This window comes from Trifolium pratense, linkage group LG4 (assembly GCF_020283565.1).
Source record: "Trifolium pratense cultivar HEN17-A07 linkage group LG4, ARS_RC_1.1, whole genome shotgun sequence".
Taxonomy (NCBI): domain Eukaryota; kingdom Viridiplantae; phylum Streptophyta; class Magnoliopsida; order Fabales; family Fabaceae; genus Trifolium; species Trifolium pratense.
In genome coordinates this window covers 6713546-6998006 of record NC_060062.1, presented here as the reverse complement: position 1 = coordinate 6998006, position 284461 = coordinate 6713546, and the positions used below count along the sequence as shown (strand labels likewise).

The 284461-nt window shown below is 32.2% G+C and overlaps 33 protein-coding genes, 7 long non-coding RNA genes and 3 other non-coding genes across 55 annotated transcripts; 26 read left to right on the top strand and 17 right to left on the bottom strand.

Annotated features, from left to right (window-relative positions):
- The first annotated feature begins 6399 nt into the window (after positions 1 to 6399).
- LOC123924879 (GDSL esterase/lipase CPRD49-like) lies at positions 6400 to 9915 on the top strand. Its single transcript, XM_045977858.1, has 6 exons — positions 6400 to 6718; positions 7456 to 7533; positions 7922 to 8062; positions 8145 to 8221; positions 9031 to 9180; positions 9445 to 9915. The coding sequence occupies exons 1-6, from the start codon at positions 6515 to 6517 to the stop codon at positions 9692 to 9694; spliced, it is 900 nt and encodes a 299-aa protein (XP_045833814.1). The 5' UTR covers positions 6400 to 6514; the 3' UTR covers positions 9695 to 9915.
- On the bottom strand, positions 8464 to 19806 carry LOC123924878 (LIMR family protein At5g01460). Of its 2 annotated transcripts, XR_006814867.1 has the most exons (16): positions 19163 to 19691; positions 16170 to 16255; positions 14816 to 14934; positions 14601 to 14711; positions 14159 to 14257; positions 13928 to 14050; positions 13616 to 13678; positions 13466 to 13530; positions 12475 to 12584; positions 12255 to 12369; positions 12090 to 12155; positions 11626 to 11736; positions 10976 to 11042; positions 10609 to 10657; positions 10031 to 10080; positions 8464 to 8813 (listed from the first exon to the last, which is right to left on the bottom strand). XR_006814867.1 is itself a non-coding variant. In XM_045977857.1 (14 exons), exons 1-14 carry the CDS (start codon positions 19510 to 19512, stop codon positions 10610 to 10612), a joined length of 1533 nt encoding a protein of 510 aa, XP_045833813.1. In that variant the 5' UTR covers positions 19513 to 19806; the 3' UTR covers positions 10169 to 10609. The 2 variants fall into 2 exon arrangements, 1 of the variants encoding a protein (XP_045833813.1); XM_045977857.1 differs by lacking the exons at positions 8464 to 8813; positions 10031 to 10080 and having other exon boundaries at positions 10169 to 10657; positions 19163 to 19806.
- A 6925-nt stretch (positions 19807 to 26731) lies between these two features.
- Positions 26732 to 28278, bottom strand: LOC123922032 (SKP1-like protein 1A). The gene is made up of 2 exons (XM_045974776.1): positions 28151 to 28278; positions 26732 to 27215 (listed from the first exon to the last, which is right to left on the bottom strand). The coding sequence occupies exons 1-2, from the start codon at positions 28276 to 28278 to the stop codon at positions 26732 to 26734; spliced, it is 612 nt and encodes a 203-aa protein (XP_045830732.1).
- Positions 28279 to 33821: 5543 nt separating this feature from the next.
- LOC123922031 (SKP1-like protein 1B) lies at positions 33822 to 34307 on the bottom strand. Its single transcript, XM_045974775.1, has one exon. The coding sequence runs from the start codon at positions 34305 to 34307 to the stop codon at positions 33822 to 33824; it is 486 nt and encodes a 161-aa protein (XP_045830731.1).
- A 1670-nt stretch (positions 34308 to 35977) lies between these two features.
- LOC123922030 lies at positions 35978 to 38180 on the bottom strand. The gene is made up of 2 exons (XM_045974774.1): positions 37515 to 38180; positions 35978 to 36673 (listed from the first exon to the last, which is right to left on the bottom strand). The coding sequence occupies exons 1-2, from the start codon at positions 38178 to 38180 to the stop codon at positions 35978 to 35980; spliced, it is 1362 nt and encodes a 453-aa protein (XP_045830730.1).
- A 2504-nt stretch (positions 38181 to 40684) lies between these two features.
- Positions 40685 to 42515, bottom strand: LOC123924876. The gene is made up of 3 exons (XM_045977854.1): positions 41838 to 42515; positions 41034 to 41720; positions 40685 to 40946 (listed from the first exon to the last, which is right to left on the bottom strand). Exons 1-3 carry the CDS (start codon positions 42492 to 42494, stop codon positions 40809 to 40811), a joined length of 1482 nt encoding a protein of 493 aa, XP_045833810.1. The 5' UTR covers positions 42495 to 42515; the 3' UTR covers positions 40685 to 40808.
- A 5690-nt stretch (positions 42516 to 48205) lies between these two features.
- LOC123924875 (rhodanese-like domain-containing protein 10) lies at positions 48206 to 50065 on the bottom strand. The gene is given in 3 exon segments (XM_045977853.1): positions 48206 to 48700; positions 48703 to 48839; positions 49439 to 50065. Coding segments are annotated over 3 exon segments (666 nt in total). The 5' UTR covers positions 49915 to 50065; the 3' UTR covers positions 48206 to 48647.
- A 1238-nt stretch (positions 50066 to 51303) lies between these two features.
- On the top strand, positions 51304 to 65157 carry LOC123924873 (symplekin). 3 transcript variants are annotated; one of them, XM_045977851.1, is made up of 27 exons: positions 51304 to 52076; positions 52174 to 52333; positions 52441 to 52533; positions 52619 to 52724; positions 52845 to 53013; positions 53624 to 53798; positions 55056 to 55187; positions 55949 to 56509; positions 56616 to 57227; positions 57421 to 57489; positions 57889 to 58005; positions 58098 to 58349; positions 58582 to 58629; positions 58711 to 58848; positions 58968 to 59129; positions 60383 to 60445; positions 60536 to 60643; positions 60774 to 60857; positions 60934 to 60981; positions 61180 to 61254; positions 63034 to 63129; positions 63218 to 63298; positions 63384 to 63455; positions 63720 to 63764; positions 63846 to 63929; positions 64199 to 64302; positions 64431 to 65157. In XM_045977851.1, the coding sequence occupies exons 1-27, from the start codon at positions 51859 to 51861 to the stop codon at positions 64633 to 64635; spliced, it is 4077 nt and encodes a 1358-aa protein (XP_045833807.1). In that variant the 5' UTR covers positions 51304 to 51858; the 3' UTR covers positions 64636 to 65157. The 3 variants fall into 3 exon arrangements, with proteins under 3 accessions (XP_045833807.1, XP_045833808.1, XP_045833806.1); XM_045977852.1 differs by having other exon boundaries at positions 51459 to 52076; positions 56619 to 57227; XM_045977850.1 differs by having other exon boundaries at positions 51505 to 52076; positions 58582 to 58848.
- Positions 65158 to 68950: 3793 nt separating this feature from the next.
- Positions 68951 to 72303, top strand: LOC123924871 (dnaJ homolog subfamily B member 1). The gene is made up of 3 exons (XM_045977848.1): positions 68951 to 69285; positions 69875 to 70281; positions 71605 to 72303. The coding sequence occupies exons 1-3, from the start codon at positions 69121 to 69123 to the stop codon at positions 72044 to 72046; spliced, it is 1014 nt and encodes a 337-aa protein (XP_045833804.1). The 5' UTR covers positions 68951 to 69120; the 3' UTR covers positions 72047 to 72303.
- Positions 72304 to 76013: 3710 nt separating this feature from the next.
- On the top strand, positions 76014 to 79230 carry LOC123924872 (PHD finger protein ALFIN-LIKE 1-like). Its single transcript, XM_045977849.1, has 5 exons — positions 76014 to 76325; positions 76418 to 76450; positions 77499 to 77721; positions 78172 to 78292; positions 78699 to 79230. The coding sequence occupies exons 1-5, from the start codon at positions 76235 to 76237 to the stop codon at positions 78951 to 78953; spliced, it is 723 nt and encodes a 240-aa protein (XP_045833805.1). The 5' UTR covers positions 76014 to 76234; the 3' UTR covers positions 78954 to 79230.
- Positions 79231 to 82017: 2787 nt separating this feature from the next.
- Positions 82018 to 85067, top strand: LOC123924870 (putative pentatricopeptide repeat-containing protein At3g01580). Its single transcript, XM_045977847.1, has one exon. It carries the CDS (start codon positions 82214 to 82216, stop codon positions 84335 to 84337), a length of 2124 nt encoding a protein of 707 aa, XP_045833803.1. The 5' UTR covers positions 82018 to 82213; the 3' UTR covers positions 84338 to 85067.
- Positions 85068 to 85416: 349 nt separating this feature from the next.
- On the top strand, positions 85417 to 86383 carry LOC123924869. Its single transcript, XR_006814866.1, has 2 exons — positions 85417 to 85653; positions 85752 to 86383. It is a non-coding gene; the product is annotated as an uncharacterized LOC123924869 (long non-coding RNA).
- An 8875-nt stretch (positions 86384 to 95258) lies between these two features.
- On the top strand, positions 95259 to 96227 carry LOC123924868. Its single transcript, XR_006814865.1, has 2 exons — positions 95259 to 95605; positions 95684 to 96227. It is a non-coding gene; the product is annotated as an uncharacterized LOC123924868 (long non-coding RNA).
- An 8087-nt stretch (positions 96228 to 104314) lies between these two features.
- Positions 104315 to 105045, top strand: LOC123924867. The gene is made up of 2 exons (XR_006814864.1): positions 104315 to 104540; positions 104649 to 105045. It is a non-coding gene; the product is annotated as an uncharacterized LOC123924867 (long non-coding RNA).
- A 6521-nt stretch (positions 105046 to 111566) lies between these two features.
- Positions 111567 to 112163, top strand: LOC123924866. Its single transcript, XR_006814863.1, has 2 exons — positions 111567 to 111720; positions 111817 to 112163. It is a non-coding gene; the product is annotated as an uncharacterized LOC123924866 (long non-coding RNA).
- A 4416-nt stretch (positions 112164 to 116579) lies between these two features.
- On the top strand, positions 116580 to 118740 carry LOC123924865 (trihelix transcription factor GT-3b-like). The gene is made up of 2 exons (XM_045977845.1): positions 116580 to 117157; positions 117854 to 118740. Exons 1-2 carry the CDS (start codon positions 116861 to 116863, stop codon positions 118379 to 118381), a joined length of 825 nt encoding a protein of 274 aa, XP_045833801.1. The 5' UTR covers positions 116580 to 116860; the 3' UTR covers positions 118382 to 118740.
- Positions 118741 to 131144: 12404 nt separating this feature from the next.
- On the bottom strand, positions 131145 to 132580 carry LOC123922029 (uncharacterized protein YALI0A18139g-like). Its single transcript, XM_045974773.1, has 2 exons — positions 132305 to 132580; positions 131145 to 132224 (listed from the first exon to the last, which is right to left on the bottom strand). The coding sequence occupies exons 1-2, from the start codon at positions 132578 to 132580 to the stop codon at positions 131145 to 131147; spliced, it is 1356 nt and encodes a 451-aa protein (XP_045830729.1).
- Positions 132581 to 132782: 202 nt separating this feature from the next.
- LOC123924864 lies at positions 132783 to 133205 on the bottom strand. Its single transcript, XR_006814862.1, has 3 exons — positions 133124 to 133205; positions 132961 to 133046; positions 132783 to 132882 (listed from the first exon to the last, which is right to left on the bottom strand). It is a non-coding gene; the product is annotated as an uncharacterized LOC123924864 (long non-coding RNA).
- A 4722-nt stretch (positions 133206 to 137927) lies between these two features.
- On the bottom strand, positions 137928 to 140534 carry LOC123924863. The gene is made up of 2 exons (XM_045977844.1): positions 139066 to 140534; positions 137928 to 138418 (listed from the first exon to the last, which is right to left on the bottom strand). Exons 1-2 carry the CDS (start codon positions 139934 to 139936, stop codon positions 138102 to 138104), a joined length of 1188 nt encoding a protein of 395 aa, XP_045833800.1. The 5' UTR covers positions 139937 to 140534; the 3' UTR covers positions 137928 to 138101.
- Positions 140535 to 146778: 6244 nt separating this feature from the next.
- Positions 146779 to 151227, bottom strand: LOC123924861 (omega-3 fatty acid desaturase, chloroplastic-like). Its single transcript, XM_045977843.1, has 8 exons — positions 150122 to 151227; positions 149574 to 149663; positions 149389 to 149455; positions 149047 to 149139; positions 148579 to 148764; positions 148394 to 148474; positions 148056 to 148193; positions 146779 to 147356 (listed from the first exon to the last, which is right to left on the bottom strand). The coding sequence occupies exons 1-8, from the start codon at positions 150589 to 150591 to the stop codon at positions 147171 to 147173; spliced, it is 1311 nt and encodes a 436-aa protein (XP_045833799.1). The 5' UTR covers positions 150592 to 151227; the 3' UTR covers positions 146779 to 147170.
- A 3680-nt stretch (positions 151228 to 154907) lies between these two features.
- Positions 154908 to 158694, top strand: LOC123924860 (selT-like protein). The gene is made up of 4 exons (XM_045977842.1): positions 154908 to 155260; positions 155400 to 155491; positions 157497 to 157812; positions 158295 to 158694. The coding sequence occupies exons 1-4, from the start codon at positions 155084 to 155086 to the stop codon at positions 158382 to 158384; spliced, it is 675 nt and encodes a 224-aa protein (XP_045833798.1). The 5' UTR covers positions 154908 to 155083; the 3' UTR covers positions 158385 to 158694.
- A 1159-nt stretch (positions 158695 to 159853) lies between these two features.
- Positions 159854 to 159926, top strand: TRNAA-AGC. The gene has a single exon. It is a non-coding gene; the product is annotated as a tRNA-Ala (tRNA).
- A 1058-nt stretch (positions 159927 to 160984) lies between these two features.
- On the top strand, positions 160985 to 164489 carry LOC123924859 (E3 ubiquitin-protein ligase AIRP2-like). Its single transcript, XM_045977841.1, has 5 exons — positions 160985 to 161250; positions 162041 to 162191; positions 162381 to 162447; positions 162801 to 163035; positions 163981 to 164489. The coding sequence occupies exons 1-5, from the start codon at positions 161180 to 161182 to the stop codon at positions 164186 to 164188; spliced, it is 732 nt and encodes a 243-aa protein (XP_045833797.1). The 5' UTR covers positions 160985 to 161179; the 3' UTR covers positions 164189 to 164489.
- Positions 164490 to 165880: 1391 nt separating this feature from the next.
- On the top strand, positions 165881 to 170911 carry LOC123924858 (probable pyridoxal 5'-phosphate synthase subunit PDX2). The gene is made up of 7 exons (XM_045977840.1): positions 165881 to 166093; positions 166176 to 166303; positions 167206 to 167293; positions 167622 to 167695; positions 168430 to 168621; positions 170367 to 170464; positions 170547 to 170911. The coding sequence occupies exons 1-7, from the start codon at positions 166039 to 166041 to the stop codon at positions 170668 to 170670; spliced, it is 759 nt and encodes a 252-aa protein (XP_045833796.1). The 5' UTR covers positions 165881 to 166038; the 3' UTR covers positions 170671 to 170911.
- Positions 170912 to 172414: 1503 nt separating this feature from the next.
- On the top strand, positions 172415 to 174740 carry LOC123924857 (chlorophyll a-b binding protein CP29.1, chloroplastic). Its single transcript, XM_045977839.1, has 2 exons — positions 172415 to 173184; positions 174150 to 174740. Exons 1-2 carry the CDS (start codon positions 172678 to 172680, stop codon positions 174510 to 174512), a joined length of 870 nt encoding a protein of 289 aa, XP_045833795.1. The 5' UTR covers positions 172415 to 172677; the 3' UTR covers positions 174513 to 174740.
- Positions 174741 to 176029: 1289 nt separating this feature from the next.
- On the bottom strand, positions 176030 to 180441 carry LOC123924855. Of its 5 annotated transcripts, none has more exons than XM_045977834.1 (6): positions 179916 to 180279; positions 179080 to 179137; positions 178834 to 178994; positions 177639 to 178487; positions 176484 to 176634; positions 176030 to 176390 (listed from the first exon to the last, which is right to left on the bottom strand). In XM_045977834.1, exons 1-6 carry the CDS (start codon positions 180123 to 180125, stop codon positions 176272 to 176274), a joined length of 1548 nt encoding a protein of 515 aa, XP_045833790.1. In that variant the 5' UTR covers positions 180126 to 180279; the 3' UTR covers positions 176030 to 176271. The 5 variants fall into 5 exon arrangements, with proteins under 5 accessions (XP_045833790.1, XP_045833791.1, XP_045833792.1 ...); XM_045977835.1 differs by having other exon boundaries at positions 179092 to 179137; positions 179916 to 180278; XM_045977836.1 differs by having other exon boundaries at positions 176030 to 176634; positions 179092 to 179137; positions 179916 to 180441.
- Positions 180442 to 182141: 1700 nt separating this feature from the next.
- On the bottom strand, positions 182142 to 183363 carry LOC123924854 (30S ribosomal protein S31, chloroplastic). Its single transcript, XM_045977833.1, has 3 exons — positions 183128 to 183363; positions 182981 to 183045; positions 182142 to 182394 (listed from the first exon to the last, which is right to left on the bottom strand). The coding sequence occupies exons 1-3, from the start codon at positions 183300 to 183302 to the stop codon at positions 182260 to 182262; spliced, it is 375 nt and encodes a 124-aa protein (XP_045833789.1). The 5' UTR covers positions 183303 to 183363; the 3' UTR covers positions 182142 to 182259.
- A 1779-nt stretch (positions 183364 to 185142) lies between these two features.
- On the bottom strand, positions 185143 to 186549 carry LOC123922028 (UPF0481 protein At3g47200-like). The gene has a single exon (XM_045974772.1). The coding sequence runs from the start codon at positions 186547 to 186549 to the stop codon at positions 185143 to 185145; it is 1407 nt and encodes a 468-aa protein (XP_045830728.1).
- Positions 186550 to 192265: 5716 nt separating this feature from the next.
- On the top strand, positions 192266 to 194749 carry LOC123924853. Its single transcript, XM_045977832.1, has 4 exons — positions 192266 to 192404; positions 193215 to 193349; positions 193905 to 194008; positions 194104 to 194749. The coding sequence occupies exons 1-4, from the start codon at positions 192391 to 192393 to the stop codon at positions 194442 to 194444; spliced, it is 594 nt and encodes a 197-aa protein (XP_045833788.1). The 5' UTR covers positions 192266 to 192390; the 3' UTR covers positions 194445 to 194749.
- Positions 194750 to 200536: 5787 nt separating this feature from the next.
- On the top strand, positions 200537 to 207298 carry LOC123924852. 3 transcript variants are annotated; one of them, XM_045977831.1, is made up of 4 exons: positions 200537 to 200699; positions 201793 to 201900; positions 206359 to 206459; positions 206800 to 207298. In XM_045977831.1, the coding sequence occupies exons 1-4, from the start codon at positions 200686 to 200688 to the stop codon at positions 207108 to 207110; spliced, it is 534 nt and encodes a 177-aa protein (XP_045833787.1). In that variant the 5' UTR covers positions 200537 to 200685; the 3' UTR covers positions 207111 to 207298. The 3 variants fall into 3 exon arrangements, with proteins under 3 accessions (XP_045833787.1, XP_045833786.1, XP_045833785.1); XM_045977830.1 differs by having other exon boundaries at positions 206734 to 207298; XM_045977829.1 differs by having other exon boundaries at positions 200542 to 200699; positions 206731 to 207298.
- Positions 207299 to 212228: 4930 nt separating this feature from the next.
- On the bottom strand, positions 212229 to 213638 carry LOC123922027 (UPF0481 protein At3g47200-like). The gene has a single exon (XM_045974770.1). The coding sequence runs from the start codon at positions 213636 to 213638 to the stop codon at positions 212229 to 212231; it is 1410 nt and encodes a 469-aa protein (XP_045830726.1).
- Positions 213639 to 216741: 3103 nt separating this feature from the next.
- On the top strand, positions 216742 to 220379 carry LOC123924851. Of its 2 annotated transcripts, XR_006814859.1 has the most exons (6): positions 217947 to 218432; positions 218760 to 218899; positions 219230 to 219307; positions 219419 to 219622; positions 219756 to 219879; positions 220007 to 220379. It is a non-coding gene; the product is annotated as an uncharacterized LOC123924851 (long non-coding RNA). The 2 variants fall into 2 exon arrangements; XR_006814860.1 differs by adding an exon at positions 216742 to 216877 and having other exon boundaries at positions 217164 to 218899; positions 219756 to 220379.
- Positions 220380 to 220573: 194 nt separating this feature from the next.
- LOC123924850 lies at positions 220574 to 230433 on the bottom strand. Of its 2 annotated transcripts, none has more exons than XM_045977827.1 (12): positions 230038 to 230433; positions 223665 to 223811; positions 223483 to 223576; positions 222971 to 223381; positions 222777 to 222883; positions 222567 to 222660; positions 222392 to 222478; positions 222201 to 222290; positions 221965 to 222111; positions 221738 to 221862; positions 221595 to 221661; positions 220574 to 221514 (listed from the first exon to the last, which is right to left on the bottom strand). In XM_045977827.1, exons 2-12 carry the CDS (start codon positions 223748 to 223750, stop codon positions 221395 to 221397), a joined length of 1428 nt encoding a protein of 475 aa, XP_045833783.1. In that variant the 5' UTR covers positions 223751 to 223811; positions 230038 to 230433; the 3' UTR covers positions 220574 to 221394. The 2 variants fall into 2 exon arrangements, with proteins under 2 accessions (XP_045833783.1, XP_045833782.1); XM_045977826.1 differs by lacking the exon at positions 230038 to 230433 and adding an exon at positions 223944 to 224313.
- A 2274-nt stretch (positions 230434 to 232707) lies between these two features.
- On the top strand, positions 232708 to 234292 carry LOC123924849 (epidermal growth factor receptor substrate 15-like). The gene is made up of 4 exons (XM_045977825.1): positions 232708 to 232886; positions 233007 to 233197; positions 233339 to 233508; positions 233654 to 234292. Exons 1-4 carry the CDS (start codon positions 232752 to 232754, stop codon positions 234067 to 234069), a joined length of 912 nt encoding a protein of 303 aa, XP_045833781.1. The 5' UTR covers positions 232708 to 232751; the 3' UTR covers positions 234070 to 234292.
- A 3254-nt stretch (positions 234293 to 237546) lies between these two features.
- Positions 237547 to 240460, top strand: LOC123924848. 2 transcript variants are annotated; one of them, XM_045977824.1, is made up of 4 exons: positions 237547 to 237694; positions 238241 to 238357; positions 238745 to 238797; positions 239469 to 240460. In XM_045977824.1, the coding sequence occupies exons 1-4, from the start codon at positions 237684 to 237686 to the stop codon at positions 239897 to 239899; spliced, it is 612 nt and encodes a 203-aa protein (XP_045833780.1). In that variant the 5' UTR covers positions 237547 to 237683; the 3' UTR covers positions 239900 to 240460. The 2 variants fall into 2 exon arrangements, with proteins under 2 accessions (XP_045833780.1, XP_045833779.1); XM_045977823.1 differs by having other exon boundaries at positions 237560 to 237694; positions 238252 to 238357.
- A 7472-nt stretch (positions 240461 to 247932) lies between these two features.
- Positions 247933 to 248657, top strand: LOC123924847. Its single transcript, XR_006814858.1, has 2 exons — positions 247933 to 248167; positions 248269 to 248657. It is a non-coding gene; the product is annotated as an uncharacterized LOC123924847 (long non-coding RNA).
- Positions 248658 to 250715: 2058 nt separating this feature from the next.
- LOC123924846 lies at positions 250716 to 254305 on the top strand. The gene is made up of 4 exons (XM_045977822.1): positions 250716 to 251001; positions 251351 to 253037; positions 253266 to 253661; positions 253757 to 254305. The coding sequence occupies exons 2-4, from the start codon at positions 252348 to 252350 to the stop codon at positions 254006 to 254008; spliced, it is 1338 nt and encodes a 445-aa protein (XP_045833778.1). The 5' UTR covers positions 250716 to 251001; positions 251351 to 252347; the 3' UTR covers positions 254009 to 254305.
- An 8490-nt stretch (positions 254306 to 262795) lies between these two features.
- On the bottom strand, positions 262796 to 272218 carry LOC123922025 (40S ribosomal protein Sa-2-like). The gene is made up of 6 exons (XM_045974769.1): positions 272210 to 272218; positions 271591 to 271616; positions 271415 to 271488; positions 270802 to 271064; positions 270307 to 270564; positions 262796 to 263039 (listed from the first exon to the last, which is right to left on the bottom strand). The coding sequence occupies exons 1-5, from the start codon at positions 272216 to 272218 to the stop codon at positions 270466 to 270468; spliced, it is 471 nt and encodes a 156-aa protein (XP_045830725.1). The 3' UTR covers positions 262796 to 263039; positions 270307 to 270465.
- LOC123924845 (rRNA 2'-O-methyltransferase fibrillarin 1-like) lies at positions 266503 to 269534 on the top strand. Its single transcript, XM_045977821.1, has 7 exons — positions 266503 to 266716; positions 266926 to 267251; positions 267484 to 267579; positions 267676 to 267753; positions 267849 to 268025; positions 268955 to 269023; positions 269165 to 269534. Exons 1-7 carry the CDS (start codon positions 266698 to 266700, stop codon positions 269339 to 269341), a joined length of 942 nt encoding a protein of 313 aa, XP_045833777.1. The 5' UTR covers positions 266503 to 266697; the 3' UTR covers positions 269342 to 269534.
- Positions 268306 to 268376, top strand: LOC123882545. Its single transcript, XR_006799870.1, has one exon. It is a non-coding gene; the product is annotated as a small nucleolar RNA snoR60 (small nucleolar RNA).
- LOC123882544 lies at positions 268500 to 268570 on the top strand. The gene has a single exon (XR_006799869.1). It is a non-coding gene; the product is annotated as a small nucleolar RNA snoR60 (small nucleolar RNA).
- A 1608-nt stretch (positions 272219 to 273826) lies between the features above and the next one.
- On the bottom strand, positions 273827 to 275464 carry LOC123922024 (probable aquaporin PIP1-4). Its single transcript, XM_045974768.1, has 3 exons — positions 275273 to 275464; positions 274382 to 274522; positions 273827 to 273919 (listed from the first exon to the last, which is right to left on the bottom strand). Exons 1-3 carry the CDS (start codon positions 275462 to 275464, stop codon positions 273827 to 273829), a joined length of 426 nt encoding a protein of 141 aa, XP_045830724.1.
- Positions 275465 to 281405: 5941 nt separating this feature from the next.
- Positions 281406 to 283043, top strand: LOC123922023 (probable aquaporin PIP1-4). The gene is made up of 3 exons (XM_045974767.1): positions 281406 to 281597; positions 282348 to 282488; positions 282951 to 283043. Exons 1-3 carry the CDS (start codon positions 281406 to 281408, stop codon positions 283041 to 283043), a joined length of 426 nt encoding a protein of 141 aa, XP_045830723.1.
- The last annotated feature ends 1418 nt before the right edge of the window (positions 283044 to 284461 follow it).

The following is a 284461-nucleotide window of genomic DNA, read 5'->3' as shown; positions in this document are numbered from 1 at the left end:
ACTATGAGTATATATGGATCCTCTGCATTTCCCAACTGCTTAACTATTTGATCTTAAATTGCATCTCAATTATCTGATCTCAAATTAATGACCGAAATTATTTACGGTTGCAGAGTTTTTTTTTTTTACAAAGAGTAGTTTTTATTGTGTAATGAGTTGTGAAATTAACTATTGAGATCAGATACAAATTAAGTAAAATTTGTACAAATTAAGTATTCATCTCTTACAGTATCAAAAAAAAAAAAGTATTCATCTCTTAAAAGACAAAGTGATTCTTACCTCATTTTAAAATTAAGAGTAGCTATAGTATCTAACAAATTAAGTATTCATCTCTTAGATGAATATATCTTATTGAAATTAAGAGTAGTATATTTTTTGCAATTTTTAATTGCACAAATATTTGCATAAATAATACGTGTTCATCTTAAATTTATTTATATAAATTATTATACATAAATTTAAAAATAAATTGAACAAATTAATGATATTATTGCACTCTTTTTTATTCATTATTTTTCCTTTCCTTTTTGACAAGTTGTTTTATGGAGAAAAAATAATGTTTTTGACTGGTTGGTAGGTCATTGCGTCAATATCTAAGCAAAAGCTTTTTATTTATTATTTTTGTTTTTGATAAAAGAAATATCAGGTTAAACAAACAATGTATTGGAAGAAATTAGGTTTCGTCTAGTGGTGAATAATTATTCTTAGAGGACACCTAAGAGTAATGATAGCATTGTTGTAAAGAATTCACTTTACAACTTTTTAAAGATATGATATTTGTAGATTATAAGTCAAATTAGTCACAACACAATTATGTCTTATTTGAATAGCTCATATAGTTAGATGAATATTCAATTAGGTTTGATGAACTCCAATCAAATTAGATGAATTTGGACATAATAACAAAAACAATGAAATACCATTTTCATTATAGAAATCTTTGAGTAAAAACTCAGTTCCACTATCAGACCTTATGCACTTTACATTGGTGTTAAATTGATTTTTAATCATTGTGCAAAAGGATTTGATGTGCATGGAAGCCTCAGATTTGAGTCTCATGATATAAAGCCAAGTAAATATACTTTTATCATCAAAAATAGTTAGAAGGACAAGATCAAAATTATTTTTAGAGATGTGAGAACTTAAAGGAAATTGAAGTTTATTCTGTTTAGCAAAAAAACATATATCACAAACAAGGACTAAGAGATTTAGTAATATGCACAAAAGGAAATTTTTTATTTATTTGAACTAATTTGTCATATGAAGCATGACCAAATCGTTTATGCCATAGGCTACAATCATTATTCTTAGAGCTATCTAAGTGCTGAATAGAATTGATACATACAATGAGTAGCAGGTATTTTGCCTAAACTAACAGGTGGTGAGTTGAGGATGTACAGTCCAATGTTGCAATTTAGCTGTACCAATCATCTTCTTTGTGAAAATGTCCTGTATTATGCAGTCATGATCATCAAAAGAAAAAGTGCATTGCAAATTATGAGTGAGTTTTGGAACAGAAATGAGATTAAAAGAGAAATTGGGAAAATAAAGTACATCAGTTAAGTAAAAATTATGATCAAATGTGATGGTTCCAGAAAAACAAGTTGAAACCATTGAACCATTTGTCAATTTTAAGTGAATGGGAGAAATTTGTTTTATGCATTGAAAAAATTGAAGAGAGTAGCATATATGATCTGTGGCACCAGTGTCAAGAATGAACTGGTGTGTGTGAGTGGAATTGGGTATGGTGCAAAGTATACCTGGGGCAGTAGTGATGTGGTTTAGACTATGATTAGGCAATGTGTGAGATCCTTGAAGAAGAGCTAGCAATGCCTTATGTTGAGCAGGAGTAAAAAACAATTTCCCAGTTTCTGAGTCATGATTATCCTCGTCATAATGAACAGATTGAGATTCTTCATCAGCAATTTCATGTTCAGTGTTGACACAATTGTTAGCTGCATTTCGCTGTAAGTGCCTAAGATGTGGTGGATAGCCATATTTCTCCCAACAGTTGTCAATAATGTGATTAGTTTGACCACAATGAGTACATAGTTTTGTTCCTTTTCCTCTACCAGCATTGGATCTACCACCTCTAGTGCCTCTACCTCTATTGGAAGAACCTCTCCCTCCATAGTTATTTGCAGACACAGCCAATAACTCGGATTCATCAAGTGGCATAACAGTTTTCCTTTCTTGCTGCACAAGTAAAGAGTACACTTTCCCAATGTTGGGGAGGGGATCCATAAGCATGATTTGGGATCTAACAGAAGTATATTGGTCATTCAATCCTTTGAGAAATCTAATCACTTGATCACTATCCCTATATTGTTTCATCTTAGTAATAGCAGAACAATTATTCACACAATTTAATATAGGAATAGGCCTAAAATTATCCAATTCTTGCCAAAGTTTCTTCATTTTAGTAAAATATGTAGAAACAGAATTGTCACCTTGTTTTAGGGTGTAAATTTCTTCTTGAATATCTGAAATGCGAAAAACATCACCTTGATAGAACCTCTCCTTCAAGTCATGCCAGATTTCAGAAGCTGTATCCATCCAAAGAATGCTTTGAGATATCTCTGACTCAACAGCATTATTAAGCCATGACATGATCATAGTGTTACACATATCCCAAGCAAGAGAGTCGCAATCATCATCAAGCGGACGTGGCAAGGAACCATTGATGAAATGGAGCTTGTTCTTGGACTTGAGAGCCATGGTCATAGAACGAGACCATGAGTGATAATTCGGACCAGATAAGAGTGGTGTAACCAAGATGAGGCTGGGATTCTCATTTGGATGCAGAAAATAAGGGTTAAGAGTATCATTTTGGTAACCCTTGTTCTGTGAACCAGAAGGTCCTGCCCAATTGTTGCTTCCTACAGTACTATCAACAGACATATTGGCAATGAAGGAGAAAGAAAGAAAGAAAGAACACGGATCAAGGTGTGAAAGAATGAAGAACAAAACCAAGAAAATCAAGAGAGAAAGATGCAAATTCTGAGAAGAATTGCAGAAAGAAAATGAAAGAAAAATGCAATTGCAGAGATGAACTGCAAGAGAAGAGATCGCAATGGATCGATCAATGGCAGTACCCCATTAGAGGCCTGATACCATGTGAAGAGTGAATGTGCACTGCCATGAACAAAGCAAAGAGCTAAACGAGAGAGAGAAGAGTTTGAAGCAGAAAAGAGAAAAATGAAAATCTTATTCATTCAGCTTAAAGTTCCATTACATGGGTATCACTTATATAAGCTATAAGACTTCTAACTAACAATGATAAAACAGTTACAACAAACTATAACCAACTGTAACTAACTAAATTCAGTTAACTTGTATAACAAGTTACTTTATTTACACTTCATTTTGCTTATCATCAACAGTTATGTTAACTTATTGCATGATAAATCCAATCCAGTCATGTTCTCCAGGATTGTGCTTTGGTCTGAATCCACTTCCAAGTGCAAGTCACCATGGATATATATAAATTCTAAAAAAAACTATTGATATTACATATATAATAAATTATAAAATTTGTATGCAGGAGTTGCCAGATGAAGTTATGATGTATGTAAGGATGTATAAATTACATGATAAATTTGAGGATTGTATTGAAGTTGCAAAGTACTCCCTCCGATTTTAATTATAAGTAAAATTTATTTGTTAATTTATTAAATAATTGATATATCTGATCTATAATTAATATAGCTTGCATGTCGAATTATTCTTGTTACCGGTTAATAGTTATTGTCCAACAGATGGATGGCAGCTTATTAAAAAAAAAAAAAAAAAAAAACAGATGGATGACAGATAATAACATAGAATATCACTAAACATTTGATACAGCATTATTATGGCCAAATATAGAGAAAAATACCAACCTACACAAATTAAATTACACCAAATGAAACCTCTTGAAACACGTAGAATAATCTAACAAACAGATCATCAAGGTGAATATTACATTTCAATTAGTTACAATGGATATAATCATGCATTATATATAAGAGACAAATTTAATTCGAGGTAGATCATAGAAAAATAAGAAAAATTTGTGCTATATTCTTCTTAAGAAGGCATAATAATTTGTTTCTAACAAATTAAAGAGAAACAATATTTAATCAAATTAAACACCTTCATCACAAAGTTTTTAAATTGCGATCTTTATTGGCAATTGTAATTGGGACGTTATATCAATCACATTTGTCTGTAATTAATTCTTTTTTGCGATATTAAATATCGTTGGGTAAGGCGTGACCGCCACGACCTCACAATGTCGAATGATATTCCTAGATGTGATTCAAAGGTAAAAGATAATAAGCAAATGAAAAGATCTATAAGCACATGTTTAGTCAAGAAAGGATGGACATTTGTAGGGTGTGTTAAGAGAGGATGGTACAAGATCAGAATGCACCTCCCCAAATATAAATTTAGCTAAAGTTAGCTATACAAAACAAGATATCTGGATTATGATATTGATATTGATTTTATTAATTTTTTGTATATATATATGTCATGTCTGCTTTCAAATGTAAATTGTACATGTGAAGGTGGTGAGTATATATGTATATAAAAAATAAAATAAATAAAAAAATCATCAAAGTTATGTTATCAAGTTTTCAGTGTTGTAAATGCTTTGCTTGTTTGTTTGGATACATTTTTGTTGAGCTATTGCATGTTTGAATTTGGCATAGTACATAATTTTTGCATATTTGAAGAATGGCTTATTTTCATCATGTATTTCAATTCTTCATTTGTTCCAATATTCTTTTATAATAAATACAGTATAATTGGTTTTTGGAAGTTATTAAAGACAGTATAATTTTTTTTAAATTCACAATCTTATTTAATAACTTCCAAAAACCAATTATACTGTCTTTAACTTCCAAAAGTGTTGTAAACCAATTATCATATTGAGCTATACACTACCACTTCCTCTTCATTTGATCCAATATTCTTTTATAATAAATCTCTGTTTACAATTTATATACGTAAATAATATAGAAAATGCGGATCACACAAACGGGCACGAAAGACACTAGTAATTATAATTGCAAAAGTTTCGCACAATCATGTGGTCGAAAGACAAATAAAAAAATACACCAAAATCTCAAATACAATAAGAGCCCCCAAACCATAGTTCCACTAGAGATTTACACCTGAGACTAAGGCAACACTAATAACTAATAATCAAGACGATTTTGCAAAACTAATTTTACACGTATTAATTTATTTATTTATTGATTTTTTTAATCTATGTAAAAGAATCTTAAACAAACTTATTTTATAATGGAAAGATTTTTTAAAAAAATTGTTGAAGGGGTGTGGATAGAAGAAATCCTTTCCTCTTTGGACCCTTTGTACAGACTTGAGTCCTATATATTGGTCCCTAGTCTTTTTCTTTTGATAAAAGACGGACATTAATTAAAGTATAAGGTTTTTTCTTTTATCAAGTTTTGTTTCAAAGATGAATGTATTAAAAGAGAACGTTGAACTAAATATGAAGTGGTACATGATCTTATCTTTGAATTGAAAAAATATATATCTCTTCAAGCTTTTCTTTTCTTTTCTTTCCTTTTATTTTTTGGTACCACCATTCCTTTTTCTTTTTATCCCACCACTTGAGGATATGGACTTGGACATATCAAAGTTAAATATCTTAATAGGTATTGAGAAAAGATTAAATATTTCTCATAAAAAGTATTAAATAAAAAAGTATTGCGGTAGCAATTATCTTTCCAATAAAATTTCTACCTTTTCTAAGCTGTTTTTTTCTTCTCCTTTTTATATGGACACATTAAAGCTGTTTCATGCATTGAAAGAAAGAGATAAATAAAAATAAGGGATGCATAATATAATAGGATTTAATAAGATAAGATAGCACGAGTCTCTTCTAATTTAATTAAAGTTTTGGGTTTAATCTCTTGCTTGATTATGCGGTAGTATTAAAATTCTTGGGGATAATTTGTCACCCATTTGAATTACAAGACTCGTAGGATTTGTCTCTGTAACGCAGAGAATATTTGATTTACGAGAAAAAAAAAACTATTTTTGTTAAATATTAAAATAAAAAATAATTGTCCCGTAAGTGTAGCTCAAATGGTAGCTACCAGAGACACTATTGGAGTGGTCGGGGTTCGAACCCCGGATTCTACATTTCTTCAGATTTAAATGTATGAGACTCTAGTCATTAAGCTACTTGACAAAAATAAAGAATAATTTTTTATATATAACAGGTTTATTTTATTTCTAATATTCAGGCCCACCAAACTAACTATTCCCTATTTAAGAGTATTTAATGATGAAAGTGATATCTTCTATATATCTTTTTTATTTTATTTTTTAGAATGCTATATCTTCTATAATATATATCTACACCATACACTTTTCATCCAAATTCTTCTAAGATTAAATTTGGTGCCAAACAGCAAATGACGTTAACATTGATGATAGAAAGAACAAAAGAAAACATTAAAACTCTAATAATGTACTGGTAGCTGACCTTGACAATTGCATGCAAAAGAAGAAAGAAAAATCAAAACACAAAATTAAAGTCTATAAATTAAGAATATTTTATGAGCTATTTGGTTGTGTGGAAGTGAGAGATATGGTGGGACCACTTAGACCTCAAATTGTGTTGTTTGGTTCTTCAATTGTTCAACTTAGTTATAGTGATGATGGTTGGGGTTCTATTCTCACAAACTTGTATTCTCGCAAGGTACTTCCTTATATATATATATATATGCTCTATGTTGTTCTTTGTTCATACTTTTTTTCTTTATCTTGTTTAATGTTTTTTCTTATCTTATCTTCTTTCTTTAAAATCATATTCTTTAAACGTACCAACTGATTTGGCGTGTCTAAAGATCGTTTGATGTCTGCTATTCTCTTAACTTATAATAAAAATGTTTTGTGGATTATGGAAAGGAAATTTTCATACACCTCAAAATCACTTCAAATAAAATATGTGGTTCAAAAGTATACATCAAGAAACATAAAGTCTAAGTAAAATTTGTTCATTTTTGGTTTTTCATGTTGACATAATATATGAAAGAAGACTTGTAGTTTTCTGTCATGATTTTCCAATTGGTATGCACTTATTTTTAAATAGAGAAGTTGTTCTTGTGAATTCTGAAATTAAAACATTTGCTGAGTTGTTTTTTTATCTTCAAGAACCAATAGAAGTCACAATGTTGAGAACATTTTAGGCAAAAAAATAATGAAGGAAATTTCATGGGATTTCTTTTTCATTTGAATCTATCTAGATAGATCAATATGATACAGTGGTAGAAATGAATTTCTTGAACAGAAAAAAGATTAATGTTCTAGAGTCCTTTCCTTCTAATCAATCCTTCAATACCAAACCAAGTAACATAGTAAATTTACATTTATATGTCTTTTTATGAATGATGCATTATGATGATCAATGAGAGGATACTGACTTGATTAATATAGGCAGATATAATTTTGAGAGGATACTGTGGTTGGAATTCAAGGCGTGCTGTGCAGGTTCTGGATACAATTTTTCCCAAGGTATTCATAATTTTAATTAAGCATGATTATTTTTCACTTTCTTGATAATTGCTAACTTGTGTATGTGAATCAACCTGGATCAGTGGATCCTCTACAGTGGCTTCATTGTACAGCACCCTTAGGGGATCGAATTTGGTGTGCGAATACGTATAGGGAACTAGGGGTCATATGTGGTCGTATATGTGGTTGTTGCATGATGCAACAACCTTTCGAGCTGTTGGATTTAAAGATAAGATTTTCTCGATCTCTCTCTAAATCCAGCGACTCTAAAGACTGTTGTACCATGTAACAAATGCAGAGAATCCAAATCCTTTTTTACGATGTGAATACTTTGATTATTACTCATACTAAAAAGAATCACCCTTTTGTTTTATCATCTTCAACTCAGAATGCAGCTGAGCAACCATCATTGGTTATTGTGTACTTTGGTGGCAATGATTCTATTCATCCACATCCATCTGGCCTTGGTCCTCATGTACCCCTTGAAGAATACATAGAAAATATGAGGAAGATCATTATCCATCTTAAGGTTGAATTCCACACTATCACAACAGATTTGTACTTGTTCTGTTTATCATAGGCAGAGTTTGACTAATCTTAATTGTTTCCAGAGCCTGTCGAAGAAGACTCGCATAATATTGCTCAGTTCTCCTCCGGTCAATGAGGCGCAAATTCCCGAATCATTCAGGTTCTGATTGCAATGACTTTTGGTTCACTCATACTTCATAGTGGTGATGCCTATACTTTTATTTATGCTATGTGATTGAATAATGAAGAATACATTTGCTTAGGTACCATTTAGTAGACAGGTTAGAACAGAACAAAAAACAATGAGTTTTGGCATATAAGGTAAAAAAAAGATTTCACATTTTGGTTTCACAAAATAGGATGGAGTCAAAGAGAACAAAACAAAAAGACTCTCCCATTTTGTAGCCTCTTGTCAAACACTACCTTAGGTGCATTGCTTATAGCTTATGTAGCAGTGTCAGATTTAAGGTGTGTCTAGTGTTCAACAACGACCTGATATCAATACAATATCAACATTCAATCACTTTTATCTTCTTAAATTATCACCATTATATACATATCAGTGTCAATAACAACACATGTTTCATATAGTCAAATATAGTTTATAAATCAAAACTTAACCATAACCAAAAGGTTACATGATATATTGGTCTTGAGAGGGTTTTAAATTGCAATCCACAACTACAATTGTAGCCGCATCATTGAAGTTTTGAAACTTTTGTGGCAGCGTTAGTGCTATTAGTCCCACTTTTCTGCAATATCAGGGACTGCAATGTTACATGCGCTGCACTTTAAAAGCTTGGCTTCAACTTGAACTTTAACTAGAGCAACAGACTAATATCATGTGATCTAATATGTAAACTAACATTATCCCTTCCTTAACAGCTTTAACTTTCTTATTACCTGATATTTTTCAATGTACATTTCAGTCATAAAACTCTAATGTTTAAATTATTGGACTTAAAGCAGTAATATATTGGGGCCATTAAAGAGGACAAATGAATCTTGTAGACTTTATTCAGAAGCATGTTTGGAGTTGTGCCATGAGATGAATGTCAAGGCCATTGACCTCTGGTCTGCACTTCAGCAAAGGGAGGACTGGTCAGATGTTTGCTTCACGTAAGTATTGATTAGGACAATCACTATTACATGCATGGTTTTACTAAAAAAGGACGGCAGGCGAAGTTGTCGCCACAATAGCAAGTTTATTTTTCAGTTTTTTTGCACTGCAACTGAAATCAAGTTGCATCGGCTGTATTTAACTGCAATTTTCTACAATATTAAGGATCACAACTGCGATTTGAAATTTCAATCACATGTATATTATATAATAAATAAGTTTATAGCTGTTTTTCATTCATTTGATTGGGGGCTGTTTGGCAGGGATGGAATTCATTTGTCACATGAGGGGAGCAAGATAGTGGCAAAAGAGATATTGAAGGTCCTCGAAAGTGCGAATTGGGAACCAAGTCTACACTGGAAATCAATGCCAAATGAGTTTGCAGAAGATTCACTATATGATCCAGTTGCTGTAGATGAAAAGACTACTGTAAATGTCTCCAACTGGAGTTTCCAGAAAAATTCCGACTGGGAAAGAGATTTGTGCATTTCCAAGCCATTGAATGGCCATTAGTTTTTAGAATCAGCAGTCACAGAACAGCAAGGTCTATAATTGATTAAGAACAGAACAGCAAGGTCTATAATTGATCAAGAAAATAAATTTTGGCTCCTTTAGAATAATTTTAGGGAAGTTATATCAGGTTCATGAGCCCAAGTGTTGTGCTTTTCTTTATTGAGTTTCAACTTCACCATCTTAAGATTTTATATTATTTAGATGCATGAATTATGATTTTATTTGGTTTTACTACATTATTAAAACAAAAATAATATAAATATCATAAATAAGGTATTATGTATGCCTTTTCATTTTCATTTTTTTTAATAGATGCATTATCTTTCAAGAACTTACAATGATCAATGAACTCTCCTGTTTGGTGCTGAAAAATAAAATGAACTCTCCTGTTTTTAATATGAAAGAGAAGTAAATAATAATAATGATCAAAATAAAATCAAACATACATCTCAATAATGTAAAATTATAATGATATTGTGACTCAATTACTTGTACTATAATATGTTAATTAATTAGCAGTAAAAGCACCCCTATTAACACTAGGAATATGCCCTACACAAACACATGAACATTTAAAAAGCTACAACTTTCTGTTTTTCAAGTGTTGCATTGCATTACATCATCAAAAGGGTTCTAGAAACCCAATAGTCTAGTGTGACTCGTACAACTCTTGTGGTATATTTCAATTACATAATGTGAATTGTGAAAAATGTGCAACACAAATCAAACAAAGGAATAATAGATACAAGGAGTGAAAAAGAATCAAAGACCTACGTGTCAGCACAAGCTCTCGCCTAATTAATAATTGATGTCAGCCTTACTCTATAGCTTCCAACATGACAAAACTAGGCCGAATCACATCCGAATATAAAAAAGCCACTCCAAATGAGATGGTGCTACAAGGAATCAAATACCTTATGTAGACAACTGGAACTTGCCACTAGGCTTCTTTCTTCTCCATCCCTGATAATTACCAAATTTGAAACCCTTCAAATCACAACATTTAGCAACAAAAACAAGTCTTTTTGCGTAAAGTAGGGTTGAATCTAGGAAGCACAGACATTTCAGATTGAAGGTGTGTGGTGCTGGACGCCGATACATGGTGTATTGGTGTCAAACACCATTACATGTGGTCACATTCAATCACTTTCATTTTCTTAAATTATCGGTGTTTGTGTGATAGTGACAGCATCGTGTTTGGTGTTCATGCCTATATTAGTGCTTTAAAGGGTCGAGCACATCTAAAAATGAGAGAAGAAAATTTTCCAGAGAGAAACTTACACACGCAGCATAATAAACAAAAGTCAATCCAGCCAAAATAACAAATGCAATCTGAAATACATTGTACCTGTGATGCGACAAATACATGAGTTAATTATATAGTAAAGCATAAACAATATTAGGACCAAATAATATGAGGGATTTATAGGAGCAGCAAGGACAAATTTGGCCAGTAAATTGTGTGGTTCAATATTGCCAGTTGACAAAAAGAATGTCTGTTTCTATCCTTTCAGAGGGCTTGACTGATAGTTATGACATGGTTTATAAAAGGAAACGTGGGCAGAGGGATACAGCGAATCATTCCCTTATAAGAATGTTGAGGAAAGGAAAAGTAGATCGAGATCTGATGGTTATAAGATGAAAGAATGTTGAGTGGGGAATTATGCAATGATTTTAGTAGTCACTCTACTTGGGAGATTCTAGGTGTCTCGAACTACCTAGCTTATCTTTACATTTTCTGCATTTTATCATTCAATCTTATAGTGTGATTCAGCCATAGAATCACTTGATTCTATTGGATTATCAATATAACAACAATTGCTTTTCTGCTCTATATTTGTCATAATGTTTAGTCGTAATCGAGATCGTGTCCTATCATTGACTCTTGAGGAAACTAACAGAGCGAGAAAAAAAAATCCAAGTTGACTTACTTGTACAAATATTTAATTCCACGAAGAGACTCCAAAGTGTGGCCAAATATTTCCTGTGCTGCAGTTGCTTGAGCATAGTAGGCAAATGCTGTGGAGCAGAACTGGATCACACTGAACACGTAAAAAAACAATAGTATTTCATCAATCTCGTCACAACATGAGATTATCATGACAGATTATATAGAGCAAGCACTATGTACTGCACAGATCCAAAAACAACTTCTAACACTTATAACACCACTCGCACGGTGCATTAAAATTGCCCCGCTACTTTGACTTTTAAAATGTCAGGAAAATTCAAAGCCTAAAAGTATCACCATATGCTAAAAGTCTCTTTGTAAATTTTATCATGGTTCGAAATAAAAACTTTAAAATGATGTTGAATCACCAGGAAAAATATCTTAAAAAATTAACTTTATACGCATATAATGTATTTCGAAATGAAACATTGAGGCTCTACTGACCTGATAGAGCAAAGAAGGATAAGTCCAACATTGAACAGGAAAGAGTTCATGAGAGTCCCTCCCCACCTGCCATAGGGAAGTTCAGACTGTGAGATATCAATAGAAGTAATATATGATTAATACAGATTAAAAGTAGAATGGTATATGACTGAAAAAATTAATTACTTCATGGGATGTATAGTAATAAAAACTAGTCTCAGCCCAAGCATCATGGCACCAGCAATCACGGCAAGGAGAAGGTAGAAGCAGAAAAATGCAAATGCAGCAGTACCCAGAAGACCTGATCAAAGCAGCATATATATATTATCATGAATGATGAATAACCAAATGAAATTTCAAATATACATCTTTTGGAATGATAAGAAAGGCAAAATTTCCAACATACCCCATATATCATCTAGCTTGATGAAAACTTCATTCAGGAAAGGAGAAAGAGGAGGATTAATTAATAGGTAGATAATGATATGAGCAATCCATGCCACAGAAACAATAAGTCTGGCAAAATTTTCATAATGTAGGTTAGATAGTATTATATCGGAAATATAAACAGTAGTTACAAAATAAGCGATCTTCATCTTGGTGAAATAACAAGAAAAATGTCAATGTTCATCATACATCCAATCTTCACCATCTATAATATCAACATAACTTTCAGAAAAGCATTAATAAACCTAACGCATCAAGAATAATGGCATATCATAATTATTGTTAAGATTCAACTATCAAAATATCAAGAAAAGAAATCCAATAAAAAGTAAAGCAAGGAATTAGGGAGATTACATGATACAAGTATATGCTGTATAGCTTCAAGAAAGAAAAAAAAAAAAGAAGTATATGCTGTATAGTGGAATTCTTATTTTAACTTTAGAACAGAGAGGATCAGTTAGATACCAAGATGGATTTCCTTCCACATTTGAAACAGCACATTCAGCAGTATTAAAATTTGCATAACAATTAGAACTAGTTATCCGTCAGAACATCTGTAATTATGTATAGAAGGGAGGCTGATTATTACGAAAGTATATCATCACATTCATCTCTTCTCACTACATTATAAAGTTATAAATAGCATGCTTTGGACAAAATTTCAATGCTTTAATTATTGTGATTCCTGTTCTGTTGAAATTCCAGTTTTAATTTAATATAGCACATGGTCTTTTCTTAAAGTCTTGTTGAAAATTATCACATATATAGTTCGGTTATTCAATGTGAGAAATAAGTCCTACAGTATTCTAAAGTAAATTCATCCCATGGTGCACGGCGAGGGAACAGCCCACACAATAAAAAAAAAGTGACTTTGTAAAACCATCATCATGTACAAGGGGGTCTCATCCAGCAATTCCAAGCAACTTAAATTACTATATGTCATTGCTTACCCTAAAATTCCTAAAACAAATTTTGCCAGATATCCAAGAACTGTTAGTGCCCATGTTGTCTCAGCCTGCATTCATACACAATCAGTTAGTGGGAGAAATGTTATACACTGTTTATTCTAGAAATCAAGAAGCTAGAAGTCAAATATCCACCTGCTCCCCTTGTGGATACATCTCCTCAAGAAGCTTTACATCTTCTTCTAATTGAAACAACTCCTGGAAAATCAAGCAACATTAATAAATATCAGAAACGTCGGTCCTATGGCCTGATACCAAGTGTTCAAAAAAAAAAAATTCAGAAACACTCAAACTATAACATTTCTTCAATGATAGACAACTTTCAGCCACAAACTAGGATACCACACATCAAATTTTGATATGCAGAGCCCATGCCAACAAGGATACACCGTACATATAAAATACTTAAAGGAAATTTAGAGTACACTAGACACCAATAACTGTTACCTTTTCCACCGATTTCACATTTTTTCGAAATTTCCTACCCTTTGAACCAGCTCTTTCTTCTTGATGAAGTGACTCAGCTGCTTTCTTTAGTTCTTTTGCCTTTTTACCCAGTTCAGTTGCTTCCTACAATAGAAACCAACCAACCACACCGTAGATATAATACTGCTATCATAACGTAAAATAACATATTATCAACATTTGGTATGTCCTCAGCAATAAAAGCATATGCACCTTGATATATTGTGAGCGAGTGATAACAGCCTTTGGACGCCGAATAAATGAAAATATAAGTCCCAATGGAAGACAAGCAATACCAACACCACCAAATATCTGGATTGAATGATTAAAAAACAACTGTTACTATCATAAGTAGAAAAAATAGCTGTCAATGTGATCTGAGATGGAAAGCTTTATTGAAGTCATTATAACTTATACAAGAACGCTTCTGCTTGAGTGCAAATAATGGCATCAACAACTACCAAAACCTTTTCCACCGTCCATGGTATTAGTCCATATTGTTTAGGAAGTAAAAACTAAAAATAAAATTCATTGTATCCTAATTCACACCGATTTCGGCAACAAAAAAATAAGGTATTTTCTTTTGCAAAAAATATACATATTGAAACATGAATAAAGCCATGAATGAAATTTTGGATAAGTAGAATTAACCTACAGAGAAAAGCACAGATCCAACAATAGTAGCAAGAGCAACAACATATTCTGGAAAGGTAGTGCGCATAGTCCAAGTTTTCTCTGACGAAGGACTAGCCGAGTATGCAGAGCACTGTTTTATGGACAAAGGTGAAAAGTAAGAATGAGAAACAGAAAAGAAAAAAAAAATTTAAAATTAAAACCAGCATAAAAATGGACTAGTAAAAGAAAATGGACCTGACGGGTGCCAGTTCCAATACACTCTTGACCACTATTGAATTGTTGCCATGAGCCAGGAAATGAGCTTGTGGAAGAAGACAAATGCCTCACAGTAAAATCGACCTTCCCAATAAGCCCTGATATACCACTCATAATAAAAGCACAGTCAGACACCTCACATTACATCACATCAGGAACATATTTTAAAAGTTCACTCAAGACAATGGGTGATTAACATGGAAGAATCAGATTTTACACTTATACAGGCATAGAAAACTCTTGGGAAAAAAGAATGAGCTGTAATTAGTGTTTATACATCTTAGAGGGTGGTATGTGGTGCATACATGTTGTTATTGCTTTACAAGTTGCAAACATGTAATCATGGATTTTGGAGGATGCTACATGGCCCCTCATGCAGGACCCAGGAGCCCTTCCCTTGAAGCATGGAAAATGCACAAGCCCGATCTAATCTACAAGTTGTGCTGAAATTTTATTTTATTATTTTGATTAATGAAGAATAGGGCAACTAGAAATGACTTCCTGCCCACATTAACGACTCTAATACCATGTCAAGGACTAAACCTCACCAAAGGACTAAACCTCGCCAAGGTTGAGTTGCATGGTGGAAGCTGAGAAACAATTTATATCTCTTGTATGAACTCTAAGATGAAGTCCAAGGGTTTTAAATCTATAACACAAAGCAACAATCTATCTGGCTTAACCCATCTCTAATAAAAATTGGCAAAGCGACACTTCAACAAAAGAATAGGAGCAAATCATGTCATATGGTTACATATCCTGCTAAGTGATACAGTACATTGTTTTATATGTCAACGAAACTTCAATAAGTAATACCTTTGATGATAAACCACTTCTGAAATAAACCACTAAACCCTACTTCTTTCTTTTCCTTGTACTTAATTAGCTGGAGACAAGGAGCATCATGATAATCAATGGATTCCTCTGCCTACCGATTATAAATCAACGAGTGATCATCGGCAAGAAACAAATGAGCCGTCCTTTGTGACAACACAATCTAATACTGCTAACTCTTCTCTCTCATTCTATCTACCTATCTATCTTTTTATCTAGTTCTAACGCTTGGCCCACTGCTCAATCACACTAATCATTGTCCAACAATGACATCAGACCATTGCATTCTACCATAATGACCATCAAACCAACAAAGTCCTAAAATTGAAACAACCGTGTTCATAATTCTTATAACAAAATTAAAACTTAGAACCAACACTCAAATTACCAACTTATCACTACCGCATACAAAAACAGAGCAAGTCAAAGAAATAAACCAACAGTGTCAAACTGAAAAGTACAAAATCAACAAGAGCGTCATGGAAGCAAACATACATACCATACAAAATACCCAAAACGAGAGCACACACAATAGTAGTTGTCACCATCCAGCACAACGCACTCTTAATCCTCTTCCCAATACTCCTGCACACAGAATCCCATCACTCATTACATTGTTCTCAAATCACAAAACATCAATTTTCTTTCTAAATAGAAGAAACTACACTACATATCTATTAACCATCAACTAAAAACATAGACACCAGACACAACACAAATACTAACACATAGACACCATAAATAATTATAATTTGAGAAAATAAAAGTGATGGTATATAATCGCACTTGTAGTGACTATCAGACACTGACATGTTATTAGAAACTCGAGCACATCACCCAAGGATAAAGAGGCCACATCCTTCACCAAACTTTCATTCTTCTCAGTCTCGCCCACCACATCCTTTGTCTTTATCCTTGCCAATATCCTTACTGCAGGCTGAGGTGCAGTTAACTTCCTTCGGGTTTTAGGCCGAGGTGGAGGCGAAGCAAGTGCATTATCACCCGAGGATAACAAGGCCACATCCTTCACCAATCTTTCATTCTTCTCAGTCTCGCCCACCACATCCTCCGTCAAAGTTTCATTCTTCTCCATCTCACCCACAATCTCCGTCAAACTTTTATTCACATCCTCCGTCAAACTTTTATTCTCCTCGGTTGTCACACAATATTCACATGGTATAATCTGAAAAATGAAAGGAAAAAACCAGAACCAGTGGGCCTATAAACTTCCATAACAATCTCACACTCCCTCACCTCACTCTATATACTACTAAGAAGTATAACAAATAGTGCAAAAAAATACCTCGTCGGCTTTGATAGTTTTTAACACTTCCCAATCATCCCTTTTAGCATCATACTTTTGAATTGGTGGGTAATCAAAAGACGATAAGTTTACATCTAAAGAAGGTATTCTCTCAAACAAAACAGCCTAACATTAATTAAGTAAAATATGTTAGCAAAAAATAAACCACATGAAAAATATAAGATATTAACAAAAAATGGAAATTAACAATTACCTCGAAAACTGGCGCACACCCTTTAAAATTGTATGTTTTTGCAACTCCCCTTTTGATTGCATTTTTGAGCTTATTGAATGATACATGTAAGTCATCATAGATTGCTTCAGCCCAGTTCACTTTTTCATATATATTAAGATCTTCTACCATTGCCCAAGACGACGTACGCGGTCTCTTGGGATCCGTGGAGGGTACCAAAAACAACTCATTCAAAAAATAGCAGAAGAGTTTCTTAAAATTTAATTTACTTTCCTCGTCATTCACATTCACATTCATTTCACTCAAAAGTTTCTTAATTGTTGCTGTAGAGATTTCCCTAGAACTTAGATTACATTCTTTCATTAGGTCATAGACAAATTCTGGAACTCTTTTTGCAGCAGGGGTGGATAAACTAAGCCCGGTATTTTCAAGACCCAACACATTTGCCACCTCTTTGGCACAGAAAGAAAAAGATGTGTTATTGTTGGGTCTTGAAAAGAGGTGGCAATAACACATCTTTTTATTTCTGTGCCAAAGAGGTGGCAAATGTGTTGGGTCTTGAAAATACCGAGCTTAGTTTATCCACCCCTGCTGCAAAAAGAGTTCCAGAATTTGTCTATGACCTAATGAAAGAATGTAATCTAAGTTCTAGGGAAATCTCTACAGCAACAATTAAGAAACTTTTGAGTGAAATGAATGTGAATGTGAATGACGAGGAAAGTAAATTAAATTTTAAGAAACTCTTCTGCTATTTTTTGATTGAGTTGTTTTTGGTACCCTCCACGGATCCCAAGAGACCGCGTACGTCGTCTTGGGCAATGGTAGAAGATCTTAATATATATGAAAAAGTGAACTGGGCTGAAGCAATCTATGATGACTTACATGTATCATTCAATAAGCTCAAAAATGCAATCAAAAGGGGAGTTGCAAAAACATACAATTTTAAAGGGTGTGCGCCAGTTTTCGAGGTAATTGTTAATTTCCATTTTTTGTTAATATCTTATATTTTTCATGTGGTTTATTTTTTGCTAACATATTTTACTTAATTAATGTTAGGCTGTTTTGTTTGAGAGAATACCTTCTTTAGATGTAAACCTATCGTCTTTTGATTACCCACCAATTCAAAAGTATGATGCTAAAAGGGATGATTGGGAAGTGTTAAAAACTATCAAAGCCGACGAGGTATTTTTTTGCACTATTTGTTATACTTCTTAGTAGTATATAGAGTGAGGTGAGGGAGTGTGAGATTGTTATGGAAGTTTATAGGCCCACTGGTTCTGGTTTTTTCCTTTCATTTTTCAGATTATACCATGTGAATATTGTGTGACAACCGAGGAGAATAAAAGTTTGACGGAGGATGTGAATAAAAGTTTGACGGAGATTGTGCGTGAGATGGAGAAGAATGAAACTTTGACGGAGGATGTGGTGGGCGAGACTGAGAAGAATGAAAGATTGGTGAAGGATGTGGCCTCGTTATCCTCGGGTGATAATGCACTTGCTTCGCCTCCACCTCGGCCTAAAACCCGAAGGAAGTTAACTGCACCTCAGCCTGCAGTAAGGATATTGGCAAGGATAAAGACAAAGGATGTGGTGGGCGAGACTGAGAAGAATGAAAGTTTGGTGAAGGATGTGGCCTCTTCTTTCTAAACTCTAAAGTGCTATGCTACATTAGCATGATTGTTTAAAGAATAAACCGTCAGTTTAGTCCCTAAACTATCACTCTATCCACAATTTAGTCCCTAAACTATATATATAAATTTAATAAGTAGTCCCTAAAATATCCGAAATTTGTCAAAATATTTTTTTTTATACAAATAACGAGGTGCAACACAAGGACTTCCCAAAGGTCCAAAATTCGTCAATTTAATTCCTAAGGGATATGAAAATCCATCAACTTAATTCTTGTTTCAACTTAATTTTGAGCAAATAATAAAAAAATGATCACTACTATTTGATGAAAACTAGTTAGTTAATTGAAAAAATGCAATGCACTTACTTATCTTGGTCACCTTCATAGTAAAACATTGCAAACGGAATAACGAAGAAAACAAGAATAGCGTCAAGGATATAAACCGCAAGCCAAAGATCTTTCATGGGGAGTGTGAGATTACACGCTCCATTATAAATGGCATGACGACAAGCATGCCGGTTAGCCACATCGGCGGGGAGCATGAGAATTGAAATGGCTGCAACAGAGAGACCCAAAACGACGACGAATTTAGGGAAGTAAGCTTGATTAACGTCATCGGGATGTTGGTAGTTAACAAGAAGGTAGACATTGAAGATGAACACGATTATGCATACAACGATCGCTACGATTACTAGTGCTAAGTTGAAATCTCCCATTCTTCGTAGATCGTTATTGATCGATTGAAGAATTGGGGATTTAGGGTTTTCGGTGCTGATGAAATTAGGGCTTAATTGAATTGGGGATTTTTGGGAATGAAAGAATGAAGTGCATTTTTTTGGGTATGGTGTATTGGGGATGGTGAGTGAGCTTGGAATTATTTTTTTGTCCCTTGGTAAGGGAAAATTATGAAAATGGATTAGGGGTATAAATGGAAATTGGAAGAGGTTTTTTTTTTAAAGTAGGAATAGGAACCAGGCTGTACTAAAGAATTGAGTCGAGGTTGTTTGTTTGTCTTTTGTTGTTTGATGTTCTTTGTTTAACATTGTGAACGTGGAGGGGATTGCGGGACCCACTTTCAAAAAATAATTTCTAATCAAAGCGGCAAATCATAAATAAGACTTTTTATTTATAAAAAAAAAACTTTTTATGCTCTAAAGAAAATAATAAAAAAACTTTTTAATTATTTCTTGTAAAAAAACGACTTTTCATATATTTATTTATGGAACATGTAAATTTATGCCCTAAATACATAAGTTAAAGACTTTAAAAATATTGGTTTGTATTCGTCAAAAAAAAAAGTATTGGTTTGTAAACAAAAAAATAAAGATAGTTTATAATCATAATTTTTTTTACAAGAGTTTATAATATGTTATTTCTTATATTACTAAAATTCATTAATATCACTTTTTTTAAAATATTTCTTCTATTACTTTTCAAAACTATATTATAATAAAAAAATAAATAACTTATAAAATGAAAAAGATTCCAACTCGATTTGTTTTTTTTTTTAAATAATTCCAACTCGATTAAGACATCATCATTTATGCTGAAATTACATGCATGTGTATTTATTTAAAAGTGGTGAAATGTAATCATGATTATGCAAAGGGAAATACTAAATATTACGACAAGAGTATTAACGATACTCAAGAAATAAATTGATTTTAACATGTTATTACTTTTTTATCCTCCATTCAATTTCTACTTTTCCATATTATGGTAAGTTTGGCGTAATTATCATGAGAATTCATAAGTCAGTCTTTAGAATGGTATAGCATAGCTTGACACAACTTTTTTCTTTTAAACATAAAAAATTTCAACAAAAATATAACATCAAGGATATTTTTGACATTTCAACCCTAATGTTTATAGAATGAGAGTGAGAGAGAAAAGAAAAGAACGCGCTAGCTGCTGCTTGGTAGTGCTAACTAGTGTCGAACCGAAAAAAAAGAAAGAAACATGGAGAGTTGGAGGAGGAAACTGACATTTGTATACTATAGTATGGTATGTAAGTATGGTCTATAATTTCACATCATCTTTAATTTAATACATGTTGGTCGGTGTGGTCATAATTAGTATTGAGTTTATATCTCATTGAACTAGCTAGTTTGAAAAAAATTATAATCATGTAAATTACTTTTTGTTAGCTAGTAAGCTTCTTTTTCTTTTCTTTTTTGGCTTTAATTCACTTTTGATCCCCCTATTTTGAAAAACTTGAACTTTTGATCCCCCTATTTTAAAAGCCAACTTTTTGATCCCCCTATTTTAGTTTTTTATGAATTTTGGTCCCCCATCTCAATTTGGTCAAAGTTTTGCTTATGTGTCATTCTCATTGATGATGTGGCAGTGTACATATTGACATATCATATTCCATGTCATTATTATTATTTTTTAAAATCAAATATTAAAATAATAAAAAATAGTTAATAAAAAATCAGTAATTAATCTTATAAAAAAAATCAGTAATTATTAAAAGTATTAAAACATTATATTATATAACTAATTATATAACTAAAATCAAAGAAGTATAATGGGAAATCAAAAAGTTTTTCTTTCTCTTGTTAATTCTCTGCACACGATCACGTTCTTGATTTCAAAGAAGTGAGAAACGCAAAGTTGGTTCCCAAATGGAACCCTAGAAAATCAAAAACACAAATCGTTGATCGACTTCTCCCTCTCAATCGTTCGTGAACAGTTCTTCTTCAACGCGCTCGAGTGAACGGTTGTTTTTCGAAGCAATCGCGTGAACAATTCTTCATCAACAAGAAAATGACTAACGTGAAGGATTTTATGAGGTATGTTTGCTGTATTGTTTCCTCTCAAAATTACTTTATTGCTTTAGTTTGTTAACATATATCAATGCAATTCATGAAGCAAGCCCACACATTGCTATCAAATCCATGTTGTTGGGGTAATTTATTAATTTTTAATTATATTTTCGAGTAATTTACTATTTTTAATTATATATTTGAGTAAATTATTAATTTTTAATTAAATATTTGGGTTATTTAGTAATTTTTAATTATATATTTGGTTAATTTACTATTTTTAATTATTTAATTTTTTTTTATTATTTTAATATTTTTAAAAGATAATATTTTATTTTAAAAAATAATAATAATGACATGGAATATGATATGTCAATGTGTACACTGCCACATCATCAATGAGCATGACACATAAGCAAAACTTTGACCAAATTGAGATGGGGGATCAAAATTCATAAAAAACTAAAATAGGGGGATCAAAAAGTTGGCTTTTAAAATAAGGGGATCAAAAGTTCAAGTTTTTCAAAATAGGGGGATCAAAAGTGCATTAAAGCCTTTTTTTTTTTTGATAAAAAGTAATCTTCTTTTTCTAAGCAAGCTATGACTATGACATTGTTTAGTTTGTTTCACTCATCAATTACCACAATCTACACTAGCAAAGGACTCACACCACTTCTCAATTTTTTTTTTTCTTGCTATGTAAAAAACCACTTCTCAATATTGTTCAATAAAGACTCACACCTAATTAATCTCTCTATGTCAATTTCAAATTTATTTTATTGCTGGCTCACTTAATTAATCTTATCATCAATCACGTATCACAACTAACAAACAATATTCCAACCCTCACTAACTCTCTCTCTATATATTATTATACGCCTCTCACTTCATCACTTTCCCTTCTCTATTTATTTTTTTTTTACACTTAATTAAAAAAAGGGCACAATTATCAATTCACAACATTTCAAGTTAAATTCCTTCAAAAAAAAAACATTTGAGAAAATGATGAATTCCTTCTGGTGGGGTCACGGTGGGTCTAATAACAAAGGTATACACTGGTTGGCTTGGGACAAACTCTCGGTGCACAAAAATAAAGGAGGTATGGGGTTTAAAGATCTTACTGCGTTCAACATTGTCATGCTTGGTAAACAAGGGTGGAAATTTCAATCTTCTCCGAATAGTCTTGTATCACGCTTATTCAAAGCTATATATTTTCCCCATAGCAATTTCTTGGCATCATCACTTGGTCACAATCCAAGTTATGTTTGGAGGAGCATATCAAGTGCTAAATTCCTTGTTCGTGAAGGCGCTCGATGGTGTATCGGCTCAGGCGAAAATATCTCTATACTTGGGGAACCATGGATTCAAGGTGGCACGCCGATCTCAGCTTCTAATCCAAGTGTCATGCATTTACAAAATATTAAAGTGAAGCACCTTATTAGCAACACCACAAAGGAGTGGGATAGTCATGTCATAAATAATTTATTTGATCAAGATACAGCTGATGCTATTTTGAGAACACCTTTGTTTCAGCAAGTTACTTCGGATAAATTGGTTTGGAAAGCGGAGAAAAAAGGGAATTACACGGTCAAGAGTGCATATAGGTTGTGTGTTGAAGAACTTCTTGATACCTCTCATCTTAGTCGTCCCGGGTTTTGGTCCGGCATTTGGCGTCTCAAAGTTCCTCCCAAGGTGAAGAACCTCCTTTGGCGAATTTGTCGAGGGTGTTTTCCAACACGTGCTCGGTTGAGAGACAAAGGTATACAATGTCCATCAAATTGTGTGGTGTGTGATGACAATTATGAAGATACTGGCCATATTTTGTTTGATTGTCCTTTGTCTATTCGAGCTTGGCAATCCATTGGCTTGTGCGAAAAGGTGGAGGCAGCTGTGAAAACCACAACTACTGCGGCAACCTCCATTTTTCTATTGCTACAACAACTCGATGAGCAGCAAGCAACACACATGGCTGCACTTATGTGGAGTATATGGAAGCATAGAAACTTAAAGCTTTGGCAAGATGTAACAGAGACAAGTTCTCAAGTGGTGGCCAGAGCAATTAAGTTGATTGAGGACTGGATCAATGCGCACAAAGCAGCGGCGAGGCAGCAACCAGAGGGTACTCGGTCTGACAACAGTAACGCTTCTGAATTAAGGTCTATTAACAGGTCGGTACAAGCTCCTATTCGATGGAGGAAACCGGCAACAGGGAGATATAAGTGTAACATTGATGCGTCATTTTCATCTCACAGCAACCGGGTGGGTATTGGAATCTGTATTCGTGATGACGAAGGCCGGTATGTGCTTGCTAAGTCTATGTGGTTATCACCTATATGCAATGTGGATATTGGAGAAGCTTTGGGTTTGCTTCATGCAATCAAATGGGTTAGTGAGTTATAACTTGATGCAGTAGACTTTGCTCTAGATTCAAAGTTAGTAGTGGACTATTTCAATAAAGGGGATATGATATTACGGAATTTGGAGACATTATAGGTGAATGTAAACGCTATTTTTCATTATTTTTTACAAACTCTCTTGTTGAGTTTAATAGGAGACAAGCAAATGAGGTAGCCCATGCTTTGGCAAGGGTAGCCACATCTCTAGCTAGCTCCAATATCTTTACTGATGTACCGACATGTATAAGTCAATTGATTATGAATGAAATGCTATAAGCATCTTTTTCTATAAAAAAAAAAAAGAAACTGAGCTGCACATGGGCTGCACAGGGCCATGGCCCGACTCCAAAATTTCAAATTTTTTTCTTCTCATGTGTATCTATTCATCGGCGGTTTTAAACCCCCTCTCTTTAGAATCAACAAAAAATAAATTAAATAACACAAATTCATTATTATAATTAAGATACAAACTTTGTGAGCTTGTTATTAATCAAAGAAATCACAATTTTTGAAAGAATTAAAATATCATTGGTAAAAGATCAAACATACAGCACATCATATATGACAAAGAAATATACAACAAACAAAACACAAAATACACATAAAATTTCTTAGACTTCACAGTCCCGTAGATATAGTATGTACTCATGCCCCTCTTGTTCCGCTTCACTCAAAACTTAAAGAAAATATAAGAGACTAACTTGAAACTTTTAAATGATAAGAGATTAACTTAAAATGTAAAATAAAGATAAGAGACAAAAAAATATAATTAAGCCTAAAATCAAATTACAAGAAAACACTTTCCATTTTGTAAAAAAAAAAAAAAAAACACACTTTCCATACACATTTTATCACAAAATCATAGCGTTCATCGGTTTGATCGTCATCTCAAAAGCTAGGTACAACAATCGATCAAATTCTCTATTTTTCCATTAATTTTTTTGTTGGAAAGGCTAAGAAAATTGAATTAAAGAGAATAAGATATGTCAACAAAATTAACAAGGCTACTTTCTCATTAAATTAATCTAATATAGGGGTGAAACATTAAGTAATAATATATGCTTTGCTGCATAACATAATAACCAAATGTTACATAGCCAACTTATAAGATAATACAAGAATTAATTGGTCAAGCCTCAAGAATAATCATATAAATATATACTTCAATTTGATCTAATGACGATCACCTAAATATTCTGTCCTCATATTTTTCTTTTCCTTGTAATTATTAATGGCTCTCTTGAGTTTTGCCCAACCGTTCTTGCATGCACCAACAGCCTTCACCCCATTTTTAACGACAATTTTCTTCGTTTTCTTTGCCGTTGTCTTAGCTTTCTTTGCCGTCACCTTTACTTTATCTTTAAAATCTCCCATTTTCTTGAATTCTCAAATGGAATTCAAGAGGAAGATATTAATTTGATTAAGTAATAAGTCACGCAGGGGTAGCTTATTGAATAATAATAATGAGCTACATTATTATATGAATTCTACATGTTGTATTTATATGATATTTGTATGCTTTGATTTCAACCTATAATGACACATGCTTGACCAAGTCTTCATATGGGGTTTTATTTCTATGGTTAGCCTTGAATTTCGTTTATTTAATGACCTCTCAACCTAACAACAATATACTCACATCTTATTTTAAAAATTGTATATACTTGTTTTTATAAAAACTAATATAAGTGAAAAAAATGACTATTTTAAAATTAAAAACATTTTTTATATGACAACTATAAACAAATACATTTTAATGAGTGTGAATTTAAATAAGTCACTAATTAATAAAGTATTAATTATCAACAATGTAAGTGGTAAGGAATTCGATTTCTAACTTTTGTATATCAATAAAATTTCAAACTGAGATAAATCACCACTAAACAGTGTCGGTAAAATTTTTGTACATTAACATAGTAAAAAAAACAATATTAATGGTCATAATCAATGGATATATAATACACTTTAGCTCATTCTTATTAATGAAATGTTTTAAGCTCTTTTTCGTTAAAAATAAAAAATAACACACACTTTAGCCGATATTGAAGTGAATTATTAGAAGGACCAAACTTATGTACAGTTCCATATACACAGTTTTTACTGTGCTAGATACATGGGGGGAAATTATTTTTATTTAAAAACTTTTTTTTAATTAAAAATATAAATAATTACCTTTTTGTGAGAGGAACAGGAAAAACAGCATCTAAAGAAATGCATATAAGTTTTGTCCTTACTAGAAAGAAAAATATATAATATCAAAGTGATCAATTGAGTTAGCGCTACTGTAAAAAAAAAAAAAAAAAAGAGTTAGCGCTAATTCAAATTTTGCACCTGTACTAAAAAAACCGTTAGAAATAATATAAAACCAAACTATTAGGATAAAGTACATAAAAAATGAAATAAAAAGAAGTTACCCTTTTTGATAAGGGAGAATAGATTCTCTCCATTAAAAAATAAATTGAGGAAATAATGTTTATATTTAGACCTTTGGATCAAAAATATGTGAGAATATTTTAATTATAAAAAATGAAGAAAAATTAATCAATGGTCAAAAAGTAACAATTGAGGAAAAAGAAATTGAGAGAATTTTTTCTTCTGATAAAGGTTATGTTTAATAAGGTTAATGTTTTAGCTAATAACAAATAAATTATAAGGTCATGTAACTAAAATAGACTTATTTTGTTGTTAATAGAAAGACTTCCTTTCCGTCCCTTCTAAAAAAAAGTGTACAATAGAAATACTTTAAAAGGTAAATTGACGGTTTTCTATAATCATTCAAATGCCCATTGGTTTTCAAGACGAATTTCTTCCTCTTCCTCCGGAGTGAAATCATTCTTAATGTTGAATAACTTACGAATCTCGTCCGGTGTCTTACCATTCATTATGTCCGATATAGTATGATGTGTAAGATCTAGCAGACTCTTGATGTTTAAATCGTATGCAGCCGCAAGGAGTTTGCAAAGCGTATCATTATCAACTTTGACGAAATCAGCGTCCCAAGCCTTAAGATCATTCTCATTACTACAAGATTTTTCTTCTTCCCAACGCGCAACCTCAACATGCTTCTTGCAATACTCAATAACCTTTGTCAAGATCCTGCTTGTCACGTTTGGAAGAGGGATTCCTTCGTCAGCACAATTTTCCACAATCATATGCTTGATTGTTTGCAACTCCAACGCCACCGCCTCGTCAACCTCAAAGCTCTCACCGTCAGAACTCTTCAGGGTGATCTTGATTTCAATATTGTTACTTCCCCTTTTTGAAAGATGAAATTCCTAACCCTCAATTTGTTACTTTATTTATACTGCTGCAAGAATGCAACTGGGGTTGGTCTTGGTCTCTTACTTGACATACAAGTAATTAAAAAAAATTATATTTTTAGATTTGATTTTGAATTGAAGAGATTTATTATTGGTATATTTTGTTTTTTGGTGAGAATTATTTGTTATTGGTATCGATAGCCGGCCGGCAAATAAATCTGAAAAACGACGTCAAAAACAAGAGATGATGTGTGGACGGACATGCTTTGCTTCATTGCTTGTAGCCTTGTAATTATAATCAATATTTCACTGTTTTATCATAATTTGGCTAAGATTTTTCTTTATTATTATAAACTATATACAGAAGCACAAGATTAATACGATGTATGCAAATATGAGAGGGATTCCATCTCCTGTAAAGTTTCTAATCGACAATGTCAGATTTTGAGTTTATATCTTAAAAGTTTACCCAACAAAAAAAAGACTTGTTTGTTAACTTATAGTTTATTTTAATAAGTTCTATAAAAAAAACTTAATTTTATAAGTTATTTCAATTAACTTATATAGTTTAAAGTGTATAGCTCATCATTTTTAGAGTTAAATAGTATTTACCTCATGTAATGTTCGCAATTTCGGTTTATCTCTTGTAATATATTTTATTTCGATTATCCTATGTAATGTCAAGATTCTATCTTTTGAGTCCCTCGTTGAATATATTGGTTTAAGATTCTGTTCTTTTGCCCCATGTGATGTTAGCAAATTTTGGTTTACCCCCTTACTAAGTGCGTCACGTCATCCTTTATGAGAATCTTAAGCCATCATATTCAATGAGGGACTAAAAGGACATAATCTTGATGTTATTTATAATATAATCAAATCTTTTTCAACATTCAAATACCTTGTTGCAACAGCAGATCATTTGCTTCACACCAAGGGTGAAAGCAAGGAAAGGCATGTTCACGGGTCTGACCATCCTTGGAAATACCAGCTTCAAAACCACCAGTTGTGTAATCAATGATGAGAACAGCGCAATCAGCTTCGGATGTTTCAGTAATCATGTGTCCGGGGCATCAATGACAGTGCAGTAGTACTTAGTTGTCTCAAACTTCCACGTAACAAAAAGTTGTTTTTGTCTTGAACCGTGACAAACCGGCCAACACTGGCTTTGTGAGGTTTCTTACCGGTTTTTAGGTTGGTTTTTTGCCATAGTGTTTAATGAGACTATGTGGACCGAATGTAGGTCCAGTTCCTAATTCAATTGGTTGAACATGCTGGTCTAGTCCAATTTTGATTACATTGTGAAGGAATGAAGACTTTCGTAGTAAGTGATCTGCAGTTTACTTCAGCAAAAAAATGCAAATGCATCTGCAGTTTGTATCATTTAGGATCATAGTAGGTAGTAAATGGAGCAATGGAGCCAAAACAGATTATGAATCTATGATCAAGAGCTGAAATATAGTTTAGCCAATCACAAACAACTATGATCATTCATAAATGTGAATTAAGAATATTTTAGAAGAATATATTGTTGGGTGGGTTCACTCCCCAAGTGGGGCCCACGCCAATTATAAGAAAAAGAAATAAAAGAAAAAGAATTAAAGGGGAGGTGTTAAAAGGAATGGGGCTTGATTTATTATTGGCCCATGGCCTTGTCACGTGAAGACAAGAAGAATAAAGGGATTTTTTAATCCCTAATATATACATATATATTGAAGAACACAATTGTGAGAACAACAGCAGCAGCACACGCACACCAGAAACAGGGAGAAAGTGCAGCGACGGCTTTGTTCTTTTGAGAAGAGATTTTTTTTGTGATTCAAGTGATAAAGTGTTACTTGATTTAAGTAACAATTTGAGTATGTGTTTTCTATCACTTAGATAATTTTATTGGTTGTTTGAATCTCTCTCTAGGTTGTGTTAATTTACCCACTTGTGTGGAAATTAAGTTGTTGTTTGATTCCACCTTTAGGTGATGATTATTGGTGTTCCTAGTATTTACTAGAAAACTATTTGTGTACCCATTATTGATTTATAGTGGAAGATTTATCTGGCTAGACCCGTGGTTTTTATTCTCTCACATTGAGAGGATTTTCCACGTAAAATTCTGGTGTCTGATATTTATTTTACCGTCGTTATTATTTTGCTCCGCTATTGGAATTTTCTGGTTGCCCATTTAATTGCACAGGTGGTTGGGAGAGTTAATTCCGCATTTTAAAGAGACTATTTAGTCTGGTTTCCCCAACAAAGTGGTATCTAGAGCTTTGGTTGATTTGTTTTGTGCAATTTTAAAATGGAGAAAAATTCAGAGCTGAATATGATTAAGTTGAACTCTTTCAATTACACACTTTGGAAGACTCTCATGGAAGATTTGCTATATACAAAAGATTTGTATGATCCCATTGAGGGTGAAAGTGCTAGATCGAAGGATACTTCAGATACTGATTGGAAGAAGATGAATAGAAAAGCAGTGGCTATTATCAGGCAGTGGCTTGATTTAAGTGTGTATCCTCATGTTGAAGCTGAAACGAATGCTCATACAATGTGGAATAAATTGAAAGAATTGTATGAACGGAAGAATGTGCAGAATAAAGCATGTTTGATTCGAAAGCTGGTTAACATGAAGTATAAAGATGGTGAGTCAATGGCAGAGCATATGAGTGTGTTTCAGAACACGGTGAATCAGTTGACAGCTACTGATATTAAGCTGGATGATGAGTTGCAGGCTTTATTATTGCTCAGTTCTTTGCCTGACAACTGGGAAGTTCTTGTTGTGACACTGACAAACTCAGCTCCAAGTGGGAAGCTGGTAATGTCAACGGTTAAAGAAAGCATGCTTAATGAAGAGGCTCGAAGAAAAGAGCGTGGTTTGATTGGTTCTCCTACTCAGTCAGAAGCTCTTGTTACAGAGTCACGGGGGAGAAGCCAAAATAAAAATTTCCATAAGCATGATAAATCTGAGAGGCGCAGCAAGTCAAAAGCCAGAAAAGAATTTACCTGTTTCTATTGTAACAGGGAGGGACATATAAAGAAATATTGCAGATTGCTTAAGAGAGATCAACTAAGGGAAAGAGACGATGATAGTGAGAATGAAAGTGATAAAAACACTTCTGCATTTGCACATGATAGTGCTACCGATGTCTACATTATTTGTGATGATGATGATTCCATAAATCTTGCCAGTCATGATTCAACTTGGATTATTGATTCGGGTGCCTCATACCATGTTACTCCTAGGCGCGATTTCTTCTCATCTTATACCATTGGTGACTTTGGTACGGTAAAAATGGGAAATGAGGGAGTTTGTAAAATTGTTGGTATGGGAGATGTTTGGGTTGAAACTAGTATTGGTTGCAAGCTTCAGTTGAAGAATGTTAGACATGTTCCAGATATCCATCTAAACGTGATTTCAGTCAAAGCCTTAGATATTGAGGGCTATCACACTTACTTTGGTGGTGATGGAATATGTAAGATCACCAAAGGTTCTTTAGTGGTAGCAAAGGAGCAAAGTCCCACGAGTCTTTACAGGATGCCTGTAAAGTTGTGCAAGGAGGAGGTGAACGCAGTTGAAGATGTATCGACTGATTTGTGGCACACACGCCTTGGTCATCTGAGTCAGAAAGGACTTAGCATTCTTGCGAAGAAAAATTTTCTTCCGGTAAAAGGTACACCTTTAAAAACTTGCACTCATTGTTTTTATGGTAAACAACATAGAGTTTCCTTTCGTAGTTCTGGTCCTCATAGGAGGCAGAATATTTTAGATTTAATTCACACTGATGTTTGCATGATGGATAGTAAATCTCTTGGTGGTGCTTTATATTTTGTTACTTTTATTGATGACCACTCTAGAAAAGTGTGGGCTTTTGTTTTGAAATCTAAAGACCAGGTACTAGGTACTTTTAAGCAATTCCATGCAAGTGTTGAAAGAGAAACAGGAAGGAAACTGAAGTGTATTCGAGCAGACAATGGTGGTGAATACAGAGGTCCATTTGAAGAGTATTGCAAAGAGCATGGTATCAAGCTTGAGAAGACAGTTCCAAAGACTCCTCAACACAACGGAGTTGCAGAGAGAATGAATCGTACCATTAATGAAAGGGTTAGGTGTATGCTCTCTCATGCAAAGTTGTCGAAAGCCTTTTGGGGTGAAGCAATGAAGACTGCAGTGGATTTGATCAACCTTTCTCCTTCTATTCCACTTGATGGTGATGTTCCAAATAGAGTTTGGACAGGGAAAGATGTCTCTTATGGTTATTTGAGAGTGTTTGGCTGCAGAGCTTTTGTTCACATTCTAAGAGATGAAAGATCCAAGCTTGATAAGAAATCGAAGCAGTGTTTGTTCATGGGTTATGGCAATGAACAGTTTGACTATAGATTGTGGGACCCTGTTGATAAGAAAATTGTTAGAAGCCGAGATGTGAAATTCCTCGAAGACCAGACCATTGAAGACTTTGAGAAAGCTGAGAAACAGAAATCTGATGCTAGAAGTTACATTGATGTTGTGCCTAAACCTCCCAGTGGAACTCTTGTTGATGGGGGAGATGTACAGGTAGATGATGAGAATGTAACTAATGATCACACATATGATCATGATGAGCCAGTTGAAGAGGAGCCTTCTGAGTCATCGGTTGAACCTGAGTTGAGAAGGTCAAGTAGAGAGCGTCAAGTTTCTCAAAGATATCCTCCACAAGATTATGTAACAGTCACTGATAGTGGAGAGACAGATTACTACCAAGAGATTATGACAGATGTTGATAAAGAAAAGTGGTTTGAAGCCATGCAAGAAGAGAGAAGTTCCTTGCATGAGAAAAATACATTTAAGTTGGTGAAATTGCCTAAGGGCAAAAGAGCACCAAAGAAGGCTACCAAGGTAGAACGATCCCTCCCCACTTGAGTCGTGAGGGGGAGATTTGTTGGGTGGGTTCACTCTCCAAGTGGGGCCCACGTCAATTATAAGAAAAAGAAATAAAAGAAAAAGAATTAAAGGGGAGGTGTTAAAAGGAATGGGGCTTGATTTATTATTGACCCATGGCCTTGTCACGTGAAGACAAGAAGAATAAAGGGATTCTTTAATCCCTAATATATACATATATATTGAAGAACACAATTGTGAGAACAACAGCAGCAGCACACGCACACCAGAAACAGGGAGAAAGTGCAGCGACGGCTTTGTTCTTTTGAGAAGAGATTTTTTTTGTGATTCAAGTGATAAAGTGTTACTTGATTTAAGTAACAATTTGAGTATGTGTTTTCTATCACTTAGATAATTTTATTGGTTGTTTAAATCTCTCTCTAGGTTGTGTTAATTTACCCACTTGTGTGGAAATTGAGTTGTTGTTTGATTCCACCTTTAGGTGATGATTATTGGTGTTCCTAGTATTTACTAGAAGACTATTTGTGTACCCATTATTGATTTATAGTGGAAGATTTATCTGGCTAGACCCGTGGTTTTTTATTCTCTCACATTGAGAGGATTTTCCACGTAAAATTCTGGTGTCTGATATTTATTTTACCGTCGTTATTATTTTGCTCCGCTATTGGAATTTTCTGGTTGCCCATTTAATTGCACAGGTGGTTGGGAGAGTTAATTCCGCATTTTAAAGAGACTATTTAGTCTGGTTTCCCAACATATATAACATGGTTGTAAATTACTTCAACAAATTTGTTTAGATTATTTTTATTTCTTCTGTTGTGAATTTTTCATAAAACTCTTTGTTTTATTTGCAGGAAGGTTAAAAGACAGAATACAATAACACTTATCTGTGGGATTATAGCTGAAGAAATAACCCATTCTGAATACTTACTAGGCTACTGAAAAGCTCTATGCATCAGAACAAAATGCATTATATCCATAGATACTTTGTTAGACTTAGACCCGATTAACCTCGGATTACAATTTTCTTACTTATCAAGTAATGTATTTGATTATCTAAGATACATGATTATTCTAATATGCAAAAGATGCATGACAACTGATTTTGCTATTGTAGCATGCCAACTGATTTTGATTCAACATACTGTTATGCATTCATCAAATTGTTACGAGCGTCCAAGTCAATACTCTTGGTTATGCTAAATAAGTCTACGCTTCTTAGTTTGCTTGCAGCTTACGGCATGTTATATTTAGTTTAGCTCAAGTGAAAACATACATGAGTTGATGATATCTTTGAAATACTTAATTAGGTGTCATGGCGCTGAATATCACCGTTGATATATGCATTCATTACAAGACTTAACGGATATAAATTGAAAAGAAAACTAGTATTAAAGCATACATAAATCTACGTTGCAGTTATTTGATGAATAAAACGGATCATAACATAAATCGACATGACAAAGACAGATCCTTGACTAAGATTGTGAAATTTTCAACTATAATCAGGAATAAATCATCAATTTAGTCTTAAAACTATCACTTTATCTCTTATTTTGTCATTAAACTAAGTAAATATGATAAACAATCTCCAAAGTAAATAAAATCTGACTAAAAGTCCGTTAATATAATCATTGCATTTAAAGACTTTAAAAGCTAAGTTTACGGGATTTTGTATTATTATTTATATATTTTATGAGTAATTTAATATTCATATACTATTGATGGTTTATTCTACAATCCTTCGAATGCCCATTGGTTTTCACGACGAATTTCCTCCTCTTCCTCCAGAGTGAAGGCAGTCTTAATGTTGAAAATCTTGCGAATCTCATCGGGAGATTTACCCCTGATCATGTCTGCTACACTTTGACATGTAAGATCCAACAAGCTATTGATGCTTAATTCTTTTGCAGCCAAAATGAGATCGAAGAGCGTACTATTATCAACTTTGATGAAATCAGCGTCCCAAGCCTTAAGATCATCCTCGTTACTACAAGGTGTTTCTTCTCCGACACTCACAGCCTCAACATGCTTCGCACAATACTCAATAACCTTCGTCAAGATCTTGCTACTTACGTTCAGAAGAGGGATTCCATTGACGTCGGCACAATTGTCCTCAATCATATGCTTGATTGTTTGCAATTCCAACGCCACCGCCTTGTCAACCTCAAAGCTCTCACCATCGGAACTCTTCAGGGTGATCTTCCTAGTCGATGACATAATGACTATTGGAGTTTGAAAGGTGAAATTATTAACCCTCAATTTGTTGCTTTTTTATTCTAAAAATAGAAAATAATAAGAAAAACAATGGGTCTGCTTTATTTATACTGCTACTAAAATGCAACTAGGGTCGGTCTTGGTCTCTTACTTGATGAACAAGTAACTATATTTTTAGGTTTGATGTTGGTATCTTTTGTTTTTTGGTGACAATTATTTGTTATTGGTATCAATAGCCGGCAAATAAATCTCAAAAACAAGAGATGATGTGTGGACTGACATGCTTTGCTTCATTGCTTGTATCCTTTGTAATATTCCATCTCCTCGAAAGTTTCTGATCGACAATGTCAGATAGTTCTTAAAAGCTTACACAACAAAAAATGACTTTTTTGTTAACTTCTTTTTTTTTTTTCACAACTTTATAGTTTATTTTTACTAAGTTATGTAAAAAAAAAGTTATTTTAATAAGTTATTTCAATCAACTTATATAGTTTAAAGCGTATCGCTCATCAGTTTTACTCTAACTTTTACCTTTGTCATATTATTTTAAAAAATTAAATATTCTTTTCTTTTACAAGATAAAAATTAAATTAAATATTCTTAAACATATATTTTTTGTCATTTTATATTTATAAGTTAGTTTAATCATTAATTTTAGTAACACTACAAGTTTTATCAATTAATTTATCCATTATAAGCTAATTTGTTAGTTATTTTGTTACTCTGAAGAAAATGAAACAATCATCTATAAAAATCAGATTAGCAATAATTGGTGTGTTCCTACACATTTTTACCCAATGAATAACTCCTCTACTGTATGCTTGTTTGATCAAAGAAGAGAAACCTTCAGCATAGATAATAAATAGGTAAGGTGACAAAAGATCGCCCTACTGAAGCCCTCTACCTGGAATAACAGGGCCCGCCGCATTACCGACAAAAGATTGCCCAATTGAAGCCCTCTACCAAACTACCAAAGGTGTGGAGGAGAGAGCAGGTCGTGGAGGCTTGCTTCATGATGAGCATGGGAATTGGCTATGCGTGTTTGCACAACCGCTTGGGGATACTAAGTCTTACTTGGCTGAGTCGTGGGAAGACTGGCAGTGGCAGGGTTTGTTGCTGGTCAGGATTAAAAGCTACTCCAAGGTTGATCTTCAGCTGGATTCGATCACGGTGGTTCACATGCAAGTTTTAGCGCAAAGATACATGGAACATGTACAATGGTGGAGTCTTATATGAAGAGGACTCATAGTCTAATAAAGAACAAGATACAACTTCATATAAGAATCCATGAAATAGAAAAACCACAATCAAATTAAGAATTTCATGAATTCAGTTCATAAAACTAAATATAAAAACCACATTCCAATTAAGTAGTAGAAACAGAAAAGGAAAACCACAAACAAACTACTGAAACTATAAGTTCTTAACTAGCTAGCTATTGTTGAAAATACAAGCCGAAACTACAACCGTTTAGGCACATTCAATAAGTCTTGTAGTACACTAGTAAAGGTAAACTTTGATGTCAAGAATGCTCCAAGGAGGCTCAAAGCCTGCACCATAAGTAAAGGGAATCAAAAAGGTTAAAAAACATAATTCTTTTATAATAAATTTAGTGATAAAATAAGAGCCACTTTACCTCAGCTTCACCAATGCTTATCACCTTCACTTCAAGATCATAAAGAGGAAGCGTACTCCTTCAAATACGAAACGACGGAATTAGCAGCAAGTGGTGTTACTTTTAGATCATCTCCTACACCATATAATGTTGCTCTCTTTACAAATCCCACAGTACCTACTTTTGGGTCCAGTGCAGTCACGTTTCTTCGATAAAAAACTGATTCACATGACCTAGAAATCACTTCCTGTATCTTTTCTTTTTCTGTATTATTATAATGATGATCCCTCATCCGCTTTCGCGTTTCTGTACCGTAATAATATACATTGCATGGCGGGATTGCATGAGGAATGTTGAGGGGCTGGTTTGGACAACTAAACTGTGGTGCTATACCAGGATTCAGTAACACAGAAGTAGGGTCCAAGTTCTTTACACTCTCGTACAAATTACCAACACATCCAGCAAAAGAGTTAGCTCCCAAAAGCTTTACAATTGACCCTAATGGCATGGTAAGGAAGCTAAAAATGAAGTCAACAAAATCTCCACCGGCTTCTGCAATGATTATCTTTTTCTGAGAAATACTTTGCAATACCTTAATATCCATTTTACTTCTGCTGTCACCTATGAAATGCATTAATCCAACTGTTGATGCAGATTTGTTAGGTGAGTTACATTTGTTCCTTGAGCTTCTTGCCAAAATTGTATTTGTCAGAGGCTCATGAGAGGTTAAGGCATACTTCAGGAAGTTCAATATCTGTACAAGATGTTCAAACACAAGATGTTCTTAAAAGAATAAGAAAATTGATAGACAGAAAATGCAGAAAAAAGCGAGAAAAAAAAATTATATTGAATGAAAGAATGAAACAGCAGAGATATCTACTAAAAAAATTTCACCTTTACTGAAGTTTTATATTGAACATGCAAGCTAGTAAAATATTTAGAATGTGTGCAAAACATAACAAACAGAGAAGCTAAAATAAAATAATGCATTCCTTCCCAAACCAGAAACCACCCCTGCATAAGGAAACTGATCCATCCTTCAACCTCAAACATTAACAACATATTTGCATCTAAAACTCCACAGCCGGTGTCGCCTTCAGATGTACATTTATGTATGAACACAAGAGTTCATCTAAAATCGTATATTGCTGATGCGGTAGCCTCCGCAACCGCATCACGATTGCGGTGTGATCCTTAATCACATATACGGCCACAACGTAACCACATCTGATGGTTTCAGACATGTTCGTTTAAATCTTCTCACCAAAAATTAAAATTTCAGAACACTAAATCAGAAAATACCTTAGAACTAACAAAAAATGTTACTTTTAACAGTCTCTCAACTTTCTACCTAAGCACCTCTCAATTAGTATTTTCAGAGCAAATTAAGACTATACTATATGGTGTGGATAAATAGTGTAGTGGCACGGTGATGCCACTTAGTATAGTTTGTGAAAATTAAATATCATTTCACGCTGCAACAGCCGCAATGCACATCGTAGCAACCACAATGGCAACAAACCGCAACCGCGATTTAACACCATGAGCCGGAGACATAAAATTTAAAAATAAGATTAAAAACACAACAACATTACCTCCTGTTCGCCAATGTTGCATGTGACTTCCTTTAGCTGAATCAAGTTTGGAATCTTTGCTTCTATCACCATTTTTGTGGAGGTCAGCAAGGAACTTGGCACAATCTTCAAATCATCAGACACCAAAAACATTGGTCCACTTTCTCTAACGAAGATCCCATTTTGTTCATTATTCCCCTGACCATCAGAATCCAATTTCCTAGGCTGTCTATCAGGAGGGTTTCCGCAGGTGCAATTAAGGTTTTCAAAAGTAGTGAACTTGTCACAAAAAGAACACACATAAAACTTACTTGTTGATTCAGTATCATCAATATTCAAGAACAACTCATTGCACATTGATTCACACGGATTCCTAGGACGCAACAATATTTGTTTGCATGCAGGGTTGTTCCAAACATCATTTGAGGTTATGTTTTGAACGCTTTGGTAGAGGTTTTTGATGTTTTCAAGGAATGGTGATGATTCTGGGAGTTGTTGTTGGTCATTGTTGTTGTTGGTGGTGGCTAAAAGGCGGACAATGGTACCAGGTGGTAGAGATAGGAAGCTGAAGAGAGTGTCAACAAAGTCCTTAGTTGCTTCCACAAATACAACTTTTTTGCTGTATGTGTTCACCACAACTTTGAGGGGAATTGTTTTTGTCTCTTTTTGTGGTTGTGCATAAGCCATGACAGCACGTTGTATAGTATTTGATTTTTACTAGAAATCAAAATATGAACCGGCTTATTAATTCTTTCCAACAATTACAAAAAGGGTCATGTTAACATGTGCATAAAAGGCACATGTTAAGGTTCTAAATATAGAAAATTGCATTTATTGTTAAAAAAAAATTTAATGCTTAAGAAGTTAAATGCACATGTTTCAATATATTATTTCTACTTTTGCTTCTTTAACATGTGCCTTTGGTGCACATGTTAATATTTTCCTTACAAAAAATATGAACCGTTTCAGTTTTGTTTAAGGCGGGTTCTTTGGAAAATCTCTCAATTTTTATTAAAGTCGTACTAGCTACTACATGTCCCTATGCCAATGTGATTAATTACCATTCATTATCCACTTTCCTTCTTCTTTTTTGTACATCGTTATCCACATTCATACCCTCATATTTATGCTGTATCTCAGGGGCGTTTCTATTCTAAGGCCCAGCGAGTCTGGGGAGTTGCTCAAGCTCTCGCCAAAATTGTTGGCATTTTTAGGATTTATTAGTTTAAGGCAAAACTGAAATTTATTGTTGGACTAATACTTCGATTTTTGGACACAAATATAAGCAAAAGTCAACTACTTTTAAACAAATTAATATTCTTATTTAATCATTTCACTTTTCAAAAGTTTGTGATTTCCGAGGCATAAATCACTTTTCAAAGGATAATATAGTAAACTTAACTCATGTTTTTGCATTAAATCAAGAAAGTTAACTACACTTAACTAAATTTCTTAAACACCGCATAAACGGTTATTTTTTCTTATATTTGTGTCCTGATCTTAACTGTTGATCAGAACAGATAGATGGCCAGCTGACAGTCCGTTGAGCAGATGGTTGACGGCAGGTCGAGCCACTGATCCACGGAGGGGGTTGTACCTGCAGGTGCTCCGATGCTAAAGTCAGAGAGAGAAAGAGAGCAAAAAGATACAAGAGAGAGAAAATAATTGAGTGAATGAATAGTGTTACTTGTTCTCCTGAATAGGAGAGCTTATATAGCCTCCAACTCTAGGCCAAAGGTCTTCTTATCAGGTTGAATCTACTTAGGTGGAATAAGACAAACCGCCAAGATATTACCCTTAGATAGTGGGTGAAGCAGTAATCTGCTCCTACCTTGGTGAAAATGTTCCACCAAGTTCTGCTGACATGGATGTGGTGGACCAAGCCATGTTGGGCCTAAAGGGTGTGTAATGTTGGACTAGTTCTAGTCTAGTCCAGAACATGCCCGAAGGAAGTATGTATTATGTCACGTGTGAAATTTTTTGTTGGACTCTAAGATGGCTCCGCTGCGGCTATGTCTGTCTGTTTAATACACAAAGTATAGATTACAAGTTCATATGCTGTCTGTCTGGTTAAAATCAGTAACATTTCTATGCTCAACACCCCGACTGTTCATTCTACCCCCACTTTTTTATAGGGTTCATTCTTTTTGTTCAGTCCCGGTGCCCAATGATCAGACCATACGCCAATTGTGGCCGTTTCGATAGTTAGGGAGATTCTATTAACAGCCTAGCTCACTATAGGAATGCTAGTACAGAACAAAACAGCATTTAGTGTTAATGAAAAAAAGAAAAATGCGTAGAATTAAAATACAAGGAGAAAGAGAATTTTGATGATTATGTTAATTGTACTAATCATTCAGCATAACAGCTATATGAAGAGAAATATGTTTATAAATTACAATCGATAGTCACAAAAGATGGGGAATGATCATACAGCAATAGCTAAGTTTCTAGAAGAAGGTGATATGGTTTTTTGTGTTTTTGTATTGCGGAATTTGGTGAGATATAATTTTAGGGAGAAAACTCTCCTCAAATATAGGGTTATATAAAGAATACTAAAGTTCTTATTTTATTCATCATGCTTATGGCTCTATATATAGAGCTACATAAAAACAAATCATATATATTTTAAAACAAAACTAATCCTATAATAAATTCTAAACAAATCTTAAATATTATAAACTAAAATATAAATCATAAACCCTAATATTATATTATTTCAAATATAAATCTAAACTATATTTAAATATAAAATCTTCCAAAAAAGATATTTAGGCATTATTCCCAACAGAAGGGCCATTTTGTGAGTACCACCATCACACAAGATTAATGAAATCTATGCAAAAACTATCTGAATTTCAACTAAGCTAGGCTTAGAAGGTAGGAAAACTGGTTTTTAACTTTTAACTAATTGCTTTATTGCTTAGCTAATTGCTTTTATAATGTTGATTCTGATTTGTGTCAACTGCTAGATGCCTAGATTCATTTTCTCTAGCGTTTTCGAGAGTATAGGAATGATTGATTATGATTGTTACTCCTCAAAGCCTCAGAGAGCATTGTTCTACTACTAAGAACTACAGATAATATAGAACTACATACAACTTCATATAAGAATCCATGGAAGAGAAAAACCACAATCAAATTACGAGTTTCATCACTTCAGTTCATAAAACTAAATATGAAAACGACAATTCAATTTAGTAGAAACAGAAAGGAAAACCACAAACTACAGAAACTGCAAGATCTTCTGGATCCTGTTGAAAACACAAGCTGAAACTGCAACAGATTGATAATTAACAAACTAGTAGTTTGTTTTTACTTTGATGTCAAAGTTGATTCTTGTTTAGGCACTTTCAAAAGAGTCGATTCTTGTTTAGGCACATTCAGAAAGTCTTGTAGTCCACTAGTCAAGGTAAATTTTGATGTCAAAAATGCTGCAAGGAACTTCAAAGCCTACACCACAAAGTAAAGGAAATCCAAGAGGTTAAAACAAAACCATAAAAGATTATAAATTCAGTGAGAAAATAATAGCCAACTTACCTCAGCTTCACCAATGCTTATCACCTTCACTTCAAGATCATCAAAGGAAAGGCTTAATTCATTCAAATAAGAAAGGAAAGAATTAGCAGAGAGTGGCTTTACTTTTAGATCATCTTCTACACCATATAATGCTGCTCTCTTCACAAATCCCACAGCACCTTCTCTTGGGTCCATTGCAATCAATTGTCTTGCTCTTATCAATGAACTCTTGTCCTTAGTAAACCATCCTTTCGTTTTGCCGATGTAAAATGTTTCATAAAAATAAGCAGGGTGTTCTACATGAGGAATGTCGAGGGGCTGGTTTGGATAACCAGACTGTGGTGCTACACCAGGATTCAGTAACACAGAAGTGGGGTCCAAGTTCTCCACACTCTTGTACAAATTACCAACACATCCAGCAAAAGAGTTAGCTCCCAAAAGTTTCACAATGGACCCTAAAGGAATAGTAAGGAAGCTAAAAATGAAGTCAACAAAATCTCCATTGGCCTCTGTAAAGATCAACTTTTTCAAAGATTTACTTTGTACTACCTTAATATCGATTTTACTTTTCTTACTAGTGCAAGGCACTACTTTTACTGCTACTGCAGATGGGTTGTGTGAGTTGCCTTTGTTCTTGGAGCAACTTTTCAAAATAGTATTTGTTAGAGGCTCATGAGAGATTAAGCTATACTTGAGGAGGTTCAATATCTATACAAAATGTTAAAACACAAATGGTAAGAACAACAGTATCAGACCCACCTGGTAGGATGCATAAGTACTACGAGTATGAAATACGTAACAACCCTAAACAAAAACATTAATTACCTCCTGCTTGCCAATGTTGTGTGTGACTTCCTCGAGTTGAGTTGAGTCTGAATGCCCCGATTCCATCAACAGCTGCAAGTAAGTCACAGAGGAACTAGGCAAAATCTTCAAATCATCAGACACCAGAAACATTGATCCGTTTTCTCTAACAAATACCCCATTTTGGCAATTATTCCCCTGACCCTTAGAATCCAAATTCTCAGGCTGTCTAGTAATTGGTTTTCCACATGCACAGTGAAGATTTTGAAAAGTAGTAAACTTGTAACAAGAAGTACACACATAAAACTTACTTGATGGTTCATTTACATTCAAGAATAACTTCATGCATTGAGATTCACATGGATTCCCAGGATGCAGCAACATTTCTTTGCAGACAGGGTTGTTCCAAACATCATTCGAGGTAGTGTTTTGTACGGTTTGGTAGAGGTTGTTGATGTTGGCAAGGAATGGTGATGATTCTGAGAGTTGTTGGTAATTGTTAGTGTTATTGGTGGCTAAAAGGCGAAAGATGGTAGCAAGTGGTAGAGATAGGAAACTGAAAAGAGTGTCAACAAAGTCATTAGTTGTTTCCACAAATACAACTTTGTTGCTTTGTTTGTCCACTAAGATTTTGAGGGAAATGGTTTTTGACTCTTCTTCTTGTTGTTCAGAAGCCATGGTAGAACGTTTTTTGTAGAACTCTTCTTCTTCACGATTTTTGAGAGACAAGCCTTCTTTCTTGACTACTACTATATACTCCTGTATTTTTTTTTTACCAGCACTATCTTAATACTTCAAGTTTCAAGGTAAATGTAAATAAAAAAAGTCAAGAGTCAAGTTTAATTAAAGGCGGGTTCTTTGGCAAATACCTCAATTTTCAAGGTCGTACTATTACATGTGTCCCTATGCCATTGTGATTAACTACCATTCATTAATTTCTCAATTCTTCATTCAAACCATAATCCAAATTCCTACTACCACTAACGGGTTGTGCACCAGAGAAGTTGAGAGGTGAGAAAATAAATTATTAACAAAATAGTAGGAAGTAAAGATGTACTACTATTTGTAATTTCGACACATTTAGAGACCAATGTGACAACGAGTTACACTTTCAAAGATCAACATAGTAGTTTGTCCAAATTTTATTACTCTATCCATTAAGTAGCTCTTATACGAACCCACTTGGGGTTGGTCGAGTGGTGTTGGCTTGGGCCCTTGGAGTATGCTCCTCTCAAGGTCTCAGGTTCGATTCCCACTGGTGCCAATTTCGGTGGGCCAAGTCCATACAGAGCAAAAAAACTCTGGCTTTAAATGGGGCCCCCGCAAGTGGGCGGTGGGATTGGTCCCCTTGGATTAGTCGGTCCTAAGGCCGGATACCAAGTTTTCAAAAAAAAAAAAAGTAGCTCTTATACGGTTTTTAAAATTATAGACAACATTATAATAAGATCTAATTTTCTTATTGGTTATAAACAGTAGACAAATAAATAATATTGAAAAATGTAGTAAAATAGGTAAACAAAAAATGAAAATAATTGTAGTTTTCCAATTTATAGGGAGGGAGTATAATAAGGTTTGCTCAAAGCCTTAGAGAGCATTGTTCCACAAAGAACTAAGACTGCCAAGCAGGGAAGGAAAGATTTGGAGTTGATACATACAGAACAAGATACAACTCCATGACCAGACTATAAAGTAATAGAGCTAGCATATTAGAATCCAATGAAGTATTTCACAACTTCAGCTCATAAAACTAAACAGATAAACCATAAACTTATACCAAGGTCTAAGATCTTCTAGCTATTGTTGAAAACATAAGCTGAAACTACAACGTATTGAAAATTCAAGCTGAAACCATAAACTTTAACCAACTAGAGTGTTTTTTGTTTGAGGCTAGAGTTAGGTCCCAAAAGCTTTACAATTGACCCTAATGGCATGGTAAGGAAGCTAAAAATGATGTCAACAAAATCTCCATTGGTTTCAGCACCGATTATCTTTTTCTTAGATTTTCTTTTCAATACCTTAATATCGATTTTACTTTTGTCGCTGATGCACAGCATTACTCTAATGGGTGATGCAGATTGGGTAGGTGATGAGTTGCCTTTGTTCTTGGAGCTACTTTTCAAAATAGTATTTGTGAGAGGCTCATGAGAGGTTAAGGTATACTTGAGGAGGTTCAATATCTATACACAATGTTAAAACACAAATGCTAAGCATAACAGTATAAGAAAAACCCACCAGGAACCTATCATAAAGAATAAGAATGAAATTGTAGAAAAAAAGATTATTTTTTTAATTGAATGAAAGAATGAAAATAGGAGAGATGTCTCCTCAAAAGATTTAACCTTTACTTAAGTTTTTTCATTTCACAAGCAAGCTAGTAAAATATGTCATATTTCTTCTAATTATACTTGATCTCATCCTCTAACTACTTAATAACATCCGTAACTATATACCTCTTATCCTAGCATGTTTCTTCTCTTACTTAGTCCTAGAATTGGAAGTTGAGCCTAACTCAACCCTCCATCTCTCTTTCCAGAGGATTCGCGGCATGTCAAGCCGGTTCTTCGCTTTGGCTAAGATTATTCTACCAAGCGAGTTTCTACAAAACCGACTTGTATTATGAATATTGCATCTACTTATAAACTCGTGTTCAGGCCATCTCACATCGGATGTGGTACTCTTAAGACACCCTCTCACACCCAACACTATTGCGCTTAGTGTTGATATAAAATGGGTGGCCTGATAATGGGGAACCTAATATTAGTTTTGAATTGGGAGTTAGCCTAACTCAACCCTATTTGCTAATGTGGTGTGTGACTTCCTCTAGTTGAGTTAAGTCTGAATACCCAAATTCATGGTGGAACTTGGTACAATCTTCTTCAAATCATCCGACACCAGACAGACACCATGGTGTAGTTTCACTAACAAAGACCCCACTTTGTTGATTTGTTTGTCCACTAAGACTTTGAGGGGAATTGTTGTTGTTGTTGAAAAGCCATGGCATCAAGTTGGAGAACTGTTGTTGTTTTTGGCTCTTGAACCGATGATCAAAATGCATTCTTTCTTACTGGTAGTAGAGCAGCAAAACGGTGCCATTGTGCACAAGTCTGTCAGACAAGGTCATGGATGAGATAACTCAAAAAAAGTGTTTTTTTTTTACTTGCTTTGATTTATAAACCTATGTGACCTTTGGTTTATAGTTCGACCAGTTTAACTGGTATAGAAGTGGTTAAATCAGATATTGAATAAATAAATATATAATAAAATAAAAAGTACACATTTTAGAGTTGGTAAATTACAAAGAATAAAAAGGAGAGAAAATCAATGTTGTCACGGAGGTTGTCATTGGATCTATATATGTTGTCATTCCGTACCACATTGTATAGGTGTATGAGTACACGGAGGTTGTCAATGATTTTCCATTTCACAAATGTGTCGTATAAGTGTCATAAAGATATCAAACACTAATCTAATGAGTGTACTCCCTTCGTCCCAAAATATAAGGATTAAGACCATCTCCAATGGTGTAGTACCTATTAGGTACTTATTAGGTACTACCATTGGAGTACCACCCATTTGAGTACCTATTATGTACTACTTCTAAAATAAGAATCATCTCTCTCCTCTTGGACCCACCTTATTTTTCATTAAAATATTATTTTCATGAGCCCACTTTATTTTCTATATTCAATTTGAATTAATGGTACAAAAACACAATTTTATTTTTGTACATCACAAAAGCATAATTTTTGAATTGGCATGCCTCTAAAAAAATTTAATGTCAACCATATAGACGTTGGTGCAATATTCGGTAAATATAACTTAATATAATATGGGGTATTATTTAGCCGATGGTATTTATCCATAATGGGCTACACTTGTCAAGAAGAGCACAAATTCAAGATAGGCGAACTCATCTTGAACTTCAACATGATCTTGTCGAGCATATTTGGCAACGTTTTGGGCATGATGATCAACAAAATTAATTGTTTTTAAAATTATGTAATGTTATTTTAAATTATTTTTTAATTATCTAATACTTAAAATTTGGCAATATTATTTTAAATTAAATTTTGAATTTTAATTATTTTTCGAATTATAAGAAAAAATAGTACATACTAATTTTGTAATTTTATCATTCAATCAATTTATATTATAAAATATATAATTAAATAATAAGTTATTGTAATGATGTGAAATTATTGATGGACCCATTTTAGAACTTTTTAAGAAGTGCTCCATTGGAGGGGTTGAGTACCTATTAGGTACTATTATTAAAAAATAATAAATTAGTGATGTGTCAATGTGGGACCCATTTAAGTACTCAAAGTTGGAGTGCTCCATTGTGGATGGTCTTAATTGATCATTGCACGTACACCAATACTTAATTTTGATTACGAATATCTTTAATTGTGTATTAGTAAAAATTATAGAAATTTGGTATTTTGAAAATACTCGTCGAAACAAATCAAACAAGATCTTTTATGATAATATTTACATTTAAATATTTTTATAAAAATACGATCAAAACAATACATACGAATAGTGCATTTAGTCAAATGAGTTCTTATAAAATGTGACGGAGGGAGTATAAAAAAAGGAGATTATTTATTTTTAAGACATTTGGTTATCTAACACATACTCCCTCCGGACACAAATATAAGCAAAAATGTACTTAAAAGATTCATTGAATAACAAATGTATTTACTCTGTATTATAGTTCAGATACATCTGTTATACAATGAATCTAAAAATTGCATTTTTTCTTATATTTGTGTCTGGAAGGGTATCGTACAAATGTTGTACATAAAAAATTGTTTAGTTTACCTAATTAATTTATTGTGAATGTTATTAATTAAATTTGATTTTAGATTTTTAGTTATTTACAATATCGAAAAGGAAAAAGAAAAAAAAAGGAGAAAAAATGTATAGATTGCTATAAGTATGGCATTTTGATATTTATGTTTTAATGTAGGATAGTTTGGTATATTAATTTTAAGATTGAAGATCTAAATTGATCCCTCATAAAAAAATTCTAGACTTAGGTTAGTCCCTGACAATAAAAAAGACTCATTTTCTTAAATTAACATGAATATTTATATTCACAACGATTTCATCAAAGTTCTAAATTCTAACACAAGTGCGGAAGGAAAAAATGAATCATAAGATCTACATTGCTCATTGCCATAAGTAAAATGTTGCTGCTCAGTAAACTTATAATTTGATTACTTTGATTTTGTACCCAAAAAAAGGCATGACCTTGATTATTTTTTATCATAAATGTGGAATTTGTATATGTGAAAAATAACATTGAGATAAATAAATTCCCTCAAATGTGGAGGTGCATTCGAATTTTGTACCATCCTCTCTTACAACACCCTACAAACCTCCATCCAATCTTGATTAAAAATCTTATGCTGCTCCTCATTTGATTACTATCTTTTACATTTGAATCACTTCTAAGAATCTCATAAGCCATTGGATTCGACATTGTGAGGTCGCGGTCACGTCTTAAGCAACAATCTTTAATATTGCAAAAATTTACAAACAAATGTGTCTGCAATTGTAATTGTGATGATGTTGTACCAATAATTTCTATAACGTTAACTATGCAACTGTGATTACGATTGCAGATCGTAATTTAAAAACTTGGTGATGAAAATGTTTAAATTTGATTCAATATTGTTTCTCTTTAAAATGAAGCAAATTCTTCTTAATTTCTTTTGATTTACCTTTAATTAAGTTTGTGACATATATAATGCATGATTATATGTCCGTTGTAACAAATTGATTAGTTATATTCTTGTTGATGATCTGTGTCTAAGAGTACTCTACGTGTTGTTGTTAGTTTTTTTTTTGTTTCAATCGTTGTTAGTTTTTTTTTTTTTTGGGTCAGGTAGCCTAGTGGCTTGAAATTCCACCTTTAAAGATGGATAAGTGGAGTGTCCAGGGTTCGAACCCTGGCTCCTGCATATAAAATGCTGATGTCCCAACCAATTGAGCTAAGCTCATGGGGACCAATCGTTGTTAGTTTTATTTGTGTGTTTTTAGAGGTTCATGTGAGAATGTGCTGTATCAAATATTTAATGGTCTGTGTTTTATTAGCTTTTTCATTTGTTGGACATACAATATAATTTTAATGGTCTGTGCTCTTTATTATGTCTTATATTATAACATAACAATAATATGGCTTGTTAAAAAAATCAAATGGTAATGAATTTGGTTGTCTCAATCAAGTAGGGAGTTCGATGATCTCCAACTCTTGCATATAAAGAATATTTGATATTTGATTGGGAGAAAAAAATCCAACTTTTGCTCCCGAGTCTCGACAAATTTGGCGATGGAAATCAACTAGTCACCTCTAAGTCTATAACGATGGTGAAAACTTTGTATGGTAAAAAAGAAAGTGACGGGGACTTATTTCCGTTCCCAAACTGGACCTATACAGGGGGTGCACAAGTCTTTGTCAGGCGTCAGTAGCAACCAGCTAATCCTGATTACAACAAGTCTGAGCGGCCCAACTAGGAAGTTTATTTTTTTTAATCAAAATACAACAAGGTCATAGAGTCTTACAAGTTCAATAGTGTACAAATTCAAGAATATTATCAAAAAGATATACCAATAGTCTTTAAATATGTCTAATAGTGTCATTATAATCTCTAAATAAATATCATCAAATGTGTTTTTTGCCAGTTCTTTTAATCATGAAATGTGTCTTTTATTTGTCAGTTCATCCAGAAAACACATTTAGAGATATTTTTTAAGTTTCGATACATTCATTCAGAGACTATACCAACACTGCATAACACATTTAGAGACCAAAATACTAACTATTTACTCACTGTCTGGAGAAGTATGAGTAATTGAAGGAAGAAGTAAGAGGCTCCTCCAATTGTAGCATACTTCAACTTCTCTTTTCCTTCTATTTCTGAGAAATCATTGTCTTGTGAACGATTAAAACCTCCAACTAACCATCCAATGTTTTTGTAGCCTCCATTATACAGCTTTGAAGTTGCTGTTAGTGACCTGATGAATCACTCAACAAAAAACCAACCAATATTTTTCTTTATTGTCATAATAATAAATAAACTTGTTCATATGCTAAGATATAGTATGACTTAATTGCTTGATATTGTTGAATAAAAACTATAATTCTCTCCAATTTAATCTATGTGATTCGCAAAACATTAAGTATTAGACAAAACAGAACAGAACAACATAGTACATGATATGATATGATAAATCTAATCTACACTGCAGAGATAAGTAATGTTTTTTATATTCGAAAATATAATAGATATAAGATATTTTTGTATTTTTTAGCGGATCATCAAAAGCACCCAAATTACATAAATATTAATAAAAATAGTTTTATTTTATTCTTTTTGTCAGGTAGATTGGTGGTTAAAATTTCACTTTTTAAGGTGAAATAGCGGGAGTAGTAGGGTTCGAACCCTGGTCCCTGGATTTTACGTGCAATGTTCTTATCAATTGAGTTATGCTCACGCAAATAGATAATTCTAAAGTATATGAAATGTGTCAATTTAGTCTCTAACATCTTAATAGTAGAGATTAAATAACCATATTTTTGCTAAAAATAAAATAAAAATCATTCACATGTTTACCTTAATCCTTCACCACATGCAACAAGAATCTTGCTATCTTTACCAGGAACAACATTTTCCACTTGACTAAGAAATTCAGAATTAAAAGTGGTGAGATATTGACCAGTCCAAGCACCAATATAACCAAAATGAACCCATTTCTTAAGCAAAGTTAAAGGACCATTATCCTTATCTTCAACAAACATTGGCACATGCAATGACCCTTTCACACGTGCCTTTTCTCTCTCCCAATTTGGTCTAACATCAAGGAGAATGAAACCTTCTGAGTTCATAGCTGTGGAAGCATCTTTTGGTAAAATTGTTCTTATTGAACCAGATTCTATGAGTTGTTTAGCACTTTTTTTATTGGATGTAGCATTGATAGTAACTTGAAATCTTGTGGTTTTTTGTGTGGTTGTAGTGAAAAGGTTGTTCTTTTGGTTTGTCTTGTGATTTAGAATTGAAGTTTTGAATAGATTGTTCAAATTGGTTGCCATATTGTGATGCTATGAAGGATTTGATTGAACTGTTTTGGATGATGAGAAACATTACCATTAAGAACCATACACATTGGCTTTGTGAGCTTTCTTTTTTGTCTGTTTGCTACTTGCTTTTTTATCAATCTATCTAAATATATCTAAGAAGATTCGAAGACACATTATCCTCTTCTTGATCTTATTTTATTTTTATTCTCCTACTCCTTAAATAAAACTTATGGAAAGGTGTAAGAGTCTCGCATTAGTTGCTTCGAGATGGTCTGAATATGAATTTATAAAATAGAGATAATTATTATTTTATAAGTCAATTTTATATGATTGAATTAGACTTAAACCTCAATTAAAAGAGAAAGAATTTTCTTTCTTTTTGCATTTTAACTTTTGTATTTTGAAATCTAAATTTTAAAAGTCACAAATAACGTCTGAAATGAAATTATAAGTTGAGACGATTTTCACACTGTTTTATAAATGTTATACAAGGCCAATTCTAACATGAATAAGTCCATCAAGTTGTGCATGGTGCACAAGTAGCGATTTATATTATAATCGATACGAATTTTACAAAATCCACCGTTAGATTGAAAGTTTATATTATATAGATCACCTATAAAAATTTTGAATTTTTTTGAAAATCATTTGCTATGTTATTGAGACTCATCAAAATTAACGGTATTCAATAAAAACCCATAAACCGTTAATTTTGATGGGTCTCAATAACATATCAAATGATTTTTAAAAAAATTCAAAATTTTTATAGATAATCTATATGATATAAACTTTCAATCCAACATAAATTTTGTAAAATTCGTATTCGTTATAATATAAATAGCTACTTGTGCACCATGCACAACTTGATGGACTTGTTCATGTTAGACAAAGTCGTTATACAATGAGCAATTCAAATGTATTGGGTTACATACTATCATGATCCACTAGTCGATTTCGACCACTTCCACCTATAACCGCCAGCTGGATGGAGCCAGAAATTTAGTTTAAGCGACCAAGTATAATATGTATAATTTCATAAAGAAATAATAAAAAATTTAAATGCAAAATATATACACAAATTTAAGAAACGAATAATTTCAACCAAACAGAAAATTTTAGTTTCATGCGTAGCTTGTAACTCGTCATTACATTTACAAGAAGAAGAATACACAACATTAACAATTATATTCAAAGTTTAAATAAAAAGTACAAACTTAAGTTGCTTCTTTGAATATATAACAAAAACAAATTGGATTGATGGATGGATCATAATATGCATAAGGAATTTTTTGAAAAATCAAAGTTGGTAAAACCATTTAACTTTCCATGCATATATATTACTAGCAACATTATATCCTTAACCTCAAATATTTGAATGTTAAGATTATAGTAGAAAATATTGAACAAATCTCTTGCTTAAGAGTGAATGATTTGGTATTTTACACTACGATAAATAACCAAATAATGATAGCTACTTAACATATTCATCAAATTTTTTTTGCTGTCCTTATCTCCTACTCAACTACTCATAACACACATTTTCTATGATTATTATCAATAAAAACATTAGGTTGAATACTAATTTCTTGTAAAGATCTTGTATACCAAAATTGCATATTATAGCCTCTAAGAAAATCTCATCTCAATATATCATATAAATTCACAATTTTCTTTTTCTGTTGAAAGAAAGAAATATATAAATTTTCTTTTGTGTGTTATCTACCACCCATGATTTGGATCCATAAAAACCCGACCCGTTTCTCATAACGAAACGACAATGGTGATACACAGTCAAACGTGCGTTTAACAATTTCAAACAAAATCCCCTTCTCCCTCTTCTTCATAAACCCTAGATAATAAGATTACAAAATTGATCCTCTTTCGCTCGCAATTTCAATGCAAATTCTCCAAGATTAGGGTTTCTTCTTCTTATTATTCACATTCTTCTCTGTAGCCATGGTTGGAAAATCCATGACTGTCACTTCACGCGAAAAGCTCGCAAGTCTCATGCATTCAGCCAAATTGGCCATTGATATACCTTCAAAGCTTGAATTATTGCGTAAATTGAAGAATGAACTTCCTCAGGAAGACCCTGTTATTCTCACTGAGTTCCTCCCCCCGCTTTTCGATTTCCTCTCCGATCGTTTCAGTCCTGTTCGAAAATTCGTCACTGAGTATGTTCAATTTTCATCTTTTTTGTTCATTGCATTGCATTGGTGTTTGGATTTGAATTTTGATGCAAAATCTTTCGTTTCTTTTTCCTGGTTGAAGGATGGTTGGTGAAATTGGATTGAATAACACTGAATTCTTGCCTGATATTGTGCCTATGTTGATTGATATCTTGGATGATGATACACCGGCGGTTGTTCGCCAAGCTATACTGTGTGGAATTGATTTGTTTAGTTCCACACTCGAGAAAATTGCGATTCAGGTAATTCGTTCTTCCTTAATTCCGAAAAGCTTTCGGTTCAGTTGATTGTTGTTGTAACTGAATTGCCTGATATCAACATTTCCTTTCCTGCTTTTATTTTGTTCCAGGGTCTATATTCTAGTGAGTTAGAAAGTGCACTTGAATCTGCATGGGAGTGTATGCTTAAATTCAAAGACAAAGTATACTCAATAGCATTTCAAGTAAGTAATCGCCGGTTTCTTGAAATATGAAATTACGTGCTATTGTATATTGTCTGATGGTTGTACTCTGTAACTTATTTAAAAGAATGGAAGGAGTGGAGCAAAGCTGCTGGCACTGAAGTTTGTTGAAGCAGTTATTCGTCTTTACACACTTGATCCTAATGGTTCCACAGAACCGACTTCTCATCACGGTATTACGTTTCAAGTTCGGTCGCATAACATGATCACTCTTTCAAAAACGTTTGTGCCAATCTATTGTTAGTGTAAACCTGAAATCACCTGCTTACGTGGCTTCTTAATTTTTTGTATAGGAAAGCCACCGGTATTTAATGTATCATGGCTGAGGCGGGATCATCCTGCACTTAACATCGGAGATTTGTCAATGGAAGCCAGTAATAGTTTGGGTCTCTTGCTTGATCAACTCAGGTTTCCAACTGTGAAGTCTCTTAGTAACTCAGTAATCATTGTGCTAATTAAAAGGTATTGGAACTTTTCTTTCATGGCCTCATCTCTCTCTCTCTTTCTCTCTCTCTCCTCTCTCTCTCTCTCTCTCTCTCTCTCTCTCTCTCTCTCTCTCTCTCTCTCTCTCACACACACACACACACACACACACACTGATCATTGTGCTAATTAAAAGGTGTTCATTCAATTATTTTATGTCTGTTGATTTTCTGCCCAAAGTGACTGCTTAACAGTCACATGACTTGTGTTGTTTTCCTGATGACACATGCATAATAATGAGATGACTAATATATTCTCTTTTACATCTGCTCACAAGGAGAATATTATGTTTTCACTTACTGATGATACATGCATGATGAATAGGTGATTAGTATTTGCTTGCTCATCTTACCCTCACAAACTTGCTAATGGCTACACAGGCATTCCGAGAGAAAAACCGGACTGGGTTTTTTGGTTGGAAACAAACCAAAATATTATGTTTGCCACTAATTTGAGGATTGTTTTATGTCTGTAATCAGATTATTTTTTCATTTCCTGCAATTACTGATTACTGTTAACGCTGTTTGTAAAAATCTATTGTTCAAATGCTACTTTATTACTATTAACTTCCTCTTTGGTCTATTCCCAGCCTTTCAGCCATTGCCATAGACAGGCCTGCATTCTATGGCCGTATCTTGCCAGTTTTGCTCAGTTTGGAACCCTCTAGCTCTGTTGTTAGTGGGGTCTGTGTGTCTGCAGCGCATCTTGCTCTAAAGAAGGCCTTTCTTACGTGCACGAAATGTACACATCCAAGTGCTGCCCCGGTATTTCTTTCAAACCAAGATGTTACTGATATCATGATTGTTTAATCTTAATGTGAAGTTATAGTTTTCATTATTTTATCTATTTTTTGGTATGTCTCAACTTTTAAAATTTTCTTCATTTTTATATATCACAAAACTTCATATTTGCCAACCCCACCTAGAGAAAATGCTTTTATTGTCGGTAAACAGCTTTAAATTACTTCCATATAATATTTTGCATGTCATATGGGGTGATGATTTTGTGGCCATGGCTTGGTAGCTTCTATTTCCATGACGGGCATGCCATCCGTGCCAAGAAGCTCCGAAAATAGAGATGGGTAAAACAGACCCAATGGAATTTAAACACGAAAAAGTAAAATTCCATTTTCACACTCAGCTCACTGATTTTTTTTGCCATCTTTCACCTGCACTTCTCTGTTATCTCTCTCCCATGAGCAAGAATTTTGGGCATTGTGCAGGATTTTTAGTTGACCATTAAAAGACCACCCATCAATAAAAAAGGCTTAACCCATTTGCTATCCAAGTCTGAAGCCTGAAATCATAATTATTCATAAAAGTACTGTATCCTTAACTCTGGCATAGCCCTAACTTTTTCTGCTGTTGTGGATGCAATTGTGGGGGCTGGGGTGGGAGAGAATGGTGAATCAAATCATGGGTGGGTACCTGTTTCTGTAAATTGAAGATGAAAGTTGAAGATTATATTCATGTGAATGACAGAAATCAGAAAAGAATAAAAATTAGGGTTGGGCCTTTCAAAACGTTGAGAAAAGGAATACATTACAAAAATGTATGAGAACCTTCCCTACCTTTCCTCTAATCTGCCAAAATCCAATGGTCAAAGCAACCTGACCTACCCTGCCTTCAACCCGCTGCAACGTAACTGGCCTACAATGGCGGGTAAATAAGGATAAACCAACAATTAGACTCGTTTTGCAAAGTATTTATTTTGAAGCTGGAGAACCAATTCTTTTATTTGTAAATGTGTAACAATGCATTAATTGTCTCAAAAATGAATATTACATTGTAGGAGACTGAAAACTTATGGTATTATATTATGTCTGGGTAAAAGTCAATGCACTGTGTATGCCCATTTCCATGTTTATAAAGTATAAACTATGAAATTGATTGTTTATGAAGAGGGAGAGTTTAAAAATATCAAATAGATACTTTCATTCTTATTACTTTTCCCTTAAACAAGGTTTATATACTTTAAAAACGAGAACATAGAAGACTGATTTTTTATTTTTTATTTTGAAGTGGAGAGATCGTTTGGCTGGTGCCTTGAAGGAGATGCAGTCTGAAGGGAAGGCAGATCAGGTGTTCCATCCAATCTCTGCAAGTAATGGAAGTATATTACAGAGAGAAGAGGATTATCACCCAGTTATCAAGGTAACCAGTACCTTCTGTTGTTTTATTGGATATATTTTTATTATTCTGTGTTATAAATTTTCATTTGAGTTGTTTATTGATGAATATGAAGGTGTGTATATGATGGATGAAATATTACTAATGTAACAGGATAGATAGAAATGCATTTATTGTTCAAAATTGTTTTGCTTGTAGAAGGGATTGGCACTACTCGCACCATTTCAAAATATCTTCCAATTTTTAGCCGAATAGTTTTGTTTCATTTCATTTGTTGCTTTAGAAAATCAAGATCACATTTTTTTCACAATTATGTTTTTTGTCTAATTTTTTTATCTCCATTGATTGGAACTTGCAAAATGCATTAATGGGGTGTAATATACTATAATTGACGGAATTAATAAAAAAATTTAAAATTACTAGAATGCAATATTTTCCATAGTCGATAATTTAGTAAAATGCGGTCATGTTTTCATGTAATTGAGGCTAATTCTGGCGTCACAGTTGGGGTCATGGCTGTGATTACAAATGAATTGCCAATCGATATTTTAGAAACAAAGAAGTAATTTAGATTTTCCAAACACCATTGGGTCATCTCTGTGTGATGATACAAATGACTCTTTATGGATTATTTATTAAATACTTATCTTTCTTTATGAGAAAGTTTTACAAAATCCTGTGGGCCAAAAGAACTTGTTTAATTATAATAGTATAGCAGTACATTTATACACTGGAATATCAGGTGTTGCTTTTCAATTATTGATGACCATATTATCATTTTACAGGAAGAGGATGCTTCAGTAAGTTCGTTTGATTCAGGGCACATTAATCTGGGAAGAAAACGGCCAGGATCTCAAAATGGTGGTGATTTAGCTCAAGATGCAGATGGTCCTGGAAAACGTGTTAAAACAATAACCGACGTTTTGAAAAAACCTAAAAAGGAGTTAGATGAAAGTACTGCTAACATACAAGATGACACTCCTTCGTCTGTACCAGCATCTTCAAAAGGAGATGTGGATAATGGGCCTGTACAGCAGCTTGTTGCCATGTTTGGTGCTTTGGTTGCTCAAGGTGAAAAGGCTGTTGCGTCTTTGGAAATTCTTATCTCAAGTATTTCTGCTGACTTACTAGCGGAGGTGGTGATGGCAAATATGCGTTATCTACCTCCAAATTGCCCTAATGCTGAAGGAAATGATGAACAGTTGCATGACATTAGTATATTTGGTTCTCACGACAAGGCTAAGTATCCACAATCATTTGTGGCTGGTGTTATGTCACTTTCTAGTACTTTCCCACCCGTTGCTTCACTTCTTGATGCTCATCGATCAGTGTCCAATGATTTAGTGGTATAATTTATGCATTTGGGTTTTTTTTTTTTTAACCTCGCGTTTTTATTGTTTATTTCTGATAGTTATTGTTTGACTAAAACTTTGATGTACACAAATATCGTAGAAGTCTCACGAGGAGGAAGAAATTTCTTCACCTGGAGTAGATAGTAGTGCCATGAATTCTGGCATGATTCTTTCATCTCAAAATGCACCATCGCCTACTGATTTTCCATCTTCGGATACTTATATACCTGGAGTAGAGAATGTCAGCACACCTCTGCCTGACATAGATGATGTTGGCAACTTAGAGAGTGGAATCCCTGGCCTGGATTCTTTTGGTCGAATTGATGCATTGTCAGAAACTTTGGCCCCTTCTTCATTGGTTTCCACTGATATGCAAATAGAAGATGCCAGTCAAGAGCAGGTTACGAGTTTGGATAATAGGTCACCCTTGAACTCAGTTCCATCAGTATCAGCAGATAAATCTGAAGAGCTGAGCCCAAAAGCAGTTGCTACAGATGTCAATAGCTTGGTGTCCTCAACAGCTACTTCAGTTGTGTTGCCTGCGCGTCTAGTCTTGCCAAAGATGATTGCTCCAGTTGTTGATCTTGCAGATGAACAAAAGGATCATTTGCAAATATCATGTTTTATGCGTATCATTGATGCATATAAGCAAATATCTCTAGCTGGAGGCTCAAAAGTTCGATTTTCGATACTTGCTTATTTAGGAGTCGAGGTAAAAATTCAACTTATCAAGAATGTCAGATTTTTTCTTTTCAGTTGTGTAATGACAAATGAGTTTAACTGTTTAAGTGCTCGACATAGTAACTAGTATATTCAAGACTTTTCTATACAGTTTTCCCCCCCTTCTAGATAAATGCTTTTAACTAGTGGAATGTAACCATTTTCTTTTTTCATTCATCATGCAGTTTCCTTTGGAATTAGACCCGTGGAAATTGTTACAAAAGCATATTTTGATTGATTACTCTAGTCATGAGGTAAGCGCTTGTCCTGTGTGTTAATCTGCTTGTTATTTTTATTATGATCAAGTCTCATTATACTTTTATGGGTTCATTTTGTAACACGTTTTGTACTTTTTTGGGTTAATCTGCTTGAAATTTGTGCCACACTTTATGCTTAAAATCTAAAAAGAGCCTGTTTAATATATTATGTTGGTATGCCATGTCATAAAAGTATAATGGATACTGCCGTTTGTAGAACTAACAATATACGAAGAACATGTTAACCTATAAATCCAGTCAACTTGTGTTCTTGCTGAACTAATTAAAGACACTATTGTTTAAATAAATTGTAACTTTGTAAGTTAGCAAATATTATGTGCCATCTGCATTTGTTAATAATCTACAGATGCTAACAATGAGTGCCTTGTGTGTCAGGGACATGAGTTGACATTGCGTGTCCTCTACAGGTTATTTGGTGAGGCTGAAGTGGAGCCTGACTTCTTTTCTTCCACAACTGCAGCTTCTGTATATGAGGCATTCTTCCTAGCAGTGGTCTGTTTTTTTATTTTTTATATTTTTTTATATGGTTCTTGTATGTCCATTTGCTAGGCAACAGTTGAGCTTTTGGTTCACTTCTACTGCAGGCAGAAGCACTTAGAGATTCTTTTCCACCTTCGGATAAATCATTAAGCAAACTGCTCGGTGAATCTCCTTATTTGCCAAAATCAGTTTTAAAAATGTTAGAGAACATGTGTTCTCCTGGAAATGGGGATAAAGCTGAAAATGAATCAAACACATTGAATGCGGATAGAGTCACTCAAGGTCTAAGTGCTGTATGGAGTTTGATTCTTTTAAGGCCTCCTATTCGAGATGCTTGTTTAAAAATTGCTTTACAGGTTTTTCTCTTACTTTTTATATTAAACATTTGTGGTTCTTTTTCTGTGTAGTTGTGATTATTGTCCTGAAAAAAGTAGGAGGCTAAATGATGTTTGAATACCCCCCCTCCCAGTTTTCCTTGAATTGTAGGACCTGAATGTTCAAACCTTGCTTCCCTTACTATTAGTAAATTTCTGTGTCTAACTAACTAACTAACTGTTCTTTGATCTTTTTATCATTTTTCATTGAAAGAGTGCAGTGCATCACTTGGAAGAAGTGCGTATGAAAGCAATACGCCTGGTACTTAAGCATATTTTCCCGTTGATGAATTTAATTGACTGCATAAAACCACTTGTCTTATACTTTTGGCTCTTCTTGCAGGTAGCAAATAAACTTTATCCTTTATCACCAATTTCTAAGCAAATAGAAGATTTTGCAAAGGAAATGTTGTTCTCAGTGATGAGTGGTGATGCTTCTGAAACTACTGATGCTGAAGGGTCCATTGCTGATGCACAGAAGGTATTCACATTTTTATGAATTTTATTTTAGTTTTTTAGTAGAGTTTATTAACAGCAGGCTTTTGCCATGTTTTTGTTGAACAAGATATACTAGTTTTCTTTTTCTCTTTTCCTTTTCAGGGACCTGATATTGAAAAGCTTACAAATGAACCAGTATCTTTGAGTGGCAGTACTAAGGATGTCTCAGATAATCGACAATTAAGCACATCTGAAGGCACCTCATCACTTTCAATTTCTGAGGCTCAGAGAGGCATGTCACTGTATTTTGCCTTGTGCACAAAGGTATTGTGTTGTTTACTAGTATATATCCAGTTGAAATTATAGGGGCTAGTCCTTCCCGTTACTGAAGGAGAAAAAGTAAATAAAAATAAGGGTCTTGCTTGGGGCACTTGTTAAGAAACTAAAAAGAGAAATAAAAAAAGAATTTTGTGTTGAAAAAACCAAAACTTATACTTTCAAGGTGTTGAATACACAACTTTCAAGAGAATATTCCTAGCATTTGCCTAAAATTAAATAGGATGTGAATGATATGTTTGGTAGTACTAATAGACTTTTAATTTGATGGTAAAAGGAATTAAATCATGATTTATAAAGAAATATGGAGATCAATCTAAGAGATAATCTATGTCATACTTCAAATTACTAAGATATAATAAAAATGGTATCTTTTTCATATGGTCTAACACTTTTCTTCAAGCTGAAGATTATTGTACTTTGAGCTTATTATAAATGTACCCATTAATAAAAGAGAAATGCCAAAAAAATGTAATTTGAAATTGGAGACTGGTGGAGACCAGATCACATCTATAGGACCAATGACCAAAAGGAGGGGCTATAGAATGCATTTGGAGCAAAAGTCAAGTTCGGACTGCATCTGAGACAGAAGTTAGGATTTAGGTCAAACCATCATTCGGGGAAATCTAGGGCAAAACTGCTTTTTTGAGATAGCCGGAGCCATACTGTATCTTTAGGATGTCCAGGGTCCCTGCTGAATAGTCGGAATCAAACTGCTTTTGGGATATATGGACCAAACGCTTGGACAAGTGTTGAGAGGGTTATGAAGTCTATGGTGAATGCCTAAGTAGGACACTAAAGTTGTACAAACTAATATAAGGATCTTAGATTGGTTGCCGATGCAGCAAGTAGAAAACCCCATTGACAAGGAGATAACTTGAGAGAGAACCGGGGGGTGGGTTGACATCCCACAATGAATATATATAGATGCAAAGAATATTTTTATAAGGCTTAGATAATCCTCACATCTTGGACTAACTTTTTGGGTTGAGGCCAAAAGCCTAAATTCTCTATTCTCATACAGTATTAGATTCTATCCTAAACTCCTAATTAAATAAGGAAATAGATCAACATATATAAGAAAATATAGGGGCTAGTCCTATGAGATGATCTAAGTTGGAGATACAATCAAGATATTATGAGATATTGTTTATATATATGTTGACAGATTCTTCTTGCCTGTTCTGTAACTTTTAGTTGTTTGATCAAAAGTACCTTATGTTGATGCTTTGTGATGACAGAAACACTCTCTCTTTCGCGAAATATTTGTCATCTATAGAAGCACATCAAAAGCAGCAAAGCAGGTTTCAGATTTTGACATATGGTATTCTAATGAATATTGTTAACCATTTGTTTTTGGTCACTAGGTTTATGTCATTACTTGTATGCTGCAGGCTATTCATCGTCAGATTCCCATACTAGTGCGTACATTGGGTTCATCTTCACATCTCCTTGAAATTATATCGGATCCCCCAAGTGGAAGTGAGGATCTCCTAATGCAGGTTAACTGGATTACCTTGTAACTTTTTGCAAATGTTAAAAATTTTATAAATATATCGAATACTGTTTTACCATATAATTCTTGTGAGAGTCTTTTGGTGATATCTGATATTTTTACATTGCCCATGTCAGGTGTTGCGTACACTCACTGATGGTACGATCCCGTCTAAGGATTTGATATTTACTGTGAAAAGGTTACATGATTCAAAACTTAAGGTATGTTTAAATTTTGCCCTATAAGTGTTGTAGTGAAACTCGGGAGCCTGCCTAATACCTGTTTGGTCCTTTACAGGATGCAGAGGTTCTTATTCCAATATTGCCATTCCTACCGAAAGATGAGGTACTTCCTAGTTTTTTTCTTTACATTTGGATGTAAAATAAACTCTTAGTAAAATTGTAATGTGAATTCAAATCAAGAAGATGGATCATGTAAGAACTGTTTGTCAGTTGTCTTTTTTATTTTTTTGTTTACTTTCTAATTATCTTGAAGTTTCTTATTTTTCATTTGGTGGATATGTTTTTAACAATTCTTTAATAGGTAATGCCGGTTTTTCCCAACATTGTTAACCTGCCTTCGGAGAAGTTCCAAGGAGCACTTGGTCGTCTATTGCAGGTATGTGTCACTCCTTTGTAGCCAATATTCAGAGTTGCTAATTTATGTGGGACCTAAGAAGACTTTTTCACTTCTTAAAGGTGAAGTAGGGTTAGAACCAAGTATTGGATTCTATTTACCAGGTTGTCCACCTAAATTGAAAGCTATTATACATGCTATAACAGAATATATCGAGAAATCTAGGATTGTAAGCTATGGAGCTTTTGAAATTGTAACTTCTCAAGATATATTCAAAGGCAAGAATTAAATGAAAAACTGTGATAAATAAACTGTTAGATATAAAACCGTTCATATGTTTTCACCTAACAACTTAAGCTTTAGAGTAGGTTTGAATATTTTAAAAAGAACTGAGTGCAGTAGAGAGGAATGGATCAAAGGTTTCATTCCATTGTTTAGATATTTTATGATGCAAAAAACTTAAGTTTTCATTTCCGTTGTTTGAGAAGAGAACAAAATGGAATGCATATAACATTTGAGATGAGAACTGGTTACGTGGTCGCGTGAGGCGGTGTTTGGGGATGAGTCTCTAAGCATGAGCTGATTAAGATATTGCGCTTCTGATGGTGGGGTGGTCGGCTAGAGAGGTTGCAGGAAAAGGTTGAAGCTGACGATGGTAGAGGTTAAAAACGATCGAAAAAGATTTTGGAATGGTAACAATCGCAATAGTGAAAAAAAGAGCAAATTGAAGTTGGAACGTTGTTTGCGAATAATATCATAGGGACTTGGGTATATGGGGTGCCCGAGTTTCACATACGTGAGGCTCAATGAAGTATTTAAGTGGCTTCTTCCCCCTCAACACCTAGCTTTTAAGTGAGGGTTCCCCAAGAGCTTAGATACTTATCAATTGGTATCACAGTGGCTCGAAAAGATTTACCTACGTAGGGGTTGATCGGAAAGGTTGAGTTAAGCGTCATAGAGTACAGCAGCTGGAACATCGACTTGCTGGGTCGGTGCTATGATTGGGACTTATATTATGAGGTCCCTAACTCCCACATTTAGTAGTATGGGATGCTTGGTGGAGTATTTACGTGGCTTGGTTCTTCCCCCTTGATAGCTAGATTTTAAGTGATGGTTCCCAAGTGCTTAGATTTCTATCAATTGGTATCGGAGCTGGTTGCTAGTGGCTCGAAAAGGTTTATCTGTGGAGGGGTTGACCGTAAAGTTCGAGTAAAGCGTCATACAGTGCAGCCGTCAGGAAGTCGGCTCACAGGGGCAATTAAGTGGCTTGGTTCTTCCCCCTTGATATCTAGCTTCTAAGGGAAGGTTCTCTACGTGCTAACATACTTGTCATAATATGTCTCAGTCTTACTTAGAATAATCGACCACTGGGTAAGCACGGTTGTAGGTTTGCCTCTGTTAAAATCTAGATACCATGTTGAATAAGAGAAAACAAAACTATGAGATGGTGAATCTGCGTGTTTCAGCTACACAACATAGTTTTATTTAGGCTCAAGGCAATAAATACAAAATAAATATAGGAGGGGAAATGGAGGAAAACTAGACATCAGAACTTTGTAAAGACATTTTTTTTTACTGAGTTCATTCAATTTCTGGGTGGGGGAAGGTGGTGGCAGAGGCGTATGGGAAGTGGATGGGGTAAGGGTGTGGCTGAGGGGGTGGGGGTACAGTATGCGAAAATAATATTTCACTGTGTTTAGATAACTTTCATGATCGACAAAGGTTGCGGGAAGTATACTCCACAATGTTCTAATAAGAAAATATTGTTCTGAACCGGGAACACATTTTAGTTATTGAATTAATTGCAAAACTTTTATACAGGGATCATCACAATCTGGTCCAGTGCTTACACCAGCTGAAGTATTAATTGCTATTCATGGAATTGATCCTGAAAGAGATGGAATTCCCTTAAAAAAGGTTGGGCTTTTGTGCTGAATTAGTTTGTGCATCCTGCTTAATCGAGAAATCAAGATAGATTTTGCATAACTGAAGTGTCTACATGCAGGTAACTGATGCATGCAATGCTTGCTTTGAGCAACGACAAACTTTTACTCAAGAAGTTCTTGCCAAAGTTTTGAATCAATTGGTATGTTGTATTGGAATTGCTATATATAATTGGAAAGGATATTCAACATAGTTTGATCTCATACAGCAAATGCTCTTCCCTGCAGGTTGAGCAAATTCCTCTTCCTTTACTGTTCATGCGGACAGTATTACAAGCAATAGGTGCTTTTCCGACACTGGTAAGAAGCTTACTTATACAAGGAAGTTTAATAAATGCAAAGAAACATTTTTTATTATTTGTGTATCAGAATTTAGGAATTTTATTGCTTAGCGTACAGAACAGTTTTGAAACCCCATGAAGATCCCTCTGAGCTACTTTGCTTATCTTTCACAATTGAATTATTTCCTTTTTTTCCGATTAAAAATCCACCATCATTCCTTGTTATATGTTTTTACTGTTTGATTTAAATGTCATATATTTGTACAAATTATTGACTTGATAGGTGGACTTCATCATGGGTATTCTTGCTCGCCTTGTAAAGAAACAGGTGATTATTTGATCAATTTAATTTTTTATAATCCACTCAGCTGTTCAGTGTGCATATGCATGACTAAATGAGTTGTTGTAGATATGGAAGTACCCAAAGTTGTGGGTGGGATTCTTGAAGTGTTTGCAATTGACGAAACCTCAGTCATTTGGTGTTTTGCTTCAGGTATTATCATGTATCAAGAACTTACTATTAGTTGTAACTGTTTGGTGTTTGCATAGTCCTAAGCTCTTGTCTCCATCATACAATATTCTTAAATGCTTATAAATTTTATTTTATTTTTAAAATACAATTTCTCAAAAGTGTTTTTTGGCTCTGTTCAACACTCCACATTTACATACTTATTTTGTATAAGAATGAACATTTTAATAATGTGTTTCTGGTTGCGTCAAAAAAAAAATAATGTGTTTCTGGTGGTGTATGCTTCCGTGCAGCTACCTCCACCGCAATTGGAAGTTGCATTAAATAAAATTGCTGTACTGAAGGCACCATTGATTGCTCATGCTAGCCAGCCAGATATACAATCATCACTTCCCAGGTTCATTAATCATTCGGAAAAATAATTATGTTAATTTACTGTTTCTTTCCCCTTCTATATTGATTGCTCATGGGAAAACAATGTTTTTATTGTTGCAAATATAGATTCTAAGTTTAATTTTTGTTCAGGTCTGTGCTGGTTGTTCTTGGCATTGTTTCCGATTCACAGGTTTCAAGTCAGCCACAAACTAGCCATACACAAACTAGCCAGCCACAAACTAGCCAACCACAAACTAGCCAACCACAAACTAGCCAAACACAAACAGGTGAGACAAGCAACTCAGATAAGGACACAATGACAGAAAAATCCAAAGAATCATCTACAGCGAGCTAAACTTAAACAATCATGGTTGAGTGGCGGAATCTACTGGTCAACTGTGAGACTCAAGTTAAATTATAGCCTCGACCTTACTTAGACTAAACTGCTACTAGCTATCTCAAGACTAGGGAATGAAGAGCCAGAATTGATGAATTCGCCATGTGCAAATTGCTGAATAGTTGGGCCAGGTGCCAAGGGTTGTGAAAATTTGCATCAGGAACATCCTGGCTTTGTACATTTTTAGGTGGAGTGATGTATATTAGAATGGTATTTGAAGAATCATACTATCTCAAATCGGTCCCAATTTTGGGTTTTTGCTAGTGCTGAGTGTTGCAATTAGGAATGTATACATGATGTATTGATCTCCTAGTGGATGCCTTTCTTGTTTAGACTTGAACATTACGTATCTAGGGTTTAGAGTTAGACTTGCATCTTTGAGTATTTACTTATCCCTGATGTAATAATACATTCGTTATTTACTTCATTTTTTGTAAACTTTGCAACGAAATAAACAATGAATGGCACAATACTTTGTGAGTTGTTGGATGACTTGGTAGTTGGTAGCTGCAAAGTTTGATTATTACCATCTGCAAAACTAACAATACTAATTACTAGCATCGTCTATTGACATCAATACTAATTTTCACGTTTATTCTAGTAATAAAGCACCCAAATTCACAAAGGATGGTCCTTGTTTCATTTTTAGAATGTCCCTAACATACTCAATTTTGATATCAACATAGGATCTCCGGTCTTTATATTGTGCCTATATTTAAGGATGGGGCGTTCTATGATCTGGTGTCTACTAGGTTACACCCTCACTGTTTTTTGTTGTGTTGTAACATTGTTTGTTGAGTCCATTTTGCGTATGCATTGTGGTTGAATAGCGTTTTAATAAAATTGTTAGATTTATATTGAAAAAAAGAAAAAAGAAAAAAGAAAAAGTAAGGTGGTACAAGACAAATTTGTGATTTTGTTGTTCCCACAATAATTGAGGGCATGATAATAAAATTTGATATTGTTACATCTATTTTATATTTTCTTATTGTTATAATTGAAAACCCAGACTATTATTGCACTCACCTTTGTGCTTCGGCTGCTATTGCTTCTTATTTTTTGGCAGCTATCGTCATTTTGTAGCTTTCCATAATTTTCTTATGTATCAATGGGTTGGTGTGTCAATTATGAGTTAGATGAAAGCGTAGATGTTGAACGTCGAATCATAGAAAAGTGAAGATATTCATATATCTAATATATTAAAGGTCTGTTTGGTGCATGTAATAGAATAAAAATATGATATGATAATTAGTTGTATAAGGATATGATAACGAGTCAAGCAGGGACGGATTTACAGAGGGGCAAGCAGGGGTTTGGGCCCCTCCCTCCCTCTTGTTATCATATACTTAATAATGATAATGATATATAATACTACTAATAATATATAACCATGATTCCAAGCTTGCAATTGTTCTGTTTAGTGATAAAATTAAATTATATGTGTCCAACTTTGTGTGTATAATAATCAATAATATATTTTAGTTTAATTGATTTTTGGTTGTTAACTATTTTGAGATTCTAGTAATTTGAAGTTCAGTAAAAAAGTAAGTAAAAATTAACTAAAAATTGTCTAACACACATGAATTAAGTTCAGGTTCTCTCAAACAATCTAATTAAGAACTTTTCCTTTAATTTGTATACTTATAAAAATTAAAAGTAGGCGTCAAATGAATTAAGGGTAAAAAAAAATCTAACCTTGTAATGTAATTTTTTTTAACATGTGTGCTCAAAGGTTAAAAGACAAAAAAAATTAAAGACCGAGGAAGTATTACATTTTTCGGCCCCCCATTTTATAAATTCTTGGATCCGTCCCTGAAGTCAAGTCTTTTATATATTAGTCTATTTCTAGTTGATTTGAGACTAATTACTCATACTTAAACTCTAACAATAATATCCCCTTCACATATATATAATTGCACGTTATCAACCAACCAAACATGTCGTGTAAGGTGTAACTCCACCTCCATAAAGAATTTTGATACAATAATTCATTTCACATGGATTCACTCCCAATTCCTCATCACACCGAACCAGATTCTAGCATCAGATGTTGGTTCGGTGTGAGTTGATATGGACAATAAAGATACCTAAACACCTCATCTCTAATCTAAACCTTAAGTACACAAGTTATCTCATATATCATTCATTTAACATATTTTGAAATTTGAACCAATGTCGAACTACCCAACCAAACTTAAACTCCAACAATGATGAATTCAAGTGTGAGAGTTGAGTTGTTAGTCTTACATCAATTATAAATAAACTAAATTAATAACATATAAGAGAAGGAAAAGAACTTGTATACTCAATGTTTGAAACTTCATATGAAGATGTGCATGTGTATTTGTATCTTTATTGTCATGTATTTACCATGATTCCGGTGTTATCCAAACTTTCAGACAAATGGTATTAGAGTTTTTGTTCAACACCATGATGATGGAGAGTGAAAGTGTATTAAAGTGAAATTAATAATTGTATCAAAAGTATTTCGCCGCAAGGCCGGCTAATCGTACGCAGTTGGCTCGAATACCCCCGAGTCATACAACATGTTTTGTTGATAATGTCCAAATATAGAAACGCTTACAAAGACGTATGTAAATACTTAGCCGCATGTAGAGAAGCCTCTGCTAATTATATTTAATATATTCCTTCTAACTAGTATCTTCAATCCTCAATATAAGAGATAATTGAAACCATAAAAGTTTATCTATTAAATTCAATATTTTGCCAATAAACCAATTAATTATAATATCCGCTGATACAATATTTTACCAAATATAGTCTGAATTGAATTATTTTATGTTCTTAACCTATCAGATTTTATAAATGAAAGTCTCTATTTTGTCCTATCTTGAGGAAACTCAATTGTTAATTTTTAATAAAAAAAGAAAGGTCTATTGATAACCATATATTTATTTATGAATATAGTAGTTACACCAAACAACCGGAGAGTCATAATATATTCTAAAAATTTATTTTATTATTATGCATACCAAATATAGTGTAGCTACATACAAGACATCATTATTCATTAGATCTTTTACTTCAACACATTGTTAGGTCAGATTGAGTAACACAAATCAATAACAGATTTAAATTATCGGTGGTTGGTTGTCTTTTTATAGAAACTAAAATCCTTAAAAATAATTATGAGTATATGGTGTACCAAGAAAACAAAAAAGTGTAAAGATATCAATCGTTAATCGGTCATGTTAGGAGATAAACAACAAAAATTGTTTGATTTGAGAATTGGAAACATTAGATAAAGCACTAACTAAGGATATTCATTCATTGAAGAAGAAGACTATTACAATTAATCCACAATGTAAAATATATTTATACTAACAATATATGCGAATTAATTTTTACATTTTACTATTGAAATTAATAAATATGCATAGTAAATATAAAATTATTTTACATTCACATTCACTCTTAATTTGTCACATTATGTTTAACAATTTTTAAATAAAGACAACTATTTAACTCTATGTTTTTTTTATCAGATAGTTTAATGTCTAAAAAATTCACCTTTTCAAAGGCGAATAAGTGAAATGTTCGGGGTTCGAATCCCGACTTCTATATATAAAATACCGATGTCCTTACCAAATGAGCTAAGTTCACGGGAATACTATTTAACTCTATGTTATATCGGTGAACTGTGATTGGTTTCTAAATGGAAAATATTTTTTTTTCCTTTTAAATTTATATTTATTTTTAATAATAAGAAGATAAAAAATTAATTATTTGTCATTTTTTACGTCATTCTAGCTTCTTTTTTTCATGTTTGTATATCATTTTTTTTACGGGGTTTGTACATGATTTTCTAAACTTTAAATCTAAATTTATTTTGAAACATAACATATATTTATAATTGAGTGCAAATGAAAAAAGAAAATTATAAATTTAAAAAGTTTAAAATCTAATTTAAACATTGAAAATTTTAATAAAAAAGTTAAATTATTGTTTGAAATTAAATTAAGAGACCAACAATAATTTTTATAGTAATTAGATAAAATGACAAAATCATTATAAACTCACACATAAATGGAATAATCGAAATTTGAACCTCATCCATGACATCCGATAACAATTTCTTCGCTATTTTTTACCGGTTAAACTACAATTTTGAGTACATATTAATGATAATTTTACCAATAATTTCAAAATTTCAAATAAAAAATGATAATTTTACCAAATAATAATACTAGAGCATGATAAAGTTGGGTCTAAGTCTAATCCTAATCCTACTAGTACTAGGTGACATCAAAGTAGTACATGTATATTTTTATTTTTTATTTTTGTTGAACCCAGATATACTATTTGTATACATTATTTGGATATGTTATATTTTTTGTTTCAGCTCATTATTATTCTTTTCCACCGGTGACACACACGAACACACACATTGTTCTTTCTCTCCGGTAACAACCCAAATCGGAGATGGGTGTTGATTACTATAAAGTCCTTCAGGTAGATCGTAATGCCAAAGATGATGATCTCAAAAAAGCTTATCGCAAACTTGCCATGAAATGGCACCCTGATAAGAACCCTAATAACAAAAAAGATGCTGAAGCCAAATTCAAGCAAATCTCAGAAGCTTATGATGTATGTTTTGCATTTTTTGATACCCCATTTTCTATTTTTCAATTTACTTTATGTAATGTTAATTGGGTTGTGAACTTTTTTTGTAAAGTTTTAATTTTTGGGGTTTTGGGGTTGTTGTTTGGAATTTGGGGGTGTTAAAGGTTGTATTTTTATTGTGATTTTGGATAATTTGGAAATTTTGGGGTTCTGGGGTTGCAATTTGAATTGATGGGTTATTTTATTTTGTGTTTTTATTGTGATTTAGAATAATTTAGAATTATAGGGTTTTGGGGATGCAATTTGGAATGATGGGGTGTTTAATTTTGTGTTTTTGAGTCATTTGGAATTGTGGGGTTTGGGTGTTGCAATTTGAAACATTGGGATGTTTAATTATTATTTTCTTGTGATTTAGGAATTGTGTTGGTTTTTTTGTTTTGCTTGTGATTAGGTTGACTTTTGAGTGATCAACAAATGAGAGAAGTGTATGATCAGTGTGGTGAGAGGTTTAAGATTACAATTTGAAATGTTGGGGGTGAAAATGTTGTGTTTTCTTGTGATTAGAATCATTTTGGAATTGTTTGTTTTTGCTAGTGATTTGATTTTTGAATAGGTTTTGAGTGATCCACAAAAGAGAGCTGTGTATGATCAATATGGTGAGGAGGGATTGAAGGGGCAGGTGCCTCCGCAAGGTGCGGGTGGATTTTCTGATGCCAGCGATGGGCCGACGATGTTCCGGTTCAATCCGAGAAGTGCGGATGACATATTTTCGGAGTTCTTCGGGTTTCAAAGACCCTTTGGTGGTGGAATGGGTGGTCATCCTGGTGCTTCTGGCTTTCCGAGCGGAATGTTTAGGGATGACCTTTTCTCTTCGTTTCGGAATGCGGCTGGTGAAGGATCCGGCAATGCGCCGAGGAAAAGTGCACCGATTGAGAGAACATTGCCATGCAGTTTGGAGGATTTGTATAAAGGGACCACCAAAAAAATGAAGATTTCCAGGGATGTTTCTGATTCTAGTGGGTGAGCTTTCTAGTTTAACCTGCTTCCATCTTTTTCCTATATTAACCTAGTTGCTTTGGTTTTATTGGACATATTTAAATTATTGAATTCAAAGTCTGGTTCGATGATTCACTTTTGTTATGTGTTGTTGGTTTATGGTCATTTTCATAGTATACATTTTCTTTATTATATGCTCTAAATAATCAATTTTCCACTAAGGCTCTGTTTTGATAGTCTCAGTTTGGATAAACAACTTAATTAAACGTTTGTGTATAAGCCATTTCTATAACAAAAGTTAAAATAAAGTCAAAATGTTTTCCTATAAGTTGTTTTCATATGCTATCTTGATAAGTTACCTTGGAGAGCTTATGCAAATAAGCTGAAAACAGCTTATGGACATGTCATAAACTGTTTCCATAAGCTCTCTCGAACAATCTCAACGTTTGCTTATGTCAATTGCCAATAGATAAGTTCAAATAAGGCAATCCAAACAGGCCATAATAAAGTGGCAGGTTTTGCGATGGATTGGGACTTGAGAATCTGAAATCTTTGATCTATATGAAGTTCTTATACTTTTAGTTCTGTGCACATTACCTTTCTATATGCCGTTTCATTAAAAAAAATTATAATTTGCTGGCATCTACATCTTATCACAGTAGCTGTAGACCAACCTTCTTCATCATGTTTATGAATTGCATTTTATAATTTGCATTATTCATTCAAACTAGTTAGTTGTGATGTGACTACTAAAGCCGCTATTAAAATAATGCAGAACATGCAATCAGACACGTTTAAGTGATAATTTGAAACTTCATCAAAATTGATATGCGAAAATTTGAAACAGTCCAGATTCAAAATTGACCATGTCTAAAGTTTAAACGCTGTGCATAATTCTTTAGTATATATGTAACAGTCCAGACTCAGAAGTTTTTTAGACTGATGTTACATCTCAGCGAGTGAGAATTCATCTTTCCCATTTCATGCTAACTGAAGTCATTCACTTTGCACTTTATACAATGTTTTTGTACGTCATTTTTTGTTTTATCTGTCAACATGAAGTTCACATAGGATAGGATGTATTCAAAGGCAGTGTTGTCAATTGCAGATCATGAAAAATAGTGATTTGTTCAAATTCCTCTACGCTTCAGTGCTATAGCACTACAATAGACGTTAGTTGACATCTCTTTGTACTAAATTGTGTATCGTAGAACAATAGCAGTTTGTTACATTTCTGCGATGCTATAGTGCCACTATTTGACGTCACTGTTCAAAAGTAACAGCAAATTATAGGTGTGAATTGAATTGCCATAGAACTAATCAACTGTATATTTTCTTATTCTGAAGGAGGCCTACCACAGTCGAGGAAATTCTAACCATTGAGATCAAGCCAGGTTGGAAGAAAGGAACAAAAATAACCTTTCCAGAGAAGGGAAATGAACAAAGAGGACTTATACCTGCAGACCTTGTTTTTATTATCGACGAGAAGCCTCATAGCCTCTTCAAGAGGGATGGCAATGATCTTGTTGTTACTCAAAAGATCTCTCTTGTAGAAGCTCTGACAGGTTACACAGCGCAAATAGCAACCCTTGACGGGAGGAATCTTACGGTCCCCGTCAACACCATCATTAGTCCATCGTATGAAGAAGTTGTTAAAGGAGAGGGTATGCCGATTCCTAAGGAACCTTCCAAAAGGGGAAACTTGAGAATCAAGTTCAACGTTAAGTTTCCATCTAGACTTACATCAGAGCAGAAGACTGGCATCAAGCGATTATTGACATCTTCATAGACACCGATGGTTTTTCTCCCTACCATATATGAAACCGTGATCGATTGGAATTTAATTTTATTTGCGGTTTTCAATCAATTGGAAATTCGTGGCGTTTGTGAACTATTTTTCAACTAGGAACAGTTTATTAGAAGTTTGTTATTTGTTTGTTGTTTCATATGTTATTTAGTTTCTGGTCTTCTGAGTGAATAATTCTCTTAATCACCTGGCTTACTTGTGGCTTACTTGTTTATGTGAAAAGTTTTGGTGGGATTCAATTTCTGTGTTTGGATATTTGGATCTATATTTCTTTTATTTTTCATTTTTATCATTATTCTTTTCAACAATTTCATCAACCTCTCTACACTTAACAATTTACTGTTGAAAGATGAGAGTTCACTCATTTGTATTACATGCAGTCAGAAATACGTGCACTCATGCGGTCAGGACTCGGGGCTTCAATGAGCATTTGTGATGGTCTAGATTTTAAATTTGGTATTTTAGATTTAAAACAAATAAACCAAAATCTGCATGTTTTTTGCGTTGTCCAATCTTGATCAAACAATCACCGATGTCGCATGAAAGCACGAATTTCTAACTGCATACACTCCAAATAGGCAAATACAATCTTCACACAAGATTGGTAGTTAACATATTTGGTGGTGAATGTAAGAGGTCACTAAACTAATTCTTTACTATCCTTATCTTGCATTATGCTTCCATTTCCTTGAGTTTGGCAGCAAAGGCATAAAGATATAATCGTAAAATTACATCTTTAGTCCTTTAATTTAATTTTATGCAAGGATTTAGTCTTTTATATTATTTTTTTTACGTAATTTTTTGGTTTTTTTGTCCTTTATTCATGTTTGTATATAATTTTTTAAACTTTAAATCTATAATTTTCTTTTACTGTATAAGATATATTTATGATTTTGCAAACAAAGAAAGAAAACTATAAATTTGAAACTTAGAATTTATATCCAAACATGACAAAATGACTTATAAAAAAAATGAAAAACTAAAGTGTTAACTGAAATTAAGTTAAGAGATTAAAGATGTAATTTTCTCAAAAGTAATTAATCAAAGTGGAGAATTTTATAATGGCATGGATATTAAACCAAATGTAATAGCTTGAAACTGAACATACAGTGGATTATTGTTTTGAGATTCAACTTTCCCTGCTTTTGAGATATTCCTTTTTGACTAGTGAAGAATTCTGCAATGTAATGTGCAGGTTCCTCATCAAACTGCAACTGTCCAAACTACTTTTTTTTTTTACTTTTTACGTAAATGTGTTTATAGCATTTCATTAATCAGGATATGTTCAATACAATATGGTATATCAACCAAAATTTGGGGACTAGCTAAAGATGTGGCCGCCTTAGCTAAACTATGAGCAACCTCATTTGCGTGTTGCCTAACAAACTCAACACGAGAGTTATTGTAAAATTGGGAAAAAAGACTCTTACAATGTGTGATTATATCACCGAACTCAGTAGCATCATGTGTACGTGCATGGAATCTGTCTACCACTTTCTTTGAATTGAGCCCAAAATCAACCGGTCCCAAGTTTAACTCATGAACCCAAGTAAGAGCATAGAGTAAGCCAAAAGCTTCTCCAATATGAACCGCACACATAGGAATAAATTGATTATACATAGCCAAGACAAAGACTCAAAGCTCGTCTCTAATGCATATGTCAATTCTCACTTTATTATATTGAGATAAGAAAGAAACATCTATGTTACATTTAAAGCGTCTGGTGGCAGGCTTGCTGTCCAAGCTACTTTTGTCAAAACTATTTTTACCATCAATTCAAAAATTTATTTTATTATACTTAATTATAAAATATTAGTTTAATTGCATCGGTGACTCTTCATGATGTGTTTGATTTTAGTGAAAGTAAAAGGGAGGAAAGAAAAACACATAAATCAATGAATGAATTCGGACTAAACCATTAGGGTCATCTAAACTAAAGAAATAAATTTGGACTAAACCAATGAATAAATTAAAGGGTCATCTAACAAAATTGACATTAATCTAATAATATTTGCATGTATTATTTTAAGAGCATGAAAATACTAAGGTATCTTGGAAGTGAGAGCTTGAGAAATAATGTTGAATTGTGTCTTCATTAACTTAATAAATTTATATGTAACCAAAATAATAAATAAATAAATTTACACAAGATGAAACTTTTGAATGATAGATTAACTATCCTAATTTTTTTAAGTATCTTTTGTGTGATTAAACTAAAAGTCATCTGCATGCAAAGTGCATACATTAATCTCTTAATCTCCCATCCCAAACCATAATAGGACTATACTGAACATAATTAAACCAAGAGTTTTGATAACGTTGCATTTCTAGAGCTGAATTCAAACATATAGATGTGTGATTAAAAACGTATACAAGCAAAGGCTTAAGAGTGAAACTAGAGGGAGGGGTTGCACTTGAAAGACATCTCAACAATAGAAGGTGTCAACTCAATATGTAAATATCAAAGAAAATTTATTATAATTTTTGTCATCTTATTTAAATTTCATTTACTTATAAAATTGATTTCTCATTTTAAAATCATTTAATTGGGGTCTTTTCGTTAAATAAATTTACTCGCAAATGCTGATGTGCCTTTTAAATGATGTATCACACAATATGATGATGTAAAATAATTAACACCCATATGAAATTATAAGAAAATTCTCTAAAAACTTCAATTCAAATATAATATATCATCATTTTTTCAAGTTTAAAAATAAAAATACGAGAGAGGGATCAAAATTGGGTGATTTGAATGAGTAAATAAAAATAGAGGAACTAAGACCGTAATTAAGAGTTAAGTCAATACAAAAATATAATTTTTTTTGGTAAACTAAAATTATTCTCCACGCACAACTGCAGAGACTAATTCTCTCGAGGTAAATGATATTCATTTAAGAAAATATAATTTTTATTTGTGAAACTAAATATTTTATTTGGGTGAATTAATCCAACAATTAAAGTCAAACTCAAAGTATACACATATCATTCCAACCATATATCAACTGTCGAAATAATTTAACGATCAAAATTAATGTATCTCCTACCTATTGAATTTTATACATAGTCATTTTAACCATACATAAATCGTTAGATTAATCAAATTAATTTTCAACTCATTACACCATTCCAACCATGGATAGAGGTTCAGTAAATTCACAAATATACTAACTGCAGTGCAGTCAATCACATGTAAATCGTCCGAACAAAATCAGACGATCCAAATTTACTAACTACATAATCAACCGCACAAAATCCAATTCCTTCCAACCATACTTCAATCACCAAATCAAACCAACAATCAAAATTAATATCATAACCATTAAGATTTTTTTTTAAGCTTAAAGTAACTTTTAAACAAAAAAAAAAAGGGTCAAACGCACCGTAATTCATAACCATTAAGTTTTTTTTTGATAGGGTCTGTTTGGTAAAAATAAGCTATAAGCTAGCTGATAGCTGATAAGCTAGCTGATAGCTGATAGCTGAAAAGCTAGCTAATTGAAATTAAAGTGTTTGGTAAAATTAGCTTTTAAAGTGGTTAATAAATATAAAATGACATAATTGTTAGTGGGTAATTTCTTTTTTAAAGTGGGTAATTATTAAATTAAAGGGTAAAAATGAAATAAAGTGTAAAAAGCTATAAGCTATAAGCTCACACGCTACTTGAAATAGCATATGAAAAAAAAACTATAAGCTAGTAAAAAAAGCTTTTTACCAAACACCTTTAATTTTTTGAAACAAGCTTATAAGCTCATGTAATAAGCTATAAGCTAACTTATTTGTGTTACCAAACACACCCATAAGCTAACCATTAAGATTATTAACACAACCAATCCAAATCAAATTAATCCAACAATTAAAATTAAATTCCCAACCGTTAGGATTAATCCAACGACCAAAATTAACCCTAATTATAAAAGTCCTAAATATAAGCTCTAAAAAGTAAACACACTACATAACTATACTCTTATTTTTATTTTCGTATATTTATTTTTCCAACCTCACTCTCTCTCTCTCATTAGGTTCTTTTCTTTCCATTACGATCGATCTTTTCTCATGGCTTAGTAGTCTCTTCTAACTGAAACTTCAAATTCATCAACACCGTTCATCTCAATTTCTAGAACCTTCTCAAATCCTAACCCTAATCGCGTAGATCTCAAATTAGGTTTTATGGAAATGGGGTCAAGTCCTCGCACCGTTGAAGAGATCTTCAAAGATTTCAGTTCTCGTAGAGATGGTATCGTTCGTGCTTTAACTCAAGGTATATTCACTCAATTCAATTCCAATTTTTTTTTCTTCGATTTTTCAAATTTTCAACTAACCAATATTTTTTTTTTTGGATTTTTGTTTCAGATGTTGATGAGTTCTACGCACTCTGTGATCCAGGTAAATGGGTAGTTGAAGATCTGAACTAATATTTTATAATTTATCTAAAAATATAATTTTTTTTCGATTTTTTGTTTGTTTTGTTTTTCAATTTTATTGTTTCTGTGTGAAATTGTAGAGTTGACGAGTTGTTATAGCTGAGAGAGTTATCTTTTATTTTTGGAGAAATTGAGGAAAAAATAAAGTCAAAGTTTAGTATGTCCCATGTGTTTTTTAATTTTTATATTTTTGTTTGTTTTTATTTATTTATTTATTTAGGCATGAACTGACACACATCAGTTACTACCTTTTAACTACAAGACAGTTTGTCAGTTATTAGTTATTAAAATAAATAAATACATCCAGAAACAAACTAATAATCTATTAATTTAAGATTGGTAATGGATTTTAATCTATGAAGCACATACACTTTTCAAATTAGAAGGCTCTCAAATTATTATGAATTATGGCATTTTCTCAAATTATTATTGGTGTCAACATGTCAGTATGTTGTGTCTGATGTCTGTGCTATGATGATTTTAGGATTTTAGTTGATCAATATTTTTGGATCTTACTCCTTTGGATTGAGCAAACCCCTATCTATATAACTAATAATTGAGTGTTTGCTAACTGTTTTAGAATAGTGTGATTTTGTGTGCTAATAATCCTAGCTGTTTATGGTCTTTTGGTCTTGTGAAATTGTTATTCTTTTGAGCAAGATTTTAAACAGCGGGTGGGTTGCTTTGCGTTCCTTGGCATTGTAGAGAATTACTGTCAAATGTGGTCTCATTGCTGTTACGTTGTGATTTCAGTAACATAAAACCGTCTCGCAACGCAACCCAGGTTGCGGTTGCAGACATTTATTTGAAACCCTGTTCCTGAGAGTGAGACAGTTCAATTTTTTTATTTTTGAATTTGGATACGAGACCTAACAGACACCTAAGTGGTTGAGTTAGACTCATGCTGGAATTGCTCAAAGTTTTTATGGTTTTGTAATATAAATTATGAATCTGTGTTGTTTTGTTTCACTGACTTCAAAGTTTCTGTATTGTGCTTTTTTGTTTTGAAGATAAGGACAACTTGTGTCTCTATGGACATTCAAATGAATCATGGGAAGTGACTCTTCCTGCAGAGGAAGTTCCACCTGAGCTTCCAGAGCCAGCTCTCGGAATCAATTTTGCAAGGGATGGCATGAACCGTAGGGACTGGCTTTCCTTGGTTGCTGTGCACAGTGATTCTTGGTTGCTTTCCGTTGCCTTTTATCTCGGAGCTCGGCTTAACCGCAATGAAAGGTACTGTACTGTCTATAGTGAGTAAGTATGTGGTTATAGTAACTTAAGTTGCTTCTGGTTCGTTATCTGTAATTAACATGCTTAAGAACCTTGTGATATGCTGTAACTGAGGCTTGTAATTGTAGTAGTTTCTGAATTGCATCGATATCATCACTGTTATCTGTTATGTGAAAGGCAACTCTATTTTAACTTTTAGCTTCAATTTGCAATTGAACAATTATATGGGATAAATTACGTGGTTTATCTCTCACCACACCAGTAATACTTTCCCCCCTCCTTACCAGTGTTACAAAGTGAATTACAGGTTCCAAAGATTATTTAGGGCAATACATGCAACTGAGTTTGATTTATCATTTTAACGCACTTGATTGTTTTAGATTTTCCCTCAACTACTTTGAAGCGGGTTTATGGCTCCCTCTTTCTATTGATGATTCCATTGATTTATGGCAGGAAACGTTTATTTAGCTTGATCAATGACCTTCCAACTGTGTTTGAAGTTGTAACTGAGAGGAAGCCAATAAAGGACAAGCCAACTGTAGACAGTGGAAGCAAATCTCGGGGCAGCACCAAGGTTAGTGTTATTTTTGTTGTGTAAATCTGAGTTAGATTAGAAATTGATAGAAACATGGATCAAGTTTTGTAATGAACGTAGAGATATCAATGTCATCAAATCTTTTTAAAGCTTTTTACCTATTCTATCTTTTTGGTGTTTATCTACTATATCATACACACGAACTATAATGAAACGTTTGACTTGTTTATCTGTTGTAGTTGTCGGTTACTTGGATAACATTCTGAAACAGCTGAGTACAGGCAAAAAACTAAACTAGCTGTGGTTTTTTAAACAAAGTTCATAATCTATCACACTGTCCAATTCACACATTACTTTTCTTTTTGCTTTTGCATATGATCATGAAAATCGAAACCAGAGTACACTTGGCCTTCTTATATATACATGTTTGTTCATTTATCTTCAGAGATCAAATGACGGGCAAGTTAAAAGCATCCCAAAGTTGGCAGATGATCAAGGTTACGAGGAGGAGGAAGACGAGCATAGCGAAACCCTTTGCGGGACCTGCGGTGGAAACTACAATGCTGATGAATTTTGGATTGGCTGTGATATTTGCGAGAGGTGGTACCACGGGAAATGTGTGAAGATTACTCCTGCAAAAGCTGAGAGCATAAAGCAATACAAGTGCCCATCATGCAGCATTAAGAGGGGCAGACCCTAAGCCTAAGACAGCAGCATGTGAAGTGAATAATGCTTTGTGGTGCTGATTGGATACCTTAATATTGTCAAATCTCTCTTGTAGAAAATTCATTTAATGGGTATAGTTTATATGACTAATGGGTAAAACTTTCAGATATTAAAGTTAATTTCTTCTACTAAGATGGATCCTCAGTTTATGTTACAAATTTGGCTTCTCTTATATTGAGGAGTGGGGAAAATTCAAGGTTATAATTATCTATTGAATGATTGAAAGATTGAAGGAGTAGATTTTAATTTTATTTACAATTTGTTACATATATGCATAGATTTTCTTTATAATTTTTATAGTTGAGTTTTGTTATATCTTGACTCCATCTGTTGCTAGCTATTGGATCTAACATTCTTTGAATTAAGTTTTTAGGCAAATTTGTTTTCCTTAGCGCGCCAATGTGAACAGTTAATTTATAAACATTAGACAAAAAATTAAATGCAATATTGTTTACTAGAAAACTAATAAAAAACATTAAAATAAAAAAATTATCCCTTCAATTTGGATTTTGAAATATGAAACATAGAAAAAAGATGAATGAATAACATGTACGTTGGATCATATGTTAACTAGTGTCCTTTAAGGAATAAAAAAAGATTTTTTTTTTTGTATTGAAAATAGTATTTATTTTAAAAATATTGATCACATAACATAAGTTCTAAGACAACTTTCTTATTTTTGGGGTTTTTCTAAACTGTTTACATGAAATTAAATTAAAAGTTACAAGTGTAAATTGGTTTTTTTTTTAATATAATTTAGAGACACCAATCGATGATTTATTCATTCAAAAATTTAAACAGTTGAACCTAATAAACATCTTTGTTCCCCTCCACTTTACCTATTTACTTTAAAAACGCAAAATTTTAATAAAGGTTATACTAAACAGTGCTCCCGGAACATGTATTTGATTCTTTCATAGTCATCCAATTTAAATTTATAAGTTTCATCTCTATAAATTTCTTACTTCATTTTCGAGCATATTAACAAGGATGACTATGAAAGAATCGAAGACATGATCATAGGAAATAACAAATTCATGAAGAGTAATGGTAAAATAGACAGTTCAAGACCCAACATTATGGGACTCCAGTAGTGGGTGTGTGTGTTTCTTAGCGGTAACAACTGAGCCAATTAATAATGATAGAACTTAGGGTCCGTTTGAATTAACTTATTTTTGAGTTTATACAAATAATTTATGCAATTTTTATGTATTATTTTAAATTTGTCAAGATAGTTTATGATAAAATAATTTATAAAAATATAATTTTTACTAGTGGTGAACTTACAAAATAACATAAAACCTAATTTATATTCACAATATTGCATAAGCTATTTTCTATCATTATTAATATGCACCTAATTGTATATAAGAAACAAACGCCTTGCCATAAATAAACAAAAATAGTGTGAATGTTTCTTATAAGAAAAATAGGGAATGTAATTAAGACATTGAGTTAAGTGATTAATAATTTTTTTTTATAAAACGAATCTCTCGAAAGAACCTAAGTTTGACTTCTGATAAACTTAAGTGAGTGAACTCTATTTTTGGCCAAAACATTTGGCTCAAATGATTAATAATCTCTTGATAAGACTTTACTTATATACACAAAAATAATTTATTTTACTTTTCCATTTTTCTTTATTTAAACCTTGATAGTGAACACTATGTTGCTATGCATCCATACCTTCACCATCAACAATGAATATCATTAGCTCAGCTCACACTAAACCACCTGCCTCACATCACACGGCTTACTTCACATCTTTCATTTAATAAAAAAAGTGAAACTTACATCAACATGAACACATCAAAGAGCATGAGTATTAAGAATGGATCCAAGCATGAGTAGTTGAGAAGTTATACCGGTGCAAATCGACAGGAGCGACCGCACATTGCACTAAAATTTTAGGGGTATCAATTTTTTTTTATATATACTTAGTGTGTGTATGTGCATGCATGCACTCATGTGTGCGTGTGTGCGTATATTAAAATAAATTAAATAATTATTATAACTAAATTTTAAAATAAACTTAGGCTCTTATAAAAAATTAAAAGTTATTAAATAAATTCAAACACAGAGTTATATTTATTTAATATGGAGCGTGGAAGTATTTTAAATAAACTCATATATAATTAACAAATCTATAATTGTGATTTAATATATAGCAATCTAAACAAACTAGTGCAAACCGAGTTTTTTTAGACTTGAGTAAATATGATATTATTGACTTAGAGAAAGTCAACATTTGTGAATTTAATGAATTCATTGATAAAAAAATACTCTTGAGGAAATCTTTTAGATTATAAGCCTGTTAATAAACAATGAGAGAAATGAGAATTAAGACACAAGAAAACTATGAGTGATGAGAACCTAATACTTGTGGTTGAAGATCCCGTAAGAGATTCATACGAAAAAAACAAGTTTTTTATTAGTTTGAAATAAAGTAGATGTATTTTTATTTTTATTTTTTTTAATGGAAAATTATTAGTTGTTACGATATTTTGTTAACTGTTAGTTTTTTTTTTCCTCTTTGCCAGAACATTAATCCCGAACCTTCAACTTTTGTAATTCTTAACTCAACTAGTTGAGCTACTCATTCCACTTAGTACGATACATTGTGTACGATGTATTAAACTATTTAAAAATTATGAATTTTTGAATAATAAAGTTTTAGATGTAAATAAAGTTTCAACATAACCCCTAATAACTGATCCGTTCTACCTGCCACTCGAACGACCCGACACCCGAACAAATCAAAGATGTAGACGATCGAAATTGAATCTAAATTAAATGGTTGTGATTTTCATCGATTTGATAATTTTCGGCCCAAACCCAACCGATAATCTACCTAATCCCACCCACATCGAACGCTTCTTCACACCCAAAACAAAAGAAAGATACAATACTCCGTATTGAATAGGGAGTATTATTTTTTTGAACAACAATTTTTTAAAAGTCCGCGTTTTAAAACAGGGGTAAAATTCCGATTTAATTTTTTATTTATTATAACCACAAAAACAGTGAACTCTAGGAAACAACCTCAAAAACACAAAGCCTAGAGTAACACAAAAACCAAGCAGCACCAATCGGTATTTTTTTTTTAATCTCTTTTCCAATAATACTAATATTCCTTATTATTTTCTTCTATCAAATTTCAATTAACTTATTAATTACATGATTTTCTCATCGGTACATGTACTAGAGCCATTGAATAAGTAGCATGAATAGCATATGGAAAAGAGGATTTTTTTAGTCAAGTTATTGGAAACTTGTTGCAGTAAATTATCAATTACACAGTTGCATTCACAGTGTGTGAAATTGGGTCTTGTTCATGATAGTTTCATTGTGACCAAACTCAATGTACTTTATGCTAGATATGCATCAATTCATCATGCACATAAGCTGTTTGACGAAACGCCTCACAAAACTGTTTATCTATGGAATGCTTTGCTTAGGAGCTATTGTTTTGAAGGAGAATGGGTAGAGACTTTGTCTTTATTCCGTCAAATGAATAAGCACAACGTTAGTTCTGTATCGGTTGAAGAAAGTCAAAGACCGGACAATTACTCGGTATCTATTGTGTTGAAATCGTGTGCGGGTTTGAGGAAGGTTTTATTGGGTAAGATGATTCATGGGTTTCTCATGAAGGTGAGGATAGATGGTGATATGTTTGTTGGATCTGCTTTGATTGATTTGTATACGAAATGTGGTCTAATGAATGATGCTGTGAAGGTTTTTATGGAGTATCCGAAACCTGATGTTGTTTTATGGACTTCGATTGTTAGTGGTTATGAGCAGAGTGGTAGTCCGGAACTTGCGCTCGCTTTTTTCTCGCGAATGGTTGTCTCCGAGAAAGTGAATCCTGATCCGGTGACGCTGGTTAGTGTTGTTTCTGCTTGTGCTCAGTTGTCTGATTTTAAGGTTGGAAGAAGTGTTCATGGATTTGTAAAAAGAAAGGGTTTAGACACTAAGTTGTGTTTGGCCAATTCACTACTTAATTTATATGGAAAAACCGGTTCCATCAAGAATGCAGCAAATTTGTTCAGGGAAATGCCTGATAAGGATATTATATCTTGGAGTTCAATGGTTGCGTGTTATGCTGATAATGGGGCTGAAACTAATGCCTTAGATCTTTTCAATGAAATGTTAGATAAGAGAATTAAACCGAATTGGGTTACTGTGGTTAGCGCATTGCGAGCGTGTGCTTATACTTCCAATTTGGAAGAAGGTATGAAGATTCATGAATTGGCAGTGAATTATGGTTTTGAGATGGAAACCACGGTCTCTACAACTTTGATGGACATGTACATGAAGTGTTTTTCACCTGAAAAAGCAGTTGATCTTTTCAATAGAATGCCTAAGAAAGATGTAATTGCTTGGGCTGTTCTATTTAGTGGCTATGCTGAAATCGGAATGGTGCACGAGTCAATGAGGGTTTTTGGCAATATGTTATCTAGTGGAACTCGACCAGATGCTATTGCTCTAGTTAAGATTCTCACTGCTGTTTCAGAACTGGGGATTTTTCAACAAGCCGTATGTTTTCATTCTTTTGTAACAAAAATTGGGTTCGCAAATAACCAATTTATTGGAGCAGCACTTATAGAGTTGTACGCAAAATGTTGTAGCATAGAAGATGCTAACAAGGTTTTTGAAGGAATGGCATATAAAGATGTTGTTACTTGGAGCTCAATAATTGCAGCTTATGGATTTCATGGTCAAGGAGAAGAGGCATTGAAATTATTTTATCAGATGGCTAATTATTCAGATACGAAGCCTAATAATGTAACTTTCATCTCAATTCTTTCTGCTTGTAGTCATTCAGGTTTGATTAAAGAAGGGATAAAAATGTTTGATATCATGGTTAACAAGTACAAATTGATACCAAACTCGGAGCATTATGCGATAATGGTTGATCTTCTTGGTCGACTGGGAGAGTTGGATATGGCGTTGGACGTAATTAAGAACATGCCAATGCAAGCTGGGCCTGATATATGGGGAGCCTTACTCGGCGCATGTCGCATACATCAGAATATAAAGATGGGGGAAGTTGCAGCTAAGAATCTTTTCTCATTAGACCCTAATCATGCAGGGTATTATATTCTCTTATCAAATATTTATTGTGTCGACGAAAATTGGCATAGTGCTACAAAACTTAGGAGACTGGTAAAGGAGAATAGCTTGAAGAAGATTGTTGGTCAAAGTATGGTGGAGTTAAAGAATGAGGTTCGAAGTTTCGTAGCAAGTGATCGATTTCATGATGAATCCGGCGAAATTTATGAAATTCTGAAAAAATTACACGCTAAAATGAGAGAAGAAGGTTATGATCCTCAATTACAGATAGAGGAAATGCTATGAGTTATTGGAATATGAAAAATTGGGGAGAAAAGATTTTGGAATATGCTGTTGTTTGTATCTTTGTTTTGGTTCTCAGAGTCATTCTTTTAGTTGTATAGTTGTAAATAAATTAAGTGGTTTTAAGTAGTACACATCAATGCTAAAGGTTACACAAGTTATTTAGATTTTAGGTGAATGACTTAAGATTCATTTCTTAGAGTTTAACAATGGAAGACAAGGGTATCATTTTCACCTTATTTCATTTCTTTTCTCTGCACAATTTCACTTTGTTGCTTCTTCTGTCTAGCTCATGTTTTAGAGGGAGGCATGGACATTGGCCTCCCTTCAAAGCCAAGTTAAATGCATTTTTTCTCTCCATTTTTTCCAACAATATTAAATTATTAATAGTGTATTATTATGACATATTTTTTCTCTCCATTTTGTTCATTGTTTCTTTGGATGATTTATCGCGAGTTTCGTTACAAAAATGCATTGCTTATGCTACCAAGCTACTGAATTACAGAATATATGAAGAAATATTAAGGTTATAACTCATATTCATGTTGATGTATTACTTATTGTTGAAAGCTGTCTTCTTGCAGTTGATGGTGCATCTTCATCTTTTTTCCTTCTTTGGTTCTTTTCAGGCCTCCCTAAAAGCCTGCGTAATGGAGGCATTGCACATTTTCTTCATCATTTTAATTATCTTAATTTTGTGATTTTAGAAGAATTAGAGATTCTTTTGAGACTACCAATGATTAATAGCCTTGTTACTACATTTACTAAATTTTAATATATTTTGAGTTGCGTATAAGCAGGTCAAGAAATATGTATTTTATTAGTATTTGTGTCTTTTGAATATTTTTTAGAAGATAAAATGTTAGTGGTAAAAACGTAGTGAAACTCGTCTGAATGCATGCGTATTTTGCAAGTTTTTAGAATTTTTTTTTTATTCAAAAAAGCATAATTCAACAATTTATTGTGTTTTATTATTTTTATTTGAATTTTTGCCCCTATCTATCATAAAAGGCTAGAAATTTTATAAAAAAAAATGAGAAATCGAAGGTTCCCTTATCAATTGAGCTAGCTAAACGGGCAAATTGGTTACCTATGTCACATTTAATATTTACTCTAATTCTATTTTTTTTTAAGATATATAAGTATCACAATTATTTATCAACACAAATAAACAAAGCATAGAACTTTTACAACTTAAAGTGATTAATAAATTTCTATTTGTTGCAAGCTTTGGAGAAAAATTATGGCTGAAATTATTAAGTTTGCTTATTTAATGATCTTTTTTATTTCTTTGTTTGTTGTTGTAACTGATGTTAGTGGTAAATCATATTTGTCTCCATTTGAATTTTCTTGTTTATCTTATACAAAATATTTTGATTCCTTGTAGTAATTTTTGTTTCTTATTTTTATATCACAGCATTTTGGAAAAAATGCAAAGAGGATGCTAATTGTCAATTCTTTCCTTGTGTACCTCCTTATGTTCCAAAATGCGTTGTTCGTACATGTAAATGTCTTCCTCCGAAGAATCCTCTCTATATCAATACTCGTTTCCCCTGCTGACGTTTTTCAGTCTTTTATGGCCGCCACACAATAATATTGCAAATGTAGATATTTTGCAAATATCAGGGGTTTCCAGCGGTTCCACCGAGCCAGTTGCTTTGGTGAGTTGCAGTTTACTGAGATCTGTGTGGAGTATGTTTGGTTGACGAAGTTTACCTTTAGCTGAACAAGGGTGCTTATCGGTGAAAGATGGTTCTATATATTCTGCTTCAATTCTGAAATGCCCCGCTCTGGTTTTCATTTTTGGTTAGGAGTTGGTGTTGGAGAAGGACGATAGTGTGTTCTTGTTTGAATTTCAAACGATGTTGTTTTTATATTTCTTTGTTGTTTAATATTTTTTTCTCACCATTTATATGTCTTATGCTTATGGTTGAACGTTATAATATACTCCAAGGAGTATATTATAATATGCTTATGGTTGGTGTTGGAGTACTGTATTTGCTAATAAAAAAAACTATAACTTCAAGGAGCGTAGTTAAATTAATTAAATTTCAAACGATGTTGTTCTGTTCCTTCTCTTTTGTAAATAAAAAGACGACTACAAAATTAAAAGCATTTAAAGCATTTTGTCATTTATGATGTCCTCCTAGTAAGAGAGATTAGTTGTAGCTTGGCAGCTACAAAATGTGATTCCCTTTAATGAATTCAAATTATTTCATTGTAATTTTTTTTTAAAAAAAAGATACATATGATATATTTCAGCCTATGATGGAAGGAGGATATATGTAATCAAACACCAAACAATTGATTGATCGTACTTTTGGATTTTCCTTTCACCAAACAATATGAAAACAACATATATGAATTTACAAAAATTCAAACAAGTAAACCATGCAAGTTGAACTTACTTTCAACAAATCGAAATTAAGCTTTCAACAAAATTGTTGGCATCATCCCAAAATAAAGGGTAAATAGGTTTTTACACGCCTACAAAATATGTGATTTTTGTTTTATCCCCTGCAAAATAAAAAATTGTGATTCGCCCCCCTGCAATATGAAGATTCCATCATTTACCCCCTCACTGCCACTTGGATTTGAAATCTTCATTTTTTGCTGATGTGGCAAGCCTATGTGACACTTGACTGGACAAAATTGATTACATGACATGCTTACGTGGCGTTTAGTTCATTTTTTTAAAAAAAAAAAAAACAAAATTCATTTTTTTAAAAATATCAAAATTCTTGATTGGACACTTATTTTTTATTTTTTTTAAAAAAAACAATCATCACCATGTCATCTTCAATCATCCAAACCAACCATCACTAAACAGAACCCCCATCCACACCATAACCAAAATCAAAATACCACAATAAACAGAGGCTTGGAAAACAAAGAAACAGAACCGCTCCTCAACACAATTTCACAACCATCAAAGACCACCTCAAAAATCAAAAAGGGGAAAATTAGGAACGAGATCTAGGTTTTCAAATTTTCGGATTACTGAGTTTATGTTGTGGTGTTATGTGTTGAAATTTCCAAAATTGGGGTTTGTTGAAATTGGGGGATTTTTGAAGAAGAAAAGTGGAAGAAGTGTAGAGTTTGTGGAAATTGAAGGTTTGTAGAGATATATATATATATATATATATATATATATATAGAGAGAGAGAGAGAGAGAGAGAGAGAGAGAGAGAGAGAGAGAGAGAGAGAGAGAGAGAGAGAGAGAGAGAGAGAGAGAGAGAGAGAGAGAGAGAGAGAGAGAGAGGGGCGAAAAAGAAGGGTAGAGAGAGGTTGAAGAGTTGGAGTGAGTGAGTGATTGCACGAGAGAGAGAAGAAGGTTGTTCTTGGTGATGGATTTGTTCTTGCTGTTGTAAACTGATGTTGGTAGGGATGAAGAGGAAAAAAAAAAGGAACATTATAAAAGAATTTTGTTTTTTTTAAAAAAAAAAATCAAAAATGAACTAAATGCCACGTAAGCATGTCATGTAATCAATTTTGTCCAGTCAAGTGCCATATAGGCTTGCCACATCAGCAAAAATGAAGATTCCAGATCCAAGTGGCAATGAGGGGGGTAAATGATGGAATCTTCATATTGCAGGGGGTGAATCACAATTTTTTATTTTGCAGGGGATAAGACAAAAATTACATATTTTGCAGGGGGGTAAAAACCTATTTACCCCAAAATAAATTATTGTAAGTTTCATCATCAATAACAGTTTTATGCACGCTAATTAACTCATGATTTCTTCACTCTACGATCTCTCCAATTATAGAGAATTTCTTGGTTCTCTACAATACTATGGTACCGTTTGGCCTAACTTTTTTATGGTCTAAAAGCTACTTTAAAACAAAGTTTAAAATAAGTGCTTTATAAATAAAGTTAAAGTTGTTTGGTGATTTCATTTTTAAAAAACTTAAAATAAATTATAATTTAAAATTTGTTTGTTAAAATATTTTATGAAATTTATAATAATATTAAAAATTATTATAAACAAATAAAATAATTTAAAAATATAATTAACAAATATTAACATTTTGTGTGCAATAATTTAAAAACATAATAAACAAACATTTTAACGAATAGTATTTTATAAAATCTACCGTTTAATTATAAGTATATATTATTTAGATCATTTATGTAAAAATTTACACAAATCTAAAAAATTTGATAGCAATGTTGTATCTCCTAAAACTATGAATCTTGTTTTTAAGAGAATTAGTTTTGCCATTTAACCATTTACGACTTTTATTCATAATTTCATATGTAATTATCCTATATTTATTAATGAAAATATTATCTTATATTTATTAATGAAAATTCATTTGATACGTTATTGATATTCATAAAAATAAAAAATATTCAATAAAAATGCATAAGTTCTTAATTTTAGATGTCTCAATAACATATAAAATAATTTTAAATTTGTGTAAATTTTATATGAATAAGCTAACAATATAAATTTCAAATTCATTAAATATTTTATAAAATTTATATTTGTTAGAATGTTATTTTTTTATAATGTTAAAATGTTAATACGTGGCCATAACATTATCGGTCTAATTTTATCCATAATATATATATATATATATATATATATATATATATATATTGAAATGAATAATTTTGTAGTTTGAAGAAGAAAAATACTACTATGCATGGTACTACATTTTATTTGATTATTTTAAATAATAGTAGTATATACTTTTATTGTGACTGTGAAAATTAATAAATTGTGCATTTTTCAAAATAATAATATGAGTAAAAAAAAAATTATAATAATAGTGCACATGACTTGTGGAAATTAATAAATTGTGCATTTTTCAAAATAATAATATTATAATAATATGAGTAAAAATAATTATTATAATAATAGTGCATTATTATAATAATAGTGCACATGACTTGTGATCAAGAAAAGTAAAAATAGTGGTGTACTGTGCACATATGAGGGCCGTGAATATCACAAATATATGATTTGCATTTGCTTTTGGTGGGATTCGAAGAGGTGAACCACCGAAAAGCTAATTTTACTCAAAAAAAGTTAAAAATATTAGCTTTGCCAATTGATGTATTTTACACATGAAAATAAGCAACTTTTTTTTATCAAGTACTTTTAAAAAAAATTGTTTGGCCCGACTTCTCCTTTTTTGGAGTAAAAAGTCTAAAATAAGCTGGGCCAAACGGTACCTATGCAATACCATTGTATCACCATCCTTAGAAAGAAACAATGGCCTGATATGAAAATTATATTTCTCGTTAGTAAAGTCACAATTCAAATGAAGATCGTGAAAACTTTTTTTTCTTGAACAAGCCAAAATGAAATATATATATATATATATATATATATATATATATATATATATATATATATAACAAGAACAATCTTCTCAGCACAAGATGTGCTAAGATAGACTACCAAAGTTTACAAATAGTCACAGAAAGAAATACAAGCAATCATATAAGGCCCAAACATAGCAAAGGACTAGACCACCAACTATGGTAGTTTAAGACTAAAGTAACACTCGTCGTCTTCAACCACCTATAAGAAAAGAGCTTGATCTTGTCCAACATCTGATGAGGAGTGCTAGCTGAACCTCGAAACAATCTATGATTTCTTTCCGTCCACACAACCCAAACACTAGCAAGCCAAATGAGCTGCAGAAAAGACCGACGTGCTCTAGATCCACCAGCTGATAAAGTAAACTGAACAAAATGATCCCGGATAGAAGTGAAACCCGTCGATGAAATGCCAATCCAAGAGTGAACTAAATCCCAAATAGAGCCGAAAGTACTGCAAAAGATGAATAAGTGGTGGGTCGATTCAGCAGCCCCACAACCAGAAACACACTGATGAGCTGTAGAAGATAAAATGCCTCGGGTGACAAGGTTTGACTTTGTAGGTAACCTGTCACGCAGTAATCGCCACGCAAAAATGGAAACCTTCAAGGGAACCTGAGGATGCCAGATAAGATGCTCTGCATCATCCACAATAATCGAATCCGTAGTAGTCAAAAGCTAATAAGCGCCCCGGACAGTGTAACCTGTATCAGGGTCTGGCTGCCACTGCCACCTATCCGAAGAATGTACCTGTAAAGAAATGACATAGAGTAAAGACTGACACTCCCCCAATAACTCCTCCTCTCATGCCCTCAGCTGCCTCCTCCACACCCACGCCGCCCCATCCAACCCCCACCCTAAAGAGAACATCTCAACCACCGTAAGCGATTTGGTCTCAGCCAAAGCAAACAAGCGCCCAAAACGCTCACAAAGAGGAGTCTCATCCAACCAAGGATCTGTCCAAAAAAGAGTATCGGATCCATCTCCCACCCTCCTAACAACATGGTCACCAAACCACCTACCGCCCGGCTCACCACCACCCTCCCTAATACTCGCTATCTCTTGCCACCACAACGATCCACGCCTCCCTCCATCCCGTAATCTCCCTCCCTCTACTCCATACCTAGCCGCCAACACTCTATACCACAACCCTTCTCTATCCACTAACAACCTCCAACACCACTTACCTAAAAGAGCCAAATTAAACTCCCTCAACTGCCTAACCCCCAAACCTCCATACTCTTTACGCAAACAAATAGTTTTCCAGTTTACCCAAGCAATTTTCTTAAAATCCTCACACCCCCCCCCCCCCCCCCCCCCCCCCCCCCAAAAAAAATTTAATTAAAAGAGATTCAATAGAAGAAATGATACCTGAAGGAGCTTTGAAAAAGGATAGCGCATAGACAGGTAGAGAGGTTAAGACAGACTTAAGTAAAACCAGACGACCACCAAAGGAAAGAAAACGACTCTTCCAACCAGATAATCTGTTCTTTAAACGAGCCAACACCGGTTCCCAGAAAATCAGACGCCTCGGATCACCCCCAATAGGAAGACCCAAATAAAGGAAAGGAATATTTCCCACTTTACAACTCAGAGCAGCCGCAGCCTTGCCTAACCAGGAGACAGGGATATTCACCCCAACCAGCATACTTTTATTAAAATTACGTTTCACATCAGCGGACGTAAGAAACAGATGTAAAACGTGTCTAACTTACTATATCTAATACCTTTACATCTGACTTAAGCCGGACGTAAATAACACTTTTTGCTAGATGTAAAAAGTACTTTATGCACTAGTGTGGACTGTTTTCTAGGCATTGTTTTTAGGAAAATGCTAACGAGTGTCTCTGGTGCACTCTTTAAGACCTTAAATAGTAAGTTTTTTATAGAATTTTTATGGGAATCCGTAAAGTCAACGCATTGGAAATTGTAGTATTTAATTTTTTGAATAAAAAGTTTCTTTAAATAAAATACTTAAAGAGTGTCCCGGGGACACTCATTAGCAAGACCCTTGTTTTTATGTTTCTTTGATTGTGGTTGCGTTAGTGTTATTTGTCTTTTAGTGTTGTTTTGTTGGAATGTCTGAATTTCAAGATCATAACTTATAATGTTTCCCTTTTACGTACAGAACCAACAATCTTCATGCATGTTGGTGATTTTAAAGCGCCTTATTGCACATGTATCTTAATTGTGATGTATTGATTGAATATCCACAATTTGTACATTTGATTGTTGAAAGTTGTCTTCTTACAGTTGATGGTGCGTCTTAATCTTTTTTCCTGCGTAATGGAGGTAGTATCACATTTACTTCTTCATTTTAATTATCTTAATTTTGTGATTTTAATTAGCCTGCTACTACATTTACTAAATTTTAATATATTTTGAGTTGCGTATAATAAGCAGGTCACGAAATATGTATTTTAATATATTTTGAGTTGGGTATAAACAGGTCACTATGTAATACAATTCACTTTCGAATGCATGAGTATTTTGTAAGTTTTTAGAAAATCACTTTTTAATTCAAAAAAGCACAATTCAACAAATTTTAATTGTATTTTATTATTTTTATTTGATTTTTTACCCCTATCTATCATAAAAGGCTAGAATTTATTTTTTTAAAAATAAAAATAATGGAAGGTTTCCCTTTGAGCTAGCTAAACGGGTAAATTGATTACCTATGCCACATTTAATATTTACTATAATTCTATTTTTTTTTAAGATATATAAGTACCACAATTATTTATCAACACAAATAAACAAAGCATATAGAACTTTTACAACATAAAGTGATCAATAAATTTCTATCTGTTGCAAGCATTGGAGAAAAATTATGGCTGAAATTATTAAGTTTTCTTATTTAATGATCTTTTTTATTTCTTTGTGTGTTGTTGTAACTGATGTTAGTGGTAAATCATATTTGTATCCTTTTGAATTTTCTTGTTTATCTTATACAAAATATTTTCATCCCTTGTAGTAATTTTTGTTTCTTATTTTTATATCACAGCATTCTGGAAAACTTGCAAAGAGGATGCTGATTGTCAATTCTTTCATTGTCACCCTTTTTATCTTCCAAAATGCAATTTTCGAATATGTAAATGTCTTCATCCGAAGGAAATAGCCGATCTCCTGAAAACAGACTAAATGCTCGACAATAAAGATAATACAACTAACCAAGATTTGGGATCATTAAATTCAGTACCTGAGGTTACGGGTTAGGATTAAGAATCACACATAGTTAAATTTTGCATGATTACAGTTAGGCAAACAAGGGTGACCCTACCAGCGGTTGACCATATATATAACTTCTTCAGTTGCAATACGATAAGAAATGGTAACTCTGAACTTATCTAATAGAAATTAATCCGTCAGATAATAAGGAATAATAAGCAGGGATAACAACAATTACCAAGTAGAAATAGGGGAGGGATTTGAAAGGACTTAACCTCCCGTTCTCATCTACTCGCAAGGTGCGTAGTTAAATTACCTCATGTGAGACAATTGTAAAATAACTATTAAAGTTACTTTTATATTAATTAATAATATTTTCATCCTTTCCAATATTTTGTTTAAAATGTTACCGTCAAAGATAGTAATAATTATAATAGTTAGTTGTATTTGCTTCGAAGCCTATAATTTTATTTGCATATAAAAAATATTGTTACTTTTAGATTTTTCTCACTTTTTTTAAGCATATAATTTAAGTACATATAATGGTGTATGATAAAAAGTATTCCTCCGGTTTTTTAATTGTAATTTGATTACGGATTTAATGTTTTATTTAACCATCGTTTTGGTATTTTAAGGATACGATTTATCAATTATACATTTTGTCAATCACTCTTATATTTTTAATAAAACTAATTAATATTATATATTTGAAAAACTAAAGGTTAAGAAAACACGGGTATATCCTGTTAACCTAGAATGAATAAACAAAGACTTACTAGCCCTCATCTTTCGAAGAACGTTGGACATCTCCTCACGCTTCTTCTTTGCGCGTTTATGGGTTCCAAGCTTTCTCATGGCCATTTTCAGGGCCCTCTTGTATATCCTTTCTGTTACGATATGTTATGATTCTCTCATTATAGTAATTTATATTGTAATTAAGTTAGGATCATTAGTCTTTATATGTATTTATTTTCTATGTCTCCAATCCTATAATATAAATAGGAGCTTTTACTTGTACATTGATCATCACAATGAATACACAAATACTTTCATATATTTTCCTGAGTTTCTACACTTTCCAACCTTCAGCAATTCAGTGATACATTTTTCGTAAGGTGCAAAAGCCAGCAACATGATCACAAATGAGGTTCCTTACAAAGTGCACACGCTTGCTAGTTTTCCATTTACGACTAGAGGGTTTTGGAGCCAATTCCTTGTTGGTAACAATATGACCTTTGTTCAATCCAACAAAAAAGACCCGTACTTGGTTGCTTCAGAGCCATTTTCCTGCTGTAGCTTTAATTTGAAAAACTAAAGTTTGTTACGAGAGAAAAATAACATATTAAATTTTTTTATTGGTACATAGCATGTTATATTTATTGAGTGCAAAATATCGTAGATCAGAATGAGAATATAATAGGAAGAAAATGTATAAAACTATACTTCGTTAATTTAATGTTCTTATTCCAAAACGACCATTAAAAAGAAATGGAAGGAGTTCATAAATATTAACGTATATTTTATGAACCATTTTAAGTAGATAACTCTTTATGATTAAAGATAATTTTTTTAGGTATAGTACGTGTTTAGTTACATACTTCAAAAATCATATAATAGAATATAATATTATATAACGGTTAACGGTGTTTGAACTCTAAACACTTAACTTATTTATTTTTAAGGTGGATTTTCTAGCCACTAGCCAAATTAAGTTAAAAAAAAAAAACACAATGGCTGGCTTTATGTTTTGTGTGGTCAATCTTAAACATCTCTTATCTAAAAGAGAATGCCATGAGACAAAACACTGGCTTTGGCTAACATGTAAGACTTCATCAAGTCTTCCATGGTGCACAAGTTGCCCATATTATTATAACGAATACGAATTTTACAAAATCGATCGTTGGATTGAAAGTTTATATCGTATAGATCATCCATAATTTTTTAAAAAAAAATCGAAAATCGTTTGATATGTTATTGAGACCAATCAAGATTAACGGTATACAATAAAAACTCATAAACCGTTAATTTTGATGGGTCTCAATAACATATCAAACGATTTTCGATTTTTTTAAAATAAATTATGGATGATCTATACAATATAAATTTTCAATCCAACGGTCGATTTTGTAAAATTCGTATTCGTTATAATAATATGAGCAACTTGTGCACCATGGAAGACTTGATGAAGTCTTCCATGTTAGAATTGGCCCAAAACACTATATATAATAATGTAATAAAGACAAAAATGATCAATTTTGTTCATTCCACAATGGTACCATAAAATAAAAAATGCTACCACAGATATAACTTTTCAAATTGCTATATACTATTATTTTTTTTGGGTAAAGAGGTTATTTGTGCCCAATTTTAAAGACCGAATCCTTGAGTCAAGTAGGACCGGCTATAATAGGTGGTAAAGTTCTTTCTCTGAGAGTTTTATAACATCTGTTGCACTTTTAGACGTTGTTTCTTCATTCAATTTTTGTTATTTTTCATTTTTTGCCTGTATCTATCATAAAAGGCTAGAAACTATTTTTTTTTTAAAAATAATGAAAGGTTTCCTTAATCGATTGAGCTAGCTAAACGGGCAAATTGATTATCTATACCACATTTAATAAACAAGGCATAGAATTTTTACATAATAATAAATTGATCTATAAATTGCTATTTGTTGCAAGCTTTGGAGAAAAATATGGCTGAAATTATTAATTTTGTTTATTTAATGATCTTCTTTATTTCTTTGTTTCTTGTTGTAAATGATAATAATGGTAAATTATTTTTTGTATCCTTTGAATTTTCTTGTTTATCTTATACAAAATATTTCATCTCTTATTTTTGTATCACAGAGTGGAAAAACTGCAAAGAGGATGCTAATTGTCAATACTATTATTGTCTACCTCCGTATGTTCCAAAATGCATTTGTCGTACATGTAAATGTGGTCCTCCGAGATCCTCCTTTATTAGAAGACAACTTAGGTATAGGGTTTAGGATATGCATACTTCAAAATTATAGAAAATTATATACAATGGTTGGCTTTATGTTTATTTTTATTTGCCAAAGTGGTTGGCTTTATGTTTAGTTTAGTCATCTTAAACATTTATTATCTATATAATTAATGTAATAAAGACAAAAAATGATCATTTTTGTTCATTCAACAATGCTACCATCAACGCAACTTTGGGTGAAGAGGTTAATTTGTGCGCGCAATTATAAAGACTAAATTCTTAAATTAAGTAGGACCGGTCATAATAGGTGGTAAAATTCTCCCACGAGAGTTTTATAACGGGTTGAATTCTTAGAAATGAATTCAAAATATTGTCTCTTTAAATAAGAAAAAGGAAAACCAAGTCTATTATATTATTATCAATTTCTTGTGAATTTCTTGATCATTTCTTTTGAAAACGCTAATATTTAGTTCCTGTAAAAGTTTACAACAACTTTTGTTCCCTCAAATTTTTTCTATTACAATTTTTGGTTCCTAGTTTTAATTAAACTCTTGTGTACTTTCACATTTTTGAATGATTTTTTTATTCATATTTATAATATATTATAAGAACATATCCCATAAAAATTTCTAATTTTTTAACAAAAGATAAATTATTTATGAATTTTTATGTGCAAAATAACCAAAAAAAATCATACTTAATTTCATCTGTTGTTAAAAAAATTTAAACTTTTGCAAGAGAGATTCTTATAATGTATGACTGCAAAAAAAATTAAAATTTCAAATGATATGCACGAGTTGACTGAAACGTAGAGACCAAAATCATAATACTTTACGGACTCAAAGTTGCTGGAAATTTTTATATTAACTAAAAACGAAATTTGAGATATTTATAGAGACAAAAAACATATTTAACCCAATAATTATATATATTTTTTCCAAATAGGTGTTCTTTAGATTCTCAATTTCAACGCATATCTTTCATATGATTTTTGTGGATTTAACTTACCTTAGAAAAAAATAGGCCAAATGCATTTAAGTTTCACGTTTGTAACTGTTATATCTTTTAAGTTTTTTAGATAATAAATAGGTCATTTAAGTCTCTAACTTGTTGCACTGTTACCCTTACGGTCATCATCCGTTACAAAAACTTGTTACATTGTTACCCTTATATGTGCCTTTTTCATCAAAATGTCCACCATAGTGGAAGTCAATATTAACGGCCACAATGCAACAAGGTAACATGTGGTTAACTAGAAGGATAATGATGCAACAAGTTAGAAATATAAAGATCTATCCACTACCTAAAAAACTTGAAAGATCTTATAATTAAATGATACAAAGACAAAACTTAAGGATTTGGCAAAACTATTTTTGGATAAGAGGGAGGACAGATAAATTGGGGATTTTTGGAAAAGGTTGATTTGTGGGATTATCTAGGAGTACTTGTGGTTCCATCGGAGTGACCACAAAGTAGGCTAGGGTTTTAAAAAAAATATCATGACATAACATAATAAAGGTTACAAGCAAATATATAGTTAAATTTAGTGGACTAAACTAGTAACTTTAAAATCTAAAAAATCCAATAATATATTATCTAAGTACATCTCCCCGTCAAACTCACCATACAACAAGAAGAATCGAAAATTTGTCAAACAAAAAAGGAAAGGACGGTGAAAGAGATAAGCTCTAAAAAATAATATGAATATAGATTGAATGATATGAATATGAGATTTTTTATTGAAGATTGATGAATATTGAATTGATGACAATGGATAAAAATTGGGTTGAAGAGATGAATGAAAGAGACAAATTTTTTTTTTTTGATCATTTTTGTTGTAATAGTCCCTAACAAAATTAATTAAAATAATCTATTTATGATGATTCATCAAAACCTTGCGTAGTGAGGCTCTCTTGAAGACGTGGCAATGCCAAGTCAGCAAAATCATGCCATGTCATGGCCTAATATGATGACAAGGTTAATGAAGGAGGAAAATCAATGAGTTCAAATTTTACATGGAGAAAACAAATGAATTTCTTTTAAGGACTAAAACTCAGATTTACTAATATTACAGAAATGAAAAACATTTTTTTTTATAAGCAAAAATTGAATTATAAGGAGTACAATGGGGTACTCAACCCTTACAATTCTTATAGCAACCATTACATGCTAATAATGCATTTTAATGGATCCTTACACCAATCTGAAAAAACACAAGAAGACTTACTAGCTATTTTACCTATAAACCAAAACCATGAAATATAAATAATCTTGTCTTCTAAGACTTTCCAATTAATAGTTTCTCCTCTAAAAACCACATTGTTACGCGCACGCCATATACACCAAGTGGTGGCCAACCAAATAACGTGACGAGCTTTTTCATATTTCTTATTTTTCAATAAAGCTCCAAAAGAGGAAAAATGTTTCCACCCGTCATCAAAAGAGATGAAATCCACATTCATCCATTTAAAAATCCGCTTCCACAACTTTTGAGAAAAAGAGCAATTAAAGAGCACATGAGATAATTCCTCTTGTTCTTCAAAACAAAAAATGCAACATTGCTCATGCGGATTAACAAGGATAGATTTTCTTGCCAAGGCCATTCGAGTTGGAAGTCTTGATAATAATAACCTCCATCCAAAAATGCTTACTTTGGATGGAACATCATTTAACCATAATTGTTGTAAAGCTTTCACTACATTTTCATCAATAGCCACAACAACTTCGCGAGAGTGAAGGAACTCGTAAGTCGAATTCACCGAAAAAATACCTGATTGAGTAAGCCCCCATCGTCTGCTATCTGCGCCATTGCTCACATTAGTCCTGAACCACGCATCATTCTCAATACCCCCAATCTTCATAATATCACGCCACCACAAAGATTGACCTTTGACATTGCTAAGATTAGAGTGCAAAAAATTATCAGCCAAACTCCCATATCTATGTTCTAATAGTTTGGTCCATAAAGTATTATGATCACACAAACCTCTCCACTTCCATTTACAAAGTAAAGCTTGGTTGAAATAATTTAGATTCTTTATACCCAACCCACCTTTATCTTTTGGTAGGCAAATTGTGTTCCAACTAACCCAACAAATCTTCTTAATATCAGAACATCCTCCCCAAAGAAATCTCCTTTGGATACTAATCAATTCTTGTAACACACACCGGTACCTTGAAAAAAGAGAAAAAATATAATGGGAGGCTAGAGAGTACCGAATTAATGAGTGTAACTCTTCCGCCAAATGATAAATTTCGACCACTCCAAGTATTAAGTCGTTTCTTCATAGCTTCCACTATAGGATTCCAAGTGACCTTTCTCCTTGGGTTAGCTCCAACTGGAATTCCTAGAAAACGAAAAGGTATCGATTCTACTTCACAGTGTAAAAAGGAGGACGCTGCGGACAAAAAATTATCATCAAGATTAATGCCATAAAGCTTACTTTTGTAAAAATTAACCTTCAGTCCCGATACTAATTCAAAACTTCTCAACACAGTTTTAAGCGACCACAAATTCTCCCACTTCCCTTCACCTACTAGAACAGTATCATCTGCAAATTGAAGAGTGTGAAACTGTAAGTCATCACGAACTTTAAAACCATGATAATTGCCATTGTCAACAGCCTTCTGCATTAAGCGAGTGAGACCTTCCGCAACTATCAAGAAAAGAAAGGGAGATAACGGATCCCCTTGTCTCAGCCCTTTACCAACAACAAAATCCGCCGTAGGACTACCATTGAGCTAGTAAAAATACAGGCTCTCATCCACTTCAGCCACCTCTGCGCAAATCTCATTCTCCGCATCATATACTCCAAAAAATTCCAATTTACCGTATCGTACGCCCTCTCAAAATCAACCTTCAATAATAAACACCTGTCTTTTCTTCTCTTGGCAAAATCAATCAGTTCATTCACTACCAAAACCCCATCCAAAATCTGACGATTAGGAACAAAGGCTGTTTGACAATCTGAGATCAATTTACCAATAACTTTTTTTAGACGAGCCGCCAACACCTTTGAAAGGATTTTATACAAACAACCAACAAGGCAAATGGGTCTATAATCTGATGATACTTGAGGATGATCCTTTTTTGGTACTAGTGTCAAGAAAGATGCAGTGATCGCCTTTAGAAGGAAAGCACTACTGTGAAATTCGTTCAAAAACTCCATAACATCTGTTTTTAGGATGTCCCAACAAGTCTTCAAGAAGTTAAAGTTAAATCCATCAGGACCCGGACACTTATTGCCATCACTATTCCACACAACCTCTCTAACTTCCTCAACCGAAAAGGGAGATAATAAAGAAGAATTATCTGCTTCCGTCAAGGAGTTAAACGAAAGCCCATCTAGAGTAGGACGGTTATGCCATTCTTCGGTGAAGTTATTAGCAAAATAATTTTTTACAAAAGACTTGATCTCATCGACCCCTTGAACCCATTTGTCACCATCTCTCAACGCCACTAGTTGGTTATTCCTCCTTCTACCCTTTAAAGTCTGATGAAAAAATTTGGTATTAGAATCCCCTTCTTTAACCCACTTTGATCTGGACTTCTGTTTGAGTAAGCTATCCTTAAATTGAAGTTGCTTCCAAAACTCCTTATTTAGGCCCTCTAACATAAGGTAATCAGCATCCCCATTAGTACTTGAAAGAAGGCCTTCAAACTCATTAATATCGGAGACTGTCTTCTCTATGTTTAGATCCAAATAACCAAACACCTCCTTGTTCCACTTCTTTAGACTCTCTCTAAGAAGTTTTAGTTTTTCTTTCAAGACAAAAGCTTGTTTACCCCTAATATCGTAACTTTTCCATGCTGATTCCACAAAACCATTAAACTCTGGATGTTCTAACCAACCGTTTATCACCCTAAAAGGTTTAGGGCCCCAATTACACGACGAGCTGAGGAGCCAAACTGGACAATGATCAGATATATCACGGTCTCCGATCCATTGCCCCTTAACACCATTCTTCTTCAAGAAGCCCTCTGATAACAAGAACCTGTCTAAGCGGCTCATAGTTATACCGTCTGGGCTGAACCAAGAAAATTTCTTCCCTAGCACAGGTATATCGATAAGTTCCATGTCATCCACAAACTCTTTGAAAAAGTTAACCTCACTCCTCCTTGTAGCAACACTACTTCCTTTTCTTTCGGATAAATGAAGAATAGCGTTAAAATCACCACCAATACACCATTCACCACTATCCCCTCTTCTAAGATTCAATAAGTCTTCCCATAATTTTCTTTTGCCCGCTAAATTACAAGGAGAGTACACATTAACAATGTTCACCCTCATACCCTCCCAATCAACACAAATCCTCACAAAGCCGTCACCATAAAAGATATTTAGCAATTTGAATAAGTCAGAGTTCCAGATTGTTAAAATACCTCCAAATGGTCCTACCGCCTCCTTAGCCGCCTAGTGAACATCTTGATGCCCCCACAAATTATGAATCATAGAATCATCAAAATGTGCTCTCTTTGTTTCTTGTAACATACATAAATCAAACATACCTTTTTTGAGAAACTGACTCAACCTCCCCCCCCCCCCCCACCCCCCACCCTCTCATATTCAAGAATACTATCTTCATTTGGCACACTTTTTCTGTTGCGCCCTTTGAATTCTACCATCCTCATCTCTTCTTTTATTATTGTGAATGTGGTGAATACAAACATCTTCATCTTCCTCTCCTCCTACACCAAAGTCTCTGGCCCCCTTCCAAATTTTTGACATAACTTCCTTTTCTCTATTTTTTAAAAATACCTTGTTACAATTTCTAATATCTGACGATTGCAAAGAGCTACAACAAAGTATCGTGCCTGTTGAAGAAACAGAGTTGGAAGCAATAATTGGTTTCTTAATTTTTCCAACAGGATTACGCGTGCACTTGTCGTTCTTAACCTCGAGACCTTTAGCAGATAAACCAGTAGAAGTTTTATTTCTACTAGTGTCATACAAAGGGGGGCGATGATGAATTATGTTATTCTCCTTAATCAAACCAATGCTTTTTTTCTTCGGGTTGTTTTTAACCCCTCCCTGCGCAACACAGACAATAGGCTCCAGAATAGGATTCAGCTTAGAATTAGCTATGGAATTAGTGCATCCCATGACTCCCTTAGATACTGGCTTGCAACCCATTCCCCTTTCTTGAGATAAATTCAAGTTGCTGGACATCACTGGACTGTTAGCATTGGGTTCACTGCTAACTGTACCTTTCTCCACACTATTGACCATCGGGCTAGAAATAAATTGACTATTATTAAAAGAACCATTATCATATACACCTAACTCACCCTGGTTATCGTGAGAATCTGAATGTAACGAAAAAACATTATTATTGAGTTGATTAGGAATAACTTCTTTAGGCAAACTTTCCTCTACGATTTCTACAACCTCAACTCTGTTGACATTTGAATTTGGAAGAGCAACCAAAGCCAAAGAATGCATTGTCTCCTCAACTAATTCTCTATCTTGCTCAGCGTGATCAAGGTTATCACTTGCTGAAACTACATCCTCCATGGATCCCAACTCTTCTTCCTCGTTAGAACTATCAATCGAATCGTCACGACCATCATAATTGGGCTTTGCAGGACTAAGAATACGCATAGACCCATAAGAATCCTCAATAATTCTCATCGAAAAAATTTCTCCATTAATGATTGCCTCAAAAACATCATCAATAACCTTGTGACTTTTGGTCCTCAACATCAAACGTGCAACATCCATGGTGTTTTTCTTCATGGTGCCATCATCCGCGTTAATAAACATACCATAAGCCTTACAAATGAGGTTGAAAAAATCAACATTCCAAGCATGTGCTGGAATACCGTACACACGAACCCACGACACTCTTTCATTATCCACTGCGCTAGTTTCCCAAGGTTTTATAAGGCTGAACCATTGTTCCAGCCAGTCTTTTGCATCTGCCTGAAGTGCCTGAAGCTCGCCCTCCTCTTGTTCTTCCATCAAGACCAGGTTCGCACCTAAAGGTGTGATCTTTACTCCATAATAACCTTGACTATGAAAACCTTCTTGAATATTATACGACATTCCAGGTTGGACAACTTTTCCCACAAAAGCTCGCTTAAGACGTTGTAGTTCTTCTTCCTTTGCACCAAAACTCACCCTACGTAATCCTTGATTGATCTGGTATGAAGCACCATTGTTCTTCGCCCCCTTCTTGACAGCCTGCGCATAAGAATTGTTATGATCTTCAACGTGAACATGAACAGCTTCTCTGCCATGTTGTCTTTCTTCCCTCGTAGCCCCTGTGCCATTGTGGCCCTTATCTCTAGTCACATTATCTCGCTGCCTAACCTCTCTCTGAAAACGTGAAATGTTAACAGAGATTTTGTCCCTGCCAATTATGATCCCATCGAGTTCATACTCAAAGCTCCTTGTGTTACTAACATTTTCAAAACGTGCAAACCCAAAGCGCCTACCTCTCTTGTCCCTCCTATCTAGGATAACAACTTCTACGATATCTCCGTACTTGTGAAAAATGTTTGACATTGCCTTCGCTCCGAAACTATCCGGAAAATCAGTGAAAAAATAAGTGACATAAGGTATCTCCTTTTCCCTATGTTGTCTGGTGGTTGTTGCGATATCGATTCTGCCGTGGCCGTTATTTCTTCGTCTCTGGTTCCTACCGATCACTTCATTCCAATCTTGCTCGCTATTGCGTCCCATAGTTGTGAATATATGAAAATAGCTCTGATCGCTAGAGTGTAAACGAAAGAAAGATGAACAACACAAACCCTGACATCAAAACACAACTCAAAAGATCAAATGTATACCGATAGTTGCTATATCCTTGATGTTGCTTGATATTGCTAATTCTGATCGCCGTCCCCTATCCTTCAGAAAAACCTCTTCGCCGTTCAGTTGATTCGCCAAAACTGGTCCCCAGCCGAGGGAATCTCTGTTACCAGAGAAACCGGACTAGGACTTTAAACTCTCGTTTGGCTAATCAACCGACAATGAAGACTGTGAAAAAGGAGGGAGGATTCATATCAGATGTTTAAAAAAGGGTTCACAAGATTGTTGTTTCATTAGCAAAACAAAAATAGACCTGCCTCGTTAAAAAACCTTCCTAGTAAAACCCAAAGGGATAAAACCTAGAGAAGGAAAAAAGAGTACAGATCAATAACCATATACACCAGAACTTGATCCTGCTGATTGTTATACAGAGTAATTAGAAGAAGATTGTCAATGCCTGATATGATGTTGAGTTGAAGATGTGTCGAAGATTGTTATTCCGAGGAATTAGAAGAAGATTGATCCTGAAGATTCCTCACAAGCATTTTATCAAACAGTTGGAGAGTATCTTTACAAACAATTTTATGTAATAAGACTTGTGATACAACGAATCCATATAGTAAAGCCCATAGTTACAGAAGTCTCGGGAAAACTCCAGTCACGAGACAGAAATGAAAAACATAATTGGCCTTTCTATTTTTGGCCCCTATCTATTATAATATAAAGTTTCTATTCTATTGAACTAGCTAAATGGGCAAATTGATTAACAACGACAAATTTTATAATTATAATTACTATTATAAAATGGTGATCTATAACTTATAAGTGCCAAAAATATTTATTTAAACAAATAAACAAAACTCAGAACTCTTACAGCATAAAGTGATCAAATAAATTGATATCTATAGCAAGCTTTGTAGAAAAAGTATGGCTGAAAATATTAAATTTGTTTATTTAACGATCATTTTTATTTCCTTGTTTCTTGTGGTAACTGATGTTAGTGGTAAGTAAACCATTTCGTATTCCTTTAAAGTTTCTTGATTATCTTATTGTACAAAATATTTGAACTGTTATAGTAAAATTTGTTTCTTATTTTTTTTTTGTATCACAGCAATATATAAACTTTGCAAGGAGGATCATGAATGCGCTTATATTGTTTGTGTAGCTCCTTGGGTTGGAAAATGCTATCGTAATCATTATTGTAAATGTTTTCCTCCTCCTGATTTTTATGATCCGTTTGTTTCTATGGAAAAAAAATAGAAAGAAAGAAAATTACGCATACCAATATATGAATTTAGATTAACTTTAGTCTAAGTTCATGTATTGATTTGTGTAATGTTTTTTCCTCCTACTTTCTTTTCATAGAACCAAATGGGTCCTTCGTGAAGGATGCACCTAGATTTTTAAAATTTTCAACAATATTCTTATTTTAATTTTTTTTTTATTTTGCTCCCACTGTTTTTTTTGTTTTGCAACACTTACATAAAGCTGTAAAACACTTTTTACTATTCTCTTTTTTTTTTTTGTCTTTCAATTTCTCTCTAAAATTAATTTTTTTCAAACAAATTACTAATCCAAATGCATACAATTGTGACAAATCCACCAACAAGTTTGAAACAACACTAAGGTAATCAATGAAAAATCGATAGTTTAGGGTCTTAAAATTTGGAATTTTTATATATAACTTCAATAGTGATAAATTAGTCGGTTGATTATTCAATTGGAGGTTCTAATTAATAACATGTTTGTGTGTTTTGTTGGTTGCTTGTTTGTAGTTGCTAATTTAGTCCAAATGCATCTTTGGATTTCCGTTTTACAGTTTCTAGTTTAGGCATCCACATATTTGTTTCAATTTTAGCCATGTGAAAATCAGTGTTTTCATGAAGCCAATATTTTTGTTGGTTATTGTCCGTATATACTCAAGTGATAAATAGAAAGAATTGACCAACATTGAGCAATGAGAAAACTAACCACATGATTGTGTATATGTGGCATAGAGGTGATTGTGGTTTGGTTTGAATCGGTTTTAAGGCAAAAATCATCCGATCCAAAAATAAATTTATTTTTGGTTCGCTTTAGTTTTGAATAACAAATTAAAAAAAGTGTGATTCGATCCAATTTTATGTGATTTGATTTGGATCGATTTTTGGATATCCAACAAATAATAGGTTATGCAATATATCATACTAATAAAAAGATAAATAACTATTAAAAATATATGTATGCGATTTGGTTCAGTTTAGATCGGTTTTGAAAAACCAATCCAAAATTTGACGTGACCTAGCGGTTTTCATAAAAAGACATTCAGACATATTCGGTTTTTGCGATTTTTTTGGTTCGATTTACGATTTTTATTTGGATCCATTTGAATTTGAACACACCCCTACTATAATTAAGGCATATCGTCCTCATAGAGCTTCACCCACAACGTATAAATGACACCTCCACAAATTCACCATATTCTTACAATAAACACAAGGAACACAAGCAAAAAATAGTGTCATATACGACGAGCTCTGTCAAAATATAAGAAGAAAGGATCCTCTCAAGTTTTTTTTCCTCAATTTTCCTCAATTTGTACATCTTAACAATTGATCAACTTGTCTTTACTTTTTTATAATTAAAATATTATTACATGTTTTTGATCTAATGGTTTAAATGCACATATTATTTCCTCAATTTTTTTCCAATGGTGAGAATTCATTCCGAAACATAAGTATGCTTTGAGCTATACCCCAATTGGGGTTTGATGGTGTCGACCATGTTTGGGAGAACACAATTATTTTTTTTTTAAAAAAAAGAAAAAGACTTGGACTTCGAAATACCTTAATCTGCGTTAACTACACTCATTTCTTTAAATTCTCTTGATTTATTTTTAATAAATAAAGCCAAAATTTTAATAAACTTTAAAAAAATTAATTTATTAAATAAAAATACTATTAAAAAATATACATATTTGCATGTCATGTTGTATCCATAAGGTCACAAAGCTTTAAAAGTCTTGCCGCAAAATAGTTATTTTAGTGGCACAATTTTTATTGTTGAATCAATCTCAAAATATGTGATATTTTTAACCGCTCTTAAAAAAAAATTGAATGTGATATTCTTAATTGCTCTAAAAAAATGACAAAGAAAACCTAAAAAAGAAATTAACTGAGTTACAAGTTGATGATTACATTGAATGAGAGTTTGACTATGAATTAGAATAAAATAAGCAGAATTTAACTATGAATTACAAAATGCCCGTTGAAAAGGTAAAGAAAATGTAGAATAAAATAACAAGAGTTTAAGTATGAATTATAAAAGTGAAATTTGATTATTACATTGAATATAGGTCCAATTTATAGCCTAAATGCCCTAAACTTTGTTTATAAATAATGTGCAAGTTGATGATTACATTGAACTAAGGTTCAATTTTAATCATTATCAACAAAAAAAAAAAGCTCTATTTTTAATATTGTTATACTTTTAAGTTTTAACCGCTCTAAATAAAAATTGAATCCCAAATTTTATTTATCAACGAAAAGTGTCACCATTAACTTAAAGGACATGGAAATAAGATTATAGAATAGAAAGAAAGGGTTGGAAGTTGCTTAAAACACTAAATTACCACAAATTAAACTCCCTCAATTTCACATAACAGGGAGGTAGGCCTACTGCCTCGTGCCTCGCAAGTCACAACATACACAACATTCCATCATGAAATACGAACTTTGACACAGATACCTGAAACGACATGAACACAAATACATCGATAGTGCTAATATAAAAAATGTAGGACATTGACACCGTCATATTTTTGTAAAATATGTAAATTGATAATCAAAATATATACATATGCATTTAAGTTGAGCAAGTTATTTCACTAAAATAAAGTTTTTAAACAAGATAAGACAATATTTGATCTTTATTTATCTACTATTGAAAAAGCTAAAAATAATCTCGTTGATCAACATTGTTGTTTCGACACATCTTTAACTCTTGTGGGTTTATGTTCCGTTATGTGTCTAAGGACACTTGTCTGGCATGTGTTGTACGAGTGTCTTATATGTTTTGGACATCTGTGTGAGTTGTCCAACACGTGGCGTACAAGTGTCAAACACTGACTAGTATCGGACACCATGACACGCCTAATTATAGAGGTATTTGACATTCAAATAAAAATATTATCGATCTGGATCCTCAGCTGCCATAGTATCTGCAACCTGCTCTGCTGCACCATTTTTATTTGTGTGATCAATCCGACGGTTGTAATATAAGATGAATATAAAATATTTAAAACACATGACCGTGACCTCTATTTCTCTGCTACACACCACCATGACAGCTATCAAGTTAATCTCTTCATCTTAATGTTAAAAGAGAACAGGCAATAACTTCTATATGCAGTGCGTTCAAGTGATGAGCGGTTTGTTCTTCTTTAAAAGTCTATCTATTGTCTTGTGATCTTGGCTTAAATTAATAAGCTTAATTGGGATTAAGTGAATGACATACTAATTATTTACTTATTAAGTAGTTTGGGATATTACATTGCCATATGAAGAAGCTGTATAACTCATTTTTCCTGTGGTCAAATATTTCTCACCATTGTTACGACTTATTCTAGTACTACTAATTGGTTCATGGATGGATATGGTCACAAAGATCTTCTTTGGGGTTAGCCACAATATATAGTAGGAATTGCCACATATAACATGTACTATTTGGTCATGTTCGCATATAATAACTTTTACTATATACTATATTGTATTTGTGTACTATTTTCAACTTCTTCTATATTTGAATTTGTGAGGGAAAACTCTACAAAATAAGATTAAATCTATATAGAGGATCGACTTTTAGAGTATCAAAGACTTGACTAAAAGGTTACGTTAATACGGTAACCAATAACACGAAAATCATGGAAATACATCGGTATTTTGCTAGATTTTAGAAAATCATTTTTCTTGAAATTAAAACAAAATACACAATTTGAATTTTTTATTGTTGTGTTTTATTAATTTAATTTTTTTTTTTTTTCATTTCTTGCCCCTATCTATCATAAAAGGTTAGAAATTAAAAATTTTAAAAATGAAAAATAATGGAAGGTTGCCCTTATCGATTAAGCTAACTAAATGGGCAAATTGATTACCTATGAAACATTTAATAATAACTCTAATTCTTACAGATCTATAAGTACAAGAAAACATAGTGACCAATAAATTTCTATCTATTGGGAGCTTAGGAAAAAAATGACTAAAATTATTAAGTTTGTTTATTTAATGATCTTCTATATTTCCTTGTTTTTTCTTGTAACATAACAATTAACATGTACTAATTTATGAGTTACGTAGAATATTGTCGATGAACTATTCGGGAGAATCCAAATTCCATATTTTTTGGAAATAATTTTTTGTCAGGCTTAATTTACCTGGTAACTGAATTTTGAATTATCGGGACTCTCATCTGGTAAACCTCGTAATCGTTCCAACAAATAAACTTCTTACAATATAATGATCAATGTAAACTTTTTTTTTACAATGCCGACAATGAGGATCAAATCTAGAACCTCATATATAATACAAAAATTTATCACCACTAGATCAAACATAGGGACTTAATATAAACTTTTATTTTATAACCAAAATAAATCATAGTAAAACAAAGTATTTAGTGTTGCCTTGATTTTTCTTTAATGCAAATGTCTTTTCTTAGTTAGTGAGCCATTATGAAAAATATTATTTTATACCTTTTAGTTAGAGGACGTTTTCTCTCCCAACCCCCCTCAATTCTTTTCTACCCCTGAATTTCCGTTTTTGCCCCTGGGGGGTACTGCGATTTATACGAACCGAAATAAGCTGACATTCTGATAAATTTCGGTAACCACTTACCGAAATCTGGGACATTTCGGTTCGCAGGTACCGAAACCATTATTTCGGTAAATTTCTACCGAAAATGGCCTAATTCCAGCGACCAACGTACCGAAATCTAGGACATTTTGGTTCATAGATACCGAACAAGCTGACGTTCGTTTTTTGTGTACCGAAAACGCTAATGTTCGGTTTGCAGTTACCGAAATGGTCTAATATTTGGCTTCGGTGAATGCGAACCGAAGTTTTTTGGCAAAAATGTTTCAAATCGCAAGGGGCAAACTTGGATTTTTGGGGGGTAGAAAAGAATTGAGGGAGGTCGGGAGAGAAACCATCTTAGTTAGAAAGGTGTGATAAATTGTTTTACAGTGGCGAACACTAGATGAGATTAACAGGGGCGGATAATATGTACGTAGGGTGGGTACTATAGCGTCATTCATCTTGAGGGTGGCGACTGCCCCAATTGTTATCTACCTAGTTCCGTCTCTGATGTTCGCATATAATAATTAATAACTTTTACTATATGCTATTGTATTTGTGTACTATTTTCAACTTCTTCTATATTTGAATTTGTGAGGGAAAACTCTACAAAATAAGATTAAATCTATATAGAGGATCGACTTTTAATTTAGAGTATCAAAGACTCGACTAAAAGGTCTACGTTAATACGGTAACCAATAACACGAAAATCATGGAAATACATCGGTAATTTGCTAGATTTTAGAAAATCATTTTCTTGAAAAACAAAATACACAATTTGAATTTTTTTATTGTTGTGTTTTATTAGTTTAATTTCAATTTTTTTTATTTTTTTTTTCATTTCTTGCCCCTATCTATCATAAAAGGTTAGAAATTAAAAATTAAAGGGTAAATGATCATTTACCCCCCTGCAAAATAAGCAAATTTTCGTTTACCCCCTGCACAGATTTTTTTTCTGTTTACCCCCTTGCAAAAAATAGATTCCCTCATTTCGCCCCCTGGGTGTACAACAGGACAAGTGACTATGCAAACTTGTTGACGTGGCTTGTATATGTGGAAAAAATCATTTATATTTATTTTTTAAATTCCACGTCAGATAATATTTTTTTAAAAAAATAAAAAATAATTTTTTTCCTACAAAATAAAAAAAAAAATCTGTTTTTTTTTCCCAAAATTTTTTAAAAAAATTCCTACAAAAAAAAATTAATTTTTTTTCATATAAATGATTTTAAAAAAGTTTCCAACAAAAAAAAATTCCTCCCAAAATAAAAAATAAAAAAAAGAATTTTCTTATTTTGCTCCCAAAATAAAGATTTACTCTGAAATAAAGTTTATTTCCGAAATAAAAATTTTAAAGATTTATTTTTAAAATTTTTGAATTAAAAAAAACATAATCTTTATTTTTTAAAAATAAAACTTTATTTTTTGTTATTCTCTTTGAATTAAAAAAAATAGAAAAAGATTTTCAAAAAAAATATAAAATAGAAAAACAAGTTTTATTGGTGTTTTCCTCTTCTATCAAAACCATTTGCCCTAAAACTAGAAAAATATAAAGAAGCAGAAGACAATAATGAAGTAGAAGATGATTTCGGCGATTGAAGAAGACGACGACGAATACAATCATGACGGTGGAAGCAAACGATTACGGCGAAGATTTTGTTTTTTTTAATTCAAAAAGATTTGAAAATAAATCTTTATTTTTGGAGTAAAATAAGAAAATTCGTTTTTTATTTTATTTTAGGAAAAAAATACTCAATAATTTTGTACGAAAAAAAAAAAGTTATTTCTAGGAAATGTTTTTTAAAATTTTTTAAAAAAAAAACAAAATTCGTTTTTTAAATTTTGTAGGAAAAAAAATATTTTATTTTTATTTTTTGAAAAAAATAATATCTGACGTGGAATTTAAAAATAAATATAAATGATTTTTTTTCCATGTGTACAAGCCACGTCAGCAAATTTGCACATTCACTTGTTCTGCTGTACACCCAGGGGGCGAAATGAGAGAATCTATTTTTTGCAGGGGGGTAAACAGAAAAAAAATTTGTGCAGGGGGGTAAACAAAAATTTTCTTATTTTGCAGGGGGGTAAATGATCATTTACCCAAAATTAAAAAAATGGAAAATAATGGAAGGTTGCCCTTATCGATTAAGCTAACTAAATGGGCAAATTGATTACCTGTATATGAAACATTTAATAATAACTCTAATTCTTACAGATCTATAAGTACAAGAAAACATAGTGACCAATAAATTTCTATCTATTGGGAGCTTAGGAAAAAAATGACTAAAATTATTAAGTTTGTTTATTTAATGATCTTCTATATTTCCTTGTTTTTTCTTGTAACTGACGTTAATGGTAAACCATTTTCGTATCCTTTTGAACTTTTTTGATTACTTACACAAAATATTCCATCTCTTAATTACAATAATTTTTTTGTTTTTTTCATGACAGCGTTGTGGAAAAAATGCCAGAAGGATGTAGATTGTAAACGTTGTGTTTGTGTAGCTCCTTTTGTTCCAAAGTGCCATATGGCTACATGTTTATGCCGTTCGCCTTCATAAGATATCAGCTCAATGGTAAGAGATTGATATTTTAATCTCAAGGAACGGAGTTAAATCTCATTTTGAGACAATTAAATGGCCATTAAATCCATTGTTATATTTATAATTTATAATACTGTACTTCTCCAATATTTTGTTTAAGATGTTATTGCTGACTATAGTAATAGTAATTATAATGTTGTTAATGTTTTTTTCTTCCAAACATACAATAAAGCCAATAAACATCATTCCCACTCAGTAATTATAAAACAAATAATAAAGTGAAAGTAGAGTTTTAATGTATTAAGGTTCAATTGTAATCTCCAAATATCAAGCCGTTCGTATGTCGGTTGGTAATAAAGGGCAAAAAAGGAAAATGTTATGTAAACACATTTATTTGACAAAAATATAACAAATATATTATTTTTAATATTTTTTGCGGCAAAAAATTATATCATGCATGTTTGAGTTTTTACAATGCGCGCCAAGTTAAAAGTAAATGAGTTCAAGCCTCAAATTTGTGTGTGAATCATGAGAAAACAGTTTGAAAAATCAAATCAATCTTAATACTATTTCCTATTCGGATGTTACCGACAAGTTTTTACTAATAAAAATTTAAAAAAAAATTATTTTACACGGGGTTAATTCTAACTCATATATAAATTTTAACTATCATATACGAGATAAATTTTCACTGATAAAAAATTCAAAATAATTATCATAAGTGACACAACTTCTTACTAATAAAAATTTCAAAAAATACACGGGGTAAATTCTAACTGATATATAAATTTTAACTATCATATACGGGATAAATTATCACTGATTAAAAATGAAAAATAATTATCATATGCGAGACAAGTTTTTACTAATAAATTTTTAAAAAAAAAAAACTATTTTACACGGGATAAATTCTATTTTTTTTTTTTTGTGAACTAAGAGTATAATGACATCAAAGGATCTAGAAGGATAAATTCTAACTGATATATAAATATGTTATATGTAATTGTTTCTTTCAATTTAAATATTTATAATTGCAACCAATTTTGATTACTAAACTATAACTTAAAAAAATATCGTCGTAACATTACGACCCGTGTGATAACACGGATCTATTACCAATGAAAAGAAAAAGAGTAAAAAGACCTGGAGTATAACTCTTTCAATATCATCAAATTGTGCAAGAGTTATACACGACTATTATAAATAAAATACAGTATTGGACAAGTACACTATTATAAATATAACAATGGATTTAATGGCCATTTAATTGTCTCAAAATGAGATTTAACTCCGTTCCTTGAAGTTAAAATATCAATCTCTTATCATTGAGTCAAAAAACTCTTGACCATGCTCAAACTAGTAACTCCATTGAGGAAGCCTACATTTGGAACAAGTTGTGGAAAATTGAGGCTCCTCCTAAGCAACTTAACCTCCTATGGAGGATCCTTCACAATGCTTTTCCTGTTAAAGCAAACCTTATTTCTAAAGGAATTATATGTGATTCTATTTGCCCCAGATGTAGCAAAAGCCCTGAAACAATTGACCACACCCTTATCCATTGTGAGTGGGCAAGACTTGTGTGGTTTGGTTCTCCTTTAACTATCGAGACCACAAACATTCAGACCCAAACATTCTCAAAATGGATTATCTATATGATGAAAAATTCTCCAACAGAGTGTCTACAAACTATCTCTACTATAACTTACAGTATATGGCTAGCTCGCAACAACAAGATTTTTCAAAATAAAAACACACCTGCTTCAGAAGCTGTTGAACACGCCATGAAGAACCTCACTGAGTATCACCACCTCCTTATTGACAAACGCATCATGACGCCAAAACCATCAGATTCAGTTGTCCGTAACAACATTTGTTGGAGTCCCCCTCCCTCGAACTTCCTCAAGCTCAACGTGGATGCTCATCTTTCGGATGATGGACGTTGGGCTTTTGGAATGATCCTGCGGAGGGACGATGGCCGCTGCGTTGGGGCGGAAACGCGAATCTGCTTTGGTACTCATGATGCAGCAATGGCGGAAGCAACAGGTCTACTTGAAGCACTCTATTGGGTGGATCGAAATCACCTCAGCAACACGATAATTGAGATTGATGCAGCTAATATCGTCCATGCTTTGAATCAACGCGTTTTTCCCAGAACTGATTGGGGTCAGGTCGCTCGCACCGGTGCTAGGGTTCTTTCTCGATTGAACAATGTTTCTGTAACTTGGGTAAATAGAAAAGGAAATGAAGCAGCACATGAGTTGGCTAGATGGGCCTTAGTGGAGCCCAATAGGTCTTGAACCACTTGTTTTCCTATGTGCATTCTAACTCATATCCAAAAAGATATGGGTTATGTAACTCTTTTACCTTCTAATTAATATATTGGTTTCTTGTCTTCAAAAAAAAAATATTAATGATCAAAATTGTGCATCGGCAAGTGTGCAGTTGTAAAATGTGACAATTATTTTGGGACGGATGGAGTAGTTTATGAGTTTATAGCTTATCATTTTTTCTTCTAATTTTACCTCTACCATCTTACTTAAAAAAAATAATTAATTAAATTTTTTTCATGTGATTTCATACTTATAAGTTATTTCGACCGTTAATTTTATAAAACATTAGAAATTCAATCGGTTAATTTATTTCTCATCAGCTATCACCTTAAAAAAAATTACTATGACCTTTAAGAATCTACTAGAAATAATAAGAAGGAAAAAGCTTTGTATCCAAGTAATGTGGTGATAATGGTCAACAAGAAGAATAAATGTGGGACATTGGTCAGCGTGACGATACTTAAACGCAACAATGGGAACGCTAAACAAAAGTGGAACACAGACAGAATACAAAGTTTCCGCGTAGACAGATCATCAGAATAACAACAACATGGGAAACAAACCACTGTGACTCTGTATGTACCTGTGACAACTAAATCACTTAATTACACAAATAAAACAATAAAACATAGTACAAAAAAAAATACAAGAGGCTGAGATCTAAAATATAATTTACTCAAGAATTTTTTATTTTGTCAAGATTTCTTCAAGTATTTTATTTTATAGGTTGTAATTAATTGAGTAATATTTAGCATTTTTTATAAAGAGTTTAATTTGTATATTTAGATATAGTTTGAAACTATTTACAATGTCATATGAGTTTAGCTCAGTCGATAGGACACTATATAATATATATGTAGAGAATCAGAATTGGAATCTCTGCCATCCCACTAAACTACCGACAAATAATAATTTTTTTACCATTGTTTAACTACCTAAAGGAATTTATTGAGCACTACATGAATATTATTGTACACATACAGATTAAGGTGTTTGAACTCATCAAAAAAAGATTAAGGTGTTTGAATCTCTTATCATTGGAACCAATCTTATATTTGTAAATAATATTATATTTATATACTAAAAAATTTAGAAAAGTAATATAACACCACTACTGTCATAACTTTGACTCTCATTTTATAATAAATTAAATTAAATAGTTTAATGCAAATTTTAATAATATAGCCCAATTTTCCCTTTAAAATAATTAATCATCTTTTCATACTTCGTCAAAAAAAAATTTCATACCACTATTTTCATATAACTTCGACTCTAATTTATTCTTGAAAATACATGTCGATTTCTTTTCTTATATAAGGATTATATTTTATTTCGAGGTGATTGTGTGATTGTTCTTTCCTCGGGAGACCAAATTATTTATATATCCTGGTTTTGATTTATAGGCTGTTTAGAGAGAAATGTAAATTTAACTTTTTCTGATTGGTGTAATAATCCTTCAATATGCTTTCAAATTATATAAGGTGATTGTTCTTGAATTGTAAAAATTGAGTACCCCTTCTACTCCTTCTCATTCAATTTTTGCTTATAAAAAAAAATTAAGAATTGTACATTATTTTTTAAGAATCAATACTTCCCAGTAAAGATATATTTGTGCAACTATTAGAATTTTAGTAGTAAAGGTTGACTCATCATGATGTTGATGTTAAGTACACTTACCTTTTTTTCTTCTTTAGAAAAACATATATGACATGAATTTATCAATTTTACGATATCTTGTTAAAATTTCACATTAGATGAAATATGGTCGAAAGCCATATTTATAAGTGAGAGATATTTTTACTTTTCACTTCAATTTTGTAGAATTGTGTAATAGACTTTAACTTTTGAAAGGTTTGGTAACTAACTTATATTGTTGGTTATCGGTATTTTTTATAAAAAAATTATTTAAAACGCAAATTTTTAAAATACAAATTTTAAAATATAAATTAATATGAAAATATTACATAAATTTTAATTTTGTCTATAAGATATCAATATCTAAAAATGTTAGTTGGATATTAGAATTTTCATCTTTTTTTTCAAACTGTATATATCTAAGATTTGTTGGACCACTCGAGCCTATGTCGACTTCTACATGGATGAGACATAACTGAAAATTGAGTTAATAATAGTTAGATGCATTTTCAATTTATAAGTCGGTTTTATATATCTTATATAAGAATTTCTTTATAATTAGTAAGCTTTTTTTACACATTATCTTGCATGTTTTGCTCATCTGAATTTTCATTCATATATAAAAAAGTGCATGTTAATTATTTTTTCCATAAAAAATCAAAAGGAAATAACGTACTATATATCTAGAAACAGAAAAAGAGTGTTAGCAAAGCAAATCTCTCTTTTTCCTTCTTCTTCTCATCACAAGCCATTCACATCACAAACTGCGTCATATGTTCACACCACTCACATATAAAAATCTTTCTTTTACTTTCTCTTCTTTTCTCTCTCTCATATCCTTCAAAACAAAATCAAACCCATCTTTTATTTTTTTTCCTTGTAATCAGAGAGATCACCATCTTTTCTTTCTTTCAAGAAAAACTCAAACTTTAGTTAGAAACTTTCTTTTCTTTTTGTTTTCTTCTTTTTTTTTTTCATTTAATTTCGATGGAGGGTCATCATCAATTCCATCATAAAAACCAAAGACAACAACAAAATCTTCATCAAAATATTAATAGTACTACTATTAACGTCGTTGATGTTGTTGATAGATTCCCGCAATGGAGCATCCAAGAGACGAAAGAGTTTCTTACGATCCGAGCAGAGCTAGATCAAACTTTCATGGAGACTAAAAGGAACAAACAGCTATGGGATGTTATCTCCAATCATTTGAAAGAAAAGGGTTATCATAGAAGTGCAGAACAGTGCAAGTGCAAATGGAAAAATCTTGTTACTCGTTATAAGGTATGTTCGATTAAATAATTTTATTCCTATATTTAATTCAAAGTTTGATTTTTGATCGGTGCATATGAAAAAATAGTTGTCACCAAAAATCAATGAATAAAATAGATCTGAGTTACTTCGTTATAGCATCTATAATTTCGCACACAGACATCTTATTTGTCATATCGAACTATTAAATCCCTTTAATTTTTTATTAATTTATTGCATACATTTTTTTTTTGCACCTAGCATATGGTTAATAAAATAAAAAATAAGGTGGATACTAAGAAATATTATAAACTAAAACTAGTTTCATTATTAAAAAAAATAAAAATAATAATAATAATAACACAAGATATAGACTTGAATATAATAGTTAAGTTTAATTGGTGTTTGTAAGAGCTCTTGACTGATTAGTGTCAATGTAAGCAAAGGTTTTATATTGTCATGTGTAATTTTTTATGATATAGTATACTAAAATCACTACTACAAAAATCAAAATCAGGAGAAAAAAAATTAAATTAAAAAAAAATTCTTCATCATAAAATTTAGTGAGGTGATTAGCCGCAAATGCCACTTTTTTTCTCCAAATCATGTATAACTTATATAATTTTTTTCAGACAGTGAACTTAAAAAATGTTGCATGGTTTCAAAGATTTATATATATGTGTGTGCGCGCGCGCTAAAATATGCAACTTTTATTTTTGAGATGTGAAGGGATGTGAGACAATGGAGACAGAAGCAATGAGACATCAATTTCCATTTTACAATGAACTTCAAGAAATTTTCACATCAAGGATGCAGAGGATGCTATGGGCGGAAGCCGAAGAAGGATCAAAGAAAAAGGCGACACAACTTTCAACCGATGACGAAGAAGAAGAAGAAAGTGAAGCAATATCTCAAAAGGGTAGAAATAGAAAGAAGAAAAAAGCTAAGATAGTTAGCGAAAGCGGCGGTAGCAGCAATAGTTTCTTCACCAATTTGAAAGAGATTTTAGATGAATTCATGAGGCAACAACTACAAATAGAAGCACAATGGATGGAAGCATTTGAAGCTAGAGAGAATGAAAGGAAGTTGAGGGAAATGGAATGGAGACAACAAATGGAAGTGTTGGAGAATGAGAGGATATTGATGGAACAAAGATGGAGAGAAAGGGAAGAACAAAGGAGGATTAGAGATGAAGCTAGGGCTGAGAAAAGGGATGCTTTAATTACAGCTTTGTTAAACAGGTTAGAAAGACAGTAAGATGTAGCTAGGTTTTCAATTATCATTAATTTTAGTTTTGTATCTTTGAAATAGATTATTTCATAAGTTTAGGGATAGATTTGGGATATGTGAATTGAAATTGTAGTTTAGGGATAGATTTCGATATGTGAAATGAAATTGTAGTTGGATTGATTTTATAATTTAAAATCTTGTACATAGTTTAGTTATATGGTAGTAATCTACCTTTTTATTTTTAACTCATAATCTAATATTTCAATCAATTTTTTTTTTAAGAAAATAGATGGATTCTAATGGTAAAGATTTGAGAACTTAAAATGTGCTTCTCTCAAAATTTTATGTTCGATTTTTTCTATTAAGGGTTCGTTTGATCTGCAAAATATATATATACTGGACAGAACAGTACAGGACAGTACAAGATAGAACAGCACAGGACAAACATTTAAGGTATTGAACAAACTTTGTGTTGTACGATGTTTAGTGGACAAAAATGTATTTTGATATTTTAGACAACTTGTGCTGAGGACAAAAAGTTGTCCCATGGTTCTGTGGGGGACAAAAATTTCAGTTTTTGTCCAGTTCTTTTGCCCCCAATTTGTCCAGTACCAGGAAAGTTTTAAAATCAAACACAGTACAATAAAAGTTGTCCTGTCCGGTCCCTTATTTTTTAGCAGATCAAACACTTTCTGTATTGAGCCTGGCTATAAAGAGTTATATTTGATCAATAAATTGTTTCATTCAAAATTTAAATTTCAGTTCTTCCAAACAATATTTTTTTTTTATGAAGTTTACTAATCATTTAAATTGAATACAAGCTCATTGTAATTTTGGTATCATCAAATCATGCGAATTTTGAGAGCTAGCTGATTTAGTTTTGCATGCACACTTGGTCTCAAATAATGGTTATTGACTTGACCTGTGCACGTGACGTGAGAAAGCTTAATTTGGAGCATGAAAAAGTTTTTAGTACTATCAAATATGAATGTGTGACTTATAATTACGGAATGTCGAGCTAGGTGTATATTGTATGGATAAGGATTCGGTGCATATAAAAATTGAAACTGTAAAGTTTTAGACTATTCGATTTTGATCAGACAGTTTAGAATTTGGATCGGTTTCATTGCATTTAAAAATTGATACAGTCATGCGGTCAGCAAGTTCTAGACTATTAGATTTTGATCAGACAGTTCAGAATTAAGCATAAGGAACATGATTAGGGATTTTTACTCCTCAAATAAATGACCATAAATTGATTTGTACTTATAGAAAAAATTTGGTTAAAAGACATTATATGCACATGCACATAAATAAAATAAATTATTTATTTATTTGTACATGAATAACATTGCAAAATTACAGGAGCAAAATAATTATATTCTGAACTTTTTTAATAAACTTCTTACCCCAAATTTAAATCTGTCATATGAGAAACTCGTCATAAAGACGATGATAGACAGGTTTGCAAGTAACTCGCTCATTATTTGTATGCTGACCAATTAGAGTTACTATAACTTCTAGTAACAACTTATAAACTCTGTCTCCTTCAACTATATCATCATTCCATTCTTAATGCACACGCAATATTCAATCCAAATTTTTCGTGGTAGTAATGACTAATAGTAATGAGACATATATGACTTTTATTGTGAGACGAGACTAAAATATATATAGTCCGTTAAAAATGGTGGTTAATTTAAAAATAGTGGTAAATTGATAAGTTATTCCGACCAGTCAAAATCTCCTTAGACGTCATGTTTTTAGGGAGGCTTCTATGTTCTTCTGTGCTCTATGTGGGGACTTCGTTGAGTCAGTTGACTATTTCTTCATTACCTGTGACTGCATCTCCATATTTTGGTATAAACTAGCCCGGTGGTTAGGGATGGAGCTAGTTTCCCCTAATAATATTTCTAGTTTGTTTGAGTGGTTCCTAGGTCTAGGAGTGGGTAGGAAGTCTAGGTTAGGTTGGAAGTTAATTTGGCATGCGGCAGTGTGGTCTATCTGGATCTCTCGAAATGATTTAATCTTTGCTAGGGGAACTATTTTTGTTGAGTCTTTGGTCGATAAGGTGAAACTTTCATCCTGAAAGTGGTTTTTGCAAAAAAAACTCTGGTTCCCCTTGCTCCTTCTATGAGTGGGAGGTGCAACCAGTCATGTGTTGGAGCCGATAAAGATTTGTGGGGTCTGGGTGTTGGCTTCAGATGACTCTGTTTGGTGGCTGGGTTCATCATTTTTCTTCTTCTTTTGTCCTTTTTCTTTTCTCTTCTTGTTCTGTTTTGGTTGCTAGGTTTGGGCAGACTGGTGTCTGTCAGTATCATCTGTGTGTTTTTTTGGTTTTGGTCTTTGTCTCCTCTTTATGTTTTTTCTTCTTTTGGGAGTACTCCCGGTACTCCTCTTTGTTTGTGATCTCCCCTTGTATTGGTGACTTCTACTTTATTTATTTATATATATATATATATATATATATACTCCCTCCGTCCCAAAATATAAGGGGATATTGGTCAAACAAAATTGATGTATTTAGTCCAAATTTTTAACCAAATACATCAACTTTCTTTGATTAATTTTCCCTTATATTTTGGGACGGATGGAGTATATATATATATTTGCCATTCAAAAAATTTGATAAGTTAGTTTTTAAAAATATAGAGAATTTTGATTTTAGTTTTTTTTAACAAGCAAAAATGGAATATATTAATATTTAACACCAAAAGAGAGCTTTGCTTGCCTAGCACATTGATTTTAGTTCTTAAAAATAAAAATAAGATGTTTTTTTTTATTTTCACAACTTTTTTTTTATAAGATCTTTTTGTTTTATTTTTAATCTCCAATGATCAATTTATATTCATTTTAATGTCAAATAATTACTCTTTTGTTAAAGATGTGTATATATTATGTCTATCATTATTTATTTTAAAAATATGTACATAAGCTAATATGATGTTCAAAAAAATATCAAAAACATGTCAAAATTTTGTCAATATTAGGAATAAAAGACAAAACAGAAAACAATTTAAGGTGAGATTAAAATCAAAATTCGAAATATTAAAATTAAAAGTTTGGTCCAACTCAACCCTATAAAATCGGTTTGTAAGATGATGATTGTCTCCTACTTATAAATACATGTCCATGTCAACTCACGTCCAATGTGAGACATCTTAACACACTCCATCACAGCACTATTGTCTTGATGCGTGAATATAAATGGTGTGTGTCCCGATAGCAAGTAGCCCAACGGATCTAGACTTTGATACCATATTCAAATTGAGAGTCGAACTCAACTCTACCTTAAAAAAACTATTTTGTAAGGTGAAAATAGGTTAACTTACATTCAAGGCGGGACTTCTTAATAAAAAAAGATAAACTTATTATTTAACTCAAATTATCAGCATGCTATATATTATATATAGGAGTGTATGAACTAGGGATTAACTCTGATATTGTTTTAATTAGTTCTACAAAATTGTTTAATGAAATTATTGCTCAAAATCAATTATACGTTGTTCTATTTTTCTTGTGATTCCATGTCTCCGCCTAGTGATGTAGACAGACACAAAGATAGCGAAATGCAACATTGGACATAATTAATGAGGTTCAAATTGAATTTCTATTTTATAAGTTTTTATTTAATAAAACACTATAACTAAATTGTTTATTTTACTTGTGATTTCATGTCTCCACCTAGTGATGTAGAATTATAAAAATATTTAAACGTGTCTTCAAATATATTTCATGACGCGTAGAAGAAGAAGCTGTTCCCACCTTGTGAGATATTCTTTCACCTCATTTCCAGCTATATGTAATGTAAATGTTCTAGTAATTATTATATGAGCATATGCCATTCGATTAGGATCAAATCAAACATCTAAAAACATATGTACGCGTTTCTGACAGAACATTGTCATTCTCATTATAAATATATATATGTCACCAACTATGTTAAAATCTCTCATTATAATTATGAATAAAATTTCAATTTTTAAATTTATTGAATAACTGATATATATCGGTTATTCAATAATTTTAAAAAAATGAATTTTTCATTATAGTTATGCCGGAAGGGATGGTAATCTGAACTGTTTTATTTTATTTCTAAATTTTCATTTTTAAGAGGTTACACCTACTAAATTTTAGAAAAATAAAGAACCTAAAATTTGAACCTACATTCCAACATTTTAAGGTTATATAAAACTATATATTTTTTTAATATATAATAATATTATGTCTCATAAATTTATTGATGTAGTTTTTAAGAGCGTTGTTTTTGCAATTAAAAAAAAAAATAACTATTCCAGGTTTTTGTCTGTTTATTTTTCATTCATGCCTAATAATATTCGCCACCTAAATCTTTAGTGTGGCTTAAAAATTTAGCCACGGCTAAACCGTGACTAATTGTTGTAAAGGTTGTTAAAAAGTGTATTTTAGCTACCGTTTTAACCATAACCAACCTTAAATAATATTTGCAACTTTGGTAACTGTGGGAAACTTTTAACCTGCATTCCAGCATATAAAATGTTTTTCACTACCAGTTGAATTTGGTTCAGGAGTCAGTTCTGGCATCAAGTGGTTCCAGCCCCCTCCCGATCGCAGTTGTGGGGATCGAACTGTGGTACTCCTGTTATCCCATATTTTAGCTCAAGGTAAAATATGTTATAATCTCCAGTTCCAAAGACATTTATTGCTATAAAAAACCTGTTGAGATGGCTTTAGGTAGCCTTAGTCTTTAATGTCTTCAAGAACAAGAGAATCTTAATGGAAAAGCTTCATAGCTCGAAACTGAAAGAATCTTTCGATGGAAGCCAATGAATCGAAGTAATCAAGAATTGTGGACTTAGAGCAATTTTTATCATTTAAGGGTGATTCGACTTCGACGGTTACAACGGTTTACAGGCCTTGGTTCATTTCAAATGCAAAGGACGCGTGGCTGAAGTTTAGTAGTTTAACGTTAGGATAAACGTTGCTTAATTTTCTATAAATAGAAGTATATGTAGTCGAAGTAGGGGTCACAATTCATTTACACAAAATCTCAAACACTCAAAGTATCCATGTTAAGGCGAGAAACGAGTTATTCGAGAAAGATGTATGAATCGGTGAACCTTTACATTTTCTTTGTAACTTTTACATTCCAAATGCAAATTTATGTTTCATAAGTTTTTATTTTCTTAAAGCATTTACAAATTCTGCTTTTTATTAGTTCCCTCGTTCGAGTGAACTTGCTTTAATTGCATTTAACATATGTTTCAGAAATCAAACATATTGTTCTTTTATAAAATAAGGATGTCTTCCAAAATAAACTTCCAAGTTTCCTTTAACAAAATGCATGAACAATTGTCCCGAGATTTACTAGTTGATCTCTCAAGTAATTAATTTAAACTAGCGGTTGTTTACCAAAAATCAGTGTAAACAAATTGGCACGCCCAGTGGGACGGGTTGTTTTGTGCAATTTACGTTGTTTAAAAGAAGTTTATTTTCTAAAAATCCTTTTACAAGTATTAAGACAGTTAGTGTTTATAGTTTGTGTTTTGATTTTGTATGCATTTGAGAAGTGGTAAATCTTTACCAAATTTAACTAGTGTCAAATCTAGATCAAAAATGGTTAGACCACCAAATAATAATCAAAACAATAACAACAATGTCCCAAATCCTGAAGGACAGCCAACACAAGCGTCAATTAGTAACGCTACTGTCATGGCCCAAGGCTCTGGAACATCTGCTTCGAGCGTTCCTGCAGTCAGTTTTGGGAATATAGGGGTAACAATGCCCTCAACGAGTTCGACTGTATCTGGGTCGATATCTTCGTTAGTATCACATGGTATAGGGGGCAGTCAGCCTGGTGCTGAAGATGTAAGGAGCCCCATTCGATCGTTTCTGTTGAACCAATCAGGATTAGGAATGCCAGATTCTCTGATGGCAGGCTTACATAATTCTAACCCAAATCCTGACAGGAGTACCATGCCTTCCCCAGCAGCCTCTGTTGTGGGAAATAGGACTAGAGATATTGCCTTACAAAATTTAACCAATGTAACTATGATGTCTTTTCGACAACAAATGGACGAGAGTAATCATGAAATGGTTAATACTCTGACTTCACAATTGGGGACTATTTTGAACCCTTTAATCAACAATACAAATAATAATTATCAGTTGCTAGCCCATCAGATGGGGCGGATTGCAGATTTCTTTGGCACTCCTACAATGCCTAACCAAAACCTGCAGCCCATTCGAAACCAAACACAGGTTCAGCACCAAGGGTTTCGTGTGAACAATGAAGTTCCAAACGATCAAATACCACAAGTGGTACAAGAGGAACCACCGGCTCCAGTGGTGCACCATGTGCCAGAGCCTGAAGTAATTTTGGTTAATCGAAATCAGAATGCTGACGAAGTGGTTCGAAATGTGCAAAGAAATAATTTTGCGCAACAAGATAACTTGGCAAATTTAGTCGAAACTATTTTAACTCAAAATGGTTTCAATGTTGGCCTACATAGGCCTAACTTTATTTCCCCATTATCTGAATACGTGTTACAAACTGAATTGCCAAGGGGATGGAAGATCCCCAAATTCACAAAGTTTGCCGGGGACACAACCGAGTCAACAGTGGAACATGTGGCAAGATTTTTTGCCGAAGCAGGAAATTTGGCAGATAACGAAAATTTAAGGTTGAAATATTTCCCAAATTCCCTAACAAAAAATGCTTTCACTTGGTTCACAACTCTCCCCCCCCGTTCGATTCAGCATTGGACTCAATTGGAAAGGGCTTTCCATGAACAGTTTTATATGGGCCAATCTAAGATTAGTTTGAAGGAATTGGCCAGTGTCAGGAGAAAGACACCAGAGTCCATAGATGACTATTTGAATCGATTTAGGCTACTTAAGGCCAGATGCTTTACCCAAGTGCCTGAACATGAGTTAGTCGAAATGGCTGCTGGAGGCCTAGATTATTCAATTCGAAAGAAATTAGATACACAACATCTAAGAGACATGGCACAATTAGCAGATAGGGTAAGACAGGTCGAACGCCTTAAGGCTGAAAAGGCAAGATCATCGAAGTTTCAAAAAAGGGAAAAGATTGCTTATGTTGAAACTTTAGATGATGATGATGAGGAATATGTGATAAACTATGGAGACATAGAGGATAATGAAATTAATGTGGCCGAATTAAAACCTGGCCCTCCCTATGTCTGCAAATTACTAAAACCTTCGAATGGAAAAAATCCTGTCGAACCCAAGAATGATAAATTTGTCGCTAAAACTTATTCGTTTGATATAACTAAATGTGATGAAATATTTGATTTGTTGGTTGCTGATGGCCAAATTGTTGTTCCAAAGGGATTGAAAGTGCCTCCCCTCGAACAGCAAAAGAAAAGAGGTTTTTGCAAATTTCATAATTTTTTGGGTCATAAAACCTCACAATGTGTTCTTTTCAGGGATCTGGTTCAAAAGGCTTTGAAAGATGGAAGGCTGAAGTTTGGAGAGAAATCCGGACACAAGATGAAAATTGACGAAGATCCACTGCAAATATCTGATGCTTCCTATGTGGAACCGGTTGAATGCTTGATGATCGATGCCATGGACTTATCAGGAGGCGCTCAATTAGTTTCTATTCCAGAGAATGAGTACTATGAGAAAATGAAAGTAGTATATCCTGGGGCTGAAGAGGAACTGATTGATTTTCTACAAAGGTGTAAGCATAACAAGTCTGAGGTGATGCTTTGCCCAAGGTGTAGTGCTGTATTCGACAAGAAGGCTACTGAGGGCCTCAACAAGTTTATACCATTCAGAAGAAACAAAGAGAATTGGCCAAATTCAAGGCCAATGAAAAAACAGAACATGGCGCATGCTAAACCAATACATCAAAGGTTGGGCAACCCAAATACTTTTGTGCCATCCAACAAATCACCAATGAACAAATGGGTTCATGGTCCTGCATCCAACTTTGTCAGAAATTCTGTTGACAAAGGAAGTTCGAGTCATTCTGTTGATTCGAGGAAGTATGTTTACAGAAACAATTACAAGGGAAAGAATCCCATGACCCGCACACAATGGCGTAGGCATCAGCGCCAACAAAGGCTCTCCCTTCAAGAGACTCAAAAGACTGAAGACAACAAAGGAAAACAGGTTGTCGAAGTGGCTAGAAGGCCTCTGAAAGAAAGATTGACTCAACCAGAGGATGATCAAAAGGTTGAGAATGAGTTTGAAGGAGAGAACATGGAAGATGAGGATCTCCTTGATTCAGATCCCGAGTTTGATGTGCTGGTGAACGTAGTTTCGATCCTCCCTGCTGAATATGACGTGTGGTCAGAAGTGACTGAAGGGGAGGATGAATTCGATGAGTCTGAATTGGCTTTACACAAGCCAATGTGTTATTATGTAATGAATAATGGCTGCTTAGAGGAACAGATGGCCAATTTTGAGAGGCCAACTGAGGGAATGAAGAATCATTTGAAACCCCTCTTTATTCAGGCCAAAGTAAACAATGTGGGGGTCAACAAAGTGTTGATTGATGGAGGAGCAGCAGTAAACCTGATGCCAGAATTCATGATTACCAAGATTGGTAAATTCTCTACTGACTTGCACCCTCACAACATCGTTCTTTCGAATTACGAAGGTGAGACTGGTTTCTCGCTAGGGGCAATTCAAGTCGATGTGGCAGTTGGCAGCACTGTTAGGCCAACTTTGTTTTTGGTTGTAGCATCGAAGGCCAATTATAATCTGCTTCTAGGAAGGGAGTGGATACATGGTGTTGGAGCAGTGCCTTCGACTCTCCATCAGAGAGTGAGTATTTGGAGAGATGATGGTGTGGTAGAAAATATCGAAGCTGATCAAAGTTATTTTAGGGCTGAAACACACCACATAACCAAGCACTCATTTGATAAGAAATTGGCGAATATATCGCCATGCACTGAACAGGGATATGCCTATGCCCCTGCTGATAATGTCTACCATTCTGTCAAATTGGATCCAACCCATGGATTCATTTGGGAGAGAGAGGAGATAGACGAAGGTCCACATGTGGATGAAGGCAAAGTCCGCCCAACTGGGTGGGACCTTGAAGAATACTACGATGACTAAGCCCAATGCTTGGGCCAAGATTTCGGCTTATATGGCCGAAAACAAGATAAAGATGGCTTTAGAAGCCACAATGCTGCAAGAAAATATGGCTATCGAAGCCAACAACTGTGAAAATGGCAAATTATTGCCAATGACTCAAAAAATGGACTGCATCTATGATGAAGAACCATTAGGATTTGAGAAAGATCCTTCCAGTTCCAGTCAAAAGATGCAGGCCCAAGATCCTTTGGAAGAAATAGATATTGGAGATGGCTCTATCAAAAGGCCAACGTACATAAGTGCCAATATCCCAAAGGACCTGCGTGATAAACTGGTCGAACTCCTTAAAGAGTTCAAAGATTGTTTCGCTTGGGATTACAATGAAATGCCAGGTTTAGACAGAAATTTGGTCGAACATAGATTACCCATTCGACCAGACAAGAAACCAGTTAAACAATCACCAAGAAGATTCGCACCAGAAATCCTATCTAAGATCAAGGAGGAAATTGAAAGGCTGCTGAGAAGCAAGTTCATCCGGACTGCCAGGTATGTCGAATGGTTAGCAAATATAGTTCCTGTCATTAAGAAAAATGGTTCTCTTAGAATATGTATAGATTTTAGGGACTTAAACAATGCTACCCCTAAAGATGAATATTCGATGCCTGTAGCAGAAATGTTAATAGATTCAGCAGCAGGTTTTGAATATCTTAGCATGTTAGATGGGTATTCTGGATATAACCAAATTTTTATCGCTGAGGAAGATGTGGCAAAAACAGCTTTTCGATGCCCAGGGGCTTTGGGTACCTATGAATGGGTCGTAATGCCATTTGGATTGAAAAATGCTGGAGCCACATACCAAAGAGCAATGAACTCAATTTTCCATGATTTTATAGATACTTTTATGCAAGTATATATTGATGATATTATTGTTAAATCATCATCACAAAATGATCATTTGGTTTGTTTAAAAAGGTCATTCGAAAGAATGAGAAAATATGGATTGAAAATGAATCCATTGAAATGTGCTTTTTGTGTGCATGCAGGAGATTTCCTTGGTTTTGTGGTGCATAAAAAAGGCATTGAAATAAACCAAAACAAGACAAAAGCGATTTTGGAGACTAACCCTCCAACAAACAAAAAGCAACTTCAATCCTTGTTAGGAAAGATCAACTTTCTGAGAAGATTCATTTCGAATCTAAGTGGTAAAGCTCAAGCTTTTTCACCATTGCTTCGACTCAAGAAAGAGGATGTTTTTACTTGGGGGCAGGATCAGCAAGAAGCATTCGATGCAATCAAAAGATACTTGTCTAATCCTCCAACTCTGATGCCACCAATTAGAAATAAGTGTATGAAGTTGTATATTTCAGCATCTGATATCACATTAGGTAGCATGTTAGCCCAAGAGGACGAAAATGGCGAAGAAAAGGCCATTTATTATCTAAGTAGAGTCCTTAATGATGTTGAAACTAGATATAGTAGTATTGAAAAGCTTTGTCTCTGTTTGTACTTTTCTTGTATGAAATTGAAGCATTATATAAAGCCTATTGATGTTTATGTTTATTCTCATTATGATGTTATTAAACATATGTTGCTAAAACCAATTTTACATAGTCGAATTGGGAGATGGGCTTTAGCTCTTTCTGAATATTCACTTTCATACAAACCTTTGAAAGCAATTAAAGGCCAAATAGTGGCTGACTTCATTGCTGATCATTCAGCAATCGAATCACCTCAAAATTACATTGCTCTAGAACCATGGACTCTGTATTTTGATGGGTCTAGACATCAACATGGTACTGGGATAGGTATTTTGATAATTTCCCCACAAAAGATTCCTACTAAGTTCAAATACAGGATTAATGGTATTTGTTCGAACAATGAGGCTGAATATGAGGCTTTGATAGCAGGATTAGAAATATTATTAAGCCTGGGGGCAAGAGACATTAAAATAAAGGGTGATTCAGAACTAGTTTTGAAACAACTGACCAAAGAATACAAATGTATCAAAGAGCATTTAATTCGTTATTTTGTCATAGCAAATGCGTTACTAAAACGTTTCGATTCGATTGACATTGAACATGTCCCTCGAATAGAAAATCAAGAAGCTAATGACTTAGCCCAGATTGCTTCAGGATACAAAGTGTCCAAAGCAAAGCTAGAACAATTAATAGAAATCAAAGAAAAATTGATTTCTAATGAGCCAATGCAATTGGAATTGTCAATACCAAAACTTGAGGGGGCAGAGATGTCACAAAATGACATAAATAGTTCTGATAAAGAAATGAATTATGATGAACTCCAAATTTTGGTCATTGACAATTTAATAGATGGTGATTGGAGAAAACCAATTGTAGAATATTTGGAAAATCCAATCGGGAGTGCTCCTCGAAAGATCAAATACAGGGCATCAAATTATGTGATCATTGGTAATGAATTGTTTAAAAAGACCCTCGAAGGAGTACTATTGAAATGCCTTAGTGAGAATGAGGCCTACATAGCAATATCTGATGTTCATAGTGGGGCTTGTGGTTCTCACCAATCAGGCCATAAGATGAAATGGCTTTTAGTTCGACAAGGCATGTACTGGCCATCTATGTTAAAAGATTGCATAGATTTTGCTAAAGGTTGTCAAGACTGTCAAAAACATGCAGGAATCCAACATGTACCTGCAAGTGAATTACATTCGATAATAAAACCTTGGCCATTTAGAGGTTGGGCATTGGATTTAATTGGTGAAATAAAACCAGCATCATCAAAAAATCAAAAGTACATAATAGTTGGTGTTGATTATTTTACCAAATGGATCGAAGCTATACCTTTGCCCAATGTTGATCAAGAAGAAGTTATAAGTTTTATCCAAAACCACATTATTTACAGGTTTGGAATCCCTGAAACCATCACAACTGATCAAGGTTCAGTGTTTACTGGTCGAAAGATGCAAGAATTCGCCAGGCAAACAGGGTTTAAACTTTTGACTTCGACACCTTATTATGCACAAGCAAATGGTCAAGTAGAAGCTGCCAATAAAATTATTATTGGATTAATCAGAAAACATATTGCTCAAAAGCCAAGAAATTGGAACAAGACTTTAAATCAAGTCTTATGGGCATGTAGAAATTCCCCTAAAGAATCAACAAATTCTACTCCATTTCGATTAACGTATGGTCATGATGCTGTGTTACCAGTAGAAATTTATGTGCAATCTATCAGAATTCAAAGACAAATGGAGATACCAACTGATCATTATTGGAGTATGATGTTCGATGAATTGGTTGATTTAGACGAAGAAAGGCTAAGAGCGCTTGATACTTTAAGCAGACAAAAAGAAAGAGTAGCAAAGGCCTATAATAAGAAGGTTAAATCAAAAACCTTTGACGTGGGGAATTTAGTTTGGAAAGTTATTTTGCCTATGGACAAAAAAGATAGAGTTTTAGGCAAATGGTCTCCAAATTGGGAAGGACCTTTTAAAATAATACAAGTATTTTCGAATGGTGCATATGAAATAGAAGAATTAACTTCAGAAAAGCGAACCTTGAATATAAATGGTAAGTATTTGAAAAAATATAAACCAACACTTTTAGAAGTTAATATTAGCACAGAATAAATATTCGAAACGAAATTGAAATGGCATAAACGAAGTAAAAGTGCCATAAAAGGCAATTGTCAAGGTTACAAACCAAATAAAACAAAACCAGATAATTGTTCGAGAAATAAAAACAAAACATCAAAAGAAAATCTAAGACAAACACTTAGATTTGAAATCAGCATAATGGTCCTTAATAAGGCCAACTTCGACAGTCTGGATCTTGATTGCGTCTTCGAGAGATTTGATCTCTTCTTTGATCACAGTGGCAGCACTGAAGTGAGAGATACCTTCCTTCGCAGCTTCGCGGATAGATTCTTGAGTGGTAGCAGCAACAGCTTCTTCAATCTTTGTGCGCTTTGCTTTCTCTTCGAGAATCTTTTTCTCTCGATTGGCAATCTCAGCTCGAAAAGAATCTATTTCTGCCTCCCACTTGGAAATATTGTTGGTACATTCTTGAATCCCAAGACCTGGTTGCTGAACTTGTGCTTTCATTTGGTCAACTTTTGATTGAGCAGCCATGGCCTTCTCAAATAATGCATCATAAGCAGCTTGTTGACCAACAAGTTTTTGAGAGTTGCGTTTCAGGTTTTGCACTGTGGTAGCAAACTGGTCCAAGATCGATTCGAGCTGGATGACTTTTCTCAAGGTTTCGAGGTCAGTTTGAGGATTGTGCAACTTGTTCAAAAAGGACTTGTGCTTGAAAGCATTAGCAGGGTGTTCCTCAACTGATGCCAAGATGTCTCCATTGATGAAGTCCGTATATAGCTTCGAAATCAGAGAGTCTTGTCGAACAGAAGAGTTGATTTCTGAATCTGAAGCAGTCGAATTGCTGGGTCCACTCGAACTCACAGGATCAGTAGTGGTTTTAGAAATCAGAAGTTTTAGAGCAGCTTCAGGATCATGAATTTGCAAGGAAATGAATTCTTCTTCAGCGAGCCCTAGGCTGGCTGACAGCTTCGATGTCGAAGTTTCAGGTAGCAATTCTGATCCACCAGCCTCTGCTTCCTTCATGGCTTCAGAATCAAAGTCTTCCTCTGAGGAAGATTCATCAGCATCGACCTCGACTGTTGGATTTTCGTTCCATTCCTTGAAAGGAGAAGTCTTGTTATCAATCTCTGCAGACATAGGAGGCTCTGATTGATCTTGACTAGGCTCTGGTATGACTTTTTCAGAAATAGTGGTCTCACTATCTTTGAGAGTATCACCACTAGACTTGTTCGATAGGATGTCCTGAAAAACAGAATCGAATATGAGGGAATATAACTTTACTTATTATAAATCAAAAAATAAAAGTAAAGTAGTACAAGTACCTCTGGATTGTTGTCTTGCTGGGGCATGTTGTCCGATTCTTTGAGTGTAGCATCAGGCATAGCAGCATCTTCTTGAACTTCAGCGTCAGGGATAGGCTCTTGTTGTTCATTCGAGATCGAAGGAGATTTAAGGTTGGTTGCAGAAGGATCACTTGAGGACTTTGACTTTCTATGTTTTTTATCCCGGGTTCGATCCTCTGAACTTTTCTTTCCTTCTTTCTTCTTTTCCTCTTTCCTCTTCGCTTTCCTTTCCTGCTTCTCTCTCTTTTCTTTCATCTTCCTTTCTTTCTCTTCAGTAGAAAGATTATCAGAGGTAGTTTCTGGGATATTTGTTTCAATAATCACAGAAGACTGGCCCCTCTTTCTCTGGAAACTTTGTTCTTCTTCTTCTTCCTGCAAATAGAAGTCGAAATAAGAAGTATTCGAATTAAGGGATTTGAGTTGAGAGGAACTTTGGAAATAATTTAAAAAAAAAAAACTTATACCTCTTCTTCGTCACTGACGACTATTGTGTTAGGTTTTGGCTTCTTCGATGGGCCAGTCTCAGTGGAAGGGACGTTGGTTGGTCTTTTACGTGCCTAGAAGAAGTGGGTTAGAAAAGTAAAGATTTAACTTAGAATGTTTCAAAGGAAAACAAGTTTCGATTCAATATGTACCTTAGAAGGCTCTTCAGACTCAACTGACTTTGATGTTGTTTTCTCTTTAACTGTTTTAGCAGAATCTGCAGCTTGTTTTTTGGTAACTAGGAAACATAAGCAAAAGGTTAAATCGAAACAATATGAGAATATTTGGTAAGAGTGCATATATAGACAAAGTTACCTGTAGTCTTGACTTGCTGTTCGATTCTCTTTATCTGAGGTCGAGTAAACCCACTCTCCAACCTCGAGATAAGCACTGCATCTCCTAGGTGTTTACTGTCGAAATATCGCCTCCACCAGTTGGCAAACTCTTGTGTACAGTAGTAAGAAAGGTTGAAGTCAAATGGCTCGAAGCCATAAACGTTGTCACGACTAATCTTCATGTACCTTTCATACAAAGTGGAAGTCACAGTTGTCCCAAGCACGATGTTTTTCTTCCTTATATACATGCTCTTTGGTCGAAGCTGTGAAAAGCCAAACTGTCTAGAAACCAAGTTCGGTTGATACCCAATTAATGCATATTCAGAAGATAGGGTACCAATTCGAATAGACAGAATAGTAGGATCTAAGTAGGCTGTCCAAGTTTCATTTATTTCCTCCTCAGCGTTAGGATTCAACACTGGTATCTCTTTGACGAACCAGGAGGGACCAATGGTTCTCTTCACAAATGGAGCGTGTTCAGGCTTGAATTGGTCGATGGCTAAGAAAATTTTCATGTACTTCATGAATAGTTGTTGAGAGTTCTGTTCAAGGGGATTAGGTTGAAGCCTTATTAAACGAGTACCTTCGATTTTCCTTTTAGCTATCGAAGCGTGATGTTCAGTGGGAATGAACAAACCAAGTTCTTTTTCAAAGGTGGCATTTAACCACAACTGTAATAGCCACATTGGCCCAGCAGCTTGAAAACATCCATCTGGCGCGGCTTTCTTCGATTTCGACTTGGCAGGAACTAAACCTTTCAGGTTATCACAAACTTCCCCAATCGACTCATACAGAGTTGCCAGCAGAAGGCGTCCTAAGGCAAAATGGCATCCTTCATGTATTTGCACAGCCATGGGTATAAATTTCCTAGCAATTTGGAGAGATCGAGAGCAAAATACATAATGGGATAGCCATAGAGTGAGAAAGGCCACATGTTCTTCATCTGAGACTTCTTCATTCTCAGGTCCTGAATGTTTGAGGATAAAGGCAGAAAAGGCGTTTTCTTTGTAGTTTAAAGTGATGTTATCACTAACATCATCAGGGCTGTAAGTTTTGCCAGTGGGTCTTAACCCTGTGATAGCTGACACATCGAACAGGGTAGGTGTCATCATACCACTTTTAAAATGAAAGGTGTTGGTAGATTTTTCAAAGAAATGCATCGCAGCAATGAGCATTTCAGGTTGGTATTTGGGTCCTATCCTAGAGAACTGTATTAACTCAAAGATTCCGTAATCTTTCCAGAATTTACCAAAGGATTGTTCCATTCGATCAAGCCAAGTAAGGTAAAGGCTATTTCCGTAATAAGGATGGGATCGAAAGGGTTTATAATTTGTTAGCATATATTCAAAGTTATAGGGTTTGCTATCAAAGATTCTAGGCTCGCAAGTTTCTAGACATGGAAATATCTCGTCTACTTCCCTAGTCAAGTTCATATCGTCTGGGATCGGACCACCGAAAGCATAAACATTTTTATCAATGGCAAAGGGAATCATTACCTGACTTTCCCAAATTTCTCGGTGCTCTTTGCTACCCTTGGGTTCTGGAACATACTTCATTCCATCATCAGCAACAGAGAAGTCGTTCCATTTTCCAGCGAAAGGAACTTGAAATTTGTTAGATGAAGACGCCATGAAAGTTCTTGGGAAAACGAAGGAAAAGATGTAGATCTGAGATCTTGAAAGATGCGAACTGAAGAAGGTAATCAAAGATCCGGTAAGATCAGATTTGTTTTGAATCTTTGATGTTTCAAGATTTGGAGAAAGATTTTGAGAGATTTTGGAGCGTGAGAAGCTTTGAAAGAAGTTGGAAAGTTTTCAACTGAAGTGACAGAGCTCTATTTATAGGCAATCTTGGATTAAGACAAAATTTAATTAAAAAGATAAATGCTGAAAAAGCGCTTTTTGTCTATTCCGATTCAACTTCTCAGGCTGACGCGTGTCCCACTACTCAAAAGGGTGCAGAACGTGACAGTTTTGAAAGAAGTGAAACGGTTATCTTCTTAAATACCATGACATCATCAAATCGAAAGAAAAGGAATGGCATTTGGAAAGAGGTACTTTGAAAAAATGCCAATCTCTTATTTCATTCGAGTCATTCAAATCGAAATAGGCATTTTTGGGGGCAATTTGTTATCCCATATTTTAGCTCAAGGTAAAATATGTTATAATCTCCAGTTCCAAAGACATTTATTGCTATAAAAAACCTGTTGAGATGGCTTTAGGTAGCCTTAGTCTTTAATGTCTTCAAGAACAAGAGAATCTTAATGGAAAAGCTTCATAGCTCGAAACTGAAAGAATCTTTCGATGGAAGCCAATGAATCGAAGTAATCAAGAATTGTGGACTTAGAGCAATTTTTATCATTTAAGGGTGATTCGACTTCGACGGTTACAACGGTTTACAGGCCTTGGTTCATTTCAAATGCAAAGGACGCGTGGCTGAAGTTTAGTAGTTTAACGTTAGGATAAACGTTGCTTAATTTTCTATAAATAGAAGTATATGTAGTCGAAGTAGGGGTCACAATTCATTTACACAAAATCTCAAACACTCAAAGTATCCATGTTAAGGCGAGAAACGAGTTATTCGAGAAAGATGTATGAATCGGTGAACCTTTACATTTTCTTTGTAACTTTTACATTCCAAATGCAAATTTATGTTTCATAAGTTTTTATTTTCTTAAAGCATTTACAAATTCTGCTTTTTATTAGTTCCCTCGTTCGAGTGAACTTGCTTTAATTGCATTTAACATATGTTTCAGAAATCAAACATATTGTTCTTTTATAAAATAAGGATGTCTTCCAAAATAAACTTCCAAGTTTCCTTTAACAAAATGCATGAACAATTGTCCCGAGATTTACTAGTTGATCTCTCAAGTAATTAATTTAAACTAGCGGTTGTTTACCAAAAATCAGTGTAAACAACTCCTTACCAAGTTCAGCGTCAATCACCACTGACTAATGATTGGTAGCTAGCATATAAAATGTTACTGACTTCAGCCTTTCCCATTTTAATGGTTGCAAAACCGACGAATAAAAGGTTGGCCTAAATACAATACACCAAAGAATAACCTCATGTTGCACTTGCATCTGCCTAAATATGATAAATAAGAATATGCAGATAGATTATTAGAATATGCAGATAGATTATATATGTTTAGTAAATTTCACTGTAATGATTAAAATTGAAGTGGCATAATAAATTGTAGAGTGTCCAATAAAATTCTCGGGGATCCAATCCCAAACTTGATAAACATATGATTGTATATTGATTCTGATTTTATTTTTATTTTATTTTTTTTGACAAAGATGTACTTTTGCCGCCCTATCAGTTAATCTCGCACCTTACGACTTTCTCGTTTTACTTTTTCGCTATTTAAATAGCGGACGTTATAAAAATGAAATTTTTTTTGGAAATGTAGGGTTGTTTTGGGGTGTCCGCTACATAAGTAGTGAACGAGAGTATTTTGGTAAATTTGTAGGGCACGAGGAAATATCGATAGCGTGGCAAAAGAAAAACTCAACGAGGAGGGTATGAGTATAAACAGCCCACATGATAAAAAAAAACACGTCCAGGGGATAGAAAGCCCATATAGAAAAACTCACATGGCCAAAAAAACCCCTAAAGCATAGTGGAATGTAGACCAAAAAAAAAAACATTGGGGAATTGATTTTACTAAATTTTTTTTAACATAGTTATAAAGATAGAGACTATACAAAAATATAGTAAATCATAAATAAAAATATAGTTCTAAAGTTTCCACCACCTCTATCCCTCTAAAGCATAGTGGAATCGTTGGAAAAAAAAAATAGTGGAATCGATATATTTTACTAGTTATAAATTTAGAGTATAAAAAATATAGTTATAAAATGTTTACCGCCGTTTAATGGTGATTATCTCCGGGTAAAAGTTTATGGATGATGCAAATTGAATTCTTTCTTTCTAATTAAATTTTCTCTATACATAAAAGTCACATATCAAACTCGGGACTTGGCTCGCCTCGCAAGGTGGTACCAAGTATCTACTAATTTTATCCATGGCTAATATGCACCAAAATACTTATGTACCAAAAAAAAATGTACCAAAACTTGATCTTTTTGTGGGATCTCTTCTCCAACCACATTTTTTCCTTTGTAAGACTCAAACCGGAGACTTTACTAAAAGATATGAGTCTATTTTCACTTAGAAGAATGTAACATTATCAAAATAATCTATCTATACGGATATATGCTTTATATACAAAAATGACAAATATTTAGTTCGAAATTAAATTCTAACTAGATTTAATTGTTGGTCAAATATTAGTAACCTCCCGACTGAACTCCAAACTATCGATATATTTTATTAGTTATAAAGATAGACTATAAAAAATATAGTTATAAATGTTTATCACCGTTTAATGGTGACTATCTCTGGCACAAAATGTATTGATGATGCAAATTGAATTCTCTTTTCCTAATCAAATTTTCTCTATACGTAAAAGTCACATCAAACTCGTGACCTGATTCACCTCGCAAGGTGGTACCAAGTATCTACCAATTTTATCGATGGATAATATGTACCAAAATACTTACTTAATCCTTTGTGAAATCTCTCCTTTTAATCGCGTTTTTTCCTTTATAAGACTCAAACCGAATACTTTAGTGAAAGATATGAGTCTATTTTCACTCAGCAGAATGTAACATTATCAAAAGGAAAATGATATTTCAACACATACTTTCAAACAAGAATACGTATTTGTGCACTTTTTAATTTTTATAATATTTTTTGCACTCCTCGAAAACCTTCCATAGAATGAAACAAAATACAATATTGTATTTTTGTTATTGAAAATGTATTTAAATAACAAACCTCCTAAATTAATTATTGGTCAAATATTATCTACCTTCCGACCGGACTCCAGATTATCTATATCCTTTTCTTAGAAACAGGAGTATTAAGATTACAAAAAATTAACAACATTTTTAAGAAGAAAATTCTACAACTTCATTCAAGAGCTCAAGTAATAAATGATCAAAAACAGTTTGTTCAAAAACCAAAACAATTTCCTCTAAGCTTTCCCTCTTTGAAGTACAATCTGTCTCCTTTATACTTTCTTCTGTCAAAATACGAAGCTTCAACATCAAGTCTGAGTAATACTCTGCTTCTCTGTTGATGTCAGTGTGGGCATAATAACTTTTATTATTGTTTGCTTTCTCATTAACATCTTCATCCAAGGACACTTCCAATAAAGATTTAGATTTCCTCTTTGACTTTGAAGCCAAGATGCTTGTACTTCTACCTATAATAATTAATCATATATGGAAGGGCCAGTTATTTATTTTGAATTAAATGCTTTTTTCATCAAACAGGTATGTGTAGAAAAGTACTATATTTCTGCTCTTATTATAGGTAACATCTAGGGTAAGAGTGTTTCATATGATTTATAATTACATTAATTATGGAATGGTTGAAAATAGTTTAAATTTAGATTATATGATTAATCACTTGCGCTAGGTTGTTCGTTGTCTGTACAAACTTATCGTATCATTAATTGTCAAGATTAAGACATTCATGTATTAAGTGTCACGATAGATAAAAAAAAAACAAGAAAACAAATATTTGTTATATTTTGTTTTTTTTTCTTAACACGTGAAACTCAACTCATCTTAATCTTGACAATTAGTAATACGAAATTTCATTGATTTGTTATATTTGCACTAGGAATTCAAATATTTGATACAGAAATCAATGAAGTTAAAAAATTAAAAAATCTTAAATCATGTACATTATTAATCAATTGAAAATTTTAAACACTAAATAATTTATCTAGAAAAATTGTGTTAAAAAATTTTAAAAATGAATAAAATTAAACCAAACTAGCCAACTTATAAACTAGAAAAAGGTTAACTCCAAAAAATATAGCAACAAGAGATTAAGTAAGCAAACCTGAATAATCAGCTCCAAAAAGAAAAGCATAATCATTAACATCAAGAACAGAAACAGGACTAAGATTTTCCAAGCTATGTTCTGTCTGAATCTTCTTTGGTGATACATTATTTTTCACCTTGTTCCTTATTTTTGGTTCAACAAACTCTTTCTTATGCCTATTTGGTGGTAATGAAGATATTGAACATGAACTTGAACTTGAACCAACTTCACCATATCCATAATAACTACAATTATTACACCTTGGTGAAACACTTGAAAAATCTTTACTTTCATAATTTCTAACTTTTGATTTATACTTAGAAGAATTTGAAGAAGAAAATGGAACTCTTCTTGGTTCATCTTTTAACTTAGAAATTTTCTTGTTCTTCCCTTGATTCTTTTCCTTCTTCACTCTCACAATTTCCTTGTTCTTTTTCTTCAACTTTGTGCCATTTTCTTCTTGAACCTTATTACCCTTTTTATCATCAATATCAAGGACAAAAAGGTAATTTTTTTGCTTCTCAATAATTGTAGGAACTTCTCTAAAAGAAGCTGAAGTTTTCACACGACGATGGTTTGTAACATTTTGATCAAAATCAAGTAAATAGTCAACAAAGTTAACTGATTTACTTCTTGGAACAGAATCTAAGGTTGTTCCTTTAACAACCTTTTTGGTGCTTGGAAGTGAATCTAAACCCATTAATCTTGCTACTACACCAGGAGTAGTAATAGATTCATCAAAAAGTTTATCTTTTTTGTGAAAAATTGGTTCTTTTTCTTCAACATTTTCAGATGGATACACTGGTGGACTAGTTTCATTTCTAGCACAAATAAGCACTTTTATGAAACTAGAAAAACACCCTTGTTTTGAATTTTCATGTTTTGCCATGATAAACAAGGTTGGAACTTCCAATTGAAATTTTCACTTAGAAAGGTTGAAACTTGCAATATGGGTGATGGTTGAAAGTTTTAGAGAAAAGGGGTGTGATGAAATTTCAAGGTGAAAATAAAAATTGAAACTTTTTCTTTTGGGTAGAAAAAATTGAAACTTTCACTTAGAAAGGTTTTAGAACTTGTAATATGATAATGTAATGATTGAAAATTTTAAAGATAAAGGGGTGTGGTGAAATTTCAACTTCAGAAGAAAAATTGAAACTTTTAATTTTTTTTGGTAGAAATAATTGAAACTTTAACTTAAGAAAGGTTTTAGAAGTTGCATGTGGGTGTGACAATGGTCAATAATAAAAGGTGTGTGTGATGAAAGTTTCAATGTGAAAGGAAGAAAGGTCATTATCAATGATTTTGGAATGGATGCATACACAAATAAAATGATTTTAGAATGGAAAGGGTGGGTGAAAAGAAGTCTTTGAATTCACATTAGATTGAGAAGATTTGGATGCTATTTTGGTGAGATTATAGTGTACGGATTAGTACATTATTAATTTTGGATGAAAAAGCATTGACTAGTTCACCTTCTTTCTGACTAAAGAATTTCTATTACTTTGCTTAGTTGGATGAATATCATGTGCCTATTTTATCTGATTGCTTTGTACTAAATCATTTCTCTTCTAATTAATGAAGTGTACTAATCATTATAAAACCATTATTTCTCTAATTACTACTCTCTTTAATCTTATTTATAAAAAAGAAAAGGAGAATGTTAACTTGTGCCCTTAAGGCACATGTTAAGGAAGTAAAAATAGAAATTATTAAATGTTAATTTGTGCATTTTGACTTTTGAAGCATTAAATTTCTTGTATCATTAAATGTTGAATTTCTATTTTGGTATATCTTATCATGTGCCCTTAGGGCACATGTTAACAAGACCCAAAAGAAAATTACTTTTTTTAGATGAGGAGTGCTAGCATCACACTCTTTAACAAACACACTCTAACACACTCTCTTGTATTGGTTAAAATTTATATGGGTCCCATAAAAGTTATATGGGTCCACATTTTTTTATGAGACCCATGTGAATTTCAACCAATAAAAGAGAGTGTGTTAGAGTGTGTTTGTTAAAGAGTGTGTTGCTAGCATTATTCTTTTTAGATTTATCAAATTATTGTTTGATTCATTTTTTAATAAAACAATCCACTATATTTTGAAGGTCTAGAGCTGAAATCCTGTTTAGCAGATAATATGTAGATGATAATAAATCATATATTTGTTAAAATAACAATTTTTTTTTTCTCATTTTATATTTTACACACTTTAAAGATCAAGTTATAATATTCGGAGAATAAGCACTTGTTTGGTAAGTTCAAACTGCACAAGATTATGGAAGATAGTTTATACAACTTCTATATTTATTTTACGAGACAATTTTGGAATATTTATTTGTCCTTAAAATATAAGATATTTTACAAATTTTGAAATATATGTATTAGAATATGAAATATTCTTAGTCAACATCTATCTTTAATAGCCTTTAGTAATATTATTATGTAAATTAAATAGGCTTTGATTATATAGATTCAAATTTGATTCAAAAGCATGTGCACGTCTGTATATAAACATATTTCATATATGTAAAAGACAAGTCAATTATAAGGCAAATGTGCACGTTTGTATATAAACATCTTTAACCAAATAGTCAAATCCATCAAGTTTTTTTGACATACTTTTGCTTATATTTTGGGACGGGGAAGTATATTTATATACAGATGTGCATATGCTGTTGAATCAGCTTTGAATCTATATAATTAAAGCCTATTTAATTTACATAATAATATTAATAAAGGCTATTTAATTTACATAATAATATTAATAAAGGCTATTGAAGATAGATGTTGACTAAGAATATTTCATATTCTAATTCTAATTAAAATATCATTTTATTTTCTATTTAAATTAGCTGTAAATTGGCAAAAATTATGCTTTCAAACTTCAACAAAATTATACTCCTCTCAATGGAATTTTATGAATTCTTTTTGTTATCCCGAACATGTGTTTAGTCCAAAGTCCTTTGATGCAGAAATGTGTCATTGTTGTTTGGCCATATTGAAACAAAGTGCTGCCGGTGTTGCTGACTTTTGTGGTCAGAGTGAGTAAGCTATGTGTGTTGTGGTCCTTCTCCCTATAGATATAATGGGAATTGTGTTACTATTCCTTTGATGATTTTGCACCGACTTTGTTGAATCTATGTATTGTTGACTTATTTTTAGGGGTTTTTTTGCCCAACTCGTGTTTGGTTTTTTAATGGAAAGCCTAATTAAGTTGGTCTTTATAAATTGGAGATCTCAAGCTTATTGCAATTTAAAATTTGTAGAAACAACAAAGCTGTGAGAATGTTGTTAATTTATTGTTAATAATGAAGACCACTTTTAGGACTACTCCTATTGTTTATTAATCTCCCAAAAGGAACACCACTTTAGGGAGGTTGCATTTTTTTAATCCTATAATTGATAAGATTAGGTGTGTGTAATGTGTGTGCTTTTAATTATTTAGAAATTTAGAAAAATGGTGTTAGAGGTTGACGTTGAGAGCGGAGAATAATATTGATCATGGTTTAATGTTTCGGTAAAATGTTATATATTGGTTGATAAATGGTATGGTTTAATGTTTCGGAATGACCAAGTTAGTTGGTTTTAAAAAATATAAACTTAATTAGTAAAATGGTCCCTTAAAGATATTTTTAGTTTTAAATTGGTCCCTTAAAGAAAAAAAGGTCCAAATTGGTCCCTTAAAGAAAAAAAGTTCGAATAGGTCCCTAAAAGACATCTCCGTTAATCAGTTTGGTCCTATTTAGACCTCTTTTTAGGGACCAAACTGATTAACGAAGATGTCTTTAAGGGACCTATTCGAACTTTTTTTTTCTTTAAGGGACCTATTTGGACCTTTTTTTCTTTAAGGGACCAATCTGAAACCAAAAATGTCTTTAAGGGACCATTTTACTAATTAAGCAAAAAATATATATAAAAGGTGGGTACTGGTTAGTAATGGTAATACATTGTTTTGCCATGATATTTGGGTGGGGGTGTAGTGTTATGGTAGGGTTGTCCCTGCTTTTTAGAGATTCTGCTTGAATATTAAAAATGAATTTTCGATAAAAAAATACATAAGAGAATTTTTTTTTAAAATAAAAATCATCCTCTACTAAAATTTATATATAACATAAAAAACAATTATCATCGTATATAACATTAGAAAAAAAATATCTTAATCTAAAATTAAATTTGATGTAAAGGTTAAAATGATCTAGTGATTGAGTTTGTGAATGAGTTATATATGTAATAGTTTCAATTTTATGTTTTTTCTAAAAAATTATGGGTTTTAATTTAATTTAAAATGAGTAGAATTAAAATCAGGGACCTTACACACCAAAAAAACATAGTCTACTAATAATCTATTAATGTGCATATGGTATTTTATAAACATTAAAAATATATAACTATTATTATATAATCTTCAAGTTCTAAAGCCTCTGTTAACAAGAAAAAAAATTCTAAAGCCTCAAAATTTTGAGGTCTAATGTCTAACATCCTGCACATCGATGTATGCAAGGGATGACTTTAGGCAAGTGATAAAAATGCGTTTGTGATTGATATGGTAAAACAATGATATGTATCCTGCTGAAGTAGCATTTCAATTTCAACATTGAAATGTTGTATGTGGATGATTTTGTATGGAATAAAGTTGTTTTGTTGAAGGTTTTCTCCTTTTGTGTGGAGATTATTGTGAAATAGACTTTTTACATAAGATAATCTTGCAAATTGTGGAGAAACCAACTCATGATCACATCGTGTAAATGGTTGCAGATTACTTGAATCTTCTCAACATTTATTTGTAGAGTGCAATTTTTTTGGCAAATGTTTGAAATTTAGTTTTAGATTGTTTGAGTGCAATGCTAAATATTGTGCTGGAATTATGCTTAGACATTTCATGGATTATTCTTTTTTCGAAAGGTTCATTGTGACATGTTTCATGTCAAACTTCCCCAAAATGTGGACACATTCTAGTGAGATCCTCGACTTGAATATGGTACACATACCTTAGGTCCTGTTTGACACTACTTTATTTTCTACTTTTCTTCTTCTTCTTAAAAAAAATCCTAACCCTTTTTAATAAAGCTTCTTTCTTTGTCTATTTTTTTTATTAAGTAGTTAATGATTAGAAAATCCACTGAATATATAAGTGAAGTATTCGGGGTTCGACCTCCAACTGAACTAAACTCACTGTAACTTCTTTATTTTTTTTATAGAGCTTCGCATTCACTTTTTCTTTTTCACATTATAGTACTACTTTTCTTATTTTTCATTTTCTCCTTATTTTTCATTATTACAGGCTTCTTCGGCTCTTTTCTTTCTTCTATTCATATCAATATCACTAAAAGCAAATTAACTTTACGAGGAGGGATCTGTTGACTTCAGGAGTAAGTCTTCATTGACTTATTCTGCTTAATAACTCGATATCGGCATTATATTTTTTCAATCCAACCGTTGAATTCAAAGATCTTATTGAGTAGATCAACTCCACAAATTTTTATAAAAATTCAAAAAATGTAGTTATGTATTCAGACTATTGAAATTCAACAATTTTTTTAAAAGTTTGTCGTACGTTCAATTGAAGTTATCAGAAAAAGTATCAAACGGTTTTGAATTTTTATAAAAATTTGTGGAATTGATCTACTCAATGAGATCTTTGAATTCAACGGTTGAATTGAAGAAATATAATGCCGATATCAAGTTATTAAGCGGAGTAAGTCAATGGAGACTTACTCCTGGAGTCAACGGATCCCTCCTCTAATTTTATATTTATATTTATTAAAAAGATTAGTTAAGTGCACTTAATTTTTTTTATCTTATACGTGGATGGATTATCAAATCTTCATAGAATTGAAATTTGTTATACTATTAATGTATAAAACCAAAAAAAAAATGTATATTAATTGTGAGATATTTAAAATAGAATAAAAATAGTTATTTATATATAAAAACATCGAATATATGTAACTTTTTAAAGGATCAGAGAGAAAATGTTATGCTAGAAAATCATTCTTAACCATAGACTCATATCTATTGCCTTATTCCTTAAAAACAAAAATATAATGGGTTAAATAGTGTTTATCTCTTATATAATGTTAGTGAATTTCAATTTACAGCTCCTATAATATCTTAAATAGTAAATTTTTATTAAAATTTATTGAAAATATGTGAAGTCAGTGTATTATATTTGTTTTATTTTGTGATTTCTTTGCCTAAGTGCATCCCGTCTTCGTGCGGTTTTTGTTTGATCGTCGTCTTCGTGCGGTACTTATTTGCTTTCCTGTTTTTTGCGGTGTTCGTTTGGTTCAGATTGACAGATCAACTTTGATCAACTACCGATTCAATCAATGACAAGGTCATCAACGATGAAGATCCGAAGACATGAGTATTTCGGTTACTTTTATTTTGTCACATTATTTGTAGTCTTAAGCATGCCGTTTTATGCTATTAACTTGGATGTTGTGAGTTTGTTCACAGATTCATCTTTTACGTTTTTAGCGACATTGAATTTGTGCTTGTATATGATGTATCTATCAATTTGAATAAATGAATATTTTATTTTAGTCAAAAAAAAATTAAAATGTTTAACATTTTAAATAAATAATTTCTTTAAATAAAATGCTAAAAAAGAATATCCCGAAAGCACTTGTTAACTTTTAAAAAAACAATGTAACTTTTAGTTTGTCTAGATTCAATCCTATGCAAATTAAAAAAAAATAAAAAAATACTGCTTTTAGTTCCGTCGTATATGGCCAAATAAAATGACAGCATGCGACACAATAAGCTAATAGTAAAGACTAAAAATAATTATTTTTAAATTTGTAGAACTCAAATAAAAAAAATTTATAAAGGATCCAAGTTAATAAATTATAACAACTTTTTTGTCATGTAGTTTAGTGGCTAGAAATTCAACTTTAAAGGTGGATAAATGGCATGTTTGGGTTCGAACTCCAACCCCTACATGTATAATGTAATATTCATGTCAACTGAGTTAAGCTCACGAGACAAATCACAACAATTCTATTAACTCTTTCCTCCTTCGTTCTTCCGGAACACAAATGAGTCCCAGTGCTCTCTATAAACCACCGTCCAATGAGGATCACTTGAAAATCTTCAAAAACACCCAATTATAAATGACGTCTGTGCTTAAAAGTAAAAGTTCATTATCTTGCTTAACCTACGAAAGTGATCTAATCAAATGATTTGGCAAAAAACAAAATATGTATGCCACAAAACTCTACTCATTTGTTTTCTCATATATTTATTAAATTGACATCGGTCATATCACTAAATTATGAAATCGAAAAGCACCCTAAGATTACACTTCAAAAAAGAAAAAAGAAAAATCAAAATCAATCATCATCGATGCTTTAGACAATTTTCAACTATCGGTCCAAGACGGATACATCCACCATCATGTGAAAAATATTGGGAAGATACATAGAATTAAGTGTCTATTCATGCTAGCGGTGAATGGCTAAAAATACCGTTTCGAGTGAAATTTCAAATATTAACTTCGTAATATCACGGCAGAATATGCATCAAAATGCAAGAAAGACCCGTTCAACGCCAAACCAAACGTAGTAGTATATGAAAAATGTGTTGAATTGGGTCCACTCATGAAAGGCACATAAGTGGAAGCATTATACTTTACAACCTTGCATTGATAGAGCACTCTAATGTGTCACATCTTAAAAAATATCAAAGTACCATTTGAGGTCAGAATTAACCAATTAAGAGATAGACATAAGAAAGTGACATTAGTTGCTTCAATTCCATTCAATAATAATCACTCAAATTTTTGAGGTTGAGAAAAAAATTATTACTTTCATGATGACAAAACTTCCTCCATCAAGAATAAACAATTTACACAAAACTTGATCTTCAATGAAGAACACACTACATATATCTTGCTCATACTTCAATCATTGAGTAGCACCAAGGCACAATCCATTTTGTCAAGCACCTTTACCCTTTACTTATGAGGAATTTTTCACTCTTAATATGTATAGGGCTATCATATTTCAAGCTCAGACACAATTTTCAAAGTTATTTATGAAAATGTGTTATGTCAAGCCATATAATATTATGTGGCCTCTAATGTTTTTTTAGAGGAAAAAGAATGAACATCAAATATTATTACTTTGATGTAGAAGAGCCACTAAGGTTAGGGTCTGTTTGATAGTAAACAATATCACCAGTGTCACTAACAAAATGGTCTTTTTTCATGCTTTTTATTAAATCTCCAATGAGATGAAATGGTATAGGTGTTGATTTCTTTGGCTCCCTGTAATATCTTCCAAGAACTGGTTTTGCAGCCTCAGTCTACAAGTAGAGGAAACACAAATTCAAATTCATAAGAAATTTAATTCATTTCATTTATTCATCAAGAACAGTGTAAAGAGATATTTGGATTCTCTGCCGTCAGCATGCAATTTGAACCATTGGATTAAAATCAGATGCCTTCTGTTCACATCTAATCTTGATTCGATGGTCTAAATCGATGATTGTGTGAATGCAGAGAATCCAAATGCTCTCTCTAGTCTTGAATATAAACAAAAAATACACATATTGTGATCACAAATATAATCAAATTTAACAACTTAAACTCTATTTAATGATATCATTCCTAAAATACCTCTCGGTTAATATATTACATTTGTCCCTTATTATAAGCCCCTTTTGAAATCGTGACTAATATGTATATTGAAGTTCCTAAAATACCCTTTTGTTATAGATGTGTCCAACTCTGATTTTTTATCTTCAAAGAAAAATTTGTAGTATTAATAGGGTATATTTGAAAAATATATATCTAGTAATTTGAAACGAGACTTACATTTAGAGACAATTTTTTTCTCAAAGAGGTTTTATATTAAGGAACCAAGATAGTTTGTTTCGTTTTCGTAGAACAAGTTCTAATGAAGGGCACTTTTGGAAATGCACTTAACTAAATATCTTAGTAAATATGAAGTTTGTTACTTGTGCTTATAATCAAGACGAGAGAGAATGGAAAGAGATACTCACAGCTTCTATTAAGTTGTAGTGTGGGATTTGAGGAAATAAGTGATGAATGACATGAGTTCCAATGTCATGATGGATGTTATTTATCAAACCATAGTCACGATCGAGAGTCGTAAGTCCGCCTCTAAGATAACTCCATTCCTGTCCACATATAATCAAGGATTAAAGATGTGAAACTATACTTGAATTTGAAAACTTCCAATTCCACATAAACAAGAATTAAACTTGATAAATATGGAAATGCTTAGTTTTTTATCCTATATGCTAAACATAGATTAAAGTAAAGGAAAAATAACAAAAACCTACGGAAAAATTAACAGGAAAATAAAGGAAAATGATACCTGTCCACGATACCATGGTAGTTTGTCTTCATGGCCATGGTGGTGCAAATAAGTCACCAAATCCAACCACATGACGAAAAGCTTCAATTACAAGTTATACATAAAATTAGGATAATTTTGATTCAAAAGGAGAAGGAAAAAGTGACTAATTGATGGTTAGAGAAAAGTGATGGAATGGAATTTACCACATAGGGGATGCCATAAAGTTTGATTAATTGAATTGGACCCATTACAAATCCTAAACCTACAAGCAAAGCAGCCATAGCTGTCCAACAAACTGTTGATGTGATAACATCTTTTCTTTCATTTGGTACAAACAAATCACTGTTTGGATCAAAGTGAGAACCACTTTTCCCAGGACTCCTGCTCCACTGAATTCATAAAACATCATCATAATGTTAACAACAAATTTCAATTCTTATGTAGCACCGATACTTCAGATGGAAGATGTGTTCGTGTGTCTGACACAGACACGGCACTGACACTTGTAATTACATACAATCACTTCTATTTTTTTTTAATTATTATCAATGTTTATGTGTCAGTGTCGTGTCTGTGTTTGTGTTTCATGGAATCATAGTCCAATTCATACACCGGAACTAATAGCAAAACAAGTTCAAATTCTAGTAAAACAGTTAGGTACTACAACTTACAAGGTAGAAAGGATATGCAAGCATTGGAAAAGGTATTGTAAATCTTAAAGTTTTTGTTGCATTGTCCAAGCTTCTGAAGATTTTCTCTGGCAACTGCAAGATTAGGAATTAAATGCCATGGATTAGAAACTCTGAATTTTGAAAGAACATGTTGTCAATCTCATATAGCAGAAAATAGCAGTTTGTTCAACTTCAAATTCCACAACACAATAGTGCTACAGCGTATTGCAGAACAATAGAGATTTGTTCAAATTCCGCTACACCGTAGCGCTATAGCACCACTATAGCCTACAAATTTAACAACACTGTCGAAAGATAAGAGAACCGTGATTATCTACTTACAGGGTGCCATGATTCATCATTTTCAACATGGCCATGATTTTGATGATGTGTTCTATGACTAATTCTCCTGCACAATTCATAAAAAAACTTCAAAGCTTAGACAAAATCAATGCAGAATAAGATAATAAAAAAATATACAATACAAAAACAGTACTAGAAAAACAACTTTTCCTGCATAAACATACCATCCATGATATGGTACTAAGATTGAAGAATGCAGCAAATGTCCAGCAACACTATTAAGCTTGGGATTGTTTGAAAAGCTTCCATGACCACTAAAATATCCAAAACATAGTTATTAATGATCATAACAACCAAGTAACAACCAATAGAGTCAAACATAGAGTCAAACTTTGCAACCAAGAAAGAAAAAAAAACCAATAAATTCAACATTATAGGTTAAAAATACTAAAAAGATGAAATTTGCTATTAGTATTTATTGTTACCAATCATAGGTTCATAACCAAAAACAAAGAGACCCCAAAACATCAACCATAGTTATAATTATCATAACAAACTTCAAAAATCAAACTTTGCCACCAAAAATAAAAACCAACCAATGGTAATTTAACAAAATACAACATAAAGGCTAAAAGAACAAAAACAATAAAAGATGAAATTGGCTATTACTAGTATTTTTTTTAGATAAGATATATATTCAAGATAATTAGACAGACGGACAACAAGTTTCACCGCTAAACCTTTATGTAATTGAACTATATATTATACTTACCAATCATGACCAAGAACAAAAAGAGCCCAAAACATTGTTCCTTGAGCAGCCCAATAAAGAGGCCAAACAAACCAACTATTGACATAAGCAGCAACAGCAGCCAATCCACAAACAACAACAACATCTCTAACTACATAACTCATAGACTTCCATGGATCCTTAACCCAACAATGTTTAGGTATAGCTGCTCTTATATCAGCTAATGTAAATGGTGGTGGTGCACCAGGGTCAAATTTTGGTAAATTTTCTACACCCTCTTCTTCTTCCTCGGTACTAACTCTCAATGGAGCACTCACTCTCAATTCCCATGGTTTTGAATTGAACCTTAGATCTGAAGATACCCTTTTGTTTGTTTTGTTTAAAAATCTAATCTTTGAAGGTTTTTGAGATGAAACTGCGCCTGTTCTTTGATTAGGGTATAATGGAGGAAGTGGCCTAAAGCTACATTCTGTTAAAAACCATGTTGCCATTGGTAAAGAATGAAGCTTTTTTTGAGGATGAAGTTGGATTTGGTTGATGTTTGGTTCTAAGAACTTAAGTTCTTGCTAGTCTCTTAAAAGGGTAGAATGGTAAATTTAAAAATGCAAAATTGAAATATGTGATGCAAAATTGAAGGATTGAATGGAAGTGAAAGTTGTGTATTGCAGAAAAAACAAAAAGAGACAACAATTGAAGGAGACAAAACAAAGAAGTACAGTAAATATATTGAGACTAGGTATGGATATGGTGTTGTGTTGTGTTGTGTTGTGTGTTTCAATGAGAGCCGCAGGTTTGTGTTTGTGACAGTACTTGTTGCTGACCTCAAATTGTTGTTTATGAAATCTGAGAGAAAAAAATCTAGGATTTAACAAAAGGGTAAGGGAAAAGAAGGAGTGAATGAGATTGAATTGAAGAGAGAATAAGAGGGTGTATCGTAGTTCATGTTGTGGCCTTGAGATTATGTTAAATATTTATATATGAAGAGGGGGTGTAGGGTGTATGGTGGTGGAGGCATAAGAGCAATTGGGCCATGTTGCATTTTCTTCTTTTTGTGGTGATCTTTTCGGCTATCATCATATGGGAAGAGGTCGGTTTATGCGAAAGATAAGTAAATATTTGTTACTCTTTTACCAAAATTTAAAATTGGATTAAAGATTTTTTTTAGGTTTTTATGTATCTGGCTCGGTGCATTGTACAATCTGATTTGGAGGTCAGTTGTAGGTACCGTTTGACCTAATTTTTTTTCCTCTTCTTTTGAGCATATGCAATCAGCTTATGCAATTTTTATGTATTATTATAAGTTTTTCAAAATAATTTTTGATAAAATAGCTTATAAAAATATAATTTTGACTAGTATGAATTATAAAATAACATAAAACCTAATTTATATTGCATAAGCTGTTTGCATAAGCTCAAAAGAAGAGAAAAAAAACTAGGTCAAATGGTACCGTAGGAAAAAATGATTCCAGTCACTTTTCCAATCACAGTTGTGTGGTATCTAACCGTGATCCTCCTACCCGATTCAATATCAATTACCATTAAACCAACTAATTGGTTGATTAAAAATTATTTTAGTTATAATTTAAATTTGATTTATGTACCAAAATAATTTATTCCCTCAAACAACAGTGCTTCAACCATTGATTTGTTGAGAGAAAAATTATCCATCCATTGTACAATATGTTATGAATATTATGTGTTAATAATATAGAAAATCCTTTAGACCTCCACATCGTTTTTAAGTTGCAATTCGCATGTGCTTATACTTATTAAAACAGATTGGCATAATCATGCAACATAAGTGAAGGTAAAATAAATTTGACGTTTGATGTCCCCCGCGTAACATCACCAATGAGGTCTGCAAGCTTCACATCTAAGTGGACATCTAAGTAATACCCTATATATTTTACAACAACTTTATAAGTTAAGAAAGGAGATTTTTAGATATCGGTAGTCGTACCCAACTTATTTTGTACGATGATTTATGTATTAGTAAAAAGTAGGTTTAATTAGTAAAATGATCCCTTAAAGATATTTTTGGTTTTAGATTGGCTTCTTAAAGAAAAAAAGTCTGAATAGGTCCTTAAAGATATCTTCGTTAATCAGTTTGGTCCCTAAAAAAATATCAGAATAGGACATACTGATTAACAGATATGTCTTTAAGGGATCTATTCGAACATTTTTTTTCTTTAAGGGACCTATTCAGACTTTTTTTTTTCTTTAAGTGATCAATATAAAACAAAAAAATGTCTTTAAGAAACTATTTTACTAATTAAACCTAAAAAGTATCATGTAAAAATAGATGATCAAACGATTTTGATCGCGTCTTAAAAAGCAACATGGACACAGGGTCAAGCTTAAATCACGAAGACATGCCAATGATTGAGAAGTCAAGTCATAAAATCATTGAGATCTCCACATCATTAGTCTAGGGGACCTGAGATACCATAACGGTATTTTTTTTTTCATATGAGAAATTCTTTTTCAAAAGTTTTCTACCGTTAGACCCATTATCTATTATCATAGCTAAGGGTATAGGGGAATGAAAAATTCTCTTTAGGTCTTTCAATAAGGCCTCTCAAGATGTTTAAAAATTTTGGAAGTTCTTAGAGCATACTAGGTCACCAAAAGAGAGTTTTTCTTAGGGGGATTGTGTACTAATATGTGCCAAAAGGATCCAACACACCAAGTACATCTAAGGTGCTCTTCAAATTCAAGATGACGAAACGTGGGAACATACCCTAGTCACTCCACCTCAACAACATGATTCAAGAAGCATCAACGTGATTAACCTTTTCTAGCATCTAGAGATGTATCCATACCAGATAAGTACTAAATGTCTCATTGTTTCTAGTATTTGTAAAAAATCATGAATATTTCATAGTTAATGGATCAAATCAAGACAAATCAAACAAATCATTGGAAAGTAATTTGTCAGAATGCATTGCTCTAATACATGGAATCAAACCCAAAAATACTCATAAAACCACTTAATGATATTTCCTTATGTCATCTATTATTATTACCGTTTGGTTTTAGTCAAACCAAATAATCTTCATAAAGCTACATTTCCACCGTTGGCTAATTATATAGGCATATATATATCCATATGTAATAGTTACACAAGTGAATCGACAAAGCATACACAAGAGTATAGCTTTCTACCATTTTTCCTACTTTGAATATTATAATCTCATTTTCACCATTTTCATTTTCATTAGTATCAAAGTAAAAATTCAAATAAGATATTCGGTTATTCCTCAATAGTTTGAACATATCTTGAACATATCATAAAATTCTTTTTACATACCTTCCCCGCTTGGAGAAGGAACACACAATCAGTCGCAAGGATACAACATTTCTTTGCTCAAGAGATACACCTTGCAAGTTTACACAAGAACAGGGAGTGACACACATAATATTCAAATAATAGCTTTTTAACTAAGGAGGGTGTATTTGATTGAGACTTTATGAAACAATTTTGGCAAAAAAAATCTTGATGATTTTATGATATTTTGTTAGACTATATTGATTTTGTGAGATTTTAAAGAGTTTTTTTACTAGAATTTTTTATAATCAAGATTTTTAACACATGATTTGAATGAATTTTGAGAGATTTTTTTCAAAAGACTTTTTACAATCAAAATTTCATAATACTTTATATATTAGGAAACTTTTGTATATTTGAAAATTTTTAAAAGAATCAATAAATTTTAATAAAAGAAATTATATTTTTTTGGGAATGCAAATATTTAAACAAAAAAATAAAAAACTCTTACTTTTTTTCGTATATATTTTTAATCACCAATAAAAAGGTCACCACCACCGCCACCATTGATGGGAAACAGAAGCAGATGAATGTGACGAAAAAAAATCCGTTTGCTATAAAAAGTTGTAATGAATCAAAAGTTTGTAAAAAAGATGTAGAATTTGTTAAAATATTTTTTGCAAAAAAACATATTTGATAGGTAATGAAGAAGAAGAAAAAAAAAACTGGTACAATGATGATGAAAGTAAAAAGCCTTGAAGAATTTGAAAAAATCTCAAGGCTTTTTAGTGAGATTGTTGAAAAAGTGAAAAAAAAGAAAAGAAGAAGAAAATCATTGATGATGAACCGAGAAAGTAATAAAGAAGAAGAACAAAGTTGATATAGTGATGATGAAAGTAAAAAGCTTTGGAGAGTTCAAAAAAATCTGAAGGTTTTTGGTAAGATTGTTGAAAAAGTCTATCAAGTGTATTTTCAACTAAAAAGTCTCTCAAAATCAATTCTAAAGAAGAATCCATCAAAATCGGTAGACTTTTGAATACCAATAGACATTTTAAAAGTAGTAACAAATCTCAATTGAATACTAACGAATTTTGTTGCCCTAAAAAAAATCATGTTTGTCTTAATTGAATACCACGAGATTTATTGAACTTTTATAAGTTTGTCAAATTAATTTATGAAAAAATAACTTATGAAATAAGAATTTTCGATAGTGAGAACTTGTATATTTATTAACATAAAAATTTATTTATTTGTATACACTATTTTTTTCATAAGCTCAAAAATAAATCAATATAAACAGATCCTAAATTTATCTATTCTATACTATATATAAAGAGAATATATGAGTTTTTGTGTGGACTTTTCATAACACCAACAATATAATACCCTTATTGTAAAAAAAAATAAATAATATAATAGCCTTAATTATTTTTAATAATAACAAAAATCTTTTATTAAATAATATAAGAACATTTTTGTTAACAACAAATTTTTTTTATTAACAATATACCCGCATATTTTTGGAATTTTTTACGTACTAGTAATAAAACTAAAAGATTTGCTCAAGGTGGATGTATGTGTTTGGAATTTGGATTTACTGAATCCGATAGACATCGTTAGTGTCGCTGTTCTGTTATCAAAAGTCAAAAACTCTCTCCCATCAGAATCAGATTCTTCAACAATCTCTCCCTCTCTCTCTGCAAATTATTGTTGCAATGGATCGCACACAAATTCTTCTTGTTGGTTTACCAATCTTCCTTTTCTGCACAGACATTTTCAATCTTTTCACTACATCACCACCTCCCAAATCAACTCATCATAATCACAATCACCCAATTCCTCAACCTCAACAACAATCACATCTTCAACAACCACTTGATTTTCCAACACAGGTTTTTCTTATCCCTTAATCAATTATCTCACTTCAATTATCGCAAATTAATCCCTTTTCTTAATTTGTTTTTTGTCTTATGCATAAAATTCTCTCTTTTCTTATAAAAATTTGATTTTTATGTGTTTGTATAAATGCAGAAACAAAATGGAATTGGCCCAATTGGTGGTGTTGGTCCAGTTGGTGTTGGCAATACTGTTAGCATTGATTTCTGCACTTCATGTTCTTACAAGTTTGTTCCTTAATCTATTGTTCTTTTAATTTTCAGTTAGTGCATGTTTGGACTTTGGATTCAGTTTTGATAGAGCCAAAACTGATTCTTAAACTTAAAATTGATTTTGGATATGTTTATGTTTAGGGTTTCTAATAGTGATTAGAATTGATTCAAACTTCAAACTAGTTATAGTTTTTAACTATAAATGTGATTTTTACACTCATTAGGTTTTAAAAAACGGTTACCGCGAAAACGGCTGCGCCAAAACGGCATTAATAGTGTGAACAGAAATCACATAAATGATCGCGACAATAAGCCGCGATGAAACTCCGTTACAGCCGCGGAACAAATTCTTTGTCTCATTTGATTTTTTTATGCCCTTGTCTTTTCTAAAAATATTAAAACCTGAATTTATTAGTGGTTAATGTAGTTTTTAGATGAACAAATTCACTAAAAAATTATGAATAGAATTATAGTTATGAAATTTTGAATAAACAATGAGATATTAAGTTATTATACATAACATGATTGCAATAATAGTTTTAATAAGTAACATGACTGTAATATTAGTTTTCATAAGATTTGTGTATTGTTGTGATTAATTCACACTGCGACAACCATAATCTGTAGAGCAGCCTCCGTAACAGCTGAAAACCCTTAAACCTCGACCGATATTTAAAACCTTTGTTCACTTCACTTTCATGTGAATGTATCCAAGCATCTTAATATAAATAATTTTACCTAAAAGTCACTTTATCTAAAATTAATTCTCGCCACCATAGAACTAAATACATGATTAATTATATAATTAAGTTGAAGGGTTCTTTATGGAATATATGTGAGTCCAGTTGGAAAAATAGGCAACTTTTCTGGTACACAGTGGACCGGTACTTAAAATTTGTTCAAAGTTTCAATGATGATAGACGTCGTCTTTTGGAAGCAGAAGCTCACAACCCTTCTTGTTTTCACCGAGACAATGAATTAATCGGGTCTGGTTCAACAAAAACAAGAGAAAACTCAACTCATATTCGTTTTTCCTCGCTAACACCAATCAAGTCATTGTGACTTTTCAATGATTTTTAAATACTTGTTCACCGTGGAGTTAGAACCTGCCAGAAAAATAGTGTAATATTATTATTATTATTTTGTATTTTGAAAGGAAATGATGGAGGAAGAAATATAAAAAAGTGAAGTCAAAACCAGATGTTAAAAATATAACTACTTGTGTGGAAGCTACATTAAAACAAACAAGTCATGCGTATCTATATGGAATCTAGTATTACTTATTTGTTAAAGATGTGTTTGGAAGAGTTTATTTGGACTTATCTTATGTCTTGAGTGATTATGTAAGTATGTAGAAGAACGTGTAAAAATAGGTTGTAATTTGTCCACAAGTTGTTTTCACTTTTCAGGTTACTATCACAAGCTCCTCGTGATAGTTTATAGAAACAACTTATAGAGTTTAAACTCATTATGTAGAATCAACTTATATATTAGTTCTTATATGATTAGTTCTTATAGAATAAGCTCTCAATTAAGTTGTTTATTAAACACACTAAATGAGTCACTGCACATATTGGCATTCTATTATCCTGTCCCTCTGAGTCTGGTCTCAGTAGTCGCTACATATTTATACTAATAGATGTGAAGTATGTGTTTGTTTTTCTTTCTAAGATCGTTGAAGTATATAGATCCTTGCATTTCATTTCAGAATGTTGTATCTTTTTCAAAACTGTGCACTCATCCATTGGTCCTATTTAGAAGTTTTTATTTTTGGTCATAAGTTTTGTATATCGGTGGCAATATTAATCTTTCCATAACACTAAGAATTTAGCTAGTGTTATCTAGTTCTAGCTGCATTCTATCTTAGCTTGTTTCATTTGTAGAGTCCATATGTATGTAAGCAAGAGGAATGCTAGCAATACTTACCAATTTGGCATTCCAAATTTGCAATATGCTATGAAGTGTTCAAGCAGAACAAACTTTAGTATATCTTGTTTAATTTTCATGATATTTTCTGCAGGGGAACTGCGGTAACAGTGAAAAACATGCTGGAATCTTTATTTCCAGGCATTAATGTTGTTTTGGGCAACTATCCTCCCGCACTTCCGAAGCGCGTTCTTAGCAAAATAATTCCAGTGGTGCAAACTGGAGCTGTTATAGCTATAACTGCAGGTGACCAGATATTCCCGAGATTGGGAGTGACACCACCACAATTGTACTATTCCTTGCGTGCCAATAAGTTTAGAAGTATTGCTAGCATATGGCTTCTTTCAAACTTCGTTCAATCCTTCTTACAGAGTTCCGGTGCTTTCGAAGTATATTTCAATGGCGAATTGGTAAGTCCCTTGTTAATGGTAGCAATTGATTTAGTTTTGCTCTTTTTTATGATGGTGTTAACATGTTACATCTATAATAACTGCTGGGAGGGGACTCTGAAATTTATAAATTGGGTCTGTTTGGTTTGGTTTGGTTTACTTGATCTTATCTACTGCGGTACTGCCATAATGACTTGTGGGACTATGTGGTAGAACTTAAAGAAACAACTTTTCACATGTCCATAAGCTATTATCAGTTTATTTTCACAAGCTCTGTAGGATAGCTTATAAAAACAATTTAACTCTATTTTATCTTTTGATGTTGAAATATCTTATACATAAGCACTTATATGATAAACAAATCTATTAGCACCTAATTAAATTGTTTATCCAAACAATGCCAAAGTCATACGCATCTATCGAAACATTGATTTGTTGAGCATATTGCACCTGTGTCTACTTTTAATAACTTCGTGATCCTCTTGTTGATTTGGACCTCATAGGTTTTCTCAAAGCTGAAGGAGAACAGATTCCCTGGCGAATTTGAGTTGAAGGAACTTATTGGCAGAAGAATAGGTACACATGTGATTTGAAGCAGAGAAAATTGAAAGTAGAGAAATCAATTATTATTTAGTTTGTGCAACTTGTTATCTAATCTGTTAGGTAAGATATTGAATACTGATGAAGCATTAGTTTTACCAAGCCCTTTTTAAAGTTCTCACTTTTGTATTTTGAAACTTCTCTTTCTTTGTAATGATAACTAGTTATCATATTCATAGAGTAGTGATATATATGGCATTATTCATTCATTGACAAACACGAAGAAATTAAATCGGAGCTTCCCGTTTGAGTTTTGTAAGAAGATAGTTGAAATGAGATTGCTTGAGTTGAAGTGGAGTGACATATAGTATTTGTCATCGTAATCACATGTGTGCAGTTCGAGGTCCTATATTACAAACTAAGGTTAAAATGAAAATGTTCAAGTTTGGTCATTCTGAGTTCAGATTGACATGAGGCACTAATCCAATTTGTGTAGATTTATGCAGGATCAGTAGGATTTTAAATTATTGTTTTGTTGTTACAATTGTGTTTCTGGTTGTTGCAATATTATGCTGTGAACTGCAAGGTTTTTAAAATTGTATTTGCAATCGCAGTCACATCTAGTTATGTGATTTAGCGGATAAAGTTGTATACACACACACATTCAAGATTAAAATGAATGAAAGGTAGACGAATAACAAGTTGTGCCGTTAAACATTTTTGTATGACAAAACCAATCATTCGAAAAGTTATATCCATAGACCTATGAGACACAACAATGTCTACAATTTCAATAACCAATGCTATTATTTATCTTTGTCAAAACAATGTTATTATATATATTAAAGTTTTTGAGTCCTTCATAAGATTAGTTGATTGAGTGTTGTTTTAGGGTGGGGAATGAATCCCCACCTTCAATTCTAAAGGAGCGAGAAAGATAATTTACAAAATAAAATTAAAGAGTATGGATATAGATACTTCAAAAAACATAAAATACAAAAATTTAGAGAATTTATTTTTCGTTAGGTTGCAACTTCTATAGATGACTAGAGCAAAAGCAATCGAAAACAGATACAATAGTAAACACGGTATATTTGTCTAACAAAAACAATAGTAAATATATATTTGTCTGAAAGTTTGAGCGGTTGAAGTTGTCTTCAGAATTGACATTATTTTATATAAAAAATAAATAAATAGTAAACAAGATATATTTTATTTGATAATAGTAACACAATATTTGAGTTAGAGTTATGTGTACTGTGTAGAGTGTTTTTTTCATATTAAAACAATAGATAATGATGTTATTTTTACTAAAATAATCGTATAATTTTTTATGATATAATTTAAATTAAAGAAAGTCAATTAAATTTTTCAGATGGAGAGACTAATAATAATTGACATTCTTTAATGTACAAAATGTAAATTGCCGTTTCACCAGTTTTCTCACTTGATAATAAAGCTTTTAATTCCTTCAAAAAAAACAAAAAAATAAAGCTTTTAATAATGAGATCATAAACATCACGGGGATGTAGCTCAGATGGTAGAGCGCTCGCTTAGCATGCGAGAGGTACGGGGATCGATACCCCGCATCTCCATTTTTTGTTTTTCTGGCCTATCGCTTTCTAGTTCTAGCTTCAAACGCGCGTTTGCAAGTTTACAAAAACCTGCTTTTCTGTTATGATGATGATAATTTATTTAGTCGATTTTAATGTTTTGTTCTATGCACAAATATTCATCAAGAAAAATTATTAAAATAGACACACCTTGATGTATAGAAATTCTTATATTTTTCTTATATTTTGTTTTGTTGCACCTTTATATATATAATTTCCTGCACAAATGACATATTAATTAAAAGGAATAAATTACTGGTATTACGACTTATTATGGCCCTTTCCTTTTCGGCAGCTTTACTCACCTATCAGTATTCGGCGAAACACTTTAATTCAATTTATTGGTTATTTTTTCGTGGCTAAACTCTCAATGAAAGCACAAATTGTTAGGACTAAGGAGAGACTAACCCAAAAGATAAGTTCAATAGATGAGAGAGTCACACGACATAAGTACAAAATTGACCACTTTAAAATATTTGATGTGAGACTCCTAACAAACAAAGCCCCATTTATAATGATGCATAGTTATTGGTGATATGTAGAGTTATTGGTATGACCCATTTAAAACTTTTTAAGAGATGTTAGGTTGAAAGAATCGGCTTATTATTATTAAGTAAAAGTATTAAAAAATTATAAATAAATAATGTGTACACCGAGACCCAGTTAAGTAAAAAATACGGAGAACTCCATTGATGATGTTCGTAGGACTTTTAGAGCACTTACAAAGATCATTATATTTATTTACCTCTATAGCGAGACTCAAACGCAAACCTCTCGGATCCAAATCTATCTTTTTACTATTGGACCAAATCATTAGTGTGAAGATTTTATAATAAATATGCTTATTCAAAAAAAAAAAGATTTTATAATTTATTATCATTATTGCTATTACACAATATTATATAAAATATATAAATCAATGGGAGATAAGGTAATAAATTAACCAACAATAAAATATTAGATATGCTTAAAAAAAAAATTAGATGTACCAAAAAAAATAAATATATATATTAGATAAGACACACATAAAGGGTTTACGTGTGCTTCAAGCCAGAACCCACAAAACCTCTTCACAGATTTTATAATTATTATTTTTTTCTCTCTTCCCAACCTCACTCTCACAAATTCTCTCTTCCTTTAATCGTTTTTCTCGAGAAAAAAAAGAGGAACCGTTTCAGATTATTGAGTTTAATGGTTGTAGAAAAGTAAAAATTGAAGAACAAGGAAAAGTGATTATGGTGATGCGCAAGTCTTTCAAGGATTCTCTCAAAGCTCTTGAAGCTAACATTCAATTTGCCAATACTCTGTAAAATTCCCCTTTTATTTTTATTTTTTTTTTATATTTTTTTTTTAGTATATAATATTGAATTCTGTCGTTTTGAGTGAGAGAAAGATGAATTTTAATTATTTATTCTATTTTTTTTTTCTTCCTTTTTTATGATTGCTGAACTATGGAGTATTGTTTGTTCTGTTTATCTATCCACATTCAAGGCTCAGAAAAAATTGTTTTTTTAAATAAATGTTTGGTGTGTTCCTTTCCTTAAAAAGTATGATCCTTTGATTGGTTTTATGTCTATGTTTCAACTTGTCTTTTTAAGTTTTTTTTAGAAGATTGAGCAATGAAAATAATGAATTTTTCTAGTGTTTTTCATGGTGTGCCTCAATTCCATGTAATTTAGCTTGCTCTTCCTGTTATGAAGACAAATCAAGTGTAGCTTCGGTTTTTTCCACTTGTGATAGTGACAAACTATGTAGCATTGACACTTCAAATCATGTTGTTCGACAGGGACTGTTGGACACAACAAGACATTTCAAATTAAAGATGTCTCCAAGTGTCTGACACGTGTTGGTGTTGGATACAACACTGATACTTGTGAACCGTGATTAACTACTATCACTTCACTTCTATTTTCTAAAATTATTGTCAATGTCTACGTGTCGGTGTTAGTGTGCATTGTCCATGTCCGTGTCAGTTCTTCATAGGAGCAACTATTTAACTCTAAGACTTCATCACTTTTATCTTTTAAGCAACCTCATAGTACATGCTTAAATATGATTTTTTTGCTATATAGTTTTTAACCTATTCATTGGTACAGTGCTTCGGATTATCCAAGAGACAGTGATGGAGCCTGCTTTCAAATGAGATTGTCTTATAGCCCAGCTGCTCAATTTCTCCTTTTTCTGGTTAAGTGGACTGATTGCAATCTTGCCGGAGCATTAGGATTGCTTAATGTTCTCGTATACAAGGTACATTTGTTAGTATGTTACGTTAGTAGCTGGAATTTGAACTCTGAACCTTCTCAAACTCTTTCGATTGTCTCAGCTCAACCACTTGAGCTACGACTTAAAGAGTACTCTATATAGATGCAACCATAGTGTGGACCAATGTGGTCATTTTACCGTCAATTTTGTAATAAAATGTTGGGATTATTGAAGGTATTTGATGATGGGAAGACAACTATGTCTGTTTGCGAAAGAAAAGCCACTCTAAAGGAGTTCTACGGTAAGTAATTAGTCATGCTATGGTCAATTTTTTCAAGAAAAGAACATGAGTTTGATTCCTTGAGCCTCCCGAGTGGGAGGTAAAGTGTGTAAACAAAATCAGATCTTACACTGACGACTCGAGGATTAGTCTCATAGCAGACCCTTTGGACTTAAGCTGTGGGATACCTTGAGGCGCTTACCAACTAATTAGGTTAGTTAGCCCAAAAAGGTCAATTTTTTACAATGAGCAGTAGCTTAACTCACACCATGTCCTCAGCAATTTTCATGCCACTTCTTTGTATGATTGCGTTCACTTACAAAAATGATGACTCAAAATTCAAATACAGTTGTTTTTACATTTCTTAATATCAGGTGTGATCTTGCCCTCTTTAATACAACTCCAGAGAGGAATCACGGATGTAGAAGAGAGAAAACAAAAAGATTTATGTGCTACGAAGTACAAGCCTAAAGATGTGATTAGAAAAGGAAAGATATCTCAAATTGATATAGAGAGAGAGGAAGAATGTCCTATTTGTATGGAGATGACCAACAAGGTTGTGTTACCCAAATGCAACCATTCTCTGTGTATGACATGCTATCATGACTGGTAAGTGGACTATGACTTATAACTTACAAGTAGTTACATTTTGGTAAGTAAGGGTATCAATATTAATATATTATCTCCCCAAACATGGTGTAGATTTGAGTTGGTGATGGAGAAAATAGTGTTTGGATAAATCATTAATTAAGCTCTTATATTATAAGCTCTTATCGTATAAGTGCTTATGAATAAGCTAATTTAGAACAAAAGATAAAATAAAGTTAAACTGTTTTCATATAAGCTATAAGCTGTTTTCATCAGCTATTTTGAAGAGCTTCTAGAAATAAGGTTTATATAACTTATGGACATGTCATAAGCTCTTTTAATAAGCTCTCCCAAACAGTTTCGTAAGTGTTTATGCAAGTAGATAGGATCAGATAAGTCAATCTAAACAGACAATCAAGACATTTATGATCATAACTATCTAGAATTGTAAATTAATACACATGGATTGATGTATAAGAACATATTTGTGAAGAAATCTTTTCAGTGCAACAGAAACAAACAAAAATCGGATTGTAATTTTTTTAGGCCTAGAAGAGAACTTAATATAAAATAAATGAGGTACCGTCAGTAAGAATGATTACACTTTTGTCAAATAGCGGCGTGTTATAGTGACAGCGTGTTATAGTGACAGCGTAGCATAATTTGAACAAATCATTGCTTTATGCACGATACACTATTTAGTACAAAATACTGTCAAATAGGGGGCTATAGAGGCGCTATAGGACTGTTGTGTAGCGGAACTTGAACAAACAGTAATTTTCTCCAATCCGCAACTGTCAACACTTAATGACTAATAGTTTCTCATCTAATTGAAAGATGTATAAATTCATCCTAAGGAAATTTTCAACTGAGGGAATAAACATTAGAATGCCGATTTATTTCTCTGATGTTTTTAAAATGTGATTGTTTCACTTCTAAGGACTAATTTTTTGCTGCTTGTTTTAGGCATTCAAGATCTCAATCTTGCCCTTTCTGTCGCGACAATCTTAAAAGAGTAAAGTCAGGTGACCTTTGGATCTTGATGAGTAGCTGTGATATAAGTGATTTGGAATCAATCAACAAGGAGAATTTTAAAAGGCTATTTATGTACATTGAAAAGTTGCCTCTGATTTTGCCGGAACAAGTATTCATCGCTTATCCTCAAAACTTTTGATTTCTATTTAGTGAATTTTGAGGATCTTTGGATCTTCATGAGCACTGAATTCAATCAACAAGGAGAGTTAGGCTAGTTAAAATTAGTGTACACACAAGTTACCTATGATATTTTTGAAATGACAAATATTAGCCGTTATTTCTGATCATGTGTATTTCATCTCAAAACTCTTGATTCTCATTTAGCGAATGCTAGTTTATACTCCAATATTAATTGTCACTTTGAGCCGGAACTTTACAAAATGTAAATACTCGATTCCGTTTTTAGTCAAATGATAATTTAACTATACATTAGATTTCTTAGCTCAAAAGTTCCTTCACCTTTAAATATTGGTCATAGAGTTGTCTTCCAAATGTCTTTGTGTCGATGTTTTAAAAACCGGACATCAAATTGGCGAGATGCCTGCGTCATTGTTAAACCGCCTTAAATTGTTCAAACTGAGATCTCTAGCTAATAGGCTATGAAGCACCGACACTTCTCAGATTAGGCGTGTCTGTGTCGGACACGTGTCAGACACCGACACCGACACTTAAGATTACACTAAATTATGTCATTTTTCCAAATTTTTATCGGTGTCAACATGTCAGTGTCCGTGTCGTGTCCGGTGTCTGTATCCGTGCTTCATAGCTAATAGGTTTCTTTTTCTCCTTGGTTTGTCTTAATTCGGTGGATTGTAGATGTTAAGTTTATTTTTTTGCATTTTTTAAATTTCAGCACTACATCATGTAAAATTCATTTATATTATGACAAACCACTTTTAGAGTTCTTTTGTTTTTGTAGATTAGTCTAGTTGTTAAGAATAATTCTGTAAAATTACAACATCCTTTAATTTATTTATAGTTTTTTTAATCCGTGTGAAATATTGAAGATGTCAATTATTTTGAAATTATGAGAGTAAAACTATTTTACCATGTCCTTAGAGTTTTTTTGTTTGATAAACATCTTTTTGTCAATAAAGTGATTTGAGTGAGTTAATCTAAATCATTAAGTCCACTAAACCTAAATTGGACAGGGATAATACCCATGTTTGTTGGAAACTATTTATACCGATGCCTTAAAAATTTATTGAAAACAATGTTAACCCAACAACACCTAAAATGATGTCGCTTATTGAAAACAATGTGAAGAATGAGTCGAATATTTTTAGACATGCAAGCCTTTGAAATATCCTCAAATAAGATATTCTGCAACTCTCTCGGAGGGACCTCTAAAACTAAAACAAAGGGCAAAAAAGAATCATTTGTTAAACTATATGTAGGCAGGTAGCTAACCAATTAGCATAAATCAGCATATTTGTTGCCTTCATGTAAGGTGTGGTTGATTTGAATCTGCCAAAGAGGATCAATAAGATCTCAAATTCGACGAATCAGAACGTGAATAGCCACCATTAATCTTACAATTACTTGTTACTTGTTAAGTCAAACTCAAATTCAACCTTTAAATATTAACATCGTAAGACTGAACACCTTTATTTGAGTTTGAACACATATTGTTGTGTGAGTTTATCTTGCTTTTTCTAGGAATTAATTTAATTTATTTTTTAACTAGTATTCAAACTCAATTTTTTTTTCCATGGTCAAGTATTCAAACTCAATTTGATTAGGTGGAAATACAATTTAATTGTTGAAATCACCTACCTATTGGAGTAAAAGGCAGCTCAAGCGATGTAGTATAAATATATGAAATGATGATTCCCATTCATTCCCACTCACTCAATCAAGTACAAACACCCTAACACCACACTACACACCACGCATGCTCATACCAAAAACGAGAGGACCAAACTTAAAAAACAATCACAGCGCTATATCCCTCACTCACTCATTTCACTCTCTTTCCACAATCACAAAATGGCCGTTGTTGGTGTTCTCGCTTTACAGGGTTCTTTCAACGAACACATAGCAGGCATATTCTCTTTCACTCTTTCTCTCTTTTCGTTTATCAATTTTCATCACTCATTTTATGACTCTGTGTGTGTTTTTTGCAGCTCTGAGAAGATTAGGTGTGAAAGGTGTTGAAATTCGTAAACCTGAACAACTTCTCACCATTAATTCTCTCATCATCCCTGGTGGTGAAAGTACTACTATGGCTAAACTCGCCGAGTATTTCAACCTGGTATTGAATCTCTCTGTTTTTGTTAGATGAAAAACGATAGAAATTGCTTCTGTTGTGCTCAATATGCATCATATTTTGTTGATTTCTATTCTATTAGTCAAATTAGTTCTCATTTTGTTCAGTATGATATTGATGAGTCAGATTCAATGATAATTAAAGTAGATATTCATTCCAGTGTAGCGTAGCATAGCATAGTATTTAAACACTGTATTATACTCTATAACCCTAAAAACTACAACATTCACTTTGTGGTTAGAGATGTAGACAAAATGGGTTGAACTCTATGATCAATTGTTTGCAGTCTTGCGTGATTTGTTTACCCGTTTACTTTAGAATCGGATTTGTTATTCTGACACGTTTGATTGAAGAATTGTAGGTTTAGAAGAAGAACCTTGTTGTTAATTTCATTATACATGAATTAAGTGTATGTTTGGATCGAAGTTTGTAAACTTAAGTTTGATTTGAGTGAACTTCTAGCTCTAGGTCAAATTCATCAAACTCAATTGAGAACAAAACAAGAGTGTTTTTTTTTTTGTTTTTTTCTTTCTTTTTGAGTGTACTTCTAGGGTCTCTCGACGGAAAACCTAGCAGGCTCTAATATAAGCGGTATTATATCTTTTAGGGAATGGTTTATTAGAATTTAGTAACTATACACAGACAAGTGTAAACATAGTTTAGATAGGTGTTTCATTATATTTTATTGTACCGACACGCGTCATATTTCACTATGGCGGGAGTTTCAACATGTACGACAAAATGATTAAATATCATGTGATAAATATGGTTGCACTGCCGTTACATAATTAACGTAATTTTATACTAAATAAAACATTATCAAGTCATGATTTTGGTATTGATGATGAATAAGATGATAGTCTGTGCTGAATGTTTCAATTTATCAGTTTCCAGCTTTGCGAGAGTTTGTGCAAATGGGAAAGCCAGTTTGGGGAACCTGTGCAGGACTAATTTTCCTGGCAAATAAAGCTACAGGTGGGTTGTTTCTCTCCAAGGTTTTATAAAATGTGGTCGGCAATCACAATTGCGTTCTAAACGTCAAGGATTTTGGAGCCTCCACATTTGCATTTTGATTGCAATTGTGATTGCATCAGGCCGGCCCGTATCTGTCTACAACTTTCCACAATATCAAGGATTGTAATGTAATTGCAAGTGTGACTGCGGCTGCAATTTTAAACCTTGCTTCTCTCCTCTTTTCTGCCCTTTTGTTGGATTTCAGAAATATCAAATGTTTTGGTCTTATTTTACCTGTCACACAAAACTAATGATTGTTTAAAAAATTCAATGACAAACACCATTTCAGGACAGAAGACTGGTGGACAAGAACTAGTTGGTGGACTTGATTGTACTGTGCACAGAAATTTCTTTGGCAGCCAGGTAATGCATGTATTTGATGTGGCTTCTTTTGTTGGCTAGCAATATCAGAGAGCAATCAGCTTTTTATTTTGTTTCCTTTTCTTTTATTCCTTTTACTTTAATTGTTTTTTTTTTTGTTCCGTTTCTGCTTTTGATTCAAGGCCAATATGTCTTTCCTTGTTAGTAAAGGTCTTATCTTATCAATTAGGATCCCTTTCCCTTTTGTTATTGTGCATTGTCAGTTGAACAAACATAAATAGAAGCCCATCTTATCCACAATTGCTAATCAGGAACATGAGAAACAAAGACCTCTGCTTAGTCATTTGTTTTTTATATGGTGATATGATAAAGTTGATGGTCATTCTAAATGGACTAACATTTAACACGTGAGATTGTCATAATGGTGCCAACTTATAATTATTGGGGGCTCTAAGGTGACTGATTCATAGCTAAAAGGTTTAATACTCAAGTTCTTATGAAGCTTTTCCTCTTTCTCATCCTCCCGTATACTGCCTGCTCCATTCTTGCTTCAGGTTTCTTATTATCAAGAAGCATTCAAATCTAAAAAGTTCACGATCCTTGCAGCAGTTATTTTGTCAAAACAGCCATATATTGTTGTTAAACATTTAACATACTCTCCATTATAAGTGATAAGATTCAGGGAGTTCTTCTATGGATGTAAATATAATAATATTGTTCTAAGTGCAATTTGGGTAATTTGTGAACACATTTAACCTAATGAAATGCTTACTCAGATTCAAAGCTTTGAGACAGAGCTTGCAGTACCAGACCTCGTATCCAAGGAAGGCGGTCCTGAAACCTTCCGTGGAGTTTTTATTCGTGCCCCTGCAATTCTTGATGTGGGGCCAGAAGTTCAAGTCCTAGCTGATTATCCTGTACCTTCTGACAAAGTGCTGAGTTCTGATTCCTCTGTTGAAGGACAAAAGGTTAGTTGTTGACAATGTCTATATGATTGACCACTTTTAGCTGGCTCATGTTTTTTGTTACTTGTCAGTTGTCACTAAATACTAAATAGTAAATATTTCACCGATGTATAGTTTATTTAGAGCATGGAGTGTTTGTTAATTCTAGTTTTAGGTTGTAAATGGTGGTTTGTTCTAGATAGCTATTAAAATTTAAATGGTTTGTTTGATGATAATAAGAATAATGAAAACATGTCAGAATGTACACGATCATATAAACTTTATGTTTGATTGATAATATAGAGAATGATCTAGGAAACGGGACTTTGTGAATCAGGGATAGTATTTTGCCTTCAAGCTACTATAAAGTCAGTATCAGAACATGGGTGGTGTGATTAGTCATATTCTTTTGACTGTTAAAATAAATGAATGCCATCATATACATGTAGCAGAATCACAGGTTTATAGGGGATGAGCACAAGGTGGAGATAATTTTGAAATTTGCTGTTGAAGTGCAGTAAAATAAATCCTAGTAAAGATAACAGATGGAATGATGACTAGGGCACTAGGCAGGTCATAGTGCCCCCACATAATGTAGTACTACATGGCTTGCTGCTGGAAGTGTTTCTTCTGCTAATAGTTCCTTCCTATGTTATATTATGTTAGAAATTTAGAATATAAGATATTATCTTTATGTTAGAAATTTAGAATATAAGATATTATCTTTAATATTATATTAGAGTATCGTAGTTTATCCCTTAGGTCAGTTTTCAATCTTAGCATATCTTAGGTTATGTTAATTTCATATCTCTTATTATTATTTGTTACTTGATTTCCCTTTTTACTTAGAATTGAGTCTATGTATTCCTATAAATATAGATTACTAATTTACATTTGAGTTTTTTTTGTATCAAACTACTTTCAAGTCAATATCAAGTTGTTATCAATGACATTCAAAGTTGTTCTTTTTTTCATCCTTTTAATCTAAAATCTCATAACTTCATCATTCTATGGAAAGATGACAAGTTTAGTTCCCTTAATGAAGAATTGGCAATCTCTTGTCTTTTCAATGCAGTAAATATGCTGTAGTTAATTTCTTAATCTTACAAGAATAGATTTGGCCGTACACCTGAGTTTTACTGGAGTCTAGATGAGTGATTACTCCTCAGTAGTGGCCACATTTACCATTTTTAGTAAACTTATTTGCTTGAGGGGAATCTATGTTTGTGTTAGGTGATTTACAAATCAATGTTATAATGCAAGTATTCTATATGGTTCGAAACCACTAAACAGCTATAAAAAATGGTCTAATAGTATGGATTTATGTAATATTTTTATTATTTTAGTTCTTATCTTGACGAGATTGATGCTTGGACTCGGCTCCTCTCGAGCAGAGCTCTCTCTCGTCTCTCTATTTTTCTACTTCATAATCATGTACCCTTCCTCCCACCATCAGTCTCTGCTCTCCCACTTGTCTTTTCTCCTACAGAGGTAGGAGGGTAGAAGAGGATCCAAATACGTAGGTACAAACACCAACTTTTTATTGCCACTGGATAGTGCTTTTTATAGACAAATGTTAGTGGAAATGCGAATTTGTTAGAAGTAGGGATCAAATTCTGTATCTCCTGCATAATACTCTTTCATCGTCCCAATTCATATCACTAGGCTACATAATCAGGGGTGCCACTGGGATATTAATAACTTCTATTATGCATTGGCCATTTTTCCCATGACATATTAGATGTTTCTTATTATTTATGATATGACAGGAGAATGCTGAAGAACAAAGCAAAGTTATAGTTGCTGTGAGACAAGGGAACATACTAGCGACTGCTTTTCATCCTGAATTGACGGCTGATACTCGATGGTAAATATAATTTGTTTTTGCCTTTGAATCTTACAACGTTATATGATATATGAAGTGGAGTTCAAAAGTTATATTTTTGCAGGCATAGTTATTTCTTAAAGATGGGAAATGTCATTGGAGAAGAGGCCTCAAGTAGCATTGTTCCAGTAGAAGTGACTACAAGTTCTAAGCTACAATCACAGAATGACCTTCCTATCTTTCAATAGGACCAGAAACTCACTGACTTTCTTAAGCAGTTGTGGGTGCTTATTTAATTTATAATTTTCTTTTGGAAAGGAAACAATACCTGATAATCGATAGATCTTAGAAGGTGTTTTCGGTAGTTATCTATTTTGGATAAATTATGTTTATGGTCTCTCAATTTTGAGTTATACAGTATGTGGTTTTGATCCGAAAGATCACGAAGATAAATGAAAAATCAAGTTTATATTTTGAGAAATGAGAGAATCAACATTTTGATTGCAAGAACTTTTTGGAGTAGTGCAAGGAAGTGTCGCGAGCTTGGTAGAATTAATGGTATAAAAAAATGGAAAAAGAAAAAAGTTTGCAGTAAAACAAAAGTAAGAAAGGTTTCAAGGTATTTTTATATGGTCACGCGACCAAATAAGTAAGTGTACGATTAAATTCGTGTTTTCATGTGTCAAAATTGATTACATCTTTGCAGTTTTTTATTTTTAATTTTCTCATCTTTGAAGATTCTTTATTAGATAGTATTATTTTTTGAAAGAGATTCTTAATTGGAATTGATTTTGTCTGTGGTTGTATCATCACCTGCCATCCTTCTTCATCCTTCAAAAAACAAGTGTAAGAGCAGAGATCAAATGAATAATAAAAAAAAAAAAAACGAGAGAAAATGCGGAGAGACAGAGATAGCGAAAAAGAAACGAGAGAAAATGCGGAGAGACAGAGTGGGAGAGATATAAGGAAAGGAGAGGATCCAATTTCAAGTCTATTTTGTCTATGTCATTGATTCCAACTTAAATAAATCTGATTTTTACATGTATTTATTTTTATTGTTCAATTCACTTTCACTTATTTTAAATTCAATTTTAACTAATATTAGTTTTACAAAATTGATTCAATCAAATTAATTTTTGTCATAATATAACTGTCACACAAAAAATGGCTCGAGAGTTGAGTAAAATCCATTCTAAACCAATTTTAGCTCATGTTTTAAAAGTGTAAGAATTGTAAAAAGGAAATAAACGGCGTAGTAGTTGGTATTGTGACTCGGCAGGATTTGGATCCTTTTATACTCGGTTCTCTCATGTTAGCACCAATCTCGATCATTTATTAATTTTTTCTCTCTTCTAATTTTTTTTTTCTTCTTTATGAATCATCACCCTTAGATGAGGAAAAAGAGAGAGCAGTTATAAAAGAGCATGAGAAGATCCAAATCCGATTTGACGATGACTTTGCTCGAACAATGTCATGGTTGTGGAAGCAACGACTCATCAACTAGGGTTATCTTTTGTTGTGGAATGTTGTTTCCGAGAGAATGAAGTAGAATCTGATTACTCTCCTAAATCAATGCAATGACACACAATGTAATGTTGGTAAAGAAACTAACTAATGACAACATTGAAGACCCAAGTTGACTAAAAGAAAATACATTAATTTTTTTTTCTTTGATAAAAAAAATAGAAAAAAAAGGTTTTTTCTAATCTACTTTTCATGATTTAAAGGTATTTACTATATTGTTAATTATCCCAACATTTAAAAAAACTCCAGCAACTTTGTCAAAAAAAAAAAAAAACTCCAGCAACATTCAATAATTAAAATAAAAAATGACCCCACACTATTAGAAACATGAAGAAATCCCAAATACATTATAGGACATGATTAATCACACAAAAAATCATTAGATATTTACAAATCTTCAATGTAATGTAATACACCTAAACCATACAATAAAATCAGTCATCCACAGCCACAAGTTCTCTCTGAGCAAATCACTTTCACAGTTTCATTCAAGGACATAAAATTTGTCCACATTAAAATCCACGTCACCAACACCAGATAAGCAAGAGGATAAGCCATATTCTTTTTTCACCGTCAGATGGATACTCTCCATAATCCAACGGCCAAAAACACATAACCTTAGATTATCCATAATCATCATCATCACCACCCACATCAAATACACTCATTTCCAATTCAAAAAAACTCACAACAACACAACACTCCATTTTCTATTCACACCCCCCCTCCAAATGGCATCCGCAACAGCCACCGCCGCTGCCACCTCATCCCTCATCGGAACTCGTCTCCGCGGAGTTCAATACAATTCCGGCCGAATCCAAGCCCGATTCGGCTTCGGAAAAAAGAAAGCAGCACCAAAGAAACCATCACGATCGAGTCCAACCACCGATCGTCCATTATGGTATCCAGGTGCAAAGTCACCGGAATGGCTTGACGGAAGTTTGATCGGAGATTACGGATTCGATCCATTCGGTTTGGGGAAACCAGCTGAGTATTTGCAATTCGATCTTGATTCACTTGATCAGAATTTAGCAAAGAATCTTGCCGGAGATGTTATCGGAACTAGAACGGAATTCTCCGACGTGAAATCGACACCGTTTCAGCCTTACACTGAAGTATTTGGACTTCAGAGGTTTAGAGAATGTGAATTGATTCATGGAAGATGGGCTATGCTTGCTACTCTTGGTGCTCTTACTGTTGAATGGCTTACTGGTGTTACTTGGCAAGATGCTGGAAAGGTTTGTTTGGTTATGAAATCTCTTAATCTTTAGTGGTTATTAGTTTAATACTTCAAAAAAATACTTTAATTAGTGTTTATTATTGTTAATGTTGAGTAATTATCACTAATTAGAAGACATGACTTATATTCAAAGTGTGTGTTGGATGCATGCATGCATGTATGCTTGTGTTTAGATTCTATTGTTGAGTTTATGCATGTTAGGACTAGATGTGAGATTATTAGAATCACGGTGAACCGCCGTAATTTTGGCAAAAGTTACACTCTATGAAGAACGCATAAAGACACGGACACCAGACACATCGACGCTGACACCAATAATAATTTAAGAAAATGACATAATTCAGTGTAATGATAAGTGTTGATCTCCAACATCGGGACACACCTATTTTGAGAAGTGTCTGTGCTACATAGGTTATACACTTTGGAGCTTTTACAAAATCAGTGTCATTGACTCATTGTGACTTTGACAAACTCACGCAGATTCAAACATACTTTCATTTGTTTGTCGTCACATGTATTTTGATGGTCGGATCCGATAGTCTAGATTTCAAGCTCGATTATATGTGGAGTTCTTTATTTTTTGAAGAATATTTGTTATGTTTAATTTTTTATTTATAGTTAAAAATTATTTTTTAAACGATACTTAAAAATTACTTATTAAATATATTTTCCGTATAACTGAAAATGTGATGGTATAGTCAACCTTATGAAAATGCAAATTAGAAAAAATATAATAAAGAATTAACTTGTATATTCAATAAATTATGGAGTTTACCAACATGTGGTTGGTGCGAGGGTATCCGACACCTTAAACAAGTAGTTATGTGTTTGATTCCACCTCATGGGTTTAATATATTCTTTGGCGAAGATTAGTCATTGTTAAACTACGATGAATACTTCTTATATATGATTTGCTTATAAAATAACAAAAAATTAATTATTGAGTTTTTGTTTAATTTTCAGGTGGAGCTAGTAGAAGGGTCAACATATCTTGGACAACCACTTCCATTCTCCATCACAACACTAATCTGGATTGAAGTTCTTGTAATTGGATACATTGAATTCCAGAGGAATGCAGAGCTTGATTCAGAAAAGAGACTATACCCAGGTGGAAAATTCTTTGACCCACTCGGTTTAGCAGCCGACCCAGAAAAGAAAGCAACTCTTCAATTGGCCGAAATCAAACACGCTCGTCTTGCTATGGTTGCATTCCTTGGTTTTGCTGTTCAAGCTGCTGCTACTGGTAAAGGCCCTCTTAACAACTGGGCTACACATTTGAGTGATCCTCTTCACACTACCATCATTGATACCTTTTCTTCCTCTTAGTTCTTATTAACTCATGTATGCTTTTCTACATATATGTATGTATGTATAAATGCTATTTGGCATTGGTTGTAAACATTGTGCTTAGTTTGATTAGTACTTGTGAGATTAGTACTTGTGATGAAATTCCTAACGTGAATTGGAGCAGTTAAGCTTAATTTTGTTTTCTGCTTTATAATTAAGCACAAAATTTGAGGGCAATGAAGAACATTATAACACGATTATGAATAATATTAGTCTATATGTAAGTCATGTCGTCTCTAACATTGGAGCGTCTTTTGTGGATAACATGTAACAGAAACCAAGAGCAAAATAAAATTTAGAAAAATTAAGATAGAGTTCAAAGAGAAGATGAAATTAGAGAGAAAAGAGTACGTCCCATTAAGCAACAAAATTTGTTGGGTTGATTGTTTTGATGAAATTGGACAGATGGATATATGGGTAAAAATATTAAAATCTGATATCCGAATCGAACCAAACCAAATTTAAATGAGTTAGTTCGAGTTTGTGCCGATCCAAATGTCTTATCCAAACGCCGCGGATCGGTTTGGCTTACAGTTTGATCAAATTTTACCCGAACCGATGAACATTCCTATTAGAGTTTTTGCGTAATTTTGTTGAGGACGGAAACTCCAAGTTATTGAAACAATTTAAAACAAGTATTTTCTAATGCTAAGTGATTCATTCTCTTCTCTCTAATTGCCGTAATTCGTATATATCTCCACTAGTTTCTCACGTATTCATTCTATACATGTATCAGTAACCAAAAAAATTCTATACATGTATCAGCAAATAGCTTGAAGTATGTAACACATATCCAATAAAATATTTTTATAAAAAGTAAAATAAATAATTTCAATACTTCTAAACTACTTATTGTATTTTTTTTTGACAATACATACCTTATTGTATTGAACACCTCTTGATTAATAATATACTATAAATGCATTCCCCCCCCCCCCAAAAAAAAAAGTCTTCAAAAAATATGATGTTATGTAGTATGACTCCCATTCCCGTACGTTGTTAACTTCACAACAATTCACAAGTCCTGTCTTTTTAACATTCCAAAGCAGTTTTCATAATTATGGATTTTGATTATTACTAGTATTTGATTCTCATTTCTTGAGTTGCACAATTAACTACTACTACTTTGGAGTTTGGATTCCATTGTTAAGACAACATGTTACCCAGAACTTCTCAATAAATCAATGCTTTCATAATTAAAAACAAAGCTGTGGTTGAATTATTTTTATATAAACTTTAAGTTATTTTATAAATGTCTTTTTGGTTGAGGGTCTGCACCTCCAAATGTATGTATTGTCTATCCTTACTTCTACGTTCTACCGTGATTTTTAAGACGCTACAATACCAAGCTTCTGCTTTGCTGTGATTTTTTGTCGCGATTTTAGCAAACATGACGCACATCTAAAGAGGCACTAAACTAACTTAAAGAGCTTATTAAAATAAGTTATAATTAACTTATATGGATTTTTGTTTTTGACGAATAGAAGAATACAACATGAGAAAATGGAACATGCATTGTCAGTGTAAACTAGCATTACACTGTCATGCAGTAAAAACCCAATATTTTGCAGTTATTTTAAAAATGCAGTAACAGATTGAGCTTATGTCATATGACAGTATGATAAATTCTAATTGGATGTCTGTATAAAACTAATTTACACGACAGTGCATCCCTTCGTTAAACTCATACAACATCGTCTTTCACGGATAAGAAAAATCCAACAATCAATAGTTATCATCATGAAACACCTTGAGCTCTTATCCATCTTTCCGAGGCCAATAAAAATTTAGGCAAAAAGACGAGAACAATCACAAAACTCATGATCATTTTCAATGAAGAAGATTCCCTCGGTGGTTCTGTAAAAAGTTGACATCAAAGCAATCCAAATTTTGTTAGAAACTTTTTTACTGTTTCGCGGCCCCAGTCGATGTCATTTCGCAATGCATTACCGTGAATTGGCTCTGAGTTTGACCCTTCTTCTATTGATGGTGCCGAATAAAACTGCTCCTCATGGAAATTCAGCTCACCGTTGATTGTTGTGCTTATCTCTTGTTCTGTGCCATCATCAGATTCATCATCTGATTCTTGATCTTTACTTACCTAAGCATTTTCAGTTGAAGCACATGAAAAAACAACATTAAAATTAGCATAAACTATTTAGCAGCTGCATCATATGTAAAAAATGTGCAAGTTTACAAATTGATTTTAATGATTAATGCAAGAAAAATATTGGACCTAACTCAACCCTAAAAAACTAAAAAAACCCTGTTGCTTTTTCATTAGAAGCTTATTGCCGAAAATGCATGATATGAATTTTTGTCAATGGTGAAGAGTTCTTTTATTATAAAATGTGGAAACTTGTATATGGTATTGTTACATTTGAATATAATCTTAGTGCATGTTTGGAATGACGGTGAATTGAACAGAATCACGGTGAGTTACTGAGATTTTGGCAAAAGCTACACTTTTGAACTTCAACAAAATCAGCGACACCGTGATTTCTTCAAAATTACATTGATTCCAAACATACTCTATGCAATGCTAGATGGAATACTTGTTAAGTCCTGGTAACAGGCTTGCAGGGTTTTATATAAAGGTCTGCGGCCGAGATTTGAGCCACAAATCAAAGTTTTGATGTTTTTGCAACCACAATTGAGGTTGCATGCATCAACCACATTTGGCTGTGATTTTCCACAATATTAAGGATTGCGACCGCAACCTTGATTTAGAACCTTGCCAGCCTGTTCCAGACATTAAATTGTGTGTTATTTTTGCTTGTTTTACTCCAAAGCCAAAAGGTCATGGTAATATCTTTCACAATAATAGCTCAGATATTTGTTTACCATAGTTATTATAACACTTCATTATAATGGTTAAGATATGCTTTTTCATTATATGTAAGAAACAAGCAGATTGAACTATGGATTTGGACAAAACTCACTTCATTGATAATAATAAGCATAGATGATGATACAAATGAAACAGGATTTTTCGAATAACTATCTAATAATTTCTTCTCTAAGTGGATTGCATATCACAATGAGCTTTTAAAGAAACGGAATCAATCAATTCGAAAGGGAACATCACACTCATCAAGTGGTTACCTCTGGTATATTCTGATCCTGAGTTTCAAACGCTTCAAATGAAGGCTCTATCGCAGTCTTTTCTTCTTCGACAAGTTCAACAGGACTAGTTTCTTCTTCTTCTTCAAATGAAGGCTTTATCGCAGTCTTTTCTTCTTCGACAAGTTCAACAGGACTAGTTTCTTCTTCTTCAAATGAAGGCTTTATCGCAGTCTTTTCTTCTTCGACAAGTTCAACAGGACTAGTTTCTTCTTCTTCAGTCGGTGGTGTTAAGCCAGGTACAAGCACCGGACCTCCTTCAAAATTGATTAAGCTTCCCTCCACAACCGTCCCTTCCCAATTCTTTAGTCCCGCGGCATTTCCATTGTATCCAAGATCATCTATTCTATCATCGTTTTGAGGACCATCTTCTGATTCTTCACTTTGAACGACATTCTTTTTATTCGTTTTGTGACTTGTACTTTCTGTGTGATCCTCCGAGAAACCTATATTTTCTGCAATAATAGCCATCGGCTTTTGCGTTGATGAAGAAATACTGTCATCAATCAGTTTCTCCTCTGCGTGAATTTGTGTATCATCAATACCAGATACATTTGATACATTGAATTCCATTTTGTCTCGAGAATTATCCGAAATTTCAGTTGAAGTTGACACTTCTGATAGAACCTGAGGTTCTTCATTTGTTTGAGAAAGTCCATCTTCCTCTCTAATTTTCTGAAGTTCTGCATTCTCCCAATCCTCACAAACAATTATTCGGTTCATAGTTTCCCATGTTTGAATAATTCGATCTGACCCTGGCTGCCAAATAATATAACCTTCTTTCCCTTTTAGTATGAACTTATATTGGATTGATTTACCAGCCGGCATATCCTGCTCACATAATGCAAAACATAAAAAACCACTAAAAAAGTCTGCTTACTTATTCGGTTTGCATTTTCCGTGTTCTTTCACCTTTAATTACAAATGTTTCATGATTTCAAAGATTTAACGGTGCAAAAACAGTTTTTTGGTCTTAACCCTCCAAAGTCTAGCAAAGGATTGTTCTAGTAAGGGTTCAACAACATTTTGAAACAGAAAACAAAGTGAAATCAAGGTCGCAATTGAAAATGTGGTAATTAAAAGTGAACACGAGAAAATGCAAATAAAAAATGATTTCGAGCCCTGAAAAAGTTTTCCACCAAACAATTTCTTCATGCTTTAAAATGTTCTACCATACCAGCTCCACAGTCCATAGATGGCCATCGGACCATGTCAAGGGTAATGCATCTAAAGGGTCCCATGAACCAAGCATAGGATTATCTCCAACTATTAAAAACTGTTCCCCAAAGTCACAATCTTTTAGTAGCTGAAATTCGACACGAACAAACTTCAATTCATCTGCATAACACAAATTACAATGTTAGAAATTTGAGTTCGAAAAAATATTAAGTAGAAAAAATCATATTAAGCGATTAGAACCAACTTGTTTGCTCACTTTTACTTTGTTGAACTTGAGGCTCAATAGTTTCCAACTCTACCTCCTGCAACATTGATGCAGAACAACATAATCTCTCATCAAATATGCCAAAATATATAGACCCTTTTTAGATAAACAACTTTATTAAGCACTTATACTCTAAATTATAAATCCTAAAGCGCTTATAGCATAAGCACTTCTCATTGTAAGTATTAATGTATAAGTTACTTCTCTAACAAAAGATAAAATAAAGTCAAACTATTTTTATATAAGCTATAAGTTTTCATAAGCTATCCTAGATATCTTATCAAAATAAGCTGAAAACAGCTTATGGACATGTCAAAGCTGTTTCCATAAACTCTCCCAAATAGTCTTACAAGTGTAGTTTATGTCACTAAATAAGCTCAAATAGTTCAATCTCAAAACAGTTAACATACTCCACCACAGACATGAAACATGGAAGGAAAGGACAAAAACTTCAAACATGAAAAAGGGTTGTTCATAAAATGGCCAAAAACAAAAAACAAAAACACAAAAGTTGCTTTTTGAGGGAGAAAGATTGTTTGTTGTTGAAGTGGTATCATCAATCATGTAAAAAAAATTATTCATTCATAACCAAAAAGTAAACAAAATCTATGCATCAAAGAATGAAACCAAAAGGAACAAGTTCAAGCATTTAACCACTGAAAATTTCAAGTAAACAAAAAAAAAAAATCCAATTAAAAGGAAACAAAAAACTAGCAAATAAAATGTTACAAACAAATAAATTAACAAGGACCCTGATTCAAATTCAAACAAAAAAGAAAGAAAGAAAAAAAAAAAAAGCAAAAAGAAAAATAAACCTGGTGTTCTGCTGGCACAGCATGAAAAGGGTAAAGACCCTTTTTTTGAACAAGTTTCAAGAGACAAAAAATGGAACTTTTTTGGTCATTTCTAAAGGGAGGAGTGAAACAAGAAAAGGGTTTATCAGAAACATGAATAGCAATACTAGGATACAAAGATCCTAGCTTATGAACTATAGGTTTTGAACTAAAACTTGTGAAGGCTTTCATCACAGTAAAGTATGATCTGCAACAAACATATGAACTATGAAGTTTAATTGAGTTTACTAGGTGAGACACAATGATGTTTGGTTCATTATTTGATTAGCTTTTGTTGTTTTGTGTGTTAAGTTTGAGAATCTATCTGATGCTGGTGGTTTTTGAGAGGTTATGTGGGGTCCTTTTTATATTGGTGGAGCCTATATCATCAAATTTTGATTCATGATAGCATTTTCCTAATATAATATGTCATGCACCGATTGAATAAGGTAAATGAATGCATCTACAAGTATGTGTCTCTTAGCTACTCACAAAACTTGTGCAATTCACATGATACATTAACATTTGAAATATTTGTTCAATTTTTCATATGAAATCCATGTGTACTAGAGATAGAATATTCTTCTAAAAAATTTATAGAGCCATATTGCAATTTTTAAAATATTGCAAAAATATAAAATTTGAAAAATATATCGCATTATGGTGAATAATTTTTCACTTTTTAATGGTGTGTGTAAAGTTAAGAACAGTAAAAACTAATACCATGATATGATATCCTCTTAGTAATTACTACAAGGACTAACATCATATTGAAACCTTATAAAGCTGTAAAAAAAACAAAAATGGTAATGTTTTTAATTATCATCAAACTATTGAGTTTATTTTAATAACTTTTAGGGGCTAGGGTGATATATGTATGATGATTGCTCTTTATTTTTTGAATTGCTCACACGAAAAAAATACACTTTTATAAGATATTTTCTAATAAAATTTGCACTACCGAAAGATATCTTCCATAAAATTTACACTAATAAAAACTATCACCCCATATATAGAGAATATGGAGACATTCTAATCAATTTAGGGGGGATAAATAGCAACCATCTATATGTATAGTCCAAGTTTCTCATAAAAGCCCAACTTTCTACAAAATAAGAGATTGAACCAAAACCAATTCCATAAACCCTAGACTTTGTTTTTATTTGTTTTCCTTTTTAATTGGAATCCAAATTTGTTTTTATTGGTTTGATTTTGTTTCTTATTTTGTTGGTATGGACTGATTCCTGTTTCAATATTAACCATGTGATTATTTTGCCGTTTTCAGTGCAACGTTTGGAGTACCATTGAGCAAGATTGTAATCCATGTTATTGGATATAACTTTATGCCAATTTCAGCATAGTCTTTTCATGGATTCAATCATTTTATGCAAACTAACTCCAAATACCAGTTTTTGTTTTGAGTTTTAAAATGATCAAAAGTCAAATTCAGTCTCAGTTTTGTTTGAGTTGTGAAATTTTAGAAAACTGTAAGATTATTTTGTTACTCATAAGTCATAACCAATGATTCTAAAACCATGTTTAGTTTTCCACTAGGAAGATCTCAAAACAATGAAACATGGTTTGAGCAAAAACTCCCTAAAGCTCAAACCATTGTCATGGACTTCTAAACTAGAAAGAATCCAAAATCACACTACAGTTCCAATCATATATAACTTCCCTTTAAACCTAATCCACCTTCTCTACCTAAGTAGTTTTAATCTCACATGTCTAAAACTATTCTAAGTAGCCAAAAACAACCAAATTCTTGAGGGAACATGAACCAAACAACACCATAAAAGTAAAAGTGTATTGCAAATAACTTCTTCACCAAGTCTCTACATACTTTTAATATAACATGTTCTAACATAATGGAAAATTATTGAACAAAATCCAAAATTGAGCACATAAGAATGACTCTGTAACAAGTAACGATAACGACAGCATACACATTGTTGCGAGAAATATTTAATACAGTAAACACAACTTTTCTAGAATTTGGAAGCTATCACTCTACCAACATCTGGAACTTTTCTTTCACATCTAGCAGAACACAAATCCTACGGAAATACAGTCATTTCTCATTCTTTTCTTCCGTTTAAAATGTCTGCTATGTCAAGGTGTTTTCCAAGAGTATTTGTCTACAATTTTCTCGCAAATTGTGACCGGGATTTCAAAACTTCAATTATACTCAGAGAAAGATAGATCATATATCAGAGAAGTGAACTCAAATAATGATAACATACAAAATCCAGCTAGTATATGCCAAATGAAAACCATATATCAAAAACTACAAATCATGAGACTCAATTAAAATGCAGCACTAAAATTAATCAGAAGATAGGTCATCATTAATTTCAATTTTAAGCACTTCATTATCTTCAAGCTTCTCTTTCTTGGTAGGATCCGGTGGAGTATAAATCCTAGGTGGTCCTTTACCCTTGTTCTTGTTCCTTGGCCTTGCCTGATAACATTTCAAATAACATTTATTTTTTTTTCCAAAACAACATTAGAACTAGGAAAAACACAACATAAATTTCAACAAATATCCACAACAATTACTTGTTTCAGTACTAGAAATCACAAAATTACATGTTTTTAGTCCTCTTTAGGGACTAAATAGTCGGTTCATGGACTAAAGACTCAAAACATATTTAGCGTTAATAATAATAATTTAGCAAAATGTCTCCGTGAGTTTAGCTCAGTTGGCAGCAACATCGTATTATATACAAAATTTCTAGCTACCAGACTTCTTGACAAAAAAAATTAGCAAAACAAAAAGGATATAATATAAATTAATAACAATTCAAACAAAATGAATTAATAAGAACTACTTTGCTATAATGTATCTAAGCATGAATCAATTCAACTCACTTTTAACTAAAATTAGTTTTGTTAATGTGCATGTTTGGTATCACCGTGAGTTTGTCAGAATCACAGTAAGCACGTGAATCAATTATATCAAAATCAATTCTAGCCAATCAGAACCAAACAGAAATGAAACAAGTGGGGAATTTGAAAAGGGCAAAATGGTAAAAAGAGATGCTTACATTTCCAAACGAATGGCTGAAGCGTTTCCCTTTTGCAGTTTTCCTATCACCTCTGCCACAATAAACTAAAGAAACAAAAAAAGAACCAAAATTGAAACACAATAAACCAAAAATCATGACAAAGTTTGAATTTTTTGAAGAAATTACCAAAAAGGGTTGATGGTGAAAGAGATGAAGTTGAAGATACTGAGAGAGGAGTGAATGATGAAGTGATGAATGATGAGTGAAGAGTTTGAGAGTGAGAGAATGAAAGATGAGAAGAGGAAGTGTTGAATTGAATTGAGAGTGGAGAAAGTGATGATGTTAGAAGCAATGACGCCATGGCTATGATGAATGAGAAGATGGATAACACATTGATAAGGTTGGGTTGAGGAATATATGATGTGCTGTGTCTTTGTTTTAGATCCAATGGTTTAGAATGCATATTACTTATCAAATCATTTCAACGGTAGATATTAATCTTAATAATTAGTTATATTTAAATACTTTTTTTTTTTGGGTACATTAACACTTTGCCTTTTATAATGTGAAATTTTATATACTTGCCTAAACACAAATAAAAATAGTATTTCTCATATTTTAAATTAGTACCATGCATTTTTGTTTTTTAAATTTATTCTCTCTCCGTCCTAATGTGTCTAAAATTTGAAGTATTTTTTTTTTCTTCTTATATTTATGTTTGGAGGGAGTAAGTTGTTTTAAAATATAAATGAAGTATTTAATGTTGCTTAATATTGCTTCTTTAAATTTTCTAAGGGAAAATAATCATTTTAGTCCCTGCAGCTCGCTGACAAACTAGTCACTGACTCAAGAAAAAACACAAAATAGTCGTTAATCCTGCAATTCGTTAATCACTTTGGTCCTAGATGTTAAAATTGGTCGTTAACTATTAAAAAATAAACTAATGTGATACTTTTTTGAGACACGTGAGAGTTGATATATTTGTGAGACAAATATATAGATGATCTAACTAGGGAATAAAATGACAATATATATATTTTTTTTCTTTTCATTTCTTCATCTTCTTTCACTCATCCGTCTTCATGTTCTTCATACATTCATCAATAAAATTCATAATTTTAAATTCAATTTTTAAAAAATCATACGATAGAACAAAATTTTTACAGGCTTGTCACCTGAATCCATTTCAACAAAATTCTCCATTCTAGCTCCATTTTTTTCAATGCGAAATAGATTCCGATGAATAATTTAATTACTCATAATTTTTTTCAACACAAAATTAATTATACTTTTATGAAATAGTGAGAGTACTTAGTATTACTGGTAATTAATCAATGATTGATTAGTCAATTATAAAAACCTCCTTAAACTAACAACAAATTGGTCACATTTTCAGCGAGTGACATAACTGGATCTCTTCATATTAAAAAAAAAAAAAAAATTCAAAAAAAAGACATAACTGGATCTCTTCATTCAAAATCAAAGGTGTTCCAAGATTTGGTATGTTTTAGTACTTCATCCTTCTTTTTTTTTTCAATTTCTACTTTGCACATATTAACTTTCTGCATTGAGATTCAAAATCATATATAATGAACATATAAATATATTATGTGAGACTTAATTATACCGTTCATCAAAATTTCTAGTTAACCATACTAAACTCCTATTTCTGACAGGAAAACAAATTATACCAACATGTCTATAACCCAACAAAAAAGACACCTCAAGGGGAAAAAAATATCTAACAACAATGGCGATAATATGCGTCAAAGATTATTGATACTATTTTCGGGTACACATCTATCAATAGTAACATTAAAGAAAAAGTAGATGAAAGAATCGAATTAAACCCGAAATTCCTATTGACAGGACACATCTTCCATTTCAAACTTTCAAGTAGGACCAAGTAACAAAATTAAAACGTTCTGAACGGGACATCTACCATTCTAAGCAAAAGAATGAACATATGAGAAGTTCGAATCTTGACTGTGGGATCTATCCACATTTTGTGTCTAACATTGCATCGAACATTATCTTTGAAACCGAATCACAACTCTTTATTCATATAGCTGTAGCGTAAACAAGATTCGACATATGTTTCCATTTTTTTTTTCAGTTTGAATCAAACATTAATACATATACAACATTTTAATGAAAAATCCTAGCCATATATGCCAATAACAAGCTGAAATGAAAACAACTTAGGAACCACTGGGGGATGAGTAATATGTCTGCATAATAGTAAGAACAATGAGAAAAGCAGCTGCAACAACTCCTATGAATTTCCACACCGTAGGTATATGGTCGCGTAACAAAATTTTGTACCAATTTAATCCGTAGTACAAAATAATTTCGAAAATTCGTCTGCATTGATGCCAAACGAGTATAGGCCATTTTTGCAACATTTTTGTGACTTTCATCCCCTTGTAGTTATACACATTCAACCTTTCACAAATCAAACTATAACTCAAATCCATTTGCGTTGCTCCTTTTGAAATAGAGCAAAATAGTCTCAACAAATCTTCGCTGCTCTTGTTCATATTATTTATAATAATCCCTTTTTTCACAAGAAATTCAATGTCATGCTCACAACATATCAAACCCTTAAAGAAAAGTGCATAAGAAGTGTATTTGCATCTAATTGAAATTTTGCTCTGCTCCCAAGCAATTAAATTCCTCCACTTCACTTCTGTTGTTTCCTTGATGTATATTGGTGGAATTTCCAAGTCTCCCAAATCATTAAAACTTATATCAAAATCAAATATATCTACCAACTTATGCTGATTTTGATCTGTGCTATTTAATTTAGCTCGAATTGTTACCCCAAAAGCATGAAGCTTAGTAGCACAGCGCAATAATTCTAGCTTCGCTTTTTTCCCTTCATGTTGTTGGCTTTGTTCCACGGTAGACAAGTGCATCAAATGAAGTATATGAGCACCTCCAGAGCTATTAACCAAAGGGTAACCAAAAGCCTTACGAACAATGTTAGCAACACGATAATCATTTTTGATGTCACTACCATCGGGAAATACCTTCCGGTATAACTTCTTGAGAACAAGGAAGGGAATTTGATTCTCAAGCATTGCTACATCATTCAAAACAGATAATAATTTTTCATCTGTTTTAAGGATTGCATCATTGTTATAAGAATTCGTATTTTGGTTCTCAATGTAATCGCCAAGCCTAATGAGAAGCTCCATAAGAAAACAACCATCTACAATCATTATTTTAGTGATTTCATGTGGATCTATTTTTTCTAAGATGCTGTTTCCACCATAGCTAGCACAAATCACTTTATCTAACTTGAGAATGTCAATGCCACAATCTTTTAACCTTACCTCCGATCTTCGATTTTGTTCTGGTATTGTTCCTTGTCGTTCAAGAAATTCACTCATGTAATGCCATTTGGGTTCTTCCATTAATTGAAGGTGTCTTGTGGCTCCTCTATGTAAGGGTCCAATGGAGATATCTTTTGGTTTGTAAGCATCTTTGTTTGCTTCTCGAAGTTCGTCTGGAACGCTGGAAATGCTACATGCTTGAACTTCTCCATGATTGAGAGAACCTAACATTATTTCAATGGGAACCATCCAACTATAGTCAGTTGCCATCTTCAATCAATACCAACAAGAACAAAAAAAAAAAAATTCGTTGGAGAAATGTGAATAATGCAACTGTTTCAGATAAATTTGGTTTGAGATAAATTTCAAAGAATTGCAAAGATAGGATAGGATGAAATGAAGAGAATATGGAAAATTATAAATAGGGTGAAATAATTGAATGAAAACTAAACAAACTTTAGTGTAGCTTTCCACTCTTCTTCATGTTTTGAATAAACAAATTTTCCCCTTCTCCTTAATTATCATCATCAACTTTATAATATGCAATTGTTTTATAAAATTTATAAATTTTGCCTAAGCTGCAAGACCAAGTTTATGAAAATTTAATATTTAAATCAAAGTGAACACTGCGATATGCCGCTGAGGTGAATAATTATAGTAGGTCCATAAATAATGAAAAATTAATAAATATTTTTTGTGAACTTATCTTTTTATTTTGTTGATAATTTTTGTGAATTTATCATAATTATTCAGCTCAAACGGTGTACCAATACATATGTAAATAAGATGTATATCTAAAAATTCAAGTTAAGTAGTCAAACCGCACAACTTAAACTAAGGTTAGGAATTCTTATGCAGATATAAACTAGTGTTTTCCCCCTTCCAATTATACTGGTGTAACATTTGAATCATGTTATATTGTTTAATAAAGATTTAACAAATTCAAATTCAACAAAATTCAACGCTGAATTGAAAGTTTATGTCATATAGATCATTCATATTAAATTTAACAAAAATTTAAAATCATTCAATATATTATTAAGATTTATCAAAATTAACAATTTATGTATTTTTATTGAATACCGTTAATCTGAATCACTTTCAATAACATAAAATCATATAAAAGTGCTTAATTATAGTCAGAACTATTGTTAGCCAGCATAGATTGTACTGTGTGCGTTGAATATAGAAATTCTTGCATGCACATATAATGTAATAAACTAAAGAATTGCATTACTCATTAATAAATTAAAAATAATTTAGTTACAAGTCAACAAGTGTGAAATCTATTACTAATATATTAAAATCGATTACCACCAAAGTTCCTAATTTATCCTTATTACTTTTAACCACGTTGCAAATTTTATATCCTTCATTGTAATTTCACTTAAAAAAATTTAAAAAAATAATAATATAAAAACATGATATGCTTAAATATAGGAACAAAATATAATATAGATAGGAACGAAAAATAACAATCTATACATAAAAATAGGAAGAAAAAAAAAATAATTAATAATAATATAATAAAGTTACTAAATTACCTTAAATATTTCTAATAAAATTTCTAATTTTTTATTAAAAATATACACGGGACCAATATTTGTCACTAAACATAAAAAATTGAATAAATAAGTTTACAAGAAATAATTAACACAATAATTCCACTTATATTTTAACAATATTATATAACAAATTTTTAAATATTTTATTCTAAATAAATTTTTTACCATAATATAACAACAAACTTAAATATCGAATAAAAGTCAATGACCCGTGCGAATGCACGGGTCTTTAACTAGTGTTTTAGAATGGTTACACGCCGTTATGACATGGTGTAGCGTGTATTTTAGTTACAAGTGTGTGAACGTGTAAACAACAATTCTTAACGTGTAAACTATAAACTAGAGATAAATCAAGAGATGTGATACAAATAAGATTGTATTAATAAACCTCTAATCTTGTGTAAAAAAAAAAAAAACCCTCTAATCTAGCACAAGGCGTGCAAAGAAAGAGGAAATTTTTTTCAGGTAAAAGCAACACTCCCTAAGCAACTCATCCTCCGGACAAATAAAAGCTTCCATCTCCCACCCAAACCCATCAACACTCCACCCTCTCCGAACATCTCAACCACTGACACCTCAGACTCGACCGCTTTACGTTACTTTAAAATATATATGATTACTTAATTGTTTAAAATGTATACATTAATTATTTAATTCTTTTTTGTCTACCTTTTAAGGGTGAGAAAATACGGTACTTAAGTTGTGACTACACAAATTTTTCTCCACTAAAAATCTAAAACAATTGTTAGAAATCATAACGTGACAACAAGGGTTTGCAATATTTTTTAATTTATTTTTATTACTTGGTACAAAAGAAAATAAAGTTGAAAAGAAAAGAAAAGAAAAAGAAATTAAATAACATCCTTTTGAATACTTGAAATCACAACAAACAACATATTGTCAACTGTATTTTTTTTTTCTTCTAAGTTTTTGGAATGGCTATTGTCAACTGTATTTATTATTAAATATTAAAAAAATAGGTAATGTTAAAGTATATGATAGTGGATAATGAATGATTAAAATATAGCCGAATCAAATTAACCAGCTAAGCACTATTTTTTTTTTATCAATTCCAGCAAAGCACTAAGAATAATGAATGATTTCATTCGCATATTGTCAACTGTATTTTTTTTTTTTTTTATTGTTTTGGAATGGCTATCGTCAACTGTATTATTTATTATAAAATAAATATTTTTTTTTTGAAGAAGTTAAATTAGCCCACCCAAATTGGCACTAGAGAAAATCGAACCTCAGACCTCAAGAGGAGCACACTCCCAGGTCCCAAGTCAATACCAATGCACCAACCCAAGTGGGTTTATAAAATAAATATTAAGAAAATATGTAATGTAAGAGTAAAGCATACAATAATTTTCAAGCCTAAAATAATTTTCTTTTTGAAGAGGCAAAAAATAATATATATATATATATATATATATATATATATATATATATCCATTGACACCAACTAGTTTGACACCAAATGTTACATCTCTCAATAACGTTTTAACCGATATAATTTTTATAAAATCCACCGTTGGATTGAAAGTTTACATCATATAGATCATTTGTGTAAAATTTCAGACAAATCCAAAATCATTTGATATGCTATTGAGACACATAAAGATTAACGGCATTTAAAAAAATACAAAAACCGTTAATTTTGATTTGTGGAAAAAAATAATAATAATAATATGTTTTGGATGCAATCATTTTAATTTCTTTATAAAATGGACGAAAGTGAAATATACGGATCCATATAAATTTCTTCATATAAATTTCAATATATTTTTCAAGTTTGCAACTTACACTAGTTTATCATTGAAGAATTGGTGTGACAGATTATCCTTCATTACTATTTAGAAATGATTAATTTTTTGCTAATCCTATGCCACTACCGCGAGACTTACCGCGAAGCCCGTGCTCAGCATGTACTCCGTATATGTTGCTAGTTGTAAACCTTTGTCAACTGTATATTTTTATTGTTTTAGAAAGGCTATCGTCAACTATATTTATTATTAAATAAATAAATATTAAAAAATATGTAACGTAAGAGTTAAAATATAATAATTTCCAAGTCTAAAATAGTTAAAATATAGCCGAATCTAATTGACAAGCTAAGCATTATATTTTATTGACAATGACACTGAACTCAAGTGCATGTTCTTATATCACCAGATTTCACGGCAAGTGGGATATCACAAGTTTTTGGCTTAAAATGACAATGAAGATCCAACCCGGGGTGATTTTGTCACCTAGCGAGTCTGGTCACGTGCTCGGGCTCGACATATATATATTTTTTTAACATGAGGTTGAAGATGATGAACAGTGTAACAAAAGGTTATATTAATATATATATATATTAGTAAAACTATTATTATATAACCTCTCGTGTGTTGGTGTAGTGGTTGTGTTTTCGGTTGATCATGTATAGGACTTGAGTTCAACTCTAGCTTCCCCATTTATCTTTTTATCCTTTTGTTTTTTCACTTCATTTTCATTTATTTATTTATATACATTATTAAAAATATCTAAAAATTCCAAAAATATATTTCTTTGTTTTCTTTATCAAAAATACTAAAAGTATCAACTTTGTTTCCTTTTTATATATGGTAAAAATAGTAAAAAATGTATTATTATTATTGTTTTTCTTTGATTTTAATTTTTTACCTCATGCTTAAATATAACCCAAAATACAAAAAAAAAAAATGTTTGATTGCTTTTGTGTTAATCTCAAATATGTAAAATATGTTGTAATTCTACTTTCTTTCATATGTAGGATTGTGGGGAGTTTATGACATTTACTTATGTACTTATTATGAATCAAATATTTAGATTAAATCCTTAAAATTAATTACTTTTATTATAATTTCAGTATATAAATTATATATATTATTATTAGTTAAAAATGGTCTGATCCGGTTGAACCCCGGTCTGAAAACCTTAAACCAATAAACATTTGTGCATTTGCGGTTAAAATTGTGCCCAGGCTTAATATTATTCCTGGAGTCGCCACTGATCGAACCTGAGACCTCATGCATACTTTCTAATTCTCTCATCACTGGATCAAACCTATTGGCTTGTATATCATCAAGTTTGATTACTATACTAGAGAAGTAAATATAAAAATTATTTTTTGAAATTATTTTCTAAACGATAATGCTAACATATGCCTTGTTAAGGAAAGCAAATATTAAAATTATTTTTTGAGACTTTTGTATTTTAATTTATTTTAAAATTATATTTTTTGTATTATTAAATATAAATAATGTATATTAAATGACTCTTAATCTATTACTAATATATTAAAATCGATTACCACCAAACTTCTTTATTTATCCTTATTACTTTTAACAACGTTGCAAGTTTTATATCCTTCATTGTAATTTTGGTAAAACAAGGAACAAAACAAATTACAGATAGGAACAAAACAGAACAATCTATACATAAAAATAGCGGAAAAAAAATTACAGAAAGAATATAGAAAAAAAAAGTAATCGCATAAACATAGGAATATAAAAAAAATAACACTCTATAAAAAAAACATAAATACGGAGTAATATTTTTCAAAGAAACATAAACAATTTTTTTTATAAATGAAACATAACAATATTACTACAAAGTTTACTACTAACCATTAATAATAATATAATAAAGTTAATTAATATCAAACTTATTAAATTACCCTAAATATTCCTAATAAAATTTCTAATTTTTGATTAAAAATATACACGAGACCATTATTTTTCACTGAAACATCAAAATTGAATAAATAAGTTTACAAGAAATATTAACTAACAAAATAATTAATTCCACTTATATATTTTAATAATATTATATAATAACAAATTTTTAAATATATAATTTAAATAAATTTTCTACATTAATATAATGACAAACTCAAATATCGATAAAAGTCTATAGACCCGTACGAATGTACAGTTCGCACGTGTCTCTAAACTAGTATAAAAATAAAATCACATGTTATTATCCAAAATGTAATTGCAAGTGAATAATATCATTGAAAAATAAAATTCACGAGCTTCATATTATTCTTTTACGGCTTAAGTTGTTATCCAATTGATAATGGTTCAATATCAAATATATATTAATTAAGTTATTCTTTCAATAAGGGGTATTTGTTCAACAACCAATAAGGACAAGTTACATTATTAACTTATAAATAATTTTTATTTTATTACATGCATATATCCTTTTTGGTTTTTGGTCAAGACATACATATATCTTTTTATTATTGGTTAATGGATAAATACTCCTAAATAAATTATGAAGATCATTAGTTTCTAATCCAAGATGACATTTATCATTATTAATGTTTTTGAATATTTTTATCGGCATTAGGATTTTTCCTATTTATCTATAGCCCCCTCGTGTTCATGTATATAAACCCCAAAATACATTGTCCTTGAACAAGCAACAACCATTTGAAACCCATATAGTGATATAAGTGTGAATCTTCTTTCCAACTTGTGAAAGATTTCGTAGATATCTATCCCCCACGGTGGTTCCGATCAAACAAATTAAAGTCATGTCTAGTAGCAGGTATGCTTTTGCACGTTTTTAAATATTACTCGATTATAAAGAAGAAACATACATGATGGTTTCGGCTAATGTTATAGACTAATTAAATTAAAATTCTCTTTTTGATGGTTTCGTGTTATATTTTAGATTTCATATCAACGTTTTCGTTCTCCCTTTACACTCTCATTTTTTTTTTAAAATAAAAATTATGAGTTTAACAGACAAAAAAAAAAACGAACAAAAAACTGCAAGAAAAATAAGGAGGCACACAACCAATAAACTAAAACCTCTCAAAGACACCACTATGAGAAGAAGAGAACCCTTTAGGAAGAGAGAGATAAGGACCACCCACAGGTAGGACAAAATAACAAGAGAGCCACCAATTTTTCTGACCTGTCGAGACTCAAGACGACACCCCAACACTCTTATAACTAACATCTAATATGAATAACAACAAAATACTTTTTAACTACTTAAAAAACTCTCCATTCTAGCATTTTTTAAAATAAACTCATCGATCAAATCTTCATATTATATATTTTTTTGTTCACTTTAATGTTTTTCCGGAAGCCTAACTACTTTGAATTGAGCCATTAAATTATTCTTTAACAAAAACATTGAACATCTCTATTTTATTTTTTTAATCAATGTTTTCATATTTTTTAAAAATCTACTACTAAATTTTGTTGAGGCACTCGAAAAATAGAGGTGTGATTATATAGCACACTTTGCTCATGTTTATGACCTGCCTTTAGTTTAGCAACTTCAATTTGTTGGATGGTAAATTTCTTCTTCTACATGTAAATTTGCTAATTATTTAATTTGTTATAGTCATAGTTATAGTTACTATTTTGATATGGTTGTGGAGCGTGAGGTGAATAGTGCTTTGCCGGAGAGACCAGCTGTGACAGCTCCAGATCATGATACCGACGACAGGTTAAAAAAGGATACAAATTCCGGCAACAGGTTATGTTTTATCCCCTCGACTTATATTCTCTGATTCTATTGGTTCCAATTTTGTATAAGCAAACTAAATTATATGTAAAAAATTAACTTTTATCATTTTTAAAATTTACTTTTACATTTTAGTTAAAAAAAAAGATTTACTTTTACATATTCTTATAAAGTTAAATATATATTGCATTTAATTTGATCTATTCCTCCTTTTACCCCGTGATCAAGCTTGAAATAAGTTTTTTGACAAAAGCTTGAAATAAGTTTTTTGACAAAAGCTTGAAATAATAAGTTAAAAACTAGGGATGAAAATGGGTGCCCATGGATGCGAGTTTGATACTACCCAAACCTACACTCATATATTCGGGTGTCACCCAAACCCAAACTCAAATGTTATTCGAACGGGAAATAATTAATGGAGACTAAAACTTGAGAAATTTTTTATAAAAACTAAACAAAATTTAAGCTATTTATAGGGACCAAAACTTATCTAACCCTTACATTGATGATAATTTTATTATGAATATCGTTATTAACGTACTATTCAAAATTTTCAAAATGATGTAGTCAACCACATCCACGATCAGCAATTGTCGGAGTCATCGACGTCAATGAAGTAGCATTGCCATTTTTAAGTGAACATGAACGACGTAGATCAATGAAGCTATCAGGTGAATTATAATTAATTTCTATTAATTTCTATTAAATATAATTCTATTTTTTCCATTTTTTACATTTCATTTTTATCAAAGAGTTGTTGTTTCAGCAATTGTTTCAGAAATGTTTGAAGGAATAGAAGAAGAATTGATGAACCGACCCAATAATGGAGCGATATATGATGAGATTTTGACCTTTTGGACAACCGTCAAAGAACGGTTGAAATTTCTATCAAAGAATCATGGAGAACTTTCAATCGATGAAGCTATTGAAATATATGATGCATCAGTTCTCTCGAATCATTTGAAAAAACATGAACATGAGATTGAGTTGGCAGGGAAAATTGCTCATAGTGGTGTGCTTTTGATACTTCAAGGACAAAGGCTAGAAAAGGAAGGGCACAAAGAACTTGCCCTAAGCAAATCCGAGTTGAAGAAGGCGTATGTTTGAATCGTTGGTATGCCATGAAATAAAGTTGAATAAAACAAAATTTGATAACACAAAGTTCTTTTAACTTTGAATAACCTATTTTATTTCATTCCACTCTATTAATAAGTATATATTTAAGTAATTTGAATATAGATCACTATTATACTTCATTCGCAATGAAACACTATGTAATTAAGAAACCTTTTGGGTTCTCCGGAGTCACCTTGTTGGCTTTCTTATAGCGAAAGCAAACACATCGTAAGGCATGCATGTAGTTTTTCTTTTTGCCGTATCATATATATGGGCATGTTACTCTTTGTTTGTTAGGCTTTTCTATTAGATTAATGCTGGTGTGTACGAAACGAAAAACATGAATGAATCTAAGCCATCAATTTTTAACCCAAGACTAGCATGATTTCCACCAAATATGGAAGTTTAGTGAATTCAGCCAGTAAAACAATCCCATATAAGCATTTTTATATTTCGCATGCCACGTTTGTCGTATCAAGTAGCATTGCTCTTTCTATTATGCTTCAATATTATACTAGTACTCCAATGTTTTAATTTTTTTATTTTTGGTAGATTATAGTATTCCAATTTTATCCAGCCAAATAAAATTTCTCCACAAAATAATATATAATAATATGTTTTGGTTTGTGGAAAAAAATAATAATAATATGTTTTGGATGCAATCATTTTAATTTCTTTATAAAATGGACGAAAGTGAAATATACTCGTCATCCATGGATCCATATAAATTTCTTCATATAAATTTGGGTTTATTTTGTTTCTTAAAAAAAAAATGAAACTTTCTAAAAATGATAAAATCAACAATGATAAGCAAACCCAATATTCAAACAAAAAACTTGCATGCATGCAATTAATTTATTTTTTAATGCTTATAAAAAATGAAAATGGTAAAATAAAAACTAAAAGTCTTGCGATCAGTAGATTACTACTTCATCTAAGACAAAAAAAAAAAAAAAACTAAAAGTATTCCCCACTTATATCACGCATATATTGTCCTAATTAATTAATGTAAGCAACGATTATAAAATAAGTGTACAAGAAGAATAAATTTTACTCTGATATTATATTGGCACTGTGATTTCCATGTCTGATGGTTCTAGTGGAAGTCTTTAATGTCTACTACGAACACTTTAAATAGAAAAAAGAGGAATAGCTTTCACATATGGTATGCCTACAATAACTTTTCCACCACGGGCAAGTTGATTTTAGCCATTAAATCAAATAAAAACTACATCTTTATGATAGTCTCTTAATACTAGATCTAACTACATTCTTTCTACAACCCATCTTCTTCCCTTGTCTCCACCACCTCTCTATTCCCTCCACCGTATTGCAAGTGCAATCCATGGTGGCAAAATTATTGCTTTTACAATATAAAAAAAAATTGAAATGAGAAAAAAACAACAAACTTTGGTAATAATTTGGTGACGTTTCAAGATCCCTTTCCTTTGCTTCAATCCTTAAAAAACCCACAAACCATCTTCAATTTAAAATTAATTTTGAACTGAAATTAATTAACAAAACTTAAGGTAAAACATTAAACAATGATTTATGAACTAATAATTTTAAGGTTTCATCATTATTCCTATTAGTAGTTAAGATTAACAGTTTATAAATTTTTATTGAATTTCGTTAATTTTGGTGGGTCTCAATAACACATCAAATAATTTTCAATTTTTTTAACAATTTGTATAGATAGTCTATAATTTTATATCCAACGGTAAAATTTTTAAATTTGTATTCGTTATAGAGTTATCGATGTTAACCAACTCTTTCAAGTTAGCCTTCAATTTTTTTTTTGGTACAATAGCACCCTCTTAATTCTATTGTTCTGCATACCACACACTTTGCTATTAATACATAACAAAACATAGACCAAAAATTAGTCATTTGATAATTTTTTTTTTATAAGCAAACAATATATTATAAAGGAGTACAAATGGGTACTCAATTCCTTACAATATAAAGCAAATTATAGTATGATTAGAAGACATACAATAGGTTCTATACCCCATTCATAAAAAGAGAGAGATGACTTACGGCCAAACCGACCCCTAAACCAAAACCAAGAAAAAGTTTTAATATCATCTATAAGTTTGGAAGCATCCGGGATAGCTCCATTAAAAACAACATTATTTCTAAGCTTCCATAGACACCATGTAGTGGCCAGCCAAATCAAATGACGAATCCGATTACCTTTTTTTGATTTAACCAAAGAATCAAAGGATAAAAGTGATTCCAACCTTCCAAACCTGCCGGTAAATCCTGCCCTAACCATCTATAGATAGTATCCCACACACCTTTGACAAAAGAGCAATTGAAGAATAGATGGGAACAGTCTTCCTTATGCATATAACAAAAAATACAAGAAAAATCATGCGGATTATTCAATATACCTCTATGATGAAGGGCTGCCCGCGTAGGTAGCTTCTCTAGAAGCAATCTCCAACCAAAAATATCAACTTTGGACGAAACATAGTTTTTCCAAAGCTTTTGGATAGCATCCAAAACATTTGACTCCAAAACAACCGTGTTAGAATATTGAAGCAACAAATTATAACACGATTTAACAGAAAAAGGCCAACCGTACCCCGCACCCACCGCCAATTCGTCGAGAAATCACACCAATAAAATACTTGATGTGTGGAGCAATAGAACGGGAACCAATATCAATAGGATAAACAATAATAATAACAACCAACAAAAAAGATAAAAGAGAATAAAGAACACGATAATTTGTTTACCTAGTTCGGTCCCGCAATGACTTACTCTAGGGAGAGAGCAACCCTTCCGTTCCACTAAATCAAATAAGTGACTTTACCAAGAAATTCCCAAACAAGGGTTACAAGAATTAGCCTATGATATGATCCTAATTCTACCCAAGTCCCGAATCTCTTCCCGTGATCAAGAGACTCACTGATTTAGTGTTTCCCAAGGTGTGGTTCAATTACCCTTTGTCCAACCCTAAAATTATACCAAAATAAATTCTTGTTTCTCTCTCAAACTCTAGCCTTGTGTCGGCAGCAAATCCTAATTAAATTCTATGCCATAGCAACATCTATTTATAGAAAAATATATGTCTAAATATAAGAAACAAATCTGCTTTAAAATAAAATAGAATCCAACCAAAAAAACATATACTATACACGCCAGGCTTGCCCGCTACGCCTAGGCATGACCTCCCACGCTTGGGCGTGACCGGGCAAAATTGAGCCCAAATCTGCACGCCTATGCGCCAGTATCTCACGCCTGGTCGTAAATTGGCAGAAGCTCCCAAAAATATGATTTTATAATTTCTGTAACTAAGATTTCTAGGCATACTCAACTAATCGAATTTTTTTGAGTAAAATAAATTGAATTTTTTATTTAGTTAATTAATTAGATAAATTGAATTTCACACTAACTATAAAATACATCAACTATAACATTTTCACATTTCAATATATTTTTCAAGTTTGCAACTTACACTAGTTTATCATTGAAGAATTGGTGTGACAGATTATCCTTCATTACTATTTAGAAATGATTAATTTTTTGCTAATCCTATGCCACTACCGCGAGACTTACCGCGAAGCCCGTGCTCAGCATGTACTCCGTATATGTTGCTAGTTGTAAACCTTTGTCAACTGTATATTTTTATTGTTTTAGAAAGGCTATCGTCAACTATATTTATTATTAAATAAATAAATATTAAAAAATATGTAACGTAAGAGTTAAAATATAATAATTTCCAAGTCTAAAATAGTTAAAATATAGCCGAATCTAATTGACAAGCTAAGCATTATATTTTATTGACAATGACACTGAACTCAAGTGCATGTTCTTATATCACCAGATTTCACGGCAAGTGGGATATCAATATCAATATCACAAGTTTTTGGCTTAAAATGACAATGAAGATCCAACCCGGGGTGATTTTGTCACCTAGCGAGTCTGGTCACGTGCTCGGGCTCGACATATATATATTTTTTTAACATGAGGTTGAAGATGATGAACAGTGTAACAAAAGGTTGTATTAATATATATATATTAGTAAAACTATTATTATATAACCTCTCGTGTGTTGGTGTAGTGGTTGTGTTTTCGGTTGATCATGTATAGGACTTGAGTTCAACTCTAGCTTCCCCATTTATCTTTTTATCCTTTTGTTTTTTCACTTCATTTTCATTTATTTATTTATATACATTATTAAAAATATCTAAAAATTCCAAAAATATATTTCTTTGTTTTCTTTATCAAAAATACTAAAAGTATCAACTTTGTTTCCTTTTTATATATGGTAAAAATAGTAAAAAATGTATTATTATTATTATTATTATTATTATTATTATTGTTTTTCTTTGATTTTAATTTTTTACCTCATGCTTAAATATAACCCAAAATACAAAAAAAAAGATGTTTGATTGCTTTTGTGTTAATCTCAAATATGTAAAATATGTTGTAATTCTACTTTCTTTCATATGTAGGATTGTGGAGAGTTTATGACATTTACTTATGTACTTATTATGAATCAAATATTTAGATTAAATCCTTAAAATTAATTACTTTTATTATAATTTCAGTATATAAATTATATATATTATTATTAGTTAAAAATGGTCTGATCCGGTTGAACCCCGGTCTGAAAACCTTAAACCAATAAACATTTGTGCATTTGCGGTTAAAATTGTGCCCAGGCTTAATATTATTCCTGGAGTCGCCACTGATCGAACCTGAGACCTCATGCATACTTTCTAATTCTCTCATCACTGGATCAAACCTATTGGCTTGTATATCATCAAGTTTGATTACTACTAGAGAAGTTAATATAAAAATTATTTTTTGAAATTATTTTCTAAACGATAATGCTAACATATGCCCTGTTAAGGAAAGCAAATATTAAAATTATTTTTTGAGACTTTTGTATTTTAATTTTTTTTAAAATTATATTTTTTGTATTATTAAATATAAATAATGTATATTAAATGACTCTTAATCTATTACTAATATATTAAAATCGATTACCACCAAACTTCTTTATTTATCCTTATTACTTTTAACAACGTTGCAAGTTTTATATCCTTCATTGTAATTTTGGTAAAACAAGGAACAAAACAAATTACAGATAGGAATAAAACAGAACAATCTATACATAAAAATAGCGGAAAAAAAATTACAGAAAGAATATAGAAAAAAAAGTAATCGCATAAACATAGGAATATAAAAAAAATAACACTCTATAAAAAAAACATAAATACGGAGTAATATTTTTCAAAGAAACATAAACAATTTTTTTTATAAATGAAACATAACAATATTACTACAAAGTTTACTACTAACCATTAATAATAATATAATAAAGTTAATTAATATCAAACTTATTAAATTACCCTAAATATTCCTAATAAAATTTCTAATTTTTGATTAAAAATATACACGAGACCATTATTTTTCACTGAAACATCAAAATTGAATAAATAAGTTTACAAGAAATATTAACTAACAAAATAATTAATTCCACTTATATATTTTAATAATATTATATAATAACAAATTTTTAAATATATAATTTAAATAAATTTTCTACATTAATATAATGACAAACTCAAATATCGATAAAAGTCTATAGACCCGTGCGAATGTACAGTTCGCACGTGTCTCTAAACTAGTATAAAAATAAAATCACATGTTATTATCCAAAATGTAATTGCAAGTGAATAATATCATTGAAAAATAAAATTCACGAGCTTCATATTATTCTTTTACGGCTTAAGTTGTTATCCAATTGATAATGGTTCAATATCAAATATATATTAATTAAGTTATTCTTTCAATAAGGGGTATTTGTTCAACAACCAATAAGGACAAGTTACATTATTAACTTATAAATAATTTTTATTTTATTACATGCATATATCCTTTTTGTTTTTTGGTCAAGACATACATATATCTTTTTATTATTGGTTAATGGATAAATACTCCTAAATAAATTATGAAGATCATTAGTTTCTAATCCAAGATGACATTTATCATTATTAATGTTTTTGAATATTTTTATCGGCATTAGGATTTTTCCTATTTATCTATAGCCCCCTCGTGTTCATGTATATAAACCCCAAAATACATGTCCTTGAACAAGCAACAACCATTTGAAACCCATATAGTGATATAAGTGTGAATCTTCTTTCCAACTTGTGAAAGATTTCGTAGATATCTATCCCCCACGGTGGTTCCGATCAAACAAATTAAAGTCATGTCTAGTAGCAGGTATGCTTTTGCACGTTTTTAAATATTACTCGATTATAAAGAAGAAACATAAATGAAAATTTTCGTCTAATGTTATAGACTAATTAAATCAAAATTCTCCTCTTTTAGATGAAGTTCTTCTACCTTGAATGTATTTTCTTATAAATAAATTCTCCTCTTTTGGAGAGATATTTTCTTGGATAGATATGATCTTTGAATCCCTCGCCTCACCTAAGAGGTTGTCCATCTGGATTCTGGGGCCCTGTGGTGGAAATATATTTCTCTAATGGGGACCTCTGATACTTTTTTTTAAAAAAAAACTTTTTTTGTATTTTTTTATATTAATATATAATATATTTGCATTTAAAAATTTAAAAATATCATATGCTATTCCAAGTGTCACAACAGCGTTTGCATATTGGTGCGATATTTATGTAATTGGGATGATGAAGTTTGGGGTTTGGGAATTTAGATGGAGGAGAGAACTCTTAGTGTGGGAACTTGAGTTATGGAAAATCTTCTGGAGGTTGCGACTAATATGGTATGTCGTGAACCTCCAGAACTTGAGTTTGGGGTTTTAAGAATGTTTTTTTTTTTATTCTCATAAAATTAAATGTAAATTGCATTAATTTTTTATTTTTCCCATTTTCTCAATAAACAACAACCAATAAAAAAAATTTGTCAAAAAAAAAAAAACCAATAAAAATTGTTTTTACATCTTTCTATGTAACTTATTCCAAGAAAAACCCACAAAAATATATTTCTAATTATCATGTTTTATTTTTTCTTAATAAATATGATTTTTTTTTTCTGTTATAATTTGGGAAGAAGGGAGTATTTCTTATTACCCTTCACGACATACCATATAGTTAAGTTAGCATATAGATAATCTCTTACATGTTTTTTCACAAAATAATCTCTTACATGTTAAAGGTGAAAGACAGAAAGTTTACCATATATATGTACTTCATTTGTGTATAGCAAATCTTTGCACCATATATATATATATATATATATATATATATATATATATATATATATATATATATATATACCGAAGCTTTTTATATTTTATTTTGGTGGTGTTATACTGAAGCTTTTCTATGCATCGTAGTTACTCCTTTGATATGGCCGTGGAGTGTGCGGTGAAAAGTGCTGTGAGAGAAGATCAAGATTATTATACTGATGACACGTTTAAAAAGGATTCAATTTCCGACGATAGGTATTTTTTTTATTCTCATAAAATTCAATGTATATGACATCTAATTTGCTTTATTTTTCCTTTTATCTATAATCAATAAAACTTATTTTAAATGCGATTTCATTTTTCTTTCTTTTGTTTATAATTATCAACAGATGGTGTCTATTATAAGCAAAATTCAAAATATATTGGTTTTATACTACAACCAACGTTACTTGTGATCCAAGCAACAAACATAACTACTTTACAACCGTAAATAAAGCTAATAACTTCCTAACAAACTTAACTTTAACTGCCATAACAGAAAACTAACTTTCATAATGCTTGCTAAGCCAGTCTTAGCTTGCTAAGCCAAAGAACACGATTCCCTCCTCGCTATAGTTCGCTTAGCCACAAGCTTCAAGATTTGAATTATTGCCTCAACAATTACTAGTTAGACATTTTAAAAATATTTGAGTGAAAATTATAATTTTTTACAGTCCTATTTAGTTTACTAATAAATATAAAATTTAAATTAGTCTATAACATTTTTTTTTGCAAAGGATAAATTAGTTTTCTATTATAACAAATCAAATAATTATTTTCCTCCAATATAAAAACATCTTGAATTATAATTTGAATTTTATTTTTATTGAGAACTAAATTGAGCCGTAAGAAAATTGTGTGGGAGCAAAATAGATCTTCACACAAAATATTTTATATATTACAAATATCAATTTTAATATGAATCAATTTTGCACTACTAAATAAAATAATAGTCTATAGCAAAGTGAACGAAAAAAAATGATATATTTGCCACAACCAATTAACAACATAAATTTATTTACTCACAAACAATATAGTCTCTGTCTACCAAAAACAATAGTAGATAATTAATAAATTAACTAATAGCAGATAAATTTATATGGCGAATAACTTATGAGTTAATTTATAACTTGTAGCTAATAAATTAGTTGATTGAACTAACTGTTAAATTAACTTAAAATATTATTTTTTGGTAAAGGAATTAATTTATAAATATAAAATGACATAAAAAATATGTTTAATTAATATTATATTTCAAGTAAGATTATTGGTTACTACTTCATTTTATTTCAAAATGTCTTCTCCTAATTATTCACTTAATTTTTCATGAAAAATAGTAATTAGAACTCCTATAAACTTATCTAATATTTAGAAATAGGTGGTCTAAGTATTTGAGATTAATTAAGCCTTGTTTTTCAACTTTTCTAAAAACCCCAATTCAAACCTCATGAACCCAAAAACTTCACTAATAAACACCTATGATTTTTCAATCTTAACACCTCTCTTTTAGACACAAATACCACACATTCGTAAAGGTTTCACCTTCAATTTACAACCAAATTCATATTTTCAAAATTACCTAAATGGAAGCAACAACATCACAAAGCATATATTTCCACGTATGTCTATTGAGCATGAACATGCATAAACAACAACAAATTTACTCAACTAAGCATATGTATTTTATCATTAAAAATCATCAATTATCACCAATAGAGAAACAAGTGAAATATGTCATTATTTCATCATTTTCTTATAGTCAACATCATCCACAAGACATATTCATTAAGCATGGGAAATTCATATTCAACACCACCAATAACAAGAAAAACCCTATCTCATACTTGAAGAAAAGCTAAGACAAATATAATTATGAGAAAATAGTATCTAAGGGTTATAGACAAACCCTCCAAGTATCTCATGAAACACTTGGGAATAGAGAGAAAAGCATCTCTCCATGCTTCAATGAACAATCCAAAACCCAAAAATATAATTTCCCCTTACCTTAGCAAAATGGAGAACTAGAGAAAGATGAACTTGAAGCTTTAAGAAAACCCATCACCAAAATTTCAAGCTCTTCCTCACGAAGAACTTCAATCTCCTATGCAAGAGCTTCTCTCTCTACCTCCTTTCTTATTTTCAACAACCTTAAACCCTCTCTACTCTTATCCTTATATAGCCACTTCAAAAACCAGCAAAATGACCTAAAAATGGGTCAAAACGGCCAAACAACACCTAGAATGGCGCCCCGCGCAGGCCTTCCTGCGCCTCGCGCCAACCCTGCGCAGTCCCCCTTGTGCAGATCATAAACCAATTCGACGTGAAAAGGAGTAAAAAATTACGTTTTCTTTCCAGACTTAATAGAAACAATCCATTTCCCATTAAATACAACTCTAACACCTTCAAATTCTAACTTCCACTACTAATCTCATGCTAACCCATTCTCCTCTATCCTAGTCCTCTAATAAGGACACAAGTGAACACGAAAATACACCACAAGACATTAAATAAACACGATTACTAATAAAATAACACTAATAAAATTTGGGGGGTACACCCACGATCACCCCCGCCTATAAAGATTATGCCTAGATAGAACCTTATCTTGAAGGAGTTGTCAAGAAAAGACAATAACCTTTGTTATAGACCAGGAATCACAAATTTTGGCGAGAATAACTATAACCTCCCTGGGGAGAGTTTGTTGAGACCTAGATCTCTGACAAGAACTAAGTAAGCTGACTTAACCGAAAACAACCCACTTGGATTATGTCTCCAACACCACTCATCCACCCTGTTTGATAATTGGACCCGACTCAAGCAATCCAACAATTCAGTTAGGGAATTCCGGTCGCACGTATCCAGGTTCCTTCTCCACCTAAACTCCCACTCATCCCCATGAGTTCAAAGTTCAAACTCTGACAAAAAGAAAAAAATACTAATCTAACAACTAATTAAACTAACTTTAGCCGTTTCAAAAAAAAATTGAATTATAGTTTATCAAAATATATAAGTTATAAGATTGAAAACTAAGCTATATATACCTATGAATAAAAAAATGTTATCTAGCAACTGTTTTTTTTTCCCTTCATAAGAATTGAAGAATTTATAAGCTATAAGTCATAATCATTAAAATGTGGCATTGCCAAATGAAATTCAGGCACACAGTATACAAGTGCTACATGCACACGGTGCTGGAGCACTTATCGCACAGTAAGTGCTGCACAAGGTGCGTGAGCACTTGTCGCACAGTAACACAGACGTATATAATAAATTGCAAAACGATAAATAACACAAGCAAGTTGTTAACTCAGTTCAGTGCAACGTCACCTACTCTGGGGGATACCAATCCAGGAATGAATCCACTATAATAGTTCCAGTTCAAAGCCCTCAGCAAACCCACGGTTTACGACTTATCACCTAGACACTACCCGTGCTAATTCTACCTAGGAACTCCTAGATATGAGAACCCCGTCCCAATTCCTTCAAACAACACAGACAGTGTCGTTTTACACTCAGCAATTACAAGATATGAAGACCACACTCCTAGACACACTAGAATCCACTTTTGCTTAAAAGCTTCAAGTGAATCGCACAACAAACACAATACAATACTCCGTACTTCAAAGCTTAGGAGCTGTCAACACTTACAACTCAATAAAACACGTTCTAAGCTTGCATCAATGTGACACAAGAAAGGCTCACAAAACACAAAACACAATTAACAATTAAAACTCTAAAACCCTAAAAACTCACGCTTTGTAGTAGACTCGGTTATAGATGCTCAAACCATTACAATTTCCTTCGTATTTATAGCTGTGAATTGCTTGGGCTTCAAGTCGAAATTAGGTCAGAAAACCTTTACGGCAGCTGGTATATTTTTGAATCAAATAATTATATTTTCTAAACTCATAATATTCCTTTATAAAAGATAACAAGGTTCAGAAGCTTCCAGTAACATGTTGAACACGTGCGCCTTGTAACACAAGTCAGGGCGACTATATTCTTCCATTGAATCCTTGAAAGATTGCGTTTAAATAAAAACCTCCAGCTGGCGCGAAATCCTGTGATCCTGTTAAGCAGTGCTTGAGCACTTTGCGACACACTTTGGCACATGCACATTTGTCTCAGCACTTTGGCTAATATGATGTTTTTGCAAAATGTAGCCAACATACAAAAACCTAACACCAAACATCCTTAAACCTTTTTAAAATATTTTGTTACATCAATTTATCTTGTATTTTTAAGTTATTTTTTTCTGAAGTTTTTTAACATATTTTTTTCTTCATATATATTTTGTATAAATAAAATTGATAGTAACATTATTACATTAAGGGTTAAATAATATTTAAAGATGAGTTTTGAACCGCAAACAAAAAAATCATATGTAATTTATTCCTCTTTAAAAAATAATCTTTTGTAAGAGAGATGTTTATAATGTACTAAATATGACCGCGACATAAGATTTAAAATTTTGAATGATAAACATGAGTTAATTTAGAAAGCTCCAATGGAAAAAAATTGGAGAACTAAAACTTGCCAAAATCTTTTATAAAAAAACAAAAACAAAATTTAAGATATTTATAAAGACCAAAATTTATTTAACTCTTACATTGATGATAATTTTATTTAAGATATTGTTACTAACTAACTATTCAATATTTTCAAATTATGTAGTCAACCACGTCCACGATCACCAAATGACTACGGATTGCCAACTATAAGTGAAAATGAACGACATACAATGCCTACTAATAGTACTGAACTGAAGCTATCAGGTGATTATAATTAATTTCTATTCATTTGGCATAAATATAATTCTATTTTCTGCATTTTTTTACATTTCATTTTTGTCAAAAGGTTATTTTAGAAATGTTACAGATTTTCTTTAAAAAAAAAAAAAAATGCTAGAGATTGTTTAAAAAAGGAACTGTTAGAGATTAATTTAATAAAGAACAAAACCCTTGCATCTTTGCAAGGAAGGACTAAAATTGGAGTACGGTATTAATAAAAAAAGTTGGATAAACATATTCATGATTTTGTGTGTAGAAGAAATAGAAACAGGATTGCGAAGTGTAATCGAGCCTGACGTCAAGTCATTGATCCTTGAGGGTGCAGAATGTGATTTGGAGAACCGACGCAAAAATGGAGCGATTTATGATGAGGTTTCGGCCTTTTGGACAACCATTAACGAACGGTTGAAATTTCTATCAAAGAAACATGGGGAGCTTTCAATCGATGAGGCTATTGAAATAATCGATGCATCAAAACTCTTGAGTCTTTCGAAAGAACATAAACATCATAATATTCTGTCTAAACTGAATATTGGTTATAGTGTGCGTACGATACTTCAAGGACAAATGCTAGTAAAGAAAGGGCGCAAACTACTTGCCCTAAGCAAATCCACGTTGCAGAAGGCGTATATTTGAATTATTGGTATATGATGAAATAAAGTTGAATAAAATAAAATTTGATAACTCGAAGTTCTTTTAAATTTGAATAACCTATTTTATTTCATTCTACTCTATTGATATGTATGTGTGCGTAATCTGAATATAGATCACTATTTTATATTTACATTCACAATGAATGAATGAAACACTATCTTTGAATGCTATGTGAGATCCCTTTCGGCTTTGCTTTCCTACAGCTAAAGCAAACACATCGTAAGGCATGCATGTAATTTTTATTTTTGTGGCATCATGTATATGGGCATGGTATTCCTCAGGCTTTGTGTGGCATTATATATTATTACGAAGTTTCCTCACCGCTGTTAACGATGACTAATCTCAATTGGGAATCTGTGGGGCACATAAAGTGGGTTGTTTGCTTAGAAACTTTGGTATTAAGCTCTGGTTCTCTGGGGGGATGTCCCGGTAATTCAGAATTTGACCGTAAAATTTAAAAATCTGACAAGAATTGTTCTCATTAGAAATCAAATTCAGATTTTCCTGAACGATGTGTTCTTTTAGCTATCTCTGATTAATGATTCCTCTAATAGTAATAAGGGATTGTATGGTATCATAGCTAGTTATTATAACGGCAGCTATTTAAGCGCAGTTATATGTTAAAATAAGCTCTATTTTGTACCAAAATAAATAAATAAGCGCTATTAAAACTCAATGTTTGTTGTAGTGATTCAACTAACACGTATGTTCTCACTTCTCAAATATGTGACGTAATTAATAATTCATCATTTGTGATGCTGTTAATGTGATTATATACAAAATAAATGTAACAAATTACTTTTTATGTTTTACGCCATTGTTGGACTAACAGAATGACAACTTCTTCGGCGCGGGCACATCTACCATTCCAAGCTATGAAGCAGAACTAAGTAGCAGAATGAACAAATGAGAAGTTCGAATCTTGACTGCGGGATATATTCATATTTAATGTCTAACATGTTGGGTGGATCCCTTCTCAAGTGGGAACCACACACAAAATAAAAGAAAAAAAAATAGAAAACGATTTGAAAAAGAAAAAAAAAATAGAAAAAGAATAAAACAAAAAAAAAAAAAGATTTCTTTTATGTGATGGGCTAGGCCCGTGTGTGTGTGATATATATTTAAAGGGAATAAATCCCTAGTTTGAAAGTAGCAAACTGTGAGAGGCAAGTGCAGTGCCTACGTGAATTGCAAATTGTGCAATTGGTTAGTGCGTGAAAATAAATTGCTAGCAGCGCATAACCGTGAGAAACAGAGAGCTCGCAAAGAGGAAGAATTAGGTACCGGTGACGAAAGTGTGTTCGGCAAACGTTCTCCGTTTCGGCTGAAATTTGAGTATGTTATTTTTGTCACTTTGTTAGTTACTTAGAAAATTGTTCTGAGTAGTTTTGTCTTCTCTTTGTATTTGTTTGGAATACCCACTAGGTTGTGAGGTTGTCAGCTCTCTTGTTATTAGTTTCACCATAGGTGGTGATTATTGTACTCATTATTTGATAATAGTGGAGTTATTTGTTTGGTCTACACGACCCGTGGTTTTTTACTCTCACATTGAGAGTTTTCCACGTTAAAATTGTGGTGTCCTTATTTACAGTTTTTACTTCTTTAATCGTTATTATTATTGTTGGTGTTGGCTGCGCTGGTTAATTTGGTTGTTCAGGTTTCACAAAAGAGATCATTTAAACGCTTCCGTATATTCTGATGTGCACTCTGATTCCCATCAACTAGCATCAGAGCTTCGGTTCTTTTGTGGAATTAATTTGTGGTGAACAATGGAAGTCAACACAACTCGTATGGTGACCTTGAATGAGTCTAATTATGCTCTTTGGAAAAGTAAGATGGAAGATCTGCTTTATGTGAAGAATTTTCACGAACCTGTGTTCGCTACAGAGAAGCCTACTGGCAAGACTGATGATGAGTGGACTCTTCTACACAGACAGGTGTGTGGGTACATTCGACAGTGGGTTGATGATAATGTTTTGAACCACATTAGTGGGGAGAAACATGCAAAATCCTTATGGGATAAACTTGAACAATTGTATGCGAAGAAAACAGGTAATAACAAGATGTATCTTATTAAGAAGATGCTGAGTTTGAGGATCCATGAAGGGACTTCGTGTGCAGATCATTTGAATACTTTTCAAGGAATTATGAATCAGCTGTCTGCTATGGGTATTAAATTTGATGATGAAATTCAAGGGTTATTTCTTCTCGGTTCTTTGCCTGACTCGTGGGAGACATTTAGAATGTCGTTATCTAATTCGGCTGCCGATGGTGTGTTGTCAATGGACCTTGTTAAAAGCAGTGTTTTGAATGAGGAGATGAGAAGAATGTCACAAGATTCTTCTACACAGTCAGAAGTATTGGTTTATCAATCAAGGGGGAGAAACAAGAACCGATATTCAAATAATAAAGGCCAAGGTAGAAGCTATTCGAAGAACAGGTACACAAATGTTGAGTGTTACAACTGTGTTGAAAATGGCATATTCAAAAGGATTGTCGACTTTTGAAAAAGGATGATAAGGACAAAGATAAAGAAGATAGTTCAGATGAAGAGAATACTCATCTGCTATTAGATGATTTGCTTCGTATTGAAGATCATGGTATTGGTAATATTGTTGATAATGCATCCGATTGGGTGATTGATAGTGGTACTTCAGTACATGTCACTTCCAGAAGAGATATTTTCAGCTCATATACTTCAGGTGAATTTGGTGATGTGAAGTTAGCTCATGATGGTGTGCTAAAGTGTGTTGGCCTTGGAGATGTTAATTTAGAGATGGCTAATGGTAGCAAGTTAACACTCAAGGATGTGAAGCATGTTCCAGACATTCGGTTGAATTTACTTTCTGTGGCTAAACTATGTGATGAAGGTTATAACAACTTGTTCTCACGGGACACTTGGAAACTGACCAAGGGTTCTATGGTTGTTGCTAGAGGTAGAAAGTGTTCTACTCTTTATGTTGCACATGCAAAAATAGTTAAAAATGTGCACGTTGAATCAGCTGAAAAAGTTGAGTTATGGCATAAGAGGTTATGTCACATGAGTGAGAATGACATGGTTGAGCTAAGCAAGCGGAATGTGTTGTCTGACATGAGAAATCCACATTTGAAGAAATGTGATGATTGTTTTGTTGAAAAGAAGAATAGAGCTTCTTTTAAGATTCACTCACCTAGAAGACCAGAAATTCTTGATTTGGTGCATAGTCATTTATGCGGCCCTATGAAGACAAGAACAGTTGGGGGTAGTGCATACTTGTTGACGCTTGTTGATGACCATTCAAGAAAGACTTGGGTTTATACCTTGAAGAGTAAAAGTGGTGTTTTGAGTGTGTTCAAGAAATTTAAAGCCTCAGTTGAATGTGAAACTGGGAAGAAGTTGAAGTGCATACGCACAGATAATGGAGGTGAATATTTGAGAAAGCTTGAAGCTTATTGCAGAGAGAACTGGATTAGATATCAGAGGTCACCGCGTTGGAATGATGTTGCTGAGAGGATAAGTAAAACATTGGTGGAAAGAGTTAAATGTTTGTTGTCACAGGCAAAGCTTCCAGAGTCGTTTTGGGGAGAAGCATTGAGCACAGTTGTGCATGTCCTAAATCTTTCACCAAGTGTGTCATTGCAACATGAAGTACCAGAGATGATTTGGTCAGGTAAGAATGTTTCTTATGACCACTTACGTGTTTTTGGATGTAAAGCGTCCGTAGAAAATCAACCGTGTGTGTTTATTGGTTATGGCCTAGATGGAGTTGGTTACAGGTTTTATGATCCTGTTATGAAGAAACTTATCAAATGTTGTGATGCTGAGTTCAGAGAAGACCAGCGGTTGAAAAACATTGATGGAGTTAGAGATGTTGATCCAACTCATGAAGAAGAGATGCAATCAGATGCTGAAGCTGATGCAACCACCCTAAAAAGAAAGCCTTTGAAGAGGTACATTGTTGAAGAAGACCTTGTTGTTACAAGTAATGTTGAAGTTCTTGCTTTGGTTGAAGATACAGATGACAAGATGAATGAGACTTGCGGCATAGTTGTTGGAATGACAACTGATTGCCCCACTTGAGTCGTGAGGGGGAGAATGTTGGGTGGATCCCTCCTCAAGTGGGAACCACACACAAAATAAAAGAAAAAAAAATAGAAAAAGATTTGAAAAAGAAAAAAAAAATAGAAAAAGAATAAAACAAAAAAAAAAAAGATTTCTTTTATGTGATGGGCTAGGCCCGTGTGTGTGTGATATATATTTAAAGGGAATAAATCCCTAGTTTGAAAGTAGCAAACTGTGAGAGGCAAGTGCAGTGCCTACGTGAATTGCAAATTGTGCAATTGGTTAGTGCGTGAAAATAAATTGCTAGCAGCGCATAACCGTGAGAAACAGAGAGCTCGCAAAGAGGAAGAATTAGGTACTGGTGACGAAAGTGTGTTCGGCAAACGTTCTCCGTTTTGGCTGAAATTTGAGTATGTTGTTTTTGTCACTTTGTTAGTTACTTAGAAAATTGTTCTGAGTAGTTTTATCTTCTCTTTGTATTTGTTTGGAATACCCACTAGGTTGTGAGGTTGTCAGCTCTCTGGTTATTAGTTTCACCATAGGTGGTGATTATTGTACTCATTATTTGATAATAGTGGAGTTATTTGTTTGGTCTGCACGACCCGTGGTTTTTTACTCTCACATTGAGAGTTTTCCACGTTAAAATTGCGGTGTCCTTATTTACAGTTTTTACTTCTTTAATCGTTATTATTGTTGGTGTTGGCTGCGCTGGTTAATTTGGTTGTTCAGGTTTCACAAAAGAGATCATTTAAACGCTTCCGTATATTCTGCTGTGCACTCTGATTCCCATCGTAACATTGCATCGAATAGTATTACGTCCGGTAAGGAAGGGACATATGAGAAATATAAAGGAATTGTACTAACACCAGGAATTAATTCCTTCTTTGAAAACATTATATCTTTAAAACTAAATCAAGATTTTTTATTCATATAGTTCAAGCATAAACAAGATTCAACATCTCTTTCAATTCTTTCACTTTGACTCAAAGATTAATAAATGCAACATTTTGATGAAAACTCCTAGCTATATGCCAATAACAAGCAGAAAAGAAAATAAATTAGCCATTGCGGGATGAGTAATATGTCTGCATGATAGTAAGAACAAGGAGCGCAGCAGCTGCAACAATTCCTATGAATTTCCACACAGTAGGAATATGATCACGCATCAAAATTTTGTACCAATTTCTCACATAGTACAAAATAATTTCAAAAATTCGTCTGCATTGATGCCAAACGCGTATAGGCCATTTTTGAACCATTTTTGTGACTTTCATTCCCTTGTATTCATAAACATTCAATCTTTCACAAATCTCGCTATAACTCAAATCCATTTGCTCAGCACCCTTGGAAATCGTGCGAAACAGGGCCAACAAATCTTCATTACTCTTGTTCAACTCATTCACAATAACCCCCCTTTCCTTAAGCAATTCAATATCATGCTTACAACATATCAAACCATTGAAAAAAAGGGCATAAGAAGTGTATTTGGATCTAATCCAAATTTTGCTTTGCTCCCAAGCAATCAAATTCCTCCACTTCACTTCCGTTGTTTCCTTAATATATAAAAGTGGGATGTTCAACTCTCCAGAATCACTAAAACTTATATCAAAATCAAACATATCAACCAACTTATGCTGATTATGATTTGTGCTATTTAATTTAGCTCGAATTGTTACCCCAGAAGCACGAAGCTTTGTAGCACAACGCAATAATTCTAGCTTCGCTTTTTTACCTTCATGTTGTTGGCTTTGTTCCACCGTAGACAAGTGCATCAAATGAAGTATATGAGCACCTCCAGAGCTATTCACCAAAGGGTAACCAAAAGCCTTACGAACAATGTTAGCAACACGATAATCATCTTTAATTTCGCTACCATCAGGAAATACCTTGCGGTATAACTTTTTGAGAACAAGGAAGGGAATTTGATTCTCAAGCATTGCTACATCATTCAAAACAGATAACATCTTTTCCTCCGTATTAAGGATTGCGTCATTGTTATAAGAATTTGGATTTTGATTATCCATGTAATCGCCAATCCTAATGAGAAGCTCTAACAGAAAACAACCATCTACTATCATTATTTTAGTGATTTCGTGTGGATCTGTTTCTTCGAGGATGTTGTTGTTACTTCCACCATAGCTAGCACAAATTATTTTATCTAACTTGAGAATGTCATAGCCACATTCTCTTAACCTTACCTCCGATCTTCTATTTTGTTCTGGTGTTGTTCCTTGTCGATCAAGAAGTTCGCGCATGTAATGCCATTTGGGTTCTTCCATTAGTTGAAGGTGTCTTGTGGCTCCTCTATGTAGGGGTCCTATGGAGATTTGTTTCGGTTTGTAAGCATCTTCGTTTACTTCTCGAAGTTTGTCTGGAACGTTGGAAATACTACATGCTTGAACTTCACCATGATTGAGAGAACCCAACATTATTTCAATGGGAACCATCCAACTAAAATCAGATTGCATCTTCAAGAAGAAGAAGAAGAAGAAGAAGAAGAAATTGGTTGGAGAGATGGTTTTAGCACTAGAACACTAATTTGATGATAAATTTTAAAAAATTAAATAGATTGGATTTTTTTTGACGGAAAAAAGATAGGATATGAAATGAAAAGATCATAGAAAATTATAAATAGGGAGAAATAATTGATTAAAAACTAAACAAACTTCAGTGTAGCTTTCTACTCTGCTTCGTATTTTGAATAAACAAATTTTCCCCTTTAACTTATCCACAACTCATTTTATAATATACAATTGCTTACACAAGTTATTATATGACTAAGCTGCAAGTCCTAGTATATGTAAAATAAATATTTAAATCAAACCATGTGCTTAGCTTAAACTAAGGTCACGAAAATAAACTAGTGTTTTCCCCTTTCCACATTCCAACAACTTTATAATATAAAAAATATTTACATAAAAATTATAATATATTTTATGACTAAGCTGCAAGGTCTATGAAAAATAAATATTTAAATCAAACCATGCATGTACTCATTACTTATAGTTAGAATTATTGTTAGCCAGCGTAGATTGTACTGTAATTTTTATTCATTCATTCATTTATTTATTTATTTTTATTGAAGATTAATGTATGGTGTTGAATGAAGAAGTTCTTGTCTGATGTGAAGTGTAGGTTGTTTGTTTGTTAGGAAAAGTCTTTCATGGGTACAACCCTAAATAAATATTATTTGGGCACACTCACATGAACTAACAAAATTAATCATGATATATTGTAATTTTATTTTCCTTTAAATTTTTCTTGGTTTTGAATGTGTGCCTAAATATTTTTATTTGGATTGTGCCCAACCAAGTGTGTCTCTGTTTGGTTGTATTGTGTATTGCAGTTTCTAGGATGGGGTCGTAGATTCCCTTTGAGGCTTGGTATTTCTTTGGCATGTCTCATGCCTCATATCCCAATGTACAGCTGTTAAATTGGGTTAGTCTGAATGGGCCGGCCCGCCAAGCCCGGTTTTTTTTTCGTGTTCGGGTCTTGAAAATACTAACCCGAATTATTTTTGGGCTTTTTAGCCCGGCGTGATAAAGCCCGATTAAAATATGGGCTAGCTCGAATGGGCCACGGGTGGTCCGCAAGCCCAAAAAAATTAAAATAAAATTAAAAATAAATATAAATAATTTGTTTTGAATGATTTGAACTTAGCTAAACCGGACGGCCCGAAAGCCCGACAACCCGTATCGGGCCGGGAACGGACACTAATTTTGGTAACCCGCTTTTTTACCCGGAATTTTTAGCCCGGCCCGATGAAGTCCGAAGCCCGACCTGGCCGGTCCGAATTTGGCCGGGCCGTCCGTTTAGCTCTATCCCAATGCATCAGAACTGAAGACAAGAGGTGGACCATGATCCACCCCATCTCAATTTTTTTATGGATAAGATATTAATCTATATATATAATTCCTAAATAGTTGTGGAACCACTAATCTAACCCTAATCCACATAAGCCACTTACATCCAATTAAATCACTCAATAATGTCACATCACTTTCTTATATTATATCATTGTCATTATGTACTCTTCATATACTCACATCAATAATATTTATATAGATGACTTTTCATGTTTTGTTTTTTTTTTGTTGTAAATTTTCAAGTTTTTATTGTAAATAATATTCTTCACATTGTCTACTAAAATTTGATTAAGATTTTTACTTTTCAAGTTTTTTTCTATTTTTTTTTGTAAATAATCACCCATATTAAAATCTCAGTCAATTTATTAATTGTCTAACTAATTATTATTTTTTGGCTAAAGAAATTTTCTAATTATTTTAGTCCTATTCTTGGATTTTTTTTCTTTTTTTGGGTACATACATATTCTTGCATTCTCTTACTTAGTGATTAGTATCAATTTTGTTGATAGTTTACTCTAGATTTCTTTAGTTGTTGGGTTATTGATTTGTTGTAATATACTAATGTAATTTCAAATATGTGGTGCATAGAGAAGTTTTTCGAAATTTATAAACACATATTGACATCAATATATTATATTTAGATGATTTTTTTTATTATTATTATTGTTATTATTATAATTTTGATAATAATAATTATTTCAACTTATACAAATATTTTTTCCGCGTTATAATGTAAAATAGCGCATAAAACCCGTGCATCGCACGGGTAAGGGTCTAGTTTAAATGTATTATTTGTAATTTTAGGTTATTTAATATACGTATTTGTACAAATATTAATGTCAATATTAATTTTTTATTATTTATGATTGTAAGTAATTTGGTACACATCTTAATTCAAGTATTAGTGTAAATATTAATTCATAGTCTATTATAGATGATTTCAAGTCACTCAATATACTTAAAATATTAATGTAAGTTACACAGTTTTATTTATAATAATTAAATTAGACTTTGTTTGCCAAAAATAGAGGATATATGACTAATTGAATTTATATCAGTTGTCAGTTGTTTGTGACGGATGTATATCGGTTGTGACGACTTTTTCCATCGCAAATTGTGATGGATTAAAAATTTCCTCACTAAGTGTTTGCGACGTTGAAAATGTTTACGGACTTCGATTCGTCGCTAAATCTGTCACTAAATGTGTTTGCGACGGAAATTTGACCCATTAGTGACAGATTTCACCCCTCTGTGAAGTTAGTTTTTCTAGTAGTGTGAAACTAGTGTATGAATTTCTTTTTTAATTGAATCTTATATGTTAAACATATTTTCAATGCTTGCTATTTTTATAACTAATATTTTTAATTATATATTATAAAAATTTTATATTTTGAAAATATTCGTCGAGAAAAATTGAACAATATTTTATATCTTAATATTTATTTTTATATATTAATTAAAAAATTACTGTCAATATAGATTACATGAATAATGCGCACGATTATCAGAACACAAGTTAGCATTTTTTTATTTTAAATTAGCACTATGCATTTTTGTTTTTTTATAATAAAAATTTGAATTATTTTGGTTTCTTAAATTTATATTAATAATTAAGTAGGAGTATTAATTAATCTTGACTGATTAGTCAACTTTACGTGTTCTAGCTTTTGGACTAGCAGCGAAGTTTCCTTGCATTGCCTCTATCCGGGTTATTGTGATGTCCCATGCATGTTATTATAAAAACCTCCAAATACATCCTTAAACTAACAACAAATTGGTCACAGTTTCAGTGAGAAGAAATAACTGGATCTTCATTCAAAATCAAAGGTGTGCAAGATTTGGTATGTTTTAGTTCTTCATCCTTCTTTAGTTTTTCAATTTCTACTTTGTACATTATTATGACATCAACGATTTTGGAAGTTTATTTACATAGGCATTTTATTTTTTGTCAAAAAAAAAATTTACATTGCCATTTTTATAATGTATTTATGTTTCTTTTATTAGCATCAATATATAAGTTATTGAATATCAAAATGATTCTTTTAATTAATAATAAATGGCATTGTAACCTGAGATCGACTTGAATTTATCAAATTTCCTAGTTAACTATACTATTATTTCTGGCAGAAAAACCAACTATACTATTACCAACATGTCTTACCCAGTAAAAATCGCACCTCAGGGAAACAATGGCGATAATATCATATCAAAGATTATCGATACAGTTTGGGAGTACACGCCTTTCACTGGTAGCAGTAACGAAACAGTAGATGAAAGAATTAAGACCAGAAAAGCCTATTTTGGTACATCTCCCATTACAAATTTTCCAGCAAAAGTAAGTGACAGAATGAAAACTACCTGGACAGACACATCTACAAATACTCCAAGTTATGAAGCAGGACTAAACAGAAGGATTGCAACTCAGGAGCCACGTAAAAAAGGATACACCCAGGGACGGATTCAAGGGTTGGCAGCCGGACCACAAAGAAAGCCAGAGGGAAGGAAATACACTAAATGACGCTAAATGCTACTTGTGGCAGTTGAGCACCTGCAACAATTTTCGGCATCGCAAGAGTGTTTTGCGGCAGTTAGAGGCAACTGCTGGAACAAGCGCCACAAGAACATCTGGCGGCTGTTTTCAGTTGCCGCTATAATATAAACTAAATCTATTTATTTGATTGGTTTGCAGCGGTTGTAAACCGCTAGTAAACCCGAATTGTATTTTGATATTTTATTTTTGCCAGTATGTAACCGCTGTAAAATGTATTTTTTTCTGGTGCCAACTTGACTACCCATTCTCATGAAATGGGTAATGTAGCCCATCCTAAATGTATTAGATATATTGGTTGAAAAAATATCATTTATAATATAATTAAAATATGAATAGTTTTCAATAATGACAATACAACTTTTAATAATTGTAGATTGACCCCATATTAGATTTCACAGTATTTCTCGTGCTATTCATCTTCTCTCTTCCACCTTCCTCTTCTTCTTCCATCTTCTCCGACGACGGCGACGGCGAAGACCACCGCCACCACGGTTTACAAATTTTCTGTCATTCTTTTCCATCTTTTTCTACCTTCCACCTTCGTCTTCTTCTATCTTCTCCGACTCAGCTTTTCCCTCCGTTCAGATTACAAACCATTGTTCCTTCTCTCCCTCCTTTCGTTGTTATTCTCTCTTATTTGATCCAAATTGAAAACCCTATTCATTTTTTTTTATAAACCAAAACCCTATTCCTTAATATTAGATTCAAAACCATATGGAGAGAACCCTAACTTTTGTTTACCCCAAATTTCGTAACATGACGAGAACCCATCTTTACAAATTTAGTCTATAACAAACAAGAAGACAATTTATTCTCTTTTCCAGTCGCTGAGTAATTTTGTTGAGGTTAGAAGATTTCAATTTAATTATGAATTGATTTATTATTAGATGCTTTGTAATTGAATTGAGTTATTGTTGATTTGTTGTTGTTAGGAACATTGAATTTAATTGAGAATATTGTTAATTGATGTTGTCTTTTATATAGTTTCCTCATTATATTACAATTTAGATTTATATTCAAAGAAATGTATTGTCCTTTATAATGTGTTTGGAACTTGCTGCCTACCTCATGAGATATAGGGATGAATGGTTTGTAATTTGGGAGGGTTCTCTTCATGAAAGCTTTAACTGTAATGGACATGAATATGAAAATGGATTGGTTTGGTTTGGCAGGGTTAAATTCAAAGAGCTCTGGTTCAGCTGGAAATGATTTGAGCAGTACAAATAGTAATTTATTAGTGTAAAAAATTCAAGCAGCTCTGGTTCACCTTCCTGTCGATCATCGGCTGCTTGTTCAAAATCTTACCGCTCAGGTATTAATTGGTTACTAAACACCCTAGTTACACTTGGTTATTTATTAGTGTAAAAAATGATTATTCTGCTCATGTTTTTTTAAATGATTATATTTATGCTTGTTACCTTGTAATCAATCTTGTTTATTGTCAAAATTGATGAAAGCTATTTATACAAAATGGGAATTTCAAATCCTTCTGAAAAGAGTTTTGGTAGTAAAATTTACAATTTGAAGTATTTACTGTTTCCTTCAAAGACTAGGTTGTGTGATGTTGTGTCAGTACCCCCTATCCTGATTCAGTAAATGACATTACACAAGTAATATAATTGCAAGCTTTTTTCAATTGCAGGTTTTCAACAATGGTTCTGTACCAGCCTCAGCACAAGCTACTTTCCCATATATATTTGCAGTCAGCAAGTTGTTGCAGGTATGCCGTTACTTTGAAGGCAACTGCTTTTAGTTTTTGAATGAATGAAAACATAAGAGAGCACTTCTATACTCATGATCTCATAACGTGTAATGATATTTATGAATGCAGCCTGGTAGTTTTGATCTTGTTGGTACTATTATATATGAAATAGACGAGCATCCATACCAAAGCACCTTCTTTAACGGCACTGTTGAAGTTGTTGAATATGTTGGTTTTCTTAGCATCGAATCTATTTTTCTTGTTACTCTTGGAATTGCCCTCCTTGTCCTCCTAGGGCTATGGATTCATGGTCACGTTCAAAACCTATCTAAGGTACTAATGTCTATATTTTTCTAGATAATGCGCTATTATTGAACCATCTTCACATTTAGAGTTTGCTAATTTTACTCATGTCATAATGGTTTGTTTGGTTTATGAAAATGTTTGGTTTATGAAATGATTGCAGGATTATAACGCAAAGCTTTCTGATTTCGGGTTGGCAAAGGATGGTCCAACAGGTGACAAAAGCCACTTCTCTACCCGAGTAATGGGCACCTATTGATACGCAGCTCCTGAATATCTAGCCACATGTATATTTGAGTTCATGTTGTCGAACCATATATGTTTTTCGATTCTCCTTTTATAATTTTGTTAACTTATTCTCGGTTCAGCTTAGTAGCATTTCAGTTAATAGCAAAAAAATCATTGTTACCGCAGGTCATCTTACTACTAAGAGCGATGTTTATAGTTATGGAGTTGTCCTGCTGGAAATGTTATATGGTAAGAGGGCAGTTGACAAGAATATACCATCTCGACAACACAACTTGGTGGAATAGGCTAAACCGTATCTCGCTAACAAATGTAAGGTTTTCAGTGTGTTAGATAGCCGACTCAAAGGACAGCACTCATCAGAGAATCTCTACGAGGTTAAAGAAAGCTTTTAGTTTCATTGGCGTAGCTGGTGCATGCAGGAGGTTAAAGAAAGTTCATGTAAAGTTGTGTGCAACTTGATAACATTGTAATATGTATTTGAATTATAATATGTATTTTTCGTTTCATATCTATTAATTTTTTTTAGTATTTACCCAAATCGTCAATGTGATACAAAATGTTCCTCGGGTCTTATAAGTATTCAATCTTAAGTTTCTTAAAGGTGTACGGTAAATGAGCCTCAGAGAGTAACCAAATCAAGCATGTTAAGTCCTCTTTCTTGAAAAAAACCAATCAAACCTGTGATGTTTTCATGTCCTAGTGGAACCAATTTTGCTTCTTTGGCTAATGAAATCACAAACAATAATTTATTCTTATATTTTCACACAAGTTGTGCTAAAAACAGTACTCGAAAACAAGTCTGGTATATGGGATCCTCAAATACAATAACGAGAGCCCTCCCCCTATTCAAATGCTCCAAATTATATCAAGCAAAAATTCCTAAGCTAACCAAACAAAAAGCAACATCGCTACAATCAGCTGGATAACAAACACAGAATATTGCGGCCAGTCACTACAACAAAAACTAAACTCCCAAATACAAAGGAGACAAAACAGATGAGCACGACCTTAAATGTAAGCGAAATAGGACTGATTCTGATCCAAACAGATGAGCACGACCTTAAATGCTACCTCTCAGGCCTTAGAAGCTTTATCTCGCTTCTAACCTGAGATAATTGGACAAAGGCATTTTGAGATACAACCAAAAACAGAATACAAAAGGGAGCATTTGAGGTTAAAAACATAAAAACATGGCTGCCAACGCAGAACCATGAACAACAGTTCCAATTACGATAACCCTTTAGAGAACTTAAATATATTAATGTAATAATAGAAACCGTCAAAACAAGCTGCAATTTAGAGAGACAAATTCCAAGTGGTCATCACACAGACTGATACTAAAGTGATAAATGTACCAAAAATATTCCAATTACATCATATCGATGTTCAAATTAAAAACCATAGTCAACTACCAAATATAATCCAAAATTAGATAACAAACGTAGTTGCTACATAGTTAATAACCAGCAAAATACTAAGTCAATTTTACTCAATATTACAACTCTTCAAAATTCATCACATCATCCAGCAAAATACTACCAAATATAACCCTCTTAAGCTTTTCCCCGCTTGTCAATTTGTTGCATCGACCTCGCCAAAATCTCATCATTCAGCTTGTTGTAGGAATTCATTGTCAAATTTAAGGCAACTCTTAATCGTGTACCATCATCAACCTACAAAATAAAATCTTGTTGTCATTGGTTAAATTCACATAATTTGAAAGTGTTCAACTTATTAATTAAGAGTAACGTACATCAATCTTATACACATCCGCCTTCATTTTCTCCATCCATGTTATCACCCATATTGCACAATCATTCCTACATTTTAGTTTCAGCATTAGACGACATATTGATGAAATTTTTTAAAAAAGTAAATTAAAACAGAATAACTTACGAGTTGTTTGCCTGCTGTCCCAAATCTTTCGGAATGACAAGGCTAAACTCAGATACTATTGGATTAGGTGTTGTCCCTTTTGTATAGAAAGAGGGATCCAAGAGTAAGTCCTCCATATACAAAGCCTAAAAACCAGCAATACTCGTGTTGGTAAACATATAAAATAGGTATGCAAGTTTCAAATAAGACTATTATGAACAAGGAGAAATAAAAGTATATTATTTTACCAATTTCTTGATACATCTCATTCTCATCCTTCGGACATGTGCTGATTTAGACGGTAAAGAGTCAAGATAAATCAACTCTTTTTTTACCAAATCAATGACTAGAAGGAACCAGTGCATAGAATCCGGATCATGAATTGGTATAAATATCTGTATATATCCAAAGTCAAATAACTAAAATTGAAGTTGCATAAATGTATATTGATCTAAGTAGCAGTATTATGTGGCCCTTTGATTACCTTTGAAATTTTATCTACTTTTCCCATAAACATGGCTTGATATTTTTTAATCATGACTTTAGTAGTTGTATTCCAATCCTGCACATATTGCTACAACATAATAGACATTTATAATGTCAGCTATGTTTTTGTGAAAATTTAATGTCTAAAAACTGAATAGAATGAAGGTTAAAGTTGTGTCAAATTAATACCGAGAAAGTTGTTGGTAGAAACCAAAATTTTGGAAAGATGTCCTTTTTTTCAGCATAAGTGAACATACTTACAGCCAAATCAATTATCTGGAATAATATGATGACATTAGAAAGCTTAATATTTAAAAAAAAAAAATAAAAAATTACTTCTATTCAAGTAACTATATATTCTTACATCTTCGCCAACAAATTTTTGGGGCTTTAAGCATTCAAACAACTTCCTTGTTCCTTGACAAAATCTTATATCTGTAACGACCAAAACCTCTTCCCTACAATATACAATATAAATAAATGTACGAACTCATATCGATAATTTGAGCAATCGATCAATTTGTATGAAATATAATTAATTAATGTTAAATACAATGAGAAATGTATGACTTACTTGTTAAAATTTGTATTTGTGGTATCACCAAATATATATGATGCCACAGCACTTTGTTCAACATTTAGATTCATAGCTTTTATCGGTTTAAACAACAAAGACAGCCACTGCATCAACATTTCACAAATAAATTAACAAAGAAAATATAGAATTAGAGATACAACACATGTGCGATGCTAAAGTAAGTTACTTACATCAGGAATTTGTCTTTCGACGTTTGTAGAGGAAATGCCTATATTTTTTTGAGGTATAATGTAGCAACCCGTAGGTGTGCTGTTCACTACTAGAGCCGGAGAAGAAGCCTGGTTTTTATATGATGGTGGAAAAAACGTTCGGAGATTGCCATCAAATTTAGGTTCATTGTCCTTGTCATTCTTTTCTAGAATCACATCCTTTTTTTCCATTTCATTCTTTTCTAGCATCGCATCCGTTTTTTCCACTTCTTTGTTTTCCATGATCTCAGGTTTTCCAACATTGTTATTCAATACAACTGCCTTCAAGTCATTTATGGACTGTATTATACCATCAAATTTGCTCGAGTCATTTATGGACAATATTATATTGTCAAATTTCCTTTCCAATTTCGTCACCCTTTGCACTAAACACTGTTCATTACACAACAGAAAAACAAAATATATGAACAATGATCATTCTTTTTCTTTTACTCCTAAATGAACATTTTCTTGACTAATATTAAATCAATTACCTCATAATCAGTTTTTTTTGCTCCAGACAAAATGTGGTCATGTGCTTCATGTTTTTCCTTTCCCTCTTTTGAAACATGATTAATTTCTTGGCAGCTGAGTTTCATGAAATAAAAAAAATTAGTAATCAATTTTACTCATAAATTTTGAAGAGAAATAGAAGAAAATTATGGTTTGTTTTTACCTGAAACGCATCAAATCATCAAAAGATGTTTTTTGCGAGTTACACTCAATTTTATGTTTATCTTCATCTTCTGTTTTGAAGAGCATAGGATTCCATTCACCACAATCAGCATTCTTTCCTTTTGGTGTATGAGCAGTGTCTGCTTTACTGTTTTTTATTTTGAAAAGGCGAAGAAGATAAATAAATTAACAATCAATAAGACCGAAACAACTGACTATCACAGAATACACAGACTATCACATAATAGAATTAGATTAAGGAACAAATTTGAGTACCAACCTGGAAGAATCCACACAGACTAAAGAGACGTAGTTACCGTTACTATCCAATATACGTCGTTTGTTCCCCTTTTCGTTGGCCAGAGGTGAAGTAACAGACACAGACTCATCTTCCATATTTTGTTGCTTGAAAACCCTAAAGGTAATGAGTTTTTGAAAAGCTTTCTTAAACCCATCTATTTAGTTTGCTGGGCAAAGGGAACCGTGAAGAATTCAACTAATTTGCGGCTAATTAATGAGGTTACGAGTTTCAAAGTTTCAATTGAAAGAGGAAGAGTCGTTGTGCTAAAGAATTTGCGGCGATATATCTGAGGTACGAGTTTCAATTTCCAGATAAAGAGTCACCTTCCAAAAAAAAAAAAAAGAAAGAGGAAGAGTCTTCTTTTTTTTTTTACCTTATATACCGACTTATTTATTAGTTTTTTATAGGCTGTTAGGTTTTTTTTTTTTTGACAAAAGTTGTTAGTTTTTATTTTTGTAAAAATAAATTATTTACAAAAAAAAAAAAATACAATATTTGTTATTGACTTTATATTCTAAAAAAAAAAAATTATTAAATTATATAAAATTTTATAAATCAGACAATTTGGTCTCACGTGGTAGAAATCACGGTGACTTAAGAGAACTAGTTATTATATGAGGGATTCGGCTGATATAACTAGCTACGATCGAGAAATTTGAATTTTTTCAATCATACCGTTCGATATTACCTAATTGAACTAAACATCTATAAGACATTTGAATTTCATAAATCAGACAATTTGGTCTCACATACTGGAAATCACGGTGACTTAAGAGAACTAGTTCCTATATGAGGGATTCGGCTGATATAACTGGCTACGATCGAGGAATTTGAATTTTTTCCATCATACCGTTCGATATTACCTAATTGAACTAAACATCTATAAGACATTTGAATTTCATAAATCAGACAATTTGGTCTCACATACTGAAAATCACGGTGACTTAAGAGAACTAGTTCCTATATGAGGGATTCGGCTGATATAACTGGCTACGATCGAGGAATTTGAATTTTTTCCATCATATGTTCGATATTACCTAATTGAACTAAAAATCTATAAGACATTTGAATTTCATAAATCAGACAATTTGGTCTCACATACTGGAAATCACGGTGACTTAAGAGAACTAGTTCCTATATAAGGGATTCGGCTGATATAACTGGCTACGATCGAGGAATTTGAACTTTTTCAATCATACCGTTCGATATTACCTAATTGAACTAAACATCTATAAGACATTTGAATTTCATAAATCAGACAATTTGGTCTCGCATACTGGAAATCACGGTGACTTAAGAGAACTAGTTCCTATATAAGGGATTCAGCTGATATAACTGGCTATGATCGAGGAATTTGAACTTTTTCAATCATACCGTTCGATATTACCTAATTGAACTAAACATCTATAAGACATTTGAATTTCATAAATCAGACAATTTGGTCTCGCATACTGGAAATCACGGTGACTTAAGAGAACTAGTTCCTATATAAGGGATTCAGCTGATATAACTGGCTATGATCGAGGAATTTGAACTTTTTCAATCATACCGTTCGATATTACCTAATTGAACTAAACATCTATAAGACATTTGAATTTCATAAATCAGACAATTTGGTCTCACATACTGGAAATCACGGTGACTTAAGAGAACTAGTTCCTATATAAGGGATTCGGCTAACTGGCTATGATCGAGGAATTTGAACTTTTTCAATCATACCGTTCGATATTACCTAATTGAACTAAACATCTATAAGACATTTGAATTTCATAAATCAGACAATTTGGTCTCACAGAGTGTTACCACTTTAACTGAACACTTATAAACAAGGTTGTCAGAACCGGACCGGTCATCGAACCAAATGAAATAAAATAAAATAGATAAAATATCACAAGTCAAAATAAAATAAAATTTATAATTCAAACCAAATGAAAAATAGATGAAAAACAAAAATCTTTCCTATTCCTACGACGTCGTTGTTTTGTTTCAGTTTTTTTTTTAAAAAAAAAAATTAAAACGACGTCGTTTTGCCCTATTTTTTTAAAAAAAATCTGCAAAACCGTTTTCATGACCGGTTCACGGTCCGACCGGCCGGTCCGGTCCGGTTTTGATAACCTTGCTTATAAATAGAGGTGGGAATAGGCTAGGCCGAGCAAGGCTTTGCCAAGCCTGAGCCTGGCCTGTCAAAAAATCGAAGGTCTGAGCCTGGCCTGTGGCCTATCATAGGCTTAAATTCTAGGCCTGCGCCTGGCATTTTGAAAGTCTGATGTGGCCTGTTAGCCTGTTTAAAAGCCTATTTCATATGAACATATTTAAATAAATAATTATATTTATTTTGAAATATACTTATGAACTAATAAAATAATGTTCCATTTGATATTTTAGAGAATTTGACTATATATGTCATCATATTTCAATTCTAGTTTATAATAATACATTTATATATGTTAAAAACTAATGTAGATTAATAAACTTAAATTACTTAAAAAGTTAATAGATTTATAATTTAATCAAAGTATAAATTTTAATATATAAATAATAATCGTAATAAAAATATTATTCATGTTAACTTAAATAGGCCGGCCTAGTAGGTCTCAAAGGTTTTTTTAATGGCCTGCGGCCTGGCCTTTTTAGCTAAATAGGCTTATAAAAAAGCATTGGCCTTCTCTATTTAAAGAAATAGACTGACCTGAGCCTATGTAGGCTAGGCCTTAAGGCCATGTAGGCCGGCCTGGCCTGTTCCCACCTCTACTTATAAATATCACTTAAGATAACTATTACAAGTGGTTAAGTAGTTTGGGAGGAGAACATATGACATCTGATTGCGGTTGTTGTTGTGGTTTTGTTGGTTTAAGTACACACGCGTTACGCGAGTTCGAGTTGTGTCTCCAACATTTTTGTTTTATTTTCTTCATTTTAAGAGATAAGAACCACTTCAACAAGTGGTTACTATCCTCAAGGAGAAATTGGTTTTTTGTTTTATTTTCTTCATTTTAAGAGATAAGAACCACTTCAACAAGTGGTTACTATCCTCAAGGAGACGTATTGTTCTGTTCTTTTCTTTTTTTTTTTAATTTTTTTTTTGATATAGTTTTATAATTTTATTTTGAATTTTAAACATTAAAGTGTGTATTACTTTATTGAATAAAAACATTATTTCTCTATAAAAAAAAAAAAACCAGTATTTGGTGTTAAAGAAGATTGAATAGACCATCAACAATATATACCTGATATTCAGATAAATCTTGTAAGATAATTTGGGTATATGTAAGTTAGGTTTACCTGAATTTCTTTTTCAAACCTTGGCAGGATATTACTTTTAAACTAACAGGCACAACAAGAATTAGGATTTTCAAACCTTGGCATGACATTGCATTTAAACTAACAGCCACAAAAGAAATTAGGAAACAAGTTATGCACCTTAGTCACAATTGACTTAGTAATAAACATCCTCCAATAGTAACAACTACTATAACAAATCGAAAGTTTTCTATTAAAGTAATTCATGATGGTGGGAATCAAAGTTTTCTTTCTAGCTCACTAAATTCAAACTTTAAAATTCACAATTCCACCCCTTGACAAGCATTCCTTTCCAAGCATACCATATTAGGATCTAATGGAAACTAGAATTGTATCAAATTCTGAAGTAGGCTAAACACCTCTCTTGGAAGCCATTTTTGCCGAAAGCTCGACCTCTTCCAACACACCTAGAAACTGATATGAAAAAAGAATTTATAAGAACTCTTATTTTTCCTTAAGTGCACAATTAAATTATGAGTGTTGTGTTTACCCACCGGTGTATACGAGTTTTGGTAGTTTGGAGAGTTCCGGTGGGATTTGTCCGCTAATTGAATTATTGTTCATGTGACTGCTCCATTGAGAAATGAAAGTGATCAGATAACTTGTTATTGTCAAGAAGGCTGCAGGTCCAGAGAAACATCTTGTTAACAAACATATAATCATGATTAAGGATTAAATAAAACCAAGAAAAATATGTAAATGATCTTTGAAGAATAATCCAATAAAACCAAGACTAAAGTTTTATTTTTTCACATTCGTTAATTCTTTTAGTGCTTGATTGATTGAAGAGAATTAAGCATCTAAGGTAGCCATGGTTGACACTGAAATTGAGCCTCCACCACGTATTGAGGTGATATATATATTATATATAGCTAATTGATTAATTACTTTAGGTAAATAAAATATATATGTATTATTTCTTAATCTAAGTTATTTGGTATTAACAGGGAAGATTTACTGCATTGGTGGTTTGTTGGCTTCTTGGCAATGGTGTTCTTTTCTCTTGGAACAGTATGCTAACAATAATAGATTACTATGAATATTTGTTTCCGGTAATTTATCTACTTTCTCAATTCTGATGCATCTTATTGTATATCTCTAGTTTAGCAGCATTCAATTTGGTTCAGTTTCATGTTTCTATTCCTTTCATGTTTCTAAACTACAACATAGCAGCAATATACAACACTAGAAGAGTTCAAAACGAACACTTATCTATGAGGAAGGAAGTTGTCCACTCAAACTATTATTTCTTAAAATCAAAGCCTCCATGTTAGCAAGGGTACCCATTGAGACCAGAATCTTTCCCGACAACTTGTTATTGCTTAGGTCAACATTGTGGACTTGGTCAACTAACTTGACATTTTAGTATTTGGTCACACAAAGCTGGCCACCGTCTCTACAACTACAATATTAGCTGCCATTTGCAATTGCCAATCCATCAAAAACAATAATAGGTCCTACCTCCACTTCAAGAATCCAATCCGGAATCCAAGTTGTCCGTAATCACAACCTTATTCAGTCACACACATCTCAGTTGTTTATTCCAGATTGAATTGTTCAGGTTTCAAGATTAGCTTTTTAAACAAATCTGAACAATTCAATCTTGAGCGTACAATTGAGATGTGTGTGACTGAATAAGGTTGTGATTACGGACAACTGGGATTCTCGAGATAGGACCGCACAGAATCCAAATCCTCACTCAACCTCCTCATATCATGTAATTTGGTCCAACACTTAGATTGCACACCACGCCACCAACAACTATGAACATTACACTTGCACACAAAGATTTCAACACAAGGGAAAAACTAAAGTAAAGTTATACTAATTGTAATTCTAATCAAAAGATCACAAGACTAAACTTTTCTACTTTAAAAAGTCATCAACAACAAGATGAAAGCAATAATTGGTTCGATCATGAAATAATCAATATGATTCTCATTTTCATAACGTGATAGCTGGCAACAAACAATTCAAGTTACAAAAGAATGTGACATTCACATTGCATTGCAAGTTCCACAATCCTTAAGCGGTTAAGCCAATACACTTAAAGTAAAATTAAAAAAAATAAAATACAAAGACCTTAAATCCAACTAATGCTATCTATGATCTTCTCTTCTCCATTGTAAAGAATAATCAGTTAGATCTAACATATCAAATCATTGAATTCTCACAAGCATCAAAATTCTAAACTACACTTATTCAATCACTATGTTCATGAAACAATTGAGTTAGTAGGGTGTAACAAAATTAAAAATCTAAACTTTTAACTAGTTAGCATCATCACTGTCTAATTAAAATCATCATAATCATAAAAACAGAACAAAATGCAACCAGAAGCAGAATCAGAATCTTTCCCGACAACTTGTTATTGCTTAGGTCAACATATCATAGTGAGGTTAAATTATTCCAACAATCAGGCAACTCACCCTTTAATTCATTGTTTGATAAATCCAAAATTCCCAAAATGTTATTAGGGTTACTTTTGCTGCAGATAAAGGGACCTAAATCTGAAAATTTATTATTGGAAAGATGCAACAACACAGCAGGATACACACACACACGCGCAGGATTTGTATTAAAACAACAATATACACACAGGATTAACTCAATATACACGCAAGATTAACAACAACACAGCAGCAAAAACACAATATATACACACACACACACGCAGGATTTGTATTAAAATTAAAAGAACCCTAACAACAACAAGTAGCAATGTCAACCTCAACGATGAATCAAAAAATTAAAAGAAGAAGAATAAACTTACTTGAAGAGATGAACTCGTGCAATAATTTTTGGTAGCGGTGGTCGTCGCCGTCGACGGTGAGGAAGGAAAAGAGGGATGAACAAAAGAGGAAAATTAAGGAAGGAGATGGAAGGATAGGTCAAAATTGTGTGGTTACGTTGAAACTTCTGATGTGGTGGTCGGGTTGGTCTTCGCCGTCCTCGTCGGAGGGTGTGTCGAAGAAGGTGGAAGGTTAGAAGAAGGCAACAACAACTGAGTGAAAAAAAAATTGTAAAATCCCTATATTAAACAATTAATACATTTGGGGTTAATTTGCAAATATTTAAAATAGTAGTAATTAAATGACATTTTCAAAACTAATGCCACATCAGATGGGTTGAGTAGCCCATTCTCATGAAATGGGTAGATAAGAATTTGCCATTTTTTTTTAATGATCTGAATAGCTTTTTCCACAAACGTTTAAAGTAGCATTGACCATGATATATTAAAAATAAAATAACCAGCATTCAAAATATTTTTAACATAAGATTCAATTAAAAAAGAAATTCATACATGATGGTGGCTCTGCAAGTGCACAGAATCGCTACCAAGTAATAAAGTGATAAGTTATCGTTCTCCACAGGGATTGTGCCAAAATTACTAGTTTCACTTATGAATTTAGAAAAATAAATGTTTTGCATTGGCTTTGTTGGTTTTGAGAGAATTTTGCAATTAAAATAAATAACAATAAAATAAAAGACAATTAAAATAAAAGGGTGTGTGTGGCCACACGGGGTGTGGTTAAGTGTTTCGAATCCCTCCCTTATTCTTGCTTGGTAACCGGCGTTATACTTTTCTTCACTATTAGTTATAGTCCGTCGGATTAATTTCTATTAAAATAAGTTTAGAGTTACTATCCCTTATTTCTATTGCAATATGAAACGAGTTAAGTCGCCCGCTTGGTAAGTTTCACCCATGTTTTTATAATATCCTCACCTCCGATGGTTCAGCTTAACTCAAGACGTCTTTACCCTCGGTCAGTTCAATGTTTAACAAGTTGTCACGTGTTCTTGGCTTACCTTGTTTGATTAACCCTAAACGAGCAGAATTTAGTTAAGTGTAATTCTTAATCTTACACCCTTTTGCAGATACTGAATTTAATGGTTTCATATAGGTCGGTTGATTTGTCTTTAGTTCCAGATGATTAGTTTCGTTTTCTAAACCGGTCTCAGCTAATCTCCTAAGAGTTTGTTCTAATGTGAAAACAAAATTGAAATCACAACAAACAACACACTGTTAACTGTGTATTTTCTTTTTGAAAGGCTATTGTCAACTGTATTCATTATTTTTAAAAAATATGTAATGCAAGAGTAAAGAATACATGTGTTTATGTACAAAAAAAAAAAAAAAACAGAATACATGTGTTTCCAAGCATAAAATAAAAAAAAAATACAGCCAAGAATACATGTGTTTCGAAGCGTAAAATAAATAAAATACAGCCAAATCAGATTGACCAGCTAAGCACATTCATGCAAGTGGTTGTTGATACACAGCATATAATCAAAGAATCATCGTCGATGGATACTCATTATTATGACGGACAGCTTCAAGGATTGGCAGCCGAACCACCACGAAAGCCAAAGAGAAGAAACTATATTCTTGAATCAAATAAAGTAAGTCGAGTTTACAAGTATTTGGTTATTGGGAAAAAATGAAATTTATTTTGTAATGTTTAATAGAATCAAAGTTGATCAAATTATTGCAATTGGTACAAACCACCATCAGTTAAGGAAATCTAATTTTTGTCACCATTCTTTAAAAAATGAAAATGGTTAAAAGAAGTTTTTCGTATTTTGTTATTTTGAGTAAATTTGATTTTAGACTTTGTGGGTGCGTTTGATTCGAAAAACAGCAAACATTGCACAAAATACAGTATATGACATAACAAGATAGTACAAGACATGGCAAAATTGTATCGGGAAGAGATAGAGCTATAATATTTTATATAATCGAAAATAAAATAGATATTTTCGTATTTTATATAGGTGTACTATGAACAAAAAGTTGTCGTGTGGTTCGGTGAGGGACAAAAATTCTTGTTTTTGTCTAGTATCTTGCTATCTATTTTGTCTCGTATCTAAATCAAACAGGGTACAATAAAAGTTGTCCAATTCAGTCCTCTGTTTTTTTTTTTTTTTGGCTTTCACCACCAGTTTAATCTGGTTCGGGGGTCAGTTCTGGCATCAAGTGGTTCCAGCCCCTCCCGATCGCAGTTGCGGGGGATCGAACCGCGGTCCTCCCTACCAAGTTTAGCGCCAATCACCACTGAACCAACTAACGATTGGTTAGTCCTCTGTTTTTTAGCATATCGAACACACGCTGAACATTTAATATCTAACATTGCATTTTTTTTGTGACTTAAATATCTAACATTGCATTGAATATAGTACAAAGACCGGGAATTAATAAACTGCTCATACACACAACATGATTCGTTTGGAGATTAATTCCTTCTTTGAAATTAAATAAAGATTTTAGTCACAAGTCATAAACTAAAGACTTGGTTGCATAACTCATTAATAAAAAATAATTTAGTCACAAGTCAACAAGTGTGAAATGTTTTTGTTAACAGTTACACGCTGTTGTGAGTTGGCGTGATGAACAATATTGAAATATTTTAAAACAATATGAAATCTGCATAAAAGATAAAATGATCTTATCATCTTAATGTGATAATACAACCAAGAAACAAGGAAATGGCGGCGCCGAACATGGATCAGTTTGAAGAGTTTTTCAAAAGAGCAGATTTAGACTGTGATGGTAAAATCAGTGGAGCTGAAGCTATCAATTTCTTTCAGGGATCCAACTTGCCTAACCACGTTCTCGCTAAGGTTTCTCTCTCTCACACACACACACATGATTCTTCCGTATTTGTTATTATTATTATTGTTGTTGTTCTCTTTGAGTTTGTGGTTTAGGATTTTCATAACGGATTGTATGAACTACTACAGGTATGGATGCATGTTGATCAGGATAAAACTGGTTTCCTTGCGCGGAATCAATTTTTTGATGCTTTGCGATTAGTAACTGTTGCACAGAGTAAGCGAGATTTAACTCCTGATATTGTGAAGGCAGTGTTATTTGGTCCAGCTGCTGCTAAAATCCCTGCTCCGCAGATAAATCTTGCTACTATCGCTCTACGGTAAGAAACTCACCACTGCAGTGACTGCACTTTTATGAAAATCGCTAACATTTAATAGCTCTTAAAAAGCGCTATTATACGTATCATAGTTATAGTACATATATATTGAAGCTATATTATAGACTAATACATGTCTTGTAGACCCGTTGAAAGTGCTCCAAGTAACTCTTTCTCATTGTCCGTGGACGAAATGGTATTAAGTAGCAGTACAAATAGGGGCAAAATCGAGGCATCGATGAATTTCGGTTTCAGTTTAAATTCCTTACCTGCAAGAAGTGAAATTGAAGGTCATACAACAAGGGTGCTATCAGGTGAATTATAAATAATTTCTATTTGTTTTAATCTTTTTATTCGTCTGCATATTTATATTTATATTTTTGAGAAAAAGTTATCGATTTAGAAATGTTAGGGAGGATTAATTAATAAAGAACATAATCACGTTTTCGTGTTGTGTAGAACAAGAAATTTTGCAAGATGAAGAAATTGACATTGACCTCAAGTCATTGAGCCTTAAGGAAGTAGATGAACTATACAACCGACCCAAAAATGGAGCGATATATGATGAGGTTTCGGCCAAATGGATAACCATTAAGGAACGATTGAAATTTTTGTCAAAGAAAAATGAGAATCTCTCAATTGATGAGGCTATTGAAATATATGATGCATCAGTTCTAATGAAGCTTATGAGAAAACATGAAGATGAGTTTGAAAAGGCGGGGAAAATGGCTCATAGTGGTGTGCTCTTAATGCTTCAAGCAGAAACGCTAAGCAAGAAAGGGCGCCAACTACTTGCGATGAGTAAAACCAAATTGCAGATAGTAGACATCGATGTTATGATTGGTGATGAAAAGAATGTAGAAGGAAAAGATTGATAAAAATATTTTACTGTTTGATTTGACAGAAAACGAAAGAAAAAAAATATTTGTATGACTTAATTATTATATTTTGGCCAATACACTTATACACCTCTTTGTTTTCCAATGGTTTTTACCATTGTTTGTACTGCTATATTTTGATTTTTTTAATATATAATATATAATAAAGAGGTATTCGAAGTACACTTCACCAAAACATAAAAATAAAAAAACAAAGAAATAAGGAGACAAACCACATTTAAATTTGTGAGTGAGTCTCGCCATTACACTCCTTAACAAAAAAAGTATAGTTAAATGTGAAAAATTAGTAAAAAAATTAAGCGAATGGCATATTAATTGGTTGTGTCATTTGTATGAAATGATATGCGCGCTTGCAGTTTGAGTCCTATGTAATGTATTTTTTTTTTTATTAAAGGCGCAATTTTTAATATGGTTTTAGATGACTCTGTAAAAGACATAGATAAACAAATAACTTTTCTTTAAAAAAAGAATATTGTAGAAAAAGTTTTGCTTAATTATCGAAGTTGATGTTTTTAATTATCCAAGCTGTTGTTTTTTAGATACTTCACTTTAAGCACACAAATGAATTTGAAAATATGATTTATTTTTTTTTTATCTTTTTACTAAACAAGACCTTAAATCATTAATGATTATAGAAATTACTAATTTTTATATCGTGTAAATTTATTTGCTCACTAGTAACTTAAATTTTAATAAATAATTTTGTCTTTTGAAAAACAAAAATCAAATTACAATAAAAAAAATTAATCATATTGATAATTGATAATACTTATTTTACACTTTAAATAAATTCTTCGCCTTGTAAAATACTCCCTCCGGTCCTTTTTATAAGGAACACTTAGGGCAAAAAATTTGGTCCTTTTTATAAGAAACTTTGACCAATTTTCAAATGTTTTAAATATTCAATTTCATTTATGCCCTTATTTATTATGAGAGGGAGTTTAAAAATAAGTAAGTTAGTTGAATAAAGAGTAATTAAATAAGGGTATACATGGAATAAATTAAAATTTATAAGAGTATTAAATGAAAATAACTATGTTAAATGTGCTTAATTGGTCTGTGTGATTTTTTCAAAGTGTTCCTTATAATAAGGACCGGAATAGAGAGTATTTAATTTGCTACTATAGTCTATATGTAGTATGCGTAGCTGTTACTTTGAGCCAAAACAAACAAAAGATCCAATTAATTAGGCATAAATAAAGCATTTTTCTCTCTTTTTTTTAAAAAAAATAAAGAAGCATTTTTCTTTGAAAAATTTAAGTAATCAAATCATGAGACTTGTGATGAAGTAGCACATGTGTTTTCAATAAATTAAAGGAAAGTTGTTTGGTAATTAATTAGGCATAAATAAGTCCTTTGTATTAGTAATTTTTTATCGGAGAATGTTAACTTGTGCCCTTAAGGCACATGTTAAGGAAGAAAAATAGAAATTATTAAATGCTAATTTGTGCATTTTGACTTTTGAAGTATTAAATTTCTTGTATCATTAAATGATAAATTTTTATTTTGGTATATCTTAACATGTGCACATGTTAACAAGACCCTTCTTTATTTTCCACTTGTGTGTTTTTAATTAAGAAAAATTGAACAGTAAAGTAGCAGTCACGAGGAAGAGTGGTGCTATTATTCTATGCTTGTGCACTGTCCCATGCAGCATAGGAAATACAAAGGGGGTTTCACATTATCAACGAATCCTAGGCAGTGTAACAACGATGCCATTTGTATCAGTTTATGTTCTTGTTTCATTTTAGATTTATAAACCAGAGTCCAGAAGGTGACACACACCTCATCAATTAATATTTTCATGGTTATGCAATTATTACCTTCTATAACACCAACAAAGGATTTTCTCCAGTGATATAATAGTATTTCTTTTTTCAACCCTTGATTTGGAAAGTGAGAGAAGAGGAAAATAAAAAAATAAAAAAAAAAAAAAGGAAAATGCTAACTAGTGTCCCTGGGACACCGGTTAAGAAGTTAAATAAGGTATGAATGTATTGGAAATTGTGTAATCTACTTTTTATAAGTATAAAAAATGCTTTTTTCAATGCAAAAATTACTCTTTTTAGTATCTTAACTAGTGCTCCGGGGACACTGATTAGCATGACCCAAAAAAAAAAAAAGGTGAATTTGAGGGTGATGATGGACACACTTGATGATAAAAAAAGACTTCAGATAATCCGTTCTTGTTTAAAACCTAATAAATATAAGAGGAGTGCTAGCAACACACTCTTTAACAAACACACTCCAATCCACTTTTTTTTATTGGTTGAAATTCACATGGGTTCCATAAAAGTTATATGGGTTCACATTTTTTTATGGGATCCATGTGAATTTCAATCAATAAAAGAGAGTGTGTTAGAGTGTGTTTATTAAATAGTGTGTTGCTAGCATTATTCTAAATATAAATATAATTTCACATATGATGTGTTCCTGAGTTTCACATGTGTTGATACTCGTTTTTGTTTTACCGGAAATCTCTACAAAACTCTCATTGACAAGGGAATCCGCACCTTCATGGATGATAGGGAGCTTCATAAAGGGCACGAAATCACACCCTAAATACTCTATAAATTTTATTTTTGGCGGCGACTTTTTTGGTTACATGTCGTTGGCAAAACTATCGCGCGCCAACGACTTATAACGAAAAAAGGCGCTGTCAAAAATCAAATTTCATGTAGTAAGCAAAAGTTAGTCAACAAAGTGAATGTATTTAATCCAAATTTTGTACCAAAAACATCAAACTTGTTTGAGTTATTTTTGCTTATATTTTGAAAAAGAAGAAATATTATTTTAAGTTATCAGTAAATCTTTAGATTAAACTTTGATGACTATTTATACAGTATTTTTTTGGTAGATATTTATAAAGTATAATTAATAACAAGGAAAATAATTGTGTATTGTGATTAAACAATTGTGTAGTGTGTAACCAAAAAAAAAAACAATTGTGTAGTGTGATTAAATATGGAGATGGTCAGATGGAGGCATCAATTGCGCTGCTAATCGAAATGAACACGCAATTGACTCGTCGGTCGTGATTAGTTAATACTATTTCTGTTTCTAATTTTTTAACCTTTTAGTTGAGCAATTTTTGCATAAGCACAAACCCAAGTAAAATATATTTAAGCATACACATATAAATCAAAAAGATTAAATGTAAAATAATATAGTCATCATTTAATAGACTTATTTAAGTTGACCGATTTAAAATTTTTTTTATTGAAATATGAGTAATTATATTTTAGTATAATTTTGTATTATTGCAACAAAATGTATATAAGATCGATGCATGAATATGACATGATGATATTGTATGAACCATTTGTTTATGACCAGTTGACCACTGTATGAAACTTAGAGTGAGTTACTTAAAAAAAATAAAAAATCATTGGAGATTCACAATTTTCCTCCATCCTTATTATTTATATATAGCCTCCTCGTAGATATAAACCACGAAATACATGTCCTTGAACAAGCAACAACATTTGGAACCCATAGTGATATATGTGTGAATCTTCTTTCCAACTTGTGAAAGATTTCTTAGATATATATATATATATCCCTACGGTGGTTCCAATCAAACAAAAGATATGTCTAGCAGGTATAGTTTTGCACGTTTTTAATTTACATTCACCTCTTTTAGATGAAATTCTACCTTGAATATTATTATATAAAATTGGGATTTTCATGATGATCTTTATGAGTGATGGTTTCATGTTGCATCTTAGATCTCATATCAACGTTTTTCATTCTCCCTTTACACTCGATTTGTTGGTTAGTTAATTTATTCATTTTACATGTCAATTTGCTAATCATTTTATTAGTTATGGTTATTAGTTTGGTTCTGAAATTAACGTTTGTGAAATGTTTTATTGGTTACTCTAGTTAGCTTAACTAGCTAGCTCGCCAATCTTCAATTCTCAATTTTCTTCCCATTGTATCATGGTTTCAAAAAAATAATACTAATGAACAACTGATTATTAAATTTGACCGTTAAAAACATATTGTTTATTATGCAAAAACAAAGAGTGATATATGAGTGTAAATCTTCCTATATATGCACTTAATTTTTGTTCATATTTGCCATTCAAAAAAAAAAACACTTAATTTCTGTATTGCTCGTGTTCGCACTTATTACTACTTGTAGATATAATACAGCCGTTAACAGTTTCGAGGACACCTTGGCGAGTAAGATCGATACTCGTAATTCGAACGACATCATGTCAAGAAAGGATTATTATGACAGGTTAATCATTGAAGACAGGTAAAGGATTATAAGTCTAAAAGTAGTTAGTCTGTAGTTATTAAGAGTCATAAGAGGGTTGAGGTTCGAATTTTAGAATTTTCACTTTTTTGCATTTAGTGTGTGAGTTTAGCTATTAAACAACATGATATGGAAAAATAATCAATAGCAAAGTGGACTAAAAACAAAAAATGATACATAAATTATTTTTTTACTCACAAACAACATACTTAGACTTTTAAAATTATTTTGTTACATTAATTTATCAATAGCAAAGTGGAGTAGTGGACTGAAAAAAAAAAACAGCAATAAACAATAAAATAGTATTTTAAAAGTTCATAGTAAAATTAATTGTTAATTTATTTAAAATATCGTAATTAACTATTTAAAATTTTCAAAATGATGTAGGGAACGACGATCATCAAGTTTACCCGCTATGCGAAGTAGATTGTTGCTATCAGGTGAATTATAATTAATTTTCTATTTATCTTTTTTTGTACAAAGAGGGGGCTAGAGGCCCAATTAATTTTCTTTTTTACTTTTCTCTTATAATAAATTTTTGCTTATAAAAAAAATTTATTTTACTTTGTCTTAAATATAATTTTTTTGTCTGCATTTAAATTTATATTTTTGACCTTAATAAAGTTATCATTTTTGTCCCTGTGAGCTTAGCTCAGTTGGTAGGGACATCGCACTATATGTGCAGGAGTCTGAGTTCGAACCTGGGACACTCCACTTATTCATCTTTAAGATGAATTTTCTAGCCACTAGGCTACTTGACAAAAAAAAAGTTTATCATTTTAATGTCTTGTAAGTATAATTCAATTGGTGTTCCCACGAGCTTAACTCAGTTTGTAGGGACATTGCATTATATATGCAAAGATCAGAATTCGAACCTAATTCAGTTGGTAGGAATATTCCATATACTATATAGGAATTATGGTTCGAACTTTTATACTCTCACTTATTCATCTTATATTTTATTTTATTTTTTGAACAACAAATGTAATAATTAATATTATTAATAACCGGTCTCTGCACAAGACGAACATAGACCGGAAAAATGGAACTATTCACCTTATATTTCTAATAAAAAAATAGATAGAATATAATCACGTTTTTGTGTATGTAGAAGAACAAATTTTGCAAATTGAAGAATTAGGCATTAACCTCGAAGACCCTAAGGACGTACTAGATGAACTGGACGGACGACGAAGACAAGGAGAGATATATGAACATCTAAATGCCCAATGGCTAAACATTATGAAACGGTTGAAATTTCTATCAAAGAAAAATGAGAATCTCTCAATTGATGAGGCTTTTGAAATATATGATGCATCAGTTGTGTTGAATGTTGAAGCTTCCGACAAAATTTATGGATGGGGGGATCGTGAAGATTATGATAATGATGCTTATAGAAAAGCAAATCACGGATCAGTTCGTCTTGCAGGGCAAATAGCTAAGAGTGGTCTTCTTTTGATGCTTCAAGCAAAAATGCTAAAAAGGAAAGGGCGTGAACTACTTGACCTAAGCAAATCCAAGTTGAAGGATGCATACCCTTAAAGTATATGTTTGAATTGGTGGCATACGATGAAATAAGTTAAATAAAATTTCGAAGCTGAAGAATAATACTTTGTTTCAAGGAGAGGATGCTAATTTTTAAGGTTTATTCGACGTTCGGAGTCTTTATTTTTAAATTGGTGTAATAACGTTTTATCGTGCTTATTTAGTATTAACGATCTTTTGAATTGTAAAGGTTTGAGTATCTTTTACGCTTTTTTATAATTGTTGAATCTAAGAGGACTCTAGATGATTAATTCATATTGTGCATAAGCTGACTTGGTGTGCAAGCTAGCAAAAAAGTGAAAGTGTAACTAATTGCTTGAGAAGCAAGTTAGTTAGTTTGTTAATAGAGTTTGTTAGATTCAGTTAGTGTTTGTTTCACCTAGGTTGTTAAAGTGTTTTAGAGTCAGTTAGGGAGTTGTTAGTTGGTTAGGGCCTAAGAGAATCATCAACTAATGTGATGATCTAGTATTAGTATAAATAATAGGCTCATGATTAGTGATTGTAATCAACTATTTTCCCCCATTGAGGATGAATAAAACTGACTTCATTTTTCCCTAATCTTCATCTTCTTCTTCCTCTGTTAATCGTGTGGTTTTCTTCCTTTCCATCCATTCACCATTGTTGCAGCAACAAGGATTGTAGATCCTGCATAAATTGTGCTCATTGGCTTGGCCAAAGTGACAGTGCAGCGCGCGCGTGTTTCCTTGATTGTCTGCTTGCTTGTTAGGCCTGTGCAGGCCAAAGTGTGTGAAGCCAAAAAGCTTAAGCTGCGCCAACATCTGGCATCAAGAGCCTGGTTCGAGCTTTAACCATGGCAACCTTCAACAATGGTCAATTCCCTGCGAATCTTCCAGTTTTGGATGGAAAGAATTATGATAATTGGAGCAAACAAATGAAAGTTTTGTTCAATTATCAAGATGTGATGGATCAAGTGATTAATGGTGTGGAATCACTTTCAGAAGATGCTACAGAGGTTCAAAGAACACAACACAAAGAATTGAAGAAGAAAGATTACAAGGCATTGTTCATAATTCATCAAAGTGTAAGCCCTGATATCTTTGAAAAGGTTGGAGATTGTGAATCAGCCAAGCAAGCTTGGGATATTTTGGCTACAGCTTATGCTGGAGATCAGAAGGTGAAGAAAGTGAAGCTACAAACCCTAAGAAGCAAGTTTGCACAGCTACAAATGGAAGAAAAAGAAACTGTAAGTGAGTTCTTTACAAAGATTGCAAAATTAGTTAATGAAATGAAAGCATGTGGTGAAATTGTGTCTGGTACAATGAGAGTTGAAAAGATACTGAGATCTTTAACTCCTAAGTTTGACTATGTGGTAGCTGCAATAAAAGAGTCTAAAGATCTTGACACTATCAAGGTTGAGGAACTGCAAGGGTCTTTAGAAGCACATGAGCAAAGGATGAATCAGAGAAATTCTGATAAATCCAATGGTGAGGTAGCATTACAAGTGCAGCAGGGTAGCAAGAATAAGAAAGGAAAGGGAAAATGGCAAGGCAATAAAGGAAAAGATAGTTATCAGAATGGAAATGGAAAAGAGAATCAAGATACCAAAGGAGGAGGTGGAAATCAGAAGAAACAGTTCAATGGTGGTAGAGGTGGTTACAATGGAGGTGGAAGAGGTGGAAGAGGTGGAAGAGGTGGCAGAGGTGGAAGATGCAAGTTTGATAAGAAACACATACAATGCTATAATTGCCAAAATTATGGTCATTTTGCAGATGAATGTAAATTCAGAGAGGAGTCAAGTGATGCTGAGGCCAAAATTGCTAGAAATGATGATGATGATGAAGGCTCAGTTATGTTTCTTGTAACTACAAAAGATGAAAGTGATCTTCAAGAGAAATGGTATCTTGACACTGGATGTACAACACACATGACAGGGAGGAAAGATTGGTTCACAAGCCTAAAGGCTACTCAGAATCACAATGTCAAGTTTGCAGACAATAGCAGTCTTGCAGTACAAGCCATTGGTGATGTAACAATCAAAAGAAAGGATGGCAAGTGTTCAGTGATTTCTGGTGTATTGTACATACCAGGTATGAAATGTAATCTACTCAGTATAGGCCAATTGCTAGAGAAAGATTACAGAATTGTAATGGAGAATAGGTTGCTGAAAGTGTACAACACTAAAGGTAACTTGATGTTAAAAACTGAAATGTCAAAGAATAGGACATTCAAGATTGGGCTCAATGTTCTGAATCACAAGTGCTTGATGACTGCATCAAGCAGAGAAGAGTGGAGATGGCACTATAGAATGGGGCACTTGAATTTCAAGGACCTCAGCTTGCTGCAAAAATCAAAGATGGTGACAGGCTTGCCAAGCCTGCAAGTGCCTGAAGAGATTTGTGAAGAGTGTGTACAGTCAAAACAGCACAGAGGGAGCTTCAGCAAGCATGCAGCAAGTAAAACCAATAGTGTACTTGAAGTGGTGTATTCAGATGTATGTGGTCCAATGCAAGTGAACTCAATTGGAGGTAACAGGTACTTTGTAAGTTTCATAGATGACTTTAGCAGAAAACTATGGACTTACTCCATAAGTAAGAAAAGTGATGTGTTTGAAATTTTTAAGAAATTTAAAGCTACAGTTGAAAGACAAAGTGGTAAGAGACTCAAAACCCTAAGAACAGATGGGGGTGGAGAGTATGTATCACATGAATTTGCAAAATTCTGTGACAATGAAGGCATTGTGCATGACATAGTCCCACCATATACTCCACAGCAAAATGGGACTGCTGAAAGAAAAAATAGAACAATAATGGATATGGTGAGGTGTATGTTGAAGGGAAAGCATTTACCTAAGGAGTTATGGGGTGAAGCAGTTTCTACTGCTACTTATACATTGAACAGGTGCCCTACAAAGAGATTGAAGGGTATCACACCAGAAGAATGTTGGTCAGGACACAAGCCAAATGTGAATCATATGAGAGTGTTTGGTTCACTAGTTTTCAAACACACACCAGATCAACTGAGGAAGAAGTTGGATGATAAGTCAACAATGATGATATTGGTTGGTTATCACTCAACTGGAGGTTACAAACTCTATGATCCAATCAACAACAATGTGGTGATCAGTAGAGATGTAATAATTGATGAACTCAAGGAATGGGACTGGAACACTAATGACAGAAAGAAGTCAACTAGTGTGATGATTGAAGAAATTGGTGAAGAACAAGTAAATCAGCCAGTACCTGAGGTAAGAAGATCAAATAGGCCTAGAGTTCTACCAGCAAGATTACAAGAGTGTGAAATGAACTCAGATGGTCAAGTGAACAATGATGGTGAGTTGATCCATTTAGCATTCATGGCTGAATCTGAACCAATTGATGTGCATAGTGCTCTACAAAGTGAAAAGTGGAGAGGTGCTATGAAAGAAGAATTGGATTCAATTGAAAGCAATCAAACATGGGAGCTGGTGGATCTTCCACAGAGAAAGAAAGCAATAGATGTGAAGTGGGTTTACAAGCTGAAAGTGAACTCAAAGGGTGAGATAACCAGATACAAAGCAAGGCTAGTGGCAAAGGGATTTCTTCAGAAAGAAGGTATTGACTATGATGAAGTGTTTGCACCTGTTACTAGAATGGAAACAATTAGGTTAGTAACTGCTCTTGCTAACCTAAATGATTGGCCAATGTATCAAATGGATGTGAAGTCAGCTTTTCTGAATGGTCCTATAGAAGAGGAAGTGTATGTTGCCCAGCCACCTGGTTATGAAGTGAAAGGTCAAGAGCTTAAGGTGTATAAGCTTAAGAAGGCACTCTATGGTCTGAAACAAGCTCCAAGAGCCTGGAACAAAAGGATTGACAAGTTCTTAAATGAAATAGGGTTTAAGAAATGTGTCACAGAACATGGAGTGTATGTCAAGAAAGATGCTGCAAAGGGAGTCATTATAATTTGTCTATATGTAGATGATTTGCTTATCACAGGAAGCAATGAATCTTATATCAGTGAGTTCAAGGGTGACTTGAAGGAAGAGTTTGAAATGACAGATTTAGGCCTCATGACATATTTTCTAGGCATTGAGTTTCTGAGGAATGAGCAAGGAATCTTAATGCACCAGACTAGATATGCATCAGAGATTTTAAAGAAGTTTGAGATGGACAAATGCAATGTTGCATTGTCACCTGTTGAGCCAAGGTCACAGCTAACAAAGTGTGCAGAAGAAGAGGATGTAGACCCTACATTCTATAGAAAGATGATTGGTTCTCTGAGGTATTTGTGCAATACAAGACCAGACTTGGCTTACAGTGTAGGGATTGCTAGCAGGTTTATGGAAAGGCCTAAAGGTTCACACTTGATTGCAGTAAAAAGGATACTTAGATATGTGAAAGGGACTATAAACTATGGTATTATGTTCCCTGCAAGTGACAGAGACAAAGAATGCAAGCTAGTGGGCTATACAGATTCAAATTGGTGTGGTGATCATGAAGATAGAAAATCAACAGCTGGTTATATGTTTTTCTATGGTGGATCACCAATATCATGGTGTTCAAAGAAGGAACCTGTAGTGGCCTTATCCTCATGTGAGGCTGAATACATAGCAGCATCACTCAGCACTTGTCAAGCTATTTGGTTGAAAAACCTAATTGAAGAGATCAGTCAAGATAAGTGTGAGACAGTTACTTTGAAGATTGATAATGTGTCTGCTATCAATCTTGCAAAGAACCCTATTGCTCATGGAAGAAGCAAGCATATAGAGCTAAGGTTCCATTACTTAAGAGAGCAGGTAAGCAATGGTAACTTGGCCCTAATGCACTGCAGAAGTGATGAGCAAGTTGCAGACTTGTTAACCAAGGCTGTAACAGTGCAGGTATTTGAAAAATTGAGAAGTGAAATGGGAATTGAAACAGTGGACAACATGAATTAAGGGGGTGTGTTGAATCTAAGAGGACTCTAGATGATTAATTCATATTGTGCATAAGCTGACTTGGTGTGCAAGCTAGCAAAAAAGTGAAAGTGTAACTAATTGCTTGAGAAGCAAGTTAGTTAGTTTGTTAATAGAGTTTGTTAGATTCAGTTAGTGTTTGTTTCACCTAGGTTGTTAAAGTGTTTTAGAGTCAGTTAGGGAGTTGTTAGTTGGTTAGGGCCTAAGAGAATCATCAACTAATGTGATGATCTAGTATTAGTATAAATAATAGGCTCATGATTAGTGATTGTAATCAACTATTTTCCCCCATTGAGGATGAATAAAACTGACTTCATTTTTCCCTAATCTTCATCTTCTTCTTCCTCTGTTAATCGTGTGGTTTTCTTCCTTTCCATCCATTCACCATTGTTGCAGCAACAAGGATTGTAGATCCTGCATAAACTGTGCTCATTGGCTTGGCCAAAGTGACAGTGCAGCGCGCGCGTGTTTCCTTGATTGTCTGCTTGCTTGTTAGGCCTGTGCAGGCCAAAGTGTGTGAAGCCAAAAAGCTTAAGCTGCGCCAACAATAATTCAATATTTATATTTAAAAAGTTAAATAAAATTTTATAACACTGAGTAAAATATTCATTTAGTTTAATTTTCCATCAATAGTAGTGGCCCAAATATGTATAGTTCAATTTTTAAATTTTGTTCGAGGCCACGGCGAAGAAGGAAGTAGAATCATCGAGACCTAACCTAACAACATCGTCGGAGCGGAGCTTGTAAGAAACCTGCCGGATGGTAGGGAAAGAGCATCGGCAAGGACGGTGGGGTTTTCAGCCATGGCGATGCATATTGAGAAATGAGAGTGCTATGTCTGTCATTGTGAGTGTGGCATCAACGAAAATTGTGAGGGGCTTATGGTAATTTACATATTGTGTTGTTGAAAATGGTTATCAATGTTGAAGAAGGAAAGTTGTTTTATTATTTTATATTTTTTTTGGTACAAAGTTATTTTATTATTTTATTTTTGTCTAAAATGACCACCAGGAATATCAAAAATTAAAATAAAAATATTTTTAAGAAAAGCAACCATTAACTAGGGTCTAGGGAAAATTGATTTGCGGTAAACACACCGCCAGTCAACCACACATTAACTAGAAAATTTAACTGTAGCAAGATTTTTTAGCTAATATGATTTTTTTTTTTAACAATAATATGATATTTTCTTGTACCGACTCTATTTTTTTTAAAAAAAATTAAGAGCGTCTAGATATTAAGGTAGAGATAGATATTCCAACTGTGTCGGTCTCCCCATCCTTCCTCGTCTTTTATTTATAGCTCGTATTATTAAATAAAAAAGAGGAAAAAAAAAGTAAACAAAAAAAAATAAAAACGAGAAAATAAATAGGCTTAAATGCAGTTTTACCCCCTATTTTGAAAAATGCGGAATTTTACCCCTCCTATTTTAAAATGCGGAATTTTACCCCCTCTATTTTATAATTTGTTGGATTTTGCCCCCCACCAAATTTCTGCACCAAATCTGCTTCTGAGCCTCAAGTTCAAACTTTCGCACAGAACTCAATTTGGATCAATAATTCACCAAACTAGTACCGAAACGACCGAAATCGAGTTAGTTTTCCACAGAATCAAACTCCACTAAATTTGGAGTTACAGAGAGAGATTAATTGCCATTTTAGTGGAGGTATGTTCAAATTAATTATCGTATGAAACTACTACTGGTATTTTCGTCATGTCTCTCACCCTGTAGCTCATTTTTTTAATAGTATTTACATGTATAGAAAGTTAACGAAATTACCCTTGTTTTCATTTCAATTTCGTCGAATTTGGAGTCACGATACGTTCGGTAGACGATATTGAATTTGAAGGTCCAAGTAGATTTCTACAGCATTAATAATTGGACAAACCTTCACTAAAACGGTAATTAATCTCTCTATGTAACTCCAAATTTAGTGGGGTTTGATTCTGTGCAAAGCTTTAATTTTGCAGTGAATCGATCAAAATACCCTTAAATAAGTAATTTTTTAAAAGTAAAATAAAATTGACATATCATAAAAAAAATGTGTCATTTCAACAAAAAAAATAATGTTTGAGGACCATTTTTAAAGTAAAATGAAAGTGCAGTGGCAAAATGAAATATTTTTAAAATGCAGGGACTAAAACTCAAATGACTCGTAAGTACAGGGACTTTTTGCATATTTAAGCCTATTAATTTTACATAATAATTTTACCTTTAAAGAACCTCTTTATCTAATTCGTCCTGGGCCCCAGAATATATTTGGACGACCCTGGATGTTGCAATCTTCTATAAGATACAAAATGTAAAATTATAATTAATACACTAATTATAATTTACTATAAAAACTATACAGGTGAAAAATATATATTTTTTGGCATGTTAATTAAAAGAGAAATTGTATGTTCTAGATAAAACTACAACACATCTCTAGTCACTAAGCTCCTTAACTTAAAAATAGAAAAGAAAAAAAAACTACAATACACCCGTGGGCAGGGGTCGTGTATGCGTAGGCACTATATCAATATAAATATACACCATAGTCTAATAACTTGTGTTGTATCAAAAAAAGAACAAAAAGAACGTCTGTATTTTTTTTTTAAACATAATTTAATTAAAACTATAACAAATATATATTTTTTGTTTTTTTAATATTATTTGAGTGTATTGGATTCCGTTCCGTGCTTGTGAGTGGTGAAAAGTTGATGTCAAATTTTTTCCCCAAATGATATGTCTTTTTTAGATTTGGTGAAAAAGTGCATGCCCTTTTTTCATGTACACATCAGTTCTAGAAAGTGGACTTAGTGAAAGATTTTTTATTTTTATTTTATTTTTTGCATGTATGTTAGGGACAAAATAAGAATCTCATCCACAAAAATCAAAATTTTCTAAACTAGAATGAATTATTTATAAATTTTTTGAGCACAAGATTATAAAAATAAAGACGATCAAATGTTTATTCTTATGTTTTATTATTCTAATTTCAAATTTTTGTTTTTAAATTTTTTTTTGTCCTTGTCCATATCTTAATTATATAGTAGAAAAAATAATGGAATATTGTCTTTATCGATTGAGCGAGTTAAAGAGCCACAAATGACAAATTGATTATATTTTTGAAAGAGACAAATTGATTATATGATACATATAATAATGACTCAAATTAATAAGAAGTTTTCTTAAAGAGGTCTATAAATGCAAACAAATATTTATTGAAAGAAATAAATAAAACATAGGACGTTTACAACATAAAGTGATCAATAAATTTCTATTTGTTGCCGGCTTAAAAGAAAAAATATGACTGGAATTATTAAGTTTGTTTATTTAATAATTCTCTTTACGTCCTTATTTATTTCAGTAAATGCCGGCGTTTTTGGTAAACCATTTTTGTATTTGTTAAATTTTCTTATTTATTTTATACAAAATATTTCATTCCTTTAAGTAATATTTGTTTCTTCTTTGTTGTTGTTATCACAGCGGGTTGGACTAATTATTGCCGGGAGCAAGCTGAATGTGATAACTATTTTTGTGGTGCACCTTTCGTTCCAAAATGCCTTTATAATAAATGTAAATGTCGTCTTAGTTGGTGGGATGCTCCGCCAGCTGGTCCCGAATAAGGTTGATTTTAATCGTAATAGAATAAGTTTATCTTAATTTTGTTATTGTTGAAAAAAATTTGTAAAATTTGTACTCTTTTTTCCTTCATCAAAGTTTTGTTCTATTGAACTTTCTTTGATAAGGTTTTTAATGAGGCAAATATATTAATAAATCTTGTGTGCGTTATCTTGGATAATGGCGTAGTCCATCCAAATTTGTAATTTTCTTCTTTTCAATATCAATAAATTTTGAGTGACTGTATTTTATAAGTGGTAGTTATAAGCCCCGTTTTAGTTGGGATATCATAATTATTGCTTGATGTTTTTTCACTCTTTCTTTTAAAAAAATGTTGATGTCGTCTATTTGTTTCACTTTGGCTCCATTGTTACGGTGCTCTTTGAGTATCTGCAAATAGTACGTACTTTGAATATATGTATTTACCTCGATGCAAATAGTAATATTCATTTTTCCATTATAAGCAATCTTCTCCTTTATTGTGTCATAATTTTAAGTCTAGTTGCTTCTTTGCCAAAGCAGATTTTTCTGCCACTACATATCCACCGATTCATTCATAAATGCTCGAGAGCTTTGATCTGAAGGAAAATCAAGGTTGGCACAACGTCGTAGAACATTTCATACGAATTTTGTGATGTGATCTTTTAAAGTGCATAAAGACCAATTTTGTGATGTAATCTTTTAAAGTACATAAAATTATTATAGTAAAATTATTAAATTTAGATTTATATTATATGTTAAATGTCTTTTAGGATATACTTCCTCCGTTCCAAAATATAAAAGACAATTGGTCAAAGAAAGTAAATATATTTAGTTAAAAATTTGGACCAAATAGATCAACTTTATTTGACCAATTTTCCTTTATATTTTGGAACAGAGAGAGTACATAATTGTTTATTAGATAAATGTAATTGGTTTCATTTGATAAAAAATTCAATTGATTTAATAATTGTTCAGACAATATTAATTTCCAATGAGATTTTGTTAAATTTTGCTTTGATATATTAATATAAATAAAATGTGAGGACTTTATTTTGTACAAAAAAAGGCTTTTCATGAAGTAATTTTTCTTAATATTTTTAGGTTTAAGACAATTGCTTTGGTAACCTTACCCAAGGGACAATCACGAGAACTTAACGAGATTGTAAATGATTACACGGATTGCTCTTTATATATAGAGAGCTTGTAAGGACTTAACAAACTCTAACTACCTTCTAACTACTACCTAAATATGGATTAACTTCTATATTAATTCTAATAGCGCACCTAATTGGAATTCGAAGATAATGCCAATACTAGTATCCGGACCCGTGCCAAGTACGGGTAAAAATGTGTTTGTAGATTTATTGACTTATAAATAATATATTTTAATTTAAACTGAAAAATTAAAATTTCAATTGTTAATGGAAAATAATTAATGACAATTACATGAATATTTACAATCTTATATAATTTAATAATTTAAAGAATACTTTGTGATAAAAACTAACTGTAAAATTTATGCAGTGTCATTGATTTTCTTAGAGAAGATTCCTATAGTTTGTATGTTTTTTATTATCAAATTAAAAATGTATCATAGTTATTGTTTCTATTATACTCCACTAAAAGAATTATAAAGTTGATGGAAAATAATTTCTCAATGAGATGTATGGAAGAGACATTGACGTTTCGTAAAAAGACTTTAAGGTGGATATGAATTACAAAAAAAAAGTTTGTATATCGATATATGAGTAGAAATATAGACTACAATATAAATAACAAAAAAAAAATCGATTCCCGTATTAATATTTAAACATAAATATAGATTCCCGTTGAAATTAAAAAAAAATAGTCTCTCTATTAATATATGAGTAAGAATATAGATTCCATAAAAAATATAGGGTTAAATATGTTTTTTGTCCCTATAGTTTCGTAGAATTTTCGTTTTAGTCCCTGAAGTTTGTTTTCACACTTTTTAGTCCCTGAAGTTTCATCAATCAATGCTTTTAGTCCCTGCCATCCATATGGGCTTAACAGGCGATGACGTGGCAGTGACGTGGCACTGCCACGTGTATTTTTTATTTTTTTCTTGCCATGTCATGCCATGTCATCAATAAAAAAAAAATTCAAATTTTTTTTCCAGATTTTTTTTTTCAATCCCAATTAAAAAAATAAAAATAAATTAGTTTGTAAAAAAAAAAAGATTTGTATTTAAATTGAAAAAAGATTAACAAAAAAAAAAAGATTTGTTTTTTCAATTTAAATTGAAAAAATATTAACAGAAAAAAAGATTTGTTTTGAGTTATAGTAAAAAAATAATAAATAAATAAATTGAAAGAAAAATCAATTTAACAAAACGCGATAGCAGAAACGAAAAGAGCAAAACGTAGAAACTGAAGAAACGCTAAACCCAGAAACGCAAAGCATCATAAAGGAGAATCCATGGTGCCATAAAGAAGATCGAAATTGTGTTCCTGCAGTTTCTGTTGTGAAATCGAAACCTAAAGAAGAATCAAAATCTGCTTCTTGTTCATTTGGGAAATTGAAACCCTAATGCTTCTTGTTCCTGTTGGGAAACTCTAGATGAAAAATCGTTGAAATCTGCTTCTTGTTTCTGAGGTATGTCCATCTACCATGTGTTTTCTATGTGTTTTTTTTTTTTTTTTTTTTTTTTTTTTTTTTATGGTCTTATTTGTCTTGTTGTTTTGTTGTTGATACTTTAATGGGTTGTGATAAGGTAGTTGTTTGCTTAGTTAATAACATGTAGGGTAGACTTTAGTTTGTTTTTTTTGCATCTTTTGAGTTTTTCAAGTTACTTTTTAAGTATATTGTATTGTATTCATAGTGTATGTATATACACATACTCTGTACATACACTGTAAGGCTGTATCTATACTGTATTTTTTTTATATATTGTATCTATACTGTATTGATACTGAATATACACTATATTTTTATTAAATTTCAGAATATGGTAAAGATTAAAGTGAGATTTCATACAAAGGGTAGCTTTGTCAAAGACCCAAATTTAAGGTATGAAGGGGGTGATCTTTTTTCTGTTAAAGGAATAGACTCTGATAAATGGTCTTATTTTGAGGCAAGAGACCACTTGGTTGAAAAAGATGAAAATTTTGATCTTACATCTGTTAATCTATGGTGGATGAACGATGATGGAACTTTGGCAGAGGACATTAAGCCATTTAAGGATGACAGAGATGCTATGAAAATGTCTAAGTTTGCAATAGATAACGATGATTTTGTGTTTGAAATATATGTGGAACCCAAAGCAAGTTCACTAGATCTCCAAAGTTTGATAAGCAAGGGGAAAAATGTGGTTGGTGCAGATAACGGCAAAGTAGTAAAGCATTTGTTGTTGCTAATGCTCTAGAAGAATCTTCAGAAGAATCTGAATATGAAACAGATGATACAAATGATACATATGAAGATAGTACTGATGGGTCAGTTAGAGATGTGCATTTTGATGATGGTGAAGAAGAAAGAGCCCTTGATGATGATTGGTTTGAACCCTTAAATCATGAAGCTCGTAGGAATTTTGCTAATCATGAACTTCAGCTTGTACCTGTACTTGAACCTGAATCTCCACAAAAATCAAACTTAAACAAGCCAAAAAAAAAAGGAAAGACTAAAGGTAGGAAGAATCCAGTTGAAGATGAATGTGAGGGTGGTGGTGGTCCAATTATTTGCATCACACCAGAGCAGGATAAGCTTCATTTCATTGATGATGGCTATGAAACTGATGAATTGGATAGTGCTTCTGAAGTTGACACTGACGGTGAAGGCAAACGACCTATGTTGAAGTTTAATCCTGATGAGACAATGACCGAGAATTTTAAATTCAAACAAGGAATGGAGTTTTCATCCCTGCAGCAGTTCAAAGAAGCTGTACTGAAGCACAATGTATTACTTATGAGAGAAGTCAAGTTTATTAAAAATGATGCTGACAGATGCAGGGTATTGTGTGCCAGAAAAAACAAGAGTGCAACTATCTTTTATTGTGTAGCAGAGTTGTTAGAACCACAACATTTAGAGTGAAGACTAGTAAAGGGAAACACGACTGTGGTAAACGTTTTGATAGTAAGAGTGCTAAAGCTTCTTGGGTTGCAACAGTAATTCTTGATCGGCTGAAGAACAATCCAAAAATGAAGTTGAATGAAATTGTGGCTGAAGTGAGAACAAAGTTTTCAATTGACATACCAGCAACTAGGGCATTCAGGGCCAGACAAATTGCAAGAAAAATTGTGGAAGGGGATTCAAGCAAGCAGTACAGTTTGCTATGGTCTTATAGTGCTGAGCTTAGGAGAGTATCACTTGGAAATACATGCAAATTAGAGATAGATAGGCCTGGTCCTGGGTTGCAGCCAAGATTTGGAAGGTATTATGTTTGTTTTGAGGGTTGCAAACAAGCAATCAGGAATGCTTGTAGACCATTCATAGGTTTAGATGGTTGCCACTTAAAGAACCAATATGGCGGGATACTTCTAATTGCTGTAGGAAGGGACCCAAATGATCAGTATCTTCCATTAGCTTTTGCTGTTGTAGAGACTGAATCCAAAGATTCTTGGAGTTGGTTCATGAATTTATTATTAGAGGACATTGGTGAAAGGAGGTGGTGCTTTATATCTGACCAACAAAAGGTTTTTTATAATTTGTTCTAATTAATTATTATTTCTTAATTCATAATTAGTATTTTATAGTTTCTAATTATCTAATTAGTATTCAATTATTATAGGGATTGGTCAATGTCTTTGAAGAGATGCTTGCTGGAACAGAACATAGATTTTGTTCTAGCTTATAAAAAAAAAAAAAAAATTAGTTCTACTTATTATTTTTCATCTGATTGGTTTGTTTCTTTGATTTATTAGGGAAGGCTCGAAGGTAGCAAAGCACCGAAAGTTCCCAAGGCACCTAAAGCACCGAAAGATCCCAAGGCACCTAAAGCACCCAAAGTTCCCAAGGCACCTAAAGCACCGAAAGATCCCAAGGCACCTAAAGCACCGAAAGATCCCAAGGCACCTAAAGTTCCCAAGGCACCTAAAGCACCTAAAGTTAATGTCCCGGTTGATCATGTCCCGGTTGATAATATTCCAAATGTTGTCGACACATCTGATACATATGATGAAATTGACCCAGACATGTTAGCCGAAATTTTGTTTGATGATGAAGTGCCTGAGATGATATCTGAAAGACTACATTGTTCTGCACCAGTTGATCATGTCCCAAATGTTGATGTACCACCTGCTATGTCTGATCCGACAAATGTAAGTTATTGTTTAAATACAAATTGTTGTCTTATTTTTTTTTTTTTTTTTTGCTTTACTTGGTGTGTAATACAAATTGTTTGTATGTCTTACAGGGAAAAAAAAGAAAGAAAATTTCTGGAAATGTTGAAGATGCCAAGAAAGCCAAAGTCAGGTCCAGTGATAGACTTAAAACATTGGAGACAAAGAATATTGAAGGTCCAGGCAAAGATCCAAACACCCCATTGGTAATTGAAGATGATGAAGGTGATTGTGATGATGCTCATGACCCAAAGATTGGGCCTTGTGTGCAAGCAATTAGGAGTTTGACAACATTGGATGACATTTTTCGTAGAATGACTCAGTGATGCTTTTGTTCTAGTTTTTTATGTAATTAGTAACTACAAATGGAAATATGAACCATATATGACAATCTCTTTTGTTTATGCACAAAGTAGTGTGCTAATGGTGATATCTTGGTTGAATATCACTGTCTTTTTGTATTATGCACTAAAGTAATGATGTGCTAATAGTTATATCCCGATGAATATCTCTTTCTTTTGTATTATGCACAAAAGTAGTGTGCTATTGGGTATATTTTGATGTAAGCACTAAAAGTGTGATGAACCATTTGTGGTCAATGCCTATTGTTGATATTTTAAGTACCTTTCATGCAATATATTGTTGATATTTTAAATTACTCTTAATCACGATTCACAACTAAATTTTTTCAATCATAGAAATTTGGTTATAATAAAACAAACTAATTAGAGAAGAAATTGAATATAATTAGGGATTTTTTTCCTTTTAATTGGGATTGGGTGTGCCAAAAAAAGAAAAGAAAAAAAAAAGCAGATTAAAAAAAGGAAAAAAAAAAAACTGGAAAAAAAATTTGAAAAAAAAAAGTCGAAAAAAAAAATTTGAATTTTTTTTTTATTGGTGACGTGGCATGACATGGCAAGAAAAAAATAAAAAATAAAAAATAAAAAAATACACGTGGCAGTGCCACGTCACTGCCATGTCATCGCCTGTTAAGCCCATATGGATGGCAGGGACTAAAAGCATTGATTGATGAAACTTCAGGGACTAAAAAGTGTGAAAACAAACTTCAGGGACTAAAACGAAAATTCTGCGAAACTATAGGGACCAAAAACATATTTAACCCAAAAATATAAAATAAACAGGTATTCATATTAATATATGAATGAAATTAAGGGTTAAATATCTTTTTGGTCCCTATAGTTTCCCAGAATTTTTGTTTTAGTCCCTGAAGTTTGTTTTCACACTTTTTAGTCCCTGAAGTTTCATCAGTCAATATTTTTAGTCCCTACTTTTCATTCAACTCGTGCGTACCATTTCAAATTTTAATTTTTTTTTTTTGCGATCATAATTAGTACATTATATGAATATTTATTACAAAAATTTAATTTTTTTTTAACATGAGATGAATTAAATATGAATTTTTTAGTTTTTTGCACATAAAAATTCATAAATAATTCATTTTATGTTAAAAAATTCTAAATTTTTATCGGAGATTTTCTTATAATATTATAAACATAAATACAAAAAATCATTCAAAAATGTGAAAGTATACACGAGTTGAAAGAAATGTAGGGACTAAAAACATTGACTAATGAAACTTCAGGGACTAAAAAGTGTGAAAACAAACTTCAGGGACTAAAACGAAAATTCTGGGAAACTATAGGGACCAAAAACATATTTAATCCATAATTAAAAATATAGATCTAAGTATAAATTATTAAAAAAAAATCATCTGTATTAATGCATAAGTAGAAATATATGTTCCCGTAGAAATTACAATAAAAATTATGCCTCCGTATATAAATAATAAAAACAACAATTCACGTATTAATATTTAAGCAGAAATACAGGTTCCCGTTGAAATTAAAAAAAAAAATAGTCTCCCTATTAATATATGAAATAAAAATATAGATTGCATAAAAATTATAAAATAAATAAGTATTCGTATTAATATATGAGTAAAATTAAAAATATAGATATAAGTAGAAATTATTAAAAAAAAAAAAAATTATCCGTATTAATGCACAAGTAGAAATATATGTTCCCGTAGAAATTACAATATAAAATACGCCCCTGTATTGATGTATGACTATGAGTTGAAACATAGGCCACATAGAAATTTTAAAATAAAAAAATAAATAAATAGGCTTTCGTATTAATATATTGAGTATAGAAACATAAACTACAATATAAATTACAAAAATAAAATTTATCCCGTATTAATATAAGAAAAGAAATATACGTTTATGTAGTAATTAAAAAAAATAGTCCTCATATTAATATGAGTCTTCATATTAATGGGTCTTCATATTAATATATATATTAATAAAAATATAAGTTCTCGTAAAAATTACAAAAAAAAAAAAAAAAGTCCTTCATATTAATATGTGAGTAGAAATATATGTCCTCATAGACATTTTTAATAAAATATAGGCCTTCGTATTGATGTATGAGTTGAAATATAGATCTCATAGAAATAGAAATAAAAATAAAAAACTTCATATTAACATGAGTTGAAATATAAACGACAATATAAATTACAAAAGTAAAATAGATCACGTATTATAAAAAAAATAACTACAATATAAATTACAGTTGTTAATTATAAATAAGAATCATAACCAATAAAAAATAATAGATACTATTGCATAGAGGATATTTAGTTATTTTGCTAAAAAAACTCATAAACAATATTTAGTTATTATAATTTTTTAAAGGGTTAAATAGTGTTTATCTTATGAAACGTTAGAATATTTTGATTTACCCTCTTGTAATTTTTTAAAGTGTTTTTCTATCATGTGCAACTTTGCACATGTTAAGAAATTCAAAATAGTAAGTTTGCATCGAAACTTGTGCATTTTATATTAAATGTTTGATTTTTTAATAAATAATTATTGTTTTTCATTAAATAATTATTTCTTTTTAAAAATGAATATAAAATTTGCGTGAAAATTGTATTTGCATAAAAATCTCTTAGAAATTGAGAATTTGGCTCTGTTTGGATATCTTAAAATGGACGTAACCGAGCAAAATGAAAAATAACGGAATGTAGTAAAAGGGAATGAATATTCCACTTCATTGTTTGTGTATTTTATGGTTGATCGAAATATTTTCATCATTTCATTGTTTGAAAAGTGAATAGAATGATATGTTATATTCTTCACAAAAAAAAAAAAGGAATGATATGTTATATTTTTTTTCTCTAATTTTACACTTAATTAAAAAATCATTAGATTTGGAGCAAGTTTTTTAGGCAACATTTATATGAATGATATGATAATTAACAGCCGTGTATGAGCGCGCACGCGGACACACACACACAAACACACACACATATATATATATAGTGAACGTCTGATTTTTTTTTACACTCAAAACGTCTAAGAAAATTAATACAGAAAATAGTCTTAACCTAATCAACACTCTAAGAAAAGAATATCGTTGATCCCTTCAAGTTCAATCATAACCATCTTGGTCTTAATTCATTCCTTTCATAGTCTTTTTATACATCTGCAAATACATTATAATAAATGATTAAATCCAATATAAAACATCACAAAGAAGAGACCAGATTCCTGTAAAATGAAATAAGAAAAAACAAACCTCTGTTATTATTATAAGATAGTGACATTAAAATAGAATAGCATGACTACTTGTACAATAAAAAAGTATATGGTTATCTATGTTTCACTAATTCAACTCATTTGATACTTCATTGAAATCTCGTGTCCTTCTTTTGCTAAGCAAATCAAATAGAATACCGTTCAATAAAACAAAACAAAACAAAACAAGACAATAAGCAAAATGAATACCGTTCAAAACAATAAGCAAAATGAATACCGTTCAATAAACATAATCATTGAAATAGTTAAAAAAATTGAATTATAACGATTACACTTGAAGTAAAAGAGCAAGAAGAAGAACTTGAATAGGAGGAAGAAAATACCAACCAAAGTTGAATTTTGTGTAGCTCTATTAGAAACAGACTATTTATAGATGTAAAATAATAAAGTAAAAGGTAATAATTATGAATTAATTTGATTGAATAAAAAATTAAACCATTGCCTTAATTATGATCACAAATTATGAATGGAGTCAACCATTGTATTTTTTATTTTTTTTTAGAAATCAACCGTTGTATTTTACATATACAGCATAATTTCCATAAGTGATACTATGCCTTAATTATTGTATTGTATGGTTTTAAAAATAAGTGAGTAATCTTGTCAAAATAAAATAAAATAAGTGAGTAATCGCTTGACCAAAAAAACGTGAGTAATTTGAGTAAAAAAATAATAATAAAGTGAGTAATCTATGTATTAATTACAAAAATGATTAAAGAAGAACAAATATGGACATAAACGTGTAGTACAACTTTTTTTTTAAAAAAATAGAAATAAACAACAATAAATACATGTACATCATTTTAAGGCTAATTGGGATTTTCATGAATACAAATTCATTTTTTTGCTGTTCTTTATACGATAGTCAACTTTTTAATTAATTTGCTTATGATTATTTAATTTAATGTCAAAATGATGCTAGAAAAAAATTCATTTGGGAGTGTCATGTGTACATTATTAAATCTTGAAGAAAAGGTCCCAAATCTATACATCTATATTATTTTATATTTACAAATCACATCTACTTTAACAAATACATGCAATAAAATTAAAAAGAAAAAAAAACTTAGAAAAAAAATTACGTAATAAAATATATATGTTAACAAATTATATTAAACTTCATTTTTTTTTAAAAACAAAATTATACACTTCATAGTATCTTTGATGGCAATTATACGTTTCATAATATCATTGATGGCAATTATTCTTGAAATTAATGACAATTATTATGGCATGGGTCAAAATAAAAAACACAATGAGGAATTAAAGAAAAAAAAAACGAAAAATCATACTAGTATCATATAAAGAATAAAGAATTAAATTAAATATATTTATGGCCAAAACAATATGGGAGAAGAATGCATTTGATGATGTCACGTGTACAATATATTTTCATCAAACCCTCCCAAATCTTTATCTTTTTTTTTTTTTTTTTTGGCTTTCGCACTGGTTCCGACCCACCAAAGGTGGACGACTAATTCAGCTCGTGCGTAGAGGCATGCGCACAAAAACAACATTAATGATTGTATTAATGACTCATATTAATTACTCTATAAATTAAAAAAAAACAGAAAATTCAAATAAATCTTTATCTTTATCTTTATCTTTATAACTAGAACTTTGACCCATGCGGTGCATGGGTCTAATTAGGTATGTGCTTATTTTATATTTTATATATTTTTTAAATAATTTTGGAACCCCGTCGTTTTGTTTACTTATTAAAAAAAAATTACTGATAACTAAAGGTTAAAAAATTGATGATAATTAAAGGTTAAAAAAAAAAATTAAAGACATAATCAATAACATAAACTTAAGTAGACATCCATAAGTAAATAAAAATTATGATTAATTCCACCATTCAAATTTATTGAAAACAGGGTTAACATATTAAGATTCCTAAATTCTTTCATAATTGAAGCACATGTTTTAGCGGTTGAAAGGTTTTATTGTAAGTAAGGGATGCAGGTTCGATGACAAATCTGTATTTTTTTAATAAAAAGAAAGAGAAAATGAGAGGGGGAAAAAATTTGGTTTAGGGTTAGCTTATGTTAGCAAGCTTATAATATAAGAGATTATCGGTTTTTAATTGTTTAAATTGTGCAATGAAAATTGATGGTTCTTAATTGTCGTATGAAATCTTTCCTATGAAAGTTGATGGAGCTTAACACTTTGTGGACATAATTTAGATCACAATTGGTCTGCTAGTGCATATTGTATCAATTGATCATCGGTTAATATTAAATCTGCAATGTTAAAATCAAAATAATGAATGTGATTAGTGACATGACTATGGTTGTGTTTGGTCGTATTGCAAAAAAAAAATTAATTTAGCAGAATTGAGTTTGATAATAATTTTCCAAATTACACGTGATAAAAACTTTCCAAATCTCACATGATAATTATTCTCTAAATTTATGATCCGGTAGAAAAAAAATCATTGATCACGAAAGACATAAAAATATTTCGTGATGAATAATATAGTCAACAATAATTTTGATATGATATACTTTTAAAATTGATGGTGTTTATCAATTATTGCACATAATTTTAATCACAATTGGTATACTTGTCATAGTGGTTGGAAATATTGTCTTGCACTGAAGGGTTGTGGGTTCGAATCCTAGTCAAGACAAAATTGTATTATTTTTTAATAAAAATTGCAAGATAAAATGGAGGGAAAACAGGGAAAACAAATTAGGGTTTAGAGTTTGCTTGTGTATACAAGCTTATAATATAAAAGATATATAGGAGTATTTAGGAATCCTTCACAAAAAACAACATTAATGGTTGTATTAATGACTCATATTAATTACTCTATAAATTAAAAAAAACAGAAAATTCAAATAAATAATAAATATAAATAATAGTAAATATAATATAATAATAGTAAATATAATATAATTCGTAATTTTACTATTATTTTATTATCATCTTTATAATATATATATTTAGGAATCCTTCACAAAAAACAACATTAATGATTGTATTAATGACTCATATTAATTACTCTATAAATTAAAAAAAAACAGAAAATTCAAATAAATAATAAATATAATATAATAATAGTAAATATAATATAATTCGTAATTTTACTATTATTTTATTATCATAATATTATTCTATAAAAGTAAATAATTCCAGTAATATATTTTATTATTATTTTTTATATTCATATATTAGTAAATAATTCAAGTAATATATATTATTATATATATTAGAAAAACAAAAAAAAAGGATAATTATCATAAATATTAGAAAAAACAAAAAAGGGATAATTAAAATAAACAATAGTAAATATAATCAGAAATATATTATTATTAAGATTTAGATTTTTGATCCTTGGTTAGGGTATATAACAAAAATGGAGAATACGGAGAATTTTTAAATTAATATAGATTTCAAATATAATTTCGAAAATAATTAAATAATAAAAAATAATTATATTTTCAAATAGTCAAACATTTTTTTTTGACGCATAGTCAAACATTCTATGATTCACCAAATAAACATATTTAATTTAATACCTTTAATAATGTGATCTAACCTGATGATCAGAAAGGTTGAGGCCGGTCCGTTGAGCAAGCTTCCACATTGAAGGGGGGGTTTGTACCTGCAGGTGCTCCGATGCCTAAGTCAGCAAAGAGGACAAGAGATACAAAGAAGAGAGAGAAAGAAAGTGTAGAATGGTTTAGAATACCTGGCTCTCCTGTCTAGGAGAGCTTATATAGTGCCCCCAGCGCTGGGCCAAAGGTTGGTCTATTGGGCCGGGATAACCGGCCCAATAGACTCAACTGCCAAGATCGTCCCTGTATCGTAGGGGAAGGCCGTTATTTGCCTCTATCTTGGTTGGAGCTGTTCCGCTATTCACGGGTAAGGGATAAGCTCCGTGACAGCTGTGGCTGGATAAAGGAGCACGTACTAAACGTGCTGCTTAGCTGTTAAGCTACGGTGGAATAGATCAACATGCATGGATATCTGAGCACGTGTTTAACGTGCTGCTTACCCATTATGTCGAGCAGGGCACGTCATTGGCTGACGTGTCGGGGAAGTCTCCCTTTAGTGGGCTGTGCCCCAAATGTCGGGCAGAAGTGATTGGGCCAGCTCTTGGCCCAGTCCAGAACATAATGCATAATAATATCTACATGATTCACCTTCCTATGGTCAACGAATTGCTAAACATTTCTCATATGAATGTTATTAATTACAAATATTTTTTCATTATGAATTGATTGTGTAGTTTTTGCTATAAATATTGTTTTTGCTTTCAACATTCTTCACTCACGATATTTTAATATTCTTTCAACATTTTTTATATTTCTATTTCTATTTATTTACTCTTTTGTGATTATATTTGTTGCCTTAACTTTTCTTCAACTTTTTCTTTATTATATTCTTCTTTTATCTTTTGATGATTCTCTCTTCTATTTTTTTTCAGGAATGTGATCGTAATGAAAGCTTTGGAGAGAAGATTTTTTTTAAGTAGTTTTTCAATATCAAGAACACTTTGAGATGTATCACGGGGTCGAAAACAACAATTATTGATGAATGATTTTAGAGAAATATTCTTTATATGTAGACGTTGATCAAAAAAGTAGTTATGATGAACTCTTATGTTTCACTGTATAATATGTTTCATGCATTCTAAACTAGCTAGACAACATTTGTTACCAAATATTAATTAAGAAAATAATTTATGTCACCTGTTATATAATCTCCTGATGGACAATTCACAATGTGATGGATTGGTTTTCATACACTTATTGAAAATCTCTTTTATTAGATTTAATTATTTATAAAATACGTAAAATAACCAAATTTTAAATACATAAAATAAAATTGTAGCAATTGTTTGGTGTGAAACATATTTATAAACTTTTTTGTAAAGTTTTGTGTGAGATATATTTATTCACTTTTTTAATTTTTAAATTTGGTTATTTTAAATAAAATTGTTGTGTAGAAATTTTTCTTTTCAAGATTTGCTAATTTTATTATTCAACAAAAAATATAAGATTTTTTTTTTATTTAATGTGTGTGTAAAAGTCAAATATATGGTCATCATTAACAAAAATTTACCTATAAAAGGACTTTTTTAATGGAGTCTATAAAACAATAATAAAAGAAATAAATCGATAATTTTTAATAATAATATAAATTTCAAAAATTATATAGTTTTCAAAAAATAATCCTAACATGAACCATATTAGGGTTTATTAATGGAGTTTATAAAACAATAATAAAAGAAATAAATCGATCATTTTTAAAAATAATATAGATTTCAAAAATTATATAGTTTTCAAAAAATACATATTTTAATTTTGAAAAATATATATTTTAGACACATTACTAAATTTTTAATATTTTTCATTTTGTATAATGTTACTAATTTGTAGTTTTGGGTTTAATAATCAAATTTAATTTTTAATTTTTTATTTTCAATATTTTATTTTAAACTTCATCGTGTTATTACCAATCAAATTTTACATATAATACTTAAAATATAAAACAACGAAATTATATTAAAAAATAAAACAAATAATAGATAGATTTGGCTCCTTGGCCATCTCCCCTAATTGAAATTCGTGAATTAAACGACTCCTCTAATATGCTTGGTGTTTTCTCCAATTAATCCTCCATGTACACCATGACTATTTTTGTGCACCACCTTATGTTCCAAAATGCCTTTATAAAAAATGTAAATGTCTTCTCAGTTGGTGGGATACTCCTCTAGCTGGTCCTGAATAAGGGTGATTTTAATCCAAAAATCAGAACCCAACTTCTATCAATATAAAATATATATATATATATATATATATATATATATATATATATATATATATATATATATATATATATATATATATATCATTTAATAGTATAATAGATTAAGTTTGTTTATGGAAAAAATTAAACATGCAAATATGTAAGATATTTAGTAATATTTATATTAAATAAATCAAATTTATATTAAAGTTTGTTAGAATTTTTCATTTGTTTTATTTTATTTTGGTTAATTATAATTAAGAATAAATCAAGGAAATTTGAAGAAAATAGTGAATTTGATGCATATTATGGTGTCTTGAAATCCAAGACTCAATTTGTGGTTGTGATTGTGAAGAACACCTCTTAATGTTGTGATAGCAGAAATAATTCAATATGAAAATTAAGTTTGGACGCTGTCAAAAAAGTCATGAAACTATTATAAAAAAGGGAGCTTCTACGGTACATTCGAATAATTTGAATGTACCGGTACATCACGTCAGTAAATTGTTAAATTAGCGATTATTTTTATGCATTAAAAAATTATTAGTCGATTATTGTATTTTAGAAATAATAATATCACAAGAAAAAACACAATTTTATTGTTTATAAGTATTATACTAATTTTTCTATTTTTTTAAAAAAAATTCAATATTGACTATTATGATGAATAAAAATCCAAAAAATATCGAATTTTATATTTTTTACGGTTTTGATGAATAATATGTAGTTACTATAATTATTTTAATGATAAGAAAAGTGATTTACTTTAAAAAATAATCATTTATCTATTAATTTAATTATCTAATGTACCGGTACATTAGAAATTAACATATGTACCATAGAATTTGCCTATAAAAAAACCATGTTCATTTGTAATTAGTTCTCTTCATCTTAGGATTATGGAAAGTAACCCAAGAATAGATTTTTTTATAGTCCAATCTCTAATGCTTTGTCTGATGAAATTTCTTAACAAATCTTATTCATATCATATTGTGTTTATATATAAATCTTAGAACATCAAACTGAGGGATCGATAGGTGAAACCTTTGACGTTCATGTTGGGTCACGAGGGGGCAGTCAAAGGGATCATTTACATATGTCTAAGAGAGAAACCATACAAATGAGTTTGTCATTACATTTTTACCCAAAACCTTAAAGGCATTAGGTTTATTTATGGGTCATATCCCTTATAAATTGTTCAATCTCCAATTATCTAAGTAATGTGAGACTTAAATCACATCACACTTGACACAACAATCTTCCCGTCAAGTCATTAAATTCATTATGATCTCCCTCAAGCAGAAGCTTTCTTTTTCATTCATACACTTGCATTGTTGTTGGCCGCACTCAACGGGACATGCCGCCTGACCACCTTGGTCAAGAAGACTTTCGATACAAGGAATCGGTCGAACCCTTCGTCGAAGCATCGACTCTGATCCCACTGATGGGTCACGAAGGGGCAGTCGGGGAATCATCCACATTGGACTTAAGGGCAACTATACAAGTGAATTGGCCACCACACTTATTATCCACATGGGCAGGGCCGGCTCCGAGATTTTGGAGGTCCAGGGCAAATAATAAAAATGGACCCCTAATAAAAAATACAATTTTTTTTTATAAAAAAAAAATCATTTCTTAAAATTGTAAATAATTTTAACAACATCAAAAATAGTTATTTATATGTGTAACTAACATAAAAAAAAAGTCATATTCCGCAACATCTATATATATAATTCCTAGATAGTTCTCCTAACCCTAATCCAATTAAACCAATCAAATTGTTTCATTTAGCCATGTCATCCATTTAAATCCAATTAAATTACTATACAATGCCACATCATTTCTACTTATATTATTATTATTATTATTATTATTATTATTATTATTATTATTATTATTATTATTATTATTATTATTATTGTCATCTCTATACTTTTCATATTCTACATTTATATACTTATGACTTTTTAATATACACTCACTCAAGCTTTTACTTAGCCTTTAATTTTTTTGGCGAATATAATAACTTTTGCATACTATATTATAATAAGGAGAATATAAAAATACATTATTATCAAAAAAAAAAGAATATAAAAATACACATTAATTAACTTTGTAACTCCCGGTAATATATTTTTCATCTCTTAAGTCACCATTCAATTTTCATCCATTGGAGTCTTCTACCAATATTTTAATATATAGGTTACAATTGTTTTAATTTGTATCCTATTCATATTTTCCTAACTAACCATTACGAATGTTAGAAACAAATATTTTCGTCCCCTGATGCTCAATCATGTGCTTAAAAAGATTACCATTTATTTTTTCGGTTGAATGTGAGAATAGATTTTTTCATGTCTTATATGTGTAATTTCTCTTTCCATTATCTTGCCTCTTCATATTTTGTACATCAGGTATAAAAATACTTATGTTATTTTCTAAAACCATGATTTGTTGTAGTTATTTTATTTTTTGCAAAAATTAACTTTTTTGCATAACAAATAAAATTAAGAGAATTTGACATTTTTTGTTTGTTGCACATCATACATTCAACTTTTGTGTTGCACATCATTTATAGGTTTAGTTAAGTGCTACTGTATATGTGTATTCATATTCTATTATGATACAAATTAAATAATATATACCTTATTTTTAATTGAATTATGTAATAGTTGTTTTACTTTCGTTTACTTTACTTTTTTATTTGTTCATTTTTTTTTAATGATATACTTATTTTTATAATTTTTGATTTTAGGTTTTGGGTCATCATTTCTTACTCAAAAGAACTGAACTGTGAGGTTGATGCTCTTCACACATATCCCTTTGGAATATTTTTAAAAGGTATGTACCCTTTAATTTTATTTGTTTTATTTGAGTTTTTCTAATTCTGTCACTATTTATATGTCAATTATGTGACTTAGATTTTGCCACATCTCTTTTCATCCGATCCTTTGTGTGTTTTGAAATAGATTTACATGTTGTGCGGAGATATATCCTATTACTCCTATATATATATATATATATATATATATATATATATATATATATATATATATATATATATATTCTGTTACCCATGTAAAGTAAACCATAATCCTTAAACCAATAATATTTTTTCATTTAACCACATCAGGTCACTTACAATGCCATGTCTCTTCTCCTTAGAAAGTAAATCTTTTGAATATCGGATTCTCTATTTTATTATTATTTTGAAAATATTTAATGTTTCAGTTTTATGCAATTGTAAAATAAAAACAATCGCATCACATTGAAATTGAAATGATAAATAAAAGATTAAGAGATAATTAATAAATAAAATTAACATTTACACAACAAATAAAATAAATAACAAAATTGATAGTGTTTTGAGGATCTAAAAAAAATTGATAGTTTTGAAACTAAAAATTTAAAAATTAAAATAATGCCCTAATTACATTACAGTGATGTAATACAGAAGCCGAAAACTGAACATATCGGGTCATCAATTAGCTACTGGGCTTTTTCTCTCATGTTTCGAAAATCAAAACCCTAATTTTATAAACCCTAAATTTTCACCTATAATAATATAAAACTTCGCCGCTCTGAGAAACCCTCTTAGCCGCTCTAACAAATCTCTTCGCAGTTTCTCTAAAATGGGTCCTCCTACTAGAGGTAAACCTTTTGGCACCATTTTAATTATTATTTATCATATGAGTTTTGATTTATTCAATTGAAATATCGCAAATCGAGTTCGCTGATGATGCTTTTGTTTGTTAAAATCAAATTGATTTATGCTAATTTACTCAAACGAAGGATTTGTCTTGTTTTTATGAACTATGTAGTTTGATTTTTATTGATTTTGGTGTTTTGAATTTGTGTAGGTCGTGGTGGGTTCAGAGGTGGAAGAGGTGGAGACAGAGGAGGTAGAAGTTTTGGTGGGGGAAGAGGCGGTGGAAGAGGTGGTGATAGAGGTACCCCTTTTAAGGCTAGAGGTGGAGGCAGAGGAGGTGATAGAGGTAGAGGAGGTCGCGGAGGCCGTGGTGGTGGTGGTGGTAGAGGAGGTGGAATGAAGGGAGGTAACAAGGTTATTGTCGTGCCTCATAGACATGATGGTATTTTCTTTGCTAAGGGTAAGGACGATATTCTTCTTACTAAGAATCTTGTTCCTGGAGAAACTGTTTACAACGAGAAGAGGCTTACTGTTCAGGTAATTTCATTCTCACCTTTAACTGTTTATGCTTTGTATTCATTTTGTTATTTTAATGATGTTTGTTGATTGAGTTAAATTTACATATATGCATGTTTGTAAATTAACTATGAATGTATGTTTTTGTGCTAGTCTGATTCATTATTATTAAGTTGTAATCAATCATTAATTAATTGTTAATTTTATTTTACATTAATAACATGATGACAATTTTGTGACAAAAATTATGCAGAATGAGGATGGTACAAAGGTTGAGTATAGAATTTGGAATCCTTTCCGTTCTAAGTTGGCTGTTGCTGTCCTTGCTGGGGTTGACAACATATGGATTGTAAGAAACTTTATTTTCTTGTGACATAATCATTTATTACTTGACATTCTCTTCCAAATACAATTTATTGACACCAATTTTTGTTGTTTTATACAGAAACCTGGCGCTAAAGTTCTTTACCTAGGAGCTGCTTCAGGAACATCTGTCTCTCATGTGTCTGATATTGTTGGTCCGGTAAGTATGAGTTCAAATTTGATTTTTATTTATTTATTTATTAACCTATGTTGTGTGACTAAGGCTGATTAGAATATTATGTTCTGTTTATGTAGACTGGAATTGTCTATGCAGTAGAGTTCTCCCATCGTAGTGGCCGTGATTTGGTCAATATGGCAAAGAAGCGTACCAATGTTATTCCTATTATTGAAGATGCTAGACATCCAGCCAAGTACAGAATGTTGGTTAGCATGGTAGATGTCATATTTTCTGACGTTGCTCAGCCTGATCAGGTTCTGGTTTGATTTTTTCTCAATGTCCTAAATTCGTAAACATTGAACTCTATTATGTTACCGTTATAATATGTTCACTAATTCAGAGTGCCTACCGTTGTAAATTTTTTGGAATACTGACTCCCTAAGTACTTGTTTTTATGGATGTCGACACTGATTTTTATTTTAAGCATTCTCAAGTTGAGTTTTATATTTCTCTTTTGCTGTGGTGTTACTTGGTCTCCCAAATTTTATTTTGAAGTAAAAATGTTTTGGGTACCATATACTCTGCTGTGTATCAGTGCATGTGATGAGCTACTTGGATTCCCCTTCAAGATTTTTTGAATGATGTAGACCCGAGATTCTGATGCACATTGATATTTTGTTTTTTTTTTCTTTGTCTATATTGTTTTTTTCTCAAATTTTGTATTCCATTTCCAATTTTATAATTAATTTGCATTTCATAGTAAAATGTGTTTTGGATACTATATATCGGTGCAATTGATGAGTTACTCGGATTCCCCTTCAAGACTTCTTGGGTGATGTAGACCTGAGATTCTGATGCACAACAATTGTGCTTTTTCTCATGCTCGTCAATTTTTTTGTTTTGTTATTTTAAACAATTGTGCTGTTGCAATGTTGTATATATTTTTATGTGGACTATATCCTGCCATTTTTGTATTTATATCCCCCCCCCCCCCCTTTTAATAAAGAGATATAAGGCAAAGGATGGGGGTGAAGCCTCCTTCGTCCTCTGATGTCTAGATGCACTGTTTTGATGTTTGGTCTGCATTCTGGTTATTCATTTGTTTGTTTTGTATTAGTAAATAGATGAACTTCATTTGAAGAAAAAAGCTTAAAATACACTCTTTTGACCAAATAATAGTTAGATGGAACTCCATATATTCAGAGTATCAATTTGGTTTATACTATTTTTGTGATTGTTGCAGGCAAGAATTCTAGGTTTGAATGCTTCATATTATCTCAAAGCTGGAGGTCATTTTGTTATTTCTATCAAGGTTTGTTCAGAAACCTACTTGGTTTCTTGTTTTTCAAAGTTTTTTATAGGATTCACTTAAAACTTCTTTTTTTATTATAACTTTTCTATGCATTATTTCTATCTTGATTATCTAGCTCATTCAATTTTATTGTTATTGTAGGCCAATTGTATTGATTCTACAGCCCCTGCTGATGCAGTCTTCGAAAGTGAAGTGAACAAGTTGAAGGCAGATCAATTTAAGCCAATGGAGCAAGTGACTCTTGAACCATTTGAGAGGGACCATGCTTGTGTTGTTGGTGGTTACAGAATGCCTAAGAAGAAGAAAGTTGCAGAGTAACATGGACTACTTACTGCCTTGTCAACTGATGTTGTGTAACTTAGGATTTTATTTCAGCTTTGTTTGAATGAATACTGCCTTGTCAACTGATGTTGTGTAACTTAGGATTTTATTTTAGCTTTGTTTGAATGAATACTCTCTGATGTACTCCAATGCGATGCTTATGATAAATTATGTGGTTTATGTTTGCGAATGTTATGCTTACTGGTTAGAGTAAATTCATATACAACCTGATTTGCTCAAAAATTTCAATAGCTGTAGTTCCATGTTAGGTTTGGGATGTATGAACCAAGCACAATATCATTACCTTTGGGGGTGTTTGTTTTCATGGATAGCAAATTCATTCCAAATGTGATCTTGGAAATCTTTAATTCTTATGTTTGTTTTAAGTTTTCATAAATCATGCTTAGAAACTTTTTATTCCTTGGATTATAAATTACACGGGTTTGATTAAATATTTAATTTGTTAAATAAAAGAATATTGATATTCATATTTTTTAAATAAATAAAATGTATCATATAGAAACGTATTCTGGTCTATGCCATTTTTTGTAACAAAAAAAGAGAGGTGTTGTGTGGAAAATAATAATTATGTTAATAATAACAAATATGGAAAATGATCTAAACAATATAACATCAAATTTCTCAAACAATTGAATTAAAATCGAAAAAAGATAATAATAATAATAATAATAATAATAATAATAGTAAGAAAGTTAAAAAATACTCTTAAAAATGTTGAAAAAGGAATAAAAAATTTGTTAAGATGAAGAATCTTGTGATCATGTATCAATCTGCAAAGAATAGAACCTAAGTTGAAGGTCTATGGCACAAGAGGTATGGTCATTTGAATTTCAGAAATCTAAGTGATTTGAATTCACAAGAACTAGTGTATGGTATACCTAAGATAAATGCCAAGCATGCATTATGTGATATATGCATGAAGGGTAAGCAGAGTAGGTTACCATTTGTGAAGGAGACCTGCAAGAGATCATGTGCAGCTTTGGAAGTACTACATTCTGATGTATGTGGTCCTTTTGAAGTAGCATCATTAGGTGGCAGTAAGTACTTCATATCCTTTGTTGATGAGTTCACAAGGAAATCTGAACGCCTGGGATTCCAGCTTACATACTTATTTGGAGAAAAATTTGAGAAGGGAGTTTTTTTCCCTTCCTTCTTAAAGTTTGACCATGCCTTGTCCCAATCAGTTGAAGATTTATCACCTGAGACATTTAACAAAAAGTTAGAATCAACATGAAGATTACATATGTTCGGACCGACAAAATTATGATATTGTCATCATTTCAAATATGGACTCGCCGACAAACTCCCTTTGATATGAAACAGTTGATCAAAATTAATTGGACAAACAAGAGATTCTTGAAACCAGATTGAAACATAAACTGAAATGCGCGCAGAGTAAAAAATTGCAGAAAGTAGGCAAAGGATAATGGGAAAACCTGATGATCAGTTCTTGGATCGGTGAGGATGAGAAGACGAGGCTCGCTGAATGAAGTCTGAAGCTGATTGGTGAAAGTTCCGGGAGTATGCCTTCCAGTAATGGCATTAGCTCCAGTGTACTGAGCAAACTTGAGAACAGCTCTCTGTCCATAAGGCCTTGCAGATTGGACAATAATATCCTTAGCGTTCTCAATTGCAACAATGACCCTAGCAGCTAGTTGAAGTTTCTCCCAAGTCTTTCCAAGATTAATAATATAAATACCTTACATTCAAATAAACAATAAACAATCAAAACCCAATTTTTCCAACCATAGAACATTGACAATAGAACAAACACATGGTGTGCTTTAATTGAGCAAAATTAGATTTTTAACACTAAAACTATCCTAAAAAACAGAACTAAACAGAATAAAAAAAAAGGCATAAACTTCTTAAAATTATATTATACTACCGCGTTATTATAATTTCCATCTTCAACTCTCTTCTTCTCAAACAACTCCATAGTAATTAACTAAATAATTATCCCCAGATCTTAATCTCGTTTCGGAACAATCAAATGTCAAACCAAAAAAACATAAAGCTTAAAAAAAGTAGTAGGGATTTGAATGTTACCGTCTTGACGGCGTTTGAAAATGTAACGCTCCATTTGGTAGTCACAGTTCTTGTAAACCAGATTGAAACATAAACTGAAATGGACGCACAAGATTTATCTGAGATTCGGAACAATTTACAGGACGACTAAAATCGAATTAAGTAAGGAGACTTAGATCTAGAGTTTTGTTATCCACCTTTCTCGAATGACAGCGGTGGCCGTCTAGGGTTTCGCCTCAAGCTTTGGCGAAATCAAAACTCCAAATGAAAACGAATGAAAACTGCAGGGTCGGCCGTCTAGGGTTCGATCGCTTCTCTCGATGGGACGATTACGGGATTGGATCGAGTAATTTAAGGTGAAGAGATTGGAGAATGATTGAAGAACTTGAAGAACGATAATGAAGATGGCGCAGGAGTGAGTGTTTTGATTTTTAGGGATTTGGCGATTTGGGAATTTCGTTCTCGTTTGGCTTCGCGTAACATATATGTTAGGGATTGGGAATGAATGAATGAACAATATGATGAAGACTAATAGGGATTCCACTACGGTTCAAGACCAAATCAGTAGTGAAATCCAATTAAAACAAATTTCAACATAATTACAAGATTGCCACCATGTCTACTTTTCACTACTGATTTAAGAAAACCGGTAGTGAAATCCCTTGTCTATGAACGTTTCACTACTAGTATTCAAATATCAGTAGTGGAATCCTTTGATCAAATGGTTTTAACTACTGGTATTCACATACCAGTAGTGAAATCTCTTAGCCAAAAGTCATTTTTCTACTAGTGTTAATTTCTATTTTTTATGCTTACTTCCTTCATTTTGTTGTCACAAAACGGAGTTGCACCTAAAATAGAGTAAATAGGTGTAGAAAACTCACTATGAGTAAATAGCATAGCTTATTTTCCTTAATGTCTAGTTATGTATACTTTAGATCTCATTTAGTTACAATTTTTGTTGAACCAAGATGCTAGGCAAGTATACAGTAAATGTTTAATTTACATTGGTCACAAACTAGAGTAACTAACAAATGCATCTATGTAAGTCCGGTAAGTATTAAGTTAATGTTATTTGGTTTTAATTAGTTAAGCTATGTAATTTGTAAATTAATTGGTTTTAATTTGACATTTTTTTGTTTATTTGATTTTGTAGAGAAACTACAAGAACCGAGAGAGTAGAAGATCAATGGGACATACCGTCAATGGGACATTTTTTTGTTTATATGGTTTTAATTTGACATTTTTGTTTATTTTATTTAAGATTAGGCTTATTTGAGCTACTGCTTTGTATTTTTATATGTAATTTGATTATATTTTCTGAGATATGGACTATGTAGTTCTTTAAATGGATTGATTCTAGTATACTTTGAAAAAATATTTGATGTAAATTAACAAGTTATGTATATTCAACAAGTTCAAATATTGTGGGTAAAAAAGTTATTCAATAAGCATTTTGGTATTTAATAAAAGCAGAAAAAAAAAGAAGATATTTACAAAAACAATTGAATCTTGAAAAGATGCATGGAATTTCCTGCGGATTTAGTTGCGGAAACACGTTTCTTGAGGAATTTCCTGCGGATTTAGCTGCGGAATCACGTTCCTGAGGAATTTTCTGAGGAATTTCCTGCGGGTATTACTGCGGAAATTTCTCAGGAAAGTTTGCTACGGATTGTTTCTCTATTTTTGGCATCAAATTCCGAGATTCCAAAAACTGCAGGAAACAATTACCCACGAAGGTATTAGCTGGGAACCAAAATCCTTGGGAAAATCCGCAGGAAACGTGTTTCCGCAGGTAAATCCGCAGGAAAACAGAAAAATCCGCAGGAAATTCCGCAGGAAATAATAAGCATATTTCTAGTAGTGTTTAATTGTATTGCATACATAAGTTTTGAAGTTGAATTCTTTGGTAAATATCTCATTTGGATATGTAGTGATATATTTATTGAGGTGAAATATTTTGATACGTTCACAAATTGTGTTTATTAATTTTTCTATATTAAATATTATTTATAAATCTATTAAAATTATTCACCCCAATAGTGTATTGGTACCAACACATATCCAGATAAGATGCTACCGTACCGTAGTGTACAACTAAATTATATGTATTAATCAATAGGAAAATGCTAACTAGTGCCCCCGGGGCACTAGTTAAGGATACTAATTATAGTAAAATTACATCGAAACATGTGTAGTCAATGTTTGTAAAGTATAAAAAGTGTCATTTCCAATACAAAAATTGCTTTTTTTGTATTCTTAACTAGTGCCCCGGGGGCACTAGTTAGCATGACCCTAATCAATAACATTCATAATGGGATTAACATAGTATTTAACATCAATAATGGAGGAATTCATAGTATTTAACATGGGAATCCTATATCGGTCGGATTTAACTGGTTATTATTTTTTAGGTTCAACTTCAATGTTGCCTCACTTTGATTTGAAGGGGATAGCCCTGATCACTATCTGATGGTACAGAGCTGCAAGTGCTGCCCCAATGAAAGGCCCAACCCAAAAAATCCACTGCACCAAAATAATATAACTTGGTTAATCAATAACCATCTTCACTTTACAAGAGTTAAGACTCAAGAGATTCAATTATAGATAAAATACACCTATAGACTAAATCAATATTTAACCAATTATCTTTCGGCTCAAGTGAATAATAAACTTCATTAAAAGTTGAATTGATCGACAATGTTTAAGGTTAAACTCTAACTAAAATAATTATTTGATCAAACTTTACTTATCTTCTATTAAACTCAGATTATTAAAGTCCATTTTCTCTTAGAACCCACGAAAAGTTATTACTCTAATATCTGAAGCTAAAATTTGGCAAATTAATAAATTCTAATATAATTTTCTTACATTGTAAAGCTTTGATCACATTTGGCATTTTGAAAAACCATTAGTGATTAAATTGACCGAATTTCTAAAAGAAAAAATATCCAAAAAAATGGGTAAAAAAAAGATAAAAATACTAACGTGATCGTCCCAAGCTTGATCTTTGTTGTATATAAGGGCAGCACCTAGACTTCTTGCTGGGTTAATACCAGTCCCTGTAATTGGAATTGTAGCCAAATGCACCAAAAACACAGCAAATCCAATTGGCAATGGTGCCAAAATCTGTCCCATTCAAATGCTTATAATGTATCCATTTCAATAGTAATGAATCATATAATCAACAAATTTTAATATAGTGAATGATATAATAGTAATGTAGGATTTGGATTTTGGCTTAGAGGAACATGCGAGTTTCTTGCATTTCAATAGTTTCTTGTATAATTTTTTTTTATGCATGCATACAATTATATTTCATCAAGTAAAAATATTTACTTAAGTCCTAACAAATTGAGTGTTTTCATTGAGAGCCGAACCACAAATAAGGGTGTGTATAGGCTAAATTAAGGTATTCTAAACTGAGTGAAACCGCTAAAAAGGAAGGCCACCCTGAGTTCAATGTCAATAAAGTGAAATATGTCGTGGAGGTCGACTCTTAAAGAACATGACAATGTTAAGAGTTCTACATTTATCATATAAAAATGTTCAGTGTGGTACTTAAACCATGTGGCTCTACCACTTAATGAACTAGTCCTTTGGATTAAAGTTTTCTCACGGGCATAAGTTCTAACAGCACTCGAGATTTTTTTTTTGATAAATCAGTACTCGAGATTTAGAACACTTACGACCCTGCACACCAACCACTTGCGTAGATCCAGTGGTTATCATAAAGTTATTTGATTGGATGCATATGTAAAAAAGTTTAACGGTAGGATAATAATTAATCTAATTTTCCAATAGTTATGAATCTTATGATAATCATATTTAATAAAAAGTATGGCATATTAGTTAGTTAAGATTTTTATTTTGGCTTACAGGAACATGTGAGTCTCTTGCATTTCTCTTGGCATCAGTAGCAGAGAAGACAGTGTAAACAAGAACAAATGTACCAACAATCTCTGCTCCAAGTCCATCACCTATGGAGTAACCTTTACTGAGAGTGTTGGCACCACCACCTATGGAGTAACCTATAGATTTCAACCTTACAATCTGGTACATCTCATACATTATTAATGGGACCACCGCGGCTGTTGTCACTGACGTATAACGTGACGGAACCCCAACGACCACCACATCAATATACTTGACGACAAAAATCGATATAGATGAGTGGCATGGAAATTTCATGCGATGTGATCTCTATATCATGTCTATTTCCAACTGATCCAACTGAAATTATTTAGTGAGGTCAAACTGAAGTTTGAAAATCCAATATCTGCAAAAAAAAACGATAACAAAATATCAAAATCAAAGTTTGAACATAAAGAATGAGAGACTCCCACTAGTCCAAGACATCTTTAATTAATTAATGACAAAAACAATGTGAAAGACTCTAGGTGTCACGTATTCGATTAATAAGTCAGATAGCATAAACTATATCTCTATATATTTTATTCTTCATCCAACTATTGCGCGCCACACGCGGTACAAAAGTCTACTTTCATAGATTTTTTTCTTCTTTCTTGCGATATATCCAAGCTATCTCACTTTTCTATGCAATTTCCTACTAAACTTAGGCTAAAACCTCATCTCTTTTAAATTGGTTATGAACCGAAAAAGTTTGTAATTGAATACTTGAATTTATCATTTACTGTACACAGAGGAGGCTCGCATGCATGTGCGAGGTGTGCGACGGCATAGGGCCTCAAAATTTTGAGGGCCTCAACTCAAAATTTTGAGGTCCTATAATATTACTTATATATTATTTATACCTATAAAATATCAGATATATATTAATAGATTAATTTTTAGGCCCTAAAATAATAGTTATATATTGTTAATGTTCATAAATATCATGAGTATCAATATATTAGTTATCTATACTCGTAAATATAGTTCTAGTCCATTTTAATCTTTGCATAAAATTTAATTTTAGATTATGATGTTCCTTTTTGACGTTATATTCAAAGATAATTATTTTGTATTTCTTGTTCCATTTAATTTAATGTATGATTTAATATTGATAATTTATATGTTTACAAGAATGTTTTTTTTTTATATTATATGCAATTTAAATCGATAATTTTTTTAATTTTTTTTATTAAGGGGCCACTTTTATATTTTGCACAGAGTCTCTTAAAACTCGGAGACGCCCCTGCTTGTACAACGGGTCAGACTCACAACTTGCATATAATACAATATTGAATACTTGAATTTATCATTTACTTGAATAATATTTCTTTAATGTCTTGATATGCTTGACCCTTAACAATATTGATCATCCCTCGTTTGAAGAAATTGAAAACAAAAGGGTTAAAGATAGTGCATGTGAGATAGTGTACTTGCTGGTGGTTACACAAAGTTGAAAGGTAGTGCATGTGAGATAGTGAAATGTGCAGTGATTAAATTTAACACACAAGAATGGCAATGAGAAAAAATGTCACACTAAAGGAAGGGAAGATTGACCCTTGTTTGGAAAAAGTTAAAAATAAAAAAGCTTAGAACATGTGAGGCATGGACTAGCTTTCATGACATTTCTCCTCTTATGTACTCCCTCCGGTCTCATATATAAGAAACAAAAAAAAATTTGGAAAGTCTTAAATATAAGAAAAAGGCACAACAATCATTATATTTATTTTTAATATTCCAATTTTACCCTTGTTTTACTTTTCCAATATTCTTCATACTACTACAAGCTTGTAATCATTACTACGGTTTTCAAAAATTGACTTTACTTGCTTGAAGATTTTCTAAGGGTAAAAGTTTAAATGCCACATTTTTTTTAAACTTTATCCATTCTTCTTAAAGGGTGTGCCTTTTTTTTTTTGTTTCTTATAATCAAGACCGGAGGGAGTATAATATTTGATTCCCATTTTTATGATGTTTTTTCATTTGAAGCATTGGCTTGTACTTGTATATGATATGCTTTGATTGCTATGGATATGCACTGCCAACACATTTACACGCCTATATATATCTCCAAATAACTTGTGCCACTTGCATTTTATTTCCCTTTGTGATTTAAACTTTGCTTCTGCAGGTCTAGCATAAACTCAACCTTTGTTTTAACGTTTTTTAGTCTAAGGGGAGTTTTTATGTTTTTAATTAAGGAAATTATAACCACAGATCAAACACGATGCATATCAAAATTATTACTTGGTGAACTTGGTTGTCATGTCATATGAATTTGCTTGTCGGTGCTATCTATAATGGGCTTAATGTCTCTGTTACATTTTGGTTTTGTGCCATATTTTTTCGGCTTGCTTGTTTTTTATGCTATTTGTTTAGCTGGATCAACATGTATTACTTGAATGGCTAATTTGATAGATTTTGCACGTGTTTGGTCAGAAATGAATAATTTTCTTTGGTGTAAAACCACTACTCTACTAGTACTTTGCTATTAATTTTTGTTCCATTTTTTTTCAATAGGATGGCCGACGAAGATCATGTTACGAAGATTTTCCACAGTGAAACAGCCTTCCGGTCTGCTGTTGATGCATTGTGGATCCCCGATCCTGATGGAACAAGAACACCTTCTGCATTTGTAATAGGTGATGAAATTAGTAGGGAGCTAGCCATCACCGTGGTTACTGAGCTCATGGTTCTTGCAGTTACTCGTGGACAGACGGACTATGTCAAGAATTCAGACATCACGGTTCCTAGAGTGGTTGTGCCAGTAAGGAGTGTCGCACAACTCAACCAGGAAATGCAGAACAGGGGCGGCAAGGCAGGATGGATTGCCTTCATACCATCCGACGTGGCTGTAAATAGCCGCCGATTACTTTTCATACACGCAAAGCTAAACGGCTTTGCTGCCGTCTATGGACAGTAGTAGAGGTATGTCGTAGATGTTTTTCTTACTAAATATTTTTATAAGTGCATTGTTAATTTTTAATTTTAAAAATACTATGCAGTAAGACGGATTGGAGCTGGTGGTGTGCATGAAAGCTGAGGAGTTTCTGATCATATGTCATATTATTATGTGTGAACTTTTTTTTTTTTTTTTTTGGTAAACATATGTGAACTTATTTATGTGTGTTTTAAAAATACTAATTTCACATATGTTTACCAAAAAAAAAAAAAAAAAGTTCACACATAATAATATGACATATGATCAGAAACTCCTCAGCTTTCATGCACACCACCAGCTCCAATCCGTCTTACTGCATAGTATTTTTAAAATTAAAAATTAACAATGCACTTATAAAAATATTTAGTAAGAAAAACATCTACGACATACCTCTACTACTGTCCATAGACGACAGCAAAGCCGTTTAGCTTTGCGTGTATGAAAAGTAATCGGCGGCTATTTACAGCCACGTCGGATGGTATGAAGGCAATCCATCCTGCCTTGCCGCCCCTGTTCTGCATTTCCTGGTTGAGTTGTGCGACACTCCTTACTGGCACAACCACTCTAGGAACCGTGATATCTGAATTCTTGACATAGTCCGTCTGTCCACGAGTAACTGCAAGAACCATGAGCTCAGTAACCACGGTGATGGCTAGCTCCCTACTAATTTCATCACCTATTACAAATGCAGAAGGTGTTCTTGTTCCATCAGGATCGGGGATCCACAATGCATCAACAGCAGACCGGAAGGCTGTTTCACTGTGGAAAATCTTCGTAACATGATCTTCGTCGGCCATCCTATTGAAAAAAAATGGAACAAAAATTAATAGCAAAGTACTAGTAGAGTAGTGGTTTTACACCAAAGAAAATTATTCATTTCTGACCAAACACGTGCAAAATCTATCAAATTAGCCATTCAAGTAATACATGTTGATCCAGCTAAACAAATAGCATAAAAAACAAGCAAGCCGAAAAAATATGGCACAAAACCAAAATGTAACAGAGACATTAAGCCCATTATAGATAGCACCGACAAGCAAATTCATATGACATGACAACCAAGTTCACCAAGTAATAATTTTGATATGCATCGTGTTTGATCTGTGGTTATAATTTCCTTAATTAAAAACATAAAAACTCCCCTTAGACTAAAAAACGTTAAAACAAAGGTTGAGTTTATGCTAGACCTGCAGAAGCAAAGTTTAAATCACAAAGGGAAATAAAATGCAAGTGGCACAAGTTATTTGGAGATATATATAGGCGTGTAAATGTGTTGGCAGTGCATATCCATAGCAATCAAAGCATATCATATACAAGTACAAGCCAATGCTTCAAATGAAAAAACATCATAAAAATGGGAATCAAATATTATACTCCCTCCGGTCTTGATTATAAGAAACAAAAAAAAAAGGCACACCCTTTAAGAAGAATGGATAAAGTTTAAAAAAAATGTGGCATTTAAACTTTTACCCTTAGAAAATCTTCAAGCAAGTAAAGTCAATTTTTGAAAACCGTAGTAATGATTACAAGCTTGTAGTAGTATGAAGAATATTGGAAAAGTAAAACAAGGGTAAAATTGGAATATTAAAAATAAATATAATGATTGTTGTGACTTTTTCTTATATTTAAGACTTTCCAAAATATTTTTTGTTTCTTATATATGAGACCGGAGGGAGTACATAAGAGGAGAAATGTCATGAAAGCTAGTCCATGCCTCACATGTTCTAAGCTTTTTTATTTTTAACTTTTTCCAAACAAGGGTCAATCTTCCCTTCCTTTAGTGTGACATTTTTTCTCATTGCCATTCTTGTGTGTTAAATTTAATCACTGCACATTTCACTATCTCACATGCACTACCTTTCAACTTTGTGTAACCACCAGCAAGTACACTATCTCACATGCACTATCTTTAACCCTTTTGTTTTCAATTTCTTCAAACGAGGGATGATCAATATTGTTAAGGGTCAAGCATATCAAGACATTAAAGAAATATTATTCAAGTAAATGATAAATTCAAGTATTCAATATTGTATTATATGCAAGTTGTGAGTCTGACCCGTTGTACAAGCAGGGGCGTCTCCGAGTTTTAAGAGACTCTGTGCAAAATATAAAAGTGGCCCCTTAATAAAAAAAAATTAAAAAAATTATCGATTTAAATTGCATATAATATAAAAAAAAACATTCTTGTAAACATATAAATTATCAATATTAAATCATACATTAAATTAAATGGAACAAGAAATACAAAATAATTATCTTTGAATATAACGTCAAAAAGGAACATCATAATCTAAAATTAAATTTTATGCAAAGATTAAAATGGACTAGAACTATATTTACGAGTATAGATAACTAATATATTGATACTCATGATATTTATGAACATTAACAATATATAACTATTATTTTAGGGCCTAAAAATTAATCTATTAATATATATCTGATATTTTATAGGTATAAATAATATATAAGTAATATTATAGGACCTCAAAATTTTGAGTTGAGGCCCTCAAAATTTTGAGGCCCTATGCCGTCGCACACCTCGCACATGCATGCGAGCCTCCTCTGTGTACAAGTAAATGATAAATTCAAGTATTCAATTACAAACTTTTTCGGTTCATAACCAATTTAAAAGAGATGAGGTTTTAGCCTAAGTTTAGTAGGAAATTGCATAGAAAAGTGAGATAGCTTGGATATATCGCAAGAAAGAAGAAAAAAATCTATGAAAGTAGACTTTTGTACCGCGTGTGGCGCGCAATAGTTGGATGAAGAATAAAATATATAGAGATATAGTTTATGCTATCTGACTTATTAATCGAATACGTGACACCTAGAGTCTTTCACATTGTTTTTGTCATTAATTAATTAAAGATGTCTTGGACTAGTGGGAGTCTCTCATTCTTTATGTTCAAACTTTGATTTTGATATTTTGTTATCGTTTTTTTTTGCAGGTATTGGATTTTCAAACTTCAGTTTGACCTCACTAAATAATTTCAGTTGGATCAGTTGGAAATAGACATGATATAGAGATCACATCGCATGAAATTTCCATGCCACTCATCTATATCGATTTTTGTCGTCAAGTATATTGATGTGGTGGTCGTTGGGGTTCCGTCACGTTATACGTCAGTGACAACAGCCGCGGTGGTCCCATTAATAATGTATGAGATGTACCAGATTGTAAGGTTGAAATCTATAGGTTACTCCATAGGTGGTGGTGCCAACACTCTCAGTAAAGGTTACTCCATAGGTGATGGACTTGGAGCAGAGATTGTTGGTACATTTGTTCTTGTTTACACTGTCTTCTCTGCTACTGATGCCAAGAGAAATGCAAGAGACTCACATGTTCCTGTAAGCCAAAATAAAAATCTTAACTAACTAATATGCCATACTTTTTATTAAATATGATTATCATAAGATTCATAACTATTGGAAAATTAGATTAATTATTATCCTACCGTTAAACTTTTTTACATATGCATCCAATCAAATAACTTTATGATAACCACTGGATCTACGCAAGTGGTTGGTGTGCAGGGTCGTAAGTGTTCTAAATCTCGAGTACTGATTTATCAAAAAAAAAATCTCGAGTGCTGTTAGAACTTATGCCCGTGAGAAAACTTTAATCCAAAGGACTAGTTCATTAAGTGGTAGAGCCACATGGTTTAAGTACCACACTGAACATTTTTATATGATAAATGTAGAACTCTTAACATTGTCATGTTCTTTAAGAGTCGACCTCCACGACATATTTCACTTTATTGACATTGAACTCAGGGTGGCCTTCCTTTTTAGCGGTTTCACTCAGTTTAGAATACCTTAATTTAGCCTATACACACCCTTATTTGTGGTTCGGCTCTCAATGAAAACACTCAATTTGTTAGGACTTAAGTAAATATTTTTACTTGATGAAATATAATTGTATGCATGCATAAAAAAAAATTATACAAGAAACTATTGAAATGCAAGAAACTCGCATGTTCCTCTAAGCCAAAATCCAAATCCTACATTACTATTATATCATTCACTATATTAAAATTTGTTGATTATATGATTCATTACTATTGAAATGGATACATTATAAGCATTTGAATGGGACAGATTTTGGCACCATTGCCAATTGGATTTGCTGTGTTTTTGGTGCATTTGGCTACAATTCCAATTACAGGGACTGGTATTAACCCAGCAAGAAGTCTAGGTGCTGCCCTTATATACAACAAAGATCAAGCTTGGGACGATCACGTTAGTATTTTTATCTTTTTTTTACCCATTTTTTTGGATATTTTTTCTTTTAGAAATTCGGTCAATTTAATCACTAATGGTTTTTCAAAATGCCAAATGTGATCAAAGCTTTACAATGTAAGAAAATTATATTAGAATTTATTAATTTGCCAAATTTTAGCTTCAGATATTAGAGTAATAACTTTTCGTGGGTTCTAAGAGAAAATGGACTTTAATAATCTGAGTTTAATAGAAGATAAGTAAAGTTTGATCAAATAATTATTTTAGTTAGAGTTTAACCTTAAACATTGTCGATCAATTCAACTTTTAATGAAGTTTATTATTCACTTGAGCCGAAAGATAATTGGTTAAATATTGATTTAGTCTATAGGTGTATTTTATCTATAATTGAATCTCTTGAGTCTTAACTCTTGTAAAGTGAAGATGGTTATTGATTAACCAAGTTATATTATTTTGGTGCAGTGGATTTTTTGGGTTGGGCCTTTCATTGGGGCAGCACTTGCAGCTCTGTACCATCAGATAGTGATCAGGGCTATCCCCTTCAAATCAAAGTGAGGCAACATTGAAGTTGAACCTAAAAAATAATAACCAGTTAAATCCGACCGATATAGGATTCCCATGTTAAATACTATGAATTCCTCCATTATTGATGTTAAATACTATGTTAATCCCATTATGAATGTTATTGATTAATACATATAATTTAGTTGTACACTACGGTACGGTAGCATCTTATCTGGATATGTGTTGGTACCTTGGGGTGAATAATTTTAATAGATTTATAAATAATATTTAATATAGAAAAATTAATAAACACAATTTGTGAACGTATCAAAATATTTCACCTCAATAAATATATCACTACATATCCAAATGAGATATTTACCAAAGAATTCAACTTCAAAACTTATGTATGCAATACAATTAAACACTACTAGAAATATGCTTATTATTTCCTGCGGATTTTTCTGTTTTCCTGCGGATTTACCTGCGGAAACACGTTTCCTGCGGATTTTCCCAAGGATTTTGGTTCCCAGCTAATACCTTCGTGGGTAATTGTTTCCTGCAGTTTTTGGAATCTCGGAATTTGATGCCAAAAATAGAGAAACAATCCGTAGCAAACTTTCCTGAGAAATTTCCGCAGTAATATCCGCAGGAAATTCCTCAGAAAATTCCTCAGGAACGTGATTCCGCAGCTAAATCCGCAGGAAATTCCTCAAGAAACGTGTTTCCGCAACTAAATCCGCAGGAAATTCCATGCATCTTTTCAAGATTCAATTGTTTTTGTAAATATCTTCTTTTTTTTTCTGCTTTTATTAAATACCAAAATGCTTATTGAATAACTTTTTTACCCACAATATTTGAACTTGTTGAATATACATAACTTGTTAATTTACATCAAATATTTTTTCAAAGTATACTAGAATCAATCCATTTAAAGAACTACATAGTCCATATCTCAGAAAATATAATCAAATTACATATAAAAATACAAAGCAGTAGCTCAAATAAGCCTAATCTTAAATAAAATAAACAAAAATGTCAAATTAAAACCATATAAACAAAAAAATGTCCCATTGACGGTATGTCCCATTGATCTTCTACTCTCTCGGTTCTTGTAGTTTCTCTACAAAATCAAATAAACAAAAAAATGTCAAATTAAAACCAATTAATTTACAAATTACATAGCTTAACTAATTAAAACCAAATAACATTAACTTAATACTTTACCGGACTTACATAGATGCATTTGTTAGTTACTCTAGTTTGTGACCAATGTAAATTAAACATTTACTGTATACTTGCCTAGCATCTTGGTTCAACAAAAATTGTAACTAAATGAGATCTAAAGTATACATAACTAGACATTAAGGAAAATAAGCTATGCTATTTACTCATAGTGAGTTTTCTACACCTATTTACTCTATTTTAGGTGCAACTCCGTTTTGTGACAACAAAATGAAGGAAGTAAG

Excerpts from the sequence above, each read along its gene's own strand:
- LOC123924879 (XM_045977858.1), top strand. The coding sequence starts at position 6,515 with ATGCAAAAGAAGAAAGAAAAATCAAAACACAAAATTAAAGTCTATAAA. Across the intron at positions 6,719-7,455 it reads CAAACTTGTATTCTCGCAAG|GCAGATATAATTTTGAGAGG; the intron begins GTACTTCCTTAT and ends TGATTAATATAG. Across the intron at positions 8,222-9,030 it reads CAAATTCCCGAATCATTCAG|TAATATATTGGGGCCATTAA; the intron begins GTTCTGATTGCA and ends GACTTAAAGCAG.
- LOC123924878 (XM_045977857.1), bottom strand. The coding sequence starts at position 19,512 with ATGGGAGATTTCAACTTAGCACTAGTAATCGTAGCGATCGTTGTATGC. Across the intron at positions 14,712-14,815 it reads TTGGAACTGGCACCCGTCAG|TGCTCTGCATACTCGGCTAG; the intron begins GTCCATTTTCTT and ends TCCATAAAACAG. Across the intron at positions 12,585-13,465 it reads TTTGTTTTAGGAATTTTAGG|ACTTATTGTTTCTGTGGCAT; the intron begins GTAAGCAATGAC and ends AAATTTTGCCAG.
- LOC123922032 (XM_045974776.1), bottom strand. The coding sequence starts at position 28,278 with ATGATTACTGAAACATCCGAAGCTGATTGCGCTGTTCTCATCATTGAT. Across the intron at positions 27,216-28,150 it reads TTTCCTTGCTTTCACCCTTG|GGGAAGTAACAATATTGAAA; the intron begins GTGTGAAGCAAA and ends TCTTTCAAAAAG.
- LOC123922031 (XM_045974775.1), bottom strand. The coding sequence starts at position 34,307 with ATGTCATCGACTAGGAAGATCACCCTGAAGAGTTCCGATGGTGAGAGC.
- LOC123922030 (XM_045974774.1), bottom strand. The coding sequence starts at position 38,180 with ATGGCTTATGCACAACCACAAAAAGAGACAAAAACAATTCCCCTCAAA. Across the intron at positions 36,674-37,514 it reads GCAACATTGGCGAACAGGAG|ATATTGAACTTCCTGAAGTA; the intron begins GTAATGTTGTTG and ends CATCTTGTACAG.
- LOC123924876 (XM_045977854.1), bottom strand. The coding sequence starts at position 42,494 with ATGGCTTCTGAACAACAAGAAGAAGAGTCAAAAACCATTTCCCTCAAA. Across the intron at positions 41,721-41,837 it reads ACAACATTGGCAAGCAGGAG|ATATTGAACCTCCTCAAGTA; the intron begins GTAATTAATGTT and ends CATTTTGTATAG. Across the intron at positions 40,947-41,033 it reads TAAGCATTGGTGAAGCTGAG|GCTTTGAAGTTCCTTGCAGC; the intron begins GTAAGTTGGCTA and ends TTTGTGGTGTAG.
- LOC123924873 (XM_045977850.1), top strand. The coding sequence starts at position 51,859 with ATGGTTGGAAAATCCATGACTGTCACTTCACGCGAAAAGCTCGCAAGT. Across the intron at positions 57,228-57,420 it reads TTGCTTATTTAGGAGTCGAG|TTTCCTTTGGAATTAGACCC; the intron begins GTAAAAATTCAA and ends TTCATCATGCAG. Across the intron at positions 60,858-60,933 it reads TACATGATTCAAAACTTAAG|GATGCAGAGGTTCTTATTCC; the intron begins GTATGTTTAAAT and ends GGTCCTTTACAG.
- LOC123924871 (XM_045977848.1), top strand. The coding sequence starts at position 69,121 with ATGGGTGTTGATTACTATAAAGTCCTTCAGGTAGATCGTAATGCCAAA. Across the intron at positions 69,286-69,874 it reads AAATCTCAGAAGCTTATGAT|GTTTTGAGTGATCCACAAAA; the intron begins GTATGTTTTGCA and ends ATTTTTGAATAG. Across the intron at positions 70,282-71,604 it reads GATGTTTCTGATTCTAGTGG|GAGGCCTACCACAGTCGAGG; the intron begins GTGAGCTTTCTA and ends CTTATTCTGAAG.
- LOC123924872 (XM_045977849.1), top strand. The coding sequence starts at position 76,235 with ATGGAAATGGGGTCAAGTCCTCGCACCGTTGAAGAGATCTTCAAAGAT. Across the intron at positions 76,326-76,417 it reads CGTTCGTGCTTTAACTCAAG|ATGTTGATGAGTTCTACGCA; the intron begins GTATATTCACTC and ends TTTTTGTTTCAG. Across the intron at positions 78,293-78,698 it reads AATCTCGGGGCAGCACCAAG|AGATCAAATGACGGGCAAGT; the intron begins GTTAGTGTTATT and ends ATTTATCTTCAG.
- LOC123924870 (XM_045977847.1), top strand. The coding sequence starts at position 82,214 with ATGGAAAAGAGGATTTTTTTAGTCAAGTTATTGGAAACTTGTTGCAGT.
- LOC123924865 (XM_045977845.1), top strand. The coding sequence starts at position 116,861 with ATGGAGGGTCATCATCAATTCCATCATAAAAACCAAAGACAACAACAA. Across the intron at positions 117,158-117,853 it reads ATCTTGTTACTCGTTATAAG|GGATGTGAGACAATGGAGAC; the intron begins GTATGTTCGATT and ends TGAGATGTGAAG.
- LOC123922029 (XM_045974773.1), bottom strand. The coding sequence starts at position 132,580 with ATGAAAGAAAAGAGAGAGAAGCAGGAAAGGAAAGCGAAGAGGAAAGAG. Across the intron at positions 132,225-132,304 it reads AGCAAGACAACAATCCAGAG|GACATCCTATCGAACAAGTC; the intron begins GTACTTGTACTA and ends TCTGTTTTTCAG.
- LOC123924863 (XM_045977844.1), bottom strand. The coding sequence starts at position 139,936 with ATGGCAAAACATGAAAATTCAAAACAAGGGTGTTTTTCTAGTTTCATA. Across the intron at positions 138,419-139,065 it reads TTTTGGAGCTGATTATTCAG|GTAGAAGTACAAGCATCTTG; the intron begins GTTTGCTTACTT and ends TAATTATTATAG.
- LOC123924861 (XM_045977843.1), bottom strand. The coding sequence starts at position 150,591 with ATGGCAACATGGTTTTTAACAGAATGTAGCTTTAGGCCACTTCCTCCA. Across the intron at positions 149,664-150,121 it reads TTTGTTCTTGGTCATGATTG|TGGTCATGGAAGCTTTTCAA; the intron begins GTAAGTATAATA and ends TGGATATTTTAG. Across the intron at positions 149,456-149,573 it reads TTAGTACCATATCATGGATG|GAGAATTAGTCATAGAACAC; the intron begins GTATGTTTATGC and ends TGAATTGTGCAG.
- LOC123924860 (XM_045977842.1), top strand. The coding sequence starts at position 155,084 with ATGGATCGCACACAAATTCTTCTTGTTGGTTTACCAATCTTCCTTTTC. Across the intron at positions 155,261-155,399 it reads CACTTGATTTTCCAACACAG|AAACAAAATGGAATTGGCCC; the intron begins GTTTTTCTTATC and ends GTATAAATGCAG. Across the intron at positions 157,813-158,294 it reads TATATTTCAATGGCGAATTG|GTTTTCTCAAAGCTGAAGGA; the intron begins GTAAGTCCCTTG and ends TGGACCTCATAG.
- LOC123924859 (XM_045977841.1), top strand. The coding sequence starts at position 161,180 with ATGGTGATGCGCAAGTCTTTCAAGGATTCTCTCAAAGCTCTTGAAGCT. Across the intron at positions 161,251-162,040 it reads ATTCAATTTGCCAATACTCT|TGCTTCGGATTATCCAAGAG; the intron begins GTAAAATTCCCC and ends TCATTGGTACAG. Across the intron at positions 163,036-163,980 it reads ATGACATGCTATCATGACTG|GCATTCAAGATCTCAATCTT; the intron begins GTAAGTGGACTA and ends TGCTTGTTTTAG.
- LOC123924858 (XM_045977840.1), top strand. The coding sequence starts at position 166,039 with ATGGCCGTTGTTGGTGTTCTCGCTTTACAGGGTTCTTTCAACGAACAC. Across the intron at positions 166,304-167,205 it reads TCGCCGAGTATTTCAACCTG|TTTCCAGCTTTGCGAGAGTT; the intron begins GTATTGAATCTC and ends TCAATTTATCAG. Across the intron at positions 168,622-170,366 it reads CCTCTGTTGAAGGACAAAAG|GAGAATGCTGAAGAACAAAG; the intron begins GTTAGTTGTTGA and ends ATGATATGACAG.
- LOC123924857 (XM_045977839.1), top strand. The coding sequence starts at position 172,678 with ATGGCATCCGCAACAGCCACCGCCGCTGCCACCTCATCCCTCATCGGA. Across the intron at positions 173,185-174,149 it reads CTTGGCAAGATGCTGGAAAG|GTGGAGCTAGTAGAAGGGTC; the intron begins GTTTGTTTGGTT and ends TTTAATTTTCAG.
- LOC123924855 (XM_045977834.1), bottom strand. The coding sequence starts at position 180,125 with ATGAAAGCCTTCACAAGTTTTAGTTCAAAACCTATAGTTCATAAGCTA. Across the intron at positions 176,635-177,638 it reads AGGATCAGAATATACCAGAG|GTAAGTAAAGATCAAGAATC; the intron begins GTAACCACTTGA and ends GAAAATGCTTAG. Across the intron at positions 176,391-176,483 it reads AAACTCAGAGCCAATTCACG|AACCACCGAGGGAATCTTCT; the intron begins GTAATGCATTGC and ends AACTTTTTACAG.
- LOC123924854 (XM_045977833.1), bottom strand. The coding sequence starts at position 183,302 with ATGGCGTCATTGCTTCTAACATCATCACTTTCTCCACTCTCAATTCAA. Across the intron at positions 183,046-183,127 it reads TTCACCATCAACCCTTTTTG|TTTATTGTGGCAGAGGTGAT; the intron begins GTAATTTCTTCA and ends TTGTTTCTTTAG. Across the intron at positions 182,395-182,980 it reads TCAGCCATTCGTTTGGAAAT|GCAAGGCCAAGGAACAAGAA; the intron begins GTAAGCATCTCT and ends AAATGTTATCAG.
- LOC123922028 (XM_045974772.1), bottom strand. The coding sequence starts at position 186,549 with ATGGCAACTGACTATAGTTGGATGGTTCCCATTGAAATAATGTTAGGT.
- LOC123924853 (XM_045977832.1), top strand. Across the intron at positions 193,350-193,904 it reads GATACAAATTCCGGCAACAG|TCAACCACATCCACGATCAG; the intron begins GTTATGTTTTAT and ends AAAATGATGTAG. Across the intron at positions 194,009-194,103 it reads TAGATCAATGAAGCTATCAG|CAATTGTTTCAGAAATGTTT; the intron begins GTGAATTATAAT and ends TTGTTGTTTCAG.
- LOC123924852 (XM_045977829.1), top strand. Across the intron at positions 201,901-206,358 it reads GATTCAATTTCCGACGATAG|TCAACCACGTCCACGATCAC; the intron begins GTATTTTTTTTA and ends CAAATTATGTAG. Across the intron at positions 206,460-206,730 it reads TACTGAACTGAAGCTATCAG|AAGAAATAGAAACAGGATTG; the intron begins GTGATTATAATT and ends TTTTGTGTGTAG.
- LOC123922027 (XM_045974770.1), bottom strand. The coding sequence starts at position 213,638 with ATGCAATCTGATTTTAGTTGGATGGTTCCCATTGAAATAATGTTGGGT.
- LOC123924850 (XM_045977826.1), bottom strand. The coding sequence starts at position 224,059 with ATGGAAGATGAGTCTGTGTCTGTTACTTCACCTCTGGCCAACGAAAAG. Across the intron at positions 222,661-222,776 it reads ACAAATACAAATTTTAACAA|GGAAGAGGTTTTGGTCGTTA; the intron begins GTAAGTCATACA and ends TGTATATTGTAG. Across the intron at positions 221,662-221,737 it reads GGACAGCAGGCAAACAACTC|GAATGATTGTGCAATATGGG; the intron begins GTAAGTTATTCT and ends ACTAAAATGTAG.
- LOC123924849 (XM_045977825.1), top strand. The coding sequence starts at position 232,752 with ATGGCGGCGCCGAACATGGATCAGTTTGAAGAGTTTTTCAAAAGAGCA. Across the intron at positions 233,198-233,338 it reads CTTGCTACTATCGCTCTACG|ACCCGTTGAAAGTGCTCCAA; the intron begins GTAAGAAACTCA and ends CATGTCTTGTAG. Across the intron at positions 233,509-233,653 it reads TACAACAAGGGTGCTATCAG|AACAAGAAATTTTGCAAGAT; the intron begins GTGAATTATAAA and ends CGTGTTGTGTAG.
- LOC123924848 (XM_045977823.1), top strand. The coding sequence starts at position 237,598 with ATGTGTGAATCTTCTTTCCAACTTGTGAAAGATTTCTTAGATATATAT. Across the intron at positions 238,358-238,744 it reads AGGTTAATCATTGAAGACAG|GGAACGACGATCATCAAGTT; the intron begins GTAAAGGATTAT and ends AAAATGATGTAG. Across the intron at positions 238,798-239,468 it reads AAGTAGATTGTTGCTATCAG|AAGAACAAATTTTGCAAATT; the intron begins GTGAATTATAAT and ends TTGTGTATGTAG.
- LOC123924846 (XM_045977822.1), top strand. The coding sequence starts at position 252,348 with ATGCAGGGTATTGTGTGCCAGAAAAAACAAGAGTGCAACTATCTTTTA. Across the intron at positions 253,038-253,265 it reads TTATATCTGACCAACAAAAG|GGAAGGCTCGAAGGTAGCAA; the intron begins GTTTTTTATAAT and ends TTGATTTATTAG. Across the intron at positions 253,662-253,756 it reads CTATGTCTGATCCGACAAAT|GGAAAAAAAAGAAAGAAAAT; the intron begins GTAAGTTATTGT and ends TATGTCTTACAG.
- LOC123924845 (XM_045977821.1), top strand. Across the intron at positions 267,252-267,483 it reads AGAAGAGGCTTACTGTTCAG|AATGAGGATGGTACAAAGGT; the intron begins GTAATTTCATTC and ends AAAATTATGCAG. Across the intron at positions 269,024-269,164 it reads ATTTTGTTATTTCTATCAAG|GCCAATTGTATTGATTCTAC; the intron begins GTTTGTTCAGAA and ends TTGTTATTGTAG.
- LOC123922025 (XM_045974769.1), bottom strand. Across the intron at positions 271,065-271,414 it reads TTTCAAACGCCGTCAAGACG|GTATTTATATTATTAATCTT; the intron begins GTAACATTCAAA and ends TTTGAATGTAAG. Across the intron at positions 270,565-270,801 it reads ATCCAAGAACTGATCATCAG|GTGATAAATCTTCAACTGAT; the intron begins GTTTTCCCATTA and ends TAAATGTCTCAG.
- LOC123922024 (XM_045974768.1), bottom strand. The coding sequence starts at position 275,464 with ATGTATGAGATGTACCAGATTGTAAGGTTGAAATCTATAGGTTACTCC. Across the intron at positions 274,523-275,272 it reads CAAGAGACTCACATGTTCCT|ATTTTGGCACCATTGCCAAT; the intron begins GTAAGCCAAAAT and ends TGAATGGGACAG. Across the intron at positions 273,920-274,381 it reads ATCAAGCTTGGGACGATCAC|TGGATTTTTTGGGTTGGGCC; the intron begins GTTAGTATTTTT and ends ATTTTGGTGCAG.
- LOC123922023 (XM_045974767.1), top strand. The coding sequence starts at position 281,406 with ATGTATGAGATGTACCAGATTGTAAGGTTGAAATCTATAGGTTACTCC. Across the intron at positions 281,598-282,347 it reads CAAGAGACTCACATGTTCCT|ATTTTGGCACCATTGCCAAT; the intron begins GTAAGCCAAAAT and ends TGAATGGGACAG. Across the intron at positions 282,489-282,950 it reads ATCAAGCTTGGGACGATCAC|TGGATTTTTTGGGTTGGGCC; the intron begins GTTAGTATTTTT and ends ATTTTGGTGCAG.